Raw genomic sequence first — 225,889 nt, forward strand, 5'->3', positions numbered from 1 at the left:
GGTTCTGGTCCTAGCTGGGAAGTTATCAAGTGCACTGGATTGGGATGGGATGCAGGAGAGCGGGGGCCTGATCCCTGCTCTGCCACTGCCTTCCTGCATGACCTGGGGCAAGTCCCAGTCCCAGCCCGTGCCTCAGTTTCCTCATCTGTAATAATATTGACTCCATCCATGACCAAGGTCCAGTTATGACTCCAAAGGATGTTGACTGGGCCTGGCTTGGATGAGCGGCCCCTAGAGCTGCCCCTGCTCCAAGGACACAGCTGAGCTGGAGCAGGAAGGTGTTTTTATTAGCAGTAATTAGTACAGAAACTCAGCAACCAGATACCAAAGGGTGAGAGAAGGTGGGGGACATGGGGGAGGGGGGAACACTGGCCTGGCCAAGCCACCACCCTTCATGAGCACCGGAGCCCTTTCATGTCCGCCGGGCTCCCTTCGCTGCCCGCCCAGCTGGGCATTCGTTGCTTCCTCGCCACCTGCCTGCCCGCGGCGTCTATGGCAGCTGCTACGATCTCGGCCGCTTCTCCTGCTCCTCTGCGCCCCCTGGGGCTGCCCCCCGGGCCGGATCACTGCAGGCTGGCACCAGGGGAGCACAGACAAGCCCCCTCGCTTGGCTGGCACCTGCCCCAGCCTGGCTGCAGAGACACAGCAGTGGCGGGCCGGGGTGGGCGCTGGGCTCCTGGCTCCTGCGCTTCTCTCCGGCCCCATCTCACCCAGCATTCCCATGGGAACCTGCCTGCGGGGGGCGGGGGGGCCTGCTGGGGCCTCGCTATGTGGCTGGGGTTGGGGGATGCTTGGGGCAGGCTGGGGTGGGGGGGGTGGGGCTTAGGATGCCTGGGCGCTATGGGCTGATAGAGCAGAGGAGTCAGAGCCAGGACTCTGGGAGGGGAGTGGGGTCTAGTGGCTAGAGCTGGGGGGGGTGGGGTGCTGGGTGCCAGGACTCCTGGGTTCTCTACCCAGTGCTGGGAGGGGAGTAGGGTCTAGTGGTTAAAGCGGGGGGGAGGTGCTGGTTGCCAGGACACCTGCATTCTCTACCCAGCACTGGGAGGGGAGTGGGGTCTAGTGGTTAAAGCAGGGGGGGGGTTGCTGGGCGCCAGGACTCCTGGGTTCTCTCCCCAGCGCTGGGAGGGGAGTGCTTAGTACAGGGCCGCTTGGGATTTTAGTCTAACCCCTGCACTCCCCTCCCTGCCCTCAAAATAGAACCCAGGTGTCCTGACTCCCAGCTCTTCCCCTCCTCTGACTCGAACCCTTATAATCCGCTGAGTCTCCTGTAGGCTGACATTATCTGTCCAGAAACTGAGACAGGACAAACGCACAAGAACAAAAGTAGCCTCCGGGCTCTGGCTCTCTGGGCCCTGGGGCAGAAGACGCCCCCCCGCCCCTTTATCTCAGATGAAGACCCTGCTCTGGGTTTGACACGCACCCCTTTGCCTGTCCCTGTCACCATCCACACAGGGAGCTCCCACCTCAGTGAATTAAATGCCGTGGCCTCCCTTAGATCACTCATATCACCTCCCCACAATCTTACACATGGAGAAACTGAGGCACCATTTGCCCACCTGGCAAATCAGTGGCAGTCAGCCCGGAAAGGCAGCCAGGCATTCTGACTCCCAGCAATCCCCCCGCCTCTTCTCCTAACTGGGGTCATGATGAGAAAAAGCTGGTGGTGAGAGGAAATTGAGTGGCACTGTGACCCCCACGGTCACCTCAGGCCCCGTGATGGGTTAGGCCAGCCCTGGGTGCAGCCCGTAAAGGAGGCAACGGGCTCCCAGCCCCAGCTCTCCGGAAACCACCTTCCCCTGGCAAGAGCTGACAAAACCCCCAGAAAAAGACGGTTACTCACCTTTGTAACTGTTGTTCTTCGAGATGTGTTGCTCACATCCATTCCAGTTAGGTGTGCGCGCCGCGCGTGCACGTTCGTCGGAAACTTTTTTACCCTAGCAACTCCAGTGGGCCGGCAGGTCGCCCCCTAGAGTGGCGCCGCCATGGCGCTCTATATATACCCCTGCCGGCCCGCCCGCTCCTCAGTTCCTTCTTGCCGGCTACTCCGACAGTGGGGAAGGAGGGCGGGTGTGGAATGGATGTGAGCAACACATCTCGAAGAACAACAGTTACAAAGGTGAGTAACCGTCTTTTCTTCTTCGAGTGATTGCTCACATCCATTCCAGTTAGGTGACTCCCAAGCCATACCTAGGCGGTGGGGTCGGAGTGAGAAGTCGCGGCCCGGAGCACCGCAGTTCCGAAGGCCGCATCCTCCCTCGACTGCTGGACCAGGGCGTAGTGGGAAGCAAAAGTGTGGACCGATGACCAGGTTGCTGCCCGACAGATTTCCTGGATGGGCACACGGGCTAGGAAAGCCAGCGATGACGCCTGCGCCCTGGTAGAATGCGCAGTCACACGGCCCGCAGGGACATGGGCCAAGTCGTAACAAGTCCTGATACAGGACGTAACCCAAGAGGATATCCTCTGGGAGGAGATAGGAAGACCTTTCATACGATCTGCTACCGCCACGAAAAGTTGGGGGGATTTTCGGAAGGGCTTAGTCCTGTCTATGTAGAACGCGAGAGCCCTACGGACATCCAGCGAGTGGAGCTGCTGCTCCCTGCCTGAGGAGTGAGGTTTTGGGAAAAAAACCGGAAGGAAAATCTCTTGGTTGACATGGAAGGCTGAGACCACCTTGGGCAGAAAAGCAGGGTGTGGTCTCAGCTGCACCTTGTCCTTGTGGAAGACCGTATATGGGGGGTCTACCACAAGAGCTCGGAGCTCCGACACCCGTCTAGCTGAGGTGACAGCCACTAGAAAGGCAGTTTTCCAAGAGAGGTAGAGCAGGGAGCAAGTAGCTAACGGCTCAAAGGGGGGCCCCATGAGTCGGGACAACACCAGGTTAAGATCCCAGGTGGGAGCAGGGGGACGGACGTTAGGGAATAAACGTTCCAGCCCTTTAAGGAATCTCGACACCGTCGGGTGAGAAAAAACGGAGCGACCGTCCGCACCCGGGTGAAAGGTGGAGATAGCAGCTAGGTGGACTCGCAACGACGATAAGGCCAGACCTTGCCCTTTGAGGGACAAAACGTAGTCTAATATTTCGGAAACCGAAACTTCCATAGGGCGGAGATTTCTCTCTACGCACCAACAGGAGAAGCGCTTCCATTTCGCTGAATACGTGGCTCTTGTGGACGGTTTCCTGCTGCTCAAGAGCACCTCTCTCACAGGCGTGGAGCATCGCAGCTCTGGGCCAGTCAGCCACGCAGGAGCCACGCCGCTAGGTGCAGCGACTGCAGGTCTGGGTGACACAGGGTCCCGTGGTCCTGGGTAATCAGGTCCGGATGAAGGGGCAGGGGAACTGGGTCGGCTATGGCCAAGTCCAGCAGCATGGTGTACCAGTGCTGCCTGGGCCACGCCGGGGCTACCATGATCACGAGCGCCTTGTCCCTGCGCACCTTCAGGAGGACCTTGTGGACCAGAGGGAACGGGGGAAATGCATAGTACAGGTGGGTCGACCACCGGATGAGGAAGGCGTCCCCTATCGACCCCGGTTCCCTGCCCTGAAAGGAGCAGAATGCTGGGCACTTCCTGTTCCCCCTGGACGCAAAGAGGTCCACCCGGGGATAACCCCACCTCCGGAAAATGGAGAGAGCGACATCCGGGCGAAGGGACCACTCGTGCGACAGGAAGGATCTGCTCAGTCGATCTGCCAGAGTGTTCCGTACTCCAGGGAGGAAGGAAGCCCTGAGGTGAACGGAGTGGGCTACGCAAAAGTCCCAGAGACGTATCGCCTCGTGGCACAGGGAGGAGGACCTGGTGCCGCCCTGCTTGTTGATATAGTACATCGTCGTCGTGTTGTCCGTAAACACGGCGACACAACGACCCTGAAGCTGATGACAAAACGCTTGACAAGCAAGGCGGACCGCTCTCAACTCCCGTATGTTGATGTGGAGCCCCACCTCCTCCTGGGACCACAGGCCCTGTGTCCGCAGGGTCCCCAGGTGGGCCCCCCAGCCCAGATCTGAGGCATCCGTTGTCAGGGATACCGATGGCTGAGAGGGGTGAAAGGGAAGACCCGCACATAACACGGACTGGTCCAACCACCAGCCGAGAGAGTCCAAGACCTTCTGGGGGATTGTGACTAACATGTCTAAAGGTTGCCTTTGCGGCCTGTAACGGCTGATAAGCCACAGCTGGAGAGGCCTCATGTGGAGCCGAGCGTAGCCGGTCACAAAAGTGCACGCTGCCATGTGGCCTAACAGGGTTAGACATGTCCTTACTGACGTCAACGGGGCTGACCGCAAACGCTGAACGATCGCCGCCATGGTCTGGAACCGTTGCAGAGGCAGCGAGGCCCTGCCCATCGTGGCGTCCAAGACCGCCCCGATAAATTCCACCTTTTGCGTGGGCCTCAGAGTGGATTTGTCTGTGTTTATCAGGAGGCCCAGACTTGCAAATACGGCGGTGATCAGGCGGACATGGCTGCTGACCTGCTGCTCCGACGTGCCCCGAATCAACCAGTCGTCCAGATACGGGAACACGTGGACACGGTTGCGTCGAAGATGCGCCACGACAACTGCCATGCATTTTGTAAACACCCTTGGGGCCGTGGACAGGCCGAAAGGGAGGACTGCAAACTGATAATGAAGAGCCCCCACAACGAAGCGGAGAAAGCGTCTGTGGCGCGGCCAAATGGCAATATGAAAATACGCGTCCTGCATGTCGAGGGCGGCGTACCAGTCTCCCGGATCCAGGGATGGAATAATGGTCCCCAGGGATACCATGCGGAACTTCAACTTCACGAGGTATTTGTTGAGTTCTCGCAGGTCGAGGATAGGCCTGAGGCCCCCCTTGGCCTTGGGGATCAGAAAGTAGCGGGAATAAAACCCCTTGCCTTTCTCGTTTTCCGGAACCGCCTCTATGGCTCCTTTGCTGAGGAGCGTCTGCACCTCCTGTCGAAGGAATTGCTCGTGAGAGGGGTCCCTGAAGAGGGACGAGGAAGGAGGGCGGGAAGGAGGAAACGAAACAAACTGCAGGCGGTATCCCGTCTGCACCAGGTTTAAGACCCAGCGGTCCGATGTTATTTGGGACCACGCCGGGAGGAAAAACGAAAGGCGGTTTGAAAACGGGGGGAAAGGATCCATAGGGGAAACTGCTACAGCGCCCTCGGGCGCACCTTCAAAATGAAGGCTTAGGACCAGGCGGGGGTTTTGAGGAGCCTTGGTTCTGCCCCCCTTGGTTCCCAGACTGCCTGCGCCTGCCGTTCCTGCCGCGGCGCCTGTAAGGGTCCTGCCGCTGGCGGAACTGGGAAAACGGCCTACGGTACGGCTGCTGCTGTGGCCTAAAGGGTCTACGCTGCGTCACGGGGGTGTGCATCCCGAGGGACCGCGCAATGACCCGGTTGTCCTTCAGACTCTTGAGTCGGGGGTCTGTCTTTTCCGAAAACAGGCCCTGGCCTTCGAAAGGAAGGTCCTGTATCGTGTGCTGGAGCTCTGGCGGAAGGCCGGAAACCTGCAGCCAGGAGATGCGACGCATCGTAACTCCCGACGCGAGGGTACGGGCAGCCGAGTCCGCAGCGTCCAAGGATGCTTGTAAGGCCGTGCGCGCGACCTTTTTGCCCTCGTCCAGGATGGCCGTAAACTCCTGGCGAGCATCCTGTGGCAGCAGCTCTTTAAATTTGTCCACTGCCACCCAGGAGTTAAAAGCGTACCTGCTCAGCAGGGCCTGCTGATTAGAGACCCTGAGCTGCAGGGCCCCAGCCGAATATACCTTACGGCCAAGGAGGTCCATGCGCCTGGCCTCTCTGGATTTGGGGGCCGGAGCCTCCTGGCCGTGACGCTCCCTATCGTTCACCGACTGCACCACCAGTGAACCGGGAGTCGGGTGAACGTGCAAGTATTCATACCCCTTGGAAGGGGCCATGTACTTTCTCTCGACTCCTTTCGCTGTCGGAGGGATGGAGGCCGGGGACTGCCAGATAGTATTGGCATTGGCCTGAATGGTCCGTACAAAGGGCAGGGCGACCCTGGTGGGAGCATCCGAAGAGAGGATGGTAACAATCGGGTCCTCTATCTCCGAGACCTCCTCTGCCTGCAGACTCAGGTTTTGGGCCACCCGCCTGAGGAGGTCCTGGTGCGCCCTGAGATCCAGCGGGGGGGGACTGTTGGAGGAGGTACCCGCCACCGCCTCATCCGGGGAGGAGGATGAGGAGACCCCAGGCACGATAGTGTCCAACTGAGGGTCTTCCTCAGCCCTCGCCTCTACCTCCGGAGCCACAGCGGAGTCCTGCTGTTTGGACCCTTCCTCCGCCTCCGGGGAGGGAGGGGGGCGAGACAAGGAGGCTTCAGGGGCCCTACGCTCCGCATTCGCCGGTGTGGGAGGGAGCTGCTGGGGGCCCTGGGCCTGATGGTATGCCCAGGGTGTCCAGAATCCCCACTGTGGTGGGCCTTGGTCTTCCAGCGGCGGATCCCCGAAGAGCGCCGCCTGCCGGTCGGTGCCGAGCGCATACGCACTGTCCGCCTGCGAAGATACGGACGGCTGTCTCGAGGGCCACGGCGGGGCCGACCCCGGATGGTACGGGCCGGCGCGGGTCGGCACGGAGGATCGTCTCGGTGCCGGGGACCGGTGCCGGGAGTCGTATCGGTGCCGGGATCGGGACCGGGACCTGGATCTGTCACGGTGCCGGGATCCTGATCGGTACCGGGTGTCGCTTCGGTAGCGGGACCTACCACCGGCTCGGCGCCGGGAGGTCGACCGAGACCGGGACCTGCCACCATCTCGGTGCCGGGAGGTCGACCGGGACCTACCACCGGCTCGGCGCCGGGAGGTCGACCGAGACCGGGACCTGCCACCAGCTCGGTGCCGGGAGGTCGACCGGTGCGGCGAGTAGCGATGGGACCTGCTCCTGGAGTCGCGGTGCCGGTGACGCCGACTGGAGCTTGACCGCGACCGTCCGGAGGTCGACCGTTGCCGCGAGTGCGACCGGTGCCGCTGAGGGGAGCGGTGCCGGGACTGCGAGCGGCGTCGGGATCTGGAGCGCCCAAGACGTCGGGACCTAGATGGCGAAGGACTGTCTCTGGGCGGCGCCGACATCATGGGCTTGCCCCTGGACACGACCCGCACCGGAGGTACCGGGGGTGGCAGCCGAGTGGGCTCCGTCAGGGCAATAAGGTCCCGAGCCGAGGCGAAGGTCTCCGGTGTTGACGGGACCACTATCTCAACCCCAGATCTCATGGGGGAGCTCGGCGGCACCGGACTCAACGGACCCGCCTGGCCCGGAGTCAACGGTGCTGACGGTGCCGGCGGTGCCGCGGCCGATGTCGAGGCCGGGCGCTCAAGCCGGGTCTGCCTGGCCGGAGTAGCAGACTTCGACGGCCTAGGCTGTGATTCCGGTGCCGGAGAAGGTCGGTGCCGAGGAGTCTTCTCGGTGCCGGAGCGATCCGGTGCCGGTGCCGAGACCACGGTCCGCGAAGTCGACGGGTCAAGTGCCGCCTCCATTAGGAGAGTTCGGAGTCTCTGATCTCTCTCCTTTTTTGTCCTCGGCTTGAAAGCCTTACAGATGCGGCACTTGTCAGACCTGTGCGATTCCCCGAGGCACTTCAGGCACGCTTCGTGGGGATCGCTGGTGGGCATGGGCTTCTTGCAGGCCGCACACTGCTTGAAGCCCGGCGAAACAGGCATGAGCCTGGCGCCGGGTGCCGGGAAGGGCTAAGCCCCCGGCCAAGAACTATTTAACAACTATTGACTAAACTATTTACTTAACAACACTAATTAACACTATATAGAACTAGAGATAAGCGATTGAAAACTAGGAGAGCTAGGGACGTGGAGGACAGCTAAGCCGCGCTCCACAGTTCCAACGACCGACACGGCGGTAAGAAGGAACTGAGGAGCGGGCGGGCCGGCAGGGGTATATATAGAGCGCCATGGCGGCGCCACTCTAGGGGGCGACCTGCCGGCCCACTGGAGTTGCTAGGGTAAAAAAGTTTCCGACGAACGTGCACGCGCGGCGCGCACACCTAACTGGAATGGATGTGAGCAATCACTCGAAGAAGAACCAGGACTTTCTCCTGGCACCCAGCTTCCCATCCCCACGAGCAGAGGCACCTGCTGTGTCAGAGGGTGGCAGGACACCCCCAGGGGGGCAGTGATGGAATAAGCAGCCCCCAGGGCAGGTTTTCCCTTGACCCAGCTGTTAGAGGTTGATTCACATCCTGATGCAGGAGGGTTTGTTTCCCAGGTGTGTATTTTTATTGTGGAGGCTCATTAGCCATATAAATGTCGGATATGGCCCAGCTCAATTCCCTTGTCAGACACAGCTCCCTCTCTGTGTGCCACCCTGGCAGGACACAGGGGCCTTAAACAGGGTGGAAGGCACCCCCCAGAGACTCTCCACCATCTAGGGCACCTACCCAGGCTGTGCTCCCAGACCCCACACGTAGGTGGTGCAGTGGCTATGCTCTGCTCCCCAGGGCCCATAGCATGGGCTGAGCTAGACACAAGGGGCTGGGCAGGTCCAGCATGCGGGGAGCACATGGAAAGAGACCCACAAGGAGGCAGGGGAGAAGCTGCACCAACCCAGGGAAGCGTGAGTATTTGCTGAAGGCACAAGGCCTGTGTTAATGGCACTCCCCGAGCCTCATTGGAATAAGTGCTATCTGTCTACTAAAGGACTCACGCAGCCCCCCTCACGGCAATATCTGACCACCCCACAACTGCGCAGAGGGGAAACCGAGGCAGGGAGAGGCTAAATGACTCACCCCCCTGCCACTGTCTGCAAAAGTCCAAGAATGGCACCCTCTCCCCTGGGCTATCCTTTCTACCAGCACCTGCCCTGCTGTGGAACGATCAGGGCCCCATAAAGGCATGGGACATGGGCAGGGCTTGACTGGCAATGCTTTGTGGCGGGGGGGTGGGGCTTGTTGTTCTGTGGCTGTATGGTGGAGGGGCAATGATCAAAGGTCTGAGGTCCCAGCAAACCATTTTCATGGCACATGAATAAATTCACTTCAAAACACATTTACTTAAACTTGGCATTCACACAGACACAGATTTGGATGGGCCTGGGTGCACCAGGGACCACCTATTGCTATGGATTCCCCCCATCCTCTCATACAGTGCCACTGGTACCAGTTACTAGATCTATCTTCAAGGCTACAGCGGCAACAGTTCCAGTCCCCTAAGGGACTAAGACAGTTACCCAATACATGCTGTCCAGGTGTCTTATGGGAGGTGTAGTTCAGGTCTCACATGTCCCCATTCTCGTCTATAGGCTAGGCTCTCTGGCCAGACTACATCTACCATCATGCTCCATGGTCTTGCCTCTTGGAGATAGGTGTCAGTACATCATGGGAGATGTAGGCTGGCTGGGGAGAGCAGCCCATAATAAAGGGACTAAGAATCACCCAAACTACAACTCCCATGAGGCACCTGGGTAGCATTTCTGAACTGAGATATTCTGAGTTTTGGGTGGTTCTTTGATTCTGAACAAAAAGTCAGAACTTTCCACAAGCAGCAGCCACTTCCCCCAGGAGGTTTTGTTGGGTTGAGTCCTGATTTGCCGTTGAAGAACAGCTGCGATGGAGAATTTTCCGACTAGCCCCATTCCCTGGGGAGTGGTGGACCTGCCAAGGGGCTGGGCTGGCAGAACGAGGACAACGACCACAAGGGGTCCTTGATCGGTGCAGTGGTGGGACCAGCTGATTTCTTGAGGTTCCTTTCTGCCGTAAGCGTCTGGGTCAGCTCTGGGTGTCTCAAACTACTGATAAGCTTCTTCCGAAGTCTCTGGAAGGATCCAAAAGTGCTTCTTTCCTGGGCAGGCTCCTTGCATAGCTGGGAATGCTGGGAGGTTGGTATCTGGCATGGCAGATGCCCAAGGAAAATCCACCCGAGGGCGGCACTGAATGGTGGGAAATGGCCCCCTACCTCTTGGAGCTGCCCCCGGCACTGGGGAAACCGTGGGCTCTCGTTGGCATTTTCCCAGCACGCCTACGTAGGAGGTGGCCCGTTGACGTACTTCAGCATGAAATGGAAGGACCGGGTGTAGCAGGGCGTTTCAACGTGGGAGAGAAGGGAGGTGCCGGCCAGGAAGAGGAGCAGCAGGAGCAGCCCAGCTGCAGAGAGCAGCAGCCTCTTTATTCCGACCAGGATCCTGGGGCCCACTCGAGGTTGATCTGAGAAAGCCAAGGGCTGCAACATAGGCCTGGAGTTATGAGAGATGCCAGGATTGGAGTTGGCATGTGGGGGTTGGCGGAAAAACAGAAGAGTCGTCATAGGAGAACCCACTGCAGCTCAACCCCACACCCTGCAAGCCCCAGGGAAAAGGGGAGCATGAACTGTGGAACTCCCTGCCACTGGAAACCAGAATCAGCTCCAATGGAACTCGCTGCTCCCAGCGTCCCTTTCTCTGCGCTGCTCTGTCCCTTGGCTGGGGGACCAAAGCCCCCTCCCGAGGGGTGAACACCAAAGCCAGTGGAGTGGGCAGGAAGCCTGGCAGCTGTTTCAACCAGAAATGCATATGGAGACCTTTGTACCAGGGTGTGGGAAAGTGGCAGGTCTGGCAGGGACTGGAAAGGACGGGTGGTTAGCTAGATACAAGGAGAGGGGACACTAGAAAGTCTGGGCTGGTCCGCTGAGAGGTCCACACCCTGCACCATCTCTGTCCCTCACGTCTGAGCCTCATTCGCCCAGGCCAACCGGGCAACCCAGACTGCTCCAGGCACCCCTTGGGCACATCTGCTCTTGCTCTCCCTAACCCTTTGCAGCTGGGCAAGAACCCATGGGGTGGTGACCTGGGACAGACAGCTGGAGGCACTGGTGCAACGTGCTAATCTGCCCCACTCCCAGGAAAGCAGGCATGGGGAAGGCAGGGCTGGGAAGTGGGGAGATGCCAGGCCTGGGGTTGGGGGGGTGGGTCAGTCAGGAGAGGGATGGGGCAAAGGACATCTGTCTGTGTCATTCCTACCCCTCTGGCTCAAAGCAGCAGCCCCCTACCCCTTCTCAATGACGACGGCCACATCCTCAAAGCCGGGACCAGCCTGACTCCTCTTGCAGGGCTGCAGAAGGAAGGACGGAGAAGGGGGCCGTTAGTCAGGGCTGGATGGGACCCAACACCCCCATTGAGCTATGGCCAGTGCATCCGAGCTACCAGCCCCGAGCCCACCACATGTGGGGCCTTCTTAACTCATGTGGGGGAAGGAAACTTTACAGCGGGAGAGGTGCTGTCTAGTGGTTAGAGCAGGGGGCTAGGAGCCAGGACTCGGGCTCCATCCCCAGTTCTGGGAGGGAGGGGGTCTAGTGGGCTAGAGCAGCGGGGGTTTGGGAGTCAGGACTCCTAGGTCCTACCCCAGCACGAGGGAGGGGAGTTGTGTCTAGCCCCATGCTTGGCTTATGAGCTGGGTGGGCATAGCTTTCCTCGAATGATCCGCAGGACAAGGGGGCCTCCCCTCCTGGGAGTGGCCAGGCATGTCCCTGCTTAGCTTGGGGACTCGGACGGCATCCCAGCTGAGCCCTACTGATGGGGGCACCCCAGCCACTTGGCCTGCCTGGGGCCGGGTGCTGGGACTGGCAGGGCCAGCCAGGTCCTTGTCTTTCCCAGCCGCCGCTGCAGCCACCCACACTCGGCCCAGGGGCAGGGATGAGACCAGAGGGGAGACCCCCCCCCACCCAAATCCCACTTGCATCAGCTCCCCCTAGAGTGCCCCATCCCTGCAGAGGTCATGGGGCTGACCCCAGACCACCTGATCAACACTGCCATCCACAGCAGGAGCTTGGGGCCAGAGAGAGCTAAGCCCCACAGGCACCGGGGATGTGGGGGTGCCGGTAGGTTGGGGTGCCTGGCCCCAGACTCCCCTTCCGCCTCCAGGGTGCAACACCACTCACCTGCATCGCTTCTGGCTTGCCCTGCTCCACGCAGGTCTGGCCCAGCCAGCTCTCAATCCGCTCAGGGTCAAAGCCCACCGTCTCTCTCTGGCGGCAGGCCTCATCCCCCAGTGCCAGGCCCTGGGGATGCCGGCTGCCCCACTGAGGGGCATTCCCTAAGGGGAGAGGATGGCGCGGGCGTGACTGCCAGGGGCAGCAGGGCTACCAGAGACACATCAGCCCAGGGGAGGGGAGGAAGGATGACCCGGTGATTAGGATACCAACCTGGGAGACAGCAGGGCTGGGTTCAAAGCCTTGCTTTGCAACAAGCTCCTTGGGCAAATCACTTAGCCACTCCATGCCTCAGTTTCCCCTTCTTTGCAATGGAGATACCAGCCTTACGGGGCTGGGGGGCTGAGAGAATACGTGTGCTACAGATTGAGAGGCACTTGGCTAAGTAATGTGGGGGTCATCAGCAGGTGGCCCGAAGGAGTTAATAATGGGGAGCTACAGAGCCAGTGGTATGGACTATGAAGTCCTTTGCCTTTGAGGTGCTCGTTTGATACCATCCCACCTTGGTACATGCTAACAGCTCCTGGCTCCCTACCGTGAAATGAGTTTGTCAGATCTCAGTCCAGTTCCTGGGGAGTCAAGTGTCTCCCCCATCTGCCCCTCCAGCAGAGGGGCCCAGAACTCTAGGGGCCCTGGAGACCGAGCTCATCCCCAGAAGCGATGTTTTTCCAGACCAGTGGCTGAGAAGGGGATCTCGGGGGCTGGCCGCGCAGGATCTTTCACCAGTCCTGAGCCTGGCTGTTTTATGCTGCAGAAAGCCGTCCCGCACTGAACTGAGCCCACACAGCTCATTTCACGCCAGCCATGCCACAGCCATAGCGCCGGGGCCACAGGCACCCAAAAGCCAGAGTCAAGCCCATAAAGGACCAAAGCCCTGGTCTGGTGCATAACGTTCCTTTCACCGTAAGTACCTACGCAGGAGGAGAGATCTGACAGCAGAAGACTTTTATAGGAGAACAGACAGGCAGAGTGAGATCAAGCTGCTGGGAGGGGAAGCTGGATAAACTAAGATTTAACCATTGGAGCAGCCCCTTAGGAGACACGGGGGATTCTCCACGGCTCTCCACCAAGATCAGATGCTCTACCTCAACCACCAGATCTGGGCTGGCTGCAGCCTGGCTGATCGGAATGGTCCCTTCTGGCCTCAGAATCTATGAATCACCCGGCTCCCTCTGGTCTGTTTCCAGCCAGACTGGGGGAGTCTATTCAGGACTAGAGCTGGGAGAAGCGTTACAGTTTTCGGTGACAGACGCAGATTTGGCACGTTTTGCAAATCGGTGACGGTTTGGCCGACTTGTTCGTGTCGCAAAAACCAAACCACAACCAGACACACAACTGTGAAAAAGCCCAAACAGTTTCAAAACAAAAAAATTTTTTGGTTTCTTTCACTCTGAACGACTTGGGGTTTCGAAAATCCCTTCAATTTCACTTTAAAAAACCCCCCAAACAATTTAAACAAGGCTCAGACATGAAACACGCTATCCAACTCAAAACAAGATTTTTCCCCTCCGTGTTTTCATTTGCAAAAAATTGGATTTTTTTTCCCCATAGGTTCAGAGATCACAAGGCTGGAGGGGTCCACTGCCCTGAATTAGTCTAGTCTGGCCTGTGGCACGCGGACCAGAGAACGGCCATGAATTAATTCCTGTTTGAACTTAGATTTCCTGTTATTTATACAGCTTTAGAACATAAGAACAGCCATACGGGTCAGACCAAAGTGGCTGGTGCCAGGTGCTTTGGGGGAATGAACAGAACAGGGCAATTATCGAGTGATCCATCCCGTTGTCCACTCCCAGCATCTTTTCTTATGACCTCACGTGTCTCCCCTTATTAGCTAGTGGGAGCTACCTAGGGGCTTTCTTGGTAGTTGATAGGCATGGTCAGCTGGACTGGACTGTGACAGGCCAGGAACTGAGTCACTTACCAGAACTGGCCCAGACAATTTCCACTTTCCTTCTGGTTGCCAGGGAGAGACAAGGCCCGTCCTGGGAGCCCAGCTGTGCCTGCGTTTCCCCCCGAAAGGGAACGGCCTGTTAATGATAGCCATGCTCAGCCCCCGCTGGCCAAAGCCTCCTCCATCAACCCCGACAGCTCCTCCCCAGCAGACAGGGTTAGTCGCATGCTTGGGTTACAGGGAATGGAGGGACACTGCCCCAGATCACACAGTGAATCAGGGTTAGAACTGGGACCAGGATCCCAGGAGTCCCAGCACCTACCTTCCCCGCTCAGAGCTTGGAACAGAACCCAGCAGCCCACTTGACCCCACTTCCAGAGCTTGGGATAGAACCCAGGTTTCCTGGCTCCCAGCCAACTCTGCTCTAACCACTAGACACCACTCCCTCTTACAAATACAAGACGGCATCACCTTGTCTCTGGTTCCCAGTGAAGCCTGTTAGCAGCAGGGCATCGTGTTAGGCAAGAGAAGCTCACCCTGCTACTGACCAAGCTAGACAGAGGCTGCAGCGGCCTTGCAGTTAAGGTGCTAGGCTGGGACTCAGGAAACCTGCGTTCAAGTCCCAGCTGTGTGAGACCCTGCGCCAGTCACTTCATCTCGCCGGGCCTCAGTTTCCCCACCTCTCAAACAGAGAGAATCCCACTCTGAGTTCTCGGACGTACAGCTGGTCTGGTGCCGATTTTAGCTACTGTGTCTGGGCAGCACCTGCACTATGGGGCCCCGATCTCAGTTACCACGCAGAGCCCGGAATTTCACTACGGGGGCTGCTGCTGTAAAGCAGATAACAATGAAATGCAGAGAGGGGGAAACGTGACATGGATGGATCCTATGGGGGGAGGGAGGAAACACAAGCCTAAGGGCTGGGGATTAATGGAACCCCCAGGTCCCCGCAGAGGTACCAGCGATTGGGGGGGGATCAAAGGGGTTGTCCCCCGCATACACTTTTTAAACATGGGGGTCCATGCCTCTCCTGCCCTTTTGAGGACCTGAAATCAGCAGAGGAGCTGGGGTGGGAGGGGAAGCATTCCCCCCTGACCAGAGCTGGGTGGAGTGACTGGGTGGGGTGGCCCTGCGACCTGGGACCTTCCAGGATTTTGCTGCGATGCTCCCCGATGGGGATGGTTTATCACACTCGAAACCACCACACCCCCCCGGACAGTTTACAGAGGGGTCCCAGGAAGCCCCTGCTCATACTTTCACAGGGTTTAAGGCCAGCAGATCCCTGTATCGAGCCCAGCCCCCTGGGATGGGCTCCGGTAGCTACCTACATTCAGGTCCTCGTGGCCGGTGCCTCTCCCACATCCAGCCGGCCAGCTGGCGGGCATGCCCAGCTGGCAGCTGCACCTCCGGCCCGGCTCCTCCCACTGGCCCACACCTGGAGAGAGGGAACGGCGGCTGGCGGTATCTGCCCCATTAAAAGATCCCCCGTGACCCCTAGGAGCTGCTGCAGCACTGCTGGGCTGGCCCAGCTCGGCTGGCCCCCTTTAAGGGACTGCCCCTTTAAGGCAAAGGGGGCGGGGGCAGTCTGTGCTCTGGGAGGGGGGTGAGAAGCCACCTCCTACCCATCATCTGGGGCAGTTTAGGGGGGGCTCTGCCCCTTTAAGGACTCCTCTCCACACCACTGCAATTCGGGGCAGCCAGGGCCCGCGACCCATGGCAGCCCGTACCCGTGACGGCACTGCAGTACGATGAATCCTCTTCGTCATGAGATGTGGACCCACCCACATCCACCGAGGGGTCCCACTCCAGGTCCAGGCTGCCCCCGCAGGCAGCCCCGAACGGATGGCGGCGCCGGCAGCAGAGAGCCTTGTGTGGGGTGGACTGGTAGATCCAAGCGGCAGGAGGGGGCCCCCTGGCTTCTCCCTCAGGCTCCGGGGACACGTCTGTGAAGCAGTCAGACCCCACATCGGTGTCTCGGTCTGACAGCCACTCGTCCTCAAAGACCTGGTAGGTGGGTGAGCAGAGAAGGTCAGTACGAAAGAGACAGCAGCTCCCTAGGCCTTCAGTAGCCTTTAACTAACCCTCCTGCAGTGGATTCTGCAGGGGGCAACTCCAATACACCTGAGCTAAAGGAGAATCCCCACTCATTGTTGGCAGAACAGGGGCTATGACACATTCAAGCCATTTTTATTCTACCAGGAGAGGGCAAAGAAGCACACACGAACTTGTAAATTATAGTATCTCACCTGGCAATCCTCATGCACTTTGGAAACTGATACTCAGAAATCACCTCATCTAGCTCTCTGGGTATAGCTGTAGTTGTTTATCCAGAGATCCCTCCCTCAGGGCAGAGATGCCGTCACCTTCGGGATGGGATGTGGCAGCTGTTTATACAAGGATCCCTCAGTGCTGAGATGCAGCTGCCCCTGGGGTGGGGCGTGGCAGCTGTTTATAGAGAGCTCCCTCACCCAGTGCTGAGATGCAGCTACCTCTGGAGCGGAACACCCAGCAGCCATTTAACAGCTGCAGAGCAATACTGCACAACAGTTGAGGAGAAACAGCAAAGAATCCTTTGACCAGCTGAAAACGCAGGGGCGGGGGGACTTAGGAAGGTAAAATCACAGCAGTTCACAAAGAAACGTGGCCACGACCCAGGCATTTTGTAGCCCAACTCTTGCCAAAAAAACCACACCACAATGAATACCCGATGCCTAGACCTCTCCCCCCACCAGCACAACAAAGGCAGCCTCTGCCACCAAACCTGGGCCTTGGGGTCTGGCCAGAGCCCCCCTCACTGAGCCCCCTGCTCTGCTTCTTGCAGCATGCCGGTTGGAATCAGCTGATTTTGACGGGTGCGTATTCCCCTCTGTGCCCCCACCCTGCTCCCTGCAGCACAGCGCACTAAGGCACCGGGGTCAGCACTGAATGCATGGAGGGGGCGCCCCCTACTGAGCTCCCAAACCCACCCCCTTCAGCACAGCGCCCCCTGGTGCCACACTGGGGCCAGCACTGACTGCAAGAGGAACGTGCCCCATTCTGTGCTCCTACCCCTCTTTGCAGAAGGGCGCCCCCTAGTGCCATCGTGGGGCATTACAGTCAGCACTGACTGAAGGCAGCACTGCCCCACAATGAATCCCTCACAGCAGTGGCCCGGAGGTTTTCCTGGTAAATCTCCCATCCATAGTCTGGGCAGGGCTGACCCTGCACAGCCACTGAGAGCCCAGGTGCCCGGTGATGGTTGAGCCGCCGTGCCCCATGGCACGGGCTCCGCCCCACACGTACCAGCCTCATGCTGACCAGCCGGCGGCGGAAGCGGGACACCCGCCAGAAGACCTCCTGGCAGTAGCAGCTCAGCTCCTGCAGCTCCTCCTCTAAGATCTGGGCATCCTGCGGCTCGCTCCTCTGGATCAGCCGCTCGCCGGACACCAGCAGCCAGTCGAGCCGCTCCGCGTTAGACCGCACGGCCTCCTGGAACTCCTGGGACAGAGGGGAGACGTTAGCCGAGACAATGGGGCTGGGCCCTCCTTGCTCCGTGCAAACTGTCCCAGGAATCTTAGCAGGCATGGCCTCCGGTTTATCTCTGACCTAGAAGACTTCCAGCAGCACAGCGCCCCCTACTGCCATGCTGGGGCACTGGGGTTTGCACTGCAGAGCACCCCCAACTGAGCCCCACCCTGCTCCCTGCAGCACAGCGCCCCCTACTGCCATGCTGGGGCACTGGCCCAATTGAGCCCCACCCTGCTCCCTGCAGCACAGCGCCCCCTACTGCCATGCTGGGGCACTGGGGTTTGCACTGCAGAGCACCCCCAACTGAGCCCCACCCTGCTCCCTGCAGCACAGCGCCCCCTACTGCCATGCTGGAGCACTGGGGTTTGCACTGCAGAGCACCCCCAACTGAGCCCCACCCTGCTCCCTGCAGCACAGCGCCCCCTACTGCCATGCTGGGGCACTGGGGTTTGCACTGCAGAGCACCCCCGAGCCCCACCCTGCTCCCTGCAGCACAGCGCCCCCTAGTGCTGCGCTGAGAGGGGAGAGAGCCCTCCACCGAGCCCCTCACCCTGCAGCACAGCACCCCCTAGTGCTATCGTCTCAATGCTGCCCCAGAGAGAAGGGCCAGACCAAATGAAGGGCCAATCCCAACACCTGCAGGGCGTGGTCGCCCCTCCAGTTCCTGACCCTGCTGAGCTTGCCAGAACGGAGCGGCTCGGCACCCAAGGTCGCAGGGCTGCGGCAGCTCAGCCATTGGGTTTATTACGTGCTGTCGAGCGGCCCAGGGAGAGGTGTGATTGCTAACTGGAAGCGATAAGCTAATCTCGGTATCGATCTGGCGTTCCCACAGGTTTCCACGCAGAGGCTGGCCGGTTTGAGCAAGCGGAGGGCTGGTAATGCACATCAGCACCTGTTCCCTCCTGCCCCCAGTGCACAGAGCTGGAGGTGAGGGGAGGGATTCAGGAGACCAATCAGCCCTGGGATATTTTAATACTGCTTGGTGCCTTCAACCGAAGGACAAAGTCCACCCAGACACAGACAGAGCGATGAGTGGAATACGGCTTGCTGAATGAGATCACTGGGCTGGGATTCAGGAGATGTAGCCTGCCGGGCGACCTGGGGCAAGCCACGCCCCCACTCGGTGCCTCAGTTTCCCCATCTGTCAAAGGGGGCAAACAATACTGCCTCCTTCGGGAAGCGCTTTGAGATCTGCTGAGGAAAGAGCTAGGGATTCTTGGAAGAAAGGGAGGGCTAGTTTTCTACTGGCCTGAGGCCCGGCAAACTCATCTCACACAGGCCGACAAATGGCCCATCCAGGGGAAACACTCATCAAGTTTCAATCCCTATTGACCATAGCCCGCTGGGAACTGGTGACCTAGAGATGAAAGGGGTCACAGCTCAAGCCCGAGCCCCAGCTCCTTCCCGAGGGCGAAGGAAGGTGTTTTATACAGGGAGCCTGCAGCTATCCATCCCTGCGCAGCACTTTGATCCAGGTGATCACAGCAAATATTTCAGTTTCCTCTCTGAAAACCCACCCGCCTTGTCGCTTATGGACTTTTAACGTTTACGATCACAGGGGTGGGGTATCTGTCTGCTGCCCCCTGCTGGTGGGGATGAGCCCTGCTCTGTGCGTGCGCAGAAAGAGAGAGGCCCAAAAATGACACTATATTGAAGAGTTCACTTCCCCAAAGACACATGGGACCAACCGAACCTACCCTGATCTACACGACTCCAAGCTTTGGGGAAGTCTGAGCCTGTGTTTGAAGGAGGCGACATGAAGTCAGGACTCCTGGGTTCCATTCCTAGCTAGCCTCCCTGTAAGACTTCAGCAGAGTCACGTCCCTTCTCTGTGCCTCAGTTTCCCCACCTATAATACTCAGAGGAAGATATCAACTCGCTGAATTTATGAAGGTGCTTGGAGATCCTTGGAAGGCAGAGGCTAGAGCATCCCTGGGAGAAAATATTCCCAAGCTGGAACTAGCCTGGTTTGACCCCTGACAAAAAGACACACGCGATCCTCCTGAGCCTACGTATATTTTTAACCCTTCGATTGCCACCATTTCTCTGAATATATTGGCATCTCAGCACCTGACAGGTTAAGTGAAACGTGTCACCCGAAACCAGTTTGGCCGTACGTCATTATCTAAAAATAAAATTTCCCCTTCGGTGAACCAACATTTTCTGTGTAAACAGATGAGCAGGTGTGTGCCTGTGTACACATGCGTCTCTGCACATGCGCTTTCCCCTATCACTTCACCGGTGCTACCCGCCTGCCAACAATCGGCCACAGAACAATGAGGGTACTTTGCTCACTCACTGCTCTTCCCATTCAAAGCTCATCACAGACGTTAATTGATAGCTCATGAGTTATGAGCCCTCCCTGCTTCCCATCAGAGGGAGTAGGGGAAGAATATGCAAGAGTCACTTCTCCCTGTGTGGAAATGCAGCCACCTCTGGGGTGGGATGTTTCAGCTGTTTATCCACCACACTGGGACACTGGGGTGAGCATAGATTCAGAGGGGAGAGCACCTGATACCGCGCCCTTACCTGGCTCCCTGCAGCACAGTACCCCCTATAGCCACCCTGGAGCAAAGGGGTCAGCACCAACTCCAAAGGGAGTGCACCCCCTACTGAACCCCCCACCTCACTTGCTGCAGCACAGCACCCCTAGTGCGGCACCAACTCCAAGATGAGCGCACTCGCTACTCAGCCCTCACCCTGCTCCCTGCAGACCAGTGCCTCTCGCACATTCTGCGAGAGCATTCTGAGATGAGGCTGCACAGACGGGTGCACTGCACGGATGCATCTGGGAGTTGGAAGGGGCCAGTACGATCTACACATGCCCTGCGATTCCTAATCCTTCACAAAAGGACATTTTCATCTTACCTGCAGCTCCATCATTTTCTCGAGCGAGCTGCCCCCAGAGAAATGTTCCACATCGGTGAGCCGCAGATCCAGCTCCGTCAGCCATACCTGCACGGTCTCCCGCTCCCACTCAAACTCCTCCCGCTGGCTGACAAAATACTGGGGGGGAGAAGCAAACAAACAAACAATCAAACAGAGCCAGCAGGTTTAGCAGGAAGTCGGACATCAGAAAATTCACGTTTCTGTGTCCTTCTGCCTAACGCTAATGATGCTGGAGGTTATTTATTATTATAATAAAGGGCCAGGATTTTGTATTCTTGATACATTTGCAGAAGTGACTGGTAATTTTTACACATCCCTCTTTGTTTTTGCCTTAAGCCCAAGGATCTCTTGGGGGCAGACAGACTTTTTCTTCGGTGTTCATACGCCGCCTGGCACAACAGGGTACTGGTCCATGCCTGTGGCTTCTGGGTGATATCACGATACAGAGGGTGAATCAATAATAATACTAATTCATCAGATGCCTGCGTGGTATCCCTGAGTTACTGACACTTTGATCTTTTTCATAGAAGGGACCTCGAGAGGTCGTCTAGTCCAGTCCCCTGCACTCCTGGCAGAACTAAGTATTATCTAGACCATCCCTGACAGGTGTTTGTCCAACCTGCTCTTAAAAATCCCCAACAATGGAGAGTCCACAACCTCCCTAAGCAATTTATTCCAGTGCTTAACCACCCTGATAGTTAAGAACTTTTTCCTAATGTTCAACCTAAACCTCCCTTGCTGCAATTTAAGCCCATTGCTTCTTGTCCTGTCCTCAGAGGTTAAAAAGAACAATTTTTCTCCCTCTTCCTTTTAACAACCTTTTATGTACTTGAAAACTTATCACGTCCCCTCTCCATCTTCTTTTTTCCAGACTAAACAAACCCCGTTTTTTCAATCTTCCCTCATAGCTCATGTTTTCTAGACCTTTAATCATTTTTGTTGCTCTTCTCTGGACTTTCTCCAGTTTCTCCACATCCTTCCTGAAATGTGGTGCCCAGAACTGGACACAATCCTCCAGCTGAGGCCTAATCAGCACGGAGTAGACCGGAAGAATTACTTTTGCTCAACTGAGTGGCGCGACTCAGGGCCCAATCAATTTCACTTTCTGGGCCAAATCCCCCTCCTGTGTAAATCAGTGTTGCTCTAATTCACACCAACGAAGGATCTGAAACGTTTCACTGTCTGGGTCTCCCTCCTGAGTAAGGGATCCCCAGTATAACAAGAGGCAGGTTTATACATCCATGCTGCCTCCTTCCCCACCCAAATATTATTGGCAGGGGGAGACACCACGGGCACATTTCTCTGCCTGTTATTCCTGGACACAAAGATGGTGCCTTGAGATGCCTCCCCGCCGTGCCAGTGCCCCTCCCAGGGACCGGCCGGCTGGTACCTTCAGTCTCTTGAGGATGGCAGCAGCTCGTTTCTGGAGGTTGTCCCAGCGCTGGTTGCTCTCCTGGACCGCGGCCCGGAGCCAGCCCTGCAAACTGATGCCATTTGCCTGAACTAGCTGCCGGTACTGCCTGTTTAAGGACTCCAGATGGTGCAACTTCTCCTGGATCTGCCTTTGCAGCACCTGGAGGGAGAAAGGGACACCAGAACTGGTGAGGAAGGGCGGCCTTGTTATCGCAGCCCTGGACTAGGACTGGCTTGAATGCTGGCCCCTGCCATAGACGTTGCCACGTCGCTCTGTGTCTGTTTCCCCATCTGTAAAATTTGAATAATATTCCCCTATCTTGGGGTGAGAGGGGGCTGTGAGGATCAATTCATTAGCAGTTATGCAGTGTTCACGTCCTGCAGTTGTTACCCTCTGGTGAGCATGTGTTACTGGCCCCCCTACTGTGCTGCTCTGCAGAGCACATCCTGGGCTCTATTCCCAGCGCTGGGAGGTGAGTAGGGTCTAAGGGGTTAGAGCAAGGGGCCCGGAGTCAGGAATTTTGTGTTCTGTTCCCCACGGGAGTGGGGTCCAGTGGTTAGAGCATGGAGCTTGGCAGCAGGACTCCTGGGTTCTGTTCCCAGTTCTCCCACTATGTAACTCTGTGGTAAGTCACTTTAATCTCTCTTTCCCTATCTGTCAAATGGAAATAACAAGGCCCGGCCAGAGGGGCAGACAACATGAGACGAAATGAAATGTTTGCAATGGGCTGCCGAGATCCTTGAAGCACTATGGAAACTGGAGCCCTCGTTAGCCTCTTGCCAAGGGGAGGGACGGGGGGGGGGATTATAAATGCTTCCCTTGTTTGATCTTCTGTGTATTCAGCTTTTCCTGCCACCTTTGAAATAAAAGGATTTCAATAAACACAACTCAAAAAGATTCCTCTGCTACTGTCTCCCCTGAGATCTCTTTCAAGAGACTTCCTGCCTACCCTGCCCTACCCTGGCTGTGCCAACATCACTGCGCAGAAGGAATCATTCAATTTCTTCCAGTATTATTTAATAGGTGTGTTACACTATCACCATGCTGAGCCCTATTAGGTTAATTACGGTTGTAGCTACCAGTTGCCATCCAGGATCTAGGCCCCATTGTGTTGAGCCTTATTAGGTGTATTATGGTAGCATCTATAAACCCTCTTGGAGTTTGGGGCCCCATCAAGCTGAGCCTTATCAGGTGTAATACAGTAGCATCTACTATCCCCATCACGCCTTGTCTTACTATGTATATTACGGTAGCATCGACATCCCCATGCAGGATCCAGACCCCACTGAGCTGAGCCTTATTATGTATATTACGGTAGCACCAACGTCCCGATCCAGGATCCGGACCCCACTGAGCTGGGCCTTATTATGTATATTACAATAGCACCGACATCCCCACCCAGAAATGGGGCCCCATCATGCCGGCCTTATTATGTGTATTACGGTAGCACCTACATCCCCATCCCTTGTGCTGGGTGCCACAGAGACACAGCGCAAGAGATGGTCCCTGCCTCAAGTCTAAATAGATAAAAGGTGGGAGGGGAAACTGAGGCACAGAGCGGCAAAGGGATTGGCCCAACAGGAGGGTGGCAGAGCTATGAACAGAACTCTGGTGTCCTGAGTCCCAGTCTAGTGCTTCATTCATTGGGCCACGCTGCCCCTCCCCTCACTCCCATCCTCACCTCGAACTTTTTGAGTTCCTCCTTGGCCACAGCAAAGGGCACCTGGGAGGAAGCGGGGGAGGCGGCCCACAGCTCCGCCGCCCGCAGCCAGTCCTGGAAGCGGGACAGGGAATCCAGGACCCGCTCGTGCAGCCGGCAGGCCTGCTCGGTCCTGCAGGGAGACAGAGAGGAGCCTCACAGCGCATGGTGATCCGAGCTCCCCCACGCTGGCACACCGTCTCCCTGTCGCCACCCACCGTGTCATGAACGCCAGCGACACCTGCTCCCCTGCCACGCCAAAAGAGCGACTGTAACTGACCAGGGACAGGGAAAGCCAAGGGCCTGGCAGCATGGCACAGCCGCGGGGTACATCTGGCATCTCTAGAAGATATAGACTCACCCTCATCAGCCCTGACCCCTCTTCACTCCACCAGAGCCCACCCCACTCCTCTCCCCCCTACTGCATCCCACCAGCCCCCCTTACAATTCCCCCCACATCCCAACCCCACTCCCAGCTCCCTTCATCCTTTCTTTTTCCTGCTGCCCACAAAATGACACACACACCCCAAAAAAGTAACCCCAGGACCCAAATCCCCACACTCCTTTGCATCCTCAAAGGATTCTGGGAAGAGGTGGGTCATTGGGCATCTTGCAGGTGGTAAGACACAGAAAGGCCAACACTCCGCTATGCCCTGATACTGGGCGGCGTCTTCCCGCTCCCCAAATACCAGAGCCTGGATCTCAGCCTCACCTGATCCGTTTCTCCACGGAGGCTGTGCAGACGCTGCAGCTGGCCGCATCCAGCGCCGGCTCTCCTCGGCACACGGAAAGCATCTGAGATTTCAGAAGAGCCAGGCTGAAGCTCTGGGCCACGCTGTCCCCCTGCATCTCCGGCTCCCCCCTTCACAATCCCCGCGAGCGTTTTGGGGATGCCTGGGCATCTGGACAAAGCCTGGGCATCGGCAGGGGGCGCATGACTGCCCCTACTGGGAGCGGGTCCGGCCAATCCTGTCTGGGCACAAACAGATCTCACTTGAGTAACAGGGCTGCCACTCACAGCGCTGGGAGCCGCACGGCAGGGCCGCCCGGAACCCAGGTGCGGGGCCCTGCTGGGGAGACAGGAACTCCTAAGGGCAACAGGTGCAGAGAAAATCCAGCTATCCCCCGGGGGAGAACGCTCTGCTCTCGTAAATTACAGCCACGCTGGGAGGCCCCTGGGTCATAGGTATTCCTGAAGGGGGGAGGGAAGGGTATCACTGCATGGAGGAGCTTCGAAATAGGTGGAAACTAGACTCTGAAAATCTGTTCCCCCCCACATGCTCCCCAGGCAGTATGGAGACAGTATAAGGAGCAGATCAGGGGTGTGGACTATTCTCTTAGGGATGGATTGGGTAGCATGGCTGGGATGCACTGCTATTGTTCTCTGCCCCCCAAGCACCCACAGGGGGCAGATTGGGTGCATAGCCAGAGGACACTGCACGGAGGCTATTCTCTGCCCCCTAGGGGCGGATCAGGGGGTATGGCCAGCACACAGTGACTATTCTTTGCCCCCCAATCACTTAGAGCAGCTGCGAGGCTGCTCTAACCGCTGCAAAAGTGCCCGGCAGGGCCAAGAATACAGAGAACACAAAGGAAGTTTAAAGCCACCAGTTGCGATAAGTGACAGGGGATAAGTGACAATCAGGGCCTGTATTCCGTGGGGGAGGTGGCTGGGCTAACGGCAGCTTTGCAGCCACTTTGCACAGCCTCTGGCTGCATAAGAGGGCTGCCAGCAAGGTCAGGGAGCCACACATTTGCAGATGGCTTGACTGCAGCACATCAAATTAGCAGCAGACCTGGACCCAGGAATGGGGCTTGGGAAGCCTGAGCTGAACATAGGGTGGGAGGAGGCAGTGGAAGGGGTGTGGTAAAGATGGCTAGAGGAGATGCCCTGCAAATAACGTTACCAGAAAGAAGACACTGACCGGGGGGGGGGGTGTACTCACTAGAGGTGGGGGGGTAGTGTCACTCCCTGTCATAGTGGCCGGTGCAAACCTAGGATGCAGCAACAGCCGTTAGTCAGCACCTCTCTGTGGGATCCCCCCCTCCCCAGGACTGGTAGCTGGGACCGGGGTGGGCAGGATCCAGCAGCTATGGCTGCAGGTAGGGCCAGCTCCAGCGTTTGTGCCGCCCCAAGTGGTGGTGGGGGGGGGCTGCAATTGGTGGCACTTTGGCAGCAGCTCTACCACCGCTGCTTCGTTCTTCGGTGGCAGGTCCTTCTCTCCAAGAAGGACTGAGGGACCCGCTGCCGAAGAGCCGGCCGTGCCACCCCATGCACCTGCTTGCTGCGCTGGTGCCTGGAGCCGGCCCTGGCTGCCGGGGAATGGACCAATCAGCTGTGGATGCAGGGGAGAGGACCAAGCGGAGCTCTTTCTGAAACGCAACATCTGTGCTACAAAAATCCTGGACGTTGCTATTTGAAAAATCCGCCCTGACAGAGGACGGAGCCTCAAAGAAGAGAGGCGACGTCCAGGAAAACCCAGACACGTGGTGGTAACCCTACCTGCAAAAGAAAAACAAAATAGGGCGTAGGCCTCTTTAATTTGGCTTCCTTGGTTCCCAGTGCTGTTGGAGATCCTGCTTTGTAGAATCCAAGGCCAGCAGGGCCCATTCTAACCAACGAGTGTGACCTGCAGCTTAGCACGGGCCAGAGAACATAGGAACGGCCAGACTGGGTCAGACCAAAGGTCCGTCTAGCCCTGTGTTGTGTCTTCCAACAGTGGCCAGTGCCAGGTGCCCCAGAGGGAATGAACAGAACAGGGAATCATCAAGTGATCCATCCCCTGTCGCTCATTCCCAGCTTCTGGCAAACAGAGGCCAGGGACACCGTCGCTGCCCATCCAGGCTAATAGCCATTGATAGACCTATCCTCCATGAGCTTATCTAGTTCTTTTTTAAACCCTGTTATAGTCTTGGCCTTCACACCATCAAAGTCCTGCCCCAAAATAATCCCGAGGCCAGATCTCTTTGGAAAATACCCAGCCCTGGTTTAAAAACTGTCAATTCAATTTGAAAAAAGGTCTGGGACTTTTCAGCTCAGGAAAGAGATGACTAAGGGGGATGAGAGAGAGGTCTAAAAAAATCATGACTGGTACGGAGAGAGTGAATAAGGAAGTGTTATTTACCTCTTCACATCACACAACCACCAGGGGTCACCCAATGAAATCAATAGGCAGCAGGTTTAAAATAAACATAAGGAAGTATTTCTTTACACAATGCACACTTAACCTGTGGAACTCATTGCCAGGGGATGTTGTGAAGGCCAAGACTATAACAGGATCCAAAAAGAATTAGGTAAGTTCGTGGAGGATAGGTCCATCAATGGCTATTAGCTAATATGGTCAGTCATGCCCTGACTGTCAGAAGCTGGAAGTGGATGACAGGATGGATCACCTGTTCTGTTCATTCCCTCTGAAGCACCTGGCACTGGTCACTGTCAGAAGACACAATACTGGGCTAGATGGCCCGTTCGTCTGACCCATTATGGCCATTCCTATGTTCAGTGATGGAGAATCCACCACAACCCTCGGTAAATTGTTCCAATGCTTAATTAGTCTCACCATAAAGATCGACGCCTTATTTTCAGTCTGAACGTGTCTAGTTTCAGCGGCTGTGGGATCGTGTCATGGAACCACTCCTGGTGCTATTACGGCTGGTCTGCAGAAAGGGACCCCCTGTCAGCCAGAAGTGGAGCCTTGCATCCCACGACCATCTGAGATCTCATTAAAGCCAAAGCGGCCTGGCCTGCACCCTCCTTTAGGACCAACCAGAGGAGTCCTCCAAGCCCCCTAAGGTAGTGAAGGCAGCTGCTGACTATCAGGGGTACCCGCAGACTCAGTCAAAGAATGGATTGATGGTTGCCAACACACGGGTGAGGAGACGGGCTGTAGGACGTGGCTGGCAGAGGCAGAGCGCCAGCAAAACAGTTTTTCAGGCTGGAAGGGAGCATTAAATCATCGAGCCTGACCTCCTGCAGAGCACTCAACAGGACATTCCATTCCACCCAAACACCCAGACACAGAACTCGACTGAGCTCAAACTGCAAACCGTAGGCAGAGACCAGCAGAGACCCAGGGGCCAGCAGGGCCTGAGGCCCACACCATGGCAGAAAATTGATTAAGTGAGAGTCCCTGCCAATTTGACCTGGGGGAAATTCCTTCCTGGCCCTGAATCTGGGCATCATTTGGACCCTGAGCATGTCAGCAAGACCCACCAGCCAGGCATCTAAAAACATCCCCAGTGCTGGTCCATCCCATCCAGTGTCTCATCTCCAGCTGTGGCCAATCCCTGATGCCTCAGAGGAAGGTGAAATCTGCCCTCTTCACCCCCAGATTACAACTGTGCATCGGGGGGCGGGGGGGGGAAGGGAGAGGAAAACCTTCCTGACCCTGCAAGCAACTGACTGATGTCTTGAAGCAAGAATTACGAGCATGACCCGTAGAAGTAGAAGAGGGACAGGCTTCTTGGGCACAGAACCACTGGATGGGCAGACATGGGGATTTCTGAGCGAGGACGCTGCCTGCTGCTGTTTCTGCCTACTTTGTTCAGGGACACGGGACTTTCAGCACATTCTATGTAAACAAACACCTGGTGACCACTGATTTTTTTCCTCCTAATGGAAATAACCCTGCAAGGTCCCCAAATATTATCTAAGGGGCTCAGGCCAAAGGGGCAACACTAGTATTATTAAGTGTATTACAGTAGTGCCTAGGCACCCCATCATGGACCAGGACCCAATTGTGTACATTTGCAATCCTATTAGGTGCATTACGGTAGCATCTAGGCATCCTAGTCCTTGACTGGGGTCCCATTGTGCCAGACACGGTATATTTTGACGGCTATTGGGTGTATTATGGTAGGGCAGAGGGCATGCTAGCAATGCCCCAGGACCCCATTGTGCTAGGTGCAGTACAAAAGGCCACTCCTTAGATAGTTGCCAATCTGAGTACAAGACAGGTGGAGACAGACCGCCCAGGGGGGACACAGGGAGACTGCTGGGCAGTGGGACAGGCAGTGGTCTCACCAGCCCCCAATCAGTGCCAGCTCTAAACTCCAGCCTGTGGCCCCCACCTCCCCACTGGCTCAAAAATCTCGCTCCTACAGCACTGCCTGCCTGCCACAGTGCCTGCCTCGAAACAAAACTGACCACGCAGATCCGCTGCCCGCGGGAACCGCCTTCCATCTGCCTCCTCCTTTGCCAGCCAGCAGAACCGAAAGCCAAACCCAGCAGGCCAATTCTCCAGCCTGGGCTGAGCCAACCACCCTCCTCCCCGTTCCCTTGTTTGTTCCTTAGCTGCTTTTGTGCCAACCAACGCGTGATTTGTTTGTTATGCCTCAGGAGGCCATAACTCGCCCCGCCCTTGATTGTTGCTCAGCCGTTTCCAGGCCACCTGCTTCGTTGGCGAGCTGGAGCCTGGCCTTGGGGTACTGGGCGAGCGCTAAGAGGCGCAGGAAAAGATTCCCCCTTGCCCAGCATTGCACGGCCGGCTAAGGGAACAGTGGAGGGGCATATGGACAGATTACGCGGATGGATGACATCCAGGCACCTTAATCGGGGGGCGTGTGCCCGTCGTCTTGTGAGCTTCAGCCACGTGTCAAGGGCACAAAAAGTCAGGGGCAAAGCCAGGATTAGAACCCAGCACTCTCCTGCCTCGCTGCCCCTTACGCTAAACGCTTTAGAAGGGCTCTTTCACAGAGCTGCGCCCCGGCCCCTATAAGCTTGGCAGTTTATAGCCCTGGTACTCAGTCCCTGACTAACCCACTAGATTCCACTCCCCTGCCAGAGTTATGGATCAAATCCAGGAGTCCTGACTCCCAGGCCTCCCTGCTCTAACCACTTGACACCCCTGTCCTCTGATAACTGGGAAAAGAACCTGGGAAAGGAGTCCTGATGCCCAGCATCTCCGGGTCCACCCACTACCCTCCTGCGTTGCCCCATAATAAAACATGACATGGGATTGCTTTCAGTATCACCCTGCATGTCCTGTCTGGATGGGCCTTTCCCACTCCATGGTACTACCATCCTCTGGAAAATGAACCTGCTGGAGGAGTCCTTAAATCTTGAGCAAACAGACCAAGAATTCTGCAAACAGGCTCCAAACCTTTGAAGAGGCAGCAAAAAATAATAATAAAAAAAATAAAAAAAAAAATGCAGAAGGATCCAGAGTCCACCCCCCATCCCGCCCGGGGACGACTCTGAACCCCAGCCCCATGGGAGGCTGTAAGCCTGCAAAGAAGCCAACAATGGCCGAAGTGAGCCCTGATTCTCAGTCATGCTGAGGCTTCCCTGTGCCACACTGGGGTGGAAACAACCCCCTGAAAATCCATCCCCCCCACCTGCAGTTGGCATGGAGTTAGTGCAAAGGTCTTGTGCCCAGCCCGATGTAGGGGCTGGATCTGTGGGTATGGCCAGGGCACACTGGGCTGTGGCTGTTTGCTGGCCCCCTAGGGCCCAGACCAGAGGCATGGTTGGGGCACACTGCGCTCCGGCTATTCTCTGCCCCACAGGAGCAGATGAGGGCTGTGGCTGGCCCATGGGGGGTGGATTGGGGGTGTGGCTGGCCCATAGGGGGGCAGACTGGGGGCATGGCTGGGGCACACTGCGCTCCGACTATTCTCTGCCCCACAGGGGCAGATGGGGGCTGTGGCTGGGCAAGATGCAAAGAGGAGACCCACAGCCACCTCTCCCCAGACGTACCTTGAATGCAGGATCGGGGCAGCTGAGAATCAGGGCAACCTTCAGCCCTTCCCAGTCCCCTGTGTATGCAGCCAGTGCTGCAGGCAGCTTCCCCAGCACATAAGGCTGCCAGGACCCCCAGCTTTTTACCTTCCTGAAGCCTCCTACATCCCCTGATCTCACAGCATTTCTATGGAGTCCAAAGCATCCTCACTGTTGGCTACTGAAAACCAGGTGTGGCTCCGCCAAGGACCTTAGGCCACTTGTTTCCTTTCACCGTGCCTTAGTTTCTCCTTCTGCCTTTTGTCTAGTTAGGCTGAAAGCTCTCCAGGGCTGGACTGTCTTGGCAGGGCAGAGCCCCTAGTCACCACAGAGATACAAAATAAAGTGGAACCGCTTGGGATTTTCTGATCCACCCTGGCCCCCACGTCCATGGAAATTCCTGCTCTTTGCAAACTCCAGCAGGAAATCCTGGATCCTGCCGACCCTGGACTTTGACCCCGATTCTGTGGCTGTTCCTATTTTAGAGAGAACGTGGGAAGGTTGTAGGGGGTGGGAGACAAGGTCCAAGAGCTCCTAGGAAATGGCCAGGCAGGCAGGAGGCTCTCAGAGGTGGTATCAACCATTCTGACTGGGTGGCGATTACAGAGGCAGGCAGAGTCACGTGAGCAAGCCACTTTGCAGCTGTGCGCCTCAGTTTCCCCATCCAGCCCTGCTTTGTAAAGCAGTCTGAGGTCTACCCCTGATAAGAACTAGGGATTGTAATTACCTTCCCCCCTCCCTTCTTCTGTGCCCCAGAAATTGAAATGCAGTTTATCTGTTGAAGCATAAGAAATAAGGGCTGGCTATTTCTCACTCCCCAGCCCTCTCTTACCAAAACCCTTTGCTGGTCAAGGGTTTTGGTAAGAGAGGGCTGGGGAGATTCCAAGGTGGGAAGACAGAAGGATGGTTGCTGAGCTGCCACAAATTTCTTTCAGTGGGGCAAGATGAGGAGCGTTTCAGGAAGATGTTTCCATCCTGCCGCCGAGCCCTGGAAGGCAGCGACCAGGGAAACCGGATTATTTTTGCTCTAGTTGCCAGACACCAGTTCTCTGAATCTGAAAGGCAACTTGGTCCCCTGTGCTATGGGTGGCGGCTGAATTCACAGCGAGACAGCATGATTGTTCCAAGGTTATTTTTTATATTACAGTGGAGCTTGGAGCGACCAAGATCGGGGCCCCGTCGGGCCGGGCGCTGCCCAGACACACAGCGACTGAGATCGGGGCCCCGTGGGGCCGGGCGCTGCCCAGACACACAGCGACTGAGATCGGGGCCCCATGGGGCCGGGCGCTGCCCAGACACCACAGCGACTGAGATCGGGGCCCCGTCGGGCCGGGCGCTGCCCAGACACTGAGTGAGCCACAGTCACTGCCCCAAATAGGATGAGCTTTGATACAAGTCTACAGTCCAAATGCTGCCGCTGCACGACACAGCACCTCAATGGAGATGCTACCCACACCGACAGGAGGCTTCTCCCCTCGGCGTAGGTAACCCACCTCCCTGAGAGGCGGGAGCTATATCGACTGGAGACTTCTCCCATGACTTAGCACGGTCTGCACCAGGGCTTAGTTCAGTTTCCCTGCAACGCTTGGGGGGTGAATTTCTCACAGCCCTGAGCGACCCTTATGCAGACCTAATTTACTGGCGTAGCCCTGCCCCCCATGGACTGTGCAGTTAATGGTGCTCAGCAGAAGGGCCTGGGCTCTGTTCCTAGGGCCTGTTTGCAGGCTCAGGGCTTGCGTTTGCTCTGTACTCAGGGCCAGCTCCAGGCACCAGCTTATCAAGCACGTGCTTGGGGCGGTCACTCCGGAACAGGGCAGCATTTTCAGGTATTCGGCGGCAATTCAGCGGAGGGTCCCTCACTCCCACTCAGAGCGAGGGACCTCCCGCTGAATTGCCGCAGATCGTGATCGCAGCTTTTTGGGGGGGGTGGGCTGGGGGAGGCTGCTTGGGGCGGCAAAACCCCTGGAGCCAGCCCTGACTGTACCAAGTGCAGCTCAGCTGTTACCAGAAGCAAGTGCTGAATAATCATCACAGGGCAAGTGAAGTTACACCAGTCAACTTATCCAGACGGGGACACTCCGCCCTGGCTGCTAGGTTGGGGTCTCAGAGACAGAAGGTTGAAATCCAACATTTGCTTTGAAGCTAAAAATCAGCGTGAAACTCCTTCTAGCAGGCAGGGCCTGCTCCTGCCAGGCACTGGGCATCCAGGACTGCCCGCAAAGCCACCAGGAAACAAAGAGCCATGTGGTTATTGGGCCCTTGAGACTTGCCTTCCAGTCCCAGCTCGGCCAGCGGTGAGTCACTTTCCCCATCTGGGAAGTGGGGCTAACACTATGTTGGTTACACAGTGAGCTCTTCGGGCAAGGAGCCTCTCATCCTGCACGTACAGCTCCTAGCACATCTAGAGATGCTACGATAATACAAAGGAGGAGGTACCGTCGGGCGCAATCCTGAGTTGCTGAAGCCATATTTTCTGCCAGATCTATTTGGGAGCATGCCCCTTTAAGCCTGTGCTCCGAGTCCGTGCCGTGACACTGCTCCCCGGCCCTGGGCAGGGATATACTGTTAACCCCATGGAAGCCACAAACTTTGTACTTTGTCATCGACCGGGCCACGTCTCAACCTGGCAGCCAGGGTTAAAACGACAGAATAAATATTGACCGTGGAGTGCACACCTGCCCCTCAGATCCAGCTCCTGGTAAAGCTTCCTCAGCCATGAATCTCTTATCCCAGCACCCCCTAAATCCAGGGGAGTCAGGAGCAGCTTTGCCTGGGAAGAACGGAGCCTCGTGTTTCCATTGCTGCTGTTTATGATGGTACCACCTCCCCACCCCAGCGGCCAGTACGCCAGACACAGCACAGATCCTCGACTGAGCCTGATGCCCCATTGTGCCAGGTACAGCACAACCCCTCCCCACTCAAGATCGAGGTACCCTCACTGTGATAGACCCCTCACCCTGCTAAGATCAGGGGCTCCCATTGTGCCAGGCGCAGCAGACCCTAATTATAACCAGGGCCCCACCGTGCCTGTCACGGCACAACCCCTTCACAGACACACATCCGAGACCGGGGTACCCACTGTGCTAGGTGCAGCACAGATCCCTCCCAACTGAGACCAGGGGCCCCCATTCAGGGCCCCACTGCACTCATCACAGCACAACACCCCCCCCAACCAAGACTGAGGGGGTCCCCATTGCGTGAGGCGCTGCATGGACCCCATGTGCTGGGCGCTACATAGACACAGACTCCCTGCTTCAATAACCTGACTGTTGAGTCCCAAATATCCCACCTCTCCCTTCCCCCTGCTTTGACAGATGGAAATCTGCAGCCCAGAGACCAGGTGAGATCAGCACCAGTTGCCTCGCTCTGTGGCACCAGTAATGCCGGGCGCTCCAGCCAGCAGCCTCGCCCAGTGGCTGCCCTCACATACCTGATAAGCAGCAGCTTAATTCTAATCCTCCGGGGCCCACTGGATCTGCAGTTCGACCCAGAACCGAGGACCCTTTGCATCTCCAGTGCTGATCAATCATTAACAGGTCCCGCTCCCTCCTCCACCCTGCCCTCAGGGGAGCTGGGTGAGTCAGAGACACCCTCCCCCCGCCCCCCCGGCTGAGCATCTCCCCACCTGTCTGGAGATGGGCGGCGAGCTATATTCCAGGTTCTCCCCTGGCTTTCGGAGCAGGTGTGCTGGGCTGGGAGAATGGCACAAAGGCAGCACCGCACGGACAGAGAAGGAGGGTGGAGAGGTGCCAAGTAACCTGACCTTCCCCCGACAGGTAATTGGGAGCAGAAGCCCAGCCCAACCCAGCTTGCTCAAACAAATCCAGCACAGGCAAAGCAGCTCGGCTGGTTTCAGAGAGGATCGGGCCCTTAGGTCTTAACCAGTTCAGCCCAGGGTGGGGGGATTTACACTGGGATGTTACAACCCCTACCCCAATTCACTGTTTGCAGACTCCTCCGGGGCAGAGAGGAACCGAATGCAATGGTTGGCTTGCCAACACCAGACAGACATGGCCTGCTCTCTGTTAATGAGGGGTGAGGGAAAGAGGTGCTGGGAAATGCAATCTCTCTGGGGTTAGGGCGCGGCACAGGTGCCAGGGAAGCACTCAGTGTGGTAGCACTAGCCCCAGGTTAGAGATGGGGAAAATGAGGTGCCAGGAATAAAACCCAGGAGTCTTGTCTCCCATACTGGTCCCCTCCCAGAGATGGGAATAGAACCCAAGGGTCCTGCCTCCCTGCTCTAACCACTAGACCCCACTCTCCTCCCAGAGCTGGGGATAGAACCCAAGGGTCCTAGCTCTCCCAGGAGAGTCCCCCTGATCTAACGCGCACTTTCCCTGCACAGAACTGGAAATATCTGAGTCAGAATCCTGCTTTTTAGCCTCAAGACCATCTCAGCCCTACAGGCTAGAGGGAGTTGAGAAGGCTTTAGGGGTCAAATTTCCTTCACAAACAGGCTGGCTGATGGCAGATATTAGAAGAAAAGCAAATAGCTCTATAAAGCACTGGGATTTCCCCAAAGGGTTTAATCGGACCGTCCCCATCAGCAGGGATGAGAAGGAACCCTGGTTGCATTGCAACCAAACAATGGAGACTCTAATCCTGTCACATTAAACTATTGAAACTTACCATTAAAGAGGCAGGATCTTTTTAACCTCACCCCTCTTAACTGTGCTCTCACTGCGCCGATCTGCCTGACAATTAAGAAGCAGGTTCTTGTACCTGCAAAGGAAATTTCCTGGAAAGTTGGAGGGACATTGAATGAGATGTGTGTGGGAAGACAGCTGATTTAATAAAAAAAAGTGACTTTGCAATATGCAAGCACAGCAGGCATGGCAGCCCTGTGTAGGAGCGACAGGAAGGATAGCAGCCTACTACAGCTAACAGCTGAAGGAGTTACCCTTTTAGTTCAAGAGGTAGCACACTGTGCTGTAGATTTTGATTGTCCTGAGTTCAAGTCCTGTTGTGAACTCAGTGACGACTTTCATAGCCTGGGCATTTGCTTTTGCAGTTCTGCCAGCCAGACCCCCAACTAAGATCAGGGCCCACATCTCAGTGGGTATTGCCCAGAAACCCACTGAGATCGGAGCTTCCACTGCCCCCAGCACTGCCCAGACCCTGACTGAGATCGGGCCCTCCCCACCCCCAATCACCCTGGGCGCTGCCCAGACCCTGACCGAGATTGGGGTTTGTCCCCCCCCTCAAATCACCCTGGGCACTGCCCAGACCCTGACTGAGATCGAGGTCCATCCCCCCATTACCCTGGGTGCTGCCCAGACTCTGACCAAAATCACTCCCCCCCCCCCAATCATCCTGGGCACTGCCCAGACCCTGACCGAGATCACCCTCCCAACCCCATCACCCTGGGCGCTGAGATCACCGCCCCCCCCGCCAAAATCATGTTCCAATAACCTTAGTCTGTGAACAGCCAATGAGCCTGGTGCACTGGATCAGAGTAGGTTGTTATGTAGGTATTGAGCAGTTTACGGCACACATTGGGAACACTGTAGGTTTTCTTGAGCATACGTACCAAGTGGTCTGTGGACCAAACAGAGGGCTGGGAGCCAGGAATTCCCAAGTTCTATCGCTATCTCTGCAGTCTCCTATGGGCTTTTTCCACAGATGGGGAGGATCTGCCTGCTGCGTTAGGAAAACAATCTGTCATTTCAGGGACCGGGGGAGAGCCTGCCTGCCTGCCAAAAGATGTCGCTCCCTGGACCAATGAAACATGGAAGCAAGGAAAGAGCCAGGCTGATGGGGCGGAGCTGCACCCATGCCCTATGCAGTGCAGACAACCGTGGGGAACATGCAGAATTCAGCATGCTTCAGGCTGGATTCACATCTCTCCTGTTCCTGCACTTGGGGCAGGGATGTGGGGAGGGAGGGAAGAGCTGGCTTGAAACCCCCTTTGCTCTCCCCACATTCTGGGCCTTGCCCAGCTCTCAGCAACAGTCAGAGCAACCCCGAGACTGCTCTAACTCCCATACTCACTGGGCCCTGGAGAGCAGAGAAATGGGCATAGCGCAGTGTGCTTCAGCCGTGCCCCCAAGCCACCCCCTAGGCCAGAATTCTGGGCCCTAATGCTTGTTCTACCTAGGCTAGAGAAGTCCCCTGCAGGGGTGGGGGTGGGAGAAGGCTGCTTCCCCCACTTTAAGGGCCATTTATGCTGCACAGAGCAACTCAAATGTAATTATCCAAAGGAATGTCAAGAGGCCTCTTGATCCTGGTCTATAAGTACCTACACAGGCGGCAGATTTCTGCAAGGGGAGGGCTCTGTAAAGCAGCAAAGGCTGATATAGATCTGGACGAATTCAAACAGGAAACAAGAAGCACATTTTTAAACAGAGGGAATTAACCATAGGAACTACTGACCCAGGAACAGGGGGTTGGGGGAGTAATCTCCATCACTCGAGACTTTAAATCAAGTTTGGATGGCATTTAATCCACTCTAGCTCGACTACCAGAAAGGGGCTGGATGTAGGAACGGCTGGGTGGGACTCTCTGGCCTGGGCTAAACAGCCTATACAGCCCCACTCACACACCAGGAGTCATTTGTGCCAGGCATATTAGGTGTATTACAGTAGTGGCAAGGAGCCCCAGCCATGGACAAGGGCCTCATTGTGCTAGGTGCTGCACAAAACACAAAACAGACAGTCCCTTCTCGCCACAGACTATGAGAACTGAGCCGTTTCCCCTTCATTCACACTTGTGAATCTCCAAGCTAGAATCTGGACCTTGAGAGACCCATAGACCTTCCCCTCTGCCCCATTTCACCCCAGAGGAGGAGATGACCAAAAGGAGCAGAGACCATTGTAGATGTATAAGGTTCAGGGCGATGCCTGACTTCCTGGGAGATGTCAGACAAGACAGGGAGTCCCCATCAGGGCAGGAAAGGCTAATCAATTTATCATGCTTCTATAGCATGATACACCTTCCATGTCCCCAGGTACAGCATCTTCGGCACCCCCCCCTCCACAGCTGATCTTCATGTTGCAAAGAGTTTTAGACAGGTAAGGCACCCCTAGAATTCTGGTGCCCCACGGGGCCTAATTGGAAATCCAGTCCTGTATATAGTGCCCACCACTGTATGAGCCGAGGGTCTTGCAACTCCTTGTGAGGTAGAACAGTGGCATTACCCCACCAGTATACAGATGGGGAAACTGAGGCACAGAGCAGCTAAGTGACTTGGCTCAGGTCACACAAGGTGGCGGCAGAGCTAGGATTTGAACACAGAGCCCAAGGCTAGTGCCCTGATCCCGCCATCCTTCCTCCCATAGAATCACAGACTATCTAGTCCAACCCCCTGCTCAAAGCAGGACCAATCCCCAAATAAATCAAAAAAGTGCCAAATCCCAGAGGTGGCTCTGCTGCATCCACAGAGCTGGGGGAAAGAGTGCAATCAAGGATATCCATCCACGGCCTCTTCGAGCCCTGCTGGTTGTGCCAAGAGGAGAGGAGAGGTGGCTGTGGCCCTGTGCTCATCCATTCCAGCCATGGGGCACTGCGTTTTCTCCACAGCAAGCAGCACGCTCCAGCGTGTTACCCAACGGCCTTCATACCCGAGTATGACCAGCGCGCAGGTAAACCGAGGGGGCAGGGTGCACAGATGGGCCAACACGGGTTCTTAGCCACTCACCTCCAAAGGTATTAAGAAAGTCGGATTCATGCAATAAAGGCCAGATTCCCAGGGGGGAAAATCCGTATGGACACCAATGGAGCAATGGCCTGTTCACACCAGCTGGGGACCTGGCTCCTCTGTACCTGGCTCTCGGAGCAGCACGGTGCATCTCCCAGCACTTTACGTACGTTTGTGAATGAAGCCTCATAACCTCCCCAGGAGATAGATGTACATTTCTCCCCATTTTACTGGTGGGGAAACTGAGGCACACAGCAAAGACGTGACTCGCTCAGTACTCAAGAGCAAGTGAGTGGCAGGCATAGAACCTAGGTGTCCTGACCCCGGCTTATAGATCCCAGGGGTCCTAACTCCCAGCCCCTTCTGCTCTAACCACGAGACCCCACTCCCCTCCCAGAGTCAGAATAGAACCCAGGAGTCCTGGCTCCCAAGACTGCACCCAAAGCTCAAAATCACCTGAATACCATTAGCCGCCAGCCACCGATTCCCCTGGTATTCCTGGTTTCTGTGCTGGATTCCCCACTGGACCCCAGGTATCCACCTCCCGTCCATCTGGAGGCGCTCCAACCCACTGAGCACCATACTCCAGTTCCTCATTGGCTCCAGCTTAGAAAGCACATCACTGATGGGAGGTGGATTAAGAAGCCCTTAGCTGCAGCAGTTAATGCCCAATCCTTCCCCCACATCACACGCATGGTTTCACCTACCACGCACCCAAGGGCTACAGCAGGGGCAGAGCGCGCAGGTGTGTATGGGAGGCAGGGGCAGCGGCCGGCTGAGCCGAAATCTCAGCCCGAGGAAACGGGCACAGCGGCACAAGGGAGTTCAGAAGCAGAAACGTAACCGATTCCTCAAGCAGCAGCAAGGAGCCACCAGCGAGGTGGAATGACCCGCTCCTGCCTTTATTAGAGTTCATCGAGTTTCAGTGAATGTGTTTGAACATAGGTAGGAGCTGGCGAGCCAGCCGTGTGCTTCTGAAGCGCTCAGGGTGCTTTGCCAACGGATAGCAACTCCTGCCACGTCACAGCCAGGGAAACTAAGGCACCGGGAGAGTCCCTTAAGGTCACACACTGAGGCAGGAGCAAGCATGGAGAGTAGGAAGCCAGGAGTTCTGGCTTCCTATCCCCTGCTCTAACCACCAGACCCTCACTCCCCTCCCAGAACTGGAAACAGAACCCAGGAGTCCTGGCTCCCAGGCCCCCTGCTCCGACCACTAGACCCCACACTCACCTCCCAATGCCAGGAATAGAACCCAGGAGTCCTGACACCCTGGCCTCTCACTCTAACCACTAGGCCATGCTGCATCCTGTCCAAGTCTCTGCACCTTCGTACAGATGACCCCAGAGGCTGCTCTTCTCCTCCCGCGCGGGTGAGACGCTCTCGGGCTCAGCTCTTCCCGTTCTCCCAGCGTGCCGCAGGATGGGGTCTCCGCAGCCTTCCATGTCTGGGCCTCCCGACCCCCTCATTAATTGTGTGTTTCACAGAACCGTTCTCAGGCACGAGCCTGGGCAAGGGGGAGGGAAACAAACTTCTCCCTTCACTTCCCCTTACCCAGGAAAATGGCCGTTTTCAGCACCTTGGGGACGTGGCGGATGGTGAGTGACACACGGGTTCCCCGGAGCAGCTCGTCCCCGAGCGCCGTGCTGCAGGCCGCCACGTTGGCCACTTTCTCCGTGATGGTGTCGGAGGTGGTGGGTTGAATCCCGTGCAGGTAACGGACGTACATGTCCTCCTGCAGGACCAGGAGGCTGCGTGGCTCCAGCAGCAGGGACAGGAAGTGGCGCTGCTCCTCTGTCTGGGGCGCAGGGACCTGGGAAAGGACAGCGGAGCACATTCAGAATGAAACCCTGGCCCTTTCTGCAGCTGCTTCCACAGAAGGAAGGATCTCAAAGCACCCGAAGGACGTCAGTAGTTTAAGCCACACAACCTCCCCTGGATGTTGAGAGCACCACCTCCATCTTCCAGATGGGGAAATGGAGGCACAGACAGGGCTTTGCCTAAGACCACATAGTGAGTCAGCAGCAGGACTGAGGAACAGAACCCAGGAGTCCTGATTCTCAGCTGCCCCTGCCCCCCAGCTCTAACCACTAGACCCCCACTCCGCTCTCAGAGCTAGGAACAGAAGTCCTGATTCTCAGGCCTCCCCCACTCGTTCTAACTACTACACATCACTCCCCTCCCAGAGCTGGGGATAGAACTCGCGTCCATGTGGACAAACTGGAGAAAGTCCAGAGAAGAGCAACAAAAATGATGAAAGGTCTAGAAAATATGACCTACGAGGGAAGATGGAAAAAACTGAGTTTGTTTAGTCTGAAGAGGAGAAGACAGAGGGGACGTGATAACCGTTTTCAAATACACAAAAGGTTGTTGCAAGGAGGAGGCAAAAAGATTGTTGTTCTTAACCTCTGAGGACAGGACAAGAAGCAATGGACTTAAATTGCAGCAAGGGGGGGGGGGGTTAGGTTGGACTTTAAGAAAAACTTCCTATCATGGTGGTTAAGAACTGGAATAAATTGCCCAGGGAAGTTGTGGAATCTCCATCATTGGGGATTTTTAAGAGCAGGTTAGACAAACACCTGTCAGGGATGGTCTAGAGAATATTTAGTCCTGCCATGAGCGCAGGGGACTCGACTAGACGACCTCTCAAGGTCCCTTCCAGTCCTCTGATTCTGTGATCTCCCATAAGGTGGGCCGGGGGTGCATGCGTGCGCACCTATAAGTGCATCATCCATAAACTGTATGAGAGAGGAGAAGGGAGGTGTATGTGTGTCCTGCTGTAGCAGTTTCTAAGCCAGATGAGCTAAAGCACCACAAGATCCGTGCACAGACCAGCCCTGCCCCAGCTTCGCTTCATGCACATCAAGGATCTCACTGCAGGGAACACAACTGTGGTTATCAGTTTCCCCGTAGCGCCTCAGGCAGAGACTTTCAAAGCTGCTCGAGAGATCTGGCCCTCAGATTAAAATAAGCACGAATTGGTTATCTCAGTCCGCTGATCAGGCTCCACTGCCCGTGGCGCTGAATACACAGAGTGAACAGACAGTCTCTGTCCAGCTCAGGTCCTTCGATACCACAATGAGGGCACCAGCTGAGCGCCTCACAGTCAGAAATGGATTTACCCTCACAACCCTCTACAGGAAGCAGGGGGCTTCTACTGGGGCAGGGGCTGCCTTTCTGCTCCAGGTTTGAACAGCTCCAAGCACAATGGGGAGTTCCTGGTTCAGCACTGGAGCTCCTAGGTGCTACCGTAAAACACTTAATAGCAATAAAAATGTACAGCTCCCGGCACAATGGGGGCTCCTGGTCCATGACTGAGGTGCCTAGGCGCTACTGTAATACAAATAATATCACCACCTTACAGAACTGAGGCCCAAAGAGGCTAAGTGACTTGCCCAAGGTCACACAGAATGACTCTAGCAGAGCAGGGAATCAAACCTGGGTCTCCCAAAGCCCAGGCTAGCTCCCTAACCACTTGGCCATCCTTCCCCTCTGTTCCCTGGGTGTCAGGCATGTGCTTCCGCCTCGATAGGATCGGGGCCTAACGAATCACAGAATGACAAATCAGAAAGCGGGAAAGCGATGACACTCGAAGTACAAACAGAGAACTTTTGGCATTTTCTCAGCTCCCTTTCAGATACGCGGATCTCAGGGGCTGGTTGAAACCGCTCCAGGCACATCTAGACGTGACTTGTTAGCAGAACTGGGGAAATGTTGTCAGATAAATCATTTATTCAACAAAAGATGAGATTTTAGTCGATCAGAAACTATTGGCAAATTTGTTGCGAGTAGTTTTGGCCATTCATAAAATTGGGGGGAGGGGGAGCGGAGCTGCTGCTGCCACCACCACTAGCACCCCCATAATGCCCAGCTCAGTGGTTACACACATAGGACAGCCAGGTACAAATTCCCGCTCTGGAACAAACTCCAGACAAACTTTTACGATTCACCTACAAATTCCAGATTCGGTTTGACCCACGCCAAATTTGTTTTTGATTTTTCAGAACTGCCACCAAACCAAAGGGGGGAAAAGAAACCAAATCAGTTATTCACCGGACTCTGTTTGCAATTCCTTCTGTGCTCACCTGCTCGCTGTCCGCGTGCTGCCCCCTGCTGACGGGATGGTAGAAGTCCAGCAGCGTGTGTGATCCCAGGCTGATGGTGGTGACGGTGGGGAAGTACAGAGGTCCATCTTCATGAGGCTAGAGGGAGCTGGCATGTCAGACTGAAAAGGGAAGGATCACACACATACACACACACACACCCCTCAGCTCTCCTCTCCAGTACCAACCATGAAATGCAGGAAGACATGGCTCTCAACACCGAAGACACGTGGACCAACCCGTCACCCGCAGGCCCTGCTGCTGAGAAGATGCCTCTCTGATGTCACCAACCTTCGTAGCCAGTGCACATGGCAAAGCCAGGAGTGTGAGCGGGGTGGACATGCCCTAGGCTCGCATGTCACTGGTGCTCTTGCTCCACTCCCAAGATAGAAACACGGCTGTGGAAGCAATCCGCTCTCTCAAAGCGAGGCTGGGGTTATCGAAAGGTGTTGGGATTAAGAGACGACATTGGTAGCCAGGAGTCCTGACACACAGCCCCTCGGTCTAGCCACTAGACCCCACTCCTCTGCCAGAGCTGGGGACAAAACTCAGAAGTCCTGACTCCTACTCCCCTCCCATGCGCTAACCACTAGACCCAACTCCTTTCCCAGAGCCAAGGATAGAACCCAGGAATCCCAACTCCCAGGCTGCCCCTGCGCTAACCATCACTCTCCTGGGAAAACCTAGTCTTGGCTATCTAGACTCCATCCCCCTGAAATCTCCAGCCAGCAGGATCTGCCACTGCTGCAGGATTTGCCCCCAAAGACATGCCTCTGATCAGGTCAGGTTCTGTGTCTGCCCCTCCTCCTTTGCCCCCACAGGGCAGGAGCCACCCTAAGGTTGAGTAACGGAGCAGCTGGCCCACGGGTAGTTACCATGATCCCCTGCCCAGGGAGGTACTCGTTCACCAGTACGTGGTTCGCCAGCTTCCCTCCAAACGCTCCGAGGGAGGAGATCTTCTCGGCATAGCTCTGCAGCCAGGCGGGCAGCTTCTCCGGTACCATCCCTTTGGGGTGGGGCAGCCCTCCTGGGAGGCAGAGAATACAGAGAGGAGCTGGCGATGAAAGAGATCCAGCTGGTCCCATCTCACCCAGAGCGCTGGGAGATCCATGGTTGAAAAGCACTAAGCAAGTGTTACGTGACATCCCCCGCCCACCCCACTTGGCTGGATCACCCCGTACAGGCCATACTCCAGGCGTTCAGCCAGGCTTGGCTTAAGCACCGTAAGCAATTCCTCTCCCACCTTCACCTTCATGCCTGCAACCAGCAAGCCCCTAGCTCCGCAGATCAGCAGATCTCAAAGCGCTTTACAACTTGCACATGGGGAAATTGAGGCACAGAGCAGCCAAGTGACTTGCCCAAGGTCATCCAGCTGGCCAGCGGCAGAGCCGGGAATAGAACCCAGGTGTCTCGAGCTCCTGCTTAGTGCTCTGTCCTCTAAGTAACACTCTGTTTTCCCTCTTGGTTGTCACTTAGGTGCTCCAGCCCCTGGACCATTTTTACTGCTCTCCTCTGAATTCCCTTCCAATTTGTGCCCAGAACTGAATGCAATTGGCATATTTATTGGGTATATTATGGTAGCACTGTGGTGCCCCAGTCATGGACCAAGCCACCATTGTGCCAGGCGCTGTACAGTGCCAAGGAGCTGACAAGCTAAGTAACACCCCTGAGTCCATTTACCCCAGATCCGACTCTCAGCTTCCCGGCCCAGTCACATTTGGGGGTGTATATGCACCCCCCTACCCCCAAAACCACTATATCCTCCTCTTTGATGCTACATCCCCCTGCAAACTCCCATGCAACTAGCTGCCCTTCAGTCATTGCTGCTTCCCGCTGCGGATCACTTCCCACCACCCTCCAGAGGTGCTTTTGCCTGGAAGCGGATTAAACCCCGGACACACAGTGGGGTCAATAGGGAAGGACGCAAGCCAGAGACATCTTTGGAGAACACTGGTGGAGGAATCTGGGTCATGCGGTCCCAGTGAGGAACCTGGGCTTCGCTCCCACCTGCCACTAATCGAGCTCCATTTACACAAGGAGAGGCTTCTGCAGGAGATCCACATCCAGCCACACCAGGAAAAACCTAAGCAGGGATACCAATGAGCAAAAGCCTTAGCCCTTAAGAGAGGCCTGGGTTACTTGACTTGACGGATGTTGAGCTGTCCTTGAACAATAAACATGTCCTTTGGGAAAGGGACTGAAAACCAACACCGGTGGGAGCTTCATTGCTAGGGAGTTGGCCTGGGGCCTTGCACGAGGGTGGGGAAACTGAGACAGGGTCCGCCGCCAGGTTTGGAGAGTTCTTGTCTCCTCAATCCTGCAGCCAGCCAAATGACATTCCTTCCCTCCCTGATGCAGGCTGCTCGGCGTGATTTCCAAAGGGCAAAGCTGACACATACAGATCCTGCGCTGAGCCCAAACTAGACCATCAGCGGAAGTGAATTCCCCAGTTCCATGCACTAAACGGTCCCTGGTGCAGTGGGGGTCACCTGGGGGGCCACAAGCCTGAGCGCCAGCGATGGGGTTGGAGAGAACTCACCCCAGTTCTGCAGCTTTCTTCCAGACAGCTGGGTCCACTTGGGTTTGGGGGCAGCATAAACCTGAGGAAGTGAATTCAGGAACAGGATGAGATGCTGGAAGGCTTTGCTTGAGAGGGGAAGCACATTACAGAGAAATGATATGGGAGGCACAAAGTATTATTTACATTAGTACCCAGAAATGCCAGCTCTACCCCACCACACCCCATTGTGCCAGGCACTGCCTAGCCACAGAGAAAGAGACCATCCCAGCCAGGCAGAGCTTATAATCTAAATAGACAAGGCAGACAAAGGGCACGAGGGGAAACTGAGGTTCTGAGGCTAAGTGACCCACCCAAGACCTCACAGGCAGTCTGTGGCAGAGGAGGGAATTCAACCAGGGCCCAGGCTAATGACCCAGGGGCATCACATTATATGAGCCTGTCCAAGGGGCGGGCGGGCGGAGGGAGAGACAGAAGCAGAAGCAGAAAAGTAAGGATGGGCCTGAAGCACAGGGAGTGGGCGATGGGGCCAAGAACTCTTAATATTTAGAGGAAGACTGGTCTTGCGGTTAAGACCCTGATGAGAACTCAAGAGATCCAGGTTCAATTCCTGTTTCCACCACAGACCCCATGGGCAAGGCACTTCCATGCTTATATCTGTAAAATAGGCATAACAATCTGTCCTGCTTACTGGGGCTGCAAGGTCTTTAGTCCAGGTCTGTGCAGCGCCTAGCACAATAGGGTTCTGATCTTGGCTGGGACCTCAAGGTGCTACCATAACACATATCATGAACTTAAGATCTCTACTACATGGGAGGTGTCATGTGGATGCCGGATCTACAAAAGCTGCGTACATCTGTGCACTCGGGGTCTGGGACTGAGAACTTCGTTGCAGAGAAGTGATATTAACAGCCAAACCGCCTGCCTTTATCTGAGTCAACCAGGAAGTTCTTCACTGGAAGAGCAGCGTCCACCAAGCACTGCGTGTCGTGCCATAGGAATAACAAACCCGAATAAAAATCTCACATACTTGGTGCAGCAGATAGGTCTCCTCCGACTCCGAGATAAAGTTTGGAATATAATAGACAGTTGGTGGAACCTGCAATTAAAACATACTACTAACACCACCACCGACTATTCATCAGTAGATCTCAAAGCACTTTACAAAGAGGGTCAGTATCATTTTGCTCAGTTTATAGAAAGGGAAACTGAGGCACAGAAAGGGGACGTGATTTGCCCAAGATCACCCCACAGGCCAGTGGCCAACCCAGGAACAGAAGCCTGGTCTCCCAAGTCCCAGCGCAATGCTCTATCCACTAGGCCATATGCCACCCCTGCAAAACTCCGTGCAAGGAGTTTGTTGGGTCTCAGCAGGACAGGTGCCCCTTACACAAAACCACCAGTAGGATCCATGCGAATTGCCCTTCTGATCCCATCACCCATCCCAAAGGTGTGGGCCATGTCAGCAGAGAACTCAATGGCTGAACACACCTTGCAGCCGGAACTCCCTTCCCACCCACCGAACAGGCCTCCCTCCAGGGCAAGGCAAGGGAGAAGCTTAAATGTTATTACGTCTATGACAGCAAAATCTAGAAGGACCAGCCGAGACAGGGGCCAGGTGCTGCCCAGACACAGTAACCGAGACCTCCCTCCACACTAACATCCCTCACAATGACAGCATGGCCACCTGTTTCAAATATCTACAAGACAACGGACAACACTGAGATACCCACCCCAATCGCCAAACTCATCCATGTCATCCTCACCCTTAACCATTATTCATTCAACACCCCTTTGTCCAGACCACGGGCACAGCTCTGGGTACTAGGATGGCTCCCCAATACGTCAATGTCTTCATGGGCCACCATGAGGAAGATTTTCTGGACAAAGGCACCACAGAACCAATGATGTACCTGAGACACATTCATATTTTCAACCTCTGGACAGATGACCTGACCTCCCACACAGATTTCCAACACAACATCAACCACCACCCCTCAACTATCAAACTGCAGAACACTCCTGCACCAGTATCAACTTCCCGAATGCCACAATCCTCATCGATGGAACCCTACAGGCAACTATCTACAAGAAACCCATGGATCAACACATCTGCCTTCACCGATCCTGTAAGTGCCTCAAACACACCAAGAAATCTGTACTCTCCGTAGCGAGGCACTCAGACACCACAGAATAAACTCCAAGGAGAAAGTCCAGGATACACACCTTAACACACTTAAAACCACCTGCACCAAACAAGGACACTCTACCAGAGAAGTAGATCGTATCCTGGAACGGGCCACCTAAATATCCCAAGCGAAACCCCCTCCAACCATACCCCTTTAGTTGTCACCTACCAACCCACACCGGAAGCCCTACAGGGTAACACTAAACAATTCCAACTCATACTCGACAACCTGAAAGAAACCTTGGCCAAATCCCCTCTTCCGGCTTTCACCCAAACCTTGCCAAATCAGAAGCAAGTTCCCCCCACCAACTCAAAGCAGCACCAGACCATACCAGAACAACAGATGCGAAACCTGCAGGCATATCTCCACTGCGATGCTAAATATTCCCTCCCACCCCAACACACCTTTCAAGGCCCCATGGTTCTTACAAATGCTCTAACAACTAAGTGGGTAAAACCAGACTATCACAACTCTCTCGAAGGAACGCTAGGGCTTTGCACCAGTGCAAAACAAAAAAGTAAAACCTCCAGTTCCCCCTCCTGCCACCTCTCAGCTACATTCAGCGCCTGGTTACCTGCTCTACACGAAATGTCTCCAGCGCCAGGATCTTGGCGTATGGCTCCTCCATCTCAAAAAAGGGGCCTGCGATGGCTGGAAGGTCCAGTCTTCTGGGTCCCCCTCCTGGAACTGTTGCAGATCCATGGAAAGGAAGCAGAGGAAGCACTATTACCTACTTGACAGCTAGCCAAGCACACACTGCAAAAAGAAGCGAGACCATCAGGGGTCTCCAAGCTGCAGGGAGAGCTCCAACAGGAAAGGTTGGCACTCTACAACAGGGGCTCTCAACCAGGGGTACACACACTCCTGGAGGAACGCAGAGATCTTCCAGGGGGTATGTCAGCTCATCGGGATCGGTGTTTCTCAACCTGGCAGGGTCACCTCCCCCCCAGGGGTCACAGGGTTTAGGAGTTTTGCAAGTGCAGGGCCAGCATTAGAGAGTGGCAAGCAGGGTAATTGCCCAGGGCCCTATGCCACAGGGAGCCTGTAAAGCTATATTACATGCCTCAGCCCCGGGCAGCAGAGCTCAGGCTTGAACCCCAGGTAGCGGCGCTTGGGCTTGACTCCTGAAAGGGGTACAGTAGTCTGGAGAGGTTGAGAACCACTGATCTACAGCACACACAGGCTTTAGCATTGTGAATGACCAACCCTTGCAATCCCCACTCTGCTTATGGGCAGGGTTATCCTCATCTTATGTACAGGGAAACTGAGGCAAAGAGAGAGGAAGCAACTTCTCCTAGGGTCAAACGGGCAGAGGCAAGAACAGAACCCAAGAGTCCAGATTCCCAAGACACTAATCTCTGACCCCACTCCTCTTCCCACCCTACCAGAGGTGGTAACAGAACCCAGGAGTCCTAACTCCCCCCACCCCCAACCAGTCAGGCACAGAACCCAGGAGTCCTGGCCCCCAGCCCCCCCTCACAAGGGAGCGAGAACCCAGGAGTCCTGGCTCCCAGCCCCCCCTTACCAGGGAGAGAGAACCCAGGAGTCCTGGCCCCCAGCCCCCCCTCACCAGGGAGGGAGAACCCAGGAGTCCTGGCCCCCAGCCCCCACCACAAGCCAGGGAGAACCCAGGAGTCCTGGCTCCCAGCCCCCCCTCACCAGGGAGAGAGAACCCAGGAGTCCTGGCCCCCAGCCCCCACCACAAGCCAGGGAGAACTCAGGAGTCCTGGCTCCCAGCCCCCCCTCACCAGGGAGCGAGAACCCAGGAGTCCTGGCCCCCAGCCCCCCCTCACCAGGGAGCGAGAACCCAGGAGTCCTGGCTCCCAGCCCCCCCTCACCAGGGAGCGAGAACCCAGGAGTCCTGGCCCCCAGCCCCCCCTCACCAGGGAGCGAGAACCCAGGACTCCTGGCCCCCAGCCCCCCCTCACCAGGGAGCGAGAACCCAGGAGTCCCGGCCCCCAGCCCCCCCTCACCAGGGAGAGAGAACCCAGGAGTCCCGGCCCCCAGCCCCCCCTCACCAGGGAGAGAGAACCCAGGAGTCCCGGCCCCCAGCCCCCCCTCACCAGGGAGCGAGAACCCAGGAGTCCTGGCCCCCAGCCCCCCCTCACCAGGGAGCGAGAACCCAGGAGTCCTGGCCCCTCACCAGGGAGCGAGAACCCAGGAGTCCTGGCTCCCAGCCCCCCCTCACCAGGGAGCGAGAACCCAGGAGTCCTGGCCCCTCACCAGGGAGCGAGAACCCAGGAGTCCTGGCCCCTCACCAGGGAGCGAGAACCCAGGAGTCCCGGCCCCCAGCCCCCCCTCACCAGGGAGCGAGAACCCAGGAGTCCCGGCCCCCAGCCCCCCCTCACCAGGGAGAGAGAACCCAGGAGTCCCGGCCCCCAGCCCCCCCTCACCAGGGAGAGAGAACCCAGGAGTCCCGGCCCCCAGCCCCCCCTCACCAGGGAGCGAGAACCCAGGAGTCCTGGCCCCAGCCCCCCCTCACCAGGGAGCGAGAACCCAGGAGTCCTGGCCCCTCACCAGGGAGCGAGAACCCAGGAGTCCTGGCTCCCAGCCCCCCCTCACCAGGGAGCGAGAACCCAGGAGTCCTGGCCCCTCACCAGGGAGCGAGAACCCAGGAGTCCTGGCCCCTCACCAGGGAGCGAGAACCCAGGAGTCCTGGCCCCTCACCAGGGAGCGAGAACCCAGGAGTCCTCGCTCCCAGCCCCCCCTCACCAGGGAGCGAGAACCCAGGAGTCCTGGCCCCCAGCCCCCCCTCACCAGGCAGCGAGAACCCAGGAGTCCTGGCTCCCAGCCCCCCCTCACCAGGGAGCGAGAACCCAGGAGTCCTGGCTCCCAGCCCCCCCTCACCAGGCAGCGAGAACCCAGGAGTCCTGGCTCCCAGCCCCCCCTCACCAGGCAGCGAGAACCCAGGAGTCCTGGCTCCCAGCCCCCCCTCACCAGGCAGCGAGAACCCAGGAGTCCTGGCTCCCAGCCCCCCCTCACCAGGCAGCGAGAACCCAGGAGTCCTGGCTCCCAGCCCCCCCTCACCAGGCAGCGAGAACCCAGGAGTCCTGGCCCCCAGCCCCCACCACAAGCCAGGGAGAACCCAGGAGTCCTGGCTCCCAGCCCCCCCTCACCAGGGAGCGAGAACCCAGGAGTCCTGGCCCCCAGCCCCCCCTCACCAGGGATAACCCAGGAGTCCTGGCCCCCAGCCCCCCCTCACCAGGCAGCGAGAACCCAGGAGTCCTGGCCCCCAGCCCCCCCCTCACCAGGGAGCGAGAACCCAGGAGTCCTGGCTCCCAGCCCCCCCTCACCAGGCAGCGAGAACCAGGAGTCCTGGCTCCCAGCCCCCCCTCACCAGGCAGCGAGAACCCAGGAGTCCTGGCTCCCAGCCCCCCCTCACCAGGCAGCGAGAACCCAGGAGTCCTGGCCCCCAGCCCCCACCACAAGCCAGGGAGAACCCAGGAGTCCTGGCTCCCAGCCCCCCCTCACCAGGGAGCGAGAACCCAGGAGTCCTGGCTCCCAGCCCCCCCTCACCAGGGAGCGAGAACCCAGGAGTCCTGGCTCCCAGCCCCCCCTCACCAGGCAGCGAGAACCCAGGAGTCCTGGCTCCCAGCCCCCCGCACCGGGGTAGAACCCAGGAGTCCTGGCTCCCAGCCCCCCCTCACCAGGCAGCGAGAACCCAGGAGTCCTGGCTCCCAGCCCCCCCGCACCAGGCAGCGAGAACCCAGGAGTCCTGGCTCCCAGCCCCCCTCCCCAGGCAGCGAGAACCCAGGAGTCCTGGCCCCCAGCCCCCACCACAAGCCAGGGAGAACCCAGGAGTCCTGGCTCCCAGCCCCCCCTCACCAGGGAGCGAGAACCCAGGAGTCCTGGCCCCCAGCCCCCCCTCACCAGGGAGAACCCAGGAGTCCTGGCCCCCAGCCCCCCCTCACCAGGCAGCGAGAACCCAGGAGTCCTGGCTCCCAGCCCCCCCTCACCAGGCAGCGAGAACCCAGGAGTCCTGGCTCCCAGCCCCCCCTCACCAGGGAGCGAGAACCCAGGAGTCCTGGCCCCCAGCCCCCCCTCACCAGGGAGAACCCAGGAGTCCTGGCCCCCAGCCCCCCCTCACCAGGCAGCGAGAACCCAGGAGTCCTGGCTCCCAGCCCCCCCTCACCAGGGAGAGAGAACCCAGGAGTCCTGGCTCCCAGCCCCCCCTCACCAGGGAGCGAGAACCTAGGAGTCCTGGCCCCCCAGCCCCCCCTCACCAGGCAGCGAGAACCCAGGAGTCCTGGCTCCCAGCCCCCCCTCACCAGGCAGCGAGAACCCAGGAGTCCTGGCCCCCAGCCCCCCCTCACCAGGGAGAACCCAGGAGTCCTGGCCCCCAGCCCCCCCTCACCAGGCAGCGAGAACCCAGGAGTCCTGGCTCCCAGCCCCCCCTCACCAGGCAGCGAGAACCCAGGAGTCCTGGCTCCCAGCCCCCCCTCACCAGGCAGCGAGAACCCAGGAGTCCTGGCCCCCAGCCCCCCCCTCACCAGGGAGCGAGAACCCAGGAGTCCTGGCCCCCAGCCCCCCCTCACCAGGGAGCGAGAACCCAGGAGTCCTGGCCCCCAGCCCCCACCACAAGCCAGGGAGCGAGAACCCAGGGAACCACCTGGCAAGTCGCAAAGGCTCACGGGAAAGGCGCCCCGCTACGGAAGCGCGAGCACAACCTCCTCCGTCTGCCTCTCGATCGATGTCCCCGCCCCCAATGAGAAGCAGCGGCTGAACCAATCAGAGGAGGGGTAAGGAGCTTTCGGCTCGTGCAATAGGCGGGGCCGGATGCAGCCAATGAGCTAGCAGCGGAGGCGGGCCTTGGGACCCTCAAGGTTCTAGGCGAGTGCGTCACACACCCCGCCCCCTTGGCCAAGCGCAGCCACGTGGGTAGGGGTGTCAGCCCATCCCCGTGGCCTCACGCCGCCCGCGGGTACCGCAGCAGCACAGCAGCCCCCCACCCCCGCTCCCTAGGGCTGCCACCCCACCTGGGGTCACCCCTCCAGCGCCAGGGTGCGGGGTGCTTTGTGGCTCCGGGGTAACACCCCTTACCCAGCATAGCACGGGGGGTACCGCTCCCACCAGCTGGGTGCTCTCTGGACTGGACCCCCCCATTTCTCCCCCCAACATGCTCCTTCTTATTTCAGGGGTTCCCTGCGACCTACCCCCCTACATCACACCATCTCCCCCCATTCTCCTTCCTCCCCACCCTGGGGGCTCTGTGTGCCCCCATTCTCCTTCACCCCCACTCTGGGGGCTCTGTGTGCCTGCCATTCTCCCACCACCACATCCTGGGGGCTCTGTGTGCCTGCCATTCTCCCACCACCACATCCTGGGGGCTCTGTGTGCCCCCCATTCTCCTTCAGCCCCTATCCTGGGGACTCTGTGTGCCCCCCAATCTCCTCCTCCCCCCAGACTGGGGGCTCTACGTGCCCCCTATTCCTCCCCAGGGCTGCCTCCCATAACATTGTCTCCTGTTCTCCCTATCCATGCCAGGAGCTTGTGTCCCCCATTTCCCATTCCCCCCATAATAGGGTCATAAGAATGGCCATACTGGGTCAGACCAAAGGTCCATCTAGCCCAATATCCTGTCTCCTGACAGTGGCCAATGCCAGGTGCCCCAGACAGAATGAACAGAACAGGGAATCATCAAGTGATCCACCCACTGTTGCCCAGTATCCCCCCAGCCAGGGGTTCTGTGTGCCCTCCAGTCTCTCCTCCTCCTATACCAGGGTTTCCCATTCTCCCCCTATGCCAGCAGCTCTGTGTGCACCCTTTTCTGCCCCATGGCAAGGGCTGTGTGTGCACACTCATCCCCTCCCCATTATCACTCTTCTTTCTGTCTGCGTGATAAGTCATTCAGGATGTCAGCTCTACTGGGAGGATAGGCAGAGCCAAGATGGGGGGCTGTTGTGCTGGAAGGCACGAATAGCTGCAATCTGCAGCCAGCTGCAGAGGGGCTTGAAGATGTGGCTGCGTTAAACTCTAATGGGGCCTTGTGTCCCCTCCACTCCCCCACCCCCAAATCAGTGGAGTTCTGCTCATTGGTGCCTAGAACAATCCCTGAAACTTTGGGGTTGACCAGCATTCCAAAGGTGGGGCCTTACTTCCAAAGATGGGAAGGATAGCGGAGCAGCGGTGAGCTCAGAGGCAGGGCTGGAGCGGATCGAAGGAGAGATTAAGTCCATACTCCAGAAAAAGGAGGTGGCATCTTTAAGCGGCCGCGAGAATCTCAAATTATTTATTTTTTTAAAGTTAATTTTCTAGCCCTCATGGTTGCGGAGAAAAAGCGGATTCTAAACTTAGACGCTGCAGAGGCTTTAGTTTTAAATGCCCCGCTGACCTGAGATGCCACCTTCCCACTCCTCATATTACTTCCAAAGATGAGCTGGTGGGGGAGATGGGACCAAGCACTGAGGCGCGGAAGCCAGATAGAGTGACCAGATGTCCCTGTTTTATAGGGACAGTCCTGATATTTGGGGCCTTTTCTTCTATAGGTGCCCATTACCCCCAACCCCTGTCCCGATTTTTCACACGTGCTGTCTGGTCACCCTAAAGCCAGAGACCTGTTACACAATGCACATAGAAACACTCTTTATTAATGACAGATAAGCAATAAGCATATTGATTTCTTCTCATGCTGAGTTTTCCAGAGATCCTGGATGGACGGGGAAAGGGACAAGGCATGCAAAGTTAACAGCGAGATCGTCAGCGGGAGTAACAAGCCACTCGCTAAACAATTTACAAGGAGAATGGGTTACAAATTTTAAAAATAGTGTTAAAGAAACTCCATCCGACGTGTGATTTCTATTATACATACACTGAGGCCATGGTGGGGACCACTGCACAGGAGTTCGAGCCGGACTGGGGCCAGGTTAGTATTTTGACAGCGGTCCCCAAGGACAGTTAGCATCAGAAACACAGGCCCGGCTGAGGTGACTCAGGGTCTGGATGAAATGGGGGAAGGCCCAGGATACCCCCTCGTGACCAGGGTGAAGCTGAGCGATTGCAGGGGGGAGGGTTTATTGCTAGTAAAAAGAAAATGAGAAAGCGGGGGGGTCTTTTTATTGGGCTAGAAAGGAAGCTGAGAGGATGAGATTATGTGTGTGTTTAGTACTCATAACAGCTGGTAGGGATGGTGATGCGTGTGGGGGCAGCTTTAGGGGCCAGCCCTAGCTTCCTAGTCCCGAGGCTCCTTTCCCAGCATCAGGAAATAGAACCCAGGAGTCCTAGCGTTTCCCAGCTCTCACAAAATGCAACAGAAAGACATGGAGGAAGGCTGGAGGATTTGGAGATGGTGGTTAGAATTCCAGCCTGGTGCACAAGCAGCGGTGCCATTTGGAGGTGTTTTAAAGGACACTGGTCCTTTTTTCACCACTTGATATTGCGCCGTGTTTCCAGGAGGAGCTGCCACTCTGAGGGGCTCAAAGCCTTTTCGTTATTCAAGCTCCGTGACCCCTCAGTGAGGTGGGTCAATAGCCTCATCCCCATTTTGTAGATGGGGGAAACTGAGGCACACAGAGGCACGGGGACTTGCCAATAGTGTCAGTTGTATGCTCCTTCTCAATGCCAGGAACAGAGCCCAGGAGTCCTGCCTTTCTATTCCTTTGCCCAGCGCGCCTTTCCTAGTGTCAGGAATAGAACAGGTGAATGGGCTTCCTTTTCCCTTGTCCTTCCCAGTGTCAGGAATAGAACCTGGGAGTCCTGGCTTCCCCACCTCTACCCACTGGACCAGGCTACCTCTGCTTACTAACAGGACACCCCAGAGAAAGCAGGTTGACCAGTCGTTTTCTCCCGCTTTCCCAGTTTGTGACATTAGGGGACATGGCAGCAGCGGTGGAGGATGGAGGGAAGGATAAGAATGGATGGATGGATCTGAGGATAGAGGGAGAAGAATGGAGAGATGGAGGGAGAAGATGAATAGATCGGAGGACAGAGGGGTCAGGAAGCATGGGTGGAGGGATAAGACGGATGGATCCAAGGATACAGTGGGATGGATGGATGGAGGGACAGATTCTATGCAGCTGTTCCTGGTTTCTAGCAATGACCCACGCCCTGTCTTGGGCAGTATCCAGCCAACTCTCTGTAGGTCTCCTCCCGACGAGAGCAGGCTGCGGCACTTTCTGCTGTCTGGAGCAGAGCCCAGCCACTCAGACAGGGAGCTCTCCGCCATTCCCAAAAGTAGCCGCTCAGAGGCAGTTGTCAACACCCCAAATGCCTCCGGCTTCCCAGCATTCCTGAGACCTGCCCCCGAACACAGTACCTCTTTCACTAGACTGGACCAGCTAACGCAGGACAGCTCCCCTCTAGTGTGGATGCAGTTTTACCAGGGTCAGTGTGCTTACGCCGGATAGCTATTCCCACACAGAAAGGGGAACAAGATGTCACAGGATGAGGCACCTTTATAAACTGCATGGTTACACTGGATCAAAGCTGGCTATTTACCAAGGCTGGGGTTGTCACTAGGAGAGAACTGGGCACCTCATTCCCTTACACCAGTTCCACACACAGATTTTGTGCTGGCACAAGTGTGTGGGCTAGAGGTGTGGGTTTTTTACTGATACCGTTACACTGATATAACCCCTGTGTAGGGTTTAGTTATACCAGGATAAAGGTGTCTCGTAGCCAGTATAGTTTCTTCCCCTTCCTCTCCACTAGACTGATATAAGCACCTTGATACCAGTATAAATCCACAGTACTGCTTTAACTGGACTGGGACTGGACTGCTTTAATCGGGAGAGTTAAACAGAACAACATTCACGTTTAGACAGACCTTCGGCTCGGTGGGGAACATCAACATGCCATCCACGGCTAATTTTTCTTTTAAGATAGTTATTAAGGGTCATTTTCTTTTAAAAATATAATTTTTTTTCTTAACAGCTCAAAAGGGAAAAAGCCCGGCCAGGTTTGCTTGCAAATAAAGAGCGATTGCACGGAGGGAAACAAATCGATGAGAATGAAAGAGGGTCGGAGGAACACCAGGCAACCGCTGTGTTAAGAGACCCCCGACCCTGGTACAGGCTGCGCCAACCTTTGAAGCCAACATCAGTTGGTCCTTGGAGCAGCTGTGTCTCAAGGGGAATGCTTAGCAATCTCCGTAAGTGCTGATGTAGCTTAGAAATACACTCACGCACTGATTTCCCCCCCAGGGTAACTGAACAGTGGGCCCCAGAGTGAATCCCAGGGGACAGGGGCTTTCTCAGAAGGGGGCCTGCACTATTTCCAGAGAGGAGGGTCCCCCCAAATCTCACTGCTCTTTAAGGTTCAACACGAGACCAGTTTCTATAAGCCAGATCTCCTCCCTGAAAGGAACTCAGCAATCGAATAGCATTGATCCTGGAAGGTAAGCATTACATGATTCCCAGAGAAAAAGGCAGCTTAAGCTGGGGAGGGTCATTACTTCCACAGTCGGAGTGTTATAACCTGACCCTGTCCGCACTGCTACAGAGATGTAGAGAGAGGCCAGGTTAGATTAAGTTTAGCTGGGGAGCAACTCAAAGGGCCAGGCTCTGGGGTTCCTTGATAGGCCTTACCCCGAGCGTCAGGCTCAGAGCAATAAAACCACAGAGGGAAATCTGTACCAAAGAGGCTTTGTGTTCACGCCTCTGCGCCCTGGGGGAGAAATCAAAGAGGGGCGCTTCCGAGCCCATGTTACGTCTACCCGGGGCGTGGGGTGCATACCCGCGGTGGGGTGGGGGGGTTAGTGCAGCCTTTCTCACGGACTATAGGGGGCGACGTTCAATGGTACCAAGGCACTGGGGTTCACTAGAACTGCGACTCAGGGGGGCGGGCGGGGGGATGAGAGCCCAACGGGGAGAGCAGTCTTTCTTTCGGTTAGTTGGAGAACGGAGGACAGAGCGGAGGATGGGAGAGGCGCGTGCCGAGGCCTTAGGACTGCATCTCTGCACGCAGCATCCAGGGGAACCAGCAGCAGAAGAGTAATCTGAAAGAGACGAGAGGTGGGGAGCGCTCGCCGGGCAGCTCGCAGCAGGGGGACAGGAAATGAGAAGGCAGCGTGTCAGCTTCTTGGGGCAGGGACTGGCTTTTTGTTCTGTGTTTGTACAGCACTTAATAGCCATGGAAATGTACAGCGCCTGGCGCCACAGGATCCCAGTCCAAGACTAGGGCGCCTAGGTGCTACCATAATACACCTGATAGCAACACAACTGTACAGCACTTCGCACCATTGTGACTGGGGCTCCTAGGCACTACCATAATACACCTAATAGCAATAAAAATGTACAACACCTAATACAATGGGGTCTTGTTCCATGACTGGAGGTGCTACCATAATACACTTAATTGCAATAAAATCTACAGCCCCCTAGAACAGTGGGGTTCTGATCCACCACTGGGGTGGCTGAGAGCTACCGTAATACATTTAATAGCAATAAAAATGTACAGCCCTAGCACAAAGGGTCCTTGCACTGTAAAGTCAGAGCAGCCTCGGGGCTGCTCTAGCAGTAAGTTAGCTCTGAGGCTGCTCTCATTTCCTGTTTGCTCCTCAGGGGGCCTGATGGCAGAAAATAGCCACAGCACAGTGCACTCCCCTGACATTCCTGAGCTTCCCCCCCACCCATGGATCCTGGGGAGCAGAGAATAGAAACAGCAGGGTGCTTTGGTCACACCCTCAATCAGCCCCCTATGGGCCCTGGTGGACAGAGAATAACCACAGCGCAGGGCTCTCCAGCTATTCCCCAACCCATGCTCTACACTGGGACCTTGGCTCTTACACCAGCTCCACATGGGCCAACAAGGGGGCGGTTCCCGGAGGGTTATTTCCATCCAGCGTACTCTGCTTGGGGCCTGAGGGGGACCCCCTAACTTAAAGTGCCGAAGGGACCCACGGATCATCTGGCTGCCTAGCCCCAGTCCGAGAACAGCTTCCAGCGCAGGGAATGGTGTTTCTCTCTTTTCCTTTGGCTCTGGTTCTAAGCTGGGAGTCTCTAGGGGATGCTACAGGGAATTTTCCCCCTTGCTTTTCAGGTGCATGTTACTTACCCAGGAGAGTGTCAGAAAGGGGGCTATGCGGAGGGTCATTTCTGTGCCTGGGACTCAGGGTGGGGATTGCTTCCCCACCCAAGCCAAGACGAGAGAGCTCTGGTCACACACACACACCCACCTGCCCCCAGCTCCTTCCCCGCCTTACCTAGAGATGGAGTTTTCTGACGTGATGTCTTTTGGGGTCCTGACTGCTGTGAAGTTGCGCTTTGGCTGTGACACTGTGAGAGAAGGGAGAACGCTGTCGCTTTAAATGGAGTCACTGTACCTCGGGGGCCACCCACGCCCTCTAACAACCCCAAGTGGAATCACAGTGCGACAAACCCAGGAGGGTGCACAGGCCTCATGGTTAGGGTGCTCGCCTGGGATGTGGGTGGCATGGATTCAATTCCCTGCACCGTGGCTGCAAAGGATCACGGAGATGACGGGGCTTACGGCTCAAAACGAGGAGAGAGAGGGTGGCAGGCTGAGGCAAGGGAGGGCTGCTGCTGCATCGAGGGCCGTGTGCGTTGGGGGAACAGCCCTGGCAGAATGAGGGGAGTGTGGAACAGGGGTTGGAGCACTACCTGCTACGCCACAGACTCCCCGCGTGACATTGAGCAAGTCACTTTGCCAGTCTGTGCCTCAGTTTCCCCATATGTGCAAGGGGGATAAATAGCCCTGCCTCCCAGAGGGGATGTGAAGCTAAACACACCCTAACAATTGTGAGATGCTCGGAGAGGACAGTGCTGGCGGGGGGGGGGGGGTGTCACATAAGCACCGAAGAGAGATTCCATGGGGCCATGACTTGGGCACAGATGGAATTGCTGGGGAAGACTGGATGTCCCCGTGGCCTCACTAGTTAAGTCACACACACACACCCTCCGGTGCAAGGCCAATGGAGTCACAGGTGGGGTGGGCTTGGCCCCTGGTCCCTCCCGTCGCTAGGGGGAAGGGAAAGGCAGAAGATCCAGAGTATACCTACTAGTGACTTGGTGCACCTTCTTCACCGAACTGCTATCTCCCTGAGAGTCTTTGGGGCTGCCGATCCTGCAAGGGAGGGACAGGGAAAAGGCAGAGAAGAGAGGCTTGTTCACAGCGCAGCCAGGACCTTACCGACGCCAAGGAGTGGCCCAGATTCCAACCACCGGTGATAGGCAAGGAAGGCTGCTCGCATACCGGTGACTGGGATCAGGGCGAACCCTCCACACAGGCGAGGCCTGAGATCCATCCCAAAGCCTCTGAAAAACGGGAGGCGGATAATCCGGGGGAAGCCACTTCTATGACGTTTGCCCGTTGCTCTCCGGGGAGAATAGCTGCCACTCAAAGGGGCTTCGTTAGGATGATTTGAAGGCTGTCTCATCCTTGCCCGTTTGAATCAGAGCTGTCAGAAGCTTCAGGAAATCATACTCTCACACACGCGCCCCCTCAAGGAGCAGGATTTGAACCCAGCACTCCAACCACAGATTCCCACCTGTAGTGGGGCGCACTGCCCCACTCCCTGTGAGTGTGAGCCAAATACGGAAGGGCTTGTGGTGAGCCAATCAGGGCCCAGTATGGAGACAGCCAATCAGGGCCAGGCTCAGCCCTATAAGAAGGCTGCCCAGGAAGGGCGCAGTCAGTCTGTCCCAGGTCTTTGAGAGGGGAAGATCAGTCTCCAAGGGTAGAGACTACCACCATAGACAGTGCAGTGCTGGTCAGGGCTCGGGGAGGCTAGAGAGCTTAAGCCCATAGCTGCCAGGCTGCAGGCCCAGAAGGGAAGGGCCCAGCGGGTACAAGGGGCCATCGGGGAAGCGGCCCAGGGAAGCAGGCAGATGAGGGGAGAGAAGGACAGCAAGGCTGCCGCCAGAGGGTCCCTGGGCCGGGACCCAGAGGGCGGGCCTGGGTCTCCCCACCCCCTTCCCCTCCTTGCAGTACACCCAGTCATTGGCCATAGGGAGCGGCCATTATACTATGCCAGATCCCTGACAAGAGGGATTGGACTCAAAGGGTGTGGTTGGACATGGTGGCTGGGGTATAGGACTGCTGATCACTGACCCCCGGAAGGGGGTGCAGGTAGACGAAGGTGCACTGCTGGAGGGCAGTGGCCTTGAAGAGGATGCCGCCGAGCAGGGAGCAATGCGGGTCCAGAGACGCCAACGGAGGGTGGAAAGACGGATGGGACGCCACCAGGAGGGGGCACTCTGCCAGCCAGAGCTAATTCCTGGAGTCACCAGCAGGAGGCGCCAGGTGGTGAGTCCCAACCCGTTACACCACCCTTGTGCTAAAGCAGCAGCAGATCCCTCAGTGGGGCTAGCCCCTAGAAGGCAATCGCTCATGCTCACACGTAGCTAGAGCCAGGAGAAACGTACCTCTGGACCCTGGAAGGTGGGGCAAAGACTCCATGTTTAGGGGAGCAGGTGAAATATCGGACCCCAAAGACCGAGCCATCGTGTTTCCCTGTGGGCTTGTCGAGTTCGATGCCGAACCAGTAACCTGGCGATGGGATAAGAAGCTGTCAGCAGTCTATTTCCCAGCATGAGACGCGAGCTCAAACCCCGGAGCCTCGGCCCTACGAGCACCAGACTCCCACGCCAGAGCGAAAAGACCCTGTTACAGTCTTTTCCACCCACCAATCGGCAGCTCTGCCCTCCCGCCAGCCGTTCCCTTACCCGGCGCAAAGTCCGTCTTGCCATAGAACCGGATGATGCCCTGCTTCTGCCCCGCCACCAGCACCTGGTCCCCAATCTCGATCTTCAGCCCTTCTCGGTCCAGACTGCCCACGGAGGGAGACTTCTTCCTGAGGGCTGAGGGAAAGGCAGTGAGACCAGCCCAGGGCTGCCCAGACCTCTGGTAGCCGGGTGCCAGAGCGGTGATTGAAACCCTGCCCATCTGTAAGCTAATTCTGCCATCTCCCCATCCTCAACTTTTCCTCTCTCTTCCAATGAGTGACATGGAGGGAGCAGGGGGAGGAGCCCACAGCAGGAGATGCTGGCAAGTTAAAGAAGTATGGGCTGGATGAATGGACTGTAAGGTGGTAGAAAGCTGGCTAGATCGTCGGGCTCAACGGGTAGTGATCAATGGTTCGATGGCTAGCTGGCAGTCGGTATCCAGCGGAGTGCCCCAGGGGTCGGTCCTGGGGCCTGTTTTGTTCAACATCTTTATTAATGATCTGGATGATGGGATGAATTGTAAAGTTTGCAGATGACACTAAGCTGGGGGGTAGAGGGGGGTGGTACGCTGGAGGGTAGGGAGAGGGTCCAAAGTGACCTAGACAAATTGGAGGATTGGGCCAAAAGAAATCAGATGAGGCTCAACAAGGACAAGTGCAGAGTCCTGCCCTTAGGAAGGAAGAATGCCATGCACTGCTACAGGCTGGGGACCGACTGGCTAAGCAGCAGTTCTGCAGAAAAGGACCTGGGGATTACAGTGGACGAGACGCTGGATATGAGTCAGCAGTGTGCCCTTGTTACCAAGACAGCCAACGGCATATTGGGCTGTATTAGTAGGAGCATTGCCAGCAGATTGAGGGAAGTGATTATTCCCCTCTATTTGACACTGGTGAGGCCTCATCTGGAGTATTGCGTCCAGTTTTGGGGCCCCCACTACAGAAAGGATGTGGACAAATTGGAGAGAGTCCAGCAGAGGGCAACAAAAATGATTAGGGGGCTGGGACACATGAGTTACGAGGAGAGGCTGAGGGAACTGGGGTTATTTAGTCTGCAGAAGAGAAGAGTGAGGGGGGATTTGGTAGCAGCCTTCAACTACCTGAAGGGGGTTCCAAAGAGGATGGAGCTCGGCTGTTCTCAGTGGTGGCAGATGACAGAACAAGGAGCGATGGTCTCAAGTTGCAGTGTGGGAGGTCTAGGTTGGATATTAGGAAACACTATTTCACTAGGAGGGTGGTGAAGCACTGGAATGGGTTCCCTAGGGAGGTGGAATCTCCTTCCTTAGAGGTTTTTAAGGCCCAGCTTGACAAAGCCCTGGCTGGGATGATTTAGTTGGGGCTGGTTCTGCTCTAAGCACGGGGTTGGACTAGATACCTCCTGAGGTCCCTTCCAACCCTGCTATTCTATGCCAAGCCCAGGCTGGCTGGGAGAGGGGTGGAAAGGGGGCAGCGGGTGGTGAGGAGGAGACTGGCTGGAATATGGGGGAGGAGCGAGGCACATGGGTGGGGAGAACTGGTGGGACTGGTTTGTGGGGAGGCTGGGCCTTTCTAATTTGCATATGTAAATAGCACACAAATTTCCCCTCCACCAGCCTGCCAGGGCTTTGACCTCTCCTCCGCCAGACACGGAGGGGCAGGCACGATCCGAGGACAGGGCCATGGGGCGCCTGATTTATCTCCTAGCAGAGAGCCCGGTGCGCAGTGCTGCCCCAGCTGCCCCTGATTAATCAACTGCCATGTCAAGCCCCTTGATGAGATTTCAAATCCAAAGGCCAGGTCAGCTCTTTCCACTCACCCCATGCGATAAAGGGTCTTCAGTGTTAATTAGCCAAGTACCTTTTCAGATGTGGACGAATGAGACATGGAAGGAAAGGGGCACAGCCAAGGTCACGCCCAGAATCAATGACAGAGCTGGGAGTGGAAACCAGGTTTCCTGGCTCCCAGCCCTCCGCTGCTCTAACCACTAGACCCCACTCCCCTCACAGAGCTGGGAGCAAACCCCAGGAGTCCTGGCTCCCAGCCCCTACTGCTTTAGCCACTAGAGCTTCCCTGCTACCTTTCTTGTCCTTCCGGCCCTTCCCGGTCATGCGGGAGAAGTCCATGCGGGGGGTTTTTGGGGTGGAAGTCACCGATGATGGCATCTGGTCTGTGGCTTTGGCGATTTTAGACACAGAGGCGAAAACCCCTGAGAAGATGGAGGGAAAAAACCCAACAGTCAGTGGTGGACTCAGAAAACACTTAGCTGCACAGCCCAGTATCTACTAAGTCATACTCCCTTCTGGAGAGAGGAGCCGAACCCAGGTGTCCGGGCTCCCAGTCCCACCCGCTAGCCTCTAGACCCCACTCCCATCCTAGAGCTGGGAACAGAACCCAGGCGTCCGGCTCCACTTACCTTGCTTTGGAGGGCAAATGAAGTAGCGTATTCCTCCAACACTTCCATCGTTCTTGCCCTCTGGCTCGTCCAGCTCCACCCCGATCCACTGGCCACTCGCGAACTCCGTCGTGCCGCAGAAACGCAGGGTGCCCAGCTACAGAGACACAAACAGATCATCACAGCCAGAGGCTGGGGCTGTTCTGAGCCCCCACCCCGCTCCCTGCGGCACAGCGCCCCCTACTGGCATACTGGGGTCAGCACAGGCACCAAGGGGACAGCGCCCCCTACAGAGCCCCCACCCTGCTCCCTGCAGCACAGCGCCCCCTATTGCCATACTGGGGTCAGCGCAGGCACCGAGGGGAGAGCGCCCCCTACAGAGCCCCCACCCTGCTCCCTGCAGCACAGCGCCCCCTACTGCCATACTGGGGTCAGCGCAGGCACCAAGGGGAGAGTGCCTCCTACCGAGCCCCCACCCCGCTCTGCTCCAAGATCCCCCATCCAAGCCCCGGCCCAGCCCACCGCCCCTTCGCTTGGGGAGCTCCCAGAGGGGGCCGAGGGGTCGGTACCTTCTGTCCGTCCACCACCACACGCTCCCCCAGCTTGAGGCCCAGGGAGGTGAGCATCAGGTTGCCGGGGATGTTGTCGTAGTTGGGCAGCGTGACCTTGGGCAGGTTGCAGCTCAGAGGGACGGCGTCCAGCAGCAGCTGCTTGAGCTCCTTGGCGACCATGGCGGCCTCGGCCTTGTCCAGCGTCATGTCCATGGGGTCGGGTACCACGTCGGCCGGCACCTGCCCTTTGCTGTTCTGCAGGGGGCAGAGTGGGAAAGAAGCTGGGACGGGGGGAAAAGGGCCCGAGAGGCTGCCTGTGTGCACTCCCCCATCCCCTGTGCCATATCACAGAGTCGGGGCTGCTCTTTGCCCGCAGCCCCTTCCCCCAGTCCATATCCCCATGAATCAGGTCCCCTCTTTGCAGGAAGCCTCAGTCCCGCCATATCCCCACACTCAGGTCCCCTCTTTGCCTGCAGCCCCTCCCCCTAGTCCATATCCTCCTGGGTCACATCCCCTCTTTGCAGGCAGCCCCAGTCCCGGGCCATATCTCCACAGTCAGGTCCCCTCTTTGCCTGTAGCCCCTCCCCTCAGTCCATATCCCAGAGTCAGGGCCCCTCTTTGCTTGCAGCCCCTCCCCCTGGTCCATATCCCCACAGTTAGGTCCTCTCCTTGCTGCCACTTCCCCCTTCCCTCCCTCCTCCCCCTAGTCCATATCCTGACAGTCTGGTGTCTTTTATGTGCTATCAGCTCCCCCCATCTTGCCCCAACTGGTCTCCTGTCTGTATACTGAAACTTAGCAGCTGTTGAAGCAGTTCAGTTGGGTTAGTGCTAAGCTAAAGGTCTGTGGTTCAATCCCAAGCTCTGGCAGGCTCTTCTTTTCGGGGGGGAGGGATAGCTCAGGGGTTTGAGCGTTGGCCTACTAAACCCAGGGTTGTGAGTTCAATCCCTGAGGGGGCCATTAAGGGAACTGGGGTAAAAATCTGGGGATTGGTCCTGCTTGGAGCAGGGGGTTGGACTAGATGACCTCCTGAGGTCCCTTCCAACCCTAATAGTCTATGATTCTATGATAAGGTCATCCCCTCCCCTCTGGGCAGTTTAGCTCCCGTTCCCGCGCCCCTCCCCCCGGTTCGTGCACTCTCACCCTGACAGCTGGGTTGGCCCCGTGCTCCAGCAGACACTTCACAGCCCCCAGGCACAGGTTGGAGGCAGCGATGTGCAGGGCCGTGCCGTGGTTGAAGTCGCTGCAGGTCGAGTTGAGCACTGCAAGACAAAGCGTGAACACGGCCCACGGTGAGACATTGACCCCTGCCCCGAAGGGACCTGCCACCCCCCATGCCAAGGGCTAGAGGGGAAATGGGCACAGGGAGTGATTTGTCCAAGGTCACATGATGAGTCAGTGGCAGAAGTGGGAACAGAACCCAGGAGTCCTGGCTCCCAGCCCCTCCCCCATAACCACTAGACCCCACTCCCTTTCCACAGCTGGGGATAGAACCGAGGAGTCCTGACTTTCAGCCCTCTCCCACTCCCAATCTAACCACTAGACCCCACTTCCCTCCCAGAACTGGGGCTAGAACCACTGTTGCCTCTAAGCTGTGCGTGTGTGAGTGCGCACACAGATCCTAAACCCCGCACACACAGCAAAACACCACACACACAAAAATTTGCACAGAAGCACAACACAGAAGAATTTTTTTGCATACACAGCCTGTCAAAAATTAGAGGGAACATTGGCTAGAACCCAGAAGTCCTGGCTCCCAGCCCGGCTCCTGCCACTGAGGTCGCTTTTGCCTTCCTAGGTATTTTGACATTCGCCGGTTACCAGAAACACAGCTAGGGCTGCTCGGGCCAGGGCAATGCAACCCCAGAGCCACGGGGCAGTAGCAATCAGGGGGGCCCCCGGCTGGACTCAGGGGGAAGCATCTCCCTCTTCGGCCTGTGTCCCCTCCTCTCGCCCCCGCTCACCTTTGGGCTTGGAGCCTTTGAGCAGGATACGGATGAGCTCAGGCACGTCGAAGTAGGCAGCGTAATGCAGCGCGTTCATATTGGTCCAGCGGCTACGCAGGGTCACGTCCACTCCCAGGGCCAGCAGCTGGTTGGAGAGGCGGACGGCAGCAGCAGGGTCGCCTGGGACGTGGGGGGCAAAAGCAATGGGATCAGACCCCTGAGTTGGCACAACAGCCCCTGGAACCACCCTCCCCATGAGGCTCCTGCAGGAGAGAAACAGCAGCACACTCCAGACTGGAGGAAGGCAGAGGCACACTGGGCCCAGGATGGAGCCCTGGCTCCCTGAGTCACGGGATCCCAGGAGGAGCTTGGCTTGCATTGGAAAGGAAGCAGCTCTCCAGCCACAGCGAATAGGGGGAAAAGCCAAAAATACAGGAATGGATGTGACTAATGCCTGCCTGAGTCTGCCGAGAGCCTGAGCCCATCGCTCTGAGCACGGGGAGCTGTCCTGGGTGTAACTAAGGCAGCAATGCTGCCTGGGTCTGCTGAGAGCCTGAGTCCATCGCTCTGAACATGGGGAACTGTCCTGGGTGTAACTAACACAGCAACGCTGCCTGGGTCTTCAGAGAGCCTGAGCCCATCACTCTGAGCATGGGGAACTGTCCCGAGTGTAACTGACACTGCCTGGGTCTGCCGAGAGCCTGAGCCCATTGCTCTGAGCATGGGGAGCTGTCTTGGGTGTAACTAAGTCAGCAACGCTGCCTGGGTCTGCCAAGAGCCTGAGCCCATTGCTCTGAGTGTGGGGAGCTGCCCCAGGTCTCAATGGGTTTTTAAACTCCCAGCCTCCCTGCTCCATGGGGTCTGACCAACCCTACCCGAGCAGGGAGCTTTGTGTGGGGCAGACTGGGGAGAGTACAGCAGACCCTGCCCCCCGCCATCAAGCAGAGATACCCCAGCAGCTGAGGTGAGCACTGAGGGGGGGCCCTCCACACGTCTGTGCAGGAGAAAAATGGCCCCAATCCTGCTCCACCAGGGAAGGAATGGGTCCCACAATGCTGACCCTGCCTCAGGGGGATGGGGGCCGTCTGCCAGCCCCCTTCAAGTGCGGGGTTGGCCCACAGCACAGAGGCAGAGCCTGCGTGGGGCAGTGTGAGCCCCCCAGATTGTCCCAGTTGCTCCAGGACAGCAGCTCCCCGTCCCCCAACCAGGGGATTAAGCCATTCGCGCCTCAGCTGAGATACAGGGTGACCCCCAAAAGGGAGCCTACCCCTTCCCAGCCCACAGTGCAGCCCGTCCCCCTCCCTACACCCCCACGCCAGCTCACCAACGCCATGGGCCCCGGCTTTGCAGGCGTAATGAAGCAGAGTCATGTCGGTCAAGCCATCCCGGTCGTTCACATGGCAACCGCGCTTCAGGATCTGGGGGGGTGAGAGGGGAGGAGGGCAGGGGCAGGGGCAGGGGGAGAGAGGGTAGGGGCAGGAGACGAAAGGGAGGGGAAAAGGAGAGCAGGGGGTGGGGTTGGTCAGAGCTGGTCAAGCTGCATTCCCCACCCCCACCAGCCATCCCGCTGTGTGTCAGGTTAATTGCCAGGTCAGAACAGCACCCAGCACGGAGTGGGAAGGTCCCTGGTGATGGGAGCTTGGGGGGTGCAGTGAGGGAGGCCTGATGGGAGGTTTCTAACAGAAGCAACACGGTGCACCTCTGCTCTGGGGATCTCGAAGGCAGGCACTGCCCCTTTGGCAGAAGGGGGGAAACTGAGGCACAAAGCGGGGCATGGACTTGCCTAGGGTCACAAAGCGACTTAGTGGCAGTGCTGAAGATAGAACCCAGGAGTCCTGATGCCCAGCCCCCGCCCTGCTCTACCCACTAGACTCTGCCTCGAAATTTCCTGTGGGCTGTTTTCTGACCCGCTGCGGTGCCGATCTCAGACCCCCCAGTGGAATCAGGCCCTTATCTGATTAGGATGTGCCGGTTCCACCCAGCTGCAGCCACCCCCGGCACGTCCCGTGTCCCCAGGGTGGGCGAGCCGGTGCCTCTCCCCAGCGCCAGGCTGCACACATGCAGGCGCTGTGCAAGGCGCGTCTGCTCCCCTCACTCACCTCGCTGCCTATGACATCAATCTTATGTTGCACCTGGGGGACCCACTGGCGGATGATGGCAAACAGCTCCGGGACCGTGGTCTTCGGGTCATAGAGGATTTCTTGGCAAGCCGGATCATTCGGGTCAAAGAAAGTGAAAGCTGGAAAGAGAAGGAAGGTCTTTAAAAAGGGGGATCTACTCCTTTATTAGGTGCACTGTGGTAGCACCTGACTCCCCATCCAAAATCAAGACCACGCCACGCCGAGACCGTATGACAGTAGCACCTACAGATCCCAATACAGATCAGGGCCCCCTTGTGCTGTTAGCTCTTGCCTACACAGTCAGAAGTGGGAGGGGAAACCGAGGCACAGAGCGGGGCAGGGACGTGCACAAGGTCACCCAGCAGGCCAGTGGCAGAGCTGGGAGCGATGAAGAGTCTGGGTGTTTTCTGAGCACACCTTGTTTCATTTACACCAGCCCCTGGACAGAGGTGGTTGCAAGCAGCATGCAGGCCCCCCGTCCGCCAGGGCTCAGCTACACCCAGTATGTGCCATGTGCCAGACCTGCCCCTCTCTGAACCGAAGCTCCTGTTCTCCAGAATCTCAGCTTTCATTTGCAAACCAGCTAGCTTTTCTGACTGCCCAGAAAACACATCCCCATGCAAAGTCTGAAGTAATTGCTCAGGGAGGTGTGAACCGCCCCCCTCATCTCAGGAAGGAGTGAGTCCGTTTAAACATCCGCTGTGTTAACGATTTCATGTGAGGCCAGGCCAGAGCAGGTCACGGAAACGCCCAATGAGCTGGGTGGGGTTTGGGAGCAGCCATAAGAGTGTTTGTTTCTCCTCCGCAATCAGGAAGGAGTCGTCAGTTACAGTTCAGGGTCTCCCCCTCTGGGGTCCAGCAGGGGCACCCGCTCTGGACTCCCAGTTCCTCAGCCATCGCCTCTCCTGGGCGGAGTCGTGCGTCTCAGCGGGATACGTCCAGGCAGCCTGATCCCCAGCAAATCTGCCTGCCTCAGATGTATTGCTCCTCCGGAGATAAGCTGGGAAGTTGCTAGTAGAGTCGAGCGCACAAGGCGACTCACAGATCCAAGACGGAACCCAATTGCTTAAAGTCCCAACAAAGTGTTCTGGCCACCGTTAAAGCCCTAACACCGTCACCCAGTCAGACAAACACCAGCGACCCTGTCGCCTGCGCGCTCTGGCTCCCACCAGCCGAGCCTCTCCCACAGAACAGCCCTGGGCTATTAATCGATTCCGCACTGGAGCTGGCCGGTCCAGAGACGCGCTGATCAAGTGAGGGTGCAGTGACTGTGGCAGAGAGACCCAAAATACGAAGCATCTCCTGCGACACTCGCTGCTCTTCCAGTGACCTGGCAAAGGGCAAGGATCAGACAATCGCCTGGGCTCTAAGAAGGGCTCTGGCCGGTGATCAGTCCTTCTAATCCCACCCAGCGGTTTTTTTGTGGCCACAAGTTCCCAACGGCTCAGTCTCACTCAGAACCAGCCCCGCCATGAATCTGAGAGTCACTCCCCGGTCCAGTTTGGGCGTCTGATCTCGTTCTCCCTGTAACAGCTGATCAGCCGACAACAGGTGTCTCCTCGGGGTGCCCGGTCTACACTACACAGCTATGCCTTAGCGGCACGTCTCTCCACTGAAATGCGTCTCCCGCCGATGTGACACCGACGGAGCAACGCCAGCTCCGCCTCTCGAGGGAATGGATTAACCTCAGCGACAGGAGAACCCCTCCCATTGGCACGGGTAGTGTCTACACTAGCGCGCTCCAGCAGCGCAGCACCACGGTAGCGTTGCAAATGTAGACAAACCTTAGGATACCGACGCTTAATTCAATCAGGTTGGGCCAGGAGATTGCAGGAAATTGCCTTCTCTGCCACCCTGAGCCCAGGAGTCTAGCAGAGCCTAGGGACAAACCCCACCCAGGGGCAGCTCAGCGTAAGGAGCTGAGATAACCAAGCGGCACCACGGCCCCCTTTATGAACGTCTGCATGACCTGCTGTTGGCAGCATCTCCTTTTGGTGACACACTTGGGCGGGCTTATTTATTGGGCAGAGCTTGGAAGAGTACCACCTCTTTTTCTTCTCTCCCATCTGACCCCTGCCCTCTTTCTGGACAAATACCAATGGCTGGTTCCCAGGAAGCAATTCTGCCCAAAGACTCGGGAGTCGAGCTGGGGAGACTGAAGCAGCGGCCCTGTTCTCCCGCTGCTTGCAATGGCTCCTCCAAAGAGAAACAGCAGCACGGAAAAGAGCCCAGCACGGCTTCCAAGACTGAACACTGCTCACAGGCTAAGAGAAAGAATTGATACAATTGTCACAGTGCCACCTGGTGACTTCCGCCATAAACATATAAACAATCCTCCTTTCATATTTGTACAGGGGTCGTTCATCAGTGCTACAATGCAGCCTCCTCTGGGGTGGGGCGCAGCAGCGGTCAACGGCAACATGGTACATTGGTTTAGGATAGAAAGTAAAGAAAAACCCTGTATATAATTGACACAGCATGGGGGACTGGAAGGAAGTAGGCTGCAGTTAACCACAGTGCCCTGGCTAAATGGGCTAACGTCACTATATTTGCAAAGAGCATGGCAGAATCACCAGAAGGATTTCGGGTTTCAGTTTTGCATTTGATCTGAAAGCCACCAAGTCAAGTAGCACAGCGCCCCCTAGTGACACTTTGGGGTTAGCGCAGACTGCAAGGGGAGAGCGCCCCCTACTGAAGCCCTGCAGTGCAGCTCCCTCTAGCCCAGGGGTCGGCAACCTTTCAGAAGTACCGTGCCAAGTCTTCATTTATTCACTCTGATTTAAGGTTTCGCGTGCCAGTAATACATTTGAACATTTTCAGAAGGTCTCTTTCTATAAGTCTATAATATAGAACTAAACTATTGTTGTATGTAAAGTAAATAAGGTTTTTAAAATGTTTAAGAAGCTTCATTTAAAATCAAATTAAAATGCAGAGCCCCCCAGACCGGTGGCCAGGACCCGGGCAGTGTGAGTGCCACTGAAAATCAGCTCGCGTGCCGCCTTCGGCCCCCGTGCCATAGGTTGCCTACCCCTGCTGTAGCCCCACACTGGGGCCAGCACTGAATACAAAGGCAGAGCACCCTCTGCTGAGTCACCCACCCTGCTCCCTGCAGCAAAGCAAAGGGACCAGCACTAATTAGAGAGAAGAGTATCTCCTACAGGCTTCTCCTCCCACACTTTGATGGACCTTTCCCCCCCGCTCTCCCCTGCCCCAGCACCACCCTGGAGCACTGACTCAGTCCTGACTCACAGGGTCCTTTGGATTAACATTGTAGTGAGCCGACAGCGCCGTGCAGTTGACACATATGGGCTGCAGCCACATTTATCCCCTTTGCAGGCAGCCTAGAGATAAATATCCCAGGCAGCAGTAGGCACTTGTCTCAGCCTGCCAGGGAAACACAAAGCCTGGATCTTCCCTCCCCCAGCAACGGCTTCTTATGAAACACTGCCTGAGCTGCAGCCCAATGGCCAAAACAGGCCAGCGTGACTGTCGCTCGCGAGCACCATGGCACGGCAGCGCTCCGGGCTCCGATTCATCCATGCAGAGAGCCACGCCAGCAGAAGTAGCCGAACTGCCATGGACGAGGGGCGGGGGGAACGCCTCTCGACACTGCACACTTGCAGATGAGAGCACGGCCGCTCGGAGGCGCCATGCAGAAGCCGGGTGCGCCGGGGCCACTGCGTGGGGACACGGGAGGCGAGCAAAAGGGGCGTTGAGCCAGTTGCTGTTGAAATCAACGTGCGATTTACCACCCAGTCCAGCAGGCTCAAGCCCGAGTTTATAACCCAAAACCTGAAGCAACTTTAGCAAAGACCAAAAATAAAGACATAAAATAGGTCCCATGAATTTTATGCCAGTGGAGAATTATCCCTTACGCCTGCCAGCAAATAAACCCTTTCCTGGCAGCCCCCTAAGCATGGCACCATCCCCCTGAGCTCATCCACAAGCCCCTCATCCTGTCTGCAGCCTTGTAGTTAAGGCAGTGGGCTACCACGCAGACCTCCTAAGTTCAATTATCTACTGGGCCTTACACAGGTGGGATAGGAGAGAAGCAAATGTAGAGGAGAGCTCCCCTCCCTTTCATGCACTAGACAGAAGCAATAACCCTCACAAATGAAAACACTCAGCACGTTGAGCACTCATCTCACTAGAAACATCTGCTCCATTTTGCAGGGCTGACCCCGGCTCTTTGGAAAATCTGGCTGCAAGTGTGGCTTGAAAACTTGACCCTAACTTCTCTGGGCCTCAGCTTCCACAGCTGTACTGGGGGGAGAATCATCCTGCCTTGGTTTGCCTCGTCTGTTTAGCCTGGAAGCTCTTTGGCAGGGACTATCTCTCTCTCAGCCTGGGCAGTGCCCAGAGCGATGGGGCCTTGATCTCGGTCACTGCGTGTCTGGGCAGCACCTGACGCGACAGGGCCCTGATCTGGTGGCTCCAGACACTACCATCATATATCTAATAAAAGCAGAACCGTACTTCAGTTTCTCAGATTGATTTGGGGAGGAATAAACATCGTTTCAATTGTTTCAATCATCTAATTGACTCCAGGGTGAGCTATAGATTTCCTGAGTGCAGGGCCCTTGGACAAAGGAGAGAGCTTTTCAGATCGGCCTGTCAGGAGGCAGCACACGGAAATAAAACCCAGCTTGTGAGCAGCACAAGAGCTGGGCTGTGTGACAGGGAGGCTTTGGAGTCAATTTCACATGGGTGAAAGGTGCCAGATTGATGGCATCTCTCTGCAAACCAGGCAGCCGCATTGTCTGCTATCCTCCCCCGCGGCTCTCACTTCACAGACTGTCTCCAGCGCCTGTGCCAGCCAGTTCCCCTGCCCTGAGGCCAGATCAACGACCCCACTGCCTAGAGAGAGGTCCCATATCCCAGTCCCTGCCATATCCCAGCCAGTCTTCCCAATCTGAGGCCAGATCAAAGCCCACACCCCTAGAGGGGAGAAATCCCATTCTCCATCCCCTGAGCCAGCCAGCCCCTCCTCCAGGTACTGGATTGGAATTGGAGACCCCAAGAGGAAGAAGACCCTGTGTCCCATTCCCCACTCCCAGAGACAGCCAGTCCCCCTCCCTAGGGCTGGATCAGAGCTGGCGCCCCCTAGAGGGGACAGGCCCCATGTCCCAATCCGCAGCCATCTGAACCAGTCATCCCCCCATCCTGGGGCTGGATCACAGCCAGCGCCCCCCAGAGGGCAAAGGCCCCATATCCCATTCCCTGCCCCCTTGAGTCAGCCAGTCCCCGGCCCTGAGGCTGGATTGGAGCCAGCACCCCTAGATGGGAAAGGTCCCATTCCCCAGCCCCGTGATCGATCAGACATCCCATCACACCCTGCCGTTCCTTTGTCTTCGCTGGATTCTTCTAGGCTGAGCCAACCACCCATTTGCATAACATCAGCTGCCCTTTCCATTTGGCAGGACACATCCTGGGATCCACTGCTCAGCCCAGGCCGCTGCTTTCAATCCCAGCTATCTCCACGATTGTCATTATTGATAAATGTTGTAAAAATGCCCAGCTGCCTAAGACTTCGTCCCGCTCCCAGCGCAGCCGCTGCAGGCCTTGCAGAGCAGAAAGCCCAGCCCCTGCCGCATAAGCTAAATGGGGGCCTGGGTCATGACTGCGGCACCGAGGTGCTACTGCAATACACCTAACAGCAAAAAAAAAATGTACAGCACCTGGCACAATGGAGTCCTGGTCTGTGACTGGGGCTCCTAGGTTATATAGAGAGAGATACCTATCTCACAGAGCTGGAAAGGAGCCAGAAAAGTCATTGAGCCCAGCCCCCTGCCTTTACTAGGCAGGACCAAGTACTGATTTTGCCCCAGATCCCTAAATGGCCCCTTCAAGGCTTGAACTCACAAACCTGGGTTTAGCAGGCCAGTGCTCAAACCGCTGAGTGCTCTCTCTCCCTCCTGTTCTACTGCAATACATCTAATAGCAATAAAAATGAACATGGACTGTGGACTCCTAGTCTATGGCTGGGGCATCTAGGTGTTACCGTAACACACCTAATTGCATTAATATGTGCAGCACCTTGCACAATGGACTCCTGGGCCATGACTAGGTATTCCAGTATTACTATTAATAAATAAATAAATAAAACAAAGGATAATAATTATGATGAAACAAATGACTGTCTTAACTACATAAGAAACCATTTGAGTGGAGATGTGTAGGTCACTGGTTCCAACCCTAGCCAGATGGGTAGTCACCAGCAGTCGTTTACTGGTCAAGGGCTGTTTTGGTGAAATGAGTCTGTGGGCCTCAGCTCAAAGCAAGCCAAGAATCAGGGGCCTAAATGGCCCTGGAAACTGAACTGTCAGATAAACAAACCATGTCTCTGCCTCTCTGGGGCCATCTATCTGACACCTTCCACAGCTAAATTATTAAAGCTCCAGCGCCCCATTGTGCTGGGCACTGCACAGACACAGAGTGAGCGACAGTCCCTGTTCCAAAGAGCACACAATCTAAATAGACAAAGGCAGGGTTATTCTCCCCATTTTACAGATGGGGAAACTGAGGCACGGTACAATTGCCTCACACAAGGAGTCATTAGCGGAGCCAGGGATAGCGCCTCGCTCTCCTGAGTCTCAGGCAAACAAGATCAGCCTTCCACTACAGTCACCTTTTGTTTTAAATTGTTGGGTTCTTTTAATTAATCACAGCCAGGTGTAGGCACCTGGAGACCTGCGCAGAGCCAATGGAGCTCCCACGCAATCCACGCAGCAAAAACTCCCCCCTAAACTCTCCCTAAACTTATTATACCAGCACCAGCATATTCCTAGCGTGGATTTCATAGCTAATCTCATTTGCCAAAATACTCACAGCATAATCCGATAACAACAAATAAAGGCTCCAAAGTCAAACCCCGGCCCCCATTTCTATTGCTGGTGAGATACATGCTCTTCTCTCATCTCCCCGCCGCCCCCAAATAAAAATCTATACTGCTCTTGCCATAGTCCTAGCCAAATTCATGCAAATGCAGCTGGGGGGGGGCGGGACTTTCCAGAATAATGGCATCCGATGACGCACCGTGTCTGCAACTAGCAACACTGAGTCACTGGGCTGTGTTTAGAAACCGATCACCTGCCAATTTGTCCCCGGCATACCACCGGGTCCTTCTCCTGAGAGGGGCTCACGTGGGTACTTTGTTTGCAAGTTTCAGGCCCATGGAGCCAGGCAGCCCGCCTGCCCCAGCAGTCAAAGGAAGGGTTTCAGAACCTCTGGTTCAAATCCAGCCTAGGGATTTTGTCTCCCCACCCAAATTGTCCTGCCTTAACTATCCCAGTCTAGTTAAAGCAGGAGACCTGGGTTCAGTTATGCAGGCGTAAAGGTGCTCAGACCAGGGGCGGCTCGAGGTATTTTGACACCCCAAGCACGGCAGTCAGGCTGCCTTTGGCGGCGTGCCTGCAGGAGGTCCCCGGTCCCACGGATTCGGCAGCGTGCCTGCAGGAGGTCCCCGGTCCTGCAAATTCGGCGGCTTGCCGGCGGGAGGTCCCCAGTCCCGCGGCTTTGGCAGCATGCCTGCGGGAGGTCCTCGATCCCACGGCTTCGGCGGACCTGTTGCCGAATTGCCGTCAAATCTGCGGGACCAGCGGACCTCCCACAGGCAAGCCGCCGAAGGCTCCCTGACTGCTGCCCTCGCAGGGACCGGCAAGGCACCCTCTGCGGCTTGGAGCACTGGTGTCTGGAGCCGCCGCTGGCTCAGACATGGATAACTATTCCCACCTATAGGAGCTATACCGGCATAACCTGTCCAGGTTGTATAGGGAAGAAGAATCATATTCCCACCTGACACAAACTGGTCCTAACTCTGCTCAGATCAGACCTCAGTTTCTATGGCCGAACTCCATTAGCACTGACGCGTGGGTCAGCGACTTACATGAAGCAAGTTTGGCTGGTTTCTGCCTGTTTTCTCAGACATCAGACAGTCACCTCTTGCTGGCAGCCTCAGCACAGACACCGGGGCCTGACTGGGCCATGGAGATTGCTGGCTCAGAGCTGGCCCTGTCTGAGCAGCGGTGAGCCGTTGTGGCGGGGGGGCGGGCTGGACGCATGGTGGATAAGTAGAAAGATTCAGACTCCAGGGCACCTGGCCCTGGGGTTAAAAGCTGAATGACACAGCATCACATGGGAGCAGAATACAACTACATCCTTGTCACCCACAGACCAATGCGGGGAGGCAGTGCTGCCTAGTGAATACACCACTGGATTAGGTCCTGAGAAACCTGGATTCTAATTCTAGCTCTGCCCCCACCCTGCTGGGTGATTTTGGGGAAACTGAGGCATGGAGCAGTTTCCCCATCTATAAAATGGGACTCTGAGACCCCTTAATGATAAGAGCCAGGGATTTGGATGTTGGGGTCTGATCCCCAGAGGTTCCGAGCACCTGCCACTCTTCTTACATGCATCATGGCAATGCCCTGGGGTCCCAGCTGAAATCAGGACCCCACTGTGTCAGGCTGTGCACAGACACAGAGCAAGAGCCCCCCTTCCTCCCTGCCCCAGAGAGCATACAGTCAAACCAGACACCGGGCAGGAGGGGAAACTGAGGCACACAGAGAGAGGGAGATCAGCAGCACAGATGGGGACTGAGCCCAACTCTCCGATGGCCAGTGGGTAGGCCACGCTGCCTCTCACTGGCTGGTGCTCAGCACCTCTGGGGATGAGGCCCTTTGGCAACGGGAAACGTTACCCCGTGCAGCTGTCTTGGGCGACGGGGGTCCCTGGGATCCAAAGCCGTGGGAAGGCTGGGAAACGAAAGAAGAGTGACAGCAAGACGCTGACGAGCCCTCAGGCAGGTGGCGGGGCAAGCTCACCATAGTCCTTGGGCAAGGGTGCAGGGGCGGAGGGATGGACGATGGGTTTCTTCCTCCGCTCCAGGACGGGGCTCTGGAACTCCGGCGGCTGGCGCACCTCCTCAGAGGGAAGCTCAGCTGAGTCGTTTTTGGTCATGATGGGTTGTTACTCCTGGCTGTGGAGGGAAGGGGGAAAAAAATGTCCAGGCCTCTGAGCAATCAGCAGAACCCGCCGCGCCCCCCGAGGGTCGACTCGCCGCCGTTGGGGAGAGCTAATACGATCAGACCTGGCATCTCTGCAGCACCCTCTGTCCCATGGGCTCCTGTTCATTTTAAGCCCCACAGGCTCGCCCCCGCTCCCCACAGTGAGTTTGATGTGATTAAAAAAAATTGTGATGGGGAAACTGAGGCATGGACCAGTGAAGGGGCTTCCTTGCAGCGTCACATGGCAAGGCAGAAGGGGGAACTGAAAACTAGGGTCAAATTCCAGTGACCTGCTCTAAACACTAGGCCCCACCCCTGTCTCTGCTCTTTCATCTGTTGTCCCCAGTACTCATTCGGGCCTGGGTTCACTGGTCCCTCTCCCATGCTTAAGTGGGAGGGTGTTTAGCTATGGGTGGGCTTAGGCCCATTGTCTCCCTGCAATCACAACAGACAGACTCCCCTCCCAGGGCTGGAAATAGAACCGAGGAGTCCTGGCTCTAATCACTAGACCCTACTTCCCTCCCAGAGCTGGAAATAGAACCCAGGAATCCTAGGGCTAAGCATCACCTGCTCTCACCAGTAGACCCCACTCCCTTCCCAGAGCTGGAAATAGGACCCAGGAGTCCTAGGGCTAAGCCTCCCCTGTTCTAACCACTAGCCCCCACTCCCCTCCCAGAGCTGGGGATAGAACCCAGGAGTCCTGGCTCTAACCACAAGACCCCACTCCCTCTGCCCATCTCACCAGATCATACACTGCTGTCTCCTGCTCCAGCTTAGGAAAGCCCAGCAGTTCAGAACCCTCTCTCCCTTGTCCCCCAAAGGCTCCTAGGGGAAAGGTGAGCCAGGCCTCTCCTGTCACTGGTCAACATTGGCCTGTCCTGCAGATCTCAGCAGAGGGGGGCTTGGTGGGGCCCCCTTGGACACTTCCTTCACTCCCACCCTATACACACCCCTGGCCTGACATCCAAAAGTCCTTTGCAGGGCAGAAGAGCCCCAGAAAACACGGGACTGGTGGACCAAGGGTAACAAATGGGGTGGCCCTGCGGGGAAGGGGACCGATGGTTGGGGGTGAGGGAGAAGGATCAGGACACGAGAGTGGAGGGAGGTGAAGGGGGGGGCAGTGTCAGGGCCTAGAGGGGAGAATGGGACACACGAGGCATGACTGTGGGTGGATGGGGATAGGAATGGGGGGGTTAGGGCAGGGGAGGATGGAGGGTCAAGGAGAAGCCCTGGAGGTACAGATGGGAAGGGTGGAGATGATGGGGTGGCTGGGGGGGACAGGTGGGGTGATAGGGTAGTTGGGAGAGGATGGAGGGGCAGTGGGGGGCACTGGGGTACAGATGGGAAGGATGGAGGTGAAAGGGTAGTTGGGGTGTGATGGGGATGGATGGGAGGGAGATAGAAAGGGGGGATGGGGTACAGGTGGGGTGATCGGGTGATGGGGTACAGGAGGTTGGTTGGAGGGTGATGGGGTGGATGGAGGAAGGATGGGAAGGGGAGGGGAAGGGGGGAAGGGCGGATGGGGTACAGGTGGGTTGATTAGGGGGTGATGGGGTGGATGGGGAAGGATGGGAGGAGGGATGGGGTACAGGTGGGTTGGTTGGGGGGCAATGGGGTGGATGGGGAAGGATGGAGGGATGGGGTCCAGGTGGGTTGGTTGGGGGGCGATGGGGATGGATGGGGAAGGATGGGAGGGGGTAGGGGCAGGGGGGATGGGATACAGGCGGGTTGGTTGGGGGGTGATGGGATGGATGGGTAAGGATGGGAGGGAGTGGGGGGATGGGGTACAGGCGGGTTGGTTGGAGGGTGATGTGGGTGGATGAGTAAGGATGGGAGGGGGTAGGGGCAGGGGGCATGGGGTACAGGTGTGTTGGTTGGGGGTCATGGGGGTGGATGGAGGGATGAGAGGAGGATGGGGTACAGGTGGGGTGATCAGTCAATGGGGAAGGGGGCAGAGGGCGATGGGGTACAGGCGGGTTGGTTGGGGGTGATGGGGTGGACGGGGGAAGGATGGGAGGGGGCAGGGGGTACAGGCAGGTTGGTTGGGGGCGATGGGGAACGATGGGAAGGGGTACAGGCGGGTTGGTTGTGGGGTGATGGGGGTGGATGGGGAAGGATGGGAGGGGGATGGGATGGGAGGAGGAGGGGGAACAGGTGGGGTGATCAGTCAGGGCGCAGGGGGCGATGGGGTACAGGCAGGTTGGTTGGGGGGTGATGGGGTGGATGGGGGGATGCGTACAAGTGGGGTGATCAGTCGATGGGGCAGGGGGCGATGGGGTACAGGTGGGTTGGTTGGGGGGCGATGGGGGTGGATGGGGGGTGGGTACAGGTGGGGTGATCAGTCGATGGGGCAGGGGGCGATGGGGTACAGGCGGGTTGGTTGGGGGTGATGGGGTGGATGGGGGAAGGATGGGAGGAGGCAGGGGGTACAGGCGGGTTGGTTGGGGGCGATGGGGGTGACGGGTGGGGGGGCAGAAGGGGGGCGATGGGGGCAGGGGTGGAGCTGATCCCAGCCGGGCCCCAGATAAACACCGACCCTCCCCCCATGTCCACCCCCCCCGGGCCGGAGGCAGCTGGGCCCCGCCCGGCCCCTCTGTCCCGGGCGATGGGGGCCCGGCCCGGCCCGGGCCGCACCTACCGCGGCTGAGGATCCCTCGCCTGCTCGGTGCCCGGGCGCTGGCGCTGGGTCCGGAGCCTCTCAGAGCCCATGCGCCGCCGCAGCATCAGCACCAGCATCAGCATCAGCGCTGCATCCCCGCCTCCTCGGGGGGTGGGGCTGCCGGGGGGAGCTGGGGCTACAGGGGCTAGAGGGGAAGTAGGGGGCTGTGGGTAAGAGAAGGGGGGAATAGGGATGTAGAGGGGAGCTGGGGCTATAGGAGAAGTAGGGGGCTGTGGGGTAAGATAAGGGAGAATAGGGATATAGAGGAGAGCTGGGGCTGTGGGTAAGATAAGGGGGGAACAGGGGGTTGAGAGGGGAGCTGGTGCTATAGGGGCTATAGGAGAAGTAGGGGGCTGTGGGGTAAGAGAAGGGGGGAACAGGGATGTAGAGGGGAGCTGGGGCTATAGGAGAAGTAGGGGGCTGTGGGGTAAGATAAGGGGGAATAGGGATTAGAGGAGAGCTGGGGCTATGGGGTAAGATAGAGATAGCGGGGAGCTGGGGCTATAGGAGAAGTAGGGTACTGTGGGGTAAGATAAGGGAGAATAGGGATATAGAGGAGAGCTGGGGCTGTGGGTAAGATAAGGGGGGAACAGGGGGTTGAGAGGGGAGCTGGTGCTATAGGGGCTATAGGGGAAGTAGGGGGCTGTGGTGTAAGATAAGGGGGAACAGGGATGTAGAGGGGAGCTGGGGCTGTGGAGTAAAATAAGGTGTGAACAGGGAGTTGAAAGGGAAGCTGGTGCTATAGGGGGTATAGGGGAAGTAGGGGGCTGTGGGGTAAGATAAGGGGGAGCAGGGAGTTGAGAGGGGAACTGGGGCTATAGGGGAAGTAGGGCACTTTGGGGTAAGATTAGGGGGAATAGGGATTAGAGGAGAGCTGGGAATATAGGGGCTATAGGGGAAGTAGGGGGCTGTGTGGTAAGATAAGGGGAGCAGGGGGTTGATAGAGGAGCTGTGGCTATAGGGGCTGTAGGGGGAGTAGGGTAAGGTAAGATAAGTGGGAATAGGGATGTAGAGGAGTGCTGGGGCTATAGGGGAAGTAGGGCACTGTGGGGTAAGATTAGGGGGAATAGGGATTAGAGGAGAGCTGGGGATATAGGGGCTATAGGGGAAGTAGGGGGCTGTGTGGTAAGATAAGGGGGAGCAGGGGGTTGATAGAGGAGCTGTGGCTATAGGGGCTGTAGGGGGAGTAGGGTAAGGTAAGATAAGTGGGAATAGGGATGTAGAGGAGTGCTGGGGCTATAGGGGAAGTAGGAGGTTGTGGGGTAAAATAAGGGGGAACGGGATTGAGAGCGGAGTTGGGGCTCTAGGGGAAGTGGAAGCTGTGGGTAAAATAAGGGGGAGCAGGGAGTTAAGAGGGGGCAGGTACTATAGGGGAAGTAGGGCTGTGGGGTAAGATAAGGGGGAGCAGGGATTGAGAGGGGATCTGGGGCTATAGGGGAAGTGGGGGGCTGTAGGTAAGATAAGGGGGAGCAAGGGGTTGAGAGGGGAGCAGGTGCTATAGGGGGTATAGGGGAAGTAGGGCACTATGGGGTAAGATAAGGGGGAACAGGGATTAGAGAAAGCTGGAGCTATAGGGGAAGTGGGTGCTGTGGGGTAAGATAAGGGGGAACAGGGGGTTAAGAGGAGAGCTGGGGCTATAGGGGCTATAGGGGAAGTAGGATGCTGTGGGGGAAGATAAGGGGAATAGGGATGTAGAGGGGAGCTGGGGCTATAAGGGAAGTCAGGGGCTGTGGGTAAGATATGGGGGAGCAGGGGTTGAGAGGGGAGTGCATGCTATAGGGGAAGTAGGGGGCTGTGGGGTAAAATAAAGTGTGAACAGGGGGTTGAAAGAGAAGCTGGTGCTATGGGGCTATAGGGGAAGTAGGGGGCTGTCAGGTAAGATAAGGGAGAATAGAGATAGAGGAGAGCTGGGGCTGTGGGTAAGATAGAGATAGCGGGGAGCTGGAGCTATAGGAGAAGTAGGGCACTGTGGGGTAAGATAAGGGAGAATAGGGATGTAGAGGAGAGCTGGGGCTGTGGGTAAGATAAGGGGGAGCAGGAGGTTGAGAGGGGAGCTGGTGCTATAGGGGCTATAGGAGAAGTAGGGGGCTGTGGGGTAAGATAAGGGGGAGCATAGCTAGAGAGGCATAGAGAAGGGAGTGGGATAGTCCTGGGGGTGACTGAGTGAGAGAGATGCCTCCCCTCCAATAATGGGCCCTCAAAGTGCCCAGTGGACTGTGGGTGCACTCCCTTTCCTCCGAAATGCGGCTGCCTCAGGGGTGGGGTTCTGGTGGCTCTTCTACCAGCACAGGGCCATCCTGCACTGGCTGGGACAGGGAGTGACAAAGCAATCCTAGAGCTCCTGAGACTTGAGTTCAGTGCTTGAGGCCCTGCTGTGCCGGGGGTTTTTGAACAGAACCACCCGCTTATGAATCAATTGGGGGCGAGGGTGGGGGTGAAGAGTTCAGTTGTTAGCAGAAGATCTTTTCTGGACCCAGGATGGGAGACCCAGACCAGATTCCAAACACCTCATGAGTTCTGTGGGGCAGGGCCTGAAGCTTCCGTCCCATCCACGGGCATTGCCTGCCACAGATGGCCCTTAACAGCTTGTTAAAGTTTCTAATGGCGAACACCTTCTGAGCATGTTTGACCCAATACAGGCCTGTTATATAACCGCCGCATCGACAACAGTCTCCTCTATTTGGGAAGGCAGCTGGTCCCATTCATCGCAAATGAATGATAACTCTGGAACCTAATGATGACCATATACAGTAAAAATGGCAACTACCCCCACACTCCACATTGTGGGCAGAGTAGGGGGTTAAAGGGTGTTGCTGAAGCACTGCTGCTTTTTACTCCTCCGCCCTCCAACTTGACCTCCTGCCCCCCCCATGATAAAGGCATGAGTCATCTGCAAAATCAGATTAGAAGCTCAGAGGTCAGGGTGGGGAGAGGGTAATAAATTCAATCCCAGTTCTAGAGAAAAGCTTTTCACTGGAGAAGGCCCATTTCCGCAGTGTGTGTGTGTGTGATCCTCTGTGTCAAGCATGAAAGATTTTGCCGGTAATTCAGGGGAGGGAGTTGGCATGGAGCTAGCAGAAAACTGAGCGTCCATTACTACAAATCATCTTAAAAGCGGCTGTAAAACTCCATCCCACCATCAGCTGATTTCCTTCCACACACTCTGGACAAAATGGAGTTTGGTGCCTTGGAAGCTGCAATGCCCCTGGGAGATTTATGTTTAAAGTACATACAGTGGATGCTAGTCAAGCATCCGATTGTTCTGGGGTTAGGTTAGCTTTTCCACGCAGACATTCTGCAACGCGAGGATCAATTTGCACATACGCAGCTCTCGTGGGAGCACATACTGCAGAAGGGCAATGCTGCACCCTGCCGCTGCGTGCTGAAAAAACCTAGCAGCACCACGCTAACAACTCAGAGCTAGGGCTGCGTTCCTGTTAGGACCAGGCTTCACAAAGAACAGGATGTGCCCTTGAACAGCTGTTGGGGACGGGGGGTGTAGCCAGACCTCCCAGTTGTTCCTCAGAGCCTCAGCTTTTGTATAAATGGAAAAAAAGACGACTTTGGCTGTTACGCTTACAAAGGAAATCTTCAAAATGTGAAGAGTGAGATTGACGCAGAGACTCCCTGAGTTTGCAGAGAGCCTGACACACTGGCAGAGAAAGGGTAACTGTTCTGAGCGTAACTGATGTTGCTGTAGTGCCATAGCGTAGATCAGGGGTCGGCAACCTTTCAGAAATGCTGTGCCGAGTCTTCGCTTATTCACTCTAATTTAAGGTTTCATGTGCCAGTAATAAAGGTCTCTTTTGATAAGTCTATAATATATAACTAAACTATCGTTGTATGTAAAGTAAATAAGGTTTCTAAAATGTTTAAGAAGCTTCATTTAAAATTAAATTAAAATGCAGAGTCCCCCGGACCGGTGGCCAGGACCCAGGCAGTGTGAGTGCCACTGAAAATCAGCTTGCGTGCAGGCATGCCACAGGTTGCCTACCCCTGGGGTAGATGTTTCCCACATTGACAGAAGCGGGGTTTCTATTGATGTTGCTAATCCACTTCTCCAAGAGGAGGTAGCTAGGATCCTTCCATTGACCTAGCCGTGCCTACTCTGGGGTTAGGTTGAATTACGAGAGCACTCAGGACAGGAGATTTTTCACAGCCGAGTGACATAGCTAGGTTGACCTCATTTTTAAGTTTAGACCAGCACTAAGATCAATCTGAGAGGGGAGAGCTGCCCCGAGTGTTACCAATTCAGAAGAGCCTGAGTTTGCAGAGAGCCTGTAACGATAGCTCTGGTGTGGATACTGCCTCACTGATTTCGACGGCTGCTAAGCCAATTATGTTTTCAAGGCTTTATCCTGCCTCAGAAAAGCGGACACACTTAAATCAGGCTTAGTTGGCACTTTAGCAAAGCCAGCCCTAAACTCAGCTACTTTCCTTAGTGAAGGCAAAGCCCAAATGTCCCCATTGTTCAGGGCCGCCCAGAGGATTCAGGGGGCCTGGAGCAAAGCAATTTTGGGGGCCCCTTCCATAAGAAAAAGTTGCAATACCATAGAATACTATATTCTTGTGGGGGTGCCTGCGGGGCCTGGGGCAAACTGTCCCACTTGCAGGGCCACCCGGGGGAGGTGGGGGCATTGTTAACCCCCCTATGGTACTTATCAGTAGATCCCAAGGAGATTTACAAAGGAGGCAGGTATCATCATCCCCAAACTGAAGCACAGAGAAGAGGGGTTGTCTTACCCAAGCTCACCCAGTGAGCAGAGTTGGGAATCCAACCAACATCTCCTGAGACCCAAGCCAGTGCATTATCCACTAGGCCTCCCTTAATTATTAACCATTCCCCTGCTCATTAACGCAGGTAAGAAAGGAGAGGCAGGCTCAAATTAAGGAGATTCACACAGCATTTTGCAGAGAGCAGGCAAGGTGGCAAGGAGACACATGAAGGACTAGCTGTGACCAATATGCTTGTGGGTAGGATTGTGTTTTCCTTACAGGGAGCTCAACTTTCAAACGTCCAGGACACCTGGCCTCAGAGTGTGATTTATAATGGGCTTTAGGGAACGTTCCTTTGGCAGGGAATGGCATTAGCCCAAATAAAAAATGGAAGGGAACAAGCAGGAGTTTGCTGCAGGAGACTTAGCCATCCAAAGGTACCTAGAGGGGCTGGATTGCCTAGTGGTTCAGGGTGTGTCTGCACTGCATATTGGTGCCTGCAGCAGCAATGCTCCCCAGCCCAGATCCGCTAGCTCAAATCTGCCAGACTCAGGATAGCAGGAACGCTTTGAAGATGTGATCTCCAGCCCAAGATGCAACTTCAGAGCATTGTCTACACGGCCCTTTCTGGAAAGCCAGAGCAAGCCTCACCAGCCCAAGTCAGTCAAGCCAGGCTGGGAGGCTCCAAAAACTGCAGCACAAATGTGCCCTCAGGCACCCTGCTCTAGTACAGACGTCATGTGGACCCAGGACTGGCGCCCCAGCTCCACACGCTGACAGCAGTGGACTTATTCCTGATTTACACTGGGAGAGCGTGAGGGGGGAAAAATAAATAAATCAGACCCCTGATTTTAATACACCCAAAAGGCTGGAAGGACACACTCCAGGGAAGAATTTTTCACTGTGGAAAGCTCCACGTCTTTGTCATCATCATTCATTTTTATTAAAGCATTTTTTACTAGGTACAAACACAATCTCTTCAGTGGAGAGACAAATCAAGATTTAAACACGATGAGGTCCCCGTCCCTCCCCTCAACACATTTAACAATCGTGGCGCTGCCAATCAACCTTTGATTCCGGCTGTTTCATTTGCAAACAATTGTATTAAAAATAAATTTAAATAAAAAAATAAAGTGGAAGAGAATTTATTCACACCCTCAGGAAAGAATCAAGTACACAGCTAGTCAAGGAAAGCCAATGGCAATGGGAGAACATGGTGGTGGTGGGGTGAGTAGCCTGGCTTTAAAGCCTTTGGAGGATGACTTCTCCTTAGATCTAACGAAGCTTTTTCCTCTACTGATAACTTTGCAATTCAGGGACCAATCCTGCACCCACTCAAGTCAGTGGGAGCTTTGTCATCATCCTCAACAGCAGCAGAATTGCTTAGTTGCAGTGTTTTGAAACAGGGAACCTGATAGCAGGACGCTGGAGACAAGAGCTGGCTGCAATGGTAGGGTACCCAGCACAAAAGCCCCCACTGGGGTCATGAATCAGGCTCTAAACATTCATGGGCTGGGATCAGAAAAAAGCAGGAGTCATGGGAGGCAGGAGACACCCCCATCTTTCCACACACCCCTCAAAAAAAAAAAAAATCCCAGGTGCCCAACTCCTCTGCCTTTATCAAGCTTTCTGATGACCCCAGCTCCTGGCAGCCCCAAACCTCTCCCCTGAGCTAGTGCACATGTCCATGTTCCCTGAAGTGACTGGCCCTGCCCGTTTCCCCAGCTGCTAAGCCTACAGCATTACAAGCCTCCTACACAGCATTGCCAACTCCCATGATTTTGTCATGAGTCTCATGATAATTATTGTTTTCCTTAAAGGCCCAGCTCCTGGAGATGTGATGATTGCAGCCTTCATTCTCAAAGAAAAAGTAAGTTTCTAGCCCTCCTGGCTGTAGAGAAAGCTTCCAATTGTGACCCCTGGGCACCCTAAAGGCTCAAAAAGCAGAAGGCAAATAAAAAGAACACCAAAGCCATTATGTTTACATCATCTCATGATTTTTTGGTGATGTTTTGAACATTTGGAGTTGGTGCTACTGCCTAGAACAAGCCATTTAAATATCACGGCAAACTGTGCACACGCAGGATGCGTGGCACCCTGGGGATCAACGGTGAGCCTTGTAATGACAGCGTTTTGGGCGACACCGCAGCTGGTCAGTGTTAACTGAGACAAGGTCACACATCCCTCCAGAACCTCTGCAGCCCAGATCTTGGGCAAGCACTGCTATCCTCCAGATTTCCAGCTCTATTTTGCCGGTTCAGTCTGCTCAGTCCATTTCCCATTCGCACAGATACTTGTGCATAGGCCAAGAAATTTGTGGTAGGCTTCCAAGGCAGCAGCCGGGGAGGGCTCATACACAGGATGACCCAGGGGAACAATTAGGTTAACTGCCCCACCAGTGCCAGAGAGGCAGAAAACTCAGGGCCAGCAGCAAAGCTGACAGGCGTTTTCAGGAGCTTAGGAAGGGGTGAGCTGGCTTGGCTTATACACACCCTGCTCATTTTTGTTGTCACTCAAGCAGGCAGCCAGCTTATGCGCAGCAGGCAGAGCACGTACACGAGTACATACAGCTTTTAATCGGAGGTTATTAACCCGGTGACAGCAGGACCCTGCAGCTCAGGGAGGTGGATACGTGGACAAGCCAGTAACTCGATCCCCCCATGAAAAGACCCTTTATAAACAATCATTCCAACTTGAAACAAACCCACCTCTCCACTCCCCACCAAAATAAAGTGCCATAGCATGAAGGCCATTGAATACGCAGCTGCTGCATCATTGCCAGCAGCAGGGGAATTGCTGCTCCCGTTGCTGGGGAGAGAAGGACCTGGGTGATCCCTGACCGTGCAGTTCAGTGAAGCAGGGAGCGGAGGGCTCCAGAGCACGGGTCTCTTGGTTACTGCTCTTCCAGGTGGATGATTGTCTCATTCCCCTCCTCTGGGAGCTGGGGAACAGCGTACACTAGAGCCCGGTCTTCCTCCTGGCAGATGATGGCAACTGTGCTGCCGCTTTCTGGCATCACCGCGCTGGACTGCAGGCAAGCCTGGGGGAGAGCAAGATGGGAGGTTAAAGAGTTTGCCTGGGGAGGTTTTCAGGCAGTGCTGCTTAAAGGACAGGAAGGGCCAGGGCTCAGAGGCGGCACTGACCATTTGCTCTCTCTGTGTACGTCTAACATTGCGATAAAAGACCCGCCGCAGAGCCAGGGCTCGCCCGGGGCAGCTGACTTGGCTTGCGGGGCTCAAAACTGCAGTGTAGATGGCCAGGCTTGGGCTGGAGTCCAGATTCAAACCCGGCGAGCGGTTGGTCTCAGAGCCTGGGCTCCAGCCTGAGCACCTGCACTGCCATTTTTAGCCCCGCAGCCCAAGTCAACTGACCTGGGCTCCAAGCCTCGGTGCAGTGCGTTTTTGCCTTGCAGTGGAGACGTACCCTCTGGTGTTTGGCTGGCTGGTTCTTGCTGCTCAGGGTCGAACTGGTCACCATATGTGGGATTGACACGGAATTTCCCCCTCCAGGTCACATTGGCAGGGACCTCAGGGGTTTTTCACCAGCATGGGGGAACAGGTCACTTAGCGTGATGATCTGGGTCTCTCTCATTTCATCATTCCCCTGTCACTGCTGGGGTCTGGGGTCCCTCGGTCCCTCCTATTCACTGCCTGCGGCACTTGATAGTTTAGTCTCCTGCAAGCTGCAATACTTGGTCTAATTTCAGTGGCTGAGTTAAGCACACAGATGCTGATGGTAGCCTGTAAGATACAGTGGATAAGTCTAGATGGTCTGGTGGACTTGTCTGGCCATAGCTCTCTGAATCTAGCTACAGATTGCTCGTTAGATCCAGCCCCGGGGAACAGCAAACGAGTCGTTCCCATCTGACAGCTGTTTGGTGGCCCCTGGATAAAACAAGTTTGGTAGCTATCGAACAAGGGTGCAAGAGACAGAGGTGCAATTAGGGCCCTCCTTGGCAGCCTCAGCAGAGAAGCCAAGACCCTGGGGGGCTGAACTCTCCCCCCTCAGCCCTAGAGAGGGTCCTGCAGATCACAGAGAAAGGGGGCGACAGAGGATTTCAGTCTCAGTGGCCTGTGCATTCCCTGGCCTCTCTGCCTACGCTGCTGGGAAGAGGCCTGGTTTGTGATGGGAATTGCAGGCAGAGATCAGAATCCTCCACTTGAACTGATGACCTAGATGTGAAAGATGCTGCCTCCCCCCTAGTCAAGCCCACAAGCCATTCAGACCCAACCCAAGCTACTTTAGGGCTCATCAACATGCAAAGTCATTCCAGAACAAGGCAGGGTATGGATTTCAAGTCCTATAGCTATTCTGGAATAAGAGTATCCATACGGGAAGCTATTCTGGTCAGTTTCCCCTGGTAGAAAAACCCTCAGGTCCACAGATCAGTAGGTTTTATTTTTTTTAAGGTTAGAAGGGACTACCACATTATCTTAGTCAGGCCTGGGTAAAGCAGACCGTGTTTCATGCGACATAATTTTGCTTCAGCTGCCTCTCCCATACCCCTATTCCAAAATGCTCCAGGAAAGAGTGGGGGTATAAAGACACTGTCATGCTGAAAGGGCTACAGGCTGCCAGCAAGCAAATCCTGGATCCAAACACAATCACAGGCCTCACTATAGCCAATTGGTGTGACCAAGCACTCTTTTAGACTAAACAAAAGGAGCAATCAAGCCACTTGATGTAGTGATGGCAGCTGCAGACAAAGAATACTGACTGCCCAAGGAAACAGGCTGCATGGCGTATCAGAGCTATGCCATGTAAATGGAGGAATGGCCCTGGCTGCAGACACAGAGGCTTGGCAAGAGAGCCAGGGGAAGGAGCTGTGTGACCCTAATAGGAAGCAGAGGGATGGAGTTTCTTGGGGACAGACTGCTCTGGAGGGACAGACTTGAAGATTGATGAGCAAGGAAGACGCCTGTTTTGTTTGTACTGCATTCAGGGAAACAGCACTTGGCAGAGATGGTTGTATGTAGATAAGATGACATCATAAGTCTACCTGACTCGTATAATCAATTTCTCATCCTAACAGAGCCAACTCTGCCAGGCCCTCAACTTCCCACCCCCACAATACTGTCTAGGCAATAAATTAAATCAAAGCCTCTGGTTGCAAGACCAGCATGAGCGAGCAGCAGAAAAAGATCCAATTTCAAGCTACGATCTGAAGAGGACTGCGGGATACATTCCATCCACGCACATTTATCCAGTTCAATTACAATGATCAAGAACAATAAACCGGCTGAGTGAATTCCAATTAAGAAGGAAGGGAAAGTTCAAAGTTAACAATTAAAATCCTTCTAAAACAAGAGCTGTATGTGAATCTTTTTGCATCCGAGCCCGGCGGCTGACCGAACAGACCTTGAAACAGATGTGCTAACAAAGAACCCAACACCATAGCTAATTTGGCACTTAAGGACTGACACAAGCCACTCCCACAAAAGATTATTAGGCATGGAAGGTTATGGTACTAGTCAATGAAAAGACCATCTTCCTTAGGTTTGCAGCAGCGGCTCTGAGCAATCCTGTCTCCATGGCACAAGGTATTAACAGCCTCTCCTGGGGCTGGGGAAAGATACAGAGCTGTGAACCTTGTCAGATACCGGGTCATATGGGGGTCTGTAGCAGCACAGAGAATTAAACTTGGGTCTCCCATATCCCATGCTGGCATCCTAACCGCTGGGCCATCATGCTGTCTTGCTAGGGCTATTTGCAAGAACTGGCTCCTATGAGGGCGAGGCAGCTATGTATTGGCTGGTTTTATGAAACTGCTGTATCACTGAATGTCAGTGTATGGGAGATCCACCATTTGCTCTCAGGGCTGTAGCACCTCTCTTCCAGGCCAGGGACAATGGAGAGTCATTAACCTGAATGGCTCTCATTCAAATGGAAGCGCGCCTCAGGACCAGGCGCTGGCTGAAGCTAGAAGGACTGGCTTTCTCCAGCACCTCTGCCGGGCCTTGGGTTTGGAGCACTGGAATTTCCCAGAAGGGGAGAAACAAAGAAGCTGGATGTTACTGCTAAGCCATATGAACTCAGACTACAGAGAGGAGAAAAAGGGACATGCTTTCATAGCAGAGGACAGCTTTTCTGAGTGCAGCACCACTCGAGGTCAGAGAAGCTTGCTGGAGAGGAAAGAGTGAGACTAGTGTTCAGAAGAGAAGCCCATGAATTGCAGGAGGAGGGTCCTCGACACCCGATTTTTATTGTATTTCGTGTCCCTGCCCCAGAAGTCAGTAAAAGGTGCCACTTACTTTTCTACTCTGATCTAAGTCCAAAGAACGTTTCAGAGAGGTGAGGAAACTGATGCAGGGAATGCAAGGTGTGCGTGTTTTGTCTGGATCTGTGTATTTCTTGGGCCGTCTCAAGCAGAGAGTGATTGTTTTAGAATCTCTACTTGCAAAGCCTCTGTATGGTGCATGTCAACGGTGACATGTCCCCGAGGAGTTCAACAGCAGAGAGGCCACCAGGTTGGCGCTTTGGGAGAGGGTGGGCTTGAGCAACAGGGATGTGCCTTGTGAGGGGTCAGCACTGTTCTTAGGGGGCCTAGGGCAGCTGGACCATGGGGTGCCATTTCTGCCTGTGCCCAAGGCGTGCGCCCGAGAAGCAAAAGACAAGAGTCGGGGACCACCCAGCCTGGAAGTTTAAAGACGACAAAACCCAGGGTGGTGGGACTCAAACAACCTGAGTGTCCAGCAGGGGGGGCACTACCAGGACTGCAGCAGCTCCATCAGGAAAGCTCCTTTGCTTCCAAACGGGGACAAACTCAAGGCCAGACTCTGCCCTCACTGAAGTCAATGAGGGTGAAGTCACAGGCTTTGATTCTCCTCACCCCCACCCCCGGCAAGATATGACCCTTTCACCAACTACATCCCCATTAGCAAGATACCAAACGGTCGATTCCAGACTTTCTTTTTTTTTTTTTTTATTGTGGCACGTGTGTAAGGAGAGCGCTGACCTGAGAAGCCAGTGAACTGCGGTGCACTGCTTCCACACAGGCAGCAAGTTGGCACACACTGCAGGCATCCAGAAGATAGGGGACTGGGCAATTGCACGTGACAAAGTGGGGTGTTTAAACTGCTAGCCTGCATTGGGAAAGAGAGGGCTCCTGGAACTCAGATCAGTGCACCTGTGTTGCCAGCAGCTGGTGGCTGGGGAGAGTTTCCCCTGGTATGGCACAGACAGGGTGTCCTCCTGCTGTAAGCAGGTGGTAGTATTAACCCCAGTCATCCTGGGTAATGCTGAAAAGTGTCACAGCTCCTCCTACCAAGATGCCTCCATCATCACCCCAGCAGGGAAGAGAAGGTGCTTGGTCCCAATGGCCCGACGGATTCTGGACTAAGATGACGTGGGAGTTAGTGGTTCAGCTTGACACACAGCCTCACTGCAAAAGACCTCTCCCGCACTTCTCCTCACACAGGGACAGCCAGACAGGCTGGCAGAAGGAAACAACTTTCCAACAGTTGTTGTAGCCTTGATTCCCATAGCAGCAACACCACCATTAGGAACAGGCACCCACAAGACACTGGGCCATCCAGTCCTCAGGACAGCATACTAGGGCCACATCCTTCCCTGGAGCTGTTCCACAGAGCAGAGTGAAGCCAGCTGGATGAATCTGGCCCCACATATGGTACAGAGTAGGGAACAAATAGGCTATACAATATGTTCCCCACCCACCAAAGCAGGAAAAAATCTCACCCCTTGTATCCCCACACAAGGCACTCATAGCATCCTGCTCAGGCTGTTTGTAGGTATCGAACATGAGAGCCCCTAGCTCTAACTGCATGAGTTGCTACTGCTTGAGCTAAAGGCCCATATCTGCACTCTCTACAGGGCACAGCCACTAGGTAGGAGTGTTCTGGTGGCTAGAGCACTAGCTTGGGGCTTGGGAGACCCAGGCTCAATTTCTGGCTCTGCCACAGGCTTCCTGTGACACCTCGGGCAAGTCACTAAGCCTCTCAGAGCCTCAACTCCCCATCTGTACAACAGGGATAAGAGCCCTGCCCCACAGGATTTTAAAGATTGTGTAGTGCAGAGATACCACCATGACAGTACTTACAGTTATGTCTACACTGCAGCCAGGGGTTTGTCTTGGAGACGTACTCCAGCTACCCGCAGTGCCACATCCGGACTTCTAAAGTGCAACTAGCACAGGTACATCCACACAAACTGCAAATCACCCCCATGTATGCATACACGTGTGCCCCAGGGACCCCATGGTGACAACTGACAGAGGGTATAAGGATTACAGGGATCCCCCGAGTCTGGTATTTACATTCTACTTCACCAAAGGTCCATTTTAGGGTCTACTGAAAGTGCGTCATATACTGGTCCTCTTGAGCACTGAAGATGGATGTACAGGGGATATTTGAGGAGTTGTTTCTGTAGAAAAATTATGTTCTTAAAAGCAATGTATAAGGTGACCTGCCTTAGTTCCACCAGATAGGAGCTAAGACACATTCCTCTCTCTGGTCTGGCTTGTCGAATACCAATGGCGGGATGTGACATCAAAGAGAAAGCAGCACACAGGAAAAAACAAGCCACACGGGGTTTATCCTGTTTGCAAACAATGGTCTGGAGGACTATTTCTAGGGGGTGCCTATGAACCACCATTATTCCTTCAATCTGTAAGAACAAGCAGCCAGTGGGCTTGATTTTATGAGAAGGAGGCTCAACCTTACTGGCTGAAAATGCGGGGGAAAGGACTTGGGTTAGGCTATCTTGTAGGACAGTAATTCTCAGCTAGGGATCCAGGTCCCCTTGGGGTGTCATATGCAGGTTTCAGGGGTTCCACCAAGCATGGCTGGCATTAGACTCACTAGGGCCCAGGGCAGAAAGCCAAACCCTGCCATGTGGGACTGCAGAACGAGTCCTCAAGTCCTACCACCCATGGCTGAAGCCAAAGCCTGATCAACTTCACCTGGTGGTGGCCCCGGGCAATTACCCTCCTTGGTATCCCCTAACATCAGCCCTGGCTTTTATACACAGAAAAACAGCTGTTCTGGGACAGCTATCCCATGGAATTTTTATAGCATGTTGTGGGAGCCTCGTAAAGAAGAAGGTTGAGAACCCCTGTTGTAGGAGATACGGGAATGTCTTGTGTTATTAAATATCAGCTCTAGAAAGCGTGTTATGATTTTGTTTCATATGTAACCGTTCCCAATATTCTTACCCACTATCACCGGAACTCCTGTCCTTGGATGCTGAACCTGTTCTTGTTTTCACTATATAGATACCTAAGAGTGGTGCGCGTGTTTGTACGCTAAAGTGGTGACCCAGAGTTGAATCTTACAAGCTGGAATATACTGTTCCTTTAGGAACAACAGATGTACAAGTTCTGTCAGTGTTCAGTGGAACAGGGCTAGACATGTGGCAAGGACTTGGCGGGGGGCATGAGCCTATTGCTTTCCTGTACAGAGAGAGTGGGGCCTCCATAGGCCTGGAAGGCAGTGCTTGTGCTCCCAGAGGCTGGTAGTTTAAGGAAGTCGACCCACAGCAGGGACAGACAAGACCCCCTCATGCTAAGGGCAACTAGTGGTGAGGGACCCGGCAAGCATCAGAACGTACCCTTAAACAGCCACACAGAGCTTTGACACGCCCAACCTACCATCTCCAGCAGCTTGAGCTTCTCATCCGACACCAGGCTCTCCTTCCTCAGCTGCTCCACCACGCCCTCCATGGCTTCCAGTTTGGTGCAGTGACGCCGGTGTCGCTGCTGCAGCACCTTGACCTTCTTCTGCAGGCCCATCACTAGGTCGACCAGCTGCTGGGTGGTCAGCTCGTTCTTGTGGTAGCGGTGCTCCTCGAGCTGCTCCTCCAGGGTTTCAGCACAGAGCTCCACCTCGATGGTGGAGGAGTCGTCATCATCCAGGGAGCCGGCAGCATAGTTCGACACTATGGGCACCGTTGAGACTATGGGCACTGTCAAGGCCGAGGACAACACGGTCTCGGGAGGAGACGCACTGGACGTCAGCGGCCCCATGGTGCTGGAGGACACCACCGGCGCAGTGGGGATGGTTTCAAAATACGCCACCATCTGGGTGGTCGACACCTGCAGGGAGCTGAGGACAGCTGCGGTGGAAGGGTCAGTTTCCAGAAGGGGCTGTATGGACACGTTCTCAATGAAGAGGGTGCCCTGGTCTGCAATCTCCTGTGGGTCCACCGTGGCCACTAGGGTATGCGGCTGATCAGCAGTGAAGGTGCCCTCAGGCTGGTCCATTACAGCAGCGTCCTCACAAGAGACCATGATCTCTGTGGCAAACTGCTCGGGCACGTCCGTCACAAAAGAGTCCGGAGAGGCCTCCACGGAGAAATCCACACGCTGGTCCATGGCAGGAGGGAACGGTTGGCCTGGGAGATGGATGGGGATGGACTCTACACCCTCCGTGGGTGAGGCCATGGCCAGTGCCACAGCGTTGAGTGGCTCCATGATCTGAACAAGAGGCATCAGGTTCACTGCCCCGACCAGAGGGGAGGAGAGGGCATGGAGGTCCAGATCCGAGATAGAGGGCTGGGCTTCCACATAGATCGGGGCTGAGGACAGACCCGGGTCGATAGCTATGGCGAGAGCTTCCAGTGTGTCCGGAGTGGGGTGGGCTGCCACAGTTTGTGGCCCCTGCGAGGTCCTGTCCATGCTGTTCTCAACAATTAGCTTCTTGGCCTGTTTTTCACATGGGGGCCTGGCAGGATTCTCCCTTTTCTGCAAGCCACCAAAGAAACAACATGTATTTGCCTCTGAAAGACAATGCAGAGGTGAGGGGGCTCAATTACCTGCCCTGCTTGGGGCAGGGGGAAGAGGTGGCTATAAGTTCTCTTTGCATTCACCTATGCTGCAGGAGAGCTGGCTTCCAGGGTAAATTATGGCAGCCTCAAGGCTGCTCTAAGCTATGCTCTTTTTTTATGGGCCCTGGGGAGCAGAGGATGGACACAGCACAGCGCACTCTAGCTGCCCCCCTGACCCCTCCCCACTCTACTGTGTGCTCTGGCCATACCCTGATCTACCCCCATGCAAGGTGTTACAAGCAGGGCCCTTACACCTGCTCTATGCCAGCTGGGAAGGCCTCTGACACAAGAGGGAGGCTCAAGCCAATGTTTCTGCTCACGTACGGGCCCCTTTGCACTCCAGAACAGTGCAAAGTGGCTTTAGGTTTTCCAACAGGCCTGATGCCCAGGCCCCATTCCCCAGAATTTGCAGGGACTGCCCAGATTTAAAGCGCTATCAAAGGCCTGTCCCTGAATCGTCAGTCCAGCCCCCCCTCCAACACCTTGCACAAGCATGCATAGACAGACAGACCCACATGCTGCTCCTCTCCCCCTCCTACATTCCAATTAGGCAATTATTTCCTCCACTGCTATTAGCCTTCGTTAAGTCACATGACAGAGCTGTTTACTCTCAAGCTGTTTGCTCTGGGAGTGACAGACTGTCAATAGCCTCCTGAACCAGCGGGCAGGTATAGGCAGGCAACCTGGCAGTGATTAGGCCGGTTTCTGATCATCTTGCCAGATCTGCACAAGAAATAAACACGGTGCCTTAAGCTAGCCCCAAGGGGCTCAAAGCTTCACAGTCCCCTCAGGAAGCAGTCAATATCATTCTTCCTATTTTACAGATGGGACAACTAGGCTACAGAGAGGGGGAGAAACTTGTCCAAGGTCACACAGATTCAGTAACAAAGTTGGGAGCCTTGAGTCCCCCATGTTCTAACCACTGGATCCCACTCCCAGGGTTGAGAATAGAACCCAGGAGCTGCCTGTCCCTCCAGCTCTAGCCATTAGACCCCATTCCCAGGGTTGGGAATATAACTCAGAAACCCTTACTTTTAGTTCCAGCATACTTCTGTGTCTCTGTTTCCCCAACTATAAAAATGGGGATAATTCCTTCCCAGAGTAAGGAAGAGAACTCAGTCCTCGACACTAGCTACTCAGCCATGCTCCCTCCCAAGTCAGCTATTTTGTAAAACCCTGTCCCAAGCATCCCCCACTGAATTCACACTGGAAAGTCCCCACATCAATTGATGACCAGAGACTTACCAGGGGTTTTTCGGACAGTTGAAAGATAGTGGGGACAGCATCAGGCTTTAGATAGCGAACCCCCCACCTGTATTCAAAACATGACGGAGCAAAGTGCTCACTGCATAAATGCTGGTATCTGGTGGGTACCCACTTCTCTTGGTTCATCTGAGAGAGCCATTGTTGGAGTCGTTCTGGGTTATGCAAGGGAAACCTGCATGGACATCAGAAGAGGTCTTCAGTGACAATCAAACCTCATGCTGTCATGGCCACATTCAGCCTCTGGTCACCAAGGAACCCACAAACATTTACTGATTTAGCTTCACACCCCCTTTGAGACAGGTCCGTGTTATGATTCACATTTTACAGATGAGGAAACTGAGGGACAGAGACGAAGAGACGTGCCCAAATTCAAGCAGTGAGTCACCAGCATAGCTAGGAACATGACCTAAAAATCCTGACTCCTGCTCTTGGCTCACATTCTATCAAATATCCAAACAGATACCAGTGACTAAAGAAGTGGCAGCAGACATCAGGACTCAGTGGCAGGGCCTGAATATCCACCCCAGGGTAGTACTAAATTCCAAATGTTTGACACCCAGCTCTTCCTCCCCTGCACCCCAGGCGAGCAGGTGCATGGGCTCAGCCAGACACCAATAAAAACAGATGCAGTGACAGAGTCTGCTCCCCAGCGCATTTCCCTGCCCCATTCCTTACATACCCCATTTCCCTGCCCCATACGGTACAGTGCCTAGCACCTATTAACCATGGCTACACCCAGTGTTGTAAGCATCCCTGTAACCATATGACACCTGTCACTCACTGCTGTTACATAAAGGACCTGCCTTCCCTGCAAGTAACATACAGCACCTGGCAACACCCACCACATGGCCCATACCTATATGACAGCACCATCCTGTTACTGGGGGAGGGGAATTCCACTCCCTCCATTAACATATGTCACATGGTGCTCACTGTTATGATCACATCGGACAAATACCCCACTCTAATACAGCCCACTCCCCTCCCCAACAGTGCTACCCTTCACCCCACTGCTTCCTGCCCTCCAGATTGCCCATGTCCAGCCCTCTTACCCCACTGCCTCCTCCTGCCCCTTCCACGGTGCTCCCCCTTACCCTACTGCCTCCTGTCCCCAGACCATCCCCCATTGCCTCCTGCTCCCCTGCTGCCTCCTACTCCCCCACAGTGCTCCCCCTCATCCCACTGCCCCTTAGACTGCCCCTGTCCAGCCCTCTCACCCCACTGCCTCCTCCTGCCCCTTCCATGGTGCTCCCCCTTACTCTACTGCCTCCTGTCCCCAGACCATCCCCCATTGCCTCCTGCTCCCCTGCTGCTTCCTACTCCCCCACGGTGCTCCCCCTCATCCCACTGCTCCCTAGACTGCCCATGTCCAGCCCTCTCACCCCACTGCCTCCTCCTGCCCCTTCCATGGTGCTCCCCCTTACCCCACTGCCTCCTGTCCCCTAGACTACCGCCCACTGTGTCCCACCCTCTCACCTCACTGACTCCTGCCCCCCAGACTGCCCCCCACTATGTCCCACCCCCTCACCCCACTGCCAACTCCTGCCCCCACTACCTCCTCCTGCCCCTTCCACGGTCTTTCCCCTCACCCCACTGCCTCCTGTCCCCCAGCCTGCCCCCCAGTGTCCCGCCCCCTCACCCGACTGCCTCCTGCCCCCCAGCCTGCCCCCCAGTGTCCTGCCCCCTCACCCCACTGCCTCCTGCCCCCGACTGCCCCCCAGTGTCCCGCCCCCTCACCCCACTGCCTCCTGCCCCCCAGCCTGCCCCCCAGTGTCCCGCCCCCTCACCCGACTGCCTCCTGCCCCCCAGTGTCCCGCCCCCTCACCCCACTGCCTCCTGCCCCCAGCCTGCCCCCGTGTCCCGCCCCCTCACCCCACTGCCTCCTGCCCCCTCGCTACCCCCCGCCTCCCTCTGACGCCTCTTGTCCCCTCATAGCCCCCCCCGCGGGCTCGGCCGCTCCCCTCCCGTTGCCAGCCCGCGTTGTTCGGGGGGGGGGCGAGCGCGCCCCACGCGTGACATCACGGACCGGCGCGTGACGTGTCCTGACGTCACGCCGCGCGCAGGCGGAACTGACCTATAGAAGCTGAGGCGCTCGCCGCCCGGCCGGCGCTGCCCGGCCGAGTTGGAGCAGTTCGGCGCCCGGCAGTACTTGGGCATCGTCCCTCGCCCGCCCCAGCGCCGGGCTGGCTCCCCTCTCACGTGACACGCGCCGCGTGCGTCGCTACGCTGAGACCCCCCCCCGTGCGTCCGAGGGCGCGCGTGCTGCGCAGCAAGGAGGGGGCGGGGCTATATCCGGGCCCTGCCGCCATGGCAACAGGGCCGTAGACTAGAGCCGCAAGGGCCGTAACGCCGCGGGGGGGCGGGGCTGGAGGGTGTCACCCTGGGAGGGGGGGGTTGCTATGAGAGGGGCTGAGCTAGGGGGTGTCCCCCCCAGGAGGGAGGAGGGCCTTGGGATGGGGCGTTGCTATGAGAGGGGCTGAGCTAGGGGGTGTCCCCCCCAGGAGGGAGGCGGGGCCTGGGATGGGGCGTTGCTATGAGAGGGGCTGAGCTAGGGGGTGTCCCCCCCAGGAGGGAGGCGGGGCCTGGGATGGGGGGGTTGCTATGAGAGGGGCTGGGCTAGGGGGTGTCCCCCCCCAGGAGGGAGGCGGGGCCTGGGATGGGGGGGTTGCTATGAGAGGGGCTGGGCTAGGGGGTGTCACCCCCCAGGAGGGAGGCGGGGCCTGGGATGGGGCGTTGCTATGAGAGGGGCTTGGCTAGGGGGTGTCACCCCCCAGGAGGGAGGAGGGCCTTGGGATAGGGGGTGCTGCTTTGAGAGGGGCTGAGACTGAGCTAGGGGGTGTCCCCCCCAGGAGGAAGGAGGAGCCTGGGATGGGGGGGTTGCTATGAGAGGGGCTGAGCTAGGGGGTGTGTCCCCCAGGAGGGAGGCGGGGCCTTGGATAGGGGGGTTGCTATGAGAGGGGCTGGGCTAGGGGGTGTCCCCCCCAGGAGGAAGGAGGAGCCTGGGATGGGGGGGTTGCTATGAGAGGGGCTGAGCTAGGGGGTGTGTCCCCCAGGAGGGAGGCGGGGCCTGGGATGGGGGGGTTGCTATGAGAGGGGCTGGGCTAGGGGGTGTCCCCCCCAGGAGGGAGGCGGGGCCTGGGATGGGGCGTTGCTATGAGAGGGGCTGGGCTAGGGGGTGTCCCCCCCAGGAGGGAGGAGGGCCTTGGGATAGGGGGTGCTGCTTTGAGAGGGGCTGAGACTGAGCTAGGGGGTGTCACCCCCAGGAGGAAGGAGGAGCCTGGGATGGGGGGGTTGCTATGAGAGGGGCTGAGCTAGGGGGTGTGTCCCCCAGGAGGGAGGCGGGGCCTTGGATAGGGGGGTTGCTATGAGAGGGGCTGAGCTAGGGGGTGTCACCCCCAGCAGGAAGGAGGAGCCTGGGATGGGGGTTCACTCTGGAGGTGGGGACTGAATTAGGGGGCTTGGGCTGGTTGAGGTGTGGGTGTCACCCTAGAAGGGAGGAGGGGTCTCAGCTGGTGGGGCATTGCTCTGAAAGGAATGTAGGGCAGCGAAGAGAGGGATTAGAAGTGACTGAATAATTGATTTTTCAATTCTGTGGCTTTCACAAGAGTGGCATCTTTGTGCCATTCCCCAAAGACGCTGTGTACGTTCCTTTGCACAGCACAGCTAGAGCTCCCCATCAGAAGGCCGCTGTCAGAAATTCCCAGTTGATTTGGTCACAAAGGGTTGCACCCTAAGGTCTTTACTAGATCCAACTCTAGATGATGTTTATGGGAGTTTTGCCTGTGTTTAAACCAAAGGCTGATCTGCACATAAAAGTTGTGCTCACATAGCTATATTGGTAAGGATGGAGTGTGTGTGTTTGGGGCAGGGGGGAATCACACCCTCGGTTCACATAGCTGTGTCGCAGAAACCCTAGTGTAGATGCAATTACACTGGCCAAAAAAAGTCCTTTTTCTAGATTTATAGCGGCTTGAGAACAGGTATAAACTGCATCTCCCCTGGGGTGGTTGCCACCTTAGTTATGCTGACACACCCTTCCTAGGAGGGATAAGGTCTCTGTATTTTGGAAACAGTTTTCAAAAATCACCTCTGACCATGATTGTACTCACAGAGTGTGTTACTGGTCTACTGTCCTGGCAAAGTGCTCCTAGTCTGGATGCAGCTACGCTGACAAAGCTGTGCTTTGTGCCTGTATAAAACAAGCACAGTTTTGCTGGTGTAACTGGCTATTTTACAGACGCTCAGGGTCGGTGCAACCACTAGGCGAACTAGGCTAGATGGACCTTTGGTCTGACCCGGTATGGCCGTTCTTATGTTCTTAGTGCTTTTAATTAGGTACCTTCTGCATGTCTATTCTGCGTGAGGGAGAGGGTACAGGGGTCTCTGCGGGAAACTGTGACTTTCTGCCACCGTGAGGCACACCGGGCATCTTGTTATTCTTTCTGCCTTGTCTCTCCGCTCCTGCCCCTGCCGTCAGGCATAGGGACACCAGCTTAGTAATACTGCATTGGGCCCCATAAATCCTAAGGACGGCCCTGAGGGCACCAACAAGCAGTGCCCTGACTCAGCAGGGAGGAGCTGCTTTCTGGAGGCACCGGAGAGCCAGAGTGTCCTGCTTGCGGGGGCTGTGAACCGCAGCCATGGAGGAGCCGGCGCGGTGCAGGGGCGCAGGAGCCCTGCAAAGGCGCTGGCGGCGCCTGCGGGGAGTAGCCGTGCCCCCCACCCCTCCTGCCCAGGTTGTGGCCAGGTGCTTCCCTGGGGGGGTTCCTGCAGGCTGCAGCAGATGCATGCGGGCAGAAGCCCCCGTGTGCTCCCCCACTTGGGCTCTGCAGATCCTGGGCAAGTGAGCTGCTGTTGGGGCACAGGGCCCTGAGCCCGCTCTGGTAGGGGCAGCGGCGGCAGCGGCTCACACTCCTGGGAGCCGCAGAGCCCGAGAGTGGCGAAGGAGGAGCTGGGAGGGGCGCACGGGGGCCTCTGCCCGCATGCATCTGCTGCAGGAGCCCCCAGAAGGTGGTTCCTACCTGAAGAGCTGCTGCAGCAGCCCAAGCCCGGCAAAGCCAGCGAGTGGACTCGGGGTGGGGGCTGCTGGGGTGGGTTGGGGTGGGGAGGGCTGGGGGGGCTGTGCACCCTCCAGGGGAGTTCAGGGGGCGGGGAGGGGGGAACCTGGTCTGGGGAGCAGTCCTTGGGCATGGCTGGCCCCTGGGGTCTATAAAGGCTCGTTGGGATTTGCCCCTCAATGAACCGATGTTATGGGGGGCTGGAGGGGCACAAAGTGGAAGTTTTGCCTAGAGCGCAAAATATCATTGCACTGGCCCTGCAAATGCTGCTGCCCCTGTTCTGTCAGTCCAGGATGTGAAGAGATGTGATTCTTTGACTGGCGGAAGACTGTACTATAGACCTGGCCTTTGTCTTCCAAGTGATTTTCCTACCTCAGTCCACCTCCAAGTGACTTTCAGTGAGATTTGTGTTCTTAAGGCCTGGTTTACACTAGAGTTAGATCAATGTATGGCAGCTTATGTCGGTATAAGTAAAGTTATTTAACTACGGTTAAATTTCGCTACCACTGACTTAATAACTCCACCTCCACAAGTGGCAGAGAGTCAAGTTTGCTGTAGTTAGATCAATGCAGTGTTAGTGTAGAAGGCACTGCCTTGCTTATGTCGACTGGTACTGGCTTTCAGGAGCCTTTCAATGCCCCACACTGACAGTACAATTGATACAAGTGCGCCTGGTGAGAACAAACACCACTGATACAGGGAGCAAAGTGTAATTACCATGGTAGCTGTATGCTGATATAAGTTAGATCGATTTAATTTTGTAGTGTAGACATGGCCTTACTTGCTCGGGCTTTGGCAAAGCCTGCCCTCTTTCAGCACCTGGCCACCACTCCAGAAGGCTGATGGCTAGTTAAACTAAAATATTTTTGCCCTGCTCTGACAGATTTAAAGGGCCTTAAAGTGGGAGGAAGGAGCCCGTGAGGATCCCCCCCATGCAGGGGGCCTCTGAGTCTTTTGTAATTGACATGGGGGGGCTAGGGAAAACCCTTGCTTGTCTCCAGATAATGAGGCCCGTACAGATGGCCTAAAGCCTCCTTAAATTCCCCCGTACACCCAAACTTGTCCATGCCCCAAGCACAGAGGTGGATCACTAAGAGCAGGTCCCAGGAATTTTACACCAATTAAAAAACAACCGAAGATAATTTAAGAGGTGCCATCAACTTGAAATCTAGTCAATATAAAAAACAAATAAAAAAAACCCAGAGAGGGAGGAGGCCAAAAATAGTCCCAGGCCCTGTCCCCCGTCTTTCTCTCTCAGTCCATCTGCCAAAATTTGTGGTTTTAAGGTCCCATTTTCCTATCTCCCTTGTGTTTGAAGCCATGGGCCAGAACCCCAGCTGGTGTAAACCTGCATAGCTCCATCAAGGTCAATGGCTCTACACTGATTTACACCAGCAACAGGTCTGTCTCTGTGTTAAAGACCCACATGAATAATAGGAAAAAATTGGCTAGCCAATGAGCGTACATGTTCTTGACTACCCTTCTGCTTTTCTTTGCCATAGGGAAACGAGCTTGCTAGAAGGTCTGGCCCACACAGAACTTTTTTGTTCTTCACTATCCTCTAGCTCTTCTCATCCATAGCTCTCAAAGCACTTTACAGAGGAGGTCAGTATCATTATCTCCATTTTTCAGATGGGGAAACTGAGGCCCGTTGGGGTGAGGCCCAGATCCTCAAAGATATTTAGGTACCTAACTTCCACTGATGACAATGAGATTTAGGCACCTAAATAGATCATGGAGGATCTGGGCTGAAGTGACTTGCCCAAGGTCTCATGGGTCCCAGTCCAGTTCTCTGGCCCCTAAATTCCCACCTCGCTGCAAAGTGGCTACTGCTGTCAGACCTTAGCTTTTGAAGTATATGCAAAAAGAAGCCCTTGAGGAATTCCACCAAGATTTCAACAATTTCCCTCCCACCATCAACCTCAGCCTGGACCAATCCACACAAGCGGTCCATTTCCTTGATGCTAATGTGCTAATAAACAATAGTCACATAAACATCACCCTATACCAGAAACCTACTGACTGCTATACTTACCTACATGCCTCCAGCTTCCATCCAGGACACACCACACAATCCACTGTCTACAGCCAAGCTCTAAGATACATGCACATTTGCTCCAATTCCTCAGACAGAGACAAATACCTACAAGATCTCTATCAAGCATTCTTAAAACTATAATACCCATCTGATGAAGTGAAAAAACAGACTGACAGAGCCAGAAGAGTACCCCGAAGTCACCTACTACATGACAGGCCCAATAAAGAAAATAACAGAACGCCACTAGCCATTACCTTCATCCCTCAACTAAAACCTCTCCAGCTCATCATCAAAGATCTACAACGTATCCTGAAAGATGATCCCTCACTCTCACAGATCTTGGGAGACAGGCCTGTCCTTGCTTACAGACAGCCCCCCAGCCTGAAGCAAAAGCTGTGGCCCATGAAAGCTTATGCTCAAATAAATTTCTTAGTCTCAAAGGTGCCACAAGTACTTCTGTTTTTGTTTTAAATTAAGTGATGGCAGCTGAACGTGGGCAGTAGGGAAAGGACAGGAAGTATGGTCTATTGTGAAATTCTTGATGCTATCCTTGGTGCCTAGCTATCCCAATGATTAGGCCCTTAGAGATTCCTTGATTGCTGGTGCCATTGATGCAAACAGCACAGGTGTAAGTTGTAAACAGATAAATACACGGAACAGCAACTCAACTGTATTGAGTTTCCTCTAACTTGCCTTTACTTTCCCTGACCCCCCTAACTGTTAAGTTTTTATACCTCAAATCTAGCTTGGCCATAAGCATTAGGTCTACAGACCAATTTGATTCTCATTACGTTTGCTTTCTGGGCTTCTCTTCTTACCAAGCATTTAATGATGGCACTGAGATATGACAAATACATAAGGCTTTTTTTAAAAAAGAGCCCTCCCCCAAGGGTTAAAAACTCAGTCCTAGAGCTGGATTGGGCTTTCCCAGAGCACACCAGTGAGGATCCTCCGGGGGCAAAACAGCAGAACCATTTCCCCCTGCTCGGAGAGCCCTATGTTTGGGGGAGGAAGGAGGAGAACATGGTACCCAGAGTGAAAGGAGGAAGGAACTCCTTGAAGATAAGCCAGTCAGAGGTAAATGGAAGATGTCCTCCCCTGAGTAGATGTTCTATAGAAGCAGAAATTTTCCCGGGTCTAGCAAGGATGTTTTGTGGTTATTTATTTAAATGTACTGAATTATACTATTAATATTTACTATGGGGGCTACACACTTTGTAGTTAGTATAAGGCTGACTTATTGCACACTCCAGGGACTTGAATCCCTCCATCTGCCTCTTTTTCAGGGACTTTGTGCCCCTCCCTGCCCCTATTCTCCTTCCCTCCCCAGCCAGAGGCTCTCTTTGCTCCTATTCCCCCTTTCCCTGGTTAGAGTGACCACCTTTGTTGGATGGAAGTAAAGGAAAACCACATGAAAAAGAAGGTGCTGCTTTATTTTAAGGGATATTTTAAAGAAACACTATTTCCCTTAGCAAATCGTGGTTTTTTCTGAAGTGTACATTTCTACTGCCCTCAAGGATACAATGCAATTATCATTAGCTTCAATGTAATGTTTAAAATAGCACTTCTGATCAGGTTTAATACATTTCAATACATCTTAAACCAAGGGATGGGGGGGGGTCACCTTAAGGAAAAAAATCAAATAAGGGATGGGAGTTGCACTACCCCCATTCCCAGGTCCCCCATTCTCCCCCTATGGGAGAAACTCTGCCGCCTATTCTACCCTGCTAGCCTCGCCCCCAAATCAGCCTGGTTGGGTAAATTTGTGAAGTCCACAGTCAAGTCGACAACATTTCTCTGTCTGTAACATGTTAAACTCTAGAATGCTTTATTCAATCAACTCCAAAACTTCAGGGAATGTTCCTGACATCAATGGCTAGAATCATTCCCATTTGGGAGTAAACCAAATGGGCAAAATCAGGGCATATGGTGTTCCCATCTGGTTAGCACAGCCCCAGATTCAAGCACCACCAGAGGTGCTAGGGGTGTGGCAGCACCCCTTGGCTTGAAGTGGTTTCCTTCAGATAAAGAGTTTACAGTTTTGTTCAATGGCATTCAGTACCCACCCACTATAAAAATTATTCCAATGCCACGGAGCTCCACTGCAATTGTCTATTGATCAAACAATTAGTAATACTCTACCTCATCTCTGATCATCTTCCCAATAGATTTAGCATATTGACAACACCCTGAATGTCATCTTTCCAGGGGGGTGGGAGGGAGCGATTAAAAAGACAGTGACTTTTCAACTTGGAAAAGAGATGCCTAAGAGGGGATATGATAAAATTGGGACAGGTGTGGAGAAAGCAAATTAGGAAGTATTATTTACTCCTTCACAAATACAAGAACTAGGGGATATTAATAAGCAGCAAGTTTAAAACAAACAGGAAGTACTTCTTCACACAATGCAGTCGATGTGGAACTCATTGCCAGGGAATGGTGTGAAGGCCGAAACTGTAATGAGGTTTTAAAAAAAACCTACATAAATTCCTGGAGGATAAGTTCATCAAATGGCTATTAGCCAAGATGGTCAGGGATGCAGCCCCATCTTCTGGGTATCCCTGGCTTCTGAGTGGAAGAAGCTGGGAGTGAGTGACAGATGGATCACTTGATGATTGCCTGTTCTCTTAGCTCCCTCTGAAACACTTGGCTTTGGCCGCTGTTGGATGACAGGATACTGAGCTAGATGGACTATTATGGATGCACTATGACTGTTCTTGTTGTTAAGTTGCATAACTGGGGGAATAGGAGGCACACACACACAGCCTCTACCGTAGGGGTGGGGCGGGAGAATGGGGACCCTGTTGAGGGAGCATGGGGGAAAAGAAGATGCATAGACCCTTTTCTCTGTGTGACAGAGGGATGCAGGGAATCACTGGTGTGTGCAATAAGCATGTACAAGCTCTGAAGCCTCTTCCGATCCTTCCAGTTATATTAAATCTTCTGGAGTCTGAATATTAGGCTTGATCCAACAGACCCCACCTGGCACAGAAAGCTCATGGGGTTCAGCGGGAGCCTGTGGATGGAGAGGGCTTGCACAATGGGGCTCCCAGATTTTCTCCTCCCAGATTCATGGTTTAATTGCTTATAACTGGTGCTAATTCATTAACTGGGTTTTAAATAAGTAACTCATGGCATGGGGGGGTAGGATTCGAACCCCCAACCTTCCGGCCCCTGCTGGGTGTTAGACCTAAAACAGACCCTGAGGGGAGACAAGGGGCGGGATTTTACGGTAGCTCCACCACGATTGGCTGATCTTGAAAATGATTGATTGAAACTAGATTATGCTCACAGTATATTTCACGGGAGGCGTGATTTAGTGACAGCGCCATCGCTATTGGCTGAGCGAAGGATGATTAGCATACGCAACAGCCATTGGGGCGTAACGGAGGCGGGATTTCAAAGAAGAACCGCCGCCGTTGGCTGCAAACGGAGATGTTTGGCGTGCGCGACGGCCAATGGGGGCGGGGAGCCGGGTTTCCGCGCGCAGTTCGGAGCGGTTGCTGAGGGCACAGGCCGCTCACGGGGGGGGGGGTCCAGCCGGGGTGCGGGGCGCGCCGCAGTCATGGCGGGGTCCGGCGGCGGCTTCTACACCCGGAGCGGGGGCGCCGACTCGCCGCCGCTCTTAAGCCTGAGGCGGAGATCGAGGCACCAGGGGCCGGAGGAGGCGGTGAGGGGACGGGAGGAGCGGGAGAGAGGCTGAGGGGGCGGGGCTTGGGGCTGAGGGGGCGGGGCTTGAGGATGAGGGGGCGGGGCTTGAGGGGGCGGGGCTTGGGGCTAAGGGGGCGGTGACCTGAGCGAGAAAGTTGCAGCGCTGTAACGCGCCAGTGTAGACAGGGGCTTAGCCCCTCAGTAGGAGTTAGGCACCGAAATACTTTTGAGGCTCTTGTCCTCTGTCTCAGCTCCCCAGCTATAAAATGGGGGTATAAAGCTTCCTTGCCCACCTCACAAGGGTGGTGAGGGTAAATGCTTTAAAGCGAGAGAGGTGTTCGGGTACTATGGCAATGGGGGGCTTGATAAGTACCAACACTTGTACTGTCACAGCGAGATTGATCAGGAGGGTGAAAAAAACCCCGCTCCTGTGACCCAGAGAGCTGTGCTGACAAACCCCCCAGTGTAGAGCCAGCCATGCCAATTGGAGAGTACATGGCCATTGGGAAGGCAGTGCTCCTGCACGGACAGAAGTCCTTCTGTCAGTGTGGGCTTTATCTATGCTGGGCTAGACTATTATAAACATACTCTAAAATACTTACTTTGATCTCTGGCTTTCGAAGTATGGGGGGGGGGGGGGAATTGTTTCCAACCACTGTTTTAAAGCCTGAACATATGGTCTCTAATGGTTTGGGCTGTTAAGCAATGTTTCCATTTTTAAATAAAGTTCAGTGTTAAGCTTGTATATTGTGCATGATTGTTTGCTTGATTTTTTTTTTTTTAATTGGTTCCCTTTTACCTGATGTGGGAAAAATTGCCTTCTAGGTTGCTGGAACAACAGCTTCAAGAATTTAATAATTGGGAGTTGTTTATAAGCTCTTGCATAGTTCTGACTGTACTAGACTTCAATATTTTTTCCCTTTTTTGGGGCAGGTTATGCTTGAGAAGGTATTGGGAATAACTACCCAAACCAGCAGTGGTTTAGCTTGTGACCCAAACACCGGGCAGATAGCATATCCTACAGGGTAAGTGTGCTATATAAATGTGGAAAAGTATAAGTTCATGTTCTCTGTCTACCTGCATGATTATAGAAACCACAGCAACTTATAGAATTAAAAATGGACGCAGGGCCTGCTTGTTTTGCCAACTGTGCGCCAGTAATGTTATTTCACTGTTACTTTGGGGCTCCATCTCACGGTCCTTTGTTACTCAGGTAGCCTTTACATAAGCAGAGGCTAGTGGGACAGCTTGTGTGAGTAAAAGGTGGATCCCATCCCATGACACAATCAGCTACCACTGTAAGTATATTCAGAGTAGCTAGAGGCATGCTTGAGCACCAAAATTCCAATCAACTTCGGTAGGAGATGAAGACATTCAGCATTTCATAGGGCTGTGCGCCCTTAGTAGTTTTTTTTTCCCCTTTTAGGGCTTCTCTAAACCTTATCTCATAGGGTTCCTCAAGCAGCCAAGGGCTGGAAATGTAAAACGCTTAACAGCTATCACATCTTCTAGATCTGGCTAAAGAGGTATATTCAAGTGCGTTAAATTAACCTTCTCATTCATGGGCATCCAGAAGTCTGATATCGCTGCTGGATTAGTCCTGTCAGTTTCCTGGGAATGGAGTAGCTTAAGCTATACTTTTTCTTTCGTCTATATTGACTCTACCCCTTCTAGGCAGAGATGCTGGAATTTAGGGTGCTGCCGCACACCCTGGTTGAATATGGTTTCCATTATATACAGGATTTACAGTTTGGTTCAATGGCTCTCAGCACCCCCACTATAAATATTGTTCCGGAACCCCTACTTCCAGGGTCAGACTCAGTCTCTGATGCAGAGAGTCAAGACAGTGACCAAGCAAGAGTCCTGACCTCTAATCCCGGCATGACAGTGCGTAGCATGAGAGTTACCAGTTGGCCTGGCTTGCTGTTTGTAAAACATGTTAGGTGTGGGGTATGGAGGACTATGTTGGAATTGCAAGCTTTCATGTTTAGAATGTGGGGTGGTTTCTTGGCCCTGCTTGCAGACTGGGGGGTGGGTCTGTAGCAAAGCATGCAATCCGAGTCATTCTTATAAGAGCCATCTTATGTCTGTCTTAGGGTGACTAGATGTCCCGATGCCATTTGTCCCGATATTTTCTTTCCTGGTCTTTGGCGGCGAGTCCTTCAGTTGCGGATGCTCTTCGGCAGTATTTCGGCGGCGGGTATGTCTGTCTTTGGCAGCAAGGGTTATTATCCCCCTCCGAAATACCGCCAAAGACTGTCTGTGACTGAAGGGCTCTCTGACGAATTGCTACCAAACTCCCAGACGGGTGAGTGTTGGGGTTTGGTTTTGTTTGTTTGTTCGTTCTTTTGTTTTTAAAGACACTCTCCTCCCCCCACTTGCAGGGGTCTCAATATTTTCCCCTTAACATCTGGTCACCCTAGTCTTGCTGCCTTAGGAAGCAGCCTGTTTTCTCTCTCTCTCTCTCTCTCTCTTTTTTGAGTTGAGAGTTCATCGTTCTGATTTCTAAGAAACTAAGTCGTATTACTTTGCAACCTTCCAGCAAGTGTTTGTTTTTAATCTAACTTCTGTGTATGTGCTTGTCATAGTATAATTCCCAAATCTGAACCTTAGCGTCCAAAATAAGGGTACTAGCATGAATTCCCCTAAGCTTAATTACCAGCTTAGATCCTGTAGTGCTGCCACCAATCAGGACTTAGAGTAGAGCGCCTGATAGACTCTGGTCTCCCCCAAAACCTTCCCTGGGGACCCCAAGACCCAAATTCCTTGAGTCTCACAACAAAGGGGAATAAATCATTTCCCTTCTCCCTCCTTTCTTCCTCCCAGCTCTTTCCCGCCCTGGGTACACTAGGAGATCACCGTGATTCAACTCCTTGAATCACCACACAGAGAGGAATGATACCTTCCCCCAGAGGCAATCCAGATTCAAGTTCCGTGAATCTAAAACAAAGGGATTCCCCCTTCTCCCCTCCCTCCCTGTTAAGTACAGACTTAATTCCCTTGAGCCTCAACAAGGAGAAAAAATCAGACCGGTCTTAAAAGCAAAACTTTTAATAAAAAGAAAGACCTTTTACTTTTTTCTATCTCTGCAATTTAGATGGTAAAAAGTTACAGGGTCTGTCAGCTTATAGAAACTAAAAAGAAGCCTCCCCCCAACAATTACAATTTAAAATACTTCCAGCAAACTACACAATTGCAAATAAAGGAAAAGAAATAAAAAGACTATACCGCCTTTCTACCTTTTTACTACAAAATGGGAATAGAAGATTAGAGAGCCTGTAGGTACGTGTGGTCACTCTGAGTCCAGAGAGAACAAAGCAAAACCCCAAAACACACACAAAGGCTTCCCTCCACCGAGATTTGAAAGTATCTTGTCTCCTGATTGGTCCTCTGGTCAGGTGTCGCAGGTCACTGTTTGTTAACCCTTTACAGGTGAAAGAGACATTAACCCTTAGCTATCTGTTTATGACAGTGCTGTGAACATATAACAGCAAATAAAGGGACTGATTAATCAGTAGCTAACACACAAAGTTGTAACAGCACAGGTCAAAATTAGCTTGCTCAGTTACATAATAGATACATTACAGCCAATTTAAAAAAATGTTTGCAGGATTAATTATTCAAAAGAACAAAATACATTTGTATTTTTTAACACAAACTTTTTAACATTTTGTTTCCTTTATGGTGCTCAACTGAAATAGAGGGAAAGAGTCAGTTATGTGGAGAATTATTTTTGAGAAACATTCTTACCTATTTTACAAATTATTATTTATTTGTACTGCTGTAGCACACCGCTGCCCCAATCATGGCCCAGGACAGCCTGGTGCTAGGTGCAGGACAAACACAGAACAAAAAGACTGTTGATTTGAATTATTGCAACTGAAAGAATTTTTAAAATTGAAAACTTTTCTTAATATTAACTGTTTTGCATTTCTCTTGGCTTGTTAAAAGCCAAACTACTAGTCAGATTAATTTTCTGGCCTGATCCTGTGGCATTTGACATACAAACACTGCAGGGTTGTCTGTCTATTTATTTATTTTTTCCCCAAATCCCACTATTGCATTGGTATTATTTAAAAACAAACGAACAAACACTCCAAAACAAATGAAAAAACTATTAGCTTTATAAAAGCTTGTTTTAACAAACCCTAAATTTTAAATTATACTTTAAATGGTCTGTTTAACTTAAAATATTAGTCAAAAGTGACACTATCACCATAGGTATCCACTGTCAGAGTCTGAAACCAGATTCAGTCATGCTTTAAGGGTAAGTGCTTATTGCTGAACGATGGGAACAGGGGTTTCAGCTAACACTTTTAGTTATTGTAGTCCTCTCCAGTTTAGTGTTTAGAACAAAAGCCTTCTAAAAATATAACATAACATAAACGTTTAACAGTGTGGCCTAGTAGAGAGAGCACCGGATTGGACTCTAGAAACCTTGGTCCTATTTCTGGCTCTACAACTGGCCTGCTGGGTGACCTTGGGCAAGTTGTGTCACAACTTTGTGCCTCAGTTTCCCATTTGCAAAATGGGGATAATGATACTGACCTCCTTTGTCAAGCACTTGGGGCTTGACTGATGCCAAGTTAGGGTTGCTGTTGTTGTTTTGTTTAAAAAAATAGGATATGCTTTTCTCTGCAACGCTTTTCCTCTTCTGGAGGATTGCCATCCTCCTCTGAACACCCCACCGCTCCACAAACCAGGTGACACACTTATTAATGTAAATGTCTTGTTCTTTCTTTTCAGGTGTGTGGTTGTAATTTTAAATCCCCAAAAGAATAAACAAAGACACATCTTTAATACTTCCAGGTATTGTCAATGCTTAAATTTACTCAACACCTCGTTAGTGTTTATTCCAAACTTGCTTTTTGGGATTTGGGTTGCTGAGAAAGGAATGTGACTCTGAGCTGAGCAAGGTGTAACAGCAGCCATGCACAGTATCTGCAATGTGCCTACTTATGGACCAGAACCCCACTGTGCCAGGCGCTTTACAAACACATTACAAAAAGACAGTCTCTGCCACAAAGAGCTGACAGTCTAAGTAGGTAAGCTGTTGTAGACTGTGTGTTTGAATAACACTATGCTGGGTAATGTCATAATGTTTTTTCCTTACCGTAGTGTTTATTGCAGTGAATGGTGTTTGAACTTTCTCTGAGGGAAAACGAAAGCTATCTCTTTCTTTCAGGAAAACTCTGAGTGCTCTGTCTTTCTCACCTGATGGAAAATTTATTGTTACCGGTGAGGTGAGTTCTGCTGAAGTGTATTATAGTGTGTACACTTGGAATGGAATTTCTGATTTCTCTACCAATGCAAATGCTTCTATACCTGGACAAGCTGCCGTAGTAAGACTAGAAGGAATGCCCAGTCAGTGCCCTCTGTTTTGATGCTATCTTTCTGGCCTCCGTACATTGGTTGAATTCTGGCCAGTTGATCAGGTAGTACTAACTTGGAATTTAAACTGTAAAGATGAGCATTTAAACTACAGATTAACATGGCTCAACTGTGAGTTGTCCACATGAGGATACTTGACTAGGTGGACCGTTGTTCTGATTTTTTTGGTGTACGATTCAAATGGCAGCACATATTCAAATGACTCTTGCAGAACGGGCACAGACCAGCTGTACGAGTGTGGGACGTCGAGGAGAAGATGCAAGTGTCTGAACTGCATGGACATAAACATGGAGTGGCTTGTGTGGCTTTTTCTCCCAACATGAAGTATATTGTGTCAGTGGGCTATCAGCATGACATGATTGTCAACGTATGGGACTGGAAGGTAAGGAACTACGGATATCAGGGACAAATAGCCTCTGTCATGTCTCAAAAAAAAGCAAAGAATTTACTGATGCACTTGCAATAAAATGTAATCTATTAGCTGTATGATAACGAATGCAATCAAAGTAACCCCTCCCTCATTCAAACCAATAAAACAATCTCACTTGGGGAAAACAGCTGAATTTTGATAATCTTGTAGGCACATAGCAAACTCTAGAATTCCTGGACCAAGGGCAAGTTTCAGAGCTGAGGACTTTGCTGAGACTATCCTGCCTCCCTTTTCCTGTTGAATAAGGCATGCGTTTTTTAACAGGGAGGGTAATTAACCACTGGGACAACTCACCAAGGCTTGTAGTGGATTCTTCATCACTGGAAATTTTTAAATCAAGAATGGACCTTTTGCCCCCCTCCAAAAAAAAAAAAAAATGCTATGGTTCAAACAGGAATTAACTCAGGGAAATTCCATGACCTGTGTTATACAGAAGATCAGACAAGATAATCACAATAGTCCCTTTTAGCCTTATAATCTATGAACATTATCTGATTTCTCCTCTTCACTCACTTGTCTATCCTGCCTCCTGCTCCCAGATTAACACTATTTGATCTCCACTGTCTTCTCTCCTTCCTGCCTCCCCACTGTATTTGTCACACTCATTGTAATATGAAAGTACCTAGGGCCTGTCATCTTGAGCAGGTGTAGATCGTGTATCATTCGTGCAGAGTTCGCATATCCTGAAGGATTTATTCACTTTTTGTAGTATGTTTGCTCCCAAAAAGAGAAGTCCAGTGAAGGCACTCCTGCTTGATTGAGCCACTCAGCCATATAGACATGAAGCTTCTAGGTCAAGCTGCCTTAGAGTTGTTAGGAGACGGACGGGTGGAGAGTGGAGAAAGCATTAGAATTTTTTCAAAATGTTTTTCAAAACCTTTTCCTCCTCGCTACCCTACTGCGGGGCCGGAACGGGGCGGGGTCAATGGCTCCATCACTTTTTACCTGTCTTAAGGGTGAGTGATGGGAGGGAGGAGGGGGTGGAGAGGAGCAAGTGAGGGGTAGGGTCTTGGGGGAAGAGGTGGAGTGTGGGGGTCTCGGGGATGGGGGGGTGAGGGAAGTGGTAGTGCCTTGGGGAAGGGGTGGGGCCATGGTTCGGGCAGTGGTAGCCCCTGCATTTCTAGTGAGCTGCCAGCATTCCTGCATCCTGCACTCAGGAGGTTCGCTGGTTCACAAAAACACCTTGTCCAAATTGTCGGAAAAACCATCTTTCCTGGCAGATGAATTGTATGCTAAATTGTACTTCATGTCAATGTTCATATGAATTGCTAAGTTATGATGATGAGGATGAAGTGGGGTTGTGTCAAAGTTGGCGTTGTAGTGGAATTGGGAATTCAGTCGTAACTTCCATGTCTCTTGTGCCATGTATCATGTACAAATTATTGGGTGTTAATTTTTTGTCTCTTTACAGAAAGATACCCTAGTAGCATCAAACAAAGTGTCTTGTAAAGTTATTGCAATATCCTTCTCTGAGGACAGCTACTTTGTTACTGTTGGCCACCGCCATGTTAAATTCTGGTTCTTGGATGCATCGAGGGAAGTTAAGGTAAACCTTTCCCGTGTGCTGTACCAGTTGGATGTGGGAGTACACGTGTTTGAAAAAAGGTGCTCAGGATATTCAGACAGCTGACTAGATGTTTATCCCAAGTCTGTCCCCTGCAGTGGACGGAGATATTCGTTTAGGTGGCTGGCGCCAAGCAGCAGTAAGGCTTATCATGTCCTACACTCAAGCTCTCTGTCATACCGTAACTTCCTGCCCCGCTTCAGGAACGATCTATGCCCAGGCAGCTCTAGGTGGGTTTTGAATTTCGCTTTCTGGGAGTAGTCTTCAAAAATCACATTCATAATAGAGCACAGAGATGAAGGGGCAGGAAATTGCTAAATTAACGTTTGAAACGCATTTTCAGGATGTTTCAGTTCTTTGACAGAGCTGTTGCATACGTGCCGGATTCCAGAAAACATGAATCAATATGTTTGACCATCCTGTTTCCCATTTTTAAAAAGGAGGAACTTATTTTCTCATAGGGATATTTTGAGGCTTTCTTTAGATCCTCGGTGAAAGGTGTCAGAAGGACAAATGTATTAGTATTTATAATGCAAACTAATGTGTTCATTGCAGATTAAAGAGACTGTGCCATTGGTTGGTCGCTCTGGACTTCTGGGAGAACTTCACAATAACATCTTTTGTGGTGTAGCATGCGGGCAAGGGAAATTGTTGGGCAACACTTTTTGTGTTTCTTATTCTGGACTTCTCTGTCAATTTAACGAGAAGCGAATGCTGGAAAAATGGATTGATCTGAAGGTAAAATGCTTTGTCTAATTTATTGTAAAATAATTCCATTTTGTTTCGGATACCTATGCTTCCCTTATATCTTACTGTAATTGTTTTATAGAAATATGTTCTCTGTTATAGTATCGGGGGTAGCCGTGTTAGTCTGTATCCACAAAAACAACAAGGAGTTCAGTGGCTTTTTTACCCACGAAAGCTTATGTCCAAATAAATCTGTTAGTCTTTAAGGTGCCACCGGACTCCTTGTTGGTCTCTGTTATAAAAAATGTAACTTTATGCATGTGGACTTCTTCCTTCAGGTATCGCTAGCAAATTGCATCTGTGTTAGTGAAGAGTTTATTTTTTGTGGCTGTGCAAATGGAACTGTGAGAATCTTTCATTCCCACAACATGCATTATCTCACTGATCTCCCGAAACCTCACTACTTGGGCATTGATGTAGCCAAAGAGCTTGAACCAAGGTACAAAGTTTTGATATGAAATATAGTTCTTCACTGTGTGTATTATGTTTGACTTGGCTTGAAGGAAAAAGTGCCTTCTCTTTGTACATCTTAAATACTCCATACAGCTTCTAAAGATAGTGGTAAGTAGCAAAGGCCGGATTTTCAGAAGTGGCCGGTGACCTTTATTTAATGTGAGCTGACCATTTCTGAAAATTTGATCATGAAAGTTTGTGCGTTTTAGTCTTATGTTTAAGAAAAGAAGAAAATGGATATCTAAGATTAAATTGACTTGAAATCAGTCATCTTTTAGAGGTCTCTAACCCAGTGTTGTTAACATTAAAATGAGTTTCTAAAAGAGCTTGAAGAAACTAAAACCTGATACTTTGCATATAACAATGTAAGGATTTAAGACAAATCAGACTTGACAGCTTCTTTGCCTATTTTTAATAAAATGCTTAGCTCCTGTATCAGGCTTGTCATCGATCGATCTCAAAGCACTTTGCGGATGAGGTAGGTATCATTAATTTGACTTTTTTCTTTCAGTGTAGCTAACTGGCATGAATGTTTTTTCCAAATAGCTAGGTGTCTTTTCAGAGCTGTGCATCATCAAACCAGTCTGTTGGGTTGTACCCAGGACATAGAGATTTTTCACAGATACAAAATTCTGAATGGCAGAGGGTAAAAACCCAAGAATAATGTTATGCACTGTAAGACTTGAAGTGCATCTAGCATGGACATTTGTGAGACTAGGTACATGCTCAGAAAATGTAGCTGTGGTTTTAAGATGTTCGGTAGGCTGGAAAAATAGTGAATTTCAGATGTTTAAAACAGAAATTGTTGAATATACCATACTTTAGCTTGCATTTTTTTGTGTTTTAAATTCAGCTAAAAAGAATAATTCCTCTTTCTCTGTCTCTTAAGACGACCAGATTCCGTCTACCCAGACACCATTGCCTTAGCCTTTGACCCATGCAATCGTTGGCTCTCTTGTGTGTATAAAGACCACAGTATATACATCTGGGATGTTAAAGACACAAACAAAGTTGGCAAAGTGTGGTCAGACCTCTTCCACAGTTCCTTTGTATGGAATGTTGAGGTAAGATGCAGTTCATGTGCTAGCACTAAACAGTTTCTGAAGATGGTGGGGAATAAAAATGACTTATCAGCTTCTTTACTAGCTTCACCCACTTAGAAAAGATGATTTTTACTATCCTCATATTATTTCCATATCAGACTGGTAACGGGTTAATAATAAAGGTTTTCCTCTAGTCAGACCATACGATCAACCTTCTTTATAGTGCAGTAGCTTGTAACAGAACAAAGGATGGGGAAAAAGCAGAGTTAATCTTTAGGGCGGATTCAGATGTTCAACAGAAAATAAAACTAGGCAGCCCCCAGTTGCTCTGCTTTAATAGCGCCCATGACCCTCATCGCCGCTTGTGTAGCTGATGTGGTCAAACAGGAGCTGCAAGTGACTTCTTTTCATTGATGGTCGCTGTTCAGTTTGTTGCTTTGTCGCTGAACAGTGACGTTTCACAAAAATACACCTGTACTTAGAGTTTATATACGAGCTTTGTGCTGACCAGCTCCAGCCTGGTGATGTGATAGGACATGGCAGATTCTTAAATGCAAAGTAAACTCTGGCACTTATTTGCAGGCAAAGTATTTTGGAGGGGTTAGAAAACCTACCCTTGACTTTTATCCACCCTGAAATGGCTCATCACTGTATCTAGAAGAGGAACTGATGCCCAGGCTGTCATCTTCCCCCTGGGACCATGACATGGAATCTGATGATGGGGGGGAGCTCTTTGGGGCAGTGGTGAGGGATGGTGAGACAGCTGGTCATACAGTTATAACTGTATCACTTTTCCATTGTGCTTCCCTGTCTGTGGCATCCACCTGTTGTGATCTTATACTGAGAGTGAAAGCTGTTCTGGGTAGAGACTGTCTTATATGTTCTAGTGTGCCTAACCCCGTGGGGATGGGGACCTCTTCGGCACAAATAAAGAGATTCTATTATTATTGATTTGTTTATCTGAGTTAGGGCAGTTATATTTAAAACAAACATAACCTCACCCCATTTGGACAAAGATTTCTAGTTTCGTTTTTGTTTTTTTTTTTTTTTAATTAGTCAGTGTCCATTACTGAAAAAGCCAGGGAGGGGAGAAAAATCTCTCCAGTTTTAAGAGGAGGATTGCAGAGGAGTCTTGTAGAACAAACTTCTGCTGTTACTTAGGCTCCTGGACTCCCACTCTGTTTTTGGAATGTAAACTAATTTGTATCTTTCCTCTCTCCATTGTCTCCCACTTCCATTTTTATGTTGTGGAAATATGTAGGTTTACCCTGAGTTTGAGGATCAGAGGTCCTGTTTACCTCCAGGATCTTTTCTCACTTGTTCATCCGATAACACCATACGGTTCTGGAATGTGGAAAGCGACACTAGACCTATGTTCCAGAAGAACATTTACAGTAATGTAAGCACCATAGTGTGTTTTTGTTGACAGGCGCGCACACAGCGTTAGAATAATGGGTCCAAATTCACCTATGGCATATCTCAGTCTAAAACCTGACAGATGAGCCTTTTAAGTGTACTGCAGGGAGGGAAAACTCTAGTGGTGGAAATTCTATAAAATCTCTCCTCTGAGCTGGAGTATTGGGAGAGAGCACAGCTGAAAAATTGGTTGGTACTGGCTGGAAAGACGTTGAGGTGAGGTGGGATGTACTGGTTCAGTACCTCTCTTCAGCAGTCCTCTCTCTCTCTCTTTTTTTCACATGCATTTGTCTGACTCAAAACAAGTTGCTTCCAACTTAAATCAAATGAAAGCCTTTAGGGCTTAAACTGCAGCAAGGGAGATTTAGGTTGGACATTAGGAAAAAGTTCCTAATTGTCAGGGTAGTTAAACACTGGAATAGATTGCCTAGGGAAGTTGTGGAATCTCCATCGCTGGAGATATTTAAGAGTAAGTTAGATAAATGTCTATCAGGGATGGTCTAGACAGTATTTGGTCCTGCCATGAGGGCAGGGGACTGGACTCGATGACCTCTCGAGGTCCCTTCCAGTCCTAGAGTCTATGAGTCTATGAGGTATTTAGCTTTTATTTTAAACATGTTCAGAAGTTTTACAATGATCTGAAGAATCGAGGGTTCCTGGATATCCTATTCCTGCCTATAGGAACTGTTCCTATCCACTTTTATCAGTTCAGCTAAGACAACAATATTCTGTACAGATTTGCCGTTTTCTTGAAAGCGAGAGATGAGGATTTAGTGGTTAAAGAACAAGACTGATAAACTGTTTTCACCTCTCTGTACCGCATTTTCCCATCTATGAAATGGGGATACTTACCACCCTCGCAAGGGTGTCTGTGAGGCTCAGTCAGTATCTGACAGTGCTTTGGAGGTAGTCTGGCCTAGAGGATAGAGCACTGAACTTCAGCTCAGGAGACCTGAGTTCTATTTCTGCCTCTGCCAATGGGTGAACTGCCCTCTCTGTGCCTCAGTTTCCCCATCGGTAAAAGGGTGCTAAGGACACTGCCCTCTTTTATAAGGCGCATTCAGATCTGCTGATGGAAAGCCTCATATTACAACTAGGGATGATGTTGATTTGAGTTCTTGAGGCAGACAGCTTTATAAACATTAAGGTGGGATTTCAAAAAAACTTGTGTGACTTAGGTGAACAGGTCCCATTAAAAGTCACTGGGGCTTGTGCTCCTCAAGGATCCAAACATTTTTGAAAATCCCATCCTTAAGGGACTAGTGTACTATTGAAGTCAAAATTACTCTACTACCGGAGTCTGTAGTAAGCATTCTATTGTTTGTTGTTACGGTACACACCTAACTCGCTCTTTCTTCCCCCCACAATATAAAGAACTTGCTGAAGGTGGTGTACATGGATGATAATAATCAGCATTTGCAAGATTCAACCAGTGTGCCTGACAGAAATGAAAATGCAGGGTATCTAGATGTGAAAGCAGGTGTTCGTGTGATGCAGGTTAGCCCTGATGGCCAGCACTTAGCCTCAGGTGACAGAGGAGGCAACTTGAGGCAAGTATTATCATATCTATCAACTGTGTCACTTCTACTCTGTTTCACTGAATGTTGCACATTTTAACAGAAATTATCCTGGAAATGCAAAGCAGCTACAGGTTCTGTATCTGTCAGGATACATCTACGCTGCAAATTAAGGTGTAATTGTTGCACAGGTAGGCATACCCATGCTAGCTTTAATCTAGCTAGTGCAGGTAACAATAGCAGTGAAGGCACAGCTGCCATAGTAGAAGCCTGCTGGGGGTCCTGGGTGCACATTAGGGTTGTTAGCACACCTGGGGTCCATGCCATTGTGTCTTCACCGCTATTGTTACCTGCACTAGCTACATTAAAGCTAGCACAGCTGTGCCTTCCCATCCTCCATCTTAATTTTGGGTGTAGACACACCCTCCAACTCCATTCAGTCACGGATGGTTGTTTGGTCCAGATCTCAAACCTTGCTACCACAAAGGTGATGTTTGACATCGACACCCCTTTCTACTCCAAAACCCCCTATCGCAAGCAGAGTTTTGACCCTAAAAGGTGAGATATGCCAGAGACTCCATGAACCCCACTAGAGACTTTGCTGCTGCTATTGATTTTACATGGAAGATGGTTGGATACCACCATGATGGGCAGCAATATAAATCCCTAAGATAGATCAGCAACACTAACTTTTCTGGACAGTGTAAATATAATTCCATTTTCCTTAAGAAGGAAAGGGTATTTTATACTGCACTATGACTGGTTTGAATGAACAGTTCCCATAAGTACCACGTCTTGTGCTCCTAGTAAGCCAAAATTGCTACTAGTGCCAAAAGGGCAAAACACTTTGAGAACAGCTCCACTTAGGCCTCTTGGATTTTGGATGTGTGGTAAGCAACTGGGGTGATTTGTTGTATACCTGGGTCTGAATGTTTGAATCTGTAAGAGAGCATGTGACCTGCAGATCCAGGATTACATGCTCATCCCAAGAGGGCAGGATGCACAGCAATGCTCCAAGAATTCCTGTTACTGCTAAATTTTACATTCTTTCGTTGCATATGTGAAGATAACTTTCAATCCTGACTTTGGAGGAAGTGTCCCACTTCATCTCATCCCCTCGCTAATACCTGCTTTTGGTTGTGATTTCTCCATACTGGGGTTTTTCTATATCTATTTACAAAACTAATCATGAGAGTAGTCTTATTCCTTAAATGTTTTGTATTGTCCCAATTATCTGATTGGCCAGTGTGTAATAAGATGGGACTGTATAGTTCTGCCCTGATCCAGCAAGGCACTTAAGCATGTGCTCAATTTTGAGCATGTATGTAATCCCATTGATACATCTACTTTAAGGCCAAAAGGGACTATTAGGTCATCTAGACCTCCTGTATAACACAGGCCATAAAAAATTCACCCAGTTACGCCTGTACTGAGCCCAATAATTTGTGTGTTGACTAAAGCATCTCTTCCAGACATGCGTCGGACAAAGTGGGTATTCACCCACAAAAGCTCATGCTCCAATACATTTGTTAGTCTCTAAGGTGCCACAGGACTCTTTGTTGCCTCTTTCAGAGGGGCATCTAATCTTGATCTGAAGGCTCCAAGAGATGGAGAATCCACCATTTCCTTGGAAGAGTTTTATGCCAACAGTTAATCACCCTCACTGTGTTTAAAAATCTGTGCCTCATTTCTGTTGGAATTTGTCTGGCTTTAGCTTCCCATTCTTGTTCTGCCTTTCTCTGCTAGGTTAAAGGGCCCTTTAGTACAAGGTATTCCCCCCCATGAAGGTACTTGTACACTGTAAGTCACCTCTCGGTCATCTTTTAGATAAACTCAACAGATCAAGCTCCTTAAATCTCTCACTATAAGACCTTTTCCCAGTCCTCAAATCATTTTTTGAGGCTTCAGTGGGTTTACTCAATGCTTAAAGATAAGCATGTGCTTATGTGTGTTCTATCCCTTTCCCCACTCTGTGTCTGTCCTGGCTATTAAGACTGTAAACTCCCCAGGGGCCATCTGCTATTGTGTTTGTACAGTGCCTAGCACAACTGGGCCCCATTCTTGGTTGGACCTTAGGCCACTCCCATAATAAACATAATTAATAAGTGCTTTGCTGGACTGGTTTGCTCCTCCTCCCACCCATCAATGCGTAAAATTGCTGGCTTTTCACTGCTGCATTTTTATTGCAGGATACATGAATTACAGTTTATGCATGAAGTAGTTAAGGTGGAAGCTCATGATTCAGAAGTTCTCTGCTTGGAGTATTCCAAACCAGAAACTGGTAAGTATTCGAAAACCAACTCGAGGAAAATGACAAAAGCACAACTTAAAACGTAGAACAGGGGTTGGCAACCTTTCAGAAGTGCTGTGCCGAGTCTTCATTTATTCACTCTAATTTAAGGTTTCGCGTGCCAGTCATACATTTTAATGTTTTAAGAAGGTCTTTCTATAAGTCTATAATATATAGCTAAACTATTGTTGTATGTAAAGTAAATAAGGTTTTTAAAATGTTTAAGAAGCTTCATTTAAAATTAAACTAAAATGCAGAACCCCCGCAGACTGGTGGCCAGGACCTGGGCAGTGTGAGTGCCACTGAAAATCAGCTTGCGTGCCGCCTTTGGCATCCGTGCCATAGGTTGCCTACCCATGACATAGAAGGTGCTGAAAATATATTGAAGGATTATTTGTGTTTCTTTGGCTTCAGTCTGTGTCAAGCTATGTGTAACTTTAGTTTAGCAGAAATATTCATCTAAAACTGCCTTCTGTTGATTAGCTCTGTTAAATATTTTATCTGAGATTTTAATACATTTTCCTGGAAAAAATGGTGGGTTTTCATTTTATTTTTTAGTAAAATGAGACTGAGTCTGAATACACATGATCATTTATGTAAGAAGATTCCAGTTTCATGTTGTAATTTTTCAGAATATGATGCTTCAAACAAATGTTGCTTATTTTTAAAGGGAACAAAAATCCTCATGCCTTTTAATGTCTCTAGGGATGGCACTGCTGGCTTCAGCAAGCAGAGACCGACTGATTCATGTATTAAACGTAGATAAAAATTATAAATTGGAGCAAACTCTGGATGATCATTCATCTGCCATAACAGCTGTCAAATTTGCAGGTAAGTTTCCAGACTTCATATTAATACTTATTGTTTCTATTAAACTTTCATTGATCTGTCTCAGTGCTGTGAAGAGATTACAATATGTTTTTAAGTTAAGTAACTGAATTTTTTCATTAAAAGGATGTCTCACTGCATAGCTTGGCAGTAGAACTGGGCAAATTTTTTTTTTTTTCCGATTTGCTGGAAGTTCAGAAAAATTGTGTGTGTGGGGGGGGGAATTCAGTTTGACTCAAATCAAAACCAGACATTTGAACATACAAAAATTAAAAGAGCAGTGAATAGATTTTTTTTTTGGGGTGCGTGGGGGGCACTTTTAAAGTGCCTAGTGAAGTCCACTCCCTTATAACTAGACTTGGTAGCATTTGATTTTTGGGTTTTTTTGTAATTCTGACAATGTTTATTTTTAAACATTTTTTTTTGTTTTTGTTTTTTCACAGTTGTGGGAGATGGGTGGGGCATGTTGATGTCAAGATTCAACAAGTTAAATCTTTATAATCATTTAAAATACGCATTGTATATTTTGACATATGATGTTGACAAAGTAAATAGCTGTAAATCAAACTCTGAGTAAAACACTGCTTGAGAACTTTGCCTGTCTGTAAACTTTTTATTGTTGATGGAAATAGTTTTGTGTGTGTGTGTGGTGAAATCAACGTTTATTGACATAAAAATCCCATCTTTCCAAGCCTACTGATAACCTTTAGCCCAGAGGCTAAGGCACCCACCGGGGATGTGGAAGACCTGGGTTCAGTCCCTCTTCTGCCTGATGTGGAGAAGGGATTTGAACTTGGATTCGTACACTGCAGGGGAGTGTCCTAACCTCTAGGCTGTAGCATATTTTTCGGTTCCTCCTGCTGAAGCTGTTCCACCATGTAGACATTAGTCATTGGAGCTGGGACTTGAACATGGGCACTTTCACATCTTAGGTGAGTGCCTGAACCACCAGTCTATTCTTACCCTTTTCCTGACCCAGGGATTAGTGATTGAGTGTCAATTCATAGATATTCATAATGACAAAGAATTACCCCAGTTTGCAAGAGTGGTTTCCCATATGTTCCTTTGCCCCAAGTGGGAAGCAATCTTTGGCATGTTCTCATAACTCTCTCTATTTATCAATGGAAATTTGGAACCAAATCCTCATGTGATGGAAATTGAGTAGCTTCTGTTGGGGAAAAGATCACCACCCATTTGATTTTGGTCAGACAGGTCGAGGCACCTTTATTGTTAAAACAAGAGTACAAGTATGCATACAGGGAGAGTCAGCGAAAATCCCATGCAAGGGATAAGCTGCTCTGCCCTTCACAAATTTTACCAAGCTTATAAAGGCTAAAACCGCAAAACATCATATTGATTACACACGTTATTTGCCTATTTTTGATAATTTATTTGCAAAATCAGCAGGCGGTTTATTGTAAATTCAGTATGGGGTATTTCCAGTCAGGGTCTCTTTTGCAATTACATTGACTGTCTTATGACCCCTTGATTGCGAATACATATTGCACAAGCTATAGGAATATTGCATGGATCATGCATTTTGGCAGTGATTGAGCTGGTCATTTGATAACCCTACCTTGCAAGCAGTAATTATGCTATATTTTGCCTAAAGCCAAACTGGCAGTCAAGTGACCCCTTGTCCCTCCCTGCTCAGTTCCTCTTTTGTCAGCGTTCTATACCCCGTTTCTTCATGTCTGGTTTCCTCCCCACCCAGTGCGAGACATTGCTGACAAACAAGTTTATTTGAGAACTAAAAAAACATAGCATTTATTTAGCTTTTAACTTCAGCTAAATTCTAAGGTCTGGATATATGGGCCTGTAAACCAATAAAGCTAAAAGCATTTAAGTTGTCACAATATTATATGTTAGAATTATAGAGGCTCATATCAATGTCAGAGCTCTGCAGCCGGGACTGATTTGCTTACTATTCAGTCAGGGTCCCGCTGCAGTATCCTAGACAGTGACAGCAAATTCTTAAAGGCTATATATATATCAGGATCATAGATGCCCATACCACTGTTGGGAACCTGCACCAGAGTACTGTTCGGGCACTATTTCGACCAGAACCCTGGATCAGGATTCACACCAGTGACGACAAACTTTCAGAAGCAGTGTCTAGACAAGGCCCGATCTGGCCGGCAAGAAAAGCTACATATAAAGGGTGGGGGGTTATGGTCCCTTACCCTTCACTGACTCTTATATATGCTGGCAGAGTTATATCCGCTATGGATCTGACCTTTATATCTTAAGCATTTCATTTTTAAAAGGAGCTACTTAGTGCAATTTTAGCTTTCTTGCTTTACAGCTCTTCAAAGGGAAGTATTGCAATGAATCCTTATTGGGTCTTGGTGCCTACCTTAAACTCTGACTTCATTTTCCCTTCCTTCCTTTTCCTTCAGGTAATGGAGAAGTTCAAATGATAAGCTGTGGAGCTGATAAAAGTATTTATTTTCGCAGTGCACAGAAGGTAAGATGTAGCATCACTCTGTAGATAGCAGCTGATCATTGGCAAGATACTGTCTTTTCTGTGATATGTACTCTTTTTTTTTTTTTTAACAAAATTGAAGTTACACTGTATACTATAAACTTACCCCTGAAAAATCAGTTTGAATAATCTCAGTCTAGAGTTTGAGATTTAAATTCAGGTCCTTGCAGGCCCTGTAGATTTACAAGGTTTCTATAGCAGGGATTTATTGGCATTATCTGACATGGGGTTGTACATTCTATGTGGGATTTTTTTATCGTACCCATAAACACAGATAGGAAAAATTGTTGACAGAAGGCAGGGTTATATTACAAGAAGCCGAGTGCTTCAGTCTTGTTTTCTGGTCTGCACGTCTTTTTCTGCAGGTTGCAGATGGGATTAATTTCATCAGAACTCATCATGTCGCTGAAAAAACTACCTTATACGACATGGATATTGATATCACACAGAAATACGTAGCTGTTGCCTGCCAAGATAGAAATGTCAGGTGATCTGTTTTATTTGCTTTATTTATGCAGGCTGGACTATAAAACATGCTATCGCTAATAGAGGGATTTTCCCCAACATGTCTGATTAACAGGAATACATCTCAAGGTTTTGTCTGATAGCCTTTGAGTCGAGAAACTCAAAGGTCAGAGAAGACACCAGAGTCTTAAGTGCCCTAATAATGGCCATGCCCATTTTTAATGAAATGGTAATTCTTTATTCAGTAATCCCTCAGACAAATGGTACTGCAAGATTCTTTATCTTCCTCTGATGCTTTGACAACAAAGCTTGCAGCAGTTTTAATACGCTGGTTAACCTGAACCATTTGTACATGTCCAATTCTTCCAAGAATTCATCTTTCAATAATGGTTCTGGTGGAACCAGTCACTGGCAAATACCAACCTGTCCTGTCCAATCCTCATTGCTGACTTTCCACAACATCAGAGTACTACTATATTTACCCTATACTTTTTCCAAAGGTCTGTTTCACTTTCAGTAGATAACAAAACTTATGCTACTGGCTTGTCTGTTGTCCTCCATAAACCAGGTATGACGTAAATTCTCTCATTATAGAAACTGTACATCATACCTTTTTTTGAGACAAGTTCCATCTTCCTCTGCATTTAGAAATTGCTTAGCACACTTTATTTTTGCACTGTGAAATCTAAGCAATAATTAAGCAGACTTAGAACTAAAACGTGGCACAACGTACAGCAAAAATTTCAAACAGTTTGAGAGAATAAATGCAATTTTAAAATACCCTGAATATGTAAACTAAAACTGCCATTTATAAATAGTTTTATGGCATTTTGGCAAAGTTACTTTCTTGGTGTAGGGGGCTAGAACATGCACCTAATCAGACTTTCTAGTTTCAAGTCAGTCTTTTAAAATAATTATTAATAACCCAACAGATTTTCCCCTTTCAGAAGGTCCAGCTGTACCAGAGGGGAGATAACATGCTTCTGTGAGGTTGCCAAAAGGTGACCTCTATAGGGAGACCACATGTAGCTAAGTGCATATGAGTTCAAGCAGTATTATTGTCATGAGATTTAGGACCTGATTTTTTTTTTTTTTTCCAATGTGAATTGCAGGTGCTCAGGATATCAGAGACGAGGGGTAGTCTACATTAGTCTGCTGAAGAGAGCTCTCCCGTCAGCATAATAAAACCTCCTCCGTGAGGGGTGGTAGCTGTGTCGGCGGGAGAAGGTCTCACGTCAACATAGCGCTGTCCATACTGGCGCTTAGGTCGGTGTAACTTACGGCTTAGTCACGCCCTTGAGCAACATAAATGATACTGACATAGGTAGAAATATGTACAAGCTCTCAGGCAAACTGCGGAAGCGTTCTAGCTTAGCAGCTTTGTGCTTTTATAAGCAGGTACTTTATAAAGGTCTTTCTTGATTTGAAAACTACCTGGCAAAGTTACCCTGTTCCATTTATGTGCGCACATAAGGCAAGTCTTGACTGAACTAAATCACTTTTCTTCTGCACACCATTAAAATACGGAATGACCTTCTTACAGAGTATACAACACTGTCAGTGGAAAACAAAAGTGGTGCTACAAAGGATCACAAGGTGATGATGGGTCGTTACTAAAGGTAAGCAAGTAATTGCTGCAGCTTTTAAAGTGCTCTGTTGAAACTTGTGCTATGGGTATGCATATATGAAATTAAACCATAATGTTATGTATGTTGCATGTTTGTAGGGCTAAAGTCTAAAGAGACATGCTCTGATGTAGAGAGATTACAGTGCCATCGCTTCTAGATTTACAGTCCGGTGAAACATAGGTGTTTGCAAGGGACTATGGGAATTTTTCAAAATTTCCCTAGGATTTGTCACATCTCAGGTTAGCAAGGCACGAGTCACAATGGTCCCCTGGTTTGGATGAAACTCTTTCTTCTTCCTTTTTCCCCGTGTCCTGGCAATTGGAGTCAGTTGCTGTTCATCTCTGTGTCCTTGTCAAGTACATCTTCCAAGCTGACACCAACTTTCTTCGTGTCCTCCTTCAGCAACTTGAACTACCTTTTTTTTCCTAGTTCTTTCTCTTGGTCCTTGTCCCATGACTGCTAGCTCTTGTACTCTCTGGCCAACCTGTCTCGCATAACCATGCAATCTCAGTCGACATTCCCTCAGCTTTTTGATGATGGGGCTACCTGCCTCATGGCTCACACCCTTTCATTGCATAGTCTATCAGCTCTTATCTTACGTGGCAGTCACCTGAACCTTCTCAGTTTGGCAGTGTGATGTAGTTGTTCTTCTCTCTTCCTCGTTGGTCAACATTCTGACCCATACATCTAAGCACAATCTTATACACTTTAGTTTACTTGGCATATTCTTATCAAATAGAATTCCCATCAATTCCCTCCATTTACACCAAGCACTCGTCATGCAGCTGCTAGCATCCTAACGTTCCCATCATGGCTCAACACTGAACTGAGGTATTTAAATTGTTGCACAGACTTTAATTCTATACCATCTAGTTTTACTGGCTTCTCGTTGTCCCTCTGAACAAAGGATTGCATTGGTTTGGCCTTTTGTCAGCTGATTTTTTTTTTTATTTTTTTTTTTAAGACATTTGCTTCTAATGCAACCCTTCATAGTTCTAGGTCTTTCTCCAGTTCATATTTTATTTTCACAGGATAACATAACATCGGTGAAAAGCATGTTCCACGAAGCTTCTGTCTTAATCTTGTACACCAGAGTGTCCATTACAAGCAGATATAGGAATAGGTTTAAGGCTGATGATCCTTGATCAAGATCAGGGGTTGGCAACCTTTCAGAAGTGGTGTGCCGAGTCTTCATTTATTCACTCTGATTTAAGGTTTCGTGTGCCGATAATACATTTTAATGTTTATTAGAAGATCTCTTTCTATAAGTCTATAATATATAATTAAACTGTTAAGTATCAGAGGGTAGCCGTGTTAGTCTGGATCTGTAAAAGCAGCAAAGAATCCTGTGGCACCTTATAGACTAACAGACGTTTTGGAGCATGAGCTTTCGTGGGTGAATACCCACTTCCTCAGATGCATCTGAGGAAGTGGGTATTCACCCACGAAAGCTCATGCTCCAAAACGTCTGTTAGTCTATAAGGTGCCACAGGATTCTTTGCTGCTTTTAATTAAACTGTTGTTGTATGTAAAGTAAATAAGGTTTATAAAATGTTTAAGAAGCTTCATTTAAAATTAAATTAAAATGTAGAGCCCCCTGGACTGCTGGCCAGGACCTGGGCAGTGTGAGTGCCACTGAAAATCAGCTTGCGTGTCGCCTTTGGCGCCCATGCCATAGGTTGCCTACCCCTGATCTAGATCTACCCTCACCCTCAGTGACGCACTGAAATGGAAACTGCTTCTCACTGCTGTTGTGCTACCCTGGTACATGTCCATGATAGCGTGAACCTATGTCTCCAGCCGACTGTACGATCACAGACACCACTGTAACAATTCCTTAGGAACTGTGTCATAAGCCTTCTGCAAATCCACAAACACTAAGTGCAGTTCCATTCTTTTCATCCTATACTTCTGCAATATTCGAGCTGCAGACACTGCATCCATTGTTGACTTTCCTGGCATAAATCCAAATTCATTGTGGCTTACTCGATGCTGCAGCTCCTCCAAAAGTCTTTCCTCTGTAGTTCTTTCCAGCCATTTCATCATGTGACACACTAACTTTGAGTTGGTAATTTCTACATTCTTGCACATTTCTTTATGCTTGCAAACAGGGACCAGTGGGCTCTTCCTCCACTTATCGGGCATTTTTCCAGCACAGAGAATTAAGCTGAAAAAGTTCTTCATTGTCACCGCTTCCCCATGGCCAAACGCTTTAAATGTCTCAATCCAGTCTCACTGCCGGTGTTCAAGTCTCCATCATGGTGATTAGCTCTTGTGAGGTTGTTGCTTGCGCATACTGACCTCAGCTGTTTCTTCACATTCAGTTCATTGAGCAGTTTCTCATAAAACTGCTGCCACTTCCTAATTTCACTGTCATCCATCCGCACTTTTCCTTTTTCATCTTTGACATGCTTTACAGCTCCCAGGTCCTCCGTAATTCTTTGCTTAGTCTTGGCTAATCTCTATATAGTCCTCTTCGTTCGTTAGTAGTTCTGCGTATAAGGCTTTAAATGCCTGACCCTTAGCTGACCCATTAGAATGAAACCATTTATTCTGTCCTAATAATACATGTCCATCTCTTGCTGATCACTGTTTCCCTATTTTGTTTTATTTCAATTTATCTAGCATTAAGCTCTGCACATCTCTCTTGACCGACACAGCCACAACATTTTAAAAAAATCAGTATAATAATTTAGTTCTTTAGTCATCTATCCTGTAAGTCTGCAATTAATTTTCCTTTATTTCTGACTGCCATGGCAGGGGAAGAATATCTACTAGTCTCACAGGTTGCCTACAATATTCTGTACCATCTACAATCCTTGTGAACACTTCTCTCCCAAAAGCCTGTGTGTGTGTGATGGTCTGGGTGGGAGAGATGGGTTTTACAGCATACTTGGGAAATAATGAAATCCAGTTTATAGTGTAGACCAAGGGAGGAAACAAATTCCACAGTTAGAGATCCCTCACATTTCAAGGGCTGCTAGGATCTCCTGTCTTGTAACTTTATCCCTGATATGGCAATGCCAACACTGTCGGCAATGGCTGAATGTGGACTGTCAAGAGCTGCGCTCTTTGAGATGTTCTTGCTGTGGTAGGGACAAGAGAGCCATCCATACAATGGCTTTAGACATAACACTGACAATTGCTTCTTTTTGCTCTGTTTTTGAGTTGGCACTGGTGTATTGTGCATATTTGATCAGTTCTTCCACAGGAAATCTCAATCCAGCTCCCATCTGGAGAGTTCTATTTATCCATTCAGTTGTCATATTTTCTCAGAAATCCAACCTCTTGGTAGGTTCCCCAGAGCATCTCTTCTGTTCAGAAACCACTCTGAAACAATCTAATAGCTGTTTCTTCAAACCATTTGGAGGATTAATCCCTCCAAGGCAACATGTCTACTTGTTTAACAAAACAAAAAAAACTCTGGGCATGACAGAGCTGGCTGGAAATCTACCAGTTCAACAGTTTCTAATGCTCCCACAACAGTAAATATGTATAACTCCATAATTTGTGGTTGAAATTATCTGGGCACTGTAGTTACAGGTAACTACCCTATGCTCTTTTGGTTTTGGAAGGAAGATATGCAGTTTCTCATAATAAGAGGACTTATTTGAAATGTATCTTGTTTCTGCAGGTACAGCTGGATCCCTCAGGAACTTTTCTAGCAACCAGTTGCTCCGATAAGAGTATTTCGGTCATTGACTTCCATTCCGGCGAGTGTGTTGCAAAAATGTTTGGCCATTCAGGTGTGCTTTTCCATTTTATCATATTTGCTTATCTCAAGAACACTTAATCTAGAATTTAGCATTTGTCTCTTCCACTAGTCATTTCACCTGTGAATTGAAAACTGCTAAGTTATTAAAGATTTCCCCAAAGCATTATCCTAACCAACAATTCCTCAGGTGAAACTTTACCAGGAATAATCCTGTGTGTTCTAAACAAACCGTAAACTATAAAGCATAGTTAGTAGCAAATGTAGTAAAAGGGACATGATTTTTTTTTTAAATGCCTTTCATTAAACTATCCAGCTCTAAACATAGTTGCATAGTTCATTTAATCCAAGAATAGCATATTTTAGAACATTTTTAAACTCCACAATGTTTTTCAATACGTTTTTCCAAAGCTTTTAGAAATATTTTAATCAGAATATTCCATAAGATATCAAAACCTGCATGCTGTCTTAACACTATCCTCCAGAATTGCTTGCATCCAGAGAGCTACTATATAAGAAATGAGAACTTTTATCAAGAATCACTGGTAGCTTGTCACTTAACTAGAGCTATTCCAGTGAGAAAAGAGGAATATGATTAAATTAATTCAAATTGAGATATGCCCATAATTTAATTGTTAGCTATGTCTTCAGTCACTTCATACTGAACCAAGAATATGTCCTTACTAACCAAAACTCATTTTGTTCCTAAAATTATCTTGGATAATACTGAAAATTACTGCATAAATTCATTGTCTTCTGAAGAAGAGATCAATAGTGCTTAATTTCTTGTGTTACAGAAATAGTAACTGGGATGAAGTTTACCTATGATTGCAAGCATTTAATCACAGTCTCAGGAGACAGGTACGTGTGTGCCTTGACCAAATATGCTTCTGGCAACGCTACTTTGAATGTAATATTCCAAGGAAGGTACTAAAGTAGGGCAAATATGAATATTTTAACATATTTACTCAGTAAGCCATCGTTCCTGGGGGAGGGGAATGGGAGGGAAGAGAGGAGGCTCTCTCTCCCATCAAAGTTAATGGGGGCTTTGTATGGCGAGTTTTGTCCTAGAATACACAACCCATTATCCCTGGTAGCAATGGTGGAATCTGCAGTGTAGCCAAGGTACAGGCTTTTTTAATTCGCTATGTAGACAGTGTGATGGTTGTTAGAAAACTGCACCATGTCTATGCTACAGCTCCCACCATTGCTATTGTCAATGGAGCATCATCAGTGGAAGATTACAGATCTGTTTTAACTAAGTGTTGGCTTCAATGGGAGTTGGATTGGGTCTACCAGATTGGAATTGAATCTGATGGTATGAACAGGTGAGGCGGTACCTGGTATTTCTGGTTCTGTTTGTATCTTGATGATGGTGTTTGGAGTAGATTTGGTTTGGTTTGAGGGTGTTGGGTGGTGGTGGTGGTGGTGGTTTTGTTTTTGGGTTTTTTTTTAATAGTTTTGGGTGCTTCTGGCTGGGTTCTAGCTCACCGAATTGACTTGATGACCATTGGCTAGAGACTTTATTCCGAACTGAGAAGAGTTCAGTAATTTGTAGGATTGGATTTTGTAAATCAATTTGGGATTCTTCAGCCTGAAAGGTATTGCAGAAATGCAAGACATGCCAGAATTTTAAGGTCTTAAACAAATCTTTTTATCAACAGTTGTGTGTTTATATGGCACCTTGGCCCTGAGATTACAAACTGTATGAAACAGCACTTAGTGGCGCTCAATCAACTACAACAGCAGACGAAAGCAAAGGAATTAAACTGGTCTAATCAAATCAGGTATTGAAGTGGGCTTTCATTAACTGCATATTAGTAATTTGATTCTATTGTAGCTGCAAGTTTTCTGCAGCTCCATATTTCACCTTCTATGCAAATTATGCAGTGAGCTAACCTGGATATTTTGAATAATTCACAGATGACCATAAAGCTGAGTTTATGGTTAATACACCCTTCCCCAAGCAGTGATTGGGGGTAGGAGAAGGAGCTGCACAAAACTTGGCAGGTAGCGGTGGGAAGATATGCCGGGGGGAAGGGTGCAAGTGGGTGTATGGGTTAATTGGGGGGTCTGAGCCCTGCGTGCTGCACTGCCTAATGGTATTTTGGGCTGGTAGCCTGAACTTCTGCTGGGAATAGTGGTCACTGCCATCTCTGTTATCTTAATCCGGAACTTTCTAATGTAGGACATGGGCGTGAGTAAGGCAGAGTGGAGCGAGGATGCGGGTAACAGTTATACACTTACAATGTTCCTCAGGCGGGAGACCTATGTTGCTGTGCCAAGTGGAAGGATGTTCCAGAAGGCAGAAGAGCCGACTGACTACGATACTGATGAGGAGAGGGAAGAGGAGTCCTCTCTGCAGACTCCAGCCAAAGAAGACTTTGACACAGGCATGCGCTCCAGCTTAGTGTCAATCAGTTGTGATGTTCATGTAAACTTACTGTCTTTTGCACTCTCCTGCTTGTACACCCTGAGCCTTGTGGAAATTTGTTGGAGAATCACAGAGAAGGGAAAGGGGAATAGAAAATATTTTAGGTGGTCAAGGAGTCTTTTAAACTTCAGTAGAGTGGGAGCATGTTCCTGTGGTTAAAGCACAGTGTAACACGCTTGGCTGGCCGCTGACCCTTTAGGGTCAGATAATCCTTTTACACGCAGGACTAGAAATCACAAGGTCCCTCTCCCTTCAGTGCACTCCACTGCAGTGAAGGCTTCCCAGCACTTATCTCAACAGTCACTTGGTTTTGTTTTTCAGATCCTAGCTGTATCCTAACTAACGGCAAGCTACCTATGTGGGCAAAGAGACTGGTAAGCTGGGCATTCTTATGTAGCTGTATAAAAGGGCTTTATTTGAGAGGAAGGATGATGCAGTGGCTAGGGAACTAGTCTGAGACCTGGGTTCACTTCCCTGCTCCGCCACAGATTTCCTATGTAAGCTTGTGGAAGTCACTTCGCCTCTCTGGGCCTCAGTTCTCCAGTTATACAATGGTGACAATAGCACTGGGATGTTGTGGTGATAAATACATTAAAGATTATGCAGCTCTTTGAGATCTTCTGATGAAAAGCACTATCTACGAGCTGGCTGGTATTGTCCTACACACGTCCCTCATCTAACAATAATAGCAACAAATTGCTGGCCATGTTTCTCTCCCTTGCCTTAAATATACCCAGGAGAGGAGCAGGAACAAAGATACATAGAATCTAACATGAGCTTCATGAAAGCTGAGGCATTTGACAAGATTCTAACTCTGCAGATAGTTTTTATTGGTGCCCCATTTTCAGTTGCATTAAACTCTCTCATCGCATGATCACTAAAGCTGTGTTTGTGTCCCATTGCCGGCGCTCTAAACAATTATTGGAGATACAGTTGGGCGCTTAAAAAAAAAAGATGTCGTCCTTTGCTTCCCTCTTTTAATTACAAAAACGAATAAAAAAGTATGGGGTATGTGAGATGTTTTAAGGAGTCTTCATCATTAAACGGCCTCTGCAGGTGCCCACTTTGAGTTGAGGGTTCTGAAATCATTGTCAAACAGTTTGACCATGGGACAGGGGTAAACGCTCATACAGTGGCTATGGATTTGACATCATAAACCAGATTTATAAAAGGGGATCCTCCCAAACTCTTTGTCTTCTTCCATTGATTTGAACGGTTTCTGGATATTCTCCTCCAGATCAAGACAGGCCATCTACATTCAGAAAGTGCATGTCTTCTATTAGTAAAACATCAGCCACCACTCAGTATGGGCTTTTCTGTTAGAAACTTCAGCAAAATGCCTTGCCTTTTAACCTACTAACAGCAGTTCTCCAAATGCATAACACTCTGATCTCAAACTGATGTCTTGGTGGCTAAGTAAAACAGTGATTTTTCTCCCTCTCAAAACACATTGTTTTTGTCCTTAAAATATTTTAAGTCTACTAATTTCATTACTTCACTGAGAACTGAAAAAATATTGCAATTGCATTTGATCCATAGAAACTCCACACACTGCTTTAAAAATGTGGAAAACTTTCTTTCTCTAGCTGGGAGAGGCAGAAAATTCGGACAGCATGACATTTAACCCAAGGGTGAATTACCAGCCCCAAGGACGATGGGCGGAACGTGCTGACAAAGAGCCAATTAAAACCCTTTTAGACACCGAGATTAGTTACTTTACCCCAATAAAAAATGACTTCCTGGGTGACACTGAACTTGAGCCAAAGAATCTGGACCAACTACTCTTGGAGGTTAGTGAGCCTTATAGTTAAGATTGTTTTGACTGGCCTCTTCTTTTTTTTTTTTTTTTTTTTTTTAATTTAATTTAATTTAATTTAATTTTTTATTCTTTTAAGAGAACCAAAGTCACTTTGTTCAGAATAAATTTCATTTCTGGCAATATCCCTTGTTTACTGCACTTGCTATTTATCAATAAATATGACTCCTGGGCACTTGTATCTACCCTACCTCGTATAAAGAACCACATCCAGCCATTTCGGAGTATGTCTACGTAGCGTCAGTGTAGTGCAGTCAGAGATGTGATTGCAGCTCAGGTAGGCATACCTGTGCGAGGTTTAATTTAGCTAGCCCAACTTAAATAGCAGTGAAAATGCAGCAGCGTGGACTATACAATCCAGCCTGGAACTCTGGATACATATTGACGTTCCTAGCCTGAGCTGGGGTCCATGTCACCGTGTCGTCTTCACTGCTATTTTTCAGTTGCGCTAGTTAGATTAAAGGTATGCCAATGCGAGCTGCAATCACGTCTCTGATTGTAGCATTGACACGACATACCTTTAATGTCTGCAGGCCAATGCATAGCTTGAGAACCTTTGTGTTTTAAGAAGAAATTAAGTTTTGTATTTCTTACAGACTGAGAATTCCCCTAGCAATGTCATTGAGGACTTCAAACGCCCGGATCTCTTCTCAGAGGATGAAACAAATCAGGAGCCTGAATCTCTTGAAACTAGTGGAAACAGCATATATGATGCACAGACCGGGGACAGCTCTCTAGAGGCAGAAAGGTTAGTGTTGCTATGCAATAAGATTAAATTTGCCCATATCTACGTATTAGCCCTCCCTTCCTTTGTGCCAAATTAAAACTATTTGTAGAGCTGTATCAAAGTATTCATTCATATGTTAGTCTTAGCAGTTCATAGGTCTTATTGGGCTGAGTGACCTTGTGTGATCTAGAATTAATTTCCCCAAAGTACTGACAATTTTCTGTATAGCACCTGGCACAATGGGGTCTTGGCCCATGTCAGGTGCTACGATAAGAACTGCAAGACAGACTAGTCTAACGTTTCCTATGGTGGAAAAAGTAAGTTTGCGGCTGGGGGTCAGAAACTGGGAAGTGTCTGCTTTAGTGCTTTCCACATAGCCACTTGTTTAGCCACCTCCCTGGTGAATCGCCATGTCTTTGTTGTGAGGTTGCAACCTTAAGCTGTTCTGTAGACAAAGGACAATAGAAGGCTATTTATGTTGCAAAATAATTTCACTGGAAGGCCCTAGTTAGGTCAGAAAGCAATCCAAACAACTATTGTTGGGCAGACTGGAAAAACATAAGAACGGCCATGCTGGGTCAGACCAAAGGTCCATCTAGCCCAGTATCCTGTCTGCCGACAGTGGCCAGTGCCAGGTGCTTCAGAGGGAATGAAAAGAACAGGTCACCATCAAGTGATCCATCCCCTGTCACCCATTCCCAGCTTCTGGCAAACCAACTGGGTAAACTTGGCTTTATATCATTTATTGCTACCTCTCCCGGATTCATGCTGTGAGCAAGTGATGCTCCCCTTAGAGTGATGGGTTAGCCACATGATAGCTGGGACATGTCTTTTTTCCCTTCCTTCATGAGGTAGTGCTTGCTCCTTCAGCACTCTGCAGCTAACTTTCCTGTAGAACTGGTTGCAGTGTTGGGTTCGTTCCTCGGGTTTTCTGAGCTCCTTCTGCAACTCTGTTCAGCTTATTAGGCCTTGTATGCCTCCCTCTAGATCTGGTGAAAAGAAGACAAGATAAGTAGATTTATGGGTAATTGCTTAGACTCATAGACTTTAAGGTCAGAAGGGACCAATGCTTGTTACTCTTCTTTTTCCTGCCCTCCTGCTATTTTCCTTCTGTCCAACTTGCCTGGTTAATATTCAGCTCTTGGTTTCTCAGATAGCTCAGAAAGCTTCTCACCTGAGGGTGGCAGTTCCAAAATATCTGCTAGGTTGGAGTAATGGTTCTTGATTGCTAATGGAAAAAGAGATGACAAATGGAATCACTAGATATTCTACCATCCAAACACACTTATTTGTGATGTGGCTATTCTGAGACTCTCAAACAGAATTTCAAAACTAACCTTTTTCAGTGTAACTTCTAAAAGTTCATTCACTCTTCTTGCTTATACCCTGATGTGGGGAATACCTCTCAGGATGAAAGAGTATTTTAGCCTCAAGAAGCAGCAGGCCCAAATTCTCAGAGGTATTTTGGCTCCTAGCTTCCACTGAAATCAATGGACGTTAGGAGCCTAGATATCTTTTTGAGGATCTGGGCCTCAGTCCTGATCCTTCCTGCTGAGCCATTGAGCTAGAATAATTGTGATGGTGGGATTTCCCCTCCACCCCCCCACTCCGTGTTATCCACCCATGAAAAGCCAGACTGGAATTGCCAAGTCATATAACGTAGATCAAAACCTACTAAGTGATGGCTGAACACTGCTGTCATGGATTGGATTCAAATCCAATTGCCTACAGATGAACGACCCTCCGTGCCTGAGTTATTGACTCTCCCAGTGTATCATAAAAAAGCCAATGCTATAACAGTGCTTTGAAAATTGTGAGAATTCTTAATGTGTCAATCTGCTTTCTCTTCCCCGTTCGTTTTCAAGTAAATATGTGAAGGAGCTACATCTTCAGCCCCTTTATCAGAAGGAAGTCAAAAATGGGAAAGACAAAGGCTGCCCCATCACATCTCTGGATTCTGAAACATCTGCTTTTGATCAAAAACAGGAAGGTCAGGTTTGAAAATACAACAGCATAACCAGCCTTTATAATATTAAAAGGTGGGAGGGTGATAAATCAGTGGGTTGGGGCTTAAAAATCTCTACTTGTGTGGAGTTGTATATCCATGACAGTTTTTGAAGTATTTAAAAGTATTCAGAAAAGCTGTTTAAGCTGGGTGTGACTTTTTATTAATAGAAAACATGCCAGACTCCACTATCACTTCCTTTTGCCTCTCCTCTTTAACTTTTTGTTTTTTCTTTCTGATCGGTGTAATGTAATGCTAGATGAGGACTCCGTGAGCTCAGATGGAGACTTGGCCGTGGAAATAGAAACAACTGATTTGGATGGAAACTTCCAGAGAGACAGTTCTTTACCCCAAACCCCAGAACAAGAGAAGTACTTGAAACATCATTTTGAGACCTTGGCAGATGCCCATGCTGAAGGTACCACTTAAGTACCAAACAAACTAATGCCATAGATGATTGCCCCTTTTGGCCGCAGTGGTTCACCCAAACTTGGAGCTTTGTAGGGTTATCTTCATTAAGATGAGAAACTGATGACACAAATCGGGTATATGCTTGTGTGGTCTTGGTTATGTAAAGGAAAATGTCCAGAGGGTCCTGGTTCCCTGCACATAGTAGAATCAAACACTTCCTCTCTCAGAAACCCCACATCTGCCTTTCTAGTGGGCTCTGTGCACAAGGAGCCCTGTCCCTCTGCTTCCTTTCAGGGTCACTCTACTAGCTTCTTCCTCTGGCTCTCTGCCTTCTACACCCATTCTGCAGCTTACAACCAGGGCCGCCCAGTGTAGGGAGCAAGTGGGGCAATTTGCCCTGGACCTCGCAGGGGCCCCCACAAGAGTTTTTCAGGGCCCCTGGAGCGGGGTCCTTCACTCGCTCCGGGGCCCCCAGAAAACTGTCGTGGGGCCCAGGCCCCCGGAGCTGCTTCTGCTCTAGGTCTTCGGCGGGGGGGGGGTCCCCGCCAGGGGTCTTCAGGGCACTTCAGCGGCGGGTCCTGGAGCAGAAGGACCCCCCGCCACCAAATTACCGCCAAAGCGAGGGGCCCCCTGCCACCGAAGACCCCAGGCCCCCTGAATCCTCTGAGCAGCCTGCTTACAACCAGTCTCCTAGCCTGTCTCTGCAGCCAGGAAACCCCTCGGTCCACACAGCTCAGCACTATTGGTAATGAGGAACCACTGCCCAAGGCAGCAGCTGTTTAAGGCTCTTCAGGTAGTTTGATTTCTCCCTTGAGCGTGAAAGAGTGCTTGGCTCACCCATTGGCTTTAACAAGTCTGTGATTGTCTTTTGGATCCAAGCCACCTTTCAGCACAACCATATGTAATGTTTCTCCCCATGTGCCTCAGTCATAATTACAGTATATCACAAATCTATGTAGTGTGGTAAAGTCACACCCATTTTGCATCTTATCTGGAATTGTTTGTATAGTAGGATCAGCCCCTCCCATTGAAGTCAGTGCGTTTTGCATTTGATTTCAAAGATCTTATCTTTTTCATCTCAAAGCCAATACAACTGTCATGTATGGCTCGAAGACATAATTATTACCACAGTCTGTCTAAAGGCTTGTTAAAGCAGCAAAGAATTCTGTGGCACCTTATAGACTAACAGACGTTTTGGAGCATGGAGCTTTCGTGGGTGAATACCCACTTCGTCAGATGCATGTAGTAGAAATTTCCAGGGGCAGGTGTGTATATATATGTAGGCAAGCTAGAGATAATGTGGTTAGTTCAATCAGGGAGGATGAGGCCCTGTTCTAGCAGTTGAGGCGTGAACACCAAGGGAAGAGAAACTGGTTTTGTAGTTGGCAAGCCATTCACAGTCTTTGTTTAATTCTGAGCTGATGGTGTCAAGTTTGCAGATGAACTGAAGCTCAGCAGTTTCTCTTTGAAGTCTGGTCCTGAAGTTTTTTTTGCTGCAGGATGGCCACCTTAAGGTCTGCTATAGTGTGGCCAGGGAGGTTGAAGTGTTCTCCTACAGGTTTTTGTATATTGCCATTCCTAATATCTGATTTGTGTCCATTTACCTTTTCTGTAGCAACTGTCCAGTTTGGCCGATGTACATAGCAGAGGGGCATTGCTGGCATATGATGGCATGTATTACATTGGTGGACGTGCAGGTGAATGAACCGGTGATGGTGTGGCTGATCTGGTTAGGTCCTGTGATGGTGTCGCTGGTGTAGATATGTGGACAGAGTTGACATCGAGGTTTATTGCATGGATTGGTTCCTGAGCTAGAGTTACTATGGTGCGGTGTGCAGTTACTGGTGAGAATATGTTTCAGGTTGCCTGTGGGCGAGGACTGGCCTGCCACCCAAGGCCTGTGAAAGTGTGGGAAAAATGTCCAGGATGGGTTGTAGATCTCTGATGATGCGTTGGAGAGGTTTTAGCTGCGGACTGTATGTGATGGCCAGTGGAGTCCTGTTGGTTTCTTTCTTGGGTTTGTCTTGCAGTAGGAGGCTTCTGGGTACACGTCTGGCTCTGTTGATCTGTTTCCTTATTTCCTCGTGCGGGTATTGTAGTTTTGAGAATGCTTGGTGGAGATTTTGTAGGTGTTGGTCTCTGTCTGAGGGATTAGAGCAGATGCGGTTGTACCTCAGTGCTTGGCTGTAGACAATGGATCGTGTGATGTGCCCAGGATGGAAGCTGGAGGCATGAAGGTAGGCATAGCGGTCGGTAGGTTTTCGGTATAGGATGGTGGTAATGTGACCATCACTTATTTGCACCGTGGTGTCTAGGAAGTGGACCTCCTGTGTAGATTGGTCCAGGCTGAGGTTGATGGTGGGGTGGAAGCTGTTGAAATTGTGGTGGAAAGGCTTGTTGGCTTTCTTGGGGGTATTTCAAGGAGCTTCCTTTGAAATTGCTTCATGTATGTGAAGCTCTTTTATTTGCCTTTATTAGTATGTATTCAGTATCTGAAATGCACAGAGTACTGAAGCTTAAAGTGTAGTTCACTTCAGATCCCAGGCAGATTGCACACGATTCGCTCTCTTGAGGCACAAATCCTGTGGCCTGTCTTGGTTTTTATACTCTGAATCTGTATTTGAAATCAGATAAGAAATAAATTCCTAGCTCTTATGTAGCACTTTACGAAGGTGGTCAGTATAATTATCCCTATACTTCGCTCAGCCTGAATATTCTATCCCTTTCCCCTACCTTCTGGGTGTCTAGTCTGCTGGACTGTAAGCTGTCTGGAGCTGGATCTGTCTACTACTGTTTAGCACAGGGATCGGCAACCTTTGTCACGCAGCCCATCAGGGAAATCTGCTGGCGGGCCGGGCTGGTTTGGTTACCTGCAGCGTCCGCAGGTTCAGCCAATTGCAGCTCCCACAGACCGCGGTTCACCGTTCCAGGCCAATGGGGGCTGTGGAAAGCGGCGTGGGCCAAGGCATGTGCTGTCCACTGCTTCCCACAGCCCCCATTCGAACCACTGCCAGCGGGAACTGTGATCTGCAGACGCTGCAGGTAAACAAACCAGCCCGGCCCGCCAGCCAAAGGTTGCCAATCCCTGATATAGCGCAATTGGACCCTGTTCTTATTTGGTCCCTGGGCACTACCCTAATAAACATGATTCCCCCCCCCCCCCCGAACTTTTTCATTACTGGTCTGTGATTATAGAGCAGTGGGACTAGGGAATCAGAACACAGTTCTGATAGGATGTTTCTCTCTCCTTAAACACAGAAAAGTTTGATGGCTGCTTAAAGGATCTGAAGCCACCTGAAGATGAGGATGACGGAAAAACCCTGTTCTTGAATCCACGTTTGAGTATTTCTGCAAGATTTCTGTCACGCTGCCAGAAGAACAGCAGGTAGGTGCAGCGTGTTTTCCTGGGTCCAAATACATCTTTTCATATGGTGGTTTCTCCCTTTCACTCACCAATCTGTCTCAATATATCTTGTTTATAGAGCATCAATCACCACAGTATCTGAAATAACTTAAGACAGCAAGATACTTGGTGCAGAGACTTTGTCTTGTCTTAAAGTGCCATGCATACTGGATCACTTATTTTGTATTCACTTTCTGTCTGTCATTTGAGTTCTGAGAAAGTGGTACTGTTCATCAGTACGACTCCAGCTGCTAACTGTGTACACTAGTTCTTCTAGTCCAAGACAGCTGGATAAAAGAGAGTGACAGTGATTTAAAGGTGGGGGTTTCTAAAGTACCTAAGCAATTTTAAACTATGTATCTCCTTAACTTCCAGTGCAACTTAAACATTTAACTCTGTTAGCGCAGGATTTTTCAGATGCACCTAAGTCGATAAGGCAGCTGCTTGTGTGCGTTCTATTGAAGAGGTTTCATTTCAAGCTTTAAAATGCAAGTTGAGCATCTTAGCTCTAGCAAGTAGAACATATGGACTCTTGGAGGGTCTAATCTTTTTGGAAGCTCAAATAGAACTTTAATATTTTACTTGGGAACAGAGAGGACTAACCTAAAGTATTAGATTAAAGGACCTGAAGTAGAGCTCTGTATAAGCGTTCCAATAAAAATTATTACCTCATCCTCCTTGTCCAACAACCATCCTGAGACAAACACAGCTATAACAACAGTGCACATAATAATCTAATGTATGTAAACTGACAAATATCTTGTCTCTTGGCTGGTAATTTCAGGGCTTTTGTGGTAAAGCTCCTTGTCTATCATAAAGGTTGCTTGGTACACAACTTTAACGGATAGATCAAACCTGATTCAGACTCATGTATATTTATATCCAGGCTTGCCGCTGCCTTTCTTCCAAGAGCACGTCAGCAATCTCAAAGTACTACAGATGCAATAGACCAAGTTAAGGAAGAGAGTAAATTATCTTATGAGGCCAAGAATTCAGAGGTATGCTCATCTTCCAAAGAGAACCCTTCCTGATCCAGAATACTGAATGAGACACTCTGTCTTATTACAAGTGACAGAAGTGTGACAAAGGGTATGTTTTTTAACCCCAATCCTAGAATCTGTTTTGACCACAAATTACACTGACCAGATGGGAAATCTTCAATCTTCAAAGCAATAAACAGTTAATAACATGGTTCATTGTTTCTTGGTCTAGGGCTCTGTGTAACTCACAATTTTTAGAAAATTCATAACCGAGTAAATGGCCAGGTATTGAATTTTACATCGTTTGCACAGGATAAACTTTTCAAGTCAATTTCAAGGTTAGAATGAATTTGACAAGTAACATTTGAGACTAGTTACTTGTAAAAATTCATTCCATCCTTGAAATTGACTAGTTAAGATAATTTTTTATATTGAAGTCTTTTAGCAGACATTTTCCTTTTAAAAAACAAATAAAAACCTAACCAACCAAACACAAGGAACTTAAAAGATCACTGTGTGGGGCCATTTGGGGGCCATGCCTTCCGTTAAAATGTGATTTACACAGGGCTCTAGTTATCTTTTTATCCAACAGTTATTTTTTTCCCCCTCTCTGTTCTCCTCCCCTCCTCCAGAGGTGATGGCATTAAATGAATTAGAGAAGGACAGTTCACTGGTTAGGGCATGAGAGCTGGGTGACCCAGGTTCCTGATCCTCTGCAGACATTTTGTTTGACTCTGGGCAAGTCACTTAGGCCCAGATCCTCATAGGTATTTAGGCTCCTAACTTCCATTGAACTCAAAAGCCTAAATACCTTTTGAGAATCTGGGTCTTAGCCTCTCTGGGCCTCAGGGCTGGTCTACACTGGGGGTGGGTGGGGTGGAATCGATCTAAGATATGCAACTTCAGCTAAGTGAATAGTGTAGCTGAAGTCAAAGTATCTTAGATCAATTTACCTCTCGTCCTCACAGCGCGGGATCGACGTCCGCAGCTCCCCCTGTCGACTCTGCTACCGCCGTTCGCGCTAATGGAGTTCCGGAGTCGACGGAAGCTCTTTCGGGGATCGATATATTGTGTCTAGAGGAGACAAAATATATCGATCCCCGAGAAATCGATCGCTACCCGCGAGACGGCGGATAGTCTAGACGTACCCTCAGTTCTCCGTCTCTGCAAATGGGGATAATAGCACTGTCCTGTCTCCCAGTGGTGTTGTGAGAATAAAAATAAAAAAGCTGTGAGGCATCAAGATACTGTGGGAAATATAAGTACCCCAGATACGCCAGCTAGTCTCTGATTGGAGGATCTGTATTGCCAGGGATGATACCCAAAGCAAAAAGGGCACCACTTAGTTTTCAGATGCTCAGTGGCATTTGTGACACCACCTGTTAAGAAAATCATCGTTTGACATGTAAACTGAATCAATTCCAGAGTCTTTCACAGTTAAAGATTATGAGGCTCTCAGGACTTATGGTGATAGATCATCAGCTACAATACAGCAGGATTTTCATTGTTCACTTGCTTCCTGTTTTAGCAATGTTATTTCTCTTAGCGGGAAAAACACAGAACAGTTACTATGAATGTTGGAAGTTGAGGGAAAAAATTATTTTCATGAATTTGTAATTTTAAGTCCACGTCAGTATTCTGTTAAGATTGTAGTTCCTGTGTCTAATACTGGTTTCCTCTGTGTTCTTCTGTGTAACATAGCACAATGGCTACTGCAATATGAAAACCAGGATCTACAAAACATATAGTGTACATCTTATTGAGAGGAAATGAAAACTAAGAGTGTGATTTATTAAAGTATATAGTGTAGATGCATAAATCCAATTTGAAAATCAATGGGACTGGGGTATCTTTGAAAATTCCACCTGAGAGGATCATTTCAAACTTTCGTAACACACTGTAGCCAAACTAGGATCTTTGTGTTTACGGTTTATTTTCCTACTTTTCTCTGTGTATTTTAAAGAAACCATTGGAAGAAAAGCCCCTTGAGGTGGTGGAAAAAACAGACTCCAAGGCATGCAGTCCCTCAGGTAAGATGCTGATTGATTGCAAGACGAGATGCTTCATTTGGGGAAGGGAAAAACATGGACAATGACCCAAGCACGCTTCACATTTGTTCCCACAAGTATACAGCTGGCTTTAAAATAAAAAAAAAAAAAAGGGAGGTGGGGGGCTGGAAACATGATTTAGTGCCTTTTGTCTGTTGGAGTTTAACAGTATAGGTCTGAAAAAGCTTGGGTACAATTTTCAGAATCACCTAAATTCCAATTTCAAAATCAATGGGACTTAGCCTCCTAAGTCACTCAGATGCTTCTGAAAACATGGCCCTTGTCTTTGGTTTAACGTCAGTGACAATGATGTGCATAATAAGCAGCAATGGCATGTGCACCGCACTTTGAATCCTCAGAGTTGCTGTAGTAGCTCTTGACAGGTTTCAGAGTAGCAGCCGTGTGAAGGTACGTCCAGACTACCCGCTGTATCGACAGGTAGCGATTGTTTTTTCGGGGATTGATATATCGTGTCTCATCTAGACGCGATATATCGATTTCCCCGAACACGCTCCCGTCGACTCCGGAACTCCACCGGAGCGAGCGGCGGTAGCAGAGTCGACACGGGGAGCTGCGAACATCGATCCCATGCCGTGAGGACCCGAGGTAAATCTGTCTAAGATACATCGACTTCAGCTACGCTATTCATGTAGCTGAAGCTGCATATCTTAGATTGATACCCCCTAGTGTAGACCAGCCCTAAGTCTGTCTCCACAAAAAAAAAAAAAAGAACAGGAATGGTGCCACAAGTACTCCTGTTCTGTTTGTAGTAGCTCTCGCCTTTCCTCCTGACTTCCACAAGGTGGCATTATTTGCTCTCCTCTCTTCAGAAAGTATCAGAGGGGCAGCCGTGATAGTCTGGATCTGTAAAAGCAGCAAAAAATCCTGTGGCACCTTATAGACTAACAGGCGTTTTGGAGCATGAGCTTTCGTGGATGAATACCCACTTCGTCGATGCATGACAAAGTGGGTATTCACCCACGAAAGCTCATGCTCCAGAACGTCTGTTAGTCTATAAGTTGCCACAGGATTCTTAGGTTTTTCTGAAGAGAGCAGCATTCTTTGCATCCCTTGTTAATTCACAGTAGCTTTGCTTTTCCCAACACCAGACAGAGAGAGCCCTTGAAGTGAAAGTTTTAAGGTGACCAGCAATGAAAATGGGACTGTTTTCCTCCGCTAATGAATTCTGTGACACTTGAGCCTTGAACACTGTCTCTGCCTTCTGTGTAAACTCTCCCATGACTTAATCTGCTTTAGCTGTAATTGGTTTACTAGACTGAGATTATTCTGATGTCGTCTTTTTGACTTTGTGAAGAGAATGAAAGGTTGTAACTTGCCCTTGAAGAGCCAAAAACTTATCACTAAATCTGTAGGAACAATTAGAGGAGTCCGCTTGAAAAGGTTTCAGTGGTAGCCCTGTTAGTCTGTATCAGGAAAAAAACCAAGGAGTCCTTGTGGCACCTTAGAGACTCACTAACTTATTTGGGCATAATCTTTTGTGGGGTAGAACCCACTTCAGCAGATGTATGAAGTAAAAGATACACAAGCAGGTGGTATTACATCTAAACACTTGGTAAAGCAACCCACATCCTTTCATGTATTTATACCTGCTTGTGTATCTTTTACTTCATACATCTAATGAAGTGGGTTCTAGCCCACGAAAGCTTATGCCCAAATAAATTTGTGAGTCTCTAAGGTCCCACAAGGACTCCTCGTTTCTTTTGGAAAGGTTTAGCACCGTCATTTAAAGAAAGCAGCTGGCTAAAATAATGGAAGATTACAGCTGAATTTTGCAGTACAGCCACTTGATGAAGTTTGTCTAGGAAGGCTCCAGATGTGGAAACTGCATGTCCAAACTCAGTAAATCTTTTTATTCTTAGAAACCCAGGTCCTCATCAAAAGTTTTGAAACGAACCTGCAGCCTTTGTGCACTGCGTTCCAAGAGACGTTGCAGCTTTATGACAAGGTACAGTGTGGGAGAAAGAAATGTGATAAACTGGAAGCACGTGATGTTATCACACCCAGGGAAGGAATAACAAATTCCAACATCCTTGCTAGGAGCCCTACCTATTGTTGGAATTACTGGCCTTTGAAACTCACCATGGTCATTATAATCAAAATGACTGCAAACTATTTGTTAATGATGTATAGATTAGCATAGAGGTATACTGTCAAGGAGTGGTCTTTAACTCTCGCCCACTGAGCCTGCTTGAGTGCCTTTACAAGGTGGTTTATCTAGACTAGGCCTGTCATAGGAGTGGCCATGCTGGGTCCACCTAGTCCTGTATCCTGTAGAGGCTAGGGCCAGATGCTTCAGAGGAAGGAGTAAAGAACCCTATAGTAGACGGATGTGGAATATTCTGTCCCCTAAGTGGTCCATGTATGGAGCCATCGTGGCTACTAGAGATGTCCAGTTGTAGCAGAGTAACTACAGATGTAGGTGCTGGTGCTAAATTCTTGTTTCAATCTCAGCTCTGAAACTGACGTGATGTCATTTTGAGCAAGTAACTGAGCTGAAATTTGCAATGCGTATATTTGATTTCGGACCAAATTGTGAAAGGTATTCTAGCCATCTAATGTTCATTGATTTCAATGGGTGGGTGCACGGTAGGGAAGGTGCATGCATGGGTGCATAGCTCTCTGTTGGGCATGAAAGCAATGGTTAGGCACCTAAATACCTTTGACTTTCAATAGGAATTAAGTACCTAACCTGCTTAGACTCTTTGTAAACCCCACTAGGCCCCTATCTGCATCTTTAGGTGCCTAAATCCCTTTGTAAATCTGGCCCTTGGTTCTTAACCTTTCTGTCCTTCACCAGCTATAAACTGGGATAATTCTCATAGCACAGAGGTGCCAAGGCTTCCTTAATAGCATTATGAAGATACAAAACACCACATGAGAGGTACAAGTCTGGGAAACATTGGAGAGAATTGTCCTGCCTTGCTTGGCACTGGTGAGGCCTCAGGTGGAGAGCTGTGTCCAATTCTGGCTGTCGCACTTTAGGAAAAATGCAGACAAACTGGAGAGAGTCCAGAGGAGAGCAAGAAAAATAATCAAGGGTTTAGCAAACCTGACCTTTGAGGAAAGATTAAAAACTGGGCATGTTTAGTCTTGAGAAAAGAAAACGGAGGGGGCTGATAACAATGGCCCAATATGTTTATGGCTGTTGTAAAGAGGATAGAGATCAATTGTTCTCCAGGTCCTCTGTAGGTAGGACAAGAAGCAATGGGTTAACCTGCAGCAAGGGAGATTTAGGTGAGATATCAGGACAAACTTTCTAACTCCCAGGGGAGTGAAGCTCTGGAACAGGCATCCAAGGGAGGTTGTGGGATCCCCATCATTGGAGGTTTTTAAGAGCAGGTTAGACAAGTATCAGAGGGTAGCCGTGTTAGTCTGGATCTGTAAAAGCAGCAAAAAATCCTGTGGCACCTTATAGACTAACAGACGTTTACACAAAACATCTGTCAGACAAACTTCGCCCTCCCTCAGCCCTGGGAGATGGACTTGATGACTTCTCGAGGTCCCTTGCAGCCCTACATTTCTGTGATTCTGTAAATGCTAGGCCTACGTGCAGTTTTGGCCCATTGCCCAATACACCTGTGTGCGTCTCGAATGGAGAAAGAAGGACCTTGCACATTAACCGGCGAGCAGAGGGGGATGGGTGTGTGTGCTTGCTTGGTGTATTTCTGAATGCCTGTAGTTCCTCGCCTAAAGGATGGGAGTGTCATTGCTGCTGTGTTGAAAGGAGTATGCCTGAAATAGCACACAATTCAGCTGGGGTATGTGCCCCCAGGCTGTGTCAGAGGTAGAATGTCAGACTCGGCGGGATCAGTGCCTTTCCTCTGTCGAGCTGGGAGCTGGCTGAGGAGAATTCTCTTAAGGAAAATTCCATCCTGAGTGCTCTCACTCTGCTGCCTTGGATTCCATCTGCATCATCAGCTGGAAAAGGTCTTTGCAGAGGTTGGCGTGGCATTCCTGTGTCTTGTAAAACACCTGGGTTCCACCCCCCATGGCTGAAAATGCATATTCACATGGAGCACTTAAACAGCAGCGCATTGTCCAAGTGCTTCACAAGTACTGATCTGAATGCTTCAGAGAGGTAGGCATGAATGTCACTCTGAGGGGAAACTGAGGTACAGAGGGTGTGACTTGCACAAGTCCACTGAAGAAGTAGGATGGCAGAGCCAGGCCTGAAGTGTTTTCTAGGCCTTGGGACTGTGTGCACCCATATGGTATAGTTTGCATACCAGCTTGTGTCACTCTTTGGGATCCTTTAAATCTAAGATTCAATACAGCATAAAATGTAAGATCATGTCAATAATCTAGGAGCTTAATGACGAAACTGACCCTATGTTGGCAAAAATCCACTGAACAGGCGGATTTGAGTCCACTGATCTGGACTCAAATAGCTTACTTGGCTCTTAGTTTTTCCGTAAGTGTACTGTCCAATTCCTTAAAGCTCTCTCCCCGTAGGTGACTTCATGCAAAGAATCCACGGATGAAGAGCTCCTCCAGATAAAAACCATGCTTGCCAGCACTTTCAGCTGGATGAAAACTGAACTGGATTCCAGAGCGGTCAAAACCAATGCTGACGTTGCAACGGCTACAGACAGTCCGTCCCCTCAGCTCAAGTGCCTGCATGACAACGAGACACTTTATCTCTTGAAACATTACTCGGAATCGCTGGTGAGAATGGTCCAGAAAAAACTTGATAACTCTATTAAACCAGAAGTGGCTTGAGTGACCCCGGCAGGTAGATCCGCCAAGGGTATGTTTTATTGTGATGCAGAGCTTGAGAGAATACATGTTAAATCGAGGCCCCACATGTGACTCCTGCGGAGTCGAACCTTTTACCTAATATGTGTGTTAACTGTTGTGTTCTGCACTGGGTTTTTTGTTGCTGTTGTTGGTTTTGGTTTTATTGTGTGTGTAAATTGTATTTTAATGGCCTCAGCAAACACGGTCCTAAGCAGTAGCCTCACAAATGGCCTTTTCGGAAGAAAGCGCTCAGACTGTTACAGTGGAAACGGGGAGAGGATTGAGGCGTCGTCGCTATGTTTTGGATCTGTATTTTAGGTTGGTGTGTTGTAAGCTGCTTCGGCAAAAATGGTTTTTGTTTTTTAGATCCCTGACACTTTCGAGAAGTCTTTAAAATAAATGTGTTTTATTTGAAGGAATGATCCTCCTAGTGCTTCATAGATTGAATAGATTTTAAAGGGGCCATCATTCGAATATCTTCTCTGACCCTTGCATGGCACTGCTGGAGAATTTCAACACTGCTGTTGTCTCAGGGCTCACATCCCAGCATCCTGGTCTGCTCTAAGGGTTAGCTTTGGGGAAACTGGAGATTTGATGGCTTTGGAAGACTGGTAGTGGGATAACTGAGCCTTTCGCCTCTAGTCAGCTGGTTCAAATCCCGCCTATGCTGACCATGATAGGAAGCCCATCTGAAGACTGCCCAGTAGCCTAATGATTATCTACTATGCTTTTAATAAAGCACTCTTCACACCGAGAGCTCAAATGCTTTACAGAGGTCAGGATCATTATCTCCATTTGGCAAACAGGGAAACTGAAGCACAGGGCGGGGCAGAGACTGTCAAGGTCACCCAAAGACCAAAAGTCTCCCCATTTTAGAGGGGGAAACTGAGGCACCAAGAGGCAGTGACTTGCCTAAAACAATACAGCAAGTCAGTGGCAGAATTAATACTATAGAACTCCCAAACTCCTGAAAGAGAGGTTAGGGAAGCTGTGCCAGTCACTGCCCATGCTCCACTTGTCCTACAGATAAATGGAGCTTCAACCCTTACCCTGGCTGTGGGATTTGTAATGGTTATAGGCAGCCACGGCTTGAGTATACAAGCTGGGTATATCAGTGAGCTGAGGCACTGCCGCAGGAGGCAGGCATACTCTGAGCACCGTCAGATCAGACCGGCACCAGGTGGGGAGTGGAATGGGGGACGTGAGCGAATGCACTTTAATGGAGAGGACAGTGAAGGAAGGAGGCTAGGTGGGAATATGGCCAGAAACGGACTGACTTGATGTTAAGCGCTGGGGACTGAAAAGGAGCTAGAACCAACCAAACTGCTCAGCTGTTTGGAAAGGGCCAACAACACGGGGCTGAGAGGAGAGAGTAAGGAAGCCTGGAACTGGAGCTCAGGACAGCATTCTACAAAGGCTGACAGAGATCGGAGTGTCGGGTTCCAGGAAGATAATGGGAGAAAGGCCAGAGGATGGCAGCGAGCTCTTAGCAGGGGTGATAGCCATCAGAAGATGGGAAAATGGGAGTTCTGTTTACCAGATGAGGTCTAGCAGGGAAAACAGGAGACAGAGGAATTTAGCTCTTGCACAAAGACTGGGATTTGAAAAGAGATGGAAAATGGCAGGGGGTAGAGGCACAGGGAAGCTGTTCCAGTCGGCAGGAGCTACGGAGGAGAAGGCTTCTGTTCCCCCATGAGCCAGTGAGGAGGCCAATGTTAGATTAGCAGGGAGAGAAGAATGAAAGATGAGACGAGCAAGCAGGACTGTCGAGAGCAGGTTTGGGCCCCGGTGAAAATTTTTTTTTCAGGCTCCCCCAGCAAGGGCGGACCGGCTAAACAGGGCTGACGAAGCCGGGCCCCAGGCCCCTTTCTGGACAACCGGGCCCTGGTAATTTGTACCAGCTGCTCTTCTCTCTCCCCTCCCCCACCCCCCCCCCCCCGTCAGCCCTGCTAGCAAGACCACGGAGAGTTCTGAGCTGCATAAGGGGACATGAAGAGAAGTGGGTGTGCAGGGGTTTAATTACCAAATGAGAAATGTATACAGCATGTAGAGCAGCCTCGCTCTAGTCTCCAAACCTGAAGAGGAGCTATAAATAACCCCTACTTCCTTTCAAGCCTGCCCTTTGTCAGTCGTAGGGGAACGCCCTGGGCTCTATGTAATGCAAGTGAGGGCTTGTCTACCTGGGGAAATTTACTAGTGTAATTCTACGACTACTGTACTGGTATAACTGTCTGTGTGGCTGCTGCTATTCCAAAATTCATGCCTGTTACGTTGCTTGTGAAGGGGGTTAAACTAGATCGGGAAAAAAAGCCACTGCTATTCCAGAATAAAAGTATGTATACAGGGCATTAAACTGGTGTAACTAGACCTGTATAACTATAGTGGTAGATACAGTCTTGCTCGAAGCTGAACCTTACACACAACCTTTTGAGTGGCTATGGAATCAAGGTTCCAGCATGAGAGCTATTGGCCAGTGGAACAGTCCTAAGGGAATGATATAGAAAACCCAGAACTTGGCGCAGTTAAAACCTAGACTGGATGACACACTGTACAGAACAACGCCTTTCCTGGGAGGCAGTATGGTCTGGTGGATGGTGCGCTGGATTGGGAACCAGGAAACTTGAATTATATTCCTGGCTCTGCCACTTGATCTTTGGAAAGTCCTCTTTCCCCTCCGCTTTCTGCCTCAGTTTTCTTCGCAGAATAGTTGCCGACTTGTATAAGTGCTTTGAGGCCTACAGATGAAATTGCTATTAGAGGTAAGCCAAGTTCTTGCTACACTAGCCAAAGTGTAGACTGGATGGGATCTGTTGGCTTCTTGGGTTCACTAGCCAATGCTCCTTGTCTGCTCCTTGGACAATTAATTGATACCAAAGTAAATAAATCTCTTTTAAACAGACCCATGATTTCATATCCCTCTGCCATGGTTTTGCTTGGTGCTTTGATTTGAATAAACCTGTTTCCATGGACAGCTTTGCGAGCAGTTTGATTTTATGCATTTGCCCTTTATTTGACTAACAAACATCCCAAGAGAAGAGATCAGCTGGTGTTCTCCTGGCTGTGTCTGAACAGCTAAATAGGGTGACCTCTTATCTTTGTTTCACTCCTCCAAATCTAATGGGTCTGACCGGAACTGTGTTGGAAGTGCTTTGGATTTGTAGACTTCCAAGCCAGAAGGGATCATAATGATCATCTAGTCTGAACCCATGGATTCCTCTATCCAACCTAACCACTTGTGTTTGGACCCAGTGCTGATCTCACTGTTCTTTCTAAAAAGAGGCAGACACAAGCTCTGAGGCAGAGCTGTAAACACAGGGCTTGTCTACACCGGCAAGTTTCTGCGCAGTAAAGCAGCTTTCCACGTTATACACGCTGAGGTGTACACACTGCCAAGCCACTTAGTGTGCAGAAACTGCCCAGTTGCAGCGCTGATTTAAAAAAAAAACAAAACACCCCAACAAGAGGCATAGAACTCTCTGCTCCGGTGGTACAGCACCGCGGTGCCGGTGAAGACACCCTGGTCGATTTTACAGTGCTGCGATTGGCCTTCGGGAGGTGCCCAACAATACCTGTTCTCACCTGTCTGGTCATCGGTTTGAATTCTACTGCCCTGCCCTCAGGTGACCAATCATCATCTCCACCCCTTAAATTCCTTGGGAATTTTGAAAGTCCCCTTCCTGTTTGCTCGGTGACGCTGCAGTGGTCTCAGCGCATCTTTCCAGGTGACCATACCTGCTCCACACACCAGGCAATCCCCCACTCGGAGCAATGGGAGCTGCTGGACCTCATCGGCATTTAGGGAGAAGAAGCTGTGCAGTCCCAGCTGCACTCCAGCCATAGGAATTATGATACCTATGGATATATTTCACGATGCATGACAGAAAGGGGACACACTGCAGTGCAGGGTCAAAGTGAAGGAGCTGCAGAAACACAAGGTGCGGGAGGCAAACCACTGCTCCCATGAGCTGCCAGTTCCACAAAGAGCTGGACGCAATACTTGGTGGCAGCCCCACCTCCACTGCGAAGGCCACTGTGAATACTTCAGTGGCACCTGTGCTAGTCGAGAACGGACCGAGCCAGGAGTAGGAAATCTTGGACGAGGATGTGGAGAAGGACCCAGAGGCAGAGGACAACTCGGAGGTCAGAGATGCATGCAGCCCGGAGTTCTCTACTAGCCGGTCACAGGTGTCGGATCTTGGCAAAGTGCAAACAGGAGAGGAGGCCCCTGGTAAGTGGCTTTGATTTTGGGAATCGCTGAAGCGAGTTGTTGGAGGCAGGAGGGTTGCAGAAAGCAGGCTTGTGTGTGTAAGAGGCGCGTACCACCACATGCCTAGTCAGAGTGGCGGAACGGGGTCTTGATTGACTCCCTCACTTCACGGGAATCTGCCTCAGATCTCCAGGAAACTTCTCATGGAGACACTGGGCAATCTGCTGCCGCAGGTTCTTTGGCAGAGCTGCTTTTGTTTCTTGCCCCCATTAAGGGTAACTTTCCCGCGCCACTCTGCTGTCACTGGGAGGGACCATTGCTGCACACAGACAAGCCGTGTAAGGGCCAGGGCAGAAGCCCCACTCCTTGGAGAAGACACTCCCTTGATTCCCTGCTCACCCTTGGGAGCCAGATATGAACACAGCCTGTGGAAAATGTGGGGACAGGAATTATCATCAGCCCCCCCCCTCTACAGTGCTGGCTCTGCCCAAGAGCCACATGCTCAGTGTACGGTCCGGTCCTGAAACACTGATTTCCCCTGCAGTTACTCGCTATTTGGGGGTCTTGTGGCTCATGTGTTCTTGCCTGGGGTCAGCCAGTTAGTGACAGATGTGTGAATACTGGCTGTGTTTTAAATCGGTGCTCTGTGTGTTGCAAGCAATACTGCGTCTGTAAAATGTTGTGGTTTTGGCTTCGCGGATATGACCTTGAGAGCCCAGCCTCCCTCTTTGCTGCACAGAATTAGAAAGTGACTACGAAGAACTTTCTGGGTGAGGTCGTGATGCACTCCGCAGCCAAAAAACAAGAATTGAAGGAGTGGCCAGACAGTGAGAAGAGGGACTGAAAGGAGAATGCAGGGCACCAGAACGAAGCCACGGAGCGGCTCTTAAACGTTACAGTGTGTCAAGCAGACGCGCCAGGCGCTACTAGCACTACAAACTGAGCAGCTCTGCGCCTGCCCACTCTCCCCTGCAGCTGCTGTCGCCGAACTCTTTCCCATGCGCTTCCACACACTGTCAACACTCTTATCAGCCTGGCTCCAGTCTGTACATGCTGCGCTCCACTCCTGCCCCGTCCCTGTCCAGCCCTGCACTCAACACCCGTCCCGCTGCAGTTTAGCCCTGGTGAAGTATACTACCCACTGCACTGTACTCCAAAGGAGAAGGCTGGAGATAATACCTGGACATACACAAACCTTTAACCATCCTGGGACCCTCCCTTCTACCTCCCCCTCAGTGCTGATGTGGTTTGGTTTGGTTTTGTTTCTCTCCTCTGGTGGCTGTTTTTTTTTTTTTTAATAAAAGAATTGTTTTGGTTTGAAAGCCATATTTATTCCATTAATTGAAAGCAAACGGAGCCCTGGAAAGCTGCAGGCAATTTTCTTACACCTTCATAGTGCATCATCTGCACCAATCACAATCACCTCCTAGCATTACAAGCACTGCACTCCTGAGCACAGCAACAAATATTAGTAGCTTTCAGCTTTAAATTACTGCCTCAAGGCATCCCTGATCCTTATGGCCCTGCGCTGCGCCCCTCTACTAGCTCTGGTCTCTGGCTGTTCAAATTCAGCCTCCTGGTGCTGTGTGAAGCTGTCACCTTTCCCTTCAAAAATATTATGGAGCATAAAGCACATGGCTATAAGCATAGAAATATTGTCATCAGCCAGGTCCAGCTTCCCATAGAAGCAGCGCCAGCAGGCCTTGAAACGGCCAAAAGCACACTCAACAGTCACTTGCTCAGCCTGTTGTTGAACCACTCCTTGCTGCTTTCAAGTTGCCCCACGTAAGGCCTCTTAAGCCATGGCATTAAGGGGTCGGCAGGGTCTCCCAGGATCACAATGGGCATTTCGAGGTCCGGGAAGAAAGTCCCTGCTTGCAGCTTCCTGAACAGGCCAGTGTTCCGAAAGATGCGTGTGTCATGCACCTTTCTGGATCAGCCTGCGTTAATGTCTGTGAAATGCCCACGGTGATCCATAAGCGCCTGGAGAACCATTGAGAAATACCCCTTCCGATTAATGTCCTCGGTGGCCTGGTGCTAGAATTGGAATATGCATGCCATCTATTGCCCCTTTGCAATTAGGGAAGCCAATTTGTGAAAAGCCATCCACAATGTCACGCATGTTTGCCCAGCGTCACTCTCTTTCGGAGCAGGATGCGATTAATGGCCCTGGACACTTCCGTCAACACGAGTCCAACAGTCGACTTTCCCACTCCAATATGGTTAGCGACTGATCGGTAACAGTCCGGAGTAACCAGCTTCCACAGTGCAGTTGCCCCACGTTTCTCCGACGACAGGGCAGCTCTCATTCTCGTGTCCTTGCACCGCAGGGCTGGGGCGAGCTCATCACACAGTCCCATGAATGTGGCTTTCCTCGTGTGAAAGTTCTGCAGCCACTGCTTGTCATCCCAGACGTGCATGACAATGTGATCCCACCACTCAGTGCTTGCTTCCCAAGCCCAAAAGCGACGTTCCACTGTGGTTAGCACCTCTGTGAATGCCACAAGCACTCTCGTGTCATAGCTACTACACGTGGCGAGATCAGTGTCACACTCTTGCCTTTGTAGTTTAAGGAATAACTCCACTACCATTCATGATGATGTTAGTCAGAGCGAGCAGCATATTGGGCAACAGTGTGGGAGCCATTCCAGCAGACCAAAGAGGCAGAGCACGCAGTACACAAAGATGGCGCCGAATGCGGATGGAAGCACATGGACTGATGGGATACAAAGCAATGCATCATGGGGCATTGGGACAGGACCTAGGATGCCCCACGACCCCTTCTGTGATAGACCCAGGCCAGCTGGGTACAGCAGAATAGCAGAAGGCAGATATACTGGCCACTGGATTAACAGTTTTCTGTTCCCTGACTGACCAGAGCAGGGGCTGCTCCAGGCTAATGAGAACACCTGACTCTAATTAACCTGCAAAGAGTCAGGTGAGGCCATTCAGTTAATGTGACCGCCTGACTCAAATTAAGGCCCTGCTGATACTATAAAAGGGCTCACTCCAGTCAGACAGGAAAGAGCCAGGGAGCCAGAGACGAGGAAGTGTGGTTGAAGGGCTGGTTACTGAAGACACCCTCAGACCATCGGTAAGGGAGCCCTAAGGTAAGGGTGAAGAAGGGAGAAGCAGGAGAGCTGTGGGGAAGTGGCCCAGGGAAATGTAGCAACTCTGGCAGTGAAAGGTTGGCTGCCAACTGCTGCTACCATTAGGCTCCCTGGGCCGGAACCCGGAGTAGAGTGCGGGCCCGGGTTCCCCCCAACCCACCACTACAGGAACATCTCCTGGGAGGGGAAGTCAGACCCCTGTCAAGACAGAAGGCTGAACAGAGACTATGGGAGTTCTCTCACCAACCTCCTTGCAGGCCTATGATGAAAAGGGCTCAGACTGTAACCCTGGCCCTAGAGAGAGAAGGGCTACGTGGAGGGTCACAGTGAGCCACTGAGGCTAGCAATAACCACCTAGAAGCGCAGGACCCACGGGAGCAAGGTCAGAGCTCTGCCACACTTCCCACAACTCTTAGCGGCAGAAGAGGAAGAGATGCTTTGTGAGAGAGCTGCCCAGAGTGCTCCGCTCCGAATACCGCTTCAAGTGCCACAAGTGTGAACATGCTGTTGTGCAGGCAGCTGACAGTGTGAACACGCAACAGCGGTTTCCTTTCAGCGCTCTCTGAGCAGCGCTGTAACTGCTGACGCTGTAATTCTGCCATTTTAGACATACTCTTAGTGTGTGGCAAGCCAGGATGTGAATCTACAGCTCGCCATGCAGTAACTCGCTAAGTCCTGCTGCTCCGGCACGGTGAAGGTTCGAGGATGTGGCTGGGAACCCCCGTCTTGGTTCCAAGGGCGCCCAGTCTGGGTTGGAGTCAGTGATTTTTTGGGTCTGGCAGGGAGTCCAGAAGACTCAGTCTCCCATTCCCGGTCCCCAGGGTCGTCCAAAATGATCTGAGCAGGAATGGTTTTCTCCAAGCATATCTGGCACCTGCCACTGACTTGATTTGGGTTGGAAGGAAACAAATCAGATGAGGAATATTAATTTGAGGAATGATGGCCTAGTGCTTTGGGGCACTAGCCTAGGCTGTGAAAGACCTGGGTCTAAGCCCCTACTCTGCCACAGGTTCCCTGTATGACCTGGGCCCAGATCCTCAGGCGTTTGGGTGCCTAACTCCCATTCATTTCCAGAACCTCGGAGAAGCTGGGCCTTTGTCTCCGTTCTGCATCTGCCCGATACCAGCCTCACAAGATTGCCGTGAGGGTGACTTCATTGAATATGGCGAGGCGCTCAAAGGCTCCAGGAGCGAGAGCCAGGTGGGTCCCTTAGATGTGCAGTTAACAAGGCTGGATCCTGATCAACCATGCAGTGCGAGCCCGCTTTCCATCCGAGGCTGCTGACAAAGGGCAGGTAACAGTCAGCGATTCCGCCTGGGGCCGGAGCTGTAGATTTGCATGAAGAGGATGGAGGGTTTATTTTGTTGGCAGCTAAGAGCACGGAGCATGCAAAGAACGAGGCTTCGTATTCCTGGCCCACGCAGGCAATTCAAATCCTCATTGTGATCAGTGTCTATTTAAACACCTCCCAACACATACACATGCTCCCTGTCCTGCTGATCTGCAGGGTAGCTGGTAGCTTTGCAGGAGGAGATTGATCTGCTATCCATATTTATTTGCTTGACAGGCAGTGTAGGCTAAGGCACTGAGCATAGTTCTGACAACTTTAACTTCTAATCCTACTGTGATGTGACCTGAGACTAGCCACACAGAATGGGTGTGCCTCAGTTTCCCCATGTGTCAGAAGAGGGTAATAAGTAGTGACGCACCTCACAGCAGGGAAGCAGCATGTCTGGATGTTAGAGCAATGGATTAGAAGCTTGGATTGCTCTAGTGCATAGAACAGGGGACTGGGTGTCAGGACTCCTGGACTCTATCCCCAGCTCTGGGAGGGAAGTAGGGTCTAGTGGTTAGTGGGTGACTGTGAGCCTGGACTCTTGGGTCCTGAGAGCTCGACGGAGTCAGTTCCCCTTCTCTGTCCCTCACTTTCTCTATCTGTAAAATGGAGACCGTGCCACCTTGCGGGGAGCATGAAGCATCTATGGTTCTTTGAAGATGCTTGGTGCTCTTTGGGATCAGCTGCTTCTCGATCACAAGACCCCGTGTTGCCGCCTGCCTGTACCAAAGGCGTTCCCATTTCTACTTGCTCCCCGGCGCCCCTATTACTCCTGGCAACGGGGTGTCGAACAAGGAACGTTGAGGTGGGGGAGCACTGGAATGGTCCACGGGGACTTCTGAGAACTTCCCTGGCTAAGCCTGTAATTGCATCCACCATGCCGAAGGCTTTCCTGGTGAAAAGACACCGAGCAGCCACGCTGGGATCCCAGGACTGGGGAGAGCTCTCGGACCAGCTCCGGGGCGACACCTATGTCCCAGGTAGGTGCCTAGTTCATTACCCTTGGTGGGTGGTGGGGGATTCTACTTACTTAGGGCATGGGCCAGAAAGGGGCCAGATTCACCGCTCTGACATTAGGACACTCCGTCTCCATAGCCTGGTAGATCCACTGCCTCTGTGATCAGGCTGTGCATGAGGCAGGGACAATGGGGGTGGGTTTTGTGACCTGGCCCAGCCTCCCATAAGGCCTCCCATCCAGCCCGCACAGAGAACAGAGAGCCCTGGGTGGGATTTGAACCAGTGGCCAAGAGGGAAGATTCGTTCTAGCCTGAACCGTCCAACTCCCTCCGACATAATGGCCATGGTGTCCTGACTGTACTGCGGTGGCCTGGCTCGATGTGTGGGTGCAGGGCAGTCTAACCTTCAGTCTAACCAGGATGATAGCCAGCAGGAAGTGATTGCTTCAGGGCATTTCCTCACATGCACACTGACCCCCAACCTGTGCCCCCCAACCACCCATCAGGCCTCCCTCACTGATCCCTCCCCACCCCCACCTGCCTCTCTCTCCATGCCTGATTTCCACCCAGAAGCAAGGGAAGTCTAAAGTTGTGTGTTTTGACCTTCCAGAGGCCAGCATGAGCACTGGCCCCGCAGCCTTGCGGGCGTTCCCAGAGGACAGGAAGAGCGACTGGGACAGACCAAGTCAGAGGAGTTCCCCCAGGCCCCGTCCAAACCTGCTGTCCCCTGATACTGCAACAAAATACCCTAGAGCAAAGGTAAAGTGTGGGGGGTCTATTTGGTAAGCGCAGGGAGGAGGACTGGGAGCCAGGACTCCTGGGTTCTATTCCTGGCTGGGTGCGAAGTGTGCCATGTAGCGACCAGAGCGGGTGTGGGGGACAAAGAGTCCGGATTCTTGGGTTCCATGCTTAGCTCTGGGGAATGGGTTTAGCAGTTTGAGCAGATTAATAGTCTCTCATGGGTGAGTGAGGTCAAGTGGATTAGCGTGGGGTGGGCTGGGAGTCAGGACTCCTGGGTTCTGTCTCCAGCTGTGGGGTGTAAGGGGCTGGGTGAGGATCCTGGGTTCTGTTCCTAGCTCTGAGAAGGGAGGGGAGACTAGTGGTTAGGGTGCAGGCCAGGCTGAGACTCAGGACGCCTGGGTTCTGTTCACAGCTCTGGGGAGTAGGTTTAGCAGTGCAGGCAGGCGACTGAGAATCGGGACTCCTGGGTCGTATGGCCATGGCTGAGGACCAAGCTCCACAGTGAGTCAATGGAGGAGTCAGCAATAGACACCCCCCTCCCAAATTCCCTGTTGCTTGCTCTAACCGCTGCACCTCATGACCTTGCCCAAAGGGGAAACGTAGTGAGTACCCAGGACAGAACACCTTTCTCCCAGGCTGGAGGGAGGAGGTTTTGCTCCAGCCCGTACAGCTCCTTCGAAGCCCCTGGGGCTGTCCGACAGTAGAACCGGACCCAGCATGGCTGCCTGTGTGCCTGCTTAGAGTAGGTCACACCCCTTCCTGTGGGGTTGTGATCATGCTCCCCCTCGGGCGTGACCAGGGTTAGATCGTAATCAGTGTGAGGGGAAGAGCCCAACGGCTGCCATGACCCTGGCTGTGGAAACATGGGGCGTTTTCTTCCCCCAAGACCAGGTGGGAAAAGGGGATAGGGCACACCGAGCCCCTGGCATGGGAAGAGGAATGTGGGGGCACCCAGAGCCCCTGGCATGCGGGGGGAAGGGAAAGTGGGGGCATGCAGATTTTCAAGCCAGCAAGCGACACCTCTTAGGCCTGCTTGGCTCAGCAGCTGTCAGGAGCCAGCCGGGGCAGTGCTCCCTACCTGCTCCATTCCCCCCACCCCCTGCTCCCTTTTGCAGGGGAAAGACGCCCAGGGGCCGGGCGACTTCCCCTGCCCGGTGTGCAGCAAGGCCTTCCCGCTGCAGCGCATGCTGACCCGCCACCTGAAGGGCCACAGCTTGGTCAAGAAGCACGTCTGCCGGTACTGCGGGAAGGGCTTCAACGACGCCTTCGACCTGAAGAGACACACACGGACCCACACCGGTGAGGCTGGGGCTGCGCTTGGGAAGCAGCTTAAGGGGGAGGCTCTTCGGCTCAGTCCCTCCCTTCTGCCCAGGTCCCTTATAATTAGGCTCCTTCTCCCTCTCCCTTGTGGACTCCTGGGACAGGAGAGGGGAGCTAGGTGGAATGGCAGGAAAAGGCAGCCTCGGGCAATTGTGGGAAAGCACTGGAGGACCATTAACACCCCAGGTAAGTAGCCTGGGTCCACGCTGCACAAAGTGGGCAGGTTAGAGCAGAACCTGGGCCCTAATCCAACCCCCGCCTCAGCTAGTCTGGGTTTAAAGCACTGGCAAAGCCAGATCTGAGAGTTGTGTGCAGGTGGGATTTGGCCAAGGTCCCGCAGGGTCTCTGGGGCAAATCAGGGACCTGAACCCAGGTCTCCCAAGTGCTTGGTTGGTGCCCTACCCCGGATCATCCTACCTCTCTGCTCACTAGCCTGTGTTGACACCCGAGAAGGTTTGTGTGTGGACCGGAGAGAGATTAGGTCCTGGGTTCTCAGTCCCCTAACCCTGGCCCCCTCGCTGCAGGCATCCGCCCCTACCGCTGCCATGTCTGTGCCAAGGCCTTCACCCAGCGCTGCTCCCTGGAGTCCCACCTCCGTAAGATCCACGGGGTGCAGCAGAACTACGCCTACCGTGAGCGCCGCGCCAAGCTCTTCGTCTGCGAGGAGTGCGGCTTCACCTGCACCGCCGGCGACGAGTACTACACCCACGTGTGGCGGCTCCACCCCGGCAACACCCTGCTGCACAAGTACCTCCGCAAGCAGGGCGCCACCCCGCTCTGCTTCCTGCTCTACCCCGGCGGCTATTATGCCTGAGGCTGTGCCCAGTGCCTCGTGCGGTGGGACCTCCAGCACTAGTGCACGCTGGGATCCCCCAGCAATCCGGTTCACGGGATATCTAGCCACCCAACCAGGCTACTAAGGATTGTTCCTTACAGCCAAGCCCCTCCTAAGAAACAAGATTCTACTGGGCTGATGGGATCTTTTCATCGATTCCCAGAGTTTAAGGCCAGAAGGGATCCCTGTAATCACTGAGTCAGGTGTCTGTATAACACAGGCCCTCGGGCTGCCTGGAATTGGGTCCTGTTCGAAGGACAGCAGAGCTCTTAGAAAAACAGCCCATGTAGGGGGCTCCGTCACAGCCCTACATCACGTACAGCAGCTGATTTGCCTCCCTGTAAAAAAATTCCTAGTCTGTTTGTCAAGCTCCAGCTTTCAGCCATCGGATCTTGTTAGATCTTTGCTAGATTGTGGATCCCCCTGTTATCCAACTTCTGTTCCCAACCTAAGTACTCTCCGGCTGTGATCAAATCTCCTCTTCGCCTTCTCTTTGAAGTCCTCCAGCATGCAGTCACCGATTCTCTGAACTACAGCGTCCCTCAGCGATCTCCCCCAAGATTAGCCCTCCCAGCAAGATCTTTTCTAAACACAGGTTGAGCGTCCTCCCTCGTTAGAATGAGAGGGGGTTCGGAGAAGGTTCAGAGGCCTGGAAAAGCTCTCAGAGGAAGAGAGATCCTAAAGTTTAGGATGCAAATAAGCAGAGACAGGAGGGAGAAGGGACGGCAGGAGCTTCTGTTCTCCCTGTCTCATAACACAAGGATAAAGGGGGAAGTGCTTTGTCACATAATATGTTGTTTAGCCTGTGGAACTCTCTGTCACAGGATCATGCTAAGTCCAAAAGTGACTGGATGTTTACATGGAGAAGAATAGCCAGAGTTCATGTGTTAGGCAAGGGGATAAACCTCCTGCTGCATGGTTTAAGCTGATCCCTAATAGAGATCAGGAGAGATCTAGGGTGGGGGCAGATTATCTCACAACTGCCACCGCTAGGTGCTTACATTTTCCACTGAAGCAGTTGGTCCTGGCAGCTAGCAGAGCCAGGATACTGGGCTACATGCTTCAGGTCTGAGCCCATCTGGCTGGTCCCTGTGTTCCTAATAAGCAGCAGCTGCCGTGGAAGGCATCACGGTAGCTGAAACACATCAACTGCTCTCTTGGTGAGACAGCCGCCTGTTGGTAGCAACAATGGAAACCTTCAACCACAAAAGAGCTGAAAGGACAACACACCTGAGGGGCCTTTGAGAGGGCAGATCCCTAGAAACAATCCCGGCAGCATCACCTTTTCAGAGCCTAGAGGACTATTCACTGCAATGGGACACAAATTGTTTGTTCTAACTGCCTTTACTGTGGTATAATCCTCACCCAGCAGCTTGTGGCCCTTGACAGATCCTTTTTTTAGTTCTGTTCCTTGAAACCTACTGCCTCCAGCAGGGTACAGTGACACTGGAGGTGGAACTTCTAGCACAGACATACCCCCGGTAGCTCTGATGGAGTGAGCACCCTAAAACTAGCACTGTGGCAGCAACAGGTTTCTGAAAGGATCGCACATAGGGTGATTATGCTGCTATTTTTAGTGTGCTCGACGGATCGAAGCTGGTGTGGGTATGTCTGCCTGAGCTGGGAATCACACCTTCAGCTCCAATGCAGACAGACCCTTATGTACAGTGCATTCCCCTCATGTTGTAAAGCATTTACCCTCTTTTCCTTAAGGGGGCTGCTAATCAGCCCCCGATTAATGCTGAACTGGAAACTGCTTTGATGCGGCACAGAAGGGGGTCCAGCGTGACTGTTAAATTAACTAGCATCTCTGATCTATAGCCATACCCTGCCCTCATCCTGAAAGCATGGGAATGGACTGAACGACTGGAGAAGCCTGATGTGTACTGAACACCCCAGGTAGCCGTTGGTCACACAAAGCGTACAGTAGTGTAACAGGAGTGGTGGTAAAGGAGGAAAACAGATTAGAGACAAAGTGGGGGCCTCCAAAAGACACAAAACCCACATGTGACAATGAGGTGTGTACCTTTCCTCGGAGCCCAAATCTTCCCTTGATCCTTCTGTTCTAGTCTGTGGAATCTCTAGTCATTGGTCTAGTAATAAAATCCTATTGAACTTTTTCCAGCTTTACCCAGAGCCTTTAAGTGCCACTGGTTTATACCGTTTAATCAGCTGAGGCTTCAGCTTCTGTCCCTGGTTGTGCCCATTGAGGGTTAGCCTCAAATGTAAGATCAGAAGGGACTGTTCTGATCAGCTCAGCTGACCTCTGCATATCACAACTCCCACAAAGGCCACCCAGGTACCTGGGTTAGACTAATAGGACCCTAACTTCTTGTGTGCCACAGGCAGAGAACAGGAGGGAGGGAGGTTTGTAGCTTTGCGAGGTGGAGTCCCACCAAAATGCCCACTAAGAGGGTCTTGTGCCCTGGATCTGCCTCCTCCTTCCCAAATGAGTTTGGTATCGGTCACAGGTCCAAGTTGGAGCCGGGCCTTGCTGCTGCTGGGAATAAATGCCACAGACACAAATCTGGCGCAGGCCACCCCCATAACTGTTTTCCTTTAATTGCTGAGTTCATCCCACTTTCATCTTGGCTGCCCTTGAGCAGCTCCCTGCAGTCCTACCTACCACAGGATGTGGCTGTAGGGGGCAGGACCCCAGGGTGGCTGGGTGGAGCAGGGGTTGGACATTCCTGCATGCAACAGGAAATGCAGAGAATGTACAGAGGTGGAATGTAATTATCCTGGTTTGGCTCAAGCCAGAACAAACTTACCACACTAATTCCATGGTAATTCCATCTAATGCTAAAGCAGAGCAAGGTGACTAATCCTGCCCAAGGGGTTGTGCCCTCTCTCCCGAGAGGCAGGTCTCTCTAGTTAATAGGGTAGTGAAGACATGCCCTTAGCCTACAACAGGCCCCATTTCACAGAAATATGCGCTGGTGCAACTTGAAAAATAAAACCTTTTTATTAACAAAAATACCATGGTTCGATGACCCCAGGGCAGAACCAGGAGCAGAGGCTATTCCAAGAAGGGAACAGAGCCCAAGTGTTTCTAACAACCGGGGCCAGAGGTGATGTCAGGTCTCAAACAGCTGCCCCTTTACTCAGTCCAGCGGTGGCCGCAGTGCGGGGCGGTGCATACGTAATACAACCTCATGGCGTCCTAGACAACAGGAGAATGCAACAACTGAGTGCGGCCCAGGAACATCTTGATGCTAACTAGCAGAGGGTGTAGGCACTCAGATTCCAAGGCTAGGAGGGCCAGTTGTGATCATCTAGTCTGACCTCCATCCTAGCCTGAGCAAGAGAATAGCCCCAAAATAATTCCTAGGGCAGGTCTCTTAGAAACACATCATCTTGATTTACACATTGTCCACGATGGAGACTCCACCAGGACCGTGTTCCAACGACTAATTACTCTCGCTGTTCAGTGTATGCTTATTCCCAGCCTGAATTTCTCTAGCTTCAACCTCCAGCCATTCGAGCATATTAGCCCAGGGATACTCCAACCTCAGTGGTTCAGGAGCCAGATTAGCAAACATTACCGGAAAGAGCCACAGTCATGGGAATTCATTGTTTCACTTTCTATAGTACTCTAGATTCATGTTGAAACAGTAGGATGGGGATATTTAGTTGTATATAATTCTCACCACAATGACCACATTATTTTATCAACTACAATTGGCTAATAACATATGACAAGCATCCTGATTGGTTAATAATTAATAAGTGCTTTAATATGTGCTGCAAAGAGCCGCAAGACACACATTAACGAGCCACCTGCGGCTCTCCAGCATCAGTCTGGGTCTGACTGTTAGACCTTGCTCCACTAGACTGAAGAGCCCATTTTTATTAACCAGTTGTTCACCCTGTCAGTACTGAGAGACCCCTCAAGTCACCCCTTCATCTTCTCTTCGTTATGCTAAATAGATCAAGCTCCTTGAGGCTCTCGCTATAAGCCACGTTTTCTAACCCTTTGATCATTCTTGTGGCTTTTCTCTGCCCCCAATTTATCATCAACATCCTCCTTGAATGGTGGACACCAGAACCGGGCACAGGATCCCAGCAGTGGTCGCACCAGCGCCAAACACAGAGGGAAAGTAACCTCTCTGCTCCTACGCGAGACTCCCATTTATGCATCCCAGGGTCATCTTGGCTCTTTTGGTCCCAGCACTGCACTATGAGCTAGGTCAGCTGATAATCCCTCCACACCCCCAACGTTTATTTCAGTGTCACTGTTTCCCAGGATAAAGTCCCCCATCCTCTAAGGATGACCTGCATTCACTGTTCCCGGATGGATACATTTAGTTGTATTAAAATGCAGGAGGTTTACAGGGATCTCCTGTGTCTGGTATCTCACTAGTTCTCCAAAGAGTGTCACGAAGTCTCTACTAAAAGCCTGTGTCTCACTGGTGTCCATAATCATTGCAAAATGTACATACCAATAATATGCAAGAAGCTGGGTATCTATACTGAACATCATGTTTTTACAGTCTGTGGCCTGTCACCAGAAAAGGTGAGAAATGGGTTTCTTTCAGGCAAGAGGGGTTTATCTAGCTGTCTGCCTCCATGTAAAGTGAATACTGTATGGGTCACAATGGACGTCCATTGGCAGGAAAACCCATGCAACGGGGTTGTCCTGTTTGCAAGTGCGGACAATGGAGTTTTGGACTATAACCATAAAGACAAACTGCACAGAGGAGGAATGGGTGGGTGCTTGTTTCATGAACAGAAGATCTCAGCCAGGCCTGGCTGTAATACGCTGGAAGGATTTTGAGGGAGCTTTTGCTCTATGGCACGACAATATCGTCTTAGTTAAGTTTAGGCTCTAGGATGCGTGGTATGATTTTATTTTTTTATGTAACCCTTTGTTTTCAGTAATTCTGATGTCTGTCCTCTGATGCTGTTCGTCATTAAATAAACTGACTCTTTCTCTATAAACAAATCAAGTGTTGTGGGTTGAGCAAAGCTGTGTTCTGTGGTGTAACCGATATGCTGTGATGTACTGTGGGGAGGAGCTGGGAATTCTGTGAGCGTCCAGTGGATCAGGGGTTGGACACCACAGGGGGATGCTTGAGGATTGCAGTGTCTGCTGTTAACCTGCAAAAGGCGTAGGCCTAGAGGGGAGGCTGGTGGTGGCAGTGGAGAGCTAAGCCCTGGCAGGAACAGACCAAGCGTCCGCGTGCTAAGGGCAGCTGGTGGTGAGGTGCATCACACTCAGACTAATCCATTCCTTGATGGGATGCAGCCTAGTCCATCTAGCTTCAACTTCCAGCCCCTGGATCCTGTTACAACTTTGAAACCACTCCACATGGGCCCAAGACAGGCAAGTACATGGAAATAAGACCCTAACTGCTACCTCTGTTATTCCAAACCTAGTAGCAGATCTCCTCACCTCAGCCCTTGCGCTGTGAGACTGGAAGAATACTGCTTCTTTGTGCCCGCACCTGGAAAGAAGGGACAAGTCAGCATTGAATCAGAGTAGGGATGTAAGCGCCGAGAGAATGGATTTGGGTCGGCAGCCGTGTTTAGCTGGGAACGAACCAGCGGGATCACTGGGAGTCTTGTGGTTAAACACATGATGTTATTGTTAACCATGTTTATGACAGTGGTGGCTAAAGCCCAATCAAGATCAGGCCCTATGGTGCTAGGTTCTGTACAGACCGTTCCTATCCCAGGATATGTCAGCACTGCAATAAAAGGCCCCTGAGGGCTCAGGCTGCAGAGCTATGAATTGCAGTGCAGAAGTGCAGGCTCGGGCAGGGGGTTTAAGAAAACTGGAGGGGGCAGGAGCCAGAGGGGGAGTCCAGGAAATAGACACAATCCCACCTGCTAGTAAAAGGGGGGGGGGGGGGAATTTAAGGAGGCAGAATGCAATTACCCAAGCCTGGACACACACAGCTGACATTTCCTGGGATCTTTAATGGTCACAGGTAGGGAGGCTCTCGGTTTAACGTGTATCTGAGAAATGGCAGCTCTAGATCTATGGAGCTGCCTTGGAGGGGCCAGCCCTCCCTACTGAACAGTAGAGCCTGCTGCAGCCAGGGTTTTCCTTGGAGATCTCCCCACCAGGAAATCCTGCTTAGCGTGTGAGAACCGGCAGGACTGTAGCTAGAGGTTTCCAGATAAGTGACTGTGTTGGTTTATCTTCCGACTCTTGGAAATCTTGCATGTCAGAGCTAACCAGTTAATATAACCCTCAGGCCACTGGCAATTTCCACACCACAAGCACTTAAAAGAATGGCTGGAAGCAGGCTCCAGAGGGGTTAACACTCACTTTTGACATGGGTGATCTTCTGTCCGGGGCAAAGTTGGGTCCTGGGAAACGTCGGCAATGATCTGTGTCAATTCACTGCAATGAAAACAGACCTGTTAGGAGTTAAGAATCTGTGAGTAATGAGCTGCCTTCAGGGCAGACAGGGACCGTGATAATCATACGACTCCACCCAACAGTTCCTGTGTTAAGACTGAAAGATCCACAGGAAAGACATCCCGTCTTGACTTGAATACTTCAAGTGATGGAAAATCCATCCTGTCCTTAGGCCAGTTGTTCCAATGGTTAATTACCCTCCCTTAAAAATACGCATCTTATTTCTAGTCTGAATTTGTCTACCTTCAAACTTCCAGTCGCTGGCTGCTTATGACTTTTTCTGTGAGGTGAAAGGGCTGCTTGTCACCCTTCAAGGCAACTGGACCCATATTCCCCTCTACACTGCAGCACCAATTCTAAGTGCTTCATGGGAGGGAGAGCTCAGTGGTTTGAACATTGGCCTGCTAAACCCAGGGTTGTGAGTTCAATCCTTGAGGGGGCCATTTAGGGAACTGGGGTAAAAATATGTCTGGGGATTGGTCCTGCTTTGAGCAGGGGGTTGGACTAGATGACCTCCTGAGGTCCCTTCCAACCCTAATCTTCTATGATTCTGTGATGACCCCTCCAATCGATGGGGCTGCCCCCATTCAACAGGGAGGGGGACACCAGCCCAACATCACACAGCATGGCAGAGCTAGCGACAGAATCCAGGAGTCCTGACACACCTTCCCCTGCACTACCCACTACAGCACACTCACACCCAGAACCACGAAGAGAACCCAGAAGTCCTGGCTCCCAGTCCCCCGTTTCTGACAACTAGACCATGCTCACTCCCAAAGCCAAGACTAAAGCTGGGAATTCCTGACTTCCAACCTTACACCCAATTTTAGTCCATTCATTTCTTTTCTTTACCAGGCATAACCTTAACACAGTTCTGACACTGTATTAATAAGGGGTTTAAACTATTTTCATCTGTCTTCCTTTTACATCTTTGCTCATTAACATTTGTTATAAACGATAACATTTTATAAACTTTTATTCATGATGCCACAGTTACGCTTACAACTAGGATAGTGCAGTTACTACTCCAGCCGTTGGCTCTGACCACTGCACCACATTCTCTCCGAGAGGTGTGTTTAATCAACTGCTCGGTAAATGGGGGAGGGGACCATCAGCGGCTTGGAATGGCCACAGACTTTGCTCAGCACCAGGTATGAACCGTCTCATACTCACTCCACTTCATGGGTGATCTTATTGACGTAGATGCAGCTGTTGTCGGCTTCCTGTTGGTAATCGCAGTTTCGACACTTGGGAAGGAAACCGAGAGAGAAATAAAATGTACCCTAGAATGGGGATATCCAATCGGAAGTTGCTACCGAAGTAAGCTCTGTTCAGGCTCGCTAATATAAGCAATTAGATGCACCTCCTCGCATGACAAACCTAGGGGTAGGTCTTCACAGCACAGTTAGCCCAGGTGACTGGGTCCCAGATCTGAGCACCACACTTGGCCTAGATCAGGTGCAAGCAACCCCACACCCTACCGGTGTTACTGTGTCCTCGCTGTTTGTGCACTCGCCTGTGTCTGTCTGGGGCAGGTCCCGTGGGTCTTCATGCTGAGACGCTCTCGGATTCTTTCCCACTCAATTGTGTTAACTGCAGGAGAACCAGTCTGTCCTTCACAGGGGTATTGTGGGAAGGGCATTGGAGGACTAGCAGTGATTTTGCAAAGTAGATAGGTTCCAACCCAAGTGAAAGAAGCGCCCAGCTCTAACATCCCCTCTCCAGCCATTCCAGCTAGCCTGGACTTAAAGCATTTCCAGACCTGGGTCAGAGATTTTTCTGTGTAGATGGTAAGGGCAGGTTGGGGCTAAAACCTGGGGAAGAGGCAGGGTAACAGTAAAGATATACCCTTTATTTCTCACTGCTTTTCCTGGCAGGAAATCTCTACTTAAACCCTTCTAAGTATAACCCTGAAATTTAGGCAAAACAGGAAGCACAGAGGCATAGTTCACATGTGTGTGGAGAAGGGAGTATTACAGCTTGACTCCTTATTCCTGCACAGACGGAAACTGGGAGTGCAGAAGGAAAAGCGCAACACCTCAGCCTAATGATTTGCTGTTGACAGCACAAAGTTCGCCACCGATCTAGCTATTCCTAACACACCCATTGCTGTGGGATCTGGATACCCGTATCAGAGGGGGAAGCGATCCTCAGCCCTCCATAACCAGGAGGAAAAAGAGATTGGAGGAAGAGGAAGTAAAATGAAGAGGAAAAGCCAGTAGGAATCACAGAAAATCTCTCCACAAATACATACCATTTCCTAACACACAGCAGTGACTAGTTGTTTAATGAGCCCCAGTTAACCCTTATAAAAATCAATGCAACGGTCATGTCAAGTACAAGAATCACCTCTTCCCTCTGTTGGGATTGGAGGGAGTGTCAAGAGCTTAAGTGATTTAGGAGCATCAATCCTACTGAAATTCAATGGGATTTGCACTCCTAAATCACTTCAAGCTCAGATCTCAAAGGTATTTAGGCACTTAATCAATGGGCGTTATTGAAATATCTTAGAGGATCAGTACCTTAGGAAATCCCACCCTGCTTTCTCAGAAGGAAAGGACTGGGATGGTGGGCTCAGACCTGGAAGGGGAGCGCAGGATAAGGCCAAGTATTCCCATAGCAAGCTCCATCTGACAACAAAATCCTCAACAGGCTATTGCAGAAAGCAGCCCAGGCGCATCTGAGGTTAAACACTAGGATCTTTCAAAGCGGTTTCTTCCCCTTGGGAAGCCAAGATCAGCCCTCGCCTCAGCCCTTTCCCCCCACACTAAACTAACAGCTGTGTCAGTATGAAATTGGACCAACTCTGCTACATTGCATGGGCTCAGAGCAGGGCTGAATTTGGCCTCGGCCGTCTGAAACTCACGGCGTAGAGCAGGATCCTGTTTTCCTTGTCTTCCTTGGGGTACAGCATGTTGTTGCTAGGACAGACACAAAGGACAGCAGTGAGGAGCAAGGTCCCTGCACGGGACAGCTACACTTCCCAAGCTTTTCCCCTCCCCGTCTCTCCTGCAGCCACAAGGCGGGTTTGTGACTGTGGGGTGACGGGGGGATTGCAGGGCCCTGCGGCCTGGCTCGCCTCTCTCCCCGGGCTGCAGACACGCGGGTTTGTTATTGCAGGGCCCCTGCCTTGAATCAGGGGGCCAGGCTGCACACCCCGAGCACGTTGCTGTAGGGCCCACGCGGCGTCCGGGCAGCCCGCCACACGCCCCTCGGTGCCATTCCAGGGGCTCTTGCTCCAAGCCACGGGCCTGGCCCGATCACCGGGCAAACCGCCTCCTGCAGCTCCCCCCTCTCCGGGGAGGGGGTGGGGGATGGGGAACTGGCGGGGGCTCATGCGAGGGGCGGGGCCCGAGGAGCTTGGGGGCCTGGGGGACGCAGGGGTTCAAAGGAGACTGGGGGCAGGGGGCCTGGGCCCGGGGAGGGCGGGGTGGTTTGTGGGGGCCCAGGCCCCGCCCCCCAGTGCTCCCCACTCTCCGGGGAGGGGGTGGGGGCTGGGGAACCCGGCGGGGGCTCATGCGGGGGGCGGGGCCGAGGAGCTTGGGGGCCTGGGGGACGCAGGGGGTTCAAAGGAGACTGGGGAGGGCGGGGTGGTTTGGGGGGGCCCAGGCCCCGCCCCCCAGCGCTCCCCACTCTCGGGGGGGGGTGGGGGCTGGGGAACCCGGCGGGGGCTCATGCGGGGGGCGGGGCCGAGGAGCTTGGGGGCCTGGGGGACGCAGGGGTTCAAAGGAGACTGGGGGGAGGGGGCCTGGGCCCGGGGAGGGCGGGGTGGTTTGGGGGGCCCAGGCCCCGCCCCCCAGCGCTCCCCACTCTCTGGGGAGGGATCAGGAGACGGGGGGGATGGGGGCTGGGCCCGGGGGGTGGGGTGGTTTGGGGGGGTCCAGGCTCCGCCCCCCCCCGCGCTCACCACTCCTGGCAGAAGCGGATCCCCACGAAGCCCGGCTCGTACGTCCCATCCGCCTCCATAGCAACCGCGCCAGACCCGGGCCGCGCAGTGCGCAGGCTCAGAAGCACTTCCGCCTAGGCCGGGCCGCGTTCGCGCAGGCGCGCCTCGGCCGCTCCGCTACGGGCCGCCAGCAGGGACAAGAGTGGCCGGAAAGCGGCGGCTGCCGGAGCCCAGGGCTCCTGCATGTGGCCGGCAGGGGAGGGGAGGGGAACGTATGACCTTCCCCCGGCCATATAGCGCCACTCCATGCCCGTGCCAGGTAGTGACGTCATCCCCTGGTCAGGCTGCCTTGTGATGTCATCGCCCAGGTGATGAGGCAATGACGTCCGTGTGGCCACGATGTCTTGAGACACCACTGTGATGTCATTGCCCAGTGATGTCATTGCCCAGTGACACCACACTGCCCCATCATGATGTCATCACTTGGTGATGCGATACTGTTAGGCCTGAATAAAGATATAGCAGACAAAACCAGGTGTGCCAGCCTGACCAAAGTCAGGCTAACAGAGGTTTGTGGGTAATCCTTGAGTTAAAATAACTGAGAAGCAGCATGTCTCACGAAGCGCTGGGAAAAAGTGAGATAAGGGAGGGGCTGCATTCCCGGCAGAGTACCAGATGTGTTGTGTTAGGAACAGTTCCTTTGACGAACTGATAAGAAATCCCAGCCTCCCTGTTTTCACTCCTTGGTTCAGTTCTCTGTCTGTTTTAACTCCCCTACATTCCTAACTTCTGGTGCTTGCTAAGATATCGTTAATCACCTAATGCTGTAAAACATGTCTACTATAAGTGTCTAGTTTCTAGTCGTTGGAAGAAGGGGGTGGGTTGCTCCAGTGAATAATTTATGACGCGACGGAACTGTCTCTATAGGCTTATACTAAGATGTAAAGAGCAGGCTGGTTCTCTCTGGAGACGAGCTGCTCTCTCTTGATGCGTGCACTTGTCAATAAAGAGCTTTTGATCGGACGTTGCTGGTGTTGCCTGTCTCTCTTGCGGTCAGACAACGAACTTTGCCGTCGGGGTTAGAGTCCCTGACAATACCAAACTCCGTTGTGATATCATCGGTGCCACGTTTTTCCCTGCAGTGGTGGGATTTGGGGCTGGAGCCACCGGCCTCTAGCATAGCTGAGCCCTCTGATTGGCTGTCCACCCCCGGCCCACTTCCTGCAGCAGAAGAACCGGTAGCGCTGTGGCTGTCTGAGCTCTCTCCCCTTCCCTTCAGCCACCTACCCAAATCCATTCTTACCAGGATGGAGGAGGGAACTGCCTTCTTCCCCACTCCTTTCCTATGAGCAACAGGGATAATAGGGTGATTCTGCCCTTATCACCTACCTGGGAAGAGGCAGATAGAGCTGAAAAGCTGGGCATTTTTATTGCTGTTGGGTGCATTACGGTAGTAGCTAGGCACTCCAGTCATGGACTAGGCCAGGAGTTCTCAAACTGGGGATCAGGACCCCTCAGGGTGTCGTGAGGTTATTACATGGGGGGTTGCGAGTTGTCAACCTCCACCCCAAACCCTGCTTTGCCTCCAGCATTTATAATGGTGTTAAATATATTAAAAAGTGTTTTTAACTTATAAGGGGGGGGGTCGCACTCAGAGACTTGCTGTGTGAAAGAGGTCCCCAGTACAAAAGTTTGAGAGCCACTGGACTAGGCCCACCTTGTTGGGATTCCCTCTGTTGGGGATCACTCTTATCCCAGACAGCTCAGGTTTCATTGTCCGACCGCAGAGAGACAGGCAACGACCAGCAGGAATCCCACTATCAAGTCCTTTATTGTAGCATGCCATACAACAGAGAACTGCCCATCTCACTCCATACAGAACCAGCCCCCCTTCACAAATTCAAACTGCTTTTTATTAGCCATTCTGTCGCATCATCACTTACGTCACGTCATCACTGTACCTTCCCAGCATTTGTTCCCAGCATACAAAACAGAGAACAACTGTTACTTCTTGATAACTTCATGCTTAGTACAAAAAAGAATACGTTACTTTAAAAAGTGTCTGTAAGCATTTTTCCCAGACTCTGCAAGCACTGTCTTATCTAGCAAGGTCATACAGTCAGCAACCAGGCAAGTGCCTGACTGTTTCAACTATTATATTTTTTCTTCAGTAGGCCTTGCTGTGTTATTGCTAAGCAAAGCCGGCCACCAAGGCAAACTCATCAACTCCGAGACCCCTTTCCGCTCAGCTTCCCAAGAACTCAGTTCAGCTCCAGCCTCCATCACTCAGGTGTCTTTGGTTGGCATAGTGCAGCGCTACGCTGAGTTGATCAGATTCAAACGCAGAGGAGATGGCTGCAGGGTACCTCACAGAAACCTTCTCCCTTTGTGTGCATCACATACCTCATTGTGTTTATCATACATTGCATCACACATATTTGGACTGACCTGGTTACTTTGCAGGAACCAATCCCTGTGCAGCACGCGCTGTCCACGCTCTGCCCAGGCTTTGACTTCCTCTTTACCTCATCACTATATTCCTAACGTTCCAGGCTAGTTAGTTAATAGGAAATAGCTCCCTGCAAGTTCTCCTTTTTATCTTAGTTGTCTCTGTCTTAGCCTGCTGACCTAGTTACTTACCTTATTGAGCACAAACAGTCTGTTTTCAACTGGTGATCTATCTACATCCCAAATTATATCGTCTGAAAAATGAGGCCTCCCTCCAGGTGTTAATTACTCCTGTGAGGCCCGGCCTCAGCTACAATTGTTCCCGGTGCTGTACATTCATCACGGAGTCCCCAGGTGATGCGCTAGAACTGCTCCCTACGAAGCCAGGCAGGACTCTGGTGAAGTCTCCTCTCTGTGAGCAGACTGTCTCCAGGGCCAGAAGCTCACACAGCTTCCACCTTCCTGGGTCTGACCTTGGAGCATTCAGCATCCTCTGCCCCTCTGTGTGCTTCCCACAGCGAGTCCACCCCGGCAGGGTCCTGGGAAGCCACAGGGTCCTGCACTCCAACTTCACAGTCAGACATGACACTCAGCCAGCCAGTAAAACAGAGGTTTATTAGATGACAGGAACAGGGTCTAAAACAGAGCTTGTAGGTACAGAGAACGGGACCCCTCAGCCGGGTCCATTTTCGGGGGCAGTGAGCCAGGCACCCACGTCTGCACTTCACTCCATGTCCCCAGCCAGCTCCAAACTGAAACCCCCTCCAGCCCATGTTCTGTAATTCTATCAATGTACTGCTTGTGTCACTTGTGTTTTCATATGAAGCTTAACTTCTCCCTTCTACAAGTCCCCTCACAATGGAGGACTTAGGTTCCCCAGGGCAGGGTTTCTCCAGCCCCAGAACTGGATGAACATACACACACACACACACATACACACACAAACACACGTACGTCTCTCGACACACTGGGCTGAAGGAAGCAGCACTTTCAGGCTGTCTGTCCTTATTTGCCCCTGGGCTCCATGGACTGGGTCAAGCAGCACTTTCAAGCTGTTACCCTTATGTGTCCCAGACATAGGCGCCGACTTCCACAGCCCTGGAAAAAAACTGGTGGGTGCTTAGCACCCACCGGCAGCTCCCCGCCTCACCCCCCCCGCTCCGTCTCCAACTCCTCCATGAGCGTGCCACCGCGTCCTGCTTCTCCCCCCTCCCTCCCTCCCAGCAGTTGTGCTGCAAAACAGCTGATTTGCGGGGCAAGGAGGGAGGGGGGAGGAGGTGGAATGCAGCGTGCTGTGGTAAGAGGCGGGGCTGGGGCGGGGATTTGGGGAAGGGTTCCAATAAGACCAGGGAGGGGGCAGAGTTAGGGTGGGGACTTTGGGGATGGGCTAGGAATGGGGGTGAGGCCAGGGGCGGGGAAAGGGTAGAGTCGGGGCAGAGAAAGGGGTGGGGGGGCACAGGCACCCACCGGCACCCGAGAAAGTTGGCACCTATTGTCCCAGATTCAGCATGTCCCTATCCCCACTCTCACATCACAATTGTACTGGCAATAACCTACTTGATGAGCAAACGCCCACAGGATTCTGGGCGCTGCAGGGATCTTTAGCTTAGGTAAAAGAAGCGTTGCTGTAGAGTGAATGGGGGAAGTTAAAACACAAAAGAGTCAAGTTCAGCGAGAGAGAGAGAAGCAACCAGCTTAACTATAAAAGTTATTTATATAATACTAGTGATCACTACACAAGGAGCCTAAACCAACATAACCTACATCATTACAGGTTAATACCTAAGGTAGAAAGGAAAACAGAGAGAGAGAAAGAGGGGGGATCTCACCCACTCCATGAGACTTGAACTGGTCGGGGGTCCCAGGTGATGGTGGTAGCCCTTAGTTTCTGGCATCTGTATTTAGGCACCTAGACAAATGGACCAGGACTTCAATGTGAGTGGGAGCAGAGCCCTGTGGAAAGGTAATTCGGTCTCCTTGGAGAATAAATAACAGAACCAAGCTCTTCTCTGGAAGGACTCCCCTGTCTCCAAGGGGTTGAGATGATAAAATACATTACAGACCGTGAGGGGCCAGCAAAGTACCTAAAATAGATCAATAAAGGATGGGTGGGTGGGTATAGGGGTAGACAGATAGATGGGGGTGAGTGGGGACAGATAGATCAATTAGATAGCTTGACGGATGGGTGGCTGTGTATGGAGATAGATGATGGGTGGGTGGGTATAGGGGTACATAGATAGATGGGGGTGAGTGGGGGCAGATAGATTCAATTAGATAGCTTGACGGGTGGGTGGCTGTGTATGGAGATAGATGATGGGTGGGTGGGTATGAGGCTAGATAGATAGAAAATGGATTGGGTGGGTTTGGGGATAGATAGATGATGGGTGGGTGGGTGGATGTATATGGGGATAGATGATAGGTGGGTATGAGGATAGACAGATTAGATGGATGATGGGTGGGTGGGTATGGGGATAGATGGGACGGTATGAGAATAGATAGATGATGAGTGGATGGGTGGATGTGTATGGGGATAGATGATAGGTGGGTATGAGGATAGACAGATTAGATGAGTGGGTGGGTATGGGGATAGATGGGCCAGTATGAGGATAGATAGATAGAAAATGGGTTGGGTGAGTTTGAGGATAGATAGATTAGATAGATGATGGGTGGGTGGGTATGGGGATAGATGGGCGGGTATGAGAATAGATAGAAGATGGATTGCGTGGGTTCAGGGATAGATAGATGATGGGTGGGTGGCTGGATGTATATGGGGATAGATGATGGGTGGGTACGAGGATAGACAGATTAGATGGATAATGGGTGGGTGGGTATGGGGATAGATGGGCGGGTATGAGGATAGATAGATGATGGGTGGGTGGGTAAGAGGATATATGGGCGAGTATGAGGCGAGATAGATAATGGGTGGGTGGGTATGAGGCTAGGTAGATAGAAAATGGATTGGGTGGGTTCGGGGATAGATAGCTGATGGCTGGGTAGGTATGAGGTTCTATAGATGATGGGTGCATGGGTGGATGTGTTGGGGATAGATGGTAGGTGAGTATGAGGATAGATAGACAGAAAATGGGTTGGGTGGGTTTGAGGATAGATGAATGGAGAGGTATGGAGATAGATGGGTGGGTGGGTATGAGGATGTGACGTTCTGCAGCTGTTATCTGGTCGGTCACTCGAACCCTCGATTCTGGGAGCCAGACTTACCCTGCTCTGCTGTGAGAACCCCCCCTTCTGGCTGTTCACGCACAGCCTCGGCCATGTAAGCTGCTCCCAGTTATGTGAGTAAGCACTTTTGGGCAGCTGCTGCTTGGATTTTGCAACCGAATGACACTAGCCAATATCTCCGGTCCCAGACACAACCCTAGGAACCTCCATTTTGCAGTGTCCAGTTATGCCCTCTGGACGCTGCAAGTTTATACGAGTTTGTCAAATTTAAGAAAGAAATTGATATGCACCAGGGTTGTTGTCCCCAGGGGAGTCTCTGACACGCTTCAGACCAAATGCAGTGCTTCAGGTAGAATAAACAAACAGATTTATTCATTACAAAAGATAGATTTTAAGTGATTCTAAGTCAAAACAAAACAAGTCAGATGTGGTCAAATGAAATAAAAGCAAAAACACCTTGTAGTGGGATGGCTGCCCCACTCCTGGTTAAATAGGAGGGGAGTGGCCTAGCAGCCTCAGCTGTGGTCACGCCCCAATCAGGGCCCAGCTGGCCCTTATAAGAGGGCAGTGGGCCAGGTGCAAGAGTAGACCTGGCTGCCTGAGTGCTAAAGGCCACTGGAGTGGAGCAGGGCTGGGGAAAGGCCCAAGGAGCTGGGGCACTCTGGGCCAGCAACTTTCCAGGCTGCAGGGCCTTGTACAAGGCCCCTGGAGGTACTGGGCTGCAGGGAAAGGCAGCAGGTAAAAAACTCTCTTGCCTATGATGACTGGCTTATACAGACTGCAGTTGGCCCCAGTGAAAGGGGGCTAGATGATGACTGGCACTAGCCCATAGGCTGAGGCAAGGTGGGGATAGAGGGTGGGGGTTCCCTGGGGAGGGGAGACCCAGATCTGTGTGGTATTGCCTGGCGGGGCAGCACCCCAAGTGAAAGGGCACCAGGGTCTGGGAGGGACATGGGGGCCAGCGACGGCGAGACACTGGCAGAGGGCACACCGGAACTGGTAAGAAGAGCTAATTCCTGGATGACCAGCAGGAGGTGCCGCGGTGGTGAGTCGCTGCACCGTCACACACATTCTAGGCTGATTTTAACACTTTCCGTGCCCTTACAAACTTAGATGCTTTTCACCACAGGCTGGCTGGGTGCTCTTCAGCCAGGCTCTCCCCTTTGATCAGCGCTTCAGTTGGTTGGTGGTGGTGTCTGTAGATGGAGGTGGAAGAGAGAGGAAGAGCATGGCAAACGTCTCTCCATTTTATCATGTCCTTTCCTCCCTCTTGGCTTTGCTCCCAACCCCTTCAGGGTCAGAGCATTTCCTTGTCGCAGTCCCAAACTGACCAAGGGAGTGGGGGTGACTCACTGGAGTCTGGGCTGGGTTTGTCCCATCCATGCCCTGAGGAGGTGTGAACTGCCCCTCTGTTCCTAGAGAGTTTTGCCTGGGCTTGTTTTAAGCCACGAGGACACATTTTCAGCCTCATAACGATATACATGAAATTACAACCTATAACATCACTATGACAACAAATACTATAACATCACTGGAACAACAATGCTCAGTGTACCACGAGCCTTCTGAAGACACCCAACATGACAAATTTTGCATTGGATACCACACATTCATAGGGATGAACATGGGGGTGGAGGGTGTTCCTGTGAGATACAGAGTGTCACAGAGGATAGATTACGTAGATGATGGGTGGGTGATTATGGGGATAAATTGGTGGGTGGGTATGAGGATAGATAGATGATGGGTGGGTGGGTATGAGGATAGATAGATAGATGATGGGGGGCGTATGGGGGTAGATTATTGATGGCTAGAAAGCTACTGCAGAAGGATGGAGAGATGGATGGATAGAGACAGTGTGGAAGGATGGGTAGACAGTAAAATGTGCACCATAGGTTGAGTACTGGACTTCATGTAAGCCCAGGCCCACATATTTAGGGGGCCTGAATAGTGGAGCTGGCTGGGAATTTTCTGTTTTGTTTTTTTTTTTTCAACAGGAAAATGCAGTTTGAGGAAAATCAAGATTTCTTGTGGGAAAATTCAGAGTCCTGCAGAACCAGGGAGTCCTCTATCTTACACCAGGGTCCAAGCGTGTCCCATACTGAGCGTGTGTGGGTGTGTGTGGGGGGCACTTAATGTTACATTCCCCCCTCTTCCGTTCCTGCCCTAAGTGCAAGAGCAGAGGAACAGAGAGATACCAGGTGTGGGACGGGAGAGTTTTGCAAACGGAAGCATTGCTTCCTAGTTAACCAAACCTCTTCAGGGCGGCTTCCTGCTCAGAGCAGGGTGAGCAGCAGTGCAAGCTTCCCACCATGGCCCCCCTGGGAGACTGCCCCTGTCCTGTGGGGGATGGTGCTAGAGGGTACATTTATTCACCATGCAGTAGGGGGCGCTCTCCACTCGCAGCCAGTGCTAGCCCCGGTGCTATGCTAGGGGGCACGGTGTTTCCAGGGTGGAGGTGCTCTCCCCTTGCAGTACATGCTGACCCCAATACCCCAGTGCAGTGCTAGGGGGCACTGTGCTGCAGGGAGCGGGGCTGGGGGCACTCTCTCCTTGGAGTCAGTGCTGACCCCAATGCTTCAAGGTGGTGGTCCTTTCCCTCTCGCCCCATAACCACCCCCACCACTTTGCCTCTTGGCAGCTGTGGGCAGGGACCCACGGGGAAGAAGCAGTCTGGTTAGAGGAAGCAGAGCCCAAAACAAGAGGGTTGACACCAGGGCCGGCTCCAGCTTTTTTGCGTGAAGCAGAAAAAAAAAATGATAAAGCCACGATCAGTGGCACTTTGGCAGCAGCTCAACTGCACCTCTTCATTCTTCAGCGGCAATTTGGCAACCGGTTCTTCGCTCTGAAGACCTGGACATGCCACACCTTTCCATTGGCCACCCCAAGCACCTGCTTCCTCCACTAGTGCTGGCTCTGGTTGGCGCTGGGGAGGGGAGTCCCAGAAGCAGAGTCCTGCCTCGGTGTTACCGGGAAGTGGCATAGGAGAGAAGGGAAGCTGGGAGCACTCAGGGTGAATGGCCTAGAGAGTGGAGCCCTGGGACGGTCCTGTTTTCTAACAGGCACAAGCAGCTGAGGGCGGTTTCCTCATGACTACAGCAGCCTCTGCCCTTCAGGAACCGGAGTGAGACCAGGGATGTACACTGCAAACCAGAACACTCTTTATTTGTTACATTACAAGATGGCTTCAAAGACTCTGAGCGTGTGCACCCCTGTCTATCTGCATCTGGTGATTAAGCACAACTAAATGCTGCCCTACATGGGGACATGCAGGAAAATAAATTTGAATGAACTAAAGGTGTGAATTAGAAGTGGAGTTGTTAAAGTGCTTCAGTCCCTATGTGGATTTTTTGGAATATCAGGGTTGGAAGGGACCTCAGGAGTTCATCTAGTCCAACCCCCTGCTCAAAGCAGGACCAATCCCCAACTAAATGGCCTCCTCAAGGATTGAAACTCACAACCCTGGGTTCAGCAGGCCAATGCTCAAACTACTGAGCTATCTCTCCCCCCAAAAAAGAGGGGAAAAAAAAAGTCACCACCAACTGCTCCTCCCTGCCAGCCATGCCTCTCTGCTAGCCATCCTGCTAGCCCCTCACCAACTTGTCTTCAGGCCCCCCGCCACTTAACACAGCTCTCAATGATTTCAGCTGTTAGTAGCAGGGGAAGCCTCAGTTCTGGCACACTCAGAACTACTAGCCCAAAGTAGGTCCAGGGCGGGCTCTAGCCATTTCGCCGCCCCAAGCACGGCGGCATGCCACCGGGAGTGCTCTGCCTCTTGCCGGTCCCGCGGCTTCAGTGGACCTCCCGCAGGCTTCCCTGCAGGGGGTCTGATGGTCCTGCGGCTCCGGTGGACCTCCCGCAGGCATGCCTGTGGTTGCTTCACTGGAGCTGCGGGACCAGCGGACCCTCCGCAGGCACGCCTGCGGGAGGTCCACCGGAGCCACCTGCTGCCCTCCCACAACCGGCAGAGCGCCCCCCGCAGCATGCCGCCCCAAGCACGCGCTTGGCACGCTGTGGCCTGGAGCCGGCCCTGAGTAGGTCTAATGCTTAGACCTAGGAATCAGTGATTTCAGCTCTGCAGCACCTAACAAGACTCCTAACTGAGTCAAAATTTGTTCTATTGTTACACCATGGAGAGAGGAGGGGTCCAAGCGGTGTTGGGGCCCTCAGACAGGACCCACGCTACCAGGTACACATACCTGTCCCCAGCCTCTCTCCCCATGCTCGCACTGAAGGGGTTAACGTAGTTAACACTTGATGAGGGGAAGTTCACCTGTGTAGGGGCAGGAGGGGTTTCTGGGAAACCAGGGAGCTGGTAGCAGGAAAAGAGGTACCGCTGCTTCCCCTGGGATAAGGGGTTTTGGACTGAAGAGGAAGGATGGAAAAGGCAAGCCCGGGACAGACAAGGTAGGAAGTTGTCCTGAGGAGAGACAGGAAGGTTTAGGGTAACACAGACCATGGCTGCAGGAGTTCGGGGCCCTGGACTGGAAGCCAGAATACAGGGTGGGCCTGTGTTCCCCTATTCCTGAATGAGTGGCACAGGTGGGCAGTGATCTCAAGACTGGCCAGGAGGACCATTAGTCACAATGACTGAGGGGGTGACTCAACTGCCTGGGATGCTGAGGAGGACTTTGTTAGCACCCCGGATGGGGAGGACTCTTGTGACTTGGCCGGGAAGCTAAGCCATCAAGACAGGGTGCTCAGGAGCAAGAGAGGGGGCCACAGCGCGGGACGACGAGCCGAGAAACGGCCAGAAGAGAGCGTGGGGCTGAAAGAGCTAATCCCCAGAGCAGCCAGCAGGAGGCGCCCCTAGCTATGAGTAGCGAACCCTGTGACGATGCTGTTTCTCAGTATTTCCAGACTCTCCATTTCTTGCGCTGTGCCCTAGCTCAGGGACGCTTCTCGGCATGAGATCAGAACGGGTATCCCGCTATGTGCACTAAAATGGCTACTTTTATGTCCTTTTTAAAAAAATCTGTTCCTGCAGCTTTCATATAGATGTGGAAGCCTTGTCCCCATCGTCTCCGGTCCTCAGCAAGATTATCAGGGAAGGATAACGGCGAAGCAAGAGTGGCTTGCAACTCTCCCTGTTCGGGTTTTTTAATGCTTTTAACTCGTTTACTTTTGAATCCTCACTGAGGTGCAGTGCTCAGGTTCCAGCTGACCGGTGGATTACAATTTTTGTCTGGGTTTAGCAGTTTGCACCGTTTACTGATCTGCTGGGCCCCTGACAAAAAGAGCCACCCCTTGCTTCATGCAGAACGTGCTTTCCACCACGAGATTAGAAAGATACATGATGGGTGGGTGGCTATGGAGATAGATAGATAATTGGATGGATGGATGGCTAGAAAGCCAAGAGTGTCTTCCTTGTGAGTACACTGCAGGCTCTTCGCTTCAAGAACCAGAGTGAGACTAGTTTAAACCAGGACTCTCTTTAAGGGCCATGATGGCTCCTACTGCCTGGAAACAATGAGCAGGCAGGCTTGCAGTGATGTCCGCATCATGGGATGTCCTCTGTAACCATGCATGATATACTATAGAAATGGACTCTTGGGAAGGTGAGCTGGAATGGATTTCCTGAGTGGAAAATTGCTCTGATGAGCCTATTGTACTTTGGGATTTGGGGGAGAATGGTTTTACCATAAGGTTTCTGTGGACTATTGTACATGTCCAGGAATAAATTCTGCTCCCAGTGTGCCAGCCTGCTCACATGCTCATCGTACAAGGACCGGGAGACCCTCAGTGAGAGTGAAAGCAATGCTAAAAGGAAGCACTCCCTTTTCTCCATTAATACATCATTAGCCTGTGGAACTCAATGCCACATGATGTTCTCGAGGAAAAAGGTTAAGGAATATTTGGCTAATGCTTGCCTCCAACATCAGCCCTCTTGCTTCAGGATGAAAACCAATCTCTTTTCCCTGCTGAGACAAGGTGGGGGAGATAATATCTTTTATTGGCCCAACTTCTGTTGCTGAGAGACACCAGCTTTTGAGTTTACACAGAGCTCTTCTTCTTCCCCTGCCAGATTATTGCACCATTGCCGATGGTGGGGGTGGGAAGTTGTTCCTGAAATTTTGCTATCGAGCAAGTGAGACTAGCTGCTCTCAGAGACAGGATACGGGTATTGCTGGGCCTGTGATCTCACCTGGCAGAGCAATTTTTTGTATAAGTGCCATAGAGCCAAAGATACAGGCAAGTTGTTTCACTTCTCTGGGGTTTGTCTACAGAGGGATGTTATTCTGGCTTAGGGTAGGTGGTGAATTCAATGAAATACTCATTGTATTCATCCACTGTATAACCCAATAGTTAGGGCACCTACTTGGGAGGGGGGAGATTTGGGTACAAGCCGCTGCTCTGAATCAAGCCAAGCAGGGATTTGAACCCGGAGCCCACCTGTCTCCAGCAGGTGAGGTGAGCGCTGTGAACACCAGGTAATGGCGGCTGGCTGGTTTGGAGAAGGAATTCCATCATGGAGCCGAGAAAGCTCAGCCCAAGTTGCCCTTCTTGTGGGAAAAGCTTCGGGTTTGATGGCTCAGGACTTTCTGCAGGAAAAACTGTTCCATCCAATGCCTCCCGACCAGTCGTCCTTGCCACAGCAAAAGCCTGTTTCCCAGGAGCTGTTCCAGTCAATTTTCCTGAGTGGACGAGCCCGTGGCTGTGTCCTTTTCCTCCGGTGCATCGGTGCGGCTCCTGGCACCCGGTGGGACTGTGGTGCCAGGTCACAGGAAGCCACCTCTTCACAGTGGCTCTGCTAGCCTGTTTCCCAAGAAGAAACCCCCAAGAGCCTGACTTTGATGGACCCCCTCAAAGGCTCTGGAAAGGACGCCCAGGCCGGTCGCATCAGGCCGTCGGTGACTGTGCAAGGAAACATCTGCACAGCCTGCGGCAGCACGTCTTGGGGCCCAGGTTTGCAGACTCAGGCTCCCGCTCAAAAGAGCTGGGTATAGACGCCCCCTTAGTGGCCAGAGCCATTAATTTGGCCCCAGGCCCAATACCAGGAACTTACAGACCAACTCCACCCCAGGGAGTTCTGATGCCCAGCCAAACAGGTCTGGCAGGTGCTTTGGGGAAGGGCAGGCAGGAAGGCATTTCAGCTCAGGCGGGTGTCTGCGGTGCGGTGGGAAAGTCAGTTGAAAGGATAAAGCACACCTGCCCAGGTGACACTGCCCAGTGGAGAGGACGCAGCATGGGGAACCAGGTCACCAGGGATGACTTTGAGTGGGTCTATACGGATCAGCCTCATACAGAGAGAAGGAAGGAGATCTTGGGTGAGTCTGGGTTGGGTTGGTACCACCATGGCTCCTGTCTGAAAGTGGGATAGTACTGAGGGAGGTGGATCAGAACCAGAGGCGAGCAGGAGAGGGAAAAGGGTCAGAACCAGAACTAGGGACAGGGAGGAGGTGAGGGCCAGAACCAGAGACAGCGGGGTCAGAGGGACAGGGGGAGGGATGGGTTGGGAACAAGGAGATCCAGAGAGAGGTGAGTCAGAACCTGGGGGGATGAGGGCATACTAGAGAGGGAGGAGGTGGGTCAGAACCAGCGGAGGAGGGAGGTGGGTCAGAACCAGCTGGTGCTGAATATAGAAAGTTGTAAGCAGCCCTCTTGATATTAGGCCAGGGCCACACTGAAGCTGGGCTGTGGTAGCCTTTCCAGTGTAGACAAGCCCTTCTACTGGGGTTAGTAGAGATTTGTACATCAGTAATTAATTCATCACTATGACTATCTGGGGGGCAAATCGATTATGCTTACGGTGACCATATTTCCCAAAGGGAAAAAGGGACACGGTGTAGGGCTAACCTGAGGTTCCCCCCCACACCCAGCGTGGGTCTGACCCAAGGCACTCAGCTCATCTGAGCCCTGCCCCCTCCTCCCTGCGCAGGTATGGCCTGAGCCAGTTGCCTGAGACCTGCCTGCACCCCTGCAGCTGGCGTCACTGCTTTGCCGAGCCCTGCCCCTCCGCCCCCCCGTGTGGTGCTGGCATTGCCGCTTGCCCTCCCATGTTTCTCTGCACCCTGCTTTTCTGACAAAAGCGGGCATTTGTCCCGTCCCAAGCTTCATCAGTTGGCAAGAGCGAACAGGACAAATGCCCCATTGTGCCAAAAAAGTCAGGATGGCCGGGACAGGGCTTTAAAAAAGGACTGTACTGGCCAAAATGGGCTGTGTGGTCACCCTAATTATGCAGGGATTAGTTTTTGCTTCAGCATGATTTTGGACGGGGAAGCTCTGAGACTCTAAGAAGCATGGAGGTTGCTAAAGGAAATGTTACTCTGCTCCCCTCTCCTGGTGGTTCTCACAAACACACAGCTGCCTAAATTCACTGGGACTGTTGTGAAGCTTCTCCTGCTCCAAACCCCAGACCCTCACAACTTGAGCTTCTGGAGAACCACCACCAGCACATAGCAGTATAGACCCTATGACACACAGTAGCAGTTTTCATCCCATCCAGCAGAGGGCAACATCCACATACACTAGCCTGAGTCTCATTTTCAGTCAACTCCGCTCCTGCCCTTGGGACAGGAATGGAAAAGATTCAGGTAAATTTAAGCCCTCTTTGTGCTCCCCCTATTCTGGGCCTTGCCTTTCCCCTGGTGTCATTTAGTGCAACCTCAGGGTTGCTGCTGGAATCCCAGCTCCACATCCTGTGGTCCCGGTGGGGGCAGAGAATAACCAGCCCATAGTATACTCTGGCCTCACCCTGGATCCACCCCCCATAGGCCCTGGAGGGGAAAGGGGGCACAGAGAATAGTCACAGCACAGTGCATGCCCCCCCCGACCCCAGTCCATACTGATGCAATGAGCCGTGTCCTTAGGCCAGCTCCATACTGGCAGGGGCGGCCCCCTGCATGGAGGGGATGCTTAAAGACTCGCAGAGCCAGCTCAACCCCCAACCTCTACCCCAGCACAAAACGCAGGCCCAGGGTTACAATCAGTGCCTTCGTTACCACAGTGATACAAAGCCCTGCGCTGGGGCGACAGAACTCCGCCCCAAACAGACCTGTTTGCAAAGCCAGGGGCAAACCCCTGCTCAGCTAATATCCCATGAGAGGTCAGGGTAGAACAGCACCAGTGTTCAGGGGCTCGGTGGCTGTACGGGACAAGATCAAAAGAGCAGATGGACAGGGCCCTGCCAAATTCGCAGCCGTGAAAAACGCGTCACAGACCATGAAATCTGGACTCCCCCGTGAAATCTGGCATTTGTAGGCGAGGAGGGGTGTCCCAGTATTGCCACCCTTACTTCTGCGCTGCCTTCGGAACTGGGCAGCCGGAGACCGGCTGCTGCTGGCCGGGCACCCAGCTCTGAAGGCAGCACCCTGCCACCAGCAGCAGGACAGAAGTAAGGGTGGCAAGACCGTGACCCCCCGCACACAATAACCTTGCAACCCTCCCTCCCCTCCACCTCCTTTTGGGTCAGGATCCCCACGTTTAAAACCCTGTGAAATTTCAGATTTATTTTTTTTGAAAGGAGTTCTTGTGAGACCTTAGAGACTAACAAATTTATTTGAGCATAAGCTACAGTCCACTTCATCGGATGCATAGAATGGAACATATAGTGAGGAGAGATATATGCACATACAGAGAACATGGAAAGTTCACTACAAAAGTTTTTTTCTCTTAATTAATTAGCCTCTTAGTGTTGGTAGGACAACTCCCACCTTTTCATGGTCTCTGTATGTGTATATATAGATCAGGAGTCGGCAGCCTTTCAGAAGTGCTGTGCCGAGTTTTCGTTTATTCACTCCAATTTAAGGTTTTGCGTGCCAGTCATACATTTTAACGTTTTTAGAAGGTCTCTTTCTAGAAGTCTGTAGTATAGAACTAAAGTATTGTTGTATGTAAATTAAAAACCTTATTGACAACGTTTAAGAAGCTTCATTTAAAATTAAATTAAAATGCAGAGCCCCCAGACCGGTGGCCAGGACCCGGGCAGTGTGAGTGCCACTGAAAATCAGCTCACGTGCCACCTTCGGCACGTGTGCCATAGGTTGCCTACCCCTGATATATCTCCTCACTATATGTTCCATTCTATGTGTCCGATGAAGTGGGCTGTAGCCCATGAAAGCTTATGCTCAAAGAAATTTGTTAGTCTCTAAGGTGCCACAAGTACTCCTGTTTGCAGATACGGACTCACACGGCTGCTACTCTGAAACCAGATTTTTAAAAAATCCTATAGCTGTGAAATTTACCAGACTGGATCTTGAATTTGGTAGGGCCCTACTGATGGGGCTTGATTGTTTTTTTGGAGGGTCTTCAGGAGTTGACATGCTCAGTTATCAGTCACATTGCTTGGGTCAAACTTTCCAAATGGCTCAGGGCCAGAGGTTCCCAAAGGCCCAGCTGACGAGGTGACAGTTTGCAGCTGGATTTCCTATAAAGTGTTAGGGATATCTTATGGCAGCCGTTCCCAACACGGTGCCAATGGGCACCATGGCGCCCGTGGGGGCAGCTAAATGCACCCACGTCCTGGCCGGCAGTGGAGCATCCACCAAAATGCTACTGAATTTCTGCGGCATTTCGGCAGTGCCACCTCTCGATGACGCCGCTTGCTGCTAACAGACGACGTCACCAAGAGGCGTCGCCGCCGAAATGCGCAGAAATTTGGCGGCATTTCTGTGGATGTTCCACCGCCACCACGGTCCTTTGTCTGGCACCCGCCAGACAAAAAGGTTGGGGACCACTGTCTTACGGGATCGAGGGCAGCAAAAGCAGCTGGCAGATTTAAAGGGATTGCGTGTCTGTTGCTAGGAAACCATCAGCTGTAGAGTCTATCCTGATCAAGGAAACCCGAGGACTCAGGAAACTCCCCCGTGTTGCTCCCTCTCTATGTTCGTCCCCCCAGGACAGAAGATTTGACACAGATCAATAGTAGTCAGGTTTGACAATGAGGTTACAGTCGGCGCAGCTCCTTTGCTGGGGCCAGTCAGACCGAAGGAATTTGAAACCTCAATTCCTTCCCTTTTTATCGTGGGAGGGTTCTTGGTTTGTGCTGTGGCCTTTGGCTCCATTTGGAGTCCTGTAGAAGGGACCGTCAGATGAAGCCCAGAGAGGTTAGGTTGAGTTCTGCCGCTCTGCAGGCACCAGGTGAAATCAATATGAAACTTTGCAGAGGCATCATGCCCTGCAGCTGGTCTCACCATTTTCCTCCGGTGCAAAGGGGGAGGTAAAAGCTTTGTGCTGGGGGGGGGGCATTCTGGTGTTTTCCACGGACATGACCAGCCTTTACTCCAGTGCAGAGAGAGGCCAAATGTGCTGGTGGCGTCTTACGACCCACTTTGCACTATGGCCCTGCGTTGAACAACTGACCACTGTCAGCTATAAAAGGCACTTGGCACAGTGCTGCTGGCAGCTGCCACTTTGAGGCGTGCCCGGGTGGTGCATTCAGAAAAGCCCTCTCATGACTCATCTGGGTGACGAGTGTGTGTGATTTTTGTGTGTGTGATCGCCCAGTTGCTGGGGAAACTGAGGCAGGAAGCACAGGCGGCTCTCAATCTTCTTTTCAATAACAAGATCCAGGGATTAATTATTATTATTATCAGTCAATCTCAGATTGCTTTACAAGGGGAGGCCAGTATCACGAGCCTTATTTTATAGATGGGGAAACTGAGGCAAAGGGACCAAGTGACTTGACCAGGCTCACCCAGCAGCAGAGGCTGAAGCAGACTCCAGCTCTCTTGAATCCTACTCCCAGGCACTATCCACTAGGAAACACTGCCTCCCTGAGATGCTACCCTCCTCGAACTCGCTCACTGCCTGGCATTTTGTCCAGCCCTTGGATCACTTTTGCGGCTCAGATTGAACTCCGAAACCCAGCCCAGACTCAGTCTGCTGCGCTGAGGGCCTGAGGCAAACCTCAGTGGGGTCAGGGCAAGGTTGTGTATTGATGGCACCGCGTGTTGAAGCAGGACCCATTGTGGCTTTTCTGGCTCTCTGCGCAGGGCGTGGGTGTTTGCATTCACCAGGTGCCTTTATGCCTTTTGTAACATGCAGGTGGGGTGGGTGCTGCTGGCACAAAGGTGGCTGCCCCTTGGCGCTAGGCGGCGGGCTGGCTCATGGCAACGGGGCTCTGCACACGCACAGGCAGGCTCTGCCGGTTGCCCCGGGAGGTGCTGGACGTGACGCACAACAGATACCCTGCAGCGCCGGGCCAGATCCCTCCCGGGAGCAGCCCCGTTGGGTTGGTGGCGTTGCCTGCCTGCGCCAGGGAGGGAGGGGTTAGCCCCATTGGGGGAGATGTTCCAATGGAGAATTCCCTGCTCCTCCAACCCCGCAGAGACCAGTGGAGACTTCCCCCTCCCTGCCCCACTGAAATGGATGGAGACTTCCCCCACCACATTGAGAAAAATGGAAACAACTGAGGACTGGCTGTCTAGTCCCAGAGGGCGGGATCTAGCCTGTGGCACTGATTTAAAAACACCTGTCTCTGGTATTTTGGTGCCTTGTTAATGCGAATGGATGAAGCTGGTTCAAAATCAGGCTGGCATCACTCCCCAGCTAGTGTCAATCAGGTGGTGTTCCTTTGGAGTCAGTGGGCCAGATCCCCAGACAAGTCAAAACCATCCCCTCCTTTGGGATCCAAATCCCTTTCAAAGTTCTGACTCATAGACTCCAGGACTGGAAGGGACCTTGAGAGGTCATCGAGTCCAGCCCCCTGCCCTCATGGCAGGACCAAATACTGTCTAGACCCTCCCTAATAGACATTTATCTAACCTACTCTTAAATATCTCCAGAGATGGAGATTCCACAACTTCCCTAGGCAATCTATTCCAGTGTTTAACTACCCTTACAGTTGGGAACTTTTTCCTAATGTCCAACCTAAATCTTGCTGCAGTTTAAGCCCATTGCTTCTTGTTCTATCATTGGAGGCTAAGGTGAACAAGTTTTCTCCCTCCTCCTGATGACACCCTTTTAGATACCTGAAAACTGCTATCATGTCCCCTCTCAGTCTTCTCTTTTCCAAACTAAACAAACCCAATTCCTTCAGCCTTCCTTCATAGGTCATGTTCTCAAGACCTTTAATCATTCTTGTTGCTCTTCTCTGGACCCTCTACAATTTCTCCACATCTTTCTTGAAATGTGGTGCCCAGAACTGGACACAATACTCCAGTTGAGGCCTAACCAGCGCAGAGTAAAGTGGAAGAATGACTTCTCGTGTCTTGTTTACAACACACCTGTTAATGCATCCCAGAATCACGTTTGCTTTTTTTGCAACAGTATCACACTGTTGACTCATATTAAGCTTGTGGTCTACTATGACCCCTAGATCTCTTTCTGCCATACTCCTTCCTAGACAGTCTCTTCCCATTCTGTATGTGTGAAACTGATTGTTCCTTCCTAAGTGGAGCACTTTGCATTTATCTTTATTGAACTTCATCCTGTTTACCTCAGACCATTTCTCCAATTTGTCCAGATCATTTTGAATTTTGACCCTGTCCTCCAAAGCAGTTGCAATCTCTCCCAGTTTGGTATCGTCCGCAAACTTAATAAGCGTACTTTCTATGCCAACATCTAAATCGTTGATGAAGATATTGAACAGAACCGGTCCCAAAACAGACCCCTGCGGAACCCCACTTGTTATACCTTTCCAGCAGGATTGGGAGCCATTAACAACTACTCTCTGAGTACGGTTATCCAGCCAGTTATGCACCCACCTTATAGTAGCCCCATCTAAATTGTACTTTCCTAGTTTATCTATAAGAATATCATGCGAGACCGTATCAAATGCCTTACTAAAGTCTAGGTATATCACATCCACCGCTTCTCCCTTACCCACAAGGCTCGTTATCCTATCGAAGAACGTTATCAGATTTGTTTGACACGATTTGTTCTTTACAAATCCATGCTGGCTATTCCCTATCACCTTACCACCTTCCAAGTGTCTGCAGATGATTTCTTTAATTACCTGCTCCATTATCTTCCCTGGCACAGAAGTTAAACTAACTAGTCTGTAGTTTCCTGGGTTGTTTTTATTTCCCTTTTTATAGATGGGCACTATATTTGCCCCTTTCCAGTCTTCTGGAATCTCCCCCATCTCCCATGATTTCCCAAAGATAATAGCTAGAGGCTCAGATACCTCTTCTATTAACTCCTTGAGTATTCTAGGATGCATTTCATCAGGCCCTGGTGACTTGCAGGCATCTAACTTTTCTAAGTGCTTTTTTACTTGCTCTTTTTTTATTTTATCTTCTAAACCTACCCTCTTCCCGTAAGCATTCACTATACTAGACATTCCTTCAGACTTCTCAGTGAAGACCGAAACAAAGAAGTCATTAAGCATCTCTGCCATTTCCAAGTCTCCCGTTACTGTTTCTCCCTCCTCACTGAGCAGTGGGCCTACCCTGTCCTTGGTCTTCCTCTTGCTTCTAATGTATTGATAAAAAGTCTTCTTGTTTCCCTTTATTCCCATAGCTAGTTTGAGCTCATTTTGTGCCTTTGCCTTTCTAATCTTGCCTCTGCATTCCTGTGTTATTTGCCTATATTCATCCTTTGTAATCTGACCTAGTTTCCATTTTTTATATGACGCCTTTTTATTTTGTAGGTCACGCAAGATCTCGTGGTTAAGCCAAGGTGGTCTTTTGCCACATTTTCTATCTTTCCTAACCATCGGAATAACTTGCTTTTGGGCCCTTAATAGCGTCCCTTTGAAAAACTGCCAACTCTCCTCAGTTGTTTTTCCCCTCAGTCTTGATTCCCATGGGACCTTGCCTATCAGCTCTCTGAGCTTACCAAAATCCGCCTTCCTGAAATCCATTGTCTCTATTCTGCTGTAGTCCCTTCTAGCCTTCCTTGGAATTGCAAATTCTACAATTTCATGACCACTTTCACCCAAGCTTCCTTCTACTTTTAAATTCTCAACAAGTTCCTCCCTATTGGTTAAAATCAAGTCTAGAACAGCTTCCCTCCTAGTAGCTTTTTCAACTTTCTGAAATAAAAAGTTGTCTGCAGTGCAGTCCAGGAACTTATTGGATAGTCTGTGCCTCGCGGTGTTATTTTCCCAACATATATCTGGATAGTTGAAGTCCCCCATCACCACCAAATCTTGGGCTTTGGATGCTTTTGTTAGTTGTTTGAAAAAAGCCTCATCCACCTCTTCCACCTGATTAAGTGGCCTGTAGCAGACTCCCAGCACGACATCACCCGTGTTTTTTACCCCTTTTAGCCTAACCCAGAGACTCTCAACACTTCCGTCTCCTATGTTCATCTCCACCTCAGTCCAAGTGTGTACATTTTTAATATATAAGGCAACACCTCCTCCCTTTTTCCCCTGTCTATCCTTCCTGAGCAAACTATACCCATCCTCACCAACATTCCAGTTGTGTGTATTATTCCACCAAGTTTCAGTGATGCCAATAATGTCATAGTTGTATTTATTTATTAGCACTTCCAGTTCTTCCTGCTTATTACCCATTCTTCTCGCATTTGTATATAGACATCTAAGATACTGGTTTGATCTTGCCTCCCAGCTTTGCCCTGACCCTCCTTCCTCTCTGCCATTATAGCCCGTGCTCCCTCCTGTTTCCGACCCATCTCCCAGGTCTTGTTCCCCACTTACCTGTGGGGTTTGCTCACCTCACAAAATATTGGGAGGCTTGGAAATTTGTTTGCATTCCACATTGGAAAACCAAACCAGACCAAGAGCTTTCAAAATTTCTTATGAAACTACACAAGGGAGACATCCACGGACCCACTGGGCTGGCCCCGCGGTTAGAATATTCTCTTGGGATATAGAGAAACCAGCCGGCCTTGCTATCGGTATAACAATAGCAGTTCACAAAATCAAACCACACACACACACTCCCAACCAACATGTTTATATGGGCACAAAACGTGCCTGTAGACAGATGGCCTTGAAAATGTGACGTGAGTGTAACCTGCTGCTGAAGCAGCTGCTTGAGTTTGCAGAAAGCCTGGGACAATTGCTCTGCAGGGTGGGATCTGCCCGGCTCCTCTGGAGTTCACTCAGAGGCCCAGCAATGGCAGTCCTTTAATGTGGAGGGGATGAACAAGTCCACTTGCCCGTTGATGCAGGTGGGAGAGGATCAGGTTAGCAGCTGGGAGCAACAGTTCATTCTGGCACCACCAGAGGGTGGGTTTATCACCACTTCCCCATCCCTGGGGTATTCCATGAGGACTCAGGGTTTTACATGCTTCGACGAAAGCAGAGCTCTTACCTGTCTGCTTCTGACTGGCTGTGCATAACCAGAGCCTCACGGTGTCCTCTGTGTCTGGGGAGCTCAGCGCTCAAAGGTGTGGCCTCTAAAGCCATAACCCCTGACCAAGAAGGAGCCAAGGCCAAGATAAATCTTAGATGCTAGAAACCAGGAAAGAGTAATAGATTTTTAGGGCCACCTGGCCACCATTAGGTCATCTAGTTTGACCTCCTGTATAACACACCTCTGTCTCAGTAAGGTACCATGATATTGGAGCACCTAACAGTCCCCCCATGATACATATGGGGAAACTGAGGCACGGACCCACAATGGCATTAAGACTCCCCATGCCCATTGATTTCAGTGCCTAAAAATTATTGGAGATCTTGGCCTAGGGGACTTGCCCATGGAGTCCGAAGCAGAGGAGGAATTTGAACCACTGTCTTGCAGCTTCTGAAGATTGCCCCTTGGCTACCAATGCATTGAGCGCAATGGCTTGTGTAAGGTGGTACCGGCGTGCCATACCACCACTGGCAGGCTGGATCCCAGCCCTGCCCTTCCTGAGCTAACGTTTCTGTGTCTCCTCCCCAGCCAAGTATCCTGAGATCAAGAAGCTGATGGGTCCAGATCCTCAGCTGAAGTGGGTGGTGTCTCTGATGGTGCTGACCCAGCTGGTGGCCTGCTACTTGGTGAAGGACCTGCCTTGGAAGTGGGTCTTCTTCTGGGCTTATGCCTTCGGGGGCTGCCTCAACCACTCCATGACGTTGGCCATCCACGACATCTCCCACAACGTGGCCTTCGGCAACAAGAAGGCCAAGTGGAACCGCTTCTTTGGCATGTTTGCCAACCTGCCCGTCGGAGTCCCCTATGCCACCTCCTTCAAGAAGTACCACGTCGACCACCACCGCTACCTGGCCGGGGATGGGCTCGACGTGGATGTCCCCACGGCCTTCGAGGGACGGTTCTTCCACTCGCCGCCCCGCAAGATCCTCTGGCTCTTTCTGCAGCCCATCTTCTACGTCCTGCGGCCTCTCTATGTCAACCCTAAGCCCTTCACCGCCCTGGAGGTGATCAACTTCGCCATGCAGCTGGCTTACGACCTCTTGATCTACTCCTTGTGGGGGCCCAAGCCCGTCTTCTACATGATCGCCGGCTCCACGCTGGCCATGGGGATCCACCCCATCTCCGGACACTTCATCGCCGAGCACTACATGTATCTCAAGGGTTACGACACCTTTTCCTACTATGGGCCCTTGAACTGGCTGACCTTCAACGTGGGTTATCACATGGAGCACCACGATTTCCCCAGCATCCCGGGCAGCAAGCTGCCACTGGTAAGAACCTTCCCGCCCGCAAGCGTTGGGCTGGAAGGGGTAGAATCCCTGGGAAAGTGGGTGGAGCCTGGCAGGAAACCAAAAGACCCGCCCCCTTAAAATGGGGAGAGGCCACGGAGCCTGGAAATCAAGTGAATACAGGTGAGGTTGGGGTCGGTGCTTTAATTTGTAATGAAAGAGGCGCTAGGGCTTAAGCAATGTTTTTAACATTCAGAATGGACGCGGCAAGCCTAGAGGTGCCAGGGATCAGCCCGGGCACAAGTTAAGCGCTGAGTGGGTATAGGGGGGTCTGGATATTGATTGATATCCCCCAAGCCGGTACAGCCCAGATCCCAGTAGGGCGAGCTCGCCCCTCCGACTCCCAGCGTGCCCAGCTAGGAAAGCAAACCTTGCTATCTGTGTGGGAACGGAGGCTCTTGGAAAGGGGGCCTGGGGCTGGGTTGGGATAGAAAAGTTCTTGGTTTGGGGGGGTTGTGGGGGCTGTTGGTATAAGGGAGGGCTTCTGGGAATCAGGACCCCCGGGTTCTTTTCCCAGCTCTGCAAAGGTTGCAGGATCTAGTGAGTTAGAGGTGACTCCTGAGTAGGGTGACCAGAAGTCCCAATTTTATAGGGACAGCCCCGATTTTTGGGTCTTTTTCTTACATACATTTCTATTACTCCCCACCCGCTGTCCCGATTATTCACATTTGCTGTCTGGTCACCCTACTCCTGAGTCCTCGTTCAGGGATGCTGTGTGGGCTAGTGGTTAGAGCAGGGAAGCCAGGCCTATTCCCAGCTCTGCGCTACCCTGGCACGTGTAAAGCGCATGGCTTCATCTCTAGGGCGCTTCCTCAGGCCGTGCATTGTGAGGGACTTTGCCTCCCCCCACACTGTCGAATCCCTGCCCATGTCTTCTCCTCACTCTCTCTTGGGTCTGCTGGGGCTTGGCCCTCTGGTCAAGCCCTGGAACAATTTACCACCCTTCTGGGGTGCTCAGCATCCCAGCTGATGTGCACAAAAGAGCCTCCCCCCATCCTACTCGCCTCTGTGTTCCTCGCTCTGTTGCCCCCACAGTCCAACTACTACATAACCTGGCTTCCCGCCCCTCTTGGGCTTCTCTTCGACCCCCTTCCCCTCGTAGAACATTGCTCAGGGCTCGCCCACCCAGCCTCCTCTGCAGGCTCTTTCCCAGAGGGGAGCCCCCCTAATTTCTCCCTGCTCTCCTGAGTAGCTTACAAAGTGAGTCACTGTCATTGCTCCCATTTTATAGCTGGGGAAACTGAGGCACTAAGAGGGGAAAATCACTTGCCCAAGGTCACCGGTAGAGCCGGGAACAGAACCCAGGTCTCCTGAGTGCTAGGTGACTGCGCTACCCACTAAGTAACACTGCTGCTCGCATAGCAGCCCCCCTCCCTCCCCAACTTGCTGGCCTCTGTAGGGTGGATTCCACCCGTGTTGGTGCTGTTGGGAGGATTTAAGTGGTACTGTGTTGCCCTCCAGTGGGGAAGACATGCTACAGCACACTGGTGCTTTGCACCTTCAGAGGCTGCAGACTGCATTCGAGAGGGTCTCAAGCAAGGAGTGTGAGTGAGCACCTTCCCTTTCTGTATGGATACAGGGGGCCACAAGGGTGGGGCAGGGAATCCTGAAATTCCTAGGGGATGCCCTGAAACTTTTCTCCCACTGTACTATGTGATTGGCATGGAAAAGGCTGATATAACTTCCGCCCCCACTCAGCCTTAAATCCTGCTATGTAAGAATGACGGTTTCAAGGGTCACCCCTTGCAATCAGATATCGAAACTGACTTTCCGTCATGGGACAAATGGCTGTGAGATAAAGCAGGGCCAGATGGTTGAATCAAGGAAGGGTGAGGCAGTGGTTAAGGCACTTGTCTGGCTCTCAGAAGACCTGGGTTCAATCTCTTGTGACCTTGGGTGAGTATCTTATTCGCTCCGTACCTCCATTCCCTGAGCGTGAAATGGGGAAATCGGATGAGTGCAGGTCACAGCTGTTCCACTGAGGACAAGAGCTATTTTAGCCTTAAGTACAGATCCTTGGGTTTTTTAGCTCTGTCAATCCCCTGGTATGTCTGCCAAGGCAGAAGTGATGACAGTAGCACCTCACCTAAGGTAAATATATTATGGTAATTAGGAACAGATGAGTATGATCACACCTCTTGGCCCTAGCAGCTGGTCAAAAATGTGGGTCTTCCAGGTTTTTCCAGGTCGTAAGAGAAATCAATGATAAAGTCAGGTACCTTTGAGGATGTCTTGTTTTATTTGCAAGGGATGTGAAATATTCTGTTTCCCTGAACCCAGCAGGAGCCAAGCAACAGCAGACAGCTTCCTTGCCCACAGCTCCAAGCCTCTTTCCAGACAGTATAGTGCCCAAAAGTTCTCTCTCTAGGCTTCTCTCCAGGCCACATGTTATGCTTGTCCAGGCTGTGTCTGGAGCATCTGTCTTTCTGCATGCATCTCTGCTTGGCGACCTCCCCGGTATTCAAGCAATATCCAATTAAACCCTTTTCCCCATAGAGTTCAAATTCATGCATGGCCTTGGATGTGCCTTTGTTTTGGGCAGAGATTGGCATTATTTCATAAAGAAGCCTAACTGCTTCTAATATCTTTTAAAAGAAGGGTGGTGGTTGCACCCAGCAGCTTTAACATTTAGAGGTTTGTATAGGTTTAACCCAGCCATATGTGGTGTATTGTAAACTTACACTTAAATGTATAGCTTGTGATTTTAAAGGGTTTTCCCATCTCTGCTTGCAAGCTATGGGGTTCTGAAGGGAAGCGTGTAATCAGAGCAAGGCTGAGGTGACTTATGCCTCACTGTTTTTAGGGAGCAGCCTGTTTTGTCTCTCTCTGTTTTGGATTTTTTTTTTTGTTTTTTTTTGGTGTTGTTTTTTTTTGGTGTGTTCTGGATTCTCAGAAATAAAGCTGTGTTAGAGTGCAACCTTCCAGTCAGAGTATTGATGTTTTTATCTAACTTCTCTGTGCATATGCCATGAGGGTGACACCACAGAATGCTGGGCTGTTGTGCATCTTCATCTAAAAGTCCCAGGGCAGAGATTTGTGTTCACTGTCAGACCCCCTTGTGTCTCTGCTTCCAGGTGAAGAAGATTGCTGCTGAGTACTACGACCATCTGCCCTACCACACCTCCTGGGTCTGCGTCCTCTGGGACTTCGTCTTCTGTGACTCACTGGGGCCCTTTGCCCGCGTGAAGAGGAAGTACAAAGTGGCCAAGGCGGAGTGAAACAAGAGGGTCACCCAACCAAGCTCCCGGCTCTCTAGCCTCTCAGGGGATGGGGGGAGGTTTGACATCAGGGGAGTTATTTATACCTGTCGGCTAATACCAGATGTGTATGCGCTTCATTTAAGGGTCAAATATAGTCGAAGACTCCATTGACCGAGACATGAGTCATTAGGCAGCCTCATCGGGCCACGGGAGCACATCTCCTAGTAGTGTACAATTACCCACACTCCTCCCAGCAACCAACACAGGGGATGTGGCCAATGGTACTGAGGGGCTGCTGAGAAGGGGGTGTGGCTAGGGTATTTCCTGGGATCCCCAGCTGCTGCTAACAGTCAGCGTAGATTAGAGCAGCCTTCAGGCTGCTCTGTGCCAAGGACTAGCTTAGCATCCAGATGACTTTCCTGCCACCTTCATCCCCCCTGCCCCCGACTTCTTATCAAATGGGCCGCAGCCAATCTGGAGCATCGACATAGGTATTACTACGTGCCACCAAATATACCTCAAGTCTAGGCTGCAGCTTTACAGGCCTGATTCCAAGCTCCCTCAAAGGGGTGTGAATCTGGAGTGACCTCCACTGAAATCAATGCCATTGAACAGGCGTAAATCAGTAATAACTCCACGGGAGTCAGTGGGGCTGATTCATGCCTCCCTCACCTTGCCCTAGCACTGATGTAAATAAAACGAGAATTGGGCCCCTTATAAAATGTGAACTACCCAGATCTGCAAGAAAGGACCATGCATACATAATGCAAAGATACAGCTCTACTTAATTAGTCATGTTCTTTATATTAAAAGTAACTTGGGGAGAAGCTTCTGTTGGAGCTGTGCCTTTTTTAGCTCCTTTGATGGAAAAAAAGAGACTGAAAAGATTTTTTTTTAACCCATGGGAATGTCAACTCTGGTTTGGTTTCTGCTGGAGAGCTGCTTGGAGGTCTCTAAGGTGTTGCTTGAAACCACTCCTGGAAAGGAGAGGGAGAGGCTGGCAGTTTAACAAAAAGCGTTCACCTCCCACCTGTTTGTTGGGTGCTTGAGTTTGTTGGTGTCAGTGTGGCTCTGGCTCTGGATATTTGCAAACCTTTAGTCCATACAGGTCTTGCATTATCTCTGTGTGTTTGCCATGGTGGGATCATTTGCTTACAAATGACGGGTGGCATTTTGAAAGTGTAAATTCAGTTGGAGTTGTCAGATCTTACTGTGAAAGGGCGGGGGGAGGGGAGATTTGATGTGGGAGCTGGGTTTTGTTAAAAATAATGTCATATTTTATAGGGTCTTTCATCCTTAAGGATCCCAATAACTTAGTGCTGAGGTGGGTGACTGTTTTATAGATGTAGACTTCAGAGCAGGGAGTAAAGAAGGTCCCAGATTGAGATTGCCAGGCAAGTTTAGAGAGCTGAACGGAATGACTGGCGTGGGAACCTTGCCAGAGGCCTGAGCCTCTTGGGGGGAAGCACCTGGCATTTTTAATGATCTCGCATTAATCAGGTCATTGAGTTGACATGGCAGCACAGCGCCCCCTACTGCCATGCTGGAGCATTGAGGTGAGCACGTATTGTGAGGGGAGAGCGCCCCGTTCGTGAGTCACCCACCCCGCAGCACCATCTCCGGTTGTGTATTTGTTCTCCCAGTCCTGACCCGTCAGCCACCCTGCTGAGGTTGTGAGATCTCACCACGGTCACAGCATCCCGAGCGGGTACGTCCAGCGGGCCCCTTCTACCATCTGTCACTCCCCAGGGCCCATTTCAGGTCTGGAACGAAGGCCAGTGCTGGTTCTCCCCTCGGTGGCACGGGAGGAGTTCTGCAGATACAGCAGCAGATATCAGATGCAACAGCAGACGAGCCCTCCAGGCCTGATCTGCAAGCAGGGCCATCCTTAGGCATAGGCAGAATAGGCAGCCGCGTAGGGCCTCACACTGCCTGGGGGCACCGCTCTGCAGGCAGCACGGACAGTGGAGAAGCAGGGTTGCTGGGTCCTAGAGAGAGCCGAATGCAGCACAGTCTGAGGAATGGGATTGGCTGCTGGGGTCTCTGGGAAGGGGGGGGTAGGGGTTGGGGAAGGAGCTCACCTGTGAGTGTGACTCTTTCCCCCCGGCTGAGGTCAGGTGAGGCAGGCTCTGTGGCTCTGGAACCAGTATCCTTTGTTGTCTCCCATAACATCCATTCTTCTCCCCCCTGCCCCACGGAGCACCCCCTCCTTTCTCCCTCCTCCCCAGGAGCACCCCTCTCTCTCTCCTCCCTCCCCTCCGTCAGGGCTGGGCTGGGTGAGGTGCTGGGGGGGCGGGGAGGGGAGGCTGGCTGCCTGCTGAGGAATGAAAGTGAAAGTAACTCTCTTCCTCGGCAGGTAGCCAGAATTGGAATGTCACTCAGGGTTTGGCTGGGGTTAGCCAGATGTGTGAAAAATCAGGAGAGGGGATTGGGGTACAGTGATCAGATATCCCTATTTTATAGGGACAGTCCCAATTTTGGGGTCTTTTTCTTATATAGGCTCCTTTTACCCCCTCTCCCCCCGCCCCCATCCCTGTCCTGATTTTACACACTTTCTGTCTGGTCACTCTAGGTGGGGGTAATTGGTGCCTATATAAGACAAAGCCCCAAATATCGGGACTGGCCCTATAAAATCAGGACATCTGGATCTGGCCCCCTACCTGGGGAGCGCCTCTCCCCCGGGCTGGCAGCTGCCAGCGATCCATCTCATCCGGGGGGAGCTGCACAGGGCAGGATGAGCTGCTGTGGCTCCATGGGTGCCCCATCCCTGAGATCAGATGCTGTGCTAACTTCACCATGGTCTGTTGGGCTGGCGGCGGTGCCCATTGGCGTGTGATTGGACCTGAGGGTTTGCTGCTGCTGTTGCCACTCTGCACCCCAAGAGGTGGATTTTGGGGTCCTGCAGTTTTCCACCTATCTCCTCCTCTACTGCAGCTGTTGGACCAGCAGGCTAGGGGGTGAGCCAAGCATGAAAGCAGTGCTGTGTTGCCATTTAGATTGTCATTTAAAACTTTGTTTGCTAAAAATTCTTGCTAACAATCCTGAATCCAATTTCAATATTTAAAAAAAAAAATCAATATCTTAGCCAAAAACAGAAAATTAAGTTGTTGACAATTATTAGTGACAGGTTTGGTTTGAGGCAGGGAGTGAGTCAGTTTTCATCAGAGAAACAAAAAATGTTGACTGACTTTCCTATAGCCTGTTACTCCTGATAAGAGCCCTCCAACAACTGTAATATGCTCATCTCCTTACTAGTGTATAAAGCAGGGGTCGGCAACCTACGGCACACGTGTCAAAGGTGGCAGGTGAGCTGATTTTTGATGGTATGCAGCAGCAGGCTGAGCGGCTCAGCCCATCACTGCTCTGGGGTTCCGGCTGCTGCCCTATTGCCAGCTGGGATACCAGCCATCTGCCCCACTCAGCACCTACTGCTGGCCTGGGGACCCCCAAGGAACCCCAGGCTGGTAGTGGGCTGAGCAGGCCAGCTGAACCACTCAACCTGCTGTCAGCCTGGGGTTCCATTCACTCAGCCGGCAGCGGGCTGAGTGGGCTGGTGGCGGGCTGAGCAGGGCCGGTGGGGGGTTGAGTGGCTCAGTCTGCTGCCAGTCTGGGGTGCCAGCAGCACTCAGCCTACTGCTACTCCGGGGTTCTGGCTGCCGGCCCCTTGCCAGTCAGGAGCTCAGCCGCCAGCCCCACTCTGCCTCCTGCCAGCCTGGGTGAGTAGAATCCCAGGCTGGTAGCGGGCTGAGGGGGGATTGGCGGCCAGGATCCTGGCTGGCAGGAGTTGGTGGTCAGAACCCCAGACCAGCAGCGGGCTGAGCAGGGCCTGGGATCCTTGTCTAGGGTTCCAGCCACCAGCCCGCTGCCGGTTTGGGGTTTCATTTACTCAGCTGGCAGTGGCCTGAGCAGGACCAGTGGCCAAGACCTCAGATAATAACAATAGTTTATTTATATAATATAGACATAGAGAGAAACCTTCTACAAACATTAAAACGTATTACTGGCATGAGAAACCTTAAATTACAGTGAACTTGGCACACCACTTCTGAAAGGTTGCCAACTCCTGGTATAGAGTGACCATATGTTGTACTAAGATTCACCTGCTTTTTTTTTTTCCCTGTGAGTCAGTATAACTTTTGCCAGCCCAGAAGTTGGGCAGCCAATGTTTTACATTTTCACAATGTTTTCTCCAACTTTCATAAAGTAAATACATAGTTAATATGAGTTAAAAAGGCCAGGGACACTTCTTTGTGAAGAATCTGTACAGCAGATCATGCCCATAGACGATCCAGAAAAGAAATTTGAGGTGGAATTTTTTAATGTTGTGATGGATAAAGCAGTATCTGCTGTTGATGAAAGGTTTAATACCTTGCAAGTACACCATGAACAGTTTGGATTTTTGTATGACATAACTAAATTCAACGAAATAGGAAAACAAGAGCAACTAATGACAAAGTGCAAGAATCTAGAGAGCCTCCTGAAGCACGGTGATAGTTTTGATTTAAATGGACTTGAACTGTACGAAGAATTGAGTACACTGTCATCAATGTTGCCACATGCAAAATCGGTGATGGACATTGTACAGTTTATTCATACCCGCAAACTTGTTGACATATATCCTAATGTGTACATTGCCACTCGTATTCTACTGACAATTCCTGTAACAGTAGCATCAGGAGAACGGAGTTTCTCAAAACTAAAGCTCATTAAAAACTATCTCCGCTCTACAATGAGTCAGGAACGCTTGACTGGTCTTGCTATTCTTGCGATTGAACAAGACACGACTTTGTCTTTGTCATACGATGACATTATTACTCATTTTGCAGCCAAAAAAGCCAGAAAGATTGCTTTGAATTAAAAACAAATCTTTGTTTCAATACCTCTTCATATAAATTTCCAATAAAATTTTGATAAATTAAAAAATATATATTATTTGCATCATTCTGTCATATCAGAATTTTTTCTATAGTGCTGCTTCTTTAGTGCTAGTCCATCAGCATTACAGTGTGCTTAATTAAGTTAAACTGGTTTTAATAATGTGAATGTGGCAAGTTTTCCAATACTATAAGCTTATGTTTGTGTTGCTAAGAGCAGATCAGGCACAGGGGCACCAGTTTAATAATCCCGCCTAGGGCACCATAAATCCTAAGGCTGGCCCTGTCCACGAGCCCCGTCTCTGCCCCCCAATAGCTGCCCTTCCTCTCCCGGTTTGTGTTGATCACTCATATGATTTCTCCCTAGGAACAAGAGGGCCATTGACCTGCGTTGAACTGCACAGGAGTCACAGCAGGGGCAGGCCGAGTGGTGTTTTAGACTGTCTGACTATGTGTGCGTGGTGCCGATCTTGGGGCATTGGACAAGGTTGCTAGGTGCTATCTTAATGCATGTAATAATACAACCCTGGAGAAAAGGCTGGCTTTGGGATACTGGTTTATTTGACTTTACAGAGCCGTGGAATGAGCTGGTTGGTGTGGGTCTGCGTGCTGAACCGACATAAGAATGGCCAGATTAGGTCAGAGCAAAGACCCATCTATCTTCCTATTGTCTTCTGACAGCTGGTGCCAGATGCTTTAGAGGGAATGACCAGAACAGGGCAATTATGGACTGATCCATCCCCTGTTGTCCAGTCCCAGCTTCTGGCAGTGAGAGGCTTAGGGACACCCAGAGCATGGGGTTGCGTCCCTGACTATAGTGGCTAATAGCCATTGATGGACCTCTCCTCCAGGAACTTCTCTCGTTCTTTTTTGAACCCAGTTATATTTCTGGTCTTCACAGCATCCCTTGGCAAGGAGTTCCACAGGTTGACAGTGTGTTGAGTGAAGAAATACTTTCTTATGTTTGTTTTCAACCTGCTGCCTATTAATTTCATCTGGTGACCCCTGGTTCTTGTCACAGGCACTGACTTTTTAAACTGCCGAGGGGGCTCAACCTCTGGCTCTGCGCCAGGTCATGCCCCCCTCCACCCCTTCCCCCAAGGCCCCACCCCGCTTTTCCCACCCCCACCCCACCTCTTCCCGTCCAGTTCTGCCCCCTCCCCAGTGCACCATGTCTCTGCTTCTCCCCCTCACTCCCAGCCTCCCTGCATGCCACGAAATAGCTGTTTGTAGCAGGCAGGAGGCGCGGGGAAGGGCAGATCCACGGGGCCACCGGCAGGCAGGAGGCACCGAGGTGGTGGTGGGGAGGAGAGCTGGTACAGGGGCTGCTGGTGGGTGCTCTACACCCACCATTTCCCCCCCCCCCATGGGTGCTCCAGCCCTGAAGCACTCACAAAGTCAGCGTCTACGGTTCTTGTGTTATGAGACGGGGTAAATAACACTCCCCCAGTCACTTTCTCCACACCAGTCACGATCTGATAGACCTCGCTCACATCCCCCCTCGACTGCCTCTTCTCCAAGCTAAACAGTCCCAGGCTTTTTAATCTCTCCTTCCATGGAAGCTGTTTCATGCCCCTCATCACGTTTGTTGCCCTTCTCTGTACTTTTCCCACTTCTAATATCTCTTTTGCGAAATGGGGCGACCCAAACTGCAGGCTGGATTCAAGCTGGGGGCGTACCATGGATTGGTAGAGTGGCATTATGATATTCATTGTCTTATTATCGACCCTTTTCCTAAGGGTTCCTAACCTTCTGGTTGCTTTTTTCTGCCGGCTGCTGCACAGCAAGCAGAGGTTTGTCGGAGAACTTGAGCTGCTCAGCTGCATCATAGGTGCTACCAGCAGGCTCACGCCGTTCGGTGGAGTTCTGGAAGAGGCCGTGGTTAGGCCAAGGAGGAGACTGGAGGATCAATGTTGCACCCTGCGGGGTTGGGCAACTGGACAGCAGCTTCCAGCTCTCAGGAGGGGGTGCTGGCCAGAGGGTTTGCGCCCGGAGAATGTGCCTGGGGACCCCACGACTGGGGCAGTGGCTGGTTCCAGAGACTTAGAAGATGGTCACGGCCCTTTAGTGAGTGGCCGAGAGGGGCTGCTCAGCTGGGAGCTGACTCACCTGCTGTATTGCTAATCACAAGGGAGGTTCCCCATCATCATCTCATGTGGCAGGGGACTAGGGTTCTGCCACAGGGAGCTGTAAGCTCTGTCCTTGCTGCTCCTGTGAAGGTCTGAGCCTCTCTACGTGCAACATGGAGCCAGCTGTGCCGTTCCAGGGGTTCGTCTCCAGCTCCGAATCAGAACTCTGTGGGGTGCTGCGGGAGGCAGAACCCCTGCCTCGGTGAAATCGGTAGCTGGGGGGTTGGGCCCATCTGGTCTGGACAGGGCTGACACCTCATACCCTGAAGCCAGCTGCAGAACCTAATTCGGATGTCAGCCCTGCTTCCTCATTTCCTCGCTACTGATCAGTTCAAATCTCCATCCCCATCCTCCGAAACGCTGCTGCAAGGTTCAGGGGAAGGGATAAATTTGATGAGTGAATTTCAGTGCCCAGTCCGGAGTGGCAATCCCTGGGGCCTGGCTGCTGTGCCTATGGAGAAGGTACAGTGCAAGGAGAAGCAGGACAAACCACATAGGATCATAAGACTGGAAGGGACCTCGAGAGGTCGTCTAGTCCAGTCCCCTGCACTCATGGCAAAACTAAGTATTATCTCAACCATCCCTGACAGGTGTTTGTCCAACCTGCTCTAAAAAATTTCCAATGATGGAGATTCCACAACCTCCTTTATGCCAGCGTTTAACCACCTTGATAGTTAGGAAGTTTTTCCTAATGTCCAACCTAAACCGTCCTTGCTGCAATTTAAGCCCATTGCTTCTTGTCCAGTTCTCAGAAGTTAAGAAGAAAATGTTTTCTCCCTTCTCCTTGTAACAACCTTTTTTGTACTTGAAAACTGTTACCACGTCCCCTCTCTGTCTTCTCTTCTCCAGACTAAACAAACCCAGTTTTTTCAATCTTCCCTCGCAGGTCATGTTCTCTAGACCTTTCCTCATTTTTGTTGCTCTTCTCTGGACTTTCTCAAATTTGTCCACATCTTTGCTGAAATGTGTTGCCCAGAACTGGACACAACCCTCCAGTTGAGGCCTATTCAGCGTGGAGTAGAGCGGAAGAATGACTTCTCGTGTCTTGCTTACAATACTCCTGCTAATACAGACCAGAAGGATGTTCGCTTTTTTTGCGACAGCGTTACACTGTTGACTCATATTTAACTTGTGGTCCACTCCGACCCCAGATCCCTTTCCGCTGTGCTCCTCCCTAGGCAGTCATGTCCCATTTCCCACCTACACGCAAGCATGTGTTATTTAGGGGAGTTGTCATCATTCAGGCCTGAAAGTGGAGGCACTTCTGGTGCTAGATCCATGAGGCAGATCTGCACGTCGATGGGCCCCCGGGAGGTGATTGCTGTGGGCCCACAGACACATCAGATGAAGTTCTAACAGAGGCTAACCATGTGCTGGGTTCTTAGCTCGTTAGAATTCAGCGCACAGGGCGGCTGGCTAGGAAGACGCGTAGTTTTCCCGTGACTCTGCTGTTGGGTGAACATTTCCGGAGCCTTTGATTAAGGAACCGATGGAAAATAACTCATGCTGGGTACCTGCCAGCTCCCCTCCCTAGCAGCTGTCCCTCCTTTGAGTGCCATCTGATTTCAGCGCCCAGTCCTGAGCTCACTGACGTCGAGGGCAGGCTTGGTGCTGGAGTCAACGGAGGACCCAGAGCGCCGAAGCCCCTGTGTTGTTAGAGGCTGATCTGCAGGTGCCTGAAGTCAGTGGAAATGCTGCTGCTGATTGCGCAGGGCTTTGGATTCGGCTGTTACTGACCCAACTCAGGGACAGACATTCCAGTGCAGAGGGACTATTGGAAACAAACGGTTACATATTGAACAAAATCAGAACACGCTTCCCGGAGACGAAGCACCAAACAAGTTCTCTTCCCAGCTAAAGAAGCTTGTCTCACCCAAAGCCAAGCCTGGTTGAGGTCCCTTTTTCACGAAGCAAACTCGCTGGCCATTCGCTGCCAAGGGCAAGGATGCCAGGGTGTTCCCTTTGGCCCCCTAATGTACCAGAACAAACCTTTGATGTTCACCCCAACATAACGTCCCCCCCGCACGCTTCTATGCCTCTTCCAGTTAGCTTCCTTCTGAAGTCCCTGCCAGCTTTCATCAGCATTTCTAACGGGTGCCCAGTGTGAACCAGACAATGCTCAGTTTACACGTAAACAGATAGATGGAGACATGGATCTTGCCTGGCAGAAAATCTGCTTTTCCCCTTTCCTGGTGACCCACTCCCAAGCTGTACCTTCAGAACATAATTTTCAGTTCAGATCCATAACTCCTCACATAGCATCCGTACATACATTTCACAATGGTTTGGATGACTCGTACAACACCGGCTTTCATTAGAGACCTTACCCGTCACCCTTTGGAGGAACTAGAATGTAAATACCAGAACCAGGGGATTCCAGTATCTTTTATTCCCTCTGCCAGCCCAGCTGGCATCAGGGTTACACCTCCCCGCCATTCTTGCTGCACCGAATCAGTCCAAGGGGTAGCTCTGTCTCTCCCTGCTACAATGGATGAGACCAGTGGGCCTTTCTGGTCCCTTATCCCCCTTCTCTGCTGGACCAGAGCACACTGGTCTGCCTAGTTCCCGGTTAGGGCTCCCTTGGTTCTTGTCACGGCGACAGAAAGCAGCAGGTCAGAGTCCAAAGGGCAGGCAATGCGATGGGTATTGGGGTTAACAAGCAAGCATAACCACAGCTCTTTAAAACAGAGTTTCCTTCCCGCCCCTCGCTCCTGATACCACCCCTTACAATTTATGGTCATGTTCCATTTTGGAGGGTCTTGAGTGTGGGGACTTCGGTACCACCTCTTTTGTACCCCAGGGGAGGGGTAGGGAGTGAGGTTGTGTTCGAGCCAGGGTCAATATTTCTTTGGCTTTTAGTGTTTCTTATACCTCCCCCGCCCTCTGTCCCCTTTGGCCCTCCCCAACTGGCTGCTTGACCTTCTCTTGAGGGAGGAGTCAGGGCAGAACTGCCCTTCAAATGTACATTTGTATATTAAACTCCCACCACAACTAGCAACACTTTAACTGTATTTCTTATCTTTTCTCATGGCACTAAAACCCCTGTCTGGCTGTAGGCAGAAGCAACACACAGTGTCTTTGTTCCTTGTTCACATGTCAATAAGACACAAACAATTGGATTTTAAAAACCTCAAAATCCAAACGGGCAAAAAAAGTCCAAAATTCTATCTCAGGCAAATAAACAGGCCTAAATTCTATATCACCATCACTAACACTCACTACCCTACCGTAACAGATCACAAAGAGAGTTGTGTAGCCTTGTGTTTGCATCCCCTGTCCTGCTGGGTAAAGTGTGTGATCTCTTGTGCCCTGCATGAGATTAATGGCCCATATGTTTTAGCACACTTTAGCTGATGGAAAACTCACATCACCCCAATGCACCTCACTGGCTATTTACCCATTAGTATCGTATCTAAGCACCTCACAATACCAACACCCCTGTGGGACAGGTCAGCTCTCCTTCTTGTACAGATGGGAAACTTATGCCCAGAGCCCCAGAGGTATTTAGGCACCTAACTCCCACTGGTTTCACCCCAAGATGGAGAGCGACCCATGCACCCATCTCTATGCTCTCCCATCCTTTGGGCACCTAAAAACCTTTGAGGCTCTGGGCCTAAATAACTCACCCAAGAGGTCTATGAAAGAGCTGGGAACAAAACCAGAGTCTTAGGCCAGCTGGCTAACTACTGGGCCTTCAGGATGAGCGGACGACAGAATGGAGGCACTACAGAACTACAAAATTTCCACTAGTGTAGGATACTTCGAAACGTGCTTGTAGTAATGTGCAGCTATAACACAGATGCTATGCGGCTCCCCTCATCCATTAACTCTTCCTCACAGCCACCCTCCCTGATGCATACACCCACCCACCTGGGCACTGATGCCTGGAGCCATGACTGGGTGCATAAGTAGATGTATGCAAGAATGGGTGGGTGCATGGATGGGATGGGTGCATGGCAGAGCAGCACCTATGTCCACATGCATGCAATCACCACCACATGGAGCCATGCATCCATGTGCCTATCTGCGCATGCATCCATGCACCCTCCCATCCTTGCATGCAGCTACCTGTGCATGCACCCATATGATACAACCATCCCTAGACACCTTTCCATATGCATCTATGCACTCTCCCATCCGTGCACATACCTAGCTAGGTACGCACCCATCTATCTATCCTCCCGCCCAGGCCCGCAGCGAGCTAGGGATGCACCCACCTATCCACCCCCATTTCTGCACCAACAGCACCATATGCCCTGCCCTCTCCACCCAGCTGCCCTCAGCTTTCTGAGGCTTCAGCCTTCAGCCTGTCTCTATATTGCGCACTGCCATTGGCTGAATGGGCCTCATCCGCATGTAACGCCGTCTTCTATTGGCTAAGATGAAAGCTGAGCTGCTTGTGGGTTTCACCTGGGGTCGGGGGAGGAGGGGAGCACAGCGTACTTGGATTGGTTGATCCGGGCGACAGAGGCGGGTCGCGAACAGGGCTGACCGTGGTGCGATTGGTCGGCCTGGGCGGGGCGTGCGGCGATTGGCCAGGCGCGCCCGGGGGGCGGGCCGAATCTTCCAGAAGCGAGCGGGCTGCCGGCGGGGGAGCTCGGCGGGCGCGGCGGCGGCGGCGGCGGCGGCACCATGATCGTGTCGGGGGCGCTGGGCGCGGCCTCCCCGGCCACCGTGTCCGTCTCCGTCAGCAGCAGCCTCAACTCCTTCCGCGCGCACAAGCGCTACGGGCGGGGCCTCACCATCGCCGAGTTCAAGGTACCGGGACCGGCCGGCAGCGAACCGGGCAGTGAACCGGGCACCGGACCTGGCACCGGACCGGCCCCTCCCCCCGGGCACCGGGCCTGGCACCGGGACCGGGCAGCAAACCGGGCACCGGACCAGCCCCTCCTCGCGGGCACCGGACCGGCACCGGGACCGGGCAGCGAACCGGGCACCGGGACCGGCCCCTCCCCCCCGGGCACCGGACCGGCCCCTGCCCCCGGGCAGCGAACCGGGCACCGGACCCTCCCCCCGGGCACCGGACTGGACCCTCCCCCAGGCACCAAACCCTCCCCCGGGCACTGGCCCTGCCCCTGCCCCGGGCACCAAACTGGGACCAGGACTGGCCCCTTTGCGGACCGGGTACCAGAGCGGGACCAGCCCCTCCCCTGGACTGACCCACACGCCCCTGGGCACCGAACCGGGACCGACTGACACCGGACCCCCGCACCCCAGGGACCAACCTCTCCCCTGCCTCCCGGTGACCGGACTGGGACCGGCCCCTCCCCAGGCATCAGACCAAACCTGGCACCAAACTGGCCCCTCCCCTGGCACGGAACCGGGACCCACTGACACCAGCCCCTCCCCTGGACTGACTCATATCCCCTGGGCACCGAACTGGGACTGACCGACTGACACCTGTCATCGTTCCCCCTCCTCGCCCCCCGTACCAACCCACTGGGACTTTTAGCCTCCCCCCGGCCAAAATGGGACCTCCTGACCCACACCCTGCCGACACTGCAATCCTTCCTGGTGGACACCAAGCTCTCACCCACACTGACAGCAAACCAGGACTTGCTGGACCCCCGGCACTGGGGTGGGACTGAGATTTCCCTGGGGCTGAGTGACCAGGACCAAGCCCTGTGGGTCCCCTGATTGCCTCCCAACCAGGGATTGGCAGAACCCCATCATTGGACCAGAACCAATACTAACCCTTATTATCCCGGCCTGGGCCAAGCCCTACGGGACCCCCATCCTTCCTTTGACACTGGCTTGATCCCCAGGATGGCTCCTGTCTCTGGACCAGATGGGTCAACACCCGCCAGGACCAACGCTGACCCCACCATCATCTGCCAGGGCCTTCACGGCCTGATCCGCTCACTCCGTGGGACTAACCCCACTCCTGGGAACCCACTGACACCTGCTAGGGCCTGACTCTCCCTTGGACCCCAGACTGGGATCTGTACCCCGCGGACCTGCCAGGGCCTGACCCATTCCCAGACCAACACCCCACCGCATCTGACTGCTTGTGATGGATGCTGACACCACTGACGCCTGATCACCATGGCACCTGCAGGGACCAGACTGACCCCCTTCTGGGACCTGCTAGGGCCTGACCCTCCTTCTTCCTGGGACTAATCTGTCTAGCACCACACCTTCTCCAAATCTCTGTGGGATCCTCCCACGCTTTCCCATTGGTGAGGGCAAGGTACTGGGGAGCACTCATCTGCTCCCCCCCACCCCTGGGGCTTAGGCAAGGCGGCAGGAGGAGCTAATCTCTCATCTGAATTCTTCCTCCCCAACTCCTGTTGCTACTTACTTGATTCCCCACCCTAATCCGGAGTCGCCCCCTGCCTCTGCTGCTTCTGAAATTGTCCAGCTGATGGAGCCTCTATTGTTCCCCCTTCTTCCAGTCCCTTCAGTGATGGCTTCTTGCTCCCCGGACATTTATCTGTGAACAGCATCCTCCTTCCATGCTTCCCCGATTGTCTTTTCCTCCTGTCTTTTCACTTGATCCACATGGCCCTGTTCTTTATATGTCCTACCGTAGTGCTTAGGAGGCCGAGCTTGGAGCGCTCCTTTCTTTTGTGTTTTGATTTGTTTTAAGGAACCTGGGGTGAGATTTTAATACAAACGCCGGGAAGCTTAATAGATGTAGTAGATCCCGTCAAGCCCGGGTCCTTGGAGCAACACGGGTTACAGCTAGACTTGGAAAGATAAGACTTTTCTCAGTCAAAGTCAGTAAACATGGATTTCACCAGAAATTCCCTCTCCCAAAATACTGCCCCCAATAATAATCGAAATTTACAGAGAAGGAAAGTAAGAAAAATGCTGCTTGAGAAATGTAGTTTGATTGAGGGCTGTTTACTTTGTGTATTTTGACAGGTGGTGTTGGCGCGTTGTGTTTCAATGGTGATGAAGCCGTAACTTTTTGAACCTCAGTGTCTGCTGTCATTACAGTTAGTCTGTTCTCCCCATGAGTTCCTGTAATTGTGAACATTTAAATAGATAAACGTAAAAACGAAGCGTAAAACAGCGCAGTCGAGCCAGAACCCTGTTCAGGGGCTAGTAAGTAAGAGCAATGAGTCCCTGCCTGACCCAGCGTCCTGCTTCTGCTCAGCTGAGAGTCCTGGCTGGGGTCTTTGTGGTCCTGAAGGGGCAGTCAGTCTCCTTAGCTCTGTGTCATGCCCCACTCACTCGGTGACAGCAGGGATGAGTGAGTGTGGGGAGACCCCAACCAGGACTGCGAGGAGGAGCCCCCAGCTGTGGGGGAGGCCACCCTGCTGCTGAGTGCCTCCTGCCCCCTTGATTATCTGACTAAAATGCCTGTCTGTCGCGTGTGGGTTGTCCCCCCCAACCACCACCGCTCTTCAGAGAGCTGGGAGTATGCTGTACCTTTCCTCTCCTATTCAAGGAATGAGGGACTTGTCAGCCTGCAGCGGTGTCCTATCTCCGGCGGTTGCCAGTGTCCCAGAGGAAGATGTGAGAACCCGGAGTCGCTGTTCCTGAGTGCTTGCATCTTGTCAGCTTTTGCCAGTGACCAATGAGACCCTTCCGTAACGGGGGGAAATACTCCCCCCAAATCACCCCTCAGATAACGCCCTCTCCTCCCCTAAGCTCCCATAGAGAGACCCACCCGTGCAGTTTGCTCCGAAGGCGAGCAAATCCAGAGCACTCATGATCTCAGCTGAGACCAGGGCGGGAGGGTGGCTCTACTGGAAAGTGTGTAATGGGATCAAAACCAGCCTCTTCAACTCCCCCCTGGGGCCCATAGCCTGGGACTGAGATTCTAGAGCGCAGGTGTAAGATACCTGTGGCAAGATGCCAGCTTCTTAGTAATAATACCTGGCTTGTGTGAAGGGCTTTTGATCAGTCTTGCTTCACAAAGGAGGGCAGTATTGTTACCCCATTTGACGGATGGGGAAACTGAGGCACTGGGGAGTATTTGGACCAGGGTTCCCCGGCGGGCTAATGACCAAGCCAGGAACAGAACCTCTGAATCCTAGTGCTCTGTCCACTAGGTATCACTGCCTCCCTGTGGAGCGCATGGTGGTAACCTAGCACTGAGATGCCCAGCATGGATTGTTGTGTTTTGGTGTGATTGCGTTCTAGCTGTATCCCGGAGCGGGGAGACACGAATGCCTGTTCCCGCACTGATTCCCATGCTGCTTTCTCTCACTAAACTTGACTGATTCCCCTCCCCCCTTCTCCCCTACCAGACAGACAAGCTGCAATTCTCCAACCTGAATCACCTGCCCCTCCAGCCCCTTTTGGTTATTTCTCCGGCCTCTCTGACATTTGCAGTGACCCAGATCCTATCTGAATCACGCTGCCCACAGCAGCTCTGGGGTGCATGGCAGGTCCCCGAGAAGGGCTCTGTCAGCAGAAAATCCAGCCATGCTACGCAGCCAAAAAGTGGATTAACAGCAACTTGGCAGCTAGGTGCTTGTGCCCAGCTGTCTAACTGGAGAGCCATTGCTTCCTCCCCTGTAGCAGTTGGCTGCTTTCCACCGACATGTGTTTATCCCCTCGGAAGGGGAAACTGATCTATAAAGCAAAATCTGACTCTGCAGGGGCTATGTCTCGCTAGGGTTGTGCCGAGCACTGGTTGGTTTGCTGCCTTCTGCGCTCTGTAGGACCACGTCTCTTATCAGTCCCCTGTTCTCTGATCTCTCCACGTCTGAATCTGCCTGCCTAGGTGGGTTGCTCCTTCCCCTCTGTTCTCTTCTGCAATTGCAATCACTGCTGAATTAATGCAGAGCAGCTCCTGGCAAGGCACTGGACTGGGAGCTAGCTGCTTGGAGGCTGCTGAATGCTTCCCCATTGCACCAAAAGCTCCATCTGAGGATCTACAAGACCATCTAGCTCAGATCGCTTCTACCGCTTGCATTTTGTAATGGTCCTGGGTCGTCTTTTCTTCTGTAAGCACCTGTGACGTGATGCCTGTTTGGTCCAGTTGTCACCTGTGTTTGGCTTTGCGGACTCTGGCTTGTATGCAGCAGTTGAGTTTAGGATATGGAAGTGCTGATCTCGGTAACTGGTTGTCTCTCTCCTTTCCCAGTGCAAGCTAGAGCTGGTGGTGGGAAGCCCGGCGTCATGTATGGACTTGGAGCTCTACACGTCCGATGACAAATTTGTAATGAAACTGGACAGCGATGAGGCCTTACTGGGATCCTACCCCATCGACGACGGCTGTAGGATACACGTGGGTATCGGGATTGCAGATCCCCAGTGTAGACAGGCCTTAGTGCAGAGATGGCAGCTGTGTTTAATAGCAGTGGGAACTGCAGCGTATTCTGTAGTGCTAAAGACCCCGCAGAACTCGACTTTTCCTCAAGTCGAGAAATAACTTTTGTTCCCTCTTAAAAGGGCAGAGATTTTGGTTTGTGAGGTTTGTGAAGGGGGTTTTCAGTCACCCAGGGGACTTAGCAACTCGAGTCTTGCTGAAAGGCAGCAGGCTGTGGGTTACTGAATCATGTAGGTGCTTTGAAAAACCCACCCACGAGGTAAACCCTCACCCCACCCTGCAAAACGTGATGTTTGTGTGTAAGGTTCTGCTTTGGCTTGTTTCTTCGGAGACTATTTTTCTGTCAGAACTGACTTAATTAGTACCACTTGGGTTCATAAATTATAATGCCAGACAGGACCATTAGATCATCTAGTCAGACCTCCGGTGTGACACGGGCCGTCAGGCGTCATCCAAATGACCCCTGTATTGAGCGGCCTTGTGTTCAGTACAGCCTGAGAGTGTGTGTACCGAACAAACCCTCCCCACCCTCCAGATAGCGAGTCTCGGAGCCCAGGTCTACTGGGGTGGGGGTGTGTGTGTGCCGGTTTCACAGCCTGAGTGTGAATGGCTGCATGCTTGATTTTTAGCACCATGGCACGAATCTGTAGACCCAGACTCTGAGACTCACTGCTGTGGGTTTCTGTGCTGTGTAGACGTAACTACGCTGAATTGCGTAGACTGTCTGTCCTTCATCAGTTAAGACTGAGCCGATCACAACACGTCTTCCAATCTTCTCTCGCTCTGGCCATCCTTCGCCATGCTTGTCCATACCTTCTTGTTAGGAAATCATCCCACCTCTTTGGAGGACGACCACGTGTTTTAAACATCAAGTACCAGGGCTCAGTTAACCAAGACTAGGACTAAACAAACTGGTGTGAACAAGAGAGGACTCTGGTCACTTGCCTTCTGTTCTCTAGGTTATTGACCGGAGCGGAGCCAGGGTCGGCGAGTATGAGGATGTGTCGCGGGTTGAGAAATACGAAATGTCTGCCACTGATTACGAGAAGAGGCCAGGTAAGGATGACAGCGTTGTCAAAAGACCCGTCTTTGCAGGATTAAAACTTTCGTTCCCCGATTGACTTGACATTTAAAGCCTGGTGGGTTTGATACCAAATGGAGCTTGCCCATGTGTCCTGGTCACGTAAGTGTTTCAGAGTGACACACGCTTAAACGGCAAAGCACCTGAAAATCCCTCCTCGGCTGGCTTTGGCTGGGCAACAGGAGGGCGGGGAGTCTTTTCCTCACCCCTGGGTAATGGTGTGTTCTTCTGCTGCTGTCCCCAAATGGCCGAACTGAGATCCCTCCCCGTGAGAGAAGAAGGCTGTGGGGATAACGCTCCATATACCAATGCCAGGTGGGTGCATGATGAGAACTGCAGCATATGATCTGGGTGCCGTGGCTGAGCTTCTCAGGGTGCCCAGCTCCTCTGACATGGAGATGCACCATGTGAGCAGCGATCCACTGGCATCCTCCACCATGAGTTTTTGAATTGTTGCTTCCTGCATTCTGTTTCCCTCAGTGCTGTCCAGTCTCTAACCTTCCATCGGTTCCCCAGTTTAACAGATCTCACTTGCAGCAACCTTGCCTTGCATAATTTCCATCCACTCCTTGTTCCCCTCACTGCTCTCCTCCCCTGTGTCGCCCTGAAGGACACTTAGAATATCAGGGTTGGAAGGGACCTCACGAGGTATCTAGTCCAACTCCCTGCTCAAAGCAGGACCAACCCCAACTAAATCATCCCAGCCAGGGCTTTGTCTAGCCTGACCTTAAAAACTTCACTCCCCCTTGGTGTTGGTACCTTCCCTCTTATGCATGCTTGGGCAAGGAGTTCCTCCCTGGCGAGAGATGGGGAAAAATGAGATTGTTACAATCCGACTTACTGTAAATCTCCGCTAATAAAAGGGACATCTTCTGCTCCCTTTCGCAGGAAGAAATGCTTTCCTCCTTTTAGGGCCAAAATACCAACTGGCATTATTTCACAATCAGTTAACTCTTAGCACAGGTGAAGACAACCCTGAATGCTCCAGTGATCTTATTTTAGGTTTGGGAGGCTTTGTATCTTTACAGATGTAGTATGATGAGTGGAACTGGAGAAGGGGGGTCTGGTTTCAAGAGGGGCCTGATTGAGTGTGACACTGAGGGGGTTCATTGTATAAGCTGGGCCTTCCTGCTTCCAGATCCCGGGCTCTCAGCATGTAACATTGGCCTCCCTGCATGCTCAGTAAAGATCTTTCCTAAACAGCCTCTGCCTCCTGCATCACATGTTGCTGGTGAAAGATGGATGGTGGCATCCAGATGTTTTACTGCTGCTAGGTTGATCTAGGCCCCAAATGTAGCTGTTTGAAATGGAAAAGTTCCATCAAAATGTGAAGAAAATTAACTAAGGAAACATGAAACCGACAGGACTGTTGATATTGCTTGAGTTGAGTGCAAAAAATCACTGGAAAAAGGGAGGAAACAGATTTAAAAAGAAATTCCTCAGTTCTACTCTTGGGTCCTAGAATACGTGGGAGCAGATGTTAAAATGTCCTCATCTGACGGTGTCCTTTTAAGCCAACCATTTCCCCCTCTGGCTTCCAGACTCCGTGCGCTCCTTCCTGAAGCGCAGCAGGGTGGGGAAGTTTAACGAGGAGGAGATGCTGAAGAAAGAGGCGGAGCAGGAACAAAAACTAGCAGAAGAGAAGGCTCTGGCGGAGGCCATTTCAGTGGGTGCTCGGTGTGAGGTACGGGTCTCAGGCCAGCCCAACAAACGGGGGACAGTCATGTTCGTGGGTAAGTGCCGCTGGCCCCCTGGTTCTCTGTTCCTTTCCACCCTGTCTGATTGAAAGGACAATTCTCCTAGTGAAGATCAAACATACAGAGTGGCTGTGACTCAGTTTTGACTCTCCTCCTCTCCGCAGGGTTAGCGGAGTTCAAACCGGGCTACTGGATCGGCGTCAAATACGACGAACCCTTAGGGAAAAACGATGGCAGGTAAAAACCCTTCCTCTGTCCAAGTTCTGTCTTGGTGCAAATGAGTAGCCCTGCCCTGTTCCCAATAGGGGCCCAAGTCCCTGGACTTGCCTTGGGACCTCGCTCCATGTCTGTGCCAGCAGCTTGTATTGAATGTCACCCTGAAAACAGTGCTGAGCAATAATCTGGTTTGTTGTGGACCAAACGCATGCCAAGGTGTTAACTGCCATCCCTGTGTGGCTCCATCCTTCCATTAGGTCAGTCCCACCTGGCCTACGAGGAAGGCTGCAGTCAGAGCTCGGTGCCTAGCATCTGGTGATGCGTTGCCGAGACAGCTGTGCATGGGAAGGGGGGGTTGTGTCAAGCCGCTGCGGATCTCATCCCCGACCCTTCCTCTTCCCAGCGTCAATGGAAAGCAGTACTTCGAATGCCAGCCCAAGTACGGCGCCTTTGTTAAGCCTCAGTACGTCACCGTGGGGGACTTCCCAGAAGAGGATTATGGACTGGATGATGAAATGTGACCGGGAGACGGGAGAAAGGAGTCCACGAGGACCCGCCGCCCTCTTCACGTGGCTGTCGACATGCTGTGGTGTCTCAGTGGGCTGCTGCATTCCGATCCTGCTAGTGGGCACCTAGGTGAGGGAGAAGATGTGACGAGCACCTTTTTTTTATTTTATTTTTATTTCTTCTGATTGTATCTGTTTTGTTCAGTGAAAGATGCCATATCCCTTATGTTTTTTCTCCCTCTCCTCCATACGCATCAGCTTAATGCAGTGACACTAATAAAACTGCCTGGGAGGGACTGACGCTGCAGCTTAACAGTGATCCTTTTATCTGGAGCGTGTCGTGTGCCGAGATCCGGCCCAGTGGCTCCAGAAGCCATTGATCAGTGGTTGGAGTGAGGGCACAAGGAACCCGCAAAGCAGCTATGCTACGATTTAAACCCAGGGGAAGATTTGGGTTGGGCAAAGGAGTTAAAAAAGCAACGCATTGGGAAATAGAGCTTTTGTCTGTGTGAATATTGTGATTGAACGCGCATGGGGTATAACTTCCTCAGGCTTGAACCATGGATTAGGAGCCTAAACCACAAAATCTGTATCGAGGCTGCAAACCCCTCAAACATCCTGAGATGTTTGGAGCCAGGGTTTGCTTAGTTCACATCCCTTTGTCCTTAAACTTCGCTTAGTTGAAGGTTACCCCACTAACATGTCCGCTGTGAGACACTCAATTTGAACTCTCCTTTATTCTCAAATTCCCCCTCACCCCCCCCCAAAAAAAAACCCAAACCCCAACCCCAAGCAGAATTCTGGCCCTGTAAAGGGAGACACGCCAGAGACTCCCTGAAGTCCTTTGCTATTGATTTTACATGGAAGGTGCCCAGATGCTAAGGTGATGGGCAGCAGTATAAACATGAATAGGTCTTAATTCTTAGAATGCCAAGCGTATAAATACCTGCCACCGTGCAGTTTACAGATAGCTACTGATTGACACAGTGTAAAGCTGCAGTATGCCCCTTCAAGGGTGCGTCTTGGATGGATGGGACCACCCTGAATTCTTGTCCGTTACCTCCTCCCCATGCTGCCTAGCTGCTGCAGTGACTAGAGAAGGCATAAGGTGCATCGTCAGATCTTTAGCACCTTCTCGTTGTACCCCTGAGGTGTTAAGTGTTAGTCAGTGCATAGCTGTCAATTTCCTGGTGGCTTGACTTTAATTGTAGACAATGGTAGTTAAGGGAACAGATGTGTTCCCCAGAATATTAGTGTAGTGGCAGGTGACCGTACAGCCCCTTCTCTCTGACTGTTGTGGTTGATCTAGCACAGAGATCCTTTGCCGCTGGCTGTCTGTGTGGATGTGCAGCTTAACCCTTCCCTGCCTCTTCTGTGGGTGACAGTAACGTCCAGCAGAGAACGTCCTCTAACCCCCTCTCTGCAGACCTCTCACAGCACCATGAGGGAATCGTCCCTGTTTTCACAGCCTACAACTTGTATTTCTCTTCCACAATGAGGCCGTTTCAGGACCCTCCTGTAGCTTAGCCTCCAGTCGCTGCCCTTGCGCTGTCTGACGCCCATTGTGCCGAATCTGTTCTGGCAGAGGTGCTGCTTCCTGAGGAAGAGAAGATCCTGAGTGCTCAGCTGGCAGGCCGCTTTCAGAAATACACCTGCCGCATTGCGAGGGGCATAAGCGCGAGTAGCACCGTGACTTCCCAAGTAATACGCAGTTACGTGTTGGTTGATCTGGTGACAATTTACGGTGCAAGCTTGATTGGTTTGGGTTCCAGTGAGCGTGCTCTTCTCGAGCAGATTGAAAAGGCAGGTCCCCTGATAACCATATTAGATTTTCCCACAATGCTTTTCACTAATGGAGAACCCCACTGTCGTGTTAGAAATGGAGAGAGCTGTAGGTCCCTTCCTATAGAAACTCCTTGAACACTTGCAGAGATCTTCCCCCGAATCTCAGTTAATGCACTCAGCATGGGCCATGGGCAGAGGGCTGAAACCTGAGGTGGCAGCTTCTAAATCCAAGAGCCTCCACTGTCTCAACTAAAAAATCCAGTTCTGTTAGCCAAGGCCGCTGCAGGCTTATCAACTGCTAATATTGCCCAGGAACCACTAGAGGGGGTCAGACCAGAGGTCCTAGTTCAGTATCCTGTCTTCTGACAGTGGCCAATACCAAACAGTGCAGAGTGAACAGAACCGGGCAATTATCAAATGATTCATCCACTCTCACCTTCTGGCAGTCAGAGGCTCAGGACACCCAGAGCATGAGGTTGCGTCCCTGAGTATCTTGGCTTATAGTCATAGATGGATCTATCCTCTATGAACTAATTATTTTTGAACCCAATTATAGTGTTGTCCTTCACCGGTGGAACTCCTTTCCAGGAGATGTTGTGGAGATGTACTTCCTTTTGTTTGTTGAGTCGGTATGGGCTACGTGAATGCTTCTAGTGATCCAAGCCCCAAAATCTTCCACCTTCCATTGTTCTAACAATGGTTCTGACGCTGACTTGTGGTGTGATCCGTGGGCGAGTCTCTGCCTCTGGCTTGTGCGACACGGTAACAAACGAATATTCACTCTGCGTATGGTGTGATCACTAGATTTTTTTTTGTTTGTTCTCTTGAGGACCTGATTGTGCCATTCTGGCACTCTCAGCTCTCATATGAAGTCCCTTGGGATGTATAGTTCTGAGGCTGCTTTACAAGAAGCCTTAACTCCGCTAAATCTGCCACTAGGGTACGAGGGGGACAGGACTTCCCGGGCTGTACTACAGTGGTCTCAGGATCCCCTACAAATGCTGCATTCAGCAGAGCAGCTTTTGGTCAATTTCACAATCGGGCATCATGGGGGTGTGTGGAAAGCAAGAGGTGGTGAGAACTTGGGTTCGATGATAGGCCGCCTGGTCAGAATTAGTGTCTTCACTGTGTGCGTTTCACAGGATTAGGATTGTTCTGTCTTGATTTTTTTTTCTTTTTAAATCCTCTGTTGCCAAACTCTGGCTGAGAGAGAAATTTTTAAAAACTGTGATGTAAAATCATGGTCTTGCTCTTCGAACCCAAGTGGGTTCATCATATTTCTTCTCCACACTAGCAGCCTCTTCCGAAACCTTCCCACCAGAGGGATTGCTGGTGTATTTTAACCACCCTCTGAGCAGCGTTAAACTGCACACGTAGCAAGACTTCCAAAAAACTGGGTTTTTTTTATTGGATGCTTCAATTTTTCAGCTGCCCAAGCTGAGCCTGTTAAGGGTCTGAGCTTCAGGGAGTGCTGAGCATCAGCTGTCTGAAAAATCAGCTTCTTCTAAGGGGTCTCAGTTCAGCTGCCCTCAATTGCTTGTCACTCCTGAAAAATCTTAACCGGAGACATGGAGCCAATGAAGTGCTCCCGCTGAAATGCTGGTAGCAACAATGGGGAACTAAGGAACGCGTCTGTGCATCCAGTTCACAGCTGTTCAGCCAGTCAAAACCAGTGCCTTTTTGTGTCCTCTGCACACACTACTGCTATTTCCAGAACAGGATGGGGGCTGCAGAGCGACCGTGACCTCTGCGCTACACCCCCTCCATCAGTTGCTCCCAGAAGGGCATAGCTCTAATCTTGCTATGCTCTTGCTAATACTGCTTCTGCCACTGAAGCAGACTCCAGGGGCGACTCTTAGCTTTTGTGCCACCCCAGGCACGGCAGGTAGGTTGCCTTCGGTGGCGTGCCTGCGGGAGGTCCCCGGTCCCGTGGATTCGGCGGCGTGCCTGCAGGAGGTCAGCCCGTCCTGCGGATTTGATGTACCCACCTCCAAATTGCCACCGAATCCGTGGGACCAGGGACCTCCTGCAGGCAAGCCACCAAAGACTGCCTGACTGCCACCCTTGCAGGAACCGGCAGGGCGCCCCCCACGGCTTGCCGCCCCAGGCACTCGCTTGGAGCACTGGTGCCTGGAGCTGCCGCTGGCAGACTCCAGCAGCCATTTCAGCCTCGAGGCCTGGCTGAACTGATGTCTTCTGCATCTCTTGTAAACAAACTCCCCACAGATCTAGAATATCTCTTGTAACTGACACAGGAGTCACAAGCAGCTACGGCAGAGCTATTGTGGGTCTGGACTAAAACATAGGTGGGTAATTCTGGTCATGGATTTTTCCTATGTGACTTTGGATCCTGCTGGAGAAAAGTCGTATCTGATCTGATGCAGTATTTTGGTGCGCTTGTATTGATATCGAACAGGGTAAAATACTTTTTCTGGCTGGATCAGTGAGAGGATTATCTGAGCTTACCCAGACAGTCGCCAGAGACCAGACTTAACCACTTGATTAAACTTGTGCATTAATTTTCCATGGGAGGTTGGGAAATGATCCAGCAATACTAAATGCACAACCTGCTGGCAGAACACTGTGATGCTGACCTACAGCTGGACAGGAAGTGGGAGTAAATCTGTTCACTACCCCTGCCCCTTCTCCCATCAGAATCAGGGCTTGAACTCACATTGATGCTGGAGGGAGGAGGCTGGATTGGTCCTTGGTAAATAACTTCTTTACTCTACTGCTCCAAGCTAGCAACTCCCTTTTTCTCTCTGCTAATGCTAGGCCAGTCCTGCCATCTGTCACAGCTTCATGGTTTTAAACCCAGCCCGGCCAATGGCTTTTATTTCACTAGGACATTGAAACCTGGATTAATCAGTCCCTTAAAAGTGCCCCAGGGCAATAGCAACCTGTCCCATCTTAATGTTCATTTTGAGTGCTGGTTAGGACATCTAGGGCTATAAATGCTTTTCCGTGTGGGTGTGCACAGTGTGTGGGTGGGTGGTGGAAACATCTTTGTACTAATGACATATTGTTAACATTGGTTAGGAGCGTCCTAATGTGTAAATTTCCTTTTAAAATGTAGTCACTTGATTCGCTGACAGCTCCTTTTGTTTAAAAAACACAACTGCCACAGATTCTTTTTGTCTGGGCCCTGCCTGTTTCCTCTGTGTGAAGAACTGTGTAATAGTAGCTATGATGCTATGCAATCATAATCTCTAGAATTAAAAAAAAAAAAAAAAATCTAAAACAAGAGTGGCCCAGCTTTTGTGCTTGATTAGAAGGAGCTACAGGTGAGGCGAGAGGACCAGTAATTGTCTGACCATGGGATCTACTGGGTGCACTTGGCAGCAGAATCATGGACTGAGTCGAACCAACTGCCCCCACAAGTTGGTGGACTCTTACAGTTTCAGGACAACTGCACCTGTATTCCCTCTCTATGATCCACCAAGAGCACCTACTTACAGCTTCCAGGCTCCCACCTTTCACCTCCCTTGGCTCTCTCCCTGCCAACAGGCTTTTTTCCAAGCTGCACAGTTCCCTGCCTATGCTGTGATATCCCCAGCAAGCCAGATGGCCTAGACAGCTCAGCATTTGTGCTTTGCTTTCTCTCCAGATGTTACGAACAGTGTAACAGGCAGTTACAAGTCATCATACAGCTCTTTCTAAGCAAGCATGTTTATTCTTAAGGTGAAAGCATTCCAGAGAAGACACATTAAAAACAGTAAAAGAACCTAAACCCCTGCTAGAAGGCTTACCAGAAATCAGCCCTGACTCCAACCTCTGACTGGCAGGCGTCAGTCTTCCAAACCCCACAACTGACTTTTCCCATGGTTACAAATTCATAACTCAAATTCAGAAGCAGAACCTAGGCTGGGCAGTTGAGCTGTTGGTTTATCCCGCTGGGCCTTTGATCTCTTCTCCACAGACAGGTGATCAGCAGACAACAGCCCGCTTCTCAGGGTGCAGCTGCAAAAGGCTGGGTTTTTTTGTGTAACTGGAAGTGGGGGATTTTCATTCACTCTCCCCTCCGGCTTCCCTGGGAAATCCACTTCATGCTTCTTGTTTCAGAACTCCTCCTGCCTGGCACAATTTTAATATAGTCCTCTGACATCGCCCCCTGGCCTCACATCACACCTCCCCTCCGTCCCTGCAATCCGGCCAACACTAATGCATCAGTTTTGCATTTAGTACAGTGTGGGCAGATCTACATTTAAAATACTGTCTCGGTGCAGCTGTAGCACTTAAGTGAAAATGCTCCTAAGCTGCTGGGAGAGAACTCTCCTGTTGGCTTAGATAATGCACCTCCGTGAGAGGCAGTAGCTATGGTGATGGGAGAAGCTCTGCCTCTGACACAGTGCTGTCTACACGGGGGTTAAGGTGGGCATAACTACATCATTCAGGTGTGAATTTTCACACCCCTGAGCAATGTAGTTTTATCAACATAGGTCTCTTGCATAGACCTGGTCTCAGGTTTTTCAAGGATATTGCAGGGACATGCCATATCTGTCCCAGACTCGGTCTCAACCACAGCTTCCAGAGCTGGGGAAAGCAAAAGAAACTTGTTCTGGTCCATCCTCAGCCATCGTATTAAGCCATCAACAATCCTGTTAATCACATTGGACCTTAGCTAGCCCAGGCCCCTGCCTCACAGCACATGGGTTAGATACTGCAGAGCAAGGTGAAAGAACCCCGCAGCTGTGCGATCATCTGCCCCACTTCATCCTGGTTGCTATTAGAGATCGGTCTAAGCCCTGAAGCAGGAAGTTTAAAATCGCTTCCAGAATTTAACCAGTTACAATGCTGCATATAATCGCCACTTAGCCTCACCCACCGGTGCTGGCCAGGTAACTGTCTGTTTCCTTAGCAGCTACTGTATTTTTCTGTTACCCTCCCCCTGCTGCCCCCAACCTTCCATTGAGGCTGCTGGCTGTAACTCTGAGCCTTGGAACCAGCCTGTGTCTTTCTGCTGGGCCTCTGTAGCGAGAGCTGGGGCATTGGGTCTCTGACACTGATAAAAATCCAACGTGCGGTTTCTGGACTGATCGCCTGAAAGTGCAGCCTCTCCTCTACCCCTTGAGTGTTGCAATTGCACAGACCAGGCCAGGACTTGTCCTGTAGAACAGGGATCAGCCAAACACCAGACCAAAGCAAAGTGATGCTCGTGGACAAGTCTATTAGGTTTGTTCCTGGACCTATTCTGTAGGGTCTTTATGTTGCAAATGAAGAAGGGGGCAGGTTCTCCCTTAAGGTACGTATCTGGCCCCTTTCATCTAGTATCTGAGGACCTCAAAATCTTTCATGTAGCTAGGAAGGGGCTATCACAGATGGGGAAACTGAGGCACACAGCAGCTAAGTGACTTCCGTGGCACCACACAGGGAGCCCGGGGGTAGAGCAGGGACTTAAACCCTGCTCCCGTGCATCCCAGACTGATGCTATAACCCACAGGCCATCCTTCTGCTTTACCCAGCCTGTTGTAAATGGGTACATTTCTAAGAGTGCCCTCTAGACCCAGGTATTCTAGAGCGTTGAGAGATTGATAGCTTTGTTCTGTGTCTGTACAGGGCCTGGCACAGTGGGGTCCTGGTTGACTCAGTTTTGCAGGTGCTACTGTAATATACCTAATAGAAATAAAAAATGTACAGCAATGGCCTATGGGGTCTTGTTCCAAGGCCTCGGTTTTACCATAATATATCTAGTAACAATAAAAATGTACAGCCCCTGACTTGCTTGCTTCATGACTGGAGTTCCTAGGCGCTACCCAAAATAGGCTAACAGCAGAGCTTGGTCACTCCACCTCCACTGCGGCCAATGGCAATACAGAGGTGTAATGGGCAAACCATGGTCTCATACGTACAGGTGCCTCTAGGCTAAAACATCAAAGAACTGATGCAGTTCTGTGCAACTGGTTGCCTCGTCAATAGCCCTGATAGGAGGACACTGGAGACTTGACTCATTGCACCCACAGGAGGGCCTGGTCAAAGTGAGAACTGTTATGGGAGATCTTCAGAGGCATAGTGGTGGTGACCTACCTAACTCCCATTGATGTTCTATGGGACTTAGGCACCTAACTTCGTACCTTTGACAATTGTGGGGCACAGGGCCGGCTCCAGCTTTTTTGCTGCCTCTTCTCTCCCTCTCTTCTTCGGTGATAGAGAGGGACTGAGGGACCCGCCGCCGAAGACCCGGACGTGCCGCCCCTTTGCACTGGCTGCCCCAAGCAGCTGCTTCCTTCGCTGGTGCCTGCAGCCGGCCCTGGTGGGACAGCTCAGTCCACATAAATCTCACCTGCAACCTGCTTAATGAATCTGCCGAATGACGGTGCTTAAAACACAGTCAATAGAGCTTTGGCGCGCTCCTCCCTCCAGCATGCCTGCCGTGGCGAACGCTTATACGCCAATCGACTAAATACAACAGATGCAAATGATCCATTTAGCCAATGCAAGTGTAAATGAACACAGTTTGAACAGAGGCAACTATTCAGAGATTTCAAGGCCAGG

General features: G+C 51.7%; 9 protein-coding genes and 1 non-coding gene across 31 annotated transcripts; 5 read left to right on the top strand and 5 right to left on the bottom strand.

Moving 5' to 3' along the window:
* Positions 1–8,984: 8,984 nt before the first annotated feature.
* On the bottom strand, positions 8,985–34,745 carry LOC115641385 (nesprin-2-like). 14 transcript variants are annotated; one of them, XM_030544480.1, is made up of 13 exons: positions 34,664–34,742; positions 26,877–26,973; positions 24,029–24,289; positions 23,299–23,449; positions 21,594–21,776; positions 20,183–20,320; positions 17,090–17,284; positions 15,535–15,811; positions 15,136–15,242; positions 13,838–13,943; positions 11,863–12,017; positions 10,975–11,036; positions 8,985–10,183 (listed from the first exon to the last, which is right to left on the bottom strand). In XM_030544480.1, exons 3-13 carry the CDS (start codon positions 24,163–24,165, stop codon positions 9,970–9,972), a joined length of 1,725 nt encoding a protein of 574 aa, XP_030400340.1. In that variant the 5' UTR covers positions 24,166–24,289; positions 26,877–26,973; positions 34,664–34,742; the 3' UTR covers positions 8,985–9,969. The 14 variants fall into 14 exon arrangements, with proteins under 14 accessions (XP_030400340.1, XP_030400338.1, XP_030400347.1 ...); XM_030544478.1 differs by lacking the exon at positions 26,877–26,973 and having other exon boundaries at positions 34,664–34,745; XM_030544487.1 differs by lacking the exon at positions 26,877–26,973 and having other exon boundaries at positions 24,029–24,285; positions 34,664–34,696.
* Positions 34,746–38,896: 4,151 nt separating this feature from the next.
* On the bottom strand, positions 38,897–51,173 carry ALKBH6 (alkB homolog 6). Of its 8 annotated transcripts, none has more exons than XM_030544495.1 (7): positions 51,109–51,173; positions 47,052–47,164; positions 45,319–45,387; positions 44,310–44,370; positions 42,646–42,797; positions 41,753–41,869; positions 38,897–39,480 (listed from the first exon to the last, which is right to left on the bottom strand). In XM_030544495.1, the coding sequence occupies exons 2-7, from the start codon at positions 47,103–47,105 to the stop codon at positions 39,208–39,210; spliced, it is 726 nt and encodes a 241-aa protein (XP_030400355.1). In that variant the 5' UTR covers positions 47,106–47,164; positions 51,109–51,173; the 3' UTR covers positions 38,897–39,207. The 8 variants fall into 8 exon arrangements, with proteins under 8 accessions (XP_030400355.1, XP_030400354.1, XP_030400357.1 ...); XM_030544494.1 differs by having other exon boundaries at positions 51,061–51,172; XM_030544497.1 differs by having other exon boundaries at positions 51,013–51,172.
* Positions 51,174–53,045: 1,872 nt separating this feature from the next.
* On the bottom strand, positions 53,046–78,818 carry CLIP3 (CAP-Gly domain containing linker protein 3). Of its 2 annotated transcripts, XM_030544680.1 has the most exons (14): positions 78,722–78,818; positions 75,901–76,055; positions 67,058–67,197; positions 66,283–66,376; positions 64,977–65,138; positions 64,156–64,274; positions 63,033–63,269; positions 62,485–62,620; positions 62,149–62,277; positions 60,097–60,231; positions 59,797–59,920; positions 58,431–58,495; positions 57,615–57,687; positions 53,046–56,408 (listed from the first exon to the last, which is right to left on the bottom strand). In XM_030544680.1, exons 2-14 carry the CDS (start codon positions 76,034–76,036, stop codon positions 56,354–56,356), a joined length of 1,605 nt encoding a protein of 534 aa, XP_030400540.1. In that variant the 5' UTR covers positions 76,037–76,055; positions 78,722–78,818; the 3' UTR covers positions 53,046–56,353. The 2 variants fall into 2 exon arrangements, with proteins under 2 accessions (XP_030400540.1, XP_030400541.1); XM_030544681.1 differs by lacking the exons at positions 75,901–76,055; positions 78,722–78,818 and adding an exon at positions 68,863–68,998.
* A 5,557-nt stretch (positions 78,819–84,375) lies between these two features.
* THAP8 (THAP domain containing 8) lies at positions 84,376–97,691 on the bottom strand. Its single transcript, XM_030544555.1, has 4 exons — positions 97,578–97,691; positions 95,483–95,675; positions 93,063–94,154; positions 84,376–86,498 (listed from the first exon to the last, which is right to left on the bottom strand). The coding sequence occupies exons 1-4, from the start codon at positions 97,658–97,660 to the stop codon at positions 86,352–86,354; spliced, it is 1,515 nt and encodes a 504-aa protein (XP_030400415.1). The 5' UTR covers positions 97,661–97,691; the 3' UTR covers positions 84,376–86,351.
* An 8,472-nt stretch (positions 97,692–106,163) lies between these two features.
* Positions 106,164–149,176, top strand: WDR62 (WD repeat domain 62). Its single transcript, XM_030544344.1, has 30 exons — positions 106,164–106,268; positions 107,183–107,274; positions 110,996–111,058; positions 111,435–111,492; positions 111,852–112,022; positions 113,482–113,616; positions 114,190–114,372; positions 114,660–114,820; positions 115,724–115,898; positions 117,139–117,276; positions 118,668–118,843; positions 121,000–121,091; positions 121,806–121,931; positions 124,328–124,395; positions 124,779–124,900; positions 126,422–126,497; positions 130,141–130,252; positions 131,016–131,079; positions 131,883–132,005; positions 132,478–132,611; positions 132,974–133,026; positions 134,239–134,442; positions 135,065–135,216; positions 137,061–137,185; positions 137,460–137,618; positions 140,870–140,996; positions 141,901–142,012; positions 143,958–144,024; positions 145,923–146,008; positions 148,516–149,176. The coding sequence occupies exons 1-30, from the start codon at positions 106,164–106,166 to the stop codon at positions 148,780–148,782; spliced, it is 3,726 nt and encodes a 1,241-aa protein (XP_030400204.1). The 3' UTR covers positions 148,783–149,176.
* On the top strand, positions 116,222–116,351 carry LOC115641488. Its single transcript, XR_003998082.1, has one exon. It is a non-coding gene; the product is annotated as a small nucleolar RNA SNORA16B/SNORA16A family (small nucleolar RNA).
* A 7,441-nt stretch (positions 149,177–156,617) lies between the features above and the next one.
* OVOL3 (ovo like zinc finger 3) lies at positions 156,618–161,284 on the top strand. Its single transcript, XM_030544345.1, has 3 exons — positions 156,618–156,631; positions 160,295–160,449; positions 160,995–161,284. Exons 2-3 carry the CDS (start codon positions 160,335–160,337, stop codon positions 161,282–161,284), a joined length of 405 nt encoding a protein of 134 aa, XP_030400205.1. The 5' UTR covers positions 156,618–156,631; positions 160,295–160,334.
* Positions 161,285–164,247: 2,963 nt separating this feature from the next.
* Positions 164,248–171,709, bottom strand: POLR2I (RNA polymerase II subunit I). The gene is made up of 6 exons (XM_030544677.1): positions 171,583–171,709; positions 170,542–170,596; positions 168,849–168,922; positions 167,583–167,657; positions 166,701–166,752; positions 164,248–164,468 (listed from the first exon to the last, which is right to left on the bottom strand). The coding sequence occupies exons 1-6, from the start codon at positions 171,639–171,641 to the stop codon at positions 164,406–164,408; spliced, it is 378 nt and encodes a 125-aa protein (XP_030400537.1). The 5' UTR covers positions 171,642–171,709; the 3' UTR covers positions 164,248–164,405.
* Positions 171,710–184,303: 12,594 nt separating this feature from the next.
* Positions 184,304–197,920, top strand: LOC115641319 (sphingolipid delta(4)-desaturase/C4-monooxygenase DES2-like). The gene is made up of 3 exons (XM_030544367.1): positions 184,304–184,451; positions 193,920–194,662; positions 197,755–197,920. Exons 1-3 carry the CDS (start codon positions 184,370–184,372, stop codon positions 197,896–197,898), a joined length of 969 nt encoding a protein of 322 aa, XP_030400227.1. The 5' UTR covers positions 184,304–184,369; the 3' UTR covers positions 197,899–197,920.
* An 11,571-nt stretch (positions 197,921–209,491) lies between these two features.
* TBCB (tubulin folding cofactor B) lies at positions 209,492–217,929 on the top strand. The gene is made up of 6 exons (XM_030544368.1): positions 209,492–209,641; positions 213,927–214,070; positions 215,072–215,168; positions 216,735–216,926; positions 217,055–217,127; positions 217,510–217,929. The coding sequence occupies exons 1-6, from the start codon at positions 209,516–209,518 to the stop codon at positions 217,625–217,627; spliced, it is 750 nt and encodes a 249-aa protein (XP_030400228.1). The 5' UTR covers positions 209,492–209,515; the 3' UTR covers positions 217,628–217,929.
* The last annotated feature ends 7,960 nt before the right edge of the window (positions 217,930–225,889 follow it).

The sequence above is a fragment of the Gopherus evgoodei genome, unplaced genomic scaffold, assembly GCF_007399415.2.
Source record: "Gopherus evgoodei ecotype Sinaloan lineage unplaced genomic scaffold, rGopEvg1_v1.p scaffold_34_arrow_ctg1, whole genome shotgun sequence".
Classification (NCBI taxonomy): Eukaryota; Metazoa; Chordata; order Testudines; family Testudinidae; genus Gopherus; species Gopherus evgoodei.

Excerpts from the sequence above, each read along its gene's own strand:
- LOC115641385 (XM_030544478.1), bottom strand. The coding sequence starts at position 24,165 with ATGCAGGGGGACAGCGTGGCCCAGAGCTTCAGCCTGGCTCTTCTGAAA. Across the intron at positions 15,243-15,534 it reads GTACTGCAGTGCCGTCACGG|GTGTGGGCCAGTGGGAGGAG; the intron begins GTACGGGCTGCC and ends CCCTCTCTCCAG. Across the intron at positions 13,944-15,135 it reads CCGGCCACGAGGACCTGAAT|GCCGTTCCCTTTCGGGGGGA; the intron begins GTAGGTAGCTAC and ends TATCATTAACAG.
- ALKBH6 (XM_030544495.1), bottom strand. The coding sequence starts at position 47,105 with ATGGAGGAGCCATACGCCAAGATCCTGGCGCTGGAGACATTTCGTGTA. Across the intron at positions 42,798-44,309 it reads AAGAAAGCTGCAGAACTGGG|GAGGGCTGCCCCACCCCAAA; the intron begins GTGAGTTCTCTC and ends TCTGCCTCCCAG. Across the intron at positions 41,870-42,645 it reads TCCCTGGGCAGGGGATCATG|CCTCATGAAGATGGACCTCT; the intron begins GTAACTACCCGT and ends AGCTCCCTCTAG.
- CLIP3 (XM_030544680.1), bottom strand. The coding sequence starts at position 76,036 with ATGACCAAAAACGACTCAGCTGAGCTTCCCTCTGAGGAGGTGCGCCAG. Across the intron at positions 67,198-75,900 it reads ACCCTTGCCCAAGGACTATG|CTTTCACTTTCTTTGACCCG; the intron begins GTGAGCTTGCCC and ends TTCTCTTTCCAG. Across the intron at positions 58,496-59,796 it reads CCACCTTCCAGGGTCCAGAG|GATCGGCAGCCCCAAAGACT; the intron begins GTACGTTTCTCC and ends CCTCCCTTGCAG.
- THAP8 (XM_030544555.1), bottom strand. The coding sequence starts at position 97,660 with ATGCCCAAGTACTGCCGGGCGCCGAACTGCTCCAACTCGGCCGGGCAG. Across the intron at positions 95,676-97,577 it reads GAGCGCCTCAGCTTCTATAG|GTTTCCCTTGCATAACCCAG; the intron begins GTCAGTTCCGCC and ends ATGTCCATGCAG. Across the intron at positions 86,499-93,062 it reads AGCTCAAGCTGCTGGAGATG|GCTTGCCTGCAGTCCAGCGC; the intron begins GTAGGTTGGGCG and ends GCTCTCCCCCAG.
- WDR62 (XM_030544344.1), top strand. The coding sequence starts at position 106,164 with ATGGCGGGGTCCGGCGGCGGCTTCTACACCCGGAGCGGGGGCGCCGAC. Across the intron at positions 107,275-110,995 it reads CAGATAGCATATCCTACAGG|GTGTGTGGTTGTAATTTTAA; the intron begins GTAAGTGTGCTA and ends CTTTCTTTTCAG. Across the intron at positions 121,092-121,805 it reads GTATTCCAAACCAGAAACTG|GGATGGCACTGCTGGCTTCA; the intron begins GTAAGTATTCGA and ends TAATGTCTCTAG.
- OVOL3 (XM_030544345.1), top strand. The coding sequence starts at position 160,335 with ATGCTGACCCGCCACCTGAAGGGCCACAGCTTGGTCAAGAAGCACGTC. Across the intron at positions 160,450-160,994 it reads ACACACACGGACCCACACCG|GCATCCGCCCCTACCGCTGC; the intron begins GTGAGGCTGGGG and ends CCCTCGCTGCAG.
- POLR2I (XM_030544677.1), bottom strand. The coding sequence starts at position 171,641 with ATGGAGGCGGATGGGACGTACGAGCCGGGCTTCGTGGGGATCCGCTTC. Across the intron at positions 168,923-170,541 it reads ACAGGATCCTGCTCTACGCC|TGTCGAAACTGCGATTACCA; the intron begins GTGAGTTTCAGA and ends TTCCTTCCCAAG. Across the intron at positions 164,469-166,700 it reads CTCACAGCGCAAGGGCTGAG|GACGCCATGAGGTTGTATTA; the intron begins GTGAGGAGATCT and ends CCTGTTGTCTAG.
- LOC115641319 (XM_030544367.1), top strand. The coding sequence starts at position 184,370 with ATGGGGAACCAGGTCACCAGGGATGACTTTGAGTGGGTCTATACGGAT. Across the intron at positions 184,452-193,919 it reads GAGAAGGAAGGAGATCTTGG|CCAAGTATCCTGAGATCAAG; the intron begins GTGAGTCTGGGT and ends TCTCCTCCCCAG. Across the intron at positions 194,663-197,754 it reads CGGGCAGCAAGCTGCCACTG|GTGAAGAAGATTGCTGCTGA; the intron begins GTAAGAACCTTC and ends CTCTGCTTCCAG.
- TBCB (XM_030544368.1), top strand. The coding sequence starts at position 209,516 with ATGATCGTGTCGGGGGCGCTGGGCGCGGCCTCCCCGGCCACCGTGTCC. Across the intron at positions 215,169-216,734 it reads TGATTACGAGAAGAGGCCAG|ACTCCGTGCGCTCCTTCCTG; the intron begins GTAAGGATGACA and ends TCTGGCTTCCAG. Across the intron at positions 217,128-217,509 it reads TTAGGGAAAAACGATGGCAG|CGTCAATGGAAAGCAGTACT; the intron begins GTAAAAACCCTT and ends TCCTCTTCCCAG.